This window comes from Mytilus trossulus, chromosome 13 (assembly GCF_036588685.1).
Source record: "Mytilus trossulus isolate FHL-02 chromosome 13, PNRI_Mtr1.1.1.hap1, whole genome shotgun sequence".
Lineage (NCBI taxonomy): Eukaryota > Metazoa > Mollusca > Bivalvia > Mytilida > Mytilidae > Mytilus > Mytilus trossulus.
Window position 1 is genome coordinate 23,165,674 of NC_086385.1, and position 288,358 is coordinate 23,454,031.

At 31.3% G+C, this 288,358-nt stretch overlaps 10 protein-coding genes and 3 long non-coding RNA genes across 13 annotated transcripts in view; 8 read left to right on the top strand and 5 right to left on the bottom strand.

Annotated features, from left to right (window-relative positions):
- The window catches only part of LOC134694871 (uncharacterized), a 2,745-nt gene extending 1,159 nt beyond the window's left edge, over window positions 1–1,586 (top strand). The window contains exons 2-3 of the long non-coding RNA XR_010102634.1: window positions 556–671; window positions 1,419–1,586. This is a non-coding gene — a long non-coding RNA (uncharacterized LOC134694871). The remainder of the gene's footprint in view (window positions 1–555; window positions 672–1,418) is intronic.
- A 19,025-nt stretch (window positions 1,587–20,611) lies between these two features.
- LOC134695088 (uncharacterized) lies at window positions 20,612–25,589 on the top strand. Its single transcript, XR_010102688.1, has 3 exons — window positions 20,612–20,740; window positions 23,733–23,812; window positions 25,074–25,589. It is a non-coding gene; the product is annotated as an uncharacterized LOC134695088 (long non-coding RNA).
- Window positions 25,590–55,157: 29,568 nt separating this feature from the next.
- LOC134694164 (uncharacterized) lies at window positions 55,158–55,974 on the bottom strand. The gene is made up of 2 exons (XM_063555162.1): window positions 55,834–55,974; window positions 55,158–55,630 (listed from the first exon to the last, which is right to left on the bottom strand). Exons 1-2 carry the CDS (start codon window positions 55,931–55,933, stop codon window positions 55,158–55,160), a joined length of 573 nt encoding a protein of 190 aa, XP_063411232.1. The 5' UTR covers window positions 55,934–55,974.
- A 1,188-nt stretch (window positions 55,975–57,162) lies between these two features.
- Window positions 57,163–70,405, top strand: LOC134694165 (uncharacterized). The gene is made up of 9 exons (XM_063555163.1): window positions 57,163–57,304; window positions 57,801–57,891; window positions 59,072–59,131; window positions 59,970–60,035; window positions 60,849–60,917; window positions 61,622–61,888; window positions 62,469–62,652; window positions 68,869–69,223; window positions 69,824–70,405. The coding sequence occupies exons 1-8, from the start codon at window positions 57,163–57,165 to the stop codon at window positions 68,872–68,874; spliced, it is 885 nt and encodes a 294-aa protein (XP_063411233.1). The 3' UTR covers window positions 68,875–69,223; window positions 69,824–70,405.
- A 2,557-nt stretch (window positions 70,406–72,962) lies between these two features.
- On the bottom strand, window positions 72,963–73,790 carry LOC134694166 (uncharacterized). Its single transcript, XM_063555164.1, has one exon. It carries the CDS (start codon window positions 73,788–73,790, stop codon window positions 72,963–72,965), a length of 828 nt encoding a protein of 275 aa, XP_063411234.1.
- Window positions 73,791–83,331: 9,541 nt separating this feature from the next.
- LOC134694167 (deleted in malignant brain tumors 1 protein-like) lies at window positions 83,332–95,011 on the bottom strand. Its single transcript, XM_063555165.1, has 11 exons — window positions 94,948–95,011; window positions 93,691–93,767; window positions 92,370–92,438; window positions 91,812–91,911; window positions 91,412–91,503; window positions 90,344–90,412; window positions 89,840–90,014; window positions 89,378–89,547; window positions 87,366–87,537; window positions 85,802–85,971; window positions 83,332–83,499 (listed from the first exon to the last, which is right to left on the bottom strand). The coding sequence occupies exons 1-11, from the start codon at window positions 94,976–94,978 to the stop codon at window positions 83,332–83,334; spliced, it is 1,293 nt and encodes a 430-aa protein (XP_063411235.1). The 5' UTR covers window positions 94,979–95,011.
- Window positions 95,012–99,123: 4,112 nt separating this feature from the next.
- LOC134694168 (uncharacterized) lies at window positions 99,124–106,181 on the top strand. Its single transcript, XM_063555166.1, has 5 exons — window positions 99,124–99,407; window positions 102,605–102,711; window positions 104,179–104,353; window positions 105,297–105,512; window positions 106,106–106,181. Exons 2-5 carry the CDS (start codon window positions 102,648–102,650, stop codon window positions 106,179–106,181), a joined length of 531 nt encoding a protein of 176 aa, XP_063411236.1. The 5' UTR covers window positions 99,124–99,407; window positions 102,605–102,647.
- A 2,994-nt stretch (window positions 106,182–109,175) lies between these two features.
- On the top strand, window positions 109,176–120,015 carry LOC134694993 (protein cueball-like). Its single transcript, XM_063556118.1, has 6 exons — window positions 109,176–109,459; window positions 112,658–112,764; window positions 114,233–114,407; window positions 115,351–115,566; window positions 118,463–118,578; window positions 119,680–120,015. Exons 2-6 carry the CDS (start codon window positions 112,701–112,703, stop codon window positions 119,949–119,951), a joined length of 843 nt encoding a protein of 280 aa, XP_063412188.1. The 5' UTR covers window positions 109,176–109,459; window positions 112,658–112,700; the 3' UTR covers window positions 119,952–120,015.
- A 601-nt stretch (window positions 120,016–120,616) lies between these two features.
- LOC134695107 (uncharacterized) lies at window positions 120,617–135,911 on the top strand. The gene is made up of 3 exons (XR_010102696.1): window positions 120,617–121,440; window positions 135,055–135,168; window positions 135,593–135,911. It is a non-coding gene; the product is annotated as an uncharacterized LOC134695107 (long non-coding RNA).
- Window positions 135,912–141,761: 5,850 nt separating this feature from the next.
- LOC134694591 (mesotocin receptor-like) lies at window positions 141,762–173,584 on the bottom strand. Its single transcript, XM_063555617.1, has 8 exons — window positions 173,348–173,584; window positions 157,381–157,439; window positions 151,402–151,494; window positions 149,629–149,770; window positions 148,258–148,595; window positions 147,308–147,440; window positions 146,025–146,117; window positions 141,762–142,250 (listed from the first exon to the last, which is right to left on the bottom strand). The coding sequence occupies exons 3-8, from the start codon at window positions 151,492–151,494 to the stop codon at window positions 142,030–142,032; spliced, it is 1,020 nt and encodes a 339-aa protein (XP_063411687.1). The 5' UTR covers window positions 157,381–157,439; window positions 173,348–173,584; the 3' UTR covers window positions 141,762–142,029.
- A 33,845-nt stretch (window positions 173,585–207,429) lies between these two features.
- On the top strand, window positions 207,430–213,546 carry LOC134694169 (uncharacterized). Its single transcript, XM_063555168.1, has 5 exons — window positions 207,430–207,928; window positions 208,889–208,960; window positions 209,641–209,727; window positions 212,595–213,491; window positions 213,542–213,546. The coding sequence occupies exons 1-5, from the start codon at window positions 207,517–207,519 to the stop codon at window positions 213,544–213,546; spliced, it is 1,473 nt and encodes a 490-aa protein (XP_063411238.1). The 5' UTR covers window positions 207,430–207,516.
- On the top strand, window positions 213,505–218,505 carry LOC134694722 (uncharacterized). Its single transcript, XM_063555763.1, has 3 exons — window positions 213,505–214,332; window positions 214,696–214,969; window positions 215,640–218,505. Exons 1-3 carry the CDS (start codon window positions 213,548–213,550, stop codon window positions 216,384–216,386), a joined length of 1,806 nt encoding a protein of 601 aa, XP_063411833.1. The 5' UTR covers window positions 213,505–213,547; the 3' UTR covers window positions 216,387–218,505.
- A 46,856-nt stretch (window positions 218,506–265,361) lies between these two features.
- LOC134694170 (uncharacterized) lies at window positions 265,362–266,292 on the bottom strand. The gene is made up of 3 exons (XM_063555169.1): window positions 266,287–266,292; window positions 265,708–265,841; window positions 265,362–265,674 (listed from the first exon to the last, which is right to left on the bottom strand). The coding sequence occupies exons 1-3, from the start codon at window positions 266,290–266,292 to the stop codon at window positions 265,362–265,364; spliced, it is 453 nt and encodes a 150-aa protein (XP_063411239.1).
- Between the last annotated feature and the right edge of the window lie 22,066 nt (window positions 266,293–288,358).

Here is a 288,358-nt window from a genome sequence, read left to right on the forward strand (position 1 = left end):
TTAATGTTTCTTCAGTGATGTTAGAGATCGAAACTGTCACAAATAAGGCCATATAATTTACTTCAATTTAGCAATCGAACGAATGTTTATTCTCTGTAGACTGCATGAACAAAAATAAGAAACATATACAATATTTACTTTTATTCAAACGGTTTGTTACTTTTTTACTTTAAAAAAGGATTTAAGCCTAACATTTTTTTTTATTGTTATTGTAATTGAGATTAAATAAACTCATCATAGAAACCAGGAATAAATTTAGTCTACAAAAGACTCATCGGTTACGCTCGAATCCAAAAAAGTTAAAAAGGCCAAATAAAGAAAGAAGTTGAAGAGCATCGAGGACCAAAAATCCTAAAAGTTTTGCCAAATACAGCTCAGATAATCTATGCCTGAGGTAGAAAAGCTTTAGTTTTTCAAAAAATACAAAAAATTGTAAACAGTAATATAACCTTAAAAGGTTTCAAAGAACCGATTAGAAGGTGTTTTCAATATGAAGCAATACACACGTTAATCTATCAATTTGTTTTGTAATTGAATTGTGTTTGTCACTGTTAGGTGGATGTATTATGGTCAGGATCTAAGAAATGGAAAGGTATACAGACTTACGTTTGACGGAACGGAAAGACGACTTATATATAACCAGTCTTCATATGTGTTCGGAATACAAGTAGGTATGTCATCAATATGAATTTAAAGTAATAAAAAAAACATAAATGTGTTAGTTTATTTTGAGCCAGTTGTATCTTTGAAACGAAGGAGAAATATGAAAAAAAAGGACCTAATGTTTTTAATATAATTGTTTGTTAATAGCGATCATGAAGCTATACCGGTCTTTTTAAAGAAACCATGCGTTGATCCTTATATATTTTTATGATAATCTTGACAAACTAAACATGTGTGCGACTTGCTATACATTGTTTTTTTTCCTAATCGACCTCAACAGTGTTTGTTTATTCCGCAAAGCATCTTTTTATTTTCAGCGTCACTGATAAGTCCTGTATAGCTAAACAAGCATCTGGTGTTCATTATTTTAAGGCTAGTACTTAAGACGAATCTATTTAAATGAAGCTTTGGTTTGCTATAAAACCAAGTTTTATCTGACATTTTGTTCATAAGGAAATGCCTATACCAAGTTAGGTATATGATAGGTGTTTTCCTTAAATGTGTTTTCCTTAAATGTGTTTTCCTTAAATGTGTTTTGGTTTACCAGTTGATAAGAGATTTTGTTTTTTTTCTTGAAATTTGGTAAGTTTCTTAATTTACATTGTGTTTTGTAATTCTACATACAGCCAACACATAGAATGTACGAGAACAAATGTATTAGCATCTTTCAAAAAGTATTATACAAACAAATCACCAAATCACAAATCAGCAAAGACCTCTTTGTAACTAAAAAGACTGTATCGTTTATATTTTAGACGTTTTCGGTAAGAGACTTTATTGGATAGACCATGTGAGTGGTGACTTAAAATCTGCTTGGTACAATGGGTCTGATGTGAAAACCGTAATTAGCCCTTATTCGGGTAGTTACTGGGGCCTTGCTACCAATAATGAGAGTTTGTTCTACTCAAACCAGTATTCACTTTTTAAGATGAGAAAGTGCTTATGGCAAAATACGACTGTTGTTTACAGTGATACAGAACTGATTTATGGTGTTTTGCTGTACAGACAGGAAGGTGAGAATATAAACATGAGAGAAAACATGTCAATACATAGTGTGAAGTTTTTATGAAATTTTGTATTCTATATTTATTAAAACAAATTAAAAGTACTACGTATTTTAACTACTAACGCTTTCAAGCTTTTATTGTTTTAAAACAAATGCTTTCCTTATTGTAGGTTATTAGTAATACAAGTTGCACTGTTGAGTGGTGCTGTTGGTTTACATTCATTGAGACAATGTTTTTTCCTAGCAAAAATTTCTTTTTAAAAGCAGAATTATAATTTTTTTAAAATACTCGACAAAACTTTTATTGTCAATATGTAATTATATCATTAACATTGTACTTTGGCAAAAATATTTCTCAAATCATTTATTATTATGTAAAACACTATCATCCATTATATGTTACGTCGAAATTATAGAATAAATTACGTCGAACAACAGATTTAACAAACACTGTATAATTTCTTTGTTTTTTACCATTTGTTTGTATATTCCAGGCAATTACCAAGAAGGAATCGAAGAAATGTCAATTACTTATATAACAAGAAGTTTAAAAAAAGAATAAGGAAGTTATCGTGAATAAAATAATAACAACAATATTGTTCATCTCTTCTTTTAATATCATGTAAAACAGTTTCTGACGATACAAAAAGTTACACTTAAATTGTTTGAAATCAAAAATATTTAATTAACAGAAATAGGTTATCAATGAGTTATTATATTCAAATTAAGAATATTACATGAATTTGGATAATATTATCATTTAACATTTTACTTAAATTGTCTTGAAAAAAGAAACTGTTATTTATGAACCAAATATGCTACATTAACTTATTTTCTGTTTCTATTTCAATATAAATTTGACCTCATCTCTACAGACTGCCACACTTCACATGAGATCACAAAGATGTGTGCACATTTAAAATCTTACAAAACCTTGTCGTTGAAAAAACAAATTAACTAGAACAGGTGCCTTTATTTAATTTATTTTTGAGATTTTCATTTTTATTTTAAAGATTTAAACATACCAGAACACTTTGAGTTAGCATAACATCACACGCCATGTGTTGACTATGTAGACTTATTGTTACTTGGATGGTCCACAGATACGGAATGAACACAGATACGGAATGAACACAGATACGGAATGAATACAGATACGGAATGGATACAGATAGATTTAACAGAGTATAAATAAAAAAGTAGGTATAATAAGTCAATCTGTAGTTTTACATGCATATTATCTGTTAAACACATGCCAGTGAAATGGGTACGCACAGTGCTGTACAACATCTTACTGCTAACGAGTACAAATGCACTGTTATTCGTGTCTCTGTTTTTGATCAATGTTCTTTGGTCAATGTTTTGTCGATATGATATCTATAATTTTCTTATTTTAAGTATTCACATGCGATCATTATCTTCCATTAATACAGTAAGATACTGCTATTCAAGGATATATTTGTAAATATCATTGGAATACCGTTACAACTGCAACCTTATATAATTCCTGAATGATGAATCGCATATAAATAATTAATTGGACAGTTATTGTTTGCGTTGTATCCTGTAAGTAGTTTTACTTTAGAGACTGATTTTTGTTCATTGATAATAATGAAATACCAATTATTGTTCAAAATTCATCGTTACCTTTTGAGGTCGAAAATCTGCTAACACGACTATTATAAAGCATCGTCGAGCAAATAATAGCAGTACATTTAAACCTAATAAATCAACAAAATATAATCTTCATACAAATGTAGAATTTATACAATGATAAGATGTGTGTTTTTTCTTTATCTTTGAAGATTTTCTTCTATTAAGAAAAATACATTTTTATTTTTATTATTTTGAGTTCGTTTACATTATTTGCTTTATAGGATTCTGATTGGTTTGTGCTGTATTGAAACCCCCAAAATGAAACCAGCTACAAAGGAATTTTACATATACTTGCTTATTACAACACACCACGAGAGTGCTGTCCTAATTATGTATTTACAATGTTTGTCATTTGATGTAAAGCGTTTCAATCATTCAATAAAAAGTTTAGCTTGTGATTAAGTTTTGTTTGGCATGAAAATGATCTATAATCAAATATTTTTTTTTGTCACACTAAAGTGTAATCACTATAAGTTAGCAAATAAATATATTTATATAGATCTGGGAAATTATTTTACATGACCTTACCAAGAATTAACCTTTATTTCTTTTCTTTTTTTATCATTGCATTGTTAAACAATAGTATATTGAGCACTACATGCATTGTTTGATTTAAACGTTGTGGTCAAGGGATATCTCTTTCTCGATTACCACAAAGGGAACAAAAGCACAAACACCATACAAAGAAAGTAGTTTTAAAGTATGTACGATTTAAACTTTCTTAGGCAAAGTTGAGATTAGATAAGTTTTTCAGTTTTAGTTTCTCTTTGTTCGTATAGTTCATCACATCTTAAGGTCTTATTTATCTTAGTTCTTTACATAACTGGGCTTGATGCAGTTAGATTCATAATAGCACGTACATGACTAATTTTTTTACATTATAAAAAACAATTTTATGTATTCTTTACACGATTCTTTAAAATATTATTTAAGACAATTGAGTACGTCTTATCATTTCAATAAAACAACCAAACTGAATGCGCACTTCAACAACTGATGTATCTGCAGTTGCTTGTTTTTTTTTGTGTCGGTCAATTATAGGTAGGAGAATAGTTATATTATTTTGTTTTAAATCCAATGTAAAAAAATAACCACGTGACTGCAATCTTCCTTTTGCTATACATAGACCAAACTTGTCAATACACATGTTTTTTGTAACAGTTGTTGAATTGTGTACTAAGGTACCCAGCAGGAAAGTGTATGTAATAAGATGTTTTGTTGCCTTGCAATCTATTCTGCTGCTAGTGGAGTTTTAATTCCCCGAGGATACCAACAGCCCAGTAGTCAGTGCTATTCTGTGCTGACATGAACTATCATTGATATGGTTATTATATTTATAAATTAACTGTTAACAACATTTTGAATTTTTGAAATACTAAGGCGTTTATACCTCAGAAATATATTACCTTAGCTGGATTTGGCAAAACTTTTAGGAATTTGGTCCTCAATGCTCTTCAACTTTGTGCTTTATTTGGCCTTTATATTTTTTTGGATTCTTTTGTAGACGAAACGCGCGTCTTGCGTATATTAAAAATCTAATCCTGGTATCTATATGATGAGTTTATTCAGCGACTTATGTAGATGAATTCTGCATACCAACACAATATAACATTACTGTGCATAACTAATACTAGGACACCTAATAACGTTTCCAAAGAAATTAAAGTGCATGACACTTCACAAAGTGTGTGTATCCCGTACCTGGACAGTGTATACATCATACATGGACATTGTAACAGGTATACATGAACAGTGCATTACATAAACAAGGACAGCACATACATCATACATGGACAGTACATAAACCATAGAATGATCAGTGCATAGAGAATATATAAAATTCGTATACCGCATATACGGATTTTGCATTCGACACGGACTGAGCAGACGGCATACATAGACTGAGCATACGTCATACATTTTTAGTGCATATAGTATACATGAAAAGTGCATACGGCTTACATGCGCAGTACATGCCTTATTAGTGTACTGTGCATGTGGATACATGGATAGTGCATAACGTTTCATGCACAGTTCATACCTCATTTATAGATACACGCTATGTTTATAATACAATGATATTTTTTCTAGCAATGAACAAGATGTATCAAGACATTGATCAGCACGAATGTGTTTAAAAAACTACTTAAAGATATTACTTCGAGAACTATATATTATGATTATTTTTCTTTATAACTGTTTTACTATCATGGTTGTTATGTGTCTCAGCTATAAACAACAAACTGTTCAAAAGTACGTGATGCATTTGTTTTGAATTGTTTACAAATAACTCCTTTCATTGTTTGCATGTCCAGAACTGAACAACTATGTTAATAAGAATTTTTAATATTGCACCCTGCAAACAAATTAGAAACAGTTTTTATAAAGCTATTTTTTTTGGTTACATGATTAAACCTTATTTGATTGTTCTTGTGATAATTTTCGATTGTAGACTTGTTGATCAAAAGAATTGTTATAGATTTCTCAAAATATCTTTTGATTTATTAACCGCACAAGATGTCAATTTCTATAATCACATTGTCTTAGGTAACGCTCAACATGATCAAGTTGAAAATATTTGGAAATCCTAATACTACACTCACGCAATTGAAGATACATGAAGTATATATACTAGTTCAGTGATAATGAACAAATTGTACACAAGAAACTAAAATTGAAAATAATATAAGACTAACAAAGGCCAGAGGCTCCAGACTTGGGACAGGCACAATAATGCGGCGGGGTTAAACATGTTTATAATTTCTAAAAATAGATGATTATAGGTCAACGTATGGCCTTATTTGTGTAGTAGTGCACCTGTGTATTTATACGATACGTTAAGTTCCTTATCTTCACTTTTCAGCATATTCAACATCTTTCATTCTAAATGAAAATGATATTCACGTCAAGTATTGACATACTTGTTGACTTCGCAGAAAAGGGATCAGTGTAAAGAGTAAAGCCCTTATAATGTGTCAATGAATGAATGATTGTATACGTTAAGCTCAAGTTCAGAGTATAAACCAGAAAGCAAACACGATATCTGAACAAGCACTCGATTATAGCAACCGACGGATTGTCATGTTTCTTATTTGGTACAGACATTAACATAAGACAATGTCTGTTTATAAGATGTGGTATTAACTTTCCACATTTCTACATTAATGGCAAATGCGATGATAAGTGGATGCAGCGGCAAAATTGTGTGCTTATATTCAACAAGGACTGGTAATATATCTGATATGAAAATGACATGTAATGATCTGTTATCATATGCTTCAAGAATGGAGAAAAATAACAGTAATATATTGATCCTTTTACGTCGTTCTCAAGTTGAAGAAGTTAAAAAGGTGTACGGTCGTCGGGCGTCAAATGTAAAACATCCGATTTTAAATCTTTCTACCATAGGCATCAATACAGGGGAAAAACAACAGTTTAATGTATTTTGATTTTGACGAAGAAAACTCCAAAAAAATCAACAAAACATAGTGAACACGATTTTAAATAGTCAACTTTCTTAATATGTTTAGAACTTTGAAAGATTCATTTCTTGTATCGTTTGTTTTTTGGTTTGCATTTAACATAACATATTTTTCTGTTTCCTAATAAATGTTTAGTATCCTACTTTGTTGTGCTTTTTTCAAAAACGAATCACTGTGGTGAATTTTTCACTTCTATGTTGTCATGACTTATCATTGATATGGTCATAATAATAATTTAACTGCTTACAAAACTTTGAAGTTTTGAAATGCTAAGGATTTTTTTCTTCAGGAAAAGATAACCCTAGCCGTATTTGGCAAAACATTTTGAAATTTCTGGTTCTCACTGATCTTCAAATTCGTTCTTTATTTGTCCTTTTTAACACTTTTTGAATCGAGCGTCATTAATGAGGCCTGTGAAAACGAAACACGCGTCTGGTGCAAACATAAAATTGTTTTGCAGTTTAAATATTTTTTGTTGCCACATAACTGTTCTGTATCCTACTTTGTTGTGTTTTTTATCTCACAAAATTGTACCACTGATGTGTATATTTCACATCTGTTTTGACATGAATTTTAATTGATATGGTCATAATTATAAAAATATAAAACAACACGTTTAATAATTTATTGCGTCCGAAGCGCTTTTCTGGATTTAAATTAACTGCTTCATGTGCTTATAAAACTTTGAATTTTTGAAATAGTAAGGCTTTTTTTTTTATCTCAGGAAAAGATTACCTTAGCAGTAATTGGCAAAACTTTTCGGATTTACTAGTCCTCAATGCTCTTCAAATTCATACTTTGTTTGGCCTTTTTAACACTTTTTGATTCGAGCGTCATTAATGTGTAGACAAAACGCGCGTCTGGTGCAAATATCAAATTTCAATTCTGGTATCTATAATGACTTATTTCGAGAATTTTCCAAGAAAATCTTGAATGCCATTCGATAACGTTATGAAAAGACATGTGATTATAGCTTGTGACATGTGTGATGAATTTTTAATACCAGCTTGCCTAACACTATTTCAGCAATTACAGAACTCATGTAAATTTCATGCTATTATCATACTCTAAAAATTATCAGTTATTTACTATGTCTATGACAATAATCAATTGACAACAAAACAAGTTAATGATTCATCAGATTTTATTTACACTCATGGGAATAGTCTGGACAACAATCACCAAAGAATTCACAGTCAGTATCACACCAACATTTTGGGGTTAAATCTCCACAATAACCACGACAAGATCCAAACACTGTGAAAAGAAACAGAATATGTGATAAAAGCAATGTGAAATTTTGAAATATATATATACAATAGTTATGTTTAATATAACGCGTATACATGTTTTATTCAGTTTTTTATTCATCGCAAATAGCATATTTACATTTACTTAAAATCGATACATCGCTATCCTCGTTTTTTTATCAATGACATGAAAACAGTAAATAAACTCATCATAGATACCAGGATTAAAGTTTTTAATTTACGCCAGATGCACGATTCGTCTACAAAAGACTCATCAGTGACAATCAAATAGTCTGCAAGAAATGAAAAAAAAATAAGTAAAAAAAATAATAAATAGAAATAAAAGTAAAATAACAAAAACAACACCTAAACAATAACACACACCTAAACAATAACACACACATAAACAAAATCTCAAGCAGATATTTTTGTCTCTTCAATTCATGAATTAGTTTTGGATCTTTTTACTATTTGAGGCTCAAGTTTCTCAAGACACATATTGATTGTCGAAATGTGTATCTGGAGCAGTGCAATTGGTACCATTAATGTAAATGCTGTTTTTGTTGTTGTTGTTGTTATTGTTGTTGTTATATGAACACAACAATGACAAAAAAAAACTTACGGACGCAGTCTTTTTCGCAGTCCTGTAGTTCCTGTCCTACAATATAAGAAAAACCCGAATACAGTAAAAAAAGAAAGAAAGGAAAACAACACGTTTAATAATTTCAGGCGTCCGACGCTTTTCTGGATTTACCTTCATCAGGAACGCTCAAAGCCAAACATTTGATAACCGAGTGATTTATTAATACCGAAACAGTTGAAGAGCTATATGACAAAAATACCTAAAAAAATAGCCAAATTCATCGAAGGTCATTTTTTCAAGTTCAACATGTTCAAAGTTAAAATTATCATCATTGATGACCTTGAAATAAAAATTTTGTTTTTACAGCTGATTAAGTTAGGATGAAATCACAATTGAACTATACAACATAAAAGTTTAAAGAGGATTACTGGTATAAATGGTTGAATGTCAACTTTATTTAATATATATTATATTTATTTATGAAAATTGGAATTAACTATTTGTGGATTCTTTAAAATTCTACAATATAACTTTTGGACTAGTTTAAATCTCGGTGTATTTCTGAAATTTATTCTTACATACTTTTGTTTTTTTAACCCTGTATACTAACATTGCCTATGTAAAATTTTAAAATCGTTTGTATGCACATTGAACGACAAATTTATGTGACGTATAAAATTTTCTGACGTTAGACACTAAAATTAATGAATGTGTTCGTAGATAGTAGATGTTTTTGTGTTCTGTTTAATTGTTCTATTTAAAATTGTTTTACGATGATGACTGATGTACCCATATTTTGACTATTTTATTTATTGTGTCTGTTTGTTTAACGCATCAATGTAAATATATCAAAATTTGATGAGATTGTCATTAAAGTGAGAGGGTTAGCGCTATAGAACCAGGTTTAATCCACCATTTTCTAAATTTGAAAATGCCTGTACCAAGTCAGGAATATGACAGTTCTTGTCCATTCGTTTTTGATACGTCATTACGGACTGTCCAAATTGATTTTCCTCTAAGTTCAGTATTTTTGTGATTTTACTTTTGAATACTCCAAAAAACTACGTATTTACCTGTATAATCCTTATTTTTACACCATGTCATACAAATCTGTCTTGTGTAACCTTTAATATAAAAGTGGAATGACTAAGGCTAGTGAATCAAGTAACTATGACTTAATTTATGTAACTATGCACAATTATAATGTCAAAAAGTAATGCATAGATCAAATATTTATCAAAGGTACTAGGCTGATAATTGAATACGCCAGACCTCTACATAAGACTCAACAGTGATGCTCAGATCAAAATAGTAAGAAAACAACAACGTGAGTACAAAGTTGAAGAGCAATGATGACCCAAAATTCCAAAAAGTTATGCAAAAATACGGCTAAGGTTATCCGTACTTGTCACTAATCAGATACATGAAAATCATTAAAGTTATTATTGACTTTGGTAGAAACTGATTGGATTAGTAAATACACATGTTACCTGAAGCCGTCTTGTGTATTATTTTTTTCCTTTCATGGTCTTTATAATTGACCTTGTTTTAAGTTGTGACATTCTGATTTTTTGGTCCCACACTTTAACGTAAAAATGTTAATCTAAAGGCATATTCTCTGCGTATAAAAAATATCAACTAATTTCTAAACATATTTACTTACGATTGCAATAACTATTGCATTCACCAAATGCACGTCCTGCAAAGGCAATATAAAACAATATAATGAGATTTTCAAGCTTGTAATATCTGATTGAATATATAAATATTTTTTTGTAAACATAAAATGCATATTTCATTAATGACAAAAATACTTATGTGATATACTTTTAAAACTTAATTCCTAAATATAATTGTTGTTCAATCACCAGAATCTTATTCCATAACGTACAGTTTAATCTGTAAATAGTTCAAATCTGTATATCAAATGACTCAAAATGTCATTTTTCTTTTATAGTTGGTCAATAGTAAGTCATTAGTCAAGGAAAAAAATAAACACCATGACAAAAAAAAACCCGAAAACATTCGAAAAGACACACAAAGGTTAATGAGTATATAAAGTCAACAGTATAAAGTCATCGGGACACTACTACATTGGAAACTAAAGCCCAGGCAACACAAACCCACTAAAATCATTATTTTTTTCTGATACTCCCAGAATAGGCAGATTTTTATCCACAAGTAGGCCCCACAATCATCCCTTTTTCGCGATTGGAATTTTTACCGGCTTTCTGAGGCTTAATTTGAATATTTGAAAAAAAACATCCTTCAATTGCTATTCAAGACAACATCAGTATACCGCTGTTCAAAATTCACAAACCGATTGAAAGAAAACAAATTCGGATTTCAATGTTTACAGATAAAAAAGAACACTAAATTGCAACAAAAAAAACACACCAAAAACATATATTAAAGGACTACTGGTAACAACTAATATTTTCCTGAATTGGTACAGGTCATGTACAGAAAAATATGTTGGTCGACTTTGGTTTTATGGCTAGTCAAACATCCTGCTTATATAGCAATAATGTTTCAAAATATCGCTAACATGACAATACTACGTGACAGGAATACAAACACAACTAGCACGGAAAAACGCAAAAATAATCAGGAAAATAATAGTACATTAGAACATGAAAACTACATAATAGCAAAGGACATCTTCGATTCATGACAACACAGACCCAACGAACAATGACGTTTTTTGTGACGTATATATAATCTTAAAATTTATACAATAATTTAATAATAGATCCAAATGTTTGGTCATTTGTATAATTGTATATTTCAAAGCATTACCATGATAAAGCATCAATTCATTTATATTTTTTTATGGAGTCTCAACGTTTCCATTGTTTTTCCAATTTCCGTAATTCAACTGACCTGATTGAGATTTGCAATATTCCACACACGCTGAAATAAATAGCATTAGTGTAAACATTGTTAATATTCCCTTATCTTCTAAGTAAAACGTAAAATCACAAAAATACTGAACTCCGAGGAAAATTCAGTCGGAAAGTCCCTTATTAAATGGCAAAATCAAATGACAATTCATTGACAACAACTGTCATATTCCTGACTTGGTACTGGCATTTTCAAATAATATATCATGCAGTACATACAGTTCTTTAATTTCAACGGTATGAACATCTAATAGCATTTATAATTTCATACATATATTTATACCTTATTTTGCATATTTATCTTGACTTTGTTTCGCGATGCTGAACAAAAAAAAAAAAACTTATTGTGGAAAAAACACCGGTTGTGTAATATTCAAACAAACAAGATACAACCATTAAGGAATAACTTCAATTTCAATAATTTATTTTATACATGTATCATTTTGTTCTACAAAATTGATTTAATATTAGGTTAATGAGATTGAAACGAACACTAAAGACGCATAGCTCTTTACAACTTTACATTGACCGATAGTGTGTTTTTCTGTCTATGCTATTGATTAATGCCTTGTTAGATCAGATTGTAAATAGAATTGAATCTAATCTTATCGAATATGTTGGAAAAAAAAGTTTGACTATTTTTGAGTTGCTTAATACAAATATAGTTAGGTAATCATACAATACATACGGATTTCTACAAATAGGTTTGTGTTTTAACATTTATCTATCTAATACAATCCTGCATTTTGTTTTTGCAATGAGGAATTTTAAGTCAACCATAAATGAATAATGAGGAATTATAACTTACATTTATCTATAACTGCTAAGAATTCCCCCAGAGCATAATGAGTATATGAGCAATTCAAAATGATGTACATTTACAAATACAAATAATCGTGAGTCGCTCACACCTTTTATTCATTGACGTGATATTTCGCAATGGTAATAATTAAAAAAAGAAATGTGTTAATCACTTACGTGCATAGCCAAAGACTGTATGGGATAATACGACAAGTAGTGACAAAGCAACAATGAGAGTCATGGTAGACGCTAGATATATCGGCAGCGATTACTTTGAAGCTGAGACAAAGTTTTTGTTGATTTTTCGTAATAAACTGTTTATTTTATACTTAATTTTTGAAGCAAGATGTTGTTTTATTATGAATTTCAAGCTGTGTTTTGTAAAAAAAAAAGGTCATATGATCGTACCTTGACAATGGTTGCAACACGCTGAATACAGTTTTTATTGCCCTATGATCTAGGTGGAAAAATAAACCAGATCAGTCAATGTTCTACTTTTAGATATTCGAGCATTACATCTGACATCAAATTTTAAAGAAAATAAAACGAATGACCTCAATCTATAAAAAATATTTGCTGACACGTATCATCTATTTGATAGAAAATTACTGGAATTATTATAACGAAATAAATATAAATATGATATTGAATTGAAGAGAAATAAGTGAATAATTAGTTCTTTTTTATATATATGTATGTGTTTTTGTTTAGTTTAACATGTTTATTTATTAATGCAAAATTACAATTAGGTATCACAATATTACATGAAGTTCAAACTGGGATTCTGAAACAAGTTTGAAAAAACTTTAAGATATACGTCTCTATTTTTGTCGTTTGGCTATCTGTAGATATTTTAACACCCTGAAGTATCCAATCATACATTGAGGCGTTAGATTTTAAAGTGCTTTCCATTGGGTCAATGCATTTTTTTGAATGAGCTCTAGTTGGATTAAAAATTTATTTTACGTACATTTACAGATAATCTAGACATAAAAATACCAAAATAAATACCAGAAAAATGAAAGGTGAACATAAATCTAAAAAGTGAATATTACTGAGTTTGTTTTCTCGTTTGAATTGTTTTACATTGTCTTATCGGGGCCCATTACAGCTGACTATGCGGTATGGGCTTTGCTCATTGTTGAAGGCCGTACGGTGACCTATAGTTGTTAATGTCTATGTCATTTTGGTCTTTTGTGGATAGTTGTCTCATTGGCAATCATACAACATCTTCTTTTTTATATTGTATTGTTCGTAATGAAAATACCATAGGCATATCATTCAAACACATAACAAAATTTTGAAAAAAGTGGAGGAAAGGATCAATGATCCAATCAAAACAATGTGTTATAACAGATAACATTGTCATCTAAAACAATTGTTCATTCTTTTTAATGTTGGAACATTAAATGTGATTGAACTTGCCAAAAACAGATACCAGGATTGAAATTTGTATCTTCGCCACACCGGCATGTCGTCTACAAAAGACTCGTCAGTAACGTACGAATAACAATAAGTTTGAAAGGCAAATTAAGAAAAAGATCGAAGTTGAAGAGCATATTAGGTAGAACAATATTTGCCAAATACAGCTAAGGAAATGTATTCCCGAGGAAGAAAAACCGTATTATCTAAAAAATTCAAAGTTTTGTAAACAGTTTATTTATTTATAACTATGATCATATCAATGATAATTCATGTCAACACATTAGTGTTGACTACTAGTGTTTATTCATATTCTTTACTACTAACAATGAAAAAAAAAATGAAAACACAGTCACATGGTATGTTCATCTTTAGACTCCCGTCTGCAATAAAATGCACTACTTTATTAACAAATTTGTGTTAAAATAGTGCATACATAAGATTGAAGAAGGGTGAAACAAACCAAATGAATTTTCAAACGCATAGGTCGACAACAAACGGAATTTGTCATTGCTAAGAAACCACTCCTACGTATATTCAATAAACATATATTTGGTAAGAATTAGAAACATGTATATTAACTAAAACGCTATATATCAATCGGTAAACTTTAATCGATTTTAAAAATCTTAACAGCTGTCGTCTTTGCTAGTGAGATCGTTTGTTCATCATGTGTAAAATGTACGAGCTTGATACCATGAAACAATCGAGGTGAGCCTTTTTATTTGAATTAAGTAGTAGAATTGTGAAAATCGACAATTTTAGCAATCTCAAGTTGTTGTTTTTAATATTGATAAAATAAATGTTTGACATATTGTCTTGACATGTTTAAAACCAATGTATATTATGCTTTTGTGCGTCCTCTTAGATTGTTTCTTTTTCTCTGAATTAAACAAGTGTGTGCAAAAATAAGATGACATTGTTGTTTTATTTTCTTCAATTGTAATATGTTTGATAAATTGAATTTTAATAAACCTTGAATCTGGACAAATGTCAAGTAGATAACATAAAGGGTATTTACAGCGACATTTTTAAATGTCCTTGTTATTCAGTGACACCTAAGCATTGTTTTGCGTCAATGGTGCACATAATATTGGAGAAATGTGAATTCTTTTCAAGAAGTTTGCCTCAAATCTTATATATTTGTTTAAAACATTTAAAAACCAAAATCCTTTGGATAAGATCATGATGCCATATTCAATATCTCTTAACGTAGCACTTGAGGGACATACTGTGCAGATCGAAATAATACAATTAAATAAAGTAAAATTAGAGCACCTTATTAATCAAAAACTAAACTAAAAGTAGACCAAGTCTAAAAGGATGAACCATTGGCTGGTAGTTATGTTATCACTAGGTAAATATTGCGATTAAAGGTGATCGTTTATCTGAAGATAATAACACAATGTTGACTGCTTTAACACTATTTTTAACATTTTTACCTATAATGTCTGTTTGTCCTTTACACATCGTTGTCAATATAATATAGTGAGAAGTTGAGCTACCTAAAAAAACAGGTCTCATCCACCATTTCCAACATAATCTTATGCTGGTACCCAGTCAGGAATATAGAAGTTGTTATTAATTGATTTGATGTGTGTGAGCTTTAGATTTTGCAATTTGATTAAGGACTCTTCGTTTTGAAATCTTCCTCGGAGTAAAGTATTTTTTCCGAGAATCATTTCTATAAATATTGGTTAATCTGTTGAACGTTAAAATATTTTTCCAAGTCTTATCAAGTCAAGTATACAACAAAAACATCTTCGTTTAAAATTTTGCGATTAAATAAAAAAAAAAAAAAGTGAAATTTTGTTAAAAGAATTAATTAACAAGAATATTAAGGCAAATCAACACATGATAAGGTCACACAAAATTATTTTCGAGTTCTACAGACTCTTTCACTTGAAATAGGTTAGCGAGAGAGCGATTTGTTTTTCAAAGTTTTATTGATGCCAAAAAAAAAATTGTTTACTTCTATCGCCACTATTTCTTAAACATTAAAGAAATATATGAAAAGTGAACAAAAAGAACATTTCAACAAATTCCACATAGTCATCGAACATCAATGAGATACATCAATCGACGAAATTAAATGGATACAGTTATTGAAATTAAGAGTTCCAGCTAAGTCCCCTAAAAAACTCATTATTTCACAACGACCCTTTCGTCGTTAATGACACTACTGGATTTATAATAAAATATTGTCGCAATACACAGGAGACCATGGATTAACCGCTGTAGATAAAATTATGTTTTGGCACTCTCTTCAGTTTCATTAACATTGATTAATGCTATGGATATTTATCTTGAGATTTAAAATGTCTTTTGGCATGAACTTTTTTTTATAATCACCGACAAATATGCTAAGATACTAAAATTTATTCAAAATGCTGTTACCATAAAATAGATCTGTACAGTGAATGATATGAATTGAAAGAAAATTATGTTATACATTTTTCCATCAGAGCTCTATAGAATGTGATCTGTATCATTATTTGAATGTTCCGATATTAAATAGTGAAATAGTATTTTCTCAATATAATATACGATGTACATATGGATATGTCAACGAAACTGGCCTTTTTTTCGTTCTTTATATTTGTTTTTCTAACTTAACAATTTCACATTTATATTTCAGATGATATGTATGAAAACATCTGATATTGAAGGAAGCCATTATAGAATTAGACTATAACTATGGCAAGCCGTTCTCGTCAAAACGATGTTTAAACCATTTTTCGAAAAATTTACACACTGAGAATTACAACAAAGCACACTGAGATTTAAAAACTTAAAAACGCACACTGAGAATTGAAAATTACACACTGAGAATTGAAAATTACACACTGAGAATTAAAAATTACACACTGAGATTTCATAAAGACGCACTGAGATTACAAAAATGAAAAACGCACACTGAGAATTAAAAATTACACACTGAGATTTTAAAAAGACACACTGAAATGAAATAAATTGAAAAACACACACTGAGAATTGTTAATTACACACTGAGATTTCAAAAATACACACTGAGATTAATATGCAAATTACTAATGAATATTCATGAGATGAATAATTCAACAGATTACTATCCTGATCTCAAGAACTCTTGTCATTATAATGAAATGCGATTCCTTCAACCAATATTCGTAATAAATTTCAAGACTTAACATCGCTCATATTCATAAGTTTATTGCCTATAATTCAGATCATTACTACCAGTGTATCGGGATGATTTTTTTTACTTAAAACCGTGGGTCCCTTTTCAAAAGTCTTCCAACTGTGTCCCTGGTTTCGCTAGTTAATCTTGTATATTTTTGTTACGTTTATATGCTATAATAGACACTTGGGTAAACATTTCACTGCATTATTTTGCAGATTGTTCCAATGTTTTCTTATAATTTTAATAAAGTTTTTCACCATTTGGTTATATTTTGTAATAAGATTAAGTGGGTATTTTTCTTGTTCTTGTATTTCTAAAGTTTTTTTATTAATAATTTGGAACCAAATCGAAGGACTAACGAGTTCTGTCCCCTTGTTGTTTTAAGCTTGTAATAGATTCAGATTAAGTATGCTAATTAGATATGTGCGCATAAAAAGTGCGCACAAATCTCAGTGTGTAATTTTAAATTCTCAGTGTGTAATTTTAAATTCTCAGTGTGTAATTTCAAATTCTCAGTGTGTGTTTTCAGTTAATTTATTCTCAGTGTGTCTTTTTGAAATCTCAGTGTGTAATTTTTAATTCTCAGTGTGTAATTTTCAATTCTCAGTGTGCGTTTTTCATTTTTGTAATCTCATTGCGTCTTTATGAAATCTCAGTGTGTAATTTTTAATTCTCAGTGTGTAATTTTCAATTCTCAGTGTGTAATTTTCAATTCTCAGTGTGCGTTTTTAAGTTTTTAAATCTCAGTGTGCTTTGTTGTAATTCTCAGTGTGTAAATTTTTCGAAAAATGGTTTTAAAATAGTTTTGACGAGAACGGCTTGCCATATATAACATGTATATGTTAATGTTAAAGCCTGATATCAGGTTGAGGACTTAATATGATTTGAACATCTTTGCCATGAAGTACTAAAAAACACTTATTAAATTGTATCAAACTGTATCTCTAGTTTATATTCGTTTTATAACTTATGCTACGTATGTCAAAAATGTTGTTTACTAAATCAATTTGGCAGTATGATCACTTTCTATCAATCTTTTAAAAATGATTAAACTGCAGGAAAATATGTTTATGTTTAATTGGGCAATGATTAAAAAAATACGTATACATTTGTACTAATAAAGGGCAGTCAAAAATTAAGGTAAAGGTCTTCCATAAGGCAACCGTACGATTTCCACAATGAGAAAAAAAACCATATGCCAATTTCTATTGTTTTTTTCATAACATAACATGTAAATGCTATCCCCTTAAAAATTACCGTTTTCACACTGAGTGTCAATACCATACAGCCATTTTTACGAATACTTCTACAATGAAGATAACAACCACGACTGACTAAAGAAATTCTATAAATGAAACGAATTGTTTGAAGTTTTAACATCATGCAAATTATAAATTCGCCCCACTTTAGACAATAACAATCAAAACCAAGGAGTGAAACACATGTTTTAAACAACCGTTACCCATTGGGAAATAGTGTTCATGTACATTACATGTATGAGGTCGAGTTTCCAATTGGTGGATTAAGGCTTACTATAAATCGGAACTTTGTGAAAAAGACAAATTCGCAGACAAATGTAATTGATTAAAAAAGTAAAACCACAAAAAAAAAACGCCGAGGAAAATTCAAAATAGAAAGTTCCTAATCAAATGGCAAAATCAAAAGAAAAAACACATTAAACGAATGGACAACATCTGTCATATTCCCGACTTGGTACAAGCATTTCAAAAGTAGAAAATGGTCAATTGAACCTGATTTTATAGCTAGCGAAACCTATCATTTGTACGACGGAGTGTTAATGTCTTCTGTTATTCTAGGTAGAAGGGAATACGATGTATTTGAAAATTGTTTTCTCTTTTTTCAATTGGAATTTTGAACACATTTTGATAAATTTAAAACCTAAGATTTTTACATTGTTAAGGTGGTACCTAACACTACAGGTAGATAACTCTGTAAAATCAGCTAAACGTTTTAATTACGTTGTGTTGTTATGGGAATATTAAGCTTCTCAATGATCAAAATAAGTGTTTGTCAAACTGCTATATAACAAGCGTAATTTTTCTGATAAAACGGTTGGTACAAAATTTTTGAAATTTTTATATTTTTGTAAAAGGGTCAAAGTAAATACTTTGTTAAAATTTTATGAAAATTTAACGAGTCAAGTTAATTTAAGTTAAAGTGTTGGGTACCACCTTAATATAAAGAAACGTCACGTCATCTTTTTAAATAAGATTAGTTACCCTTATACATTATGTACAGTACATCTAAACATCTTTGAAAGATGAACAAAGGAAATTATTGTTAATACCTGTGAAGTTTATTCAGTGAATATAAATAATTTTATACAACAGATTGAATACAATTTTTCTATATTTTAATTTTAACTTTGTATGTATGAAACACGTGAATGACCGACTTTTACATCTAGGAAAATAGCGGGTTTCTAGTACAAAAAAAAACCACATTCCTTTTTTTTCAAGTTGTTTTGACCTACAATGACAGGTTTGATTTAGTCTATTACTACAAGAAATTAGAGTGTGAAAGTGTAATTTATCGCGTACTCATTGACGCCTGTCTACGTTAACATGTTCTGTATCTTAATCCACACTTGCTTATCATTTGAATCTAAAATACTTAAAACATTTGAAACACATGTTTTAAACAACCGTTACCCATTGGGAAATAGTGTTCATGTACATTACATGTATGAGGTCGAGTTTCCAATTGGTGGATTAAGGCTTACTATAAATCGGAACTTTGTGAAAAAGACAAATTCGCAGACAAATGTAATTGATTAAAAAAGTAAAACCACAAAAAAAAAAAAGCCGAGGAAAATTCAAAATAGAAAGTTCCTAATCAAATGGCAAAATCAAAAGAAAAAACACATCTAACGAATGGACAACATCTATCATATTCCTGACTTGGTACAAGCATTTCAAAAGTAGAAAATGGTCAATTGAACCTGATTTTATAGCTAGCGAAACCTCTCATTTGTACGACGGAGTGTTAATGTCTTCTGTTATTCTAGGTCGAAGGGAATACGATATATTTGAAAATTGTTTTCTCTTTTTTTTCAATTGAAATTTTGAACACATTTTGATAAGTTTAAAACCTAAGATTTTTACATTGTTAAGGTGGTACCTAACACTACAGGTAGATAACTCTGTAAAATCAGCTAAACGTTTTAATTACGTTGTGTTGTTATGGGAATATTAAGCTTCTCAATGATCAAAATAAGTGTTTGTCAAACTGCTATATAACCAGCGTAATTTTTCTGATAAAACGGTTGGTTCAAATTTTTTGAAATTTTTATATTTTTGTAAAAGGGTCAAAGTTAATACTTTGTCAAAATTTAATGAAAATTAAACGAGCCAAATTATTTTTTTTTTTTTTTTTAAAACGATAAATCTTTTATTGCACATTTCTTTGCTGTTTAACAAATTACTCGACTCACAGCATTCAGCCGGGTATCCCTGTGAATTAGTTACTGTTTAACCAGGGAGATTATACAGTAAATTTATATTTATATGTATATATATATATATATATATATATTAATTATGATTAGTTATTATAAATACAATACATTGATATTAACAATTTGTCTAAGTTCTTAGGTCTGTGGAGGTCTTCATAATGTAACGTAAATACGGAAGTTGTACTATTCATTATCCGATGTTGGTTATAATTTAATCATTGACCCTTAACCTTGATCGGCATAATCTCGTGAAAATTGAGATGATCGAATGATTGAAGGATAACACGTGGAATGATTTCATGAACAAAGGATCTAAATTGAGTATTTCTAAAGGTGAGTTTTGTTATATTTCCATTAACTTATGATAAATTGATCAAGAAGGATTTTTTTCCTAAAATATTAGATATTTTCTAGTAATAAGACAGTAGACAGTACGGGGTCAAAAATCATGTCCTACAGGTAAACATTGACCATGCGTCACATTTAAACATCTTAAAATAATACATTTGTTTACATTTGAGTTTTTCTACATGATATATATAGTAATACAGAAGAATGATCATGCGCAATAATACATTATGGTTATTATATTTTTTTATAAACATCATTCAAAAATCTACTTGTTGTTTTATCAAGAAGTTTCATGTTTTCATAATGTTGTTTAAATTCTGTTTTAAATATTCTATAGACATCAACATTGTTTTGTTTATACTCTGAATCATATGTAGATTTATGAAAAGAGAATAATATTACAGTGTGAAAAAGATTAATGTCATAATAATTGTTATCATATATTTTGTAGCCTAGTATTAGATTTTTGAAGATGATTATGTGTGTTCCCATTTTTATTTTATCAAGGAGTATTTTGACCTTTTTCCAAAAGTTTTTAAAGTATTTGCATGAAATGAAAAAAATGTTCATAGTTTTCTAATTTGTTGCAAATATGGCACTGGTCATCATTTTTCAGATGCCAGGTGTACAATAGTTGTTTACAAGGAAGTATCTAATGAAGCAACTTCCATCTGAATATTTTTAGTTTGTTTACTTGTAAACTATTGAATATAAAGTTAAGCATTTTGTACAAATGGCTTGATGAATCTAATTTTAATTGTGTTTTCCATTTTAGAAAGCCAATTGGTGTTTTTTCCAGTATATAACATGAGCTAATACTTTTATAAATTTCTTTTGATGGAAGGTTTTCAATTCTGATCAATTTTGTATTATTTTGTGTTTTTAAGTATAGCCTTTTATCTGTTTTAACTTGAGTATTGCGCGAGTTATCTGATTTCATTATCATTTGCCATTTTTTTGGTATTGCAGCTCTTATTCTAGATAGTTCTGATATCCAGTTGGATTTGAGGGTCAATTTATCTAATACTGCCTTTTGTGATATATTTCCTGCTTCATCTATTATATCATTAATAAATAGTATTCCATTGGTTATTCAATGTGAGAATATTAAACATTTGTTTTGAAATTTTATAATTTTATGTTTATTGCCCCATATGTATTGTTGTCTTATATTAATAAAATTTGTGCTGTTGGTTTTTATTTCAGAGATATTTTTTTATCTTAAACCAACTTTTCACTATTTCTAAATAGAAAAGAGGGATTGTTTTACTGAGTTTTGGGATTGCTTTTATGCTACCTGGATTCATGTTAAATAAAGAAAAGTTTTCTCCAAATTTATTGAAAAAGAAAAGGGGGATGACTTTCCAGTTTGCAAATTGTGTTGATGTTAAACGTTTGACCCAGGATAAATGTATAGCTGATAAAAAATCATCAATGTTGATCATTTTAAGGCCTCCTTCCAAGTAATCTTTACATAGCGTTATTCTTTTAACTTTTTCTTTTTTATTACCCCAGATGAAGTTATAAATCAATTTTTTAAATTCATTTAAAAATTCTTTGGAAATGGTTGTTACTGAAGTCCAAAGTATACACCTAGGCTTTTAATATGTTCTTTATTCCAGTTAATGTTTTCATATTTATCTTTACAGCTTTTAAGTCTGCCTAGCCATATTCCTTCTGTTTTCGATCGGTTGAGTTTAAGACCTGAGAGCGTTCCAAATATTTCAATAATATTCAGAGCATAGCTAATTTCTTGCTTGCATTTTAAAAAAAGAGTTGTGTCATCGGCTAATTTCGAGATTTTCAGACTATGTGTTTTGGAATCTAATTTTATTTGAAATCCCTTAATACCAGTATCTTGTCTTATTTTGCATGCAAGAATTTCTACTGCTATTGTGAAAATTAGAGAGCTGCATGGACAGCCTTGACGTATCCCGCGAGATACATTGTAAGTTTCTGAAATCCACCCATTATTTAGCATGCAGCCTTTAATATTCTTATATAATGTTTTAACCCATTTAATAAAAGAGTTTGGTAGACCAAATTTTATAAGGGCTTCATACATAAAGTCCCATTCAAGCGAATCAAAAGCTTTTGAAAAATCAATAAATAGTAATGCACCATCTATGTTAAAAGTTTCAGCATAGTCTATAATGTCTTGGATTTGGCGTATATTAAAACCAATATATCTATTTTTGATATACCCATTTTGATCTCCATGAATTATTTTCAGCAGTATTGGTTTTAAGCGCTGGGCTATTGCATATGCAATGAGTTTAGTATCTACATTTAATAGCGTAATTGGTCTATAATTATCCAGTGACAAAGGGTCTTTTTTTTTGTAAATTAAAGAGATGATACCTATCTTTTGTATAGTTGTTAGTTCTCCGTCATCATAGCATTTATTAAAAACTTCAACTGTAAATTCTTTTAAATTACTCCAAAAAGCGCGATACATTCTAAGCTTAACCCATCTATTCCTGGAGATTTATTTAATTTCATGTTGAATATTTCTTTAGTGCATTCTTCTATAGTTAAGCCCCCCCCCCCCCAAGGAATCACTTTCTTTTTCTGATAGTTTGTGATCAATGTTGGTTTCATTTATATAATTTTTTATATCATTTAAGTTTGGAGAAGTGCTTTTATATAAATTTTCATAGTGTGATCTTTCTATATTTAGGATTTCTGCAGAATCTGTTACTATTTTCCCTTGATTATTTTTTAGGGCTGTAATGCTCTTTTTTGTTTGTCTTGATTTTTCAAGGCCAAGGAAATATTTAGTATTTTTCTCTCCTTCTTCTAGCCATTGTACTCTAGATCTTATTTGTGCACCTTTAACTTTATTTAAATAGAGGTGTTCAAGTTCATTTTCAATGTTTTTAATTTCTTTTTTTTATAATTTGGCTTGCATTTGTTTTCTCATTTAGTTTTCTTAATTTTATTTCTAAGTTTTTTATATCATTTTTATTTTCAGATGATCTTTGTTTGCAGTAAGTAAGAGTTGCAGTTCTTACCTCTGATTTAAACATATCCCAGAGTGTTTTTAAATTTTTGGTGAGTATTTGTACTTTATAATTTTTGATTAAATCATTTATGAGGTCAATATATTTTTGCTCTTTAAGTATACTATTGTTAATTTTAAAGAAACCCCTGCCTCTTTCTTCTGAATTTTGTCTAACTTGTAAAGAAATGGCTTGGTGATCAGTGTATGAGATCATTGCAGGTCTAATATCTGCTTTTATAACATGCGGTCTTATATCAGGACTAATCAAGAAGAAGTCAATTCTGCTCGCTATGTTTGTTTCATTTTTCCTTCTCCATGTGAATTGACTAGTATTTGGATTAAGTTCTCTCCATATATCTGTTAAATTATTTTTCTTTATTAGTTTTTAAAGCTATTTACTGGTTTGTAGTTTCTTGGGATGATATTAGTTTTTCTATCATTAATTGAGAGAGTTTCGTTCATATCACCTCCTAATATAAGGATACCCAAACGATTGTTTTCAATTATATTTTGAACCTTTTTGAAAAATTTGTTTCTATTTTTGTGTAGATTTGGAGCATAAACATTTATTAGAGTAAAAATATTGTCATTTATTTCTATGTTTATCAAAATTATTCTACCTTCATTATCTTTTATTTCGTTTATTGTTTTACATTTTAAATTGTTTTTGACAAAGATTGAAACACCTCTTGATTGTGTGTTACCATAACTATGAAACATTTTGCCATCAAACTCTTTATTTATTGTTTGTTCAATATTTTCTATAAAATGTGACTCTTGAATGTTACATTTTTGATTTTTTTGTCCATAATTGTATTCTTTCTCTTTTGTTTTTTTGGCCTAAACCTTGACAGTTTAGTGATATTATATGAAGATTTTCACCCATTGTTTAATTTAGAGTTTATATGTGTAGTTGACATCAAAACTACATTTACAAGGAGACATATTTGTTTCACATCATATTCACAAAGTACTTTCATTAAATGTTTGGTTTTAAAGTTACACAGTATACTATAAAAACATTTGTATATGTACATGATTATTTGTGATTTAAATATATACAGTACAGGTAGACAAAATATGTGCACATACTTCACAATGTTCATGGAAGAAAATGAGACATAACAACACAAATATATATAAGCATTCATACATGTATTTAAACACATATTTTCATTTAATTGTCCCCATACATTAGATTTTACTATTGCTTTTTTGCCATAATTTGAGACTATAAATATATAACAAAAAAAAAACCAGATATATTTTTTTTGTATCATGTATAATAATTTCATTGTTATTTATTTGTAGGTTTGTTATTTTAACAGTATAATGAGATTGTAGGACTATGTACATGATGTAGGCGTTTACCATGTTTACAGTATTTACGGAAACAGTTGGAGTGGTTATTGTTTGCAGAACATACAGAATCAGTACTAGCATTTTTTTAAAGAGGAACATGTTAAATGGTGATACATGTAATTGACTTGCGATGGATTGACAAAAGATTTTTATATTGTGGATTAAATTGGGCATTTGAAATATTCCTGATGTGTGGATTACAAGTGATATCCAAATTTTGTTTACATGATGTAAAATAGGACTATGAATATGTTCTACTATTATAAGGATTAAAATGGACGGATTATTTGTTATAAAGCAAGGATGTATCATTGAGAAGTTGTTGCGGATAGTTAGCGAGATAAACAGGAAAATTGAATTCAGATATATGTGGATTAATGAAATGATATCTATCAGGGATAGCTTCTTTATAAACTTTAAGTTTGTTGGATCTATTTTATTTTTATTTCTGACAGCTATTCTATTTTCTATAAACAGTTCAAAAATATATTTATTTAATATGTTTATTGTATTTTGATTCTGTATTATTAGCGTCTTAATAAATTTGATTGTCGATACAATTTTTCGTATGTATTTTTCATAAACAGGGAAGGCTGTTTTAGTGATTGTTTTATCACAACTTGACTTGTTCTCATCTCTTGTTTGTTGGATCCCATATTGAGAGCAGAAACATTTATTCATTGGTTTGAGGAATGGGGTTATTTGAAGATCGTTCTTTTCCATAATAAACAATATTATACACAGTTCATTACATATATATACATTTTCATTCACATGATTAATATTTATTTTATTACTAATTTCAAGGTATATATAATCTAGAATTATATCACACTTTGACTTATTTTTTTTTGTATTTTTTTTTTGCATAAAAAGAAAAATAGACAAACAAGTAAAAAATATAATACAATATTTACAATTATTCATGGTTGTGTTTTAATTTGTAATTGTTACGAGTTTTCGGATGTCCTTGGTTTTGTTGAGCCAATATCTCGGTCATGCAAAGTGTCGGTTGGTGTGGTTGCAGATCGTTTTGCTGTTTTTTGCTGCGGGGTTGTTCCAAGATATTTGTCCAGTGGACCGTGAGCTGTTTCCTGGGATTTGGTTACTTTTTTCTTTTTCTTTTTTTTTTTGGATTTTGTTCAGAAGACTGTTCTATGGGTGCCTCTGACTCCGACTTAGATATGTTTTGTGTTGGTACATCTACTTTGCTAGTATCTTTGGTAAGTTCGGTAATATTACTGGTTTCTTTATTCTGTGGAGTATCATCAGTATGTGAGAGATTTTCAGTCGATTGAGATGTAACAATCTCCTCATCTTTCTCCGATTCATTTTCACTTCCTTCATCTGACTCTTCTGTTGAATCCTCTGAGGCAATTTGACTGTTTTTATCAAATTCAGAAATGCAGTTCTTTGAGATGTGTCCGTTTTCACCACATGTCTTGCATTTCCAATCATTGCTACAGTTTGTTTTTTTGTGACCTTTTTGCAAGCATTTGGAGCATTCAATGTCTGTGTTGTTCTCATTTATTTGTCCTTTATAAAATATGAGGCCACGGTACCTGCCAATTTTTACGTTTCTTGGAATTGTGTGTGGAAAGGGTTCGCAATGAAAAATTCTGTCACCTGTTTGACAGTTTGTCATAAACCCATCGATCCTTAATCTTTCTCTGTGATAATTGAGTATGTTGAGGTGCCAGTTTTGCAGGTATCTTAACAATTGGCCATCATCGGCGGATAGTGGTATATTTTTCATCCTTATTCTCACAGTAGTTGGACTCTCTTTTTCTACATATCTTGGGTTTCTAGGGTATACCTCAATGCGTTGTTTCCTTACTGTAATTGAATTAACCACAAGTGTATTCCTGTCTTCCTCATTGTCTGGGTAGATGCGCCAGACGCCTCCAATTACCCTCTGAAGCCCGTTTAGATGGCTAGCTGGTATTGTGAGGTCAATACATCTAAACAGTTCTGTGTGTATTAGGTAGTTGTTTTTATCTGGTTTTGAGCTACCGAAAATGTCTGATTCAAGAATAAATACAGGCTTGATGTTGAAATATTCAGCGTCAGGTTCTGCATTATCTTTGGAAAAGTTGTTGTTGTTTTGTTTCAGTGCCGAGACATAGGAGCCGGCCATCTTGTCATTGTCCGGATTTTCACTGTTTTGATTACTCATATTGCAAAGTATAAAACTTCTGTATTTTGTTCTCTAAAGATTATCTGACAGTTTCTAGATGTTAATTAACGTTTTGATTATTATTTAAATGGTTGGAGTGACTTTCACACTTGTACATAACTATAAATTGTTGTGTTATTCCGGGAGCTCTGGAAAACCGTGGTCAGCCATTCAAACCGGAAGTCTATCTCCAAATTAATTTTAGTTAAAGTGTTGGGTACCACCTTAATATAAAGAAACTTCACGTCAACTTTTTAAATAAGATTAGTTACCCTTATACATTATGTACAGTACATCTCAACATCTTTGAAAGATGAACAAAGGAAATTATTGTTAATACCTGTGAAGTTTATTCAGTGAATATAAATAATTTTATACAACAGATTGAATACATTTTTTCTATATTTTAATTTTAACTTTGTATGTATGTAACACATGAATGACCGACTTTTACATCTAGGAAAATAGCGGATTTCTAGTACAAAAAAAAAAACTACATTCCTTTTTTTTCAAGTTGTTTTGACCTACAATGCCAGGTTTGATTTAGTCTATTACTACAAGAAATTAGAGTGTGAAAGTGTAATTTATCGCGTACTCATTGACGCCTATCTACGTTAACATGTTCTGTATCTTAATCCACACTTGCTTATCATTTGAATCTAAAATACTTAAAACATTTGAAACACATGTTTTAAACAACCGTTACCCATTGGGAAATAGTGTTCAATTACATTACATGTATGAGGTCGAGTTTCCAATTGGTGGATTAAGGCTTACTATAAATCGGAACTTTGTGAAAAAGACAAATTCGCAGACAAATGTAATTGATAATGTTACCAGTTGCCTTATTTATAAAAAAGAAATATACTAGTAACAAATATTCGAAATCAAAGAAAAGTCAAACTCATAAAAAAAATTCGAAAACTACTGTTATATTTCTGAATTGGTACAGGCATTTTTTTTATGTAGAAAATTATGGTGAATTAAAAATGGTTAATGGTTAAAATGTATAGCAGACGCATACACAAAGCTCGGAAGGATTTTGCCAAAATGATGGCATCAAGACTTTTCTGACGAAAAAAGGTGTAGAAAGGATCATTTTTATTTTAATTTTTTTCTAAAGTAAACTGGGACTGAACAATTTTGGTTTGATTTTAATAATTTATGAAAATACTTGCAATCAATAAATTCGTTGTATATAACAGTTTGTGTCTGAGGTTAAGTTTTTTATTTATAGTTCAGACTGGCTTTAAAAAAGAGGGAAATAACTGCAAGTATTCTTAAATAAATACTTTGTGTTTTGTGCTTTTGACATTTGACTTATTTATACAGAGTTCGTACTAATATTAATTAATCAAAACATTACTTGTATTTATATTTCATATCATGATTGTTTATTTGTGAATTAATACATTCAGTTAATCAAATACATCATGCACATAGATTTAAAAAAACATTTTCTTCATTTTGTCATTAATGCATTTACAATTTTATTAGATTACACATTAATGTAGGTGATTATATTATACAAGTACACATTCGTGATATCGCGGGTCCGTTGCTGAATTAAAGTATATAACTATGCCTACGCCTTATTTTAGTAATTGGAATTTTCATCTGATGTCATGTCGATTATAAGATACACAGTTTTCTCTGCTTTCAAATCTTTCTGTTTGAACCCGTCGACCTGGAACTTATCAATTATTGGTAGTGTTAATTATTTGGAAAACAAAAGGTCTTGGCTATCCAGGAATGGAGTATTTTTTAATCAACAGCATTGTCCTATATTAGTTATCTTAGAAAGTCTTGCTGATTGCTGAATAAAACTACAATAGAGAACAATTTGACAATGATTGAATTTAGTAGTGTCAGCCCTTTGATTATGACCCGTGTATATAACAAAATCCTAAATACACCGTTTGGTGGTGCGCCTGTCAAATGCGGAACGTACAGATAAGGTAATAGCTAACAGGTGAATATACTATTGGTATCGGTATCGGATTCGACCCGGAACTTGTTAATTATTGGCAATATTAATTATGTGGAAAACAAAAGGGTCTGGAGTGGTGTAATTTTTAATCTACACCATTGTCTTATATTAGTTCTATATAGAGTTGAATTCTTTGATTTGTCGTTTTTACCCGATGACGGCTGACAAATTGGACCTCGTAATTTTAGTATTATAGATATTTGTAGCTGTCCTTTCGTTGTACACTGATGGTTGGACAATGACAAAAGTAAAATGCACATATTGTATATTTAAGTATTCTTTATGAAATTACAAAACTTGTTAAATGCTACATATTATGCTTTATGTTTTGATGATCAAAAAGTCATTAGACATACAATTGTTTATTACAAATGTAAAACAATTCTTTTTTTTTTAGAAGAAATCAATCATATCGATACCTTATTTACACATATTCATTGTTTTACACGTATGAGATTTGCAAGCTTCATATATAAATAAAACTCCCTCATGAATGCGAGGTATAGGTAGTAGTGAATCCTCTCTCCGTGTTACTTCCGTCAGTTGTAAACAACACCCGAATGACATTGCTAGTTGACTGAATAATCGAAGCATTAATAATTGACACAGATAAGTTTAGTAAACGCCTATCTAAAACTCTTGATCCATCAAACACCTGCAAAATATAAGCAAGTTGTGAATATCACTCAAGAACTATAAACGATTCAGTGACAAAGTTAACCAATAAAATGTGAATTGTGTAAATAATTACACCTACTTTTTAATTGGCTTGTAAATAATGTATTTTGTGCATATTTTAACCTCTTTTCTTCTCTTCTGTCTGTGAATATGCATCCAATACCCCTCTATGCTGTGTTATTTGGCATTTTTGATATTCCCCTTTCATAATCGTTAGACAAAGTTCTTCCCACCTAAATTAATCGGCACCTTTCACAACTTACCCCGATAAGTTAGGCAACATGATAAGCCATTTTGGTTAATAGGGCAATACGAATATTGTTAACCAAAAATGTAAGCCAGTACGTCACCAATCTCGTGATTGTGTACTGAAGAATTCGCGTTGTGTATATTAAGAGAAAAAACACGTCTTTACTTATAAACGATTTGATAATGGAATGACAATGAAGTTTACACATATATACTACTATGTGTTATACAGACATCCCTAACGAGTATAACAACATGACTTTTGTATAATTCACGCGGCACTATATATGCTAGTATCGTGCCATGACTGGTATTTTTTACCCCTCAAGAAACATGTATATCTGTTCAAAAGTAAGTGGTATAGGGTAATGATTTATATTGTTTCTTTTGTTTATTTAAATTCAAACTGAGTCCAATTTTATGCCTAACAGAATAAATACATTTATTTACTTTTTTTTACATTGGCTAGAGGTATCGGGGGAAGGTTGAGATCTTACAAACATGTTTAACCCCGCCGCATTTTTGCGCCTGTCCCAAGTCAGGAGCCGCTGGCCTTTGTTAGTCTTGTATTATTTAAATTTTTGTTTTTTTGTGTACAATTTGGAAATTAGTATGGCGTTCATTATCACTGAACTAGTATAATTTTGTTTAGGGACCAGCAGAAGGACGCCTCGGGGTGCGGGAATTTCTCGCTACATTGAAGACCTATTGGTGACATTCTGCTGTTGGTTTTTTTAAGGTCGGGTTGTTGTCTCTTTGACACATTCCCCATGTTCCATTCTCAATTTTATTTATACGCATAACATGGTACATTTTGTATTTGTTTTTAATGTATAGTTTGTTGAAAACGATTCATAGGGTAGTGTATTGTGTAATGAAGTAGTATAAATTGTAATAGTGATTTTGAGTGTATGGTGTACTATGCATAGTGTAATCGTCTATGCTGCATTACCATTGACGACAAACTGTTATGCAACATATGCGCATTTCGACAATAAATGTCTCTACAGTGATTTTTATAAAATATTTTACCATACCTTATATAAAAGCCTGAAGACGTAATACAACAACAAACCAAAAAAAAAAAACAGATATGAAAAATAAATTCAATATCGGAAAAGAAATCAAAACTTTACATTCATTACTTTTGAAGCTGTAAAACAGTAAATTATAAAGAAAATGCATCCATATTTTCATGTCAGTACAGAAGTACTTGCTTCCTTGTGGATGATGCTCTCGGGAATGAACAGTCCACATGCAGAAGTATCAACCAAGATGAAGTAATAATGTTAACGGTACCAATTGTTTTTCAGCGATGCTCAAAGCTAAATTATTAAAACGTAGACCAAGTCTAAAAGGATGAACCATTGGCTGGTAGTTATGTTATCACTAGGTAAATATTGCAATTAAAGGTGATCATTTATCTGAAGATAATAACACAATGTTTACTGCTTTAACACTGTTTTTGACATTTTTATCTATGATGGCTGTTTGTTCTTTACACATCGTTGTCAATATATAGTTGGCGGTTTAGCTAGCTAAACAGCCAGGTCTCAGTCACAATTTTCAATATAATCTAATGGTGATACCCACTCAGGAATATGGCAGTTGTTATCCATCGATTTGATGTGTTTTAGCTTTAGATTTTGCGATTTGATTAAGGACTCTCCGTTTTTGAAAACTTCCTCGGAGTATAGTATCTTTTCCAAGAATCATTTTTATGAATATTGGTAAATCCGTTAAATGTTAAATGTTAAGATATTCTTCCAAGTCTCATTAAGTATGCAACAAAAACATCTACTTTTAAAATTTTGCGATTAAATAAAAAAAAAGAAGTGAAATTTCGTTTAACGAATTAATTGAAAAAAAAATTAAGGCGAATCACCACGTGATTAGGTCACACAAAATGAATTTCGAGTTCTTCAGACTATTTCCTTCGAAATAGGTTAGCAAGGGGCGATTTGTTTTTCAAAGTTTGATTTACGTCAGGAAAAAGAAATTGTTTAATTCTATCGACAATATCATTTCTTTAATATTAAAAAAAATTATGGAAGAAATCAAAAAGAACATTTCAGCAAAGTCCACATAGTCATCTAACATCAATGAGAGACATCAATCAACGAAATTAAATGGATAGTTTTATTGAAACTAAGAGTCACAGGTAAGTCCCCATTTCGTCGTTAATGGCACTACTGGATTTAGAATAAAAAGCTGTAACAATACGCAGGAGAGCATGGATTATTGTTATGGATATTTATTTTGTGATTTAAAATTTCTTTTGGCACGTATTTTTATGTTCACCGACGAATAAGCTAGTATACTCAAAGTTATTCAAAATGCTGTTACCATAAACTAGATCTGTACAATGAATGATATGAATTGAAAGAAAATTATGTTATACATTTTTCCATCAGAGTTCTACAGAATTTGATCTGTATTATTATTTGAATGTTCCGATATTAAATAGTGAAATAGTATTTTCTCAATATAATCTACAATGTACATATGGATATGTCAACGAAACTGGCCTTTTTTTCGTTCTTTATATTTCATTTTCTAACTAAACAATTTCACATTTATATTTCAGATAATATATATGACAGCATCTGATTTTGAAGGAAGCCATTATAGAATTAGACTATAACATGTATATGTTATTGTTAAAGCCTGATATCAGGTTGAGGACTTAATATGATTTGAACATCTTTGCCATGAATTACTAAAAAACACTTATTAAATTGTATCAAACTGTATCTCTAGTTTATATTCGTTTTATAACTTATGCTACGTATGTCAAACATATTGTTTACTAAATCAATTTGGCAGTATGATCAGTTTCTATCAATCTTTTAAAAATGATTAAACTGTAGGAAAATATGTTGATGTTTTATTGGGCAATGATTACAGAAACACGTATACTAATAAAGGGCAGTCAAAAATTAAGGTAAAGGTCTTCAATAAGGCAACCGTACGACTTCCACAATGAGAAAAAAAAACCATATGCCAATTTCTATTGTTTTTTCATAACATAACATGTTAATGCTATCCCCTTAAAAATTACCGTATTCACACTGAGTGTCAATACCATACAGCCATTTTTACGAATACTTCTACAATGAAGATAACAACCACGACTGACTAAAGAAAGAATTCTATAAATGAAACGAATTGTTTGAAGTTTTAACATCATGCACATTATAAATTCGCCCATTTTCCCACTTTAGACAATAACAATCAAAACCAAGGAGTAAACAAAGACTCAAAAAACCAAATAGAATTGATGCTTACAAATCTACATACGATTCTAATCAACAGTCTTTGTGCGATTTCTGTTTTAATTCCATCGTGTTTTTGTTTGTTGTGTTGATTTGACCTGATTAATGTGCTTTGATCGTCTGTAAATTACTGTCGCCTCAATGTAACATTGTCAAATCTAAAAAAGAAATATTGGTGTATGTACCGAACATATTGAATTAGATGTTCCTTGGTGGACAAGGTGTGTTATTTAAAAAGTAAAACCACAAAAAAAAAAAAAAAAAGACGCCGAGGAAAATTCAAAATAGAAAGTTCCTAATCAAATGGCAAAATCAAAAGAAAAAACACATCAAACGAATGGACAACATCTGTCATATTCCTGACTTGGTACAAGCATTTCAAAAGTAGAAAATGGTCAATTGAACCTGATTTTATAGCTAGCGAAACCTCTCATTTGTACGACGGAGTGTTAATGTCTTCTGTTATTCTAGGTCGAAGGGAATACGATATATTTGAAAATTGTTTTTTCTTTTTTCAATTGGAATTTTGAACACATTTTGATAAATTTAAAACCTAAGATTTTTACATTGTTAAGGTGGTACCTAACACTACAGGTAGATATCTCTGTAAAATCAGCTGAACGTTTTAATTACGTTGTGTTGTTATGGGAATATTAAGCTTCTCAATGATCAAAATAAGTGTTTGTCAAACTGCTATATAACCAGCGTAATTTTTCTGATAAAACGGTTGGTTCAAAATTTTTGAAATTTTTATATTTTTGTAAAAGGGTCAAAGTTAATACTTTGTTAAAATTTTATGAAAATTAAACGAGCCAAATTAATTTTAGTTAAAGTGTTGGGTACCACCTTAATATAAAGAAACGTCACGTCAACTTTTTAAATAAGATTAGTTACCCTTATACATTATGTACAGTACATCTCAACATCTTTGAAAGATGAACAAAGGAAATTATTGTTAATACCTGTGAAGTTTATTCAGTGAATATAAATAATTTTATACAACAGATTGAATACAATTTTTCTATATTTTAATTTTAACTTTGTATGTATGTAACACGTGAATGACCGACTTTTACATCTAGGAAAATAGCGGATTTCTAGTACAAAAAAAAAAAAACACATTCCTTTTTTTTCAAGTTGTTTTGACCTACAATGACAGGTTTGATTTAGTCTATTTCTACAAGAAATTAGAGTTTGAAAGTGTAATTTATCGCGTACTCATTGACGCCTATCTGCGTTAACATGTTCTGTATCTTAATCCACACTTGCTTATCATTTGAATCTAAAATACTTAAAACATTTGAAACACATGTTTTAAACAACCGTTACCCATTGGGAAATAGTGTTCATGTACATTACATGTATGAGGTCGAATTTCCAATTGGTGGATTAAGGCTTACTATAAATCGGAACTTTGTGAAAAAGACAAATTTGCAGACAAATGTAATTGATAATGTTACCAGTAATACCATGACCAGTTGCCTTATTTATAAAAAAAGAAATATACTAGTAACAAATATTCGAAATCAAAGAAAAGTCAAACTCATAAAAAAAATTGGAAAACTACTGTTATATTCCTGACTTGGTACAGGAATTTTGTTATGTAGAAAATTATGGGGAATTAAAAATAGTTTTTAGCTAATTAATTAATCAAAACATCACTTGTATTATATTTCATATCATGATTGTTTATTTGTGAATTAATACATTCAGTTAATCAAATACATCATGCATATAGATTTAAAAAAACATTTTCTTCATTTTTTCATTAATGCATTTACAATTTTATTAGATTACACATTAATGTAGGTGATTATATTATACAAAAACACATTCGTTATATTGCGGGTCCGTGGCTGAATTAAAGTATATAACTTTGTCTAAGCCTTATTTAAGTATTTAGAATTTTCATCTGATAAAGTCATGTCGATTATAAGATACACAGTTTTCTCTGCTTTCAAATCTTTCTGTTTGAACCCGTCGACCTGGAACTTATCAATTATTCGTAGTGTTATTATTTGGAAAACAAAAGGTCTTGGCTATCCAGGAATGGAGTATTTGTTAATCAACAGCATTGTCCTATATTAGTTATCTTAGAAAGTCTTGCTGATTGCTGAATAAAACTACAATAGGGAACAATTTGACAATGATTGAATTTAGTAGTGTCAGTCCTTTAATTATGACCCGTGTATATAACAAAATCCTAAATACACCGTTTGGTGGTGCGCCTGTCAAATGCGGAACGTACAGATAAGGTAATAGCTAACAGGTGAATATACTATTGGTATCGGTATCGGATTCGACCCGGAACTTGTTAATTATTGGCAATATTAATTATGTGGAAAACATAAGGGTCTGGAGTGGTGTAATTTTTAATCTACACCATTTAAGTATTCTTTTTGAAATTACAAAACTTGTTAAATGCTACATATTATGCTTGATGATCAAAAAGTCATTAGACATACAATTGTTTATTACAAATGTAAAATAATTCTTTTTTTTCAGAAGAAATCAATCATATCGATACCTTATTTACACATATTCATTGTTTTACACGTATGAGATTTGCAAGCTTCATATATAAATAAAACTCCCTCATGAATGCGAGGTATAGGTAGCAGTGAATCCTCTCTCCGTGTTACTTCCGTCAGTTGTAAACAACACCAGAATGACATTGCCAGTTGACTGAATAATCGAAGCATTAATAATTGACACAGAAAAGTTTAGTAAACGCCTATCTTGATCCATCAAATACCTGCACAATATAAGCAAGTTATGAATATCACTCAAGAACTATAAACGATTCAGTGACAAAGTTAACCAATAAAACGTAAATTGTGTAAATAATTACACCTACTTTTTAATTGGCTTGTAAATAATGTATTTTGTGCATATTTTAACATCTTTTCTTCTCTTCTGTCGGTGAATATGGATCCAATATCCCTCTATGCTGTGCTATTTGGCATTTTTGATATTCCCCTTTCATAATCGTTAGAAAAGTTCTTCCAGCCTAAATTAATCGGCACCTTTCACAACTTACCCCGATAAGTTAGGCAACATGATAAGCCATTTTGGTTAATAGGGCAATACGAATATTGTTAACCAAAAATGTAAGCCAGTACGTCACCAATCTCGTGATTGTGTACTGAAGAATTTGCGTTGTGTATATTAAGAGAAAAACATGTCTATACTATCTATGCTGCATTACCATTGACGACAAACTGTTATGCAACATATGCGCATTTCGACAATAAATGTCTCTACAGTGATTTTTATAAAATATTTTACCATACCTTAGAAGACGTAATACAACAACAAACCAACAAAAAAAAAAACCAGATATGAAAAATAAATTCAATATCGGAAAAGAAATCAAAACTTTACATTCATTACTTTTGAAGCTGTAAAACAGTAAATTATAAAGAAAATGCATCCATATTTTCATGTCAGTACAGAAGTACTTGCTTAATTGTGGATGATGCTCTCGGGTATGAACAGTCCACGTGCAGAAGTATCAACCAAGATGAAGTAATAATGTTAACAGTACCAATTGTTTTTCAGCGATGCTCAAAGCTAAATTATTAAAAAGTAGACCAAGTCTAAAAGGATGAACCATTGGCTGGTAGTTATGTTATCACTAGGTAAATATTGCAATTAAAGGTGATCATTTATCTGAAGATAATAACACAATGTTGACTGCTTTAACACTGTTTTTGACATTTTTACCTATGATGTATGTTTGTTCTTTACACATCGTTGTCAATATATAGTTGGCGGTTTAGCTAGCTAAACAACCAGGTCTAAGTCACAATTTTCAATATAAACTTATGGTGATACCCACTAAGGAATATGGCAGTTGTTATCCATTGATTTGATGTGTTTTAGCTTTAGATTTTGCGATTTGATTAAGGACTCTCCGTTTTTGAAAACTTCCTCGGAGTATAGTATCTTTTCCAAGAATCATTTTTATGAATATTGGTAAATCCGTTAAATGTTAAACGTTAAGATATTCTTCCAAGTCTCATTACGTATGCAACAAAAACATCTACTTTTAAAATTTTGCGATTAAATAAAAAAAAAAAGTGAAATTTCGTTTAACGAATTAATTGAATTTTTTTTTAAGGCGAATCAACACGTGATTAGGTCACACAAAATGAATTTCGAGTTCTTCAGACTATTTCCTTCGAAATAGGTTAGCAAGGGGGCGATTTGTTTTTCAAAGTTTGATTTACGTCAGGAAAAAGAAATTGTTTACTTCTATCGACAATATCATTTCTTTAATATTAAAAAAAATATATGGAAGAAATCAAAAAGAACATTTCAGCAAATTCCACATAGTCATCTAACATCAATGAGAGACATCAATCAACGAAATTAAATGGATAGTTTTATTGAAACTAAGAGTCACAGGTAAGTCCCCATTTCGTCGTTAATGACACTACTGGATTTAGAATAAAAAGCTGTAACAATACGCAGGAGAGCATGGATTATTGTTATGGGTATTTATTTTGTAATTTAAAATTTCTTTTGGCACGTATTTTTATGTTCACCGACGAATAAGCTAGTATACTCAAAGTTATTCAAAATGCTGTTACCATAAAATAGATCTGTACAGTGAATGATATGAATTGAAAGATAATTATGTTATACATTTTTCCATCAGAGTTCTACAGAATGTGATCTGTATCATTATTTGAATGTTCCGATATTAAATAGTGAAATAGTATTTTCTCAATATAATCTACGATGTACATATGCATATGTCAATGAAACTGGCCCTTTTTTCGTTCTTTATATTTCATTTTCTAACTAAACAATTTCACATTTATATTTCAGATAATATATATGACAGCATCTGATATTGAAGGAATTCATTATAGAATTTTACTATAACAATCATATCTTAATGTTAACGCCTGATAACTGAGGACTTAATTAATATGATTTGAACAGCTTTGCCATGAATTACTAAAAACACTTATTAAATTGTATCAAACTGTATCTCTAGTTTATATTCGTTTTATAAATTAACTTTTAAAAATTTACGTATGTCAAATATTTTGTTTACTAAATCTATTTGGCAGCATGATCACTTTCTATCAATCTTTTAAAAAATGATTAAACTGTAGGAAAATTATGAATATGTTTTCTTGAGCAATAATTAACAAAATACGTGTACTAAAAAAGGGCAGTCGAAGATTAATTTAAAGGTCTTTCATTAGGCAACCGTACGACCTCAACAATGAGAAAAAAACACATGCCAATGCCTATCATTATTTTATAACAGAACATGTTGATGCTATCCTCCAAACAATTACCATATCCACACTGAGTGAGTGTCAATAACACACATCCATTTTAACGAATACTTCCATAATGAAGATAAAAACCACGACTGACTAAAGAAATTCTATAAATGAAACGAATTGTTTGAAGTTTAAACATCATGCACATTATAAACTCCCCCGATTTTCCACTTTAGAGTTGATGCCTAAAAAGCACATACGATTTTGATCAATAGACTTTGTGTGATTCCTGTTTTAATTTCCTCGTGTTTTTGTTTGTTGTGTTGATTTGACTCGATTAATGTTATCATACACTAATAATTATCAGTTATTTACTATGTCTATGACAATAATCAATTGACAACAAAACAAGTTAATGATTCATCAGATTTTATTTACACTCATGTGAATAGTCTGGACAACAATCACCAAAGAATGCACAGTCAGTATCACACCAACATTTTGGGGTTTGACCTCCACAATAACCACGACAAGATCTAAATACTGTGAAAAGAAACAGAATATGGGATAAAAGCAATGTGAAATTTTGAAATATATATATATAATAGTTATGTTTAATATAACGCGTATACATGTTTTATTCAGTTTTTTATTCATCGCAAATAGCATATTTACATTTACTTAAAATCGATACATCGCTATCCTTGTTTATTTATCAATGACATGAAAACAGTAAATAAACTCATCATAGATACCAGGATTAAAGTTTTTTATTTACGCCAGACGCACGATTCGTCTACAAAAGACTCATCAGTGACACTCGAATCAAATAGTCTGCAAGAAATGAAAAAAAAAATATGTAAAAAAAATAATAAATAGAAAAAAAAAGTAAAAAAAACAACACCTAAACAGTAACACACACATAAACAAAATCTCAAGCAGATATTGTTGTCTCTTCAATTTATGAATTAGTTTTGGATCTTTTTACTATTTGAGGCTCAAGTTTCTGAAGACACATATTGATTGTCGAAATGTGTATCTGGAGCAGTGCAATTGGTACCATTAATGTAACTTCTGTTTTTGTTTTTGTTGTTGTTGTTATAGTTGTTGTTATATGAACACAACACTGACAAAAACTTACGGACGCAATCTTTTTCGCAGTCCTGTAGTTCCTGTTCTACAATATAAGAAAAACCCGAATATAGTAAAAAAAATGGAAAACAACACGTTTAATAATTTCAGGCGTCCGTCGCTTTTCTGGATTTACCTTCATCAGGAACGCTCAAAGCCAAACATTTGATATCCGAGTGATTTATTAGTACCGAAACAGTTGAAGAGCTATATGACAAAAATACCTAAAACAAATAGCTGAATTCATCGAAGTTCATCTTTTCATGTTCAAAGTTAAAATTAACTTCATTGATCACCTTGAAATAAAATTTTCGTTTTTTTTTAGCTGATTAAGTTAGGATAAAATCAAAATTGAATTATACAACATAAAAGTTTAAAGAGGCTAACTGGTATAAATGGTTGAATGTCATCTTTCTTTATTATATATTATATTTTCATTTATGAAAATTGAATACTAAAAAAAACTACGTATTTACCTGTATAATCCTTATTTTTACACCATGTCATACAAATCTGTCTTGTGTAACCTTTAATATAAAAGTGCAATGACTAAGGCTAGTGGATCAAGTTACTATGACTTAATTTATGTAAATATGCACAATTATAATGTCAAAAAGTAATGCATAGATCAAATATTTTTCAAAGGTACTAGGCTGATAATTGAATACGCCAGACGTCTACATAAGACTCAACAGTGACGCTCAGATCAAAATAGTAAGAAAACCACATGAGTACAAAGTTGAGGAGCAATGATGACCCAAAATTCCAAAAAGTTATGCAAAAATACGGCTAAGGTTATCTGTGCTTGGGATAAGATAATCCCAAATTGTCTCTGAAATAGACACAACCATACTTGTCACTAACCAGATACATGAAAATCATTGAAGTTATTATTGACTTTGGTAGAAACTGATTGGATTAGTAAATACACATGTTACCTGAAGCCGTCTTGTGTATTAATTTTTTTCATTTCATGGTCTTTATAATTGTCCTTGTTTTAAAGTTGTGACATTCTGATTTTTTGGTCAATAAATTTCTTTAACGTAAAAATGTTAATTTAAAGGCATATTCTCTGCGTATAAAAAATATCAACTAATTTCTAAACATATTTACTTACGATTGCAATAACTATTGCATTTACCAAATGCACGTCCTGCAAAGGCAATACAAAACAATATAATGAGATTTTTAAGCTTGTAATATCTGATTGAATATATAACTAATTTTTTGTAAACATAAAAATGCATATTTCAATAATGACAAAAATACTTATGTGATATACTTTTTAAACTTAATTGCTGAATATAATTGTTGTTCAATCAACAGAATCTTGTTCCATAACGTACGGGTTAATCTGTAAATAGTTTAAATCTGTATATCAAATGACTTAAAATGTCATTTTTTTCTATAGTTGGTCAATAGTAAGTCATTAGTAAAAGAAAAACATCCAACACCATGACAAAAAAAAACAACCGAAAACATTCGAAAAGACACACAAAAGGTTAATGAGTATATAAAGTCAACAGTAGAAAGTCATCGGGACTCTACTACATTGGGAACCAAAGCCCAGGCAACACACATTCACTAAAATGTGTGTTTTTTCTGATACTCCCAGAATAAGCAGATTTCTATCCACGAGTAGGCCCCACAATCATCCCTTTTTCGCGATTGGAATATTTATCGGCTTTCTGAGGCTGAATTTAAATATTTAAAAATAAAACACCCTTCAATTGCCATTCAAGACAACAGCAGTATACCGCTGTTCAAAATTCAAAAATCCATTGAAAGAAAACAAATTCGGATTTCAATGTTAACAGATAAAAAAGGAACACTAAATTGCAACAAAAAACACTCCAAAAACATATATAAACGGACTACTGGTAACAACTGATATTTTCCTGAATTGGTACAGGTCACGAACAGATTAAAATGTGGGTCGACTCTGGTTTTAGGGCTAGCCAAACATCCCGCTTATACAGCAATCATGTTTCAAAATATCGCTAACATGACAATACTACGTGACAGGAATACAAACACAACCAGCACGGAAAAACGCATAAATAATTAAGAAAATAGTAGTAAATTAGAACATGTAAACTACATCTTTGATTCATAACAACACAGACCCAACAAACAATGACGTTTTTTGTGACGTATATATAATCTTAAAATCCATACAATAATTTAATAATAGCTCCAAATGTTTGTTCATTTGTATAATTGTATATTCCAAAGCATTACTATGATAAAGCATCAAATCATTTATATTTTTTATGGAGTCTCAACGTTTCCATTGTTTTTCCAATTTCATAATTCAACTGACCTGATTGAGATTTGCAATATTCCACACACGCTGAAATACAGAGCATTAGCGTAAACATTGTTGATATTCCCTTATTTTCTAAGCAAAACGTAAAATCACAAAAATACTGAACTCCGAGGAAAATTCAGTCGGAAAGTCCCTTATTAAATGGCAAAATCAAATGACAATTCATGGACAACAACTGTCATATTCCTAACTTGGTACAGGCATTTTCAAATAATATATCATGCAGTACATACAGTTCTTTAATTTCAATGGTATGAACATCCAATAGCATTTATAATTTCATACATATATTTATACCTTATTTTGCATATTTATCTTGACTTTGTTTCGCAATGCTGATCAAAAAAATTTAACCTATTGTGGAAAAAAACACCGGATGTGTAATATTCAAATAAACAAGATACAACCATTAAGCAGTCAGGGGCATTACTTAAACAAGTAACAATTAGAATTACTTATATAAGTAATGTTGAAAACGAGGCTTATTTAAATATAACTTATATAAGTTATTTATCTGAATATTATTTTTATAGGTGTCCAAGAATACAGATTTTACTAGCTTTAAATAATCTTCACAGTTATCTGGTTATTTTTCCCTTGATAAATAAAAACTAATTCTTCAGAAACACTAATTAACTTTCCGACGCACTTATCTTTCATACCGACGCTTCTGGGTCAAAGATTGGTCTCTTGGGACTATTAAATTATCTGTTTCCTCTAAAATCTTGAAGGTAGACTGATATAAATAGATAGATACTTGTGAATTAAATAAGACCTGAAGTTATTTATAATTTGTAACCTAAATCAATTACATATGTGCCTTAGATAAGTGTAATTGCTTTTTTTTCAAAAATGTTTAAAATAACTTATTCAGGTAATATTTTTGTCATTAGTTTTCAAAGTAACTCTTTGTCTCTATACGCCTCTCAAATCTGATAAATTCTTTGTTTTATGATATAAAATGTTGTTTAAAATCATGGAAACTACATTAAGTCTAAGTTTCTATTGAAAATTAAAATAACTCTATTAAGTAATTTTATTATTTTTAAAATAAAAAATTACTTATATAAGTAATTCAAAATAATAACTTGTTTAAGTAACGCCCCTGTTAAGGAATAACTTCAATTTCAATAATTTATTTTATACATGTATAATTTTGTTCTACAAAATGGGTTTAATAGTTTAATGAGATTGAAATGAACACTATAGACGCATAGCTCTTAAAACTTTACATTGACCGATAGTGTGTTTTTTGTCTATGCTATTGATTAATGCCTTGTTTGATCAGATTGTAAATATAATTGAATCTTATCTTATCGAATATGTTGGAAAAAAAAGTTTGACTATTTTTGAGTTGCTTAATACAAATATAGTTAGGTAATCATACAATACATATGAATTTCTTCAAATAGGTTTGATTTTTTAACATTTATCTTTCTAATACAATCCAGCACTTTGTTTTTGCAATGACGAATTTTCAGTAGAAAAGGTCAACCATAAATGAATAATGAGGAATTATAACTTATCTATTACTGCTTAGATTTCCCCCAGAGCATAATGAGTATATGAGCAATTCAAAATGATGTACATTTACAAATACAAATAATCGTGAGTCGCTCACATCTTTTATTCATTGACTTGATATTTCGGAATGGTAATAATTAAAAAAGAAATTATGGAATAATACGACAAGTAGTGACAAAGCAACAATGAGAGTCATGGTAGACGCTAGATATATCGGCAGCGATTACTTTGAAGCTGAGACAAAGTTTTAACTAGATTTTTCGCAATAAACTGTGTATATTCTATAATTAATTTTTGAAGCAACATTTTGTTATATTAAGAATGTCAAGCTGTGTTTGAAAAAAAACACCCTGAGGTATCCATTTACACCTTGAGGCGATATATATTAAATTGTTTTCTAATGGGGAAAATTCATTTTTTAATGAGCTCTAATTGGATTGAAAACTTATGTTATGTACATTTACAGATAATCTAGAAATGAACTTCCCGGAACAAATCCCAGACAAATGAAAGGTGAACATAAATGTAAAAAGTGAATATCATTGACTTGTATTGTTTGCAACGAAAATTCCATAGGCATATCATTAAAGCACATAACAAAATTATGAAAAAAAAAAGAAAGGATTAATGATCCAATCAAAAATATTTTTTGTTACAAATAACACTGTCATCTAAAACAATTTTTCATTCTTTTTAATGTAAGAATATTGAACTTGATTGAACCCCAAAAAAGTTAAAAGGATTGAAATTTGTATCTTCCCCAGACCCGCATGTCGTCTACAAAAGACCAATCAGTAACGTACGAATAAAATAAGTTAAAAAGGCAAAGAAAAGAACGAAGTTGAAGAGCATAGGTACAAACATCTTTGCAAAATACAGCCAAGGAAATGTATTTCTGAGGTAGAAAAGCCGTATTTCAAAAATTGAAAGTTGAGTAAACAGTTTATTTATTAATATGATCATATCAACGATAATTCATGTCAACACATTAGTATTGACTTCTTTTGTTTATTTATATTCTTTACTACAATGACAAAAAATGAAAACAATATTGTAAGTTCATCTTTAGACTCCCGTCTGCAAAATAAAATGCACTACTTTATTAACAAATATGTGTAAATATAGTGCATACATAAGATTGAAAACCAAATGAATTTTCAAACGCATAGGTCGACAACAAACGGACTTCATAATTGCTAAGAGAACACTCCTACGTATATTCAATAATAAAATTGAGAATGGAAATAGGGAATGTGTCAAAGAGACAACAACCCGACCAAAATAAAAAAACACAACAGCAGAAGGTCACCAACAGGTCTTCAATGTAGCGAGAAATTCCCGCACCCGGAGGCGTCCTTCAGCTGGCCCCTAAACAAATATATACTAGTTCAGTGATAATGAACGCCATACTAATTTCCAAATTGTACACAAGAAACTAAAATTTAAATAATACAAGACTAACAAAGGCCAGAGGCTCCTGACTTGGGACAGGCGCAAAAATGCGGCGGGGTTAAACATGTTTGTGAGATCTCAACCCTCCCCCTATACCTCTAACCAGTGTAGAAAAGTAAAAGCATAACAATACGCACATTAAAATTCAGTTCAAGAGAAGTCCGAGTCTGATGTCAGAAGATGTAACCAAAGAAAATAAACAAAATGACAATAATACATAAATAACAACAGACTACTAGCAGTTAACTGACATGCCAGCTCCAGACTTCAATTAAACTGACTGAAAGATTATGATTTCATCATATGAACATCAGGCACAATCCTTCCCGTAAGGGGTTTAGTATCATACCATCATAACATATATGAGAAGAACATAACCCGTGCCATGCCAACAACTGTTTTTATAATAAATGTGTTTAGTTCCGACGCAAAGACCTTATCAGTGACTCAATATTAACGCCAAAATATGCAATCTTTAATGACTTGACAACAGTATCGTAATTATATCCCTTCTTAATAAGTCTATTCAAAGGTTTTGTAAGTTTATGAGGTGAATACTGACACCTTTGTGCTTTATAAAGAATATTTCCATAAAAAATTGGATGTGAAATACCTGAACGTATCAAAAGTCTGCATGTTGAGCTATATTTACGAATGATGTCTTTATACCGATGATAAAATTTAGTAAATGTTTTGACTAGTTTGTGATATCGAAAACCCTGGTGTAATAATTTTTCAGTAATACATAAATTTCTCTCGTTAAAATCTAAAACATTGTTACATACACGAGCGAATCGTACAAGTTGAGATATATAAACACCGCAAGATGGTGACAAGGGAACGTCACCATCTAAAAACGGATAATTAACGATAGGAAATGAAAAATCATCCCTTTTATCATAAATTTTAGTATTCAGCTTTCCGTTAGTGATATAGATATCAAGATCGAGGAAAGGGCAGTGGTCATTGTTAGTATTAGCTTTATTTAAAGTAAGTTCACCAGGATAAATTTCATTAATATACATACTGAAGTCGTCATTATTGATAGCCAAAATATCATCCAAATATCTAAAAGTATTATTAAATTGGTTTATCAGATGTTGTTTTGATGGGTCTTTGCTTATTTTTGTCATAAATTGTAACTCGTAACAATACAAAAAGAGGTCCGCGATAGTGGTGCACAGTTAGTCCCCATTGGAATTCCGATAATCTGACGATATACGGAATCCCCAAAGCGAACAAAAATGTTATCTAGTAAAAATTCCAGGGCATATATAGTATCAAAGCATGTCCAATTAACATAGTTTTTTTTGTTTATTGCTACTAAAAAATGACCTAAAAGAGTTTGAACATATATATTTACATTCTGATTTTTTGAATGCCCATTTAATATAAACATATTAAACATATATTTGGTAAGAATTATAAACATGTATATTGACGAAAATGCTATATTTCAATCGGTAAACTTTAATCGATTTTTGAAATTTTAACAGCTGTCGTCTTTGCTAGTGAAATCGTTCGTTCATCATATGTGAATATGAAGTAGAATTATGAAAATGGACAAAATTTAGGAATCTCATGTTTTTGTTTTTAATATTGATAAAATAAATGTTTGACATCTTGTCTTGACATGTTCATGATGTTTAAAACCAATGTATATTATGCTTTTGTGCGTCTTATTAGAATGTTTTTTTTCTCTGAATTAAACAAGTGTATGCAAAAAAAAGATAACATTGTTGTTTTATTTTTTTAAATTGTAATATGCTTGATAAATTGAATTTTATCAAACCTTGAATCTGGACAAATATCAAGTAGATATTATAACATAAAGGGTATTTACAGCGATATTTTTTAATGTCCTTCTTATTCAGTGACACGTAGGCATTGTTTTATGTCAATGGTGCACATAATATTGAAGAAATGTGAATTCTTTTCAAGAAGTTTGCCTCAAATCTTATATATTTGTTTAAAAACATTTAAAACCCAAACTCCTTTGGATAAGATTAGGATGATGTATTCAATATATATCAAGGAAGCACTTGATGGACATACTGTGCAGATCGAAATAATACAACTAAGTAAAGTAAAATTAGAGCACCTTATCTATGTTATCAATCACAAACTAAACTAAAAAGTAGACCAAGTCTAAAAGGATGAACGAATGACTGGTAGTTATGATATCACTAGGTAAATATTGCGATGAAAGTTGATTTTTTATCTAAAGATAATAACAAAATGTTGATTGTTTTAACACTATTTTTAACATTTTTACCTATAATGTCTGTTTGTCCTTTACACAGCGTTGTCAATATAATATAGTGAGAAGTTTAGATACCTAAAAAACAGGTTTCATCCACCATTTCCAACATAATCTTTAACTGGTACCAAATCAGGAATATAGAAGTTGTTATCCATTTATTTGATATGTGTGAGCTTTAGACTTTGTTAGATGAAGGACTCTCCGTTTTGAAATCTTTCTCGGATGTAAAGTAATTTTTTCGAGAATCATTTCTATATTGTCTTATTAAGTTTACAACAAAAACATCTTCTTTTAAAATTTTGTGATTAAATAAAAAAAATTGAAATTTTGTGAAAAAAATTAATCAACAAAAATATTAAGGCGAATCAACACATGAATAGGCCACACAAAATTATTTTCGAGTTCTACAGACTCTTACACTTGAAATATATTAGCGTGAGAGCGATTTGTTTTTCAAAGTTTTATTAGTGCAAAAAAAAAAAAGAAATTGTTTACCTCTTTCGACAATATTTCTTAACATTATATGAAGGGTAAACAAAAAGAACGTTTCATCAAATTCCACCTAGTCATCAAACATCAGTTAGTGACAGCAATCGACGATATTAAATGGACACAGTTAGTGAAATTAAGAGTTCAAGCTAAGTCTCCTAAAAAAAAACAATATTTCATAAGGATCCGTTCGTCGTTAATGATTCTACTGGATTTAGAATAAAATGTAAAAATACACATGAGAACATGGATTACCGCTGTAGATACAATTATGTTTTGGCACTCTCTTCAGTTTAATTAATGTTATGGATATATATATCTTGTGATTTAAAATGTCCTTTGGCATGTACATTTTTATATTTACCGACGAATATGCTAATATACTAAAATTTATGCAAAATGCTGTTACCATAAAATAGATCTGTACAGTGAATGATATGAAATTTAAAAAATTATGTTATACATTTTTCCATCAGAGCTCTACAGAATGTGATCTTTATTATTATTTTAATGTTCCGATATTAAATAGTGAAATAATATTTCTCAATATAATCTACGATGTACATATGGATATGTCAACGAAACTGGCCATTTTTTCGTTCTTTATAATTGCATTTTCCAACTTAACAATTTCACATTTATATTTCAGATGATATGTATGACAACATCTGATATTAAAGGAAGCCATTATAGAATTAGAATATAACAATCATATGTTTATGTTAACGCCTGATTTAGTACTTAATATGATTTGAACAGCTTTGCCATGAATTAATAATTTAATTTTGGATGTAACGCGTCTCCTGATTGGCTGACGTTATTTTGTTATGAGCCTGTAGACATAATTTAGTCATGTGACCGTAACGTCACTACGTTTTTTCATGGTTTTCTACGGTTTAAAACCGAATTTAGAATTAAATTATAAGAAAAAAGTAAAATCACAAAAATACTGAACTCAGAGGAAAATCAATTTGGAAAGTCCATAATCACATGGCAAAATCAAAAAACAAAACGCATCAAAAACGAATGGACAAGAACTGTCATATTCCTGACTTGGTACAGGCATTTTCAAATGTAGAAAATGGTGGATTAAACCTGGTTCTATAGCGCTAACCCTCTCACTTTAATAACAGTCTCATCAAATTCCGTTACATTTACATGATGCGTTAAATAAACAGTCACAATCAATAAAATAGTCAAAATATGGGAACATCAGTCATCATCGTATAACAATTTAACAGGACACAACAACATCTACTATCTACGAACACATGGATTGATTTGAGTGTCTGACGTCAGAAAAATTATATACGTCACATAAATGTGTCGTTCAATGTGCATACAATAGTTATCAAAAGTACCTGGATTATAAACAATTTTAAATTTTACATAGGCAATGAGCGCAGACAGGGTTAAAAAATCAAAAGTATGTAAGAATAAATTACAGAAATCGAACTAGTCCAAAAGTTATACATAGAATTTATGAGAATCCAAAACTTTTAAAAGGAACAATTTAACAAGACACAAAAACCTATCCACGAACACATGGATCTACTTGAGTGTCCGACGTCAGAAAAATTATATACGTCACATAAATTTGTCGTTCAATGTGCATACAAACAATTTTAAAATATACATAGGCAATGTACGCATACAGGGTTAAAAAATCAAAAGTATGTAAGAATAAATTACAGAAATAGACCGAGATTCAAACTAGTCCAAAAATTATACATAGAATATATGAGAATCCAAAACTTTTTAAAGGGAACAATTTAACAGGACACAATAACATCTACTGTCTAAGAACACATGGATTGATTTGAGTGTCTGACGTTAGAAAAATTATATACGTCACATAAATTTGTTGTTCAATGTGCATACAAACAATTTAAAAAAAAAATTGCATAGGCAATGTACGCATACAGAGTTAAAAAATCAAAAGTATGTAAGAATAAATTACAGAAATAGACCGAGATTCAAACTAGTTCAAAAGTTATACATAGAATTTATAAGAATCCAAAAATTGTCAATTCCACTACGCCATTGATTGATTTTGACGTTTGTGGTTCAACGTATACAAGTAATTCATAATAGAAATATATCATAATGACATATTATAGACAAATATCATACTGACGGGATCTTTTAAAGTACAGAGTCACGTTATAAGCACAAAAGAAATACAAAGAGTCACATATACAAAACAAATCACCAAAAAATGAAAGCCAATACAAACACATTGACGAGATGTATAAGTACCGAGCCACGTCAAACGGATATCACATAAAACCATTCAACAGTAAAAGTAATCTTAATAATAGAACAAAAACAAATAAAAGAACAATAAAACATGTTGTTAAGATGATACACAACATCAGTACGCAGAATCTATACATCAAGACCATCGTGTATTATTTGAGAAGTTGATACGGAATATTTATCAACAAGGTCTTGGTACCTTCCGATGAACTTTTTTAGAAAAAGGACGAGACGTTCTTTGACATACCCCTGGTTCATCAACTTTCTACTCAGACACTGATGACGTTTTACAAAGTCTGAGTAAGAAATGACTGTAATTTTTTTTCTGTCTTTTCGAAATAACATGAAAAATGTGGTGCACACTGTTAAATAACCCGCAGTATGATCACTTTCAATCATTCTTTTAAAAATTAATAAACTGTAGGCAAATTTTGTATACGTTTTCTTGGGCAATTAGTAGGATGCCCAAACAACAGATTTTATCGATTTGCCTTAACGGAATAACACACGGCTATATTTTATATCGTTGGAAAGAGGAGAACAAGCCTCATCGAAATAGCGTTGTTGTCGTTGTCTGTCGTGGTCACGCTTTAAATCAGGGTCGAAGGTCAAAGCAAAAATTCAAGAAAAATGCACAGTCACATTTAGATAGCTCGTTTCTCCTACATATGTGCGTTAGGAGCAAAATAAAAAGAACGAATTCATAGAAAAATATCTGTTGTATCTACATTTAGAACTTGTTTTATATTTTTAACGCTAAGAATTACTTTCGATTGACTTTTTTGTATATGGGGTGCAAATTTGAAATTTTCAAACAACTGTTAAATAACAGTGACCTTGACCTATTTCAATTTCTAAAGTTGATTTTTTTTTTGTATTCAATACGATACAAGTAAGATCTAAAGATGTTTTTTATATCTTAACTTTAATCATTTGTCGAAATAAAAAATGTGTTTATCACGTCTTTTGCTAGTAAGGTGTTCGTCAATTTCTAGGTAAAAATCAAATTTCTGTTATTTTGTGTGAAAGGGTATATATAAATGATTATTTTCGAAATTAACGTCGGACTTGGTTGAATATAAAGCTCTGTGTATGGCTTTGTTTTACAGAAGTAAAAAATAGCGCAAACAGAAAAAAAGGGGGGGATAAAGTTATGAAAACTAAACATGATTAAAAATATGTAAAACACCCCATCCTACATATACAGATGACTAAATGAGCAACAATTGGCTATATTGTTTACAAGTATTCCAAAAATATAATCAGGGAGAGGGTTATGTACAGCACCGATGTATTTTAACAAACAATTCCAAACAAAAAAAGCGCGAGAAACCACAGGAATATTAAAAACTTATAAAATGATGACAAGCAGACAACATCATGGCATAAACACGAAAAAGAATAACAAATACAAATAGAAAATTATGATCGAGGCTAGTATTACCTACTACATTCTATGGTCTCCTCTAGTTTAAGCCCACCAACCAAGTAAAAGGGTAGAGAACATATGGCAGGTTTTTATTTATCATTTTTTTTTTACATATCCTTCGGATCCCCACTAGATAGATTATTACTATATTTCCCAGCATTTCAAAATTGAGTATATATTTTACCGGTATTTATTGTTTTGAGAGTATTATGGACTGCTTAATTTTCATTCGATAGCTAACAGTGATTTATAAGGTACATACAAAAAAATGAAATCTTATACATCGTCATCTTCGTCGTAATTAATGTTTCTAATTCCAACCACACGAATATTTATATTTTGGCATGTGTAATTTGCCTGACATGGACATAAATATGTATACAGGATAGATTTTGTTCGGAGCAAATGGCACCCTTTGAAACACAGGTTTACCTTACAAGTACAAACTAAATCTTGCAGAAATTCGGATGACATATGACCTTCGAGATAGATAGGAACAAGTAAATCTTCTTTTCCAATTCGAACTTAAGAGGAGAATGTTAGGGTAGTTTTGCTTTATGGGAAGACATCAAATTTATGTCATGAGTGAAGCTCTTATTATATGTTGTTTAAAAGTAGATTCACAAGGAGGAAGTTTGACAAGGGAGAAATTTTAAATTGTAGCCAGTTTTACGCTCAATTTGTTTAGATCACGGTGATCTATTCGTAGTTTTGACTTGAGATCATTCAACCTGGCAACCTGGCAACCAGATCCTATGCTGCATCTATAAATTCATCGATGTCATAATAAGATAGGTTTGACAAACTCAACTAGGTTGTCCTTCGAGACTAAAAAGCAGTGCGCTAACTGATCATAAACACAGCCGATTACGTTGTATTGCATCATGTTACAGCATGTACGGTTGGTAGAACGTTACAGATGGCAAACTGAGACTTTTACATATTTCGTGGACAGGTATATAGCGGCGCAAATCTTGTATACAAATTACAGTGCCTGTTTGAAACCATAGCTCATGCGTATACTGCATGGAGTGGGTGTAGGGAACGCATAATATTAGAACATTTGTATCTTGTGTCTTTGTTATTATCCTACCCTTGATTCCTTTCACACCGAACTCTTGAACAGCATGTAAAATCATGCGAGTATCTACTTCATCGGGCGTACAAAATAATTCTTAAATCCTGATGTAGGGTCCTTGGAAGTGCTAGCTAGACTATGACTTCCTCATGTAGCATAGTAACTGTTCATCTACCATGATGCTGAACAATCGATTCGCAAAGAAATCTGATTAAGGCCTGTTGAATCTCACTGACGACTTCTATATATGACCTGAAACACTTTAACAGACGAACAAGAACTTGATTCAGCTTTAAAATAACTGCAGTTGTGTCTGCAAGTGTAAAATTTATAGCAAGAATGGTGCCGGGTACAACATTTTGAAATCATCAGTACGAAGATGGTCTAGGTCTGACGCATCATGCATGCATAAACTAAACTTCCGTGCTCCCATAGGCTCGATAAAGCGTTTGTTTGTGCCTATGCCTTGCATATCAATAAGCAATTCATTAAAAGAACCCTGACATATAACACACTTATCCCATTGTATTTCATTCCTACTTCGTCGCGTGCTGGATTGGCATAGTTTAACATGACTGTGAATGTGTGCCATATTCCGGGTCTGAAACGTGACCGAAGGATTTGATTTGTAAATTACAAATATAACAAAACAATCAATTCAAAAAAAGCAATTAAAGTTATAAAAAAAGAACAAAAAAATATTTCCAATTGCAAAACAACGATCTTCAAACTAACTGGACTATTCCAAATATACAAATCGACCACACAACAAGCTTAAAAGAGAAATGAAGTCAGTGAGAATTGTCCTAGTTAATGACCTGATAGTGTAAGCTACAAAACGATTAACGGCACGAGAAAAGGCATGTCTGAATAAAGGCAGAATTATCACTAAATTTGTGTTTTAAATTACTGTTTTCTTCTCAGCGATTAACATTACACGAAAGATATTTGGTACACATATGAACCATGTCTTATTGGTGTAATCAGAGTAAAAATCTTGTGAAAGTAACACGCAATAAATTTTCTTTCGTTCAAAATGTGGTAAATTTCAGCAAAAAAAAAAGAGTCTTACTAAAATCATGAAATACTTAAACTTAAATTATATAAATCTTTTGCAGCTTTTGTTATATGATAAATTTAATTTTTAAGCTAAATGATAAGTATCATTTGAACAAATAACACAGAAAACAATAACTTCATTTTTCGTGTTGAAGATGGTCTGTATGATCATGTTTCTGTCGGTACCCTAAGAAACCACAAAATTTTGAAAAACGTTACCACAGGAGCATACGACGACATTCATGATTGGAAAATATAATGATTTTCCAATAGTTTGCATATAAATATAGCCGTGTGTTATCCGTTAACTTATTCTCGTTAACTAGACGTCTTTTTCGATACTGGGCACCCTACTAAATGATTAACAAAATAATTATACTAAAAAAGGGCAGTCCAAAATTAAGGTAAAGGTCTTTCATTAGGCAACCGTACGACTTCAACAATGAGAAAAAAATGCAAATTTCTATCATTATTTCATAACATAACATGATAATGTTTCCCCCAAACAATTACCATATCCACACTGAATGTCAATACCATAGAGCATTTTTACGAATACTTCTATAAAGATAACAACCACGACTTACTAAAGAAATTCTATAAATGAAACAATTTTTTGAAGTTTTAACATCATGTAAATTATAAATTCACCAATTTTCCCACTTTAGACAATAACAATCAAAAACAAGGAGTAAACAAAGACTCTAAAAACCAAATAGAATTGATGCCTACAAATTCACATACGATTCTGATCAATAGACTTTGTGCGATTCCTGTGACTCGATAAATGTGATTTGATCGTGTGTAAATTACTGTCGCCTCAATATAACATTTTTAAATCTAAAAAAGAAATGCTGGTGTATGTACCGTACATATTGAAAGTGTTGCTTGGTGGACAAGGTGTTTTTATCGAAAAAAGTTAAAGAAAAAAAATTCCGAGGAAAATTAAAAACGGAAAGTTCCTAATCAAATGGCCAAATCTAATGATAAAACACATCAAACGAATGGACAACAACTGTCATATTCCTGAATTGGTACAAGCATTTAAATGAAGAAAATGGTGGATTGAACCTGGTTTTATAGCTAGATAAACCTCTCACTTGTATGACTGAGTGTACATGTATTATGTAGTTCTAGGTCGAATGAAATATGATATATTTGAAAATTGTATTTAACACTTGAAGATGTGTTAAACCCAGAGAACTTCCACCAGGAGGAATGACAAATCGTTGAATTATCACCAGTGATAATGAGGCTTCCAGATGCACTTGAGCCATTAAAAATCAAATACCTTGTAGCTTACACTACACAGATGTGTTAGCATCATATTTCACTTCATTGATAAAAACACAATATGTTGTACTTTTAGACAATTTATAATTACACAATTTATACACAGTTTACTGTTATTCCCACATATGCCCCATATATTGGATTCCAACAGGATTAGGATAAAGTTCTCTAACAAGTTCCAAAACACACTCCGGCATAATTTCCCGCTGGTGCATTACAACCCATTCCCCACCACCAAGTCTTTTCTTTTTATCCAAATACTGTGGAAGTAACCATCCATACATATTGTTCACACATTTCCAAAATCTTCTGTATATCCCTTTTCGTATCTGGGGGTTTGCATTTGAGGGTGGTTGGCCATTTCCTACCCATGGAGCCGTAATATATGAGGTAGCAACACATGGGGTGATGAAACAATAAGGACATTGTCCTTCTCGTAATGCAATGTCCTCATGACCTGAATCTGGATCTCCACTGTCACCATTGTCATCTCTGTCACCACTTTCATCCTGAATATTTCCTTGGCTTGAAGAAGTGCTTCCTTTCTCATCCTTTTTAGACCTTTTTCTCTTTATACATTTCTTTTCTAAAATAAAATTGCAGTCATAAATAATAGAATATATATAAATATTAAGATAAGCATTCTTCACATTTAAATTTGTCATATTATTATTATAATGTTATAAGTTAACATAATTAGATTTAAAAGATAAATTAATATTCACATTTACAGAATAATGCTTTATTGAAATATCTATAAAGTAAATGAATAAAAAAAAAAATACTTACCAACAATACATGATGTCATATTTTGCTCTTTCAAAAATATCATCAATTTATCCCTTTCCTCTTCATTTACTTTCAAAACCATTTCACATCTTTTTTCCATCTTTGCTTTTGTAATTTCTTCTTACATTTGACCTGATCTAAGTCATGTGATTATATGTTTGAATTTGATTGGTCTACTTAACTTTGCGCCTAATTTTTCAATTTAAAATCAAATCTGATTGGACCAGATTCTTTTCAAAGTCATGTGATTTATAAACTTTGAATTTGATTGGTTTGCTCATTTTTGCGCTTATATTCTTTCAATTTCAAATCAAACACAGTATTTTGATCCTGTATACAACAAGTTTCAAGATGGCTAGCAATATGAATATACTAAGTAATATTACAAATGTGGAGTATTTTAATAGAAAGAGACCTTCAAATGGAGAAGTGAAACCTAGAAAATCCATTGACTACAATTTTGACAATGACTCACAAAAGTTGGCATTTGATGAAAAATATGAAGGCCTAAAGAGGAAAATGGAAGTAAAATCTAATGTGGACATTTTGAACATTTTGATGGACTTTTACAATCAGAACTGTTCAACTCCAAAGCTTGAAGAAATACCAAATCCAAATGATAATAGTGAACAGGATGACCAAGACCTTTTTGTTTGCTCTAAACAGAAACTATTTGAACTTGTACGCCTAACACAGTGGTATGGTCCTCTTGAACCGGCCGAAATGACAAAAATTGGACATGTTGCAAGACTAGTTGTTAAACCAGTGAAAACAACATCTTTTCCGATTTTCTGGCATTCCTTATCCGCACTGAAGCAGGACTTTACAGTGAATTACAAGTTGATACATTCTTATCTCTGTGCTGGGATGTTTCCTGCTCAATACGAACGGTTTAGTAGCTTTGCTAACATTGGACTTTCACAGAAACGATTTCGGGAAAAAATGTTTCCAACATTCAAACAGGTGGTAATATCGCTTCGGGACAAGAGCATTAATGATGCGTTAAAAGAGGAAAAAGAGAAAAACTCTTATAGTGATAATAAACTTGATATAATGACAGATGCAAGACATGCATGTAGAAAGAACAGTTATCATACTGATGTAACAGCTCTGGGGAACTTGACTCACAAAGTAGTAGGTTATAGTCACGTTACAAAGAACCAGGAAAGGAGTTCCCAGAAACATGAAACCTTTGGTACAGAAAAGCTTTACGAAGATTTCGAAAGAAAGAGGATTAAAGTGAAGTTCATTCGCATGATAGAAATGCATCTGTCAGTAAATATCTGAGCCAAAACCAACCAGATGTAATTGATTCCTATGATACTTAGCATGGTGCAAAGGAGGTGCGGAGGAATATGGCAAAAATTACAGAGGGGACAAGGAAAAACATCGGAAAGACATGGCATCCTGAACTTAGAGACAAATCTGCCGGTGTTAAAACCCATGTTTACTGAGCAAAAGAATTGCAATGGTAATGCAATCTCCGGCGCAGAGATCACATATCCGTTCCGTTCAATACTACGTAACACTACACTCAATATGACCTCTGCCATACCTTTTTTTGCGTACTTTTTCTTCTCAATCTCTAAACAAAAATGAAATGCCTATGATGACTTTTTTTATCAAAATTTAGCAATCAATCTTCAATTTTAAAAGAATAACAAAAGTTTTAATGAAATTTAATTAAAAAATTTATATTTATCAAATAAAAGCTGATTGTCGCACTTCTGTTATAGATTGTATTTCCTGTCAAATTATGTAAACAAAGTAGTCTGCAAAGGGATTATTTTTATTTCTGTAGCGATGTTTTTTATACATATTTCACTTTTTTTATGGATTTCTTCTTCAATTTAGATAATTTGATATGTCTTGCAATGCTTGTTATACCACAAATTCGTGGAGATTTCATTCGTTGAAATCTGACCTTTTTTCTTTTTTCGACAAATTTACAAAGAATTTTGTATCAGTTTACATTCCAACTACCAAAAAACAAACATTGTGTAACTCCTGCTATTGTACGTTAAAGAAGTTGAAAGAGTGGAGTGAGAACATATACAGGTAACTCAAGTGCTTGAATTGTCTACATAATGAACATTTCCGTATACATGTACACTAGTTATATTATACATAAATGTCTTTCATGAATTTGTAATCCATGACCATGTCTTATTAAATAATAATGATCTGGACCTCTGAAGTTAAAAGAAGTCTAATGAATAGCCCACAAAATTATTTTTTAATTTTTATCTAAAAAGCAAAATAAAAGGTGTAAAAAATATATATATAGTGCATGCAGTGGACCATGTTTGACCAAGGAACTAGCCACTAAAGACTGTTATTTATCAGTAGCTATGCTATCTCTATTTAATATTGAACACAACATAGCTTGAGATAATTATTAATTATTCTTCAACTTGGTGTAACTGATATTCTTATAATCACATTCTTCGTAACATTGCAATTTTGCATGTTTGACAAACAGAACTTCTGATTTTCCTGACCAAAATTGAGTGGAGGTTTAAGTAAATTATATAGGTTAGCGATTTAGGCATTCCTAGCTATTTAAACAAGAACACAATTTTTTTTAAAGATTTAATTGTTTCTTCAATTCTCTATGAAAAGATTGTGTAACTTATTGATGTTAATTTCTCCTTCCAGTTAAAATTGAAAGATACAAAAAATATTTATCATATGAATTACATGTACTTTATCTGTTGATTTTCTTGTAGAACTGAGAGAATTAATACATTTAGTGATCATGCTGTGTTTCAGGAACAACATGTCAATCAATTGGTTACTGAAACAGGGTATGTGTAGATAGTTGATGAATACGCATGAAATGTGGGGAAGGGTTCATGTCAACAATTCAGCTACCACTACACAAAAAAAAGACTTGAAAATACTAAAATAAATATTATGAATATTAACAAACATTTATTGCACTTTTTGTACTTTTGACCTTTGTTTGATATTAGATAATTGGTCTCCATTGCCAATGATACACTAAGTGACATGATTGAAATCTTTTTGATTATTTAGCTGCTATTTAATATAAGACATAAATAAGACCTTTATTGATCTCAGTAGAATATTAAAGATAATATTATGTTGGGTAGCACTCAATGTAACAATATACAGTTGGACTATATAATTATTCAATTGTGAATATTGGTATATACTTATGTGCTTTCATCATGTTCATGTCATATACATTGCATAGTTCTAATTCTGATTTTAGAATTTCACCTGATCCACAGATAATTGATTGTTTAAGGAATGGTCACTTTGGTTCCATTGAGTAAGTAACTTACCTTTATTATATATGTATACTGTGTGATTCATTAAATGCTAATTATTCATTTTATAAACATAGTACAGGTATAAGAGATTTTTTATTTAAATATTTCAAAATTTTAAAAGTTAAAACATTATAGGATATTTATTTAATTAAACCTTTTTGAATAATGAATGCACCTTTGCATTTTTTGTCATGTTTATTTCTAAGGCATATATATAGTGAAAGCTGTATAATGTATATATAATTACATATGCTATGGTTAAGATGGCTCTACTTACAAAATTCTACTTCGGCCAAATGAAAAAGTATGTGTGGTTCCAGTTACATCTGAAAAAAAGTTAGGGTAGGTAGTTAGGGATTTTTTTTTAATTTTATGGTTGTTTTTTTACATTGAGTCTATGGCATGTATGTGAGCAACATTCTGACTTTAATAGTGCTTAAAGAAAAATGACAATAAAATCTTTAGGGTAGGCTATTTTCAAGCCAAAAAAGTAGGGACGGTAGGGTTTCTGGAACCACACATATATTTTTATTTGGCCTTATAACAGGCTATAGTTTAAACTTGGAATAATTTTTAATAATGGCATTTGCATAATACAATGTGCATTTGATTAATTTAGCTGTACAAATATATGTATCTAGTCAAGTGCTTGAAAATTTTGATAAATTCCATATTTATTTTGTACTATGATGTAAGAGAGTATTTTTCAATAGAATGTACTGTGCCGCTCACAACAATATCTATACAAAATACAATGTATTAGAAGGGTTATGGACTGCTCAAAACAAATAAACAGAGAATTTATTCAAAAAGTAATACAATTATATTTGTTAGAAGTCTAGAACCTGGTCTATCACATACAGTTGGTCCAGCAGGGGATGCTGGCAGTATAGACAAATCAGAGTAAGTAATTATCTGTAGGAACTTTAGAATAAGTGATGTCAACATATTTCATATTATATTAAAAGAAGATGTGGTATTATTGCCAATATGACATGTATGAGACAACTTTCCACAAGAGACAGATTGACACAAAAGAAATCACAGCTATACATGTAGGTCACTGTCAAGTCTTTAACAATGAGAAAAACTGTTATGGCATAGTCAGCTAAAAAAAGACAAAGTAATCACAAATGTAAACAATTCAATTGACAAAACTTATGGCCTAATCAAAGTGCAAAAAATAGATGAAAAACAATTATGGAGCACAGCAACAAACAGCCTCATTTAAATTACAGGATCTTGGCTTGGGACAGGAAAATTCAAACAGAATGTGGTTGGGTTGAAAATGTAACCAGGGACAGAGGTGTTACAGTACACAGTACATCATGAACATGACAAAAAAATATGGTCTACATGTCAATGAGATAGCTTCCGCCAATTAAAAAAATCATTTAGAAGCAATAGATCCATATCCTGTGACATACATAAATAACAAAGCTATTGAAACACCATTGTATATATGAATATGAACATGAATATAATATTATAGTTGATTGTTTAAAATGTAGTCTGAAAAGCAACCAACTTGCAAAAAAGTCCCAGGCACAAAGAATAATTGTAGGAAAAATGGAATTTTTATCATTTATGGGAATCTGAAGAAAAAAAATATCACCTATCATTTTGTACTTTTTTACATAATGTGAAATTACAATGAATTATGAGTATGCACATGTGGTTACATTCATATCAACAGTTTTATATAACTTTTTTCAGTATAAATGACACAGTTATTCCAGAGGAGGATTGCATACTATCATCAGGAGTAAAAAGATCTTTTACAGAGTATATATCATCTATATGTTTAGATCACACTACAGCTCAGGTTGATTTTGCTTTGTCCACTCTTCCACAGTGTGAATTGGCACTGGGTGGGCAAATTCCAGCTTGTCCAGTCTGCCCACCAATAGGAGTGGGCATGTAATTTCTATTGATTAATCAAAAGACAATTTTTGCAAGTACAATCAATTGAAAAAAGCAGATAAGCATTTGTAAATAAGGAATATTAAACAGTACTGTTATTAAAGAGTTGTCACCGTTAATTGTAGATTTGACGGTCACAAATGCAGTTTTATTGGCGACCGATATTTGCTGCCGTCAAATCAAAATTGATATTGGCAACTCTTCAACTACAGTACTGTTATTCTGGTTCTAATACATTTAAAAAATAAGATATGTAACAAGTTGAAAAAATGTATAAATTTGACATACACAAAAAGTCAGCGAAACTTCATGAATATTTATGACCTATAAATGTCATTGATAAACGTGACGTCAAAGACTGTACATAATTTAAACTAGATCATTCATGAGTTTGAATAAAGTTTATGCTTTCATAACTTTTAAATGCTTAGTATCTTGAAAATTTGATATGCAATAGTACTTCTATTTTTCAACATATATATCCTCAACTCTCATACAAAATCTTGAAGACTTAAGTCAATGTCTATGAAATATCTTTTACTACCATTAAATGTTTATTTTTACAGTGACCATTCATATATCAACCACAAAGGGCACAATACAAGTGATTCAAATGACCATGAATATTCCTGTAACTTGCACACAGAGGAGGATGAAGAAGATGATGAAGACGTCAATATTTTATGTCAGGATAGAATAAAACAAATATTAAAACTACTCAATTTAAAGAGTAATGCTGCATATGACTACCCAAGCATGTTAAGGACTTGTAGTCAGACAGATCTTAGCGAAAAAGACATCTTCATGAGCATTATTGAAGAAATGAAAACACGGTATTATTAACATCACTTCTAAAAATGATTTTTGATATGAAATATGGAGATTTTGCATGATTTTCAATGAAACTACTATATTGGTAGAGATAATTTGACTAAGATACAAACTACCTTCAACAATGAGCATAATCTTTACCTTTTAGCAAATGAAATAAAATTTTTTATTAAAATACCAACAGTCTAATACATACATGACATACAACATCAATGATTCAAAATCACATGTGGCAGAAAAACAAAACAAATTTCAATTGATTTATTCAGACAGATAGTTATAGAATTTTTAACATAAATATCTGCAAGAATAAATACTTCTTTGTAAGACATTATGCATTTAAACGTTATTTTCTTAAATAATGATTTCAAAAATTATTGTTCTTTTATCATGTTTGTCTCTGAATATTGAGGATGAAGATTGAATCATTATCTTTCTAGACCTGAAATCTATTTTGTGTACATACATTACCATTTAGAATACTACTTATTCAAATATTGAAATTCTTTGAACTTATATTTATTAATACATTTGTACTTAAATATTTAATATGAATTCACTTGTATATTTGAATACCAATAGATGTCCACAACTGCTTGAAATACTGTTATCAGTATGTGTGAAGGATACGACAAAAGTTAATTTAAGGCAAATTAACAGTGTTGCTGTTGCATATTCATCTCTAATGTTTGCTAGAAACAACAAAAACTCTGGTATACAAAGATGTATTACCCTGTTAGCTGTTAAAGGAGATGCAAATGATGAGGTACGAAAAAATCATGGTAATGTAATACAATATAGTTTGTATAAATGTCATATAACATACATTTTCTTCAGCAGGAGACCCAGTGATGATTATTTAATGATAGGGGCTGATGTTATTGATGGAGTTTGGTTATTAAAGGTGGCACTTTGAAAATACAGCTGTTTCTCAAACCACACTTCTTTTGGGGAGATCTAAAATATTCATAAAAAAATAATTGTGTTTACATACTGGTTCCCAGTTCTGATCTGTATGTTGCATCTAACAGAGACATATCTTGGGAATGTTACCAGTAAATATACATGTGCATATTGTTTATATTGAAATCTGTGGTAACCCTTCATTTGAGATACGGGGTAGCTAAGAAAATAAGTTTTACTTTAAAATCTGAGAAGTTCAAGGCATATAAACGTTGAAAATATGCCGCATACCGCTGTATTTCGACCTTTGAGATTAATTGAAGTGCATATGAACTTTAAATTCTTCGATAAGATTTTTTTCAAAACTTCATAGTAAAAGTGTTACAGTTTTAGCCGCAAAAGGAGTTCCAACGGAAAATGCATTCTCAATATTTACAAAAATGCAACCTAAATCTCAGTAAATTGAACAGCTTATGACTGGAATTGTACTCTATACCTAGATATTCTTAGATTTTATGATTTTTTACTGTTATGCCACTTGTTTTGCTCCCTCAATGCTAATTCATCTGTAACTATTACTGCTTATTGCCTAATCTTTCCCTTTTTGCTGTGTCTCAAAATATAAAATCTGTTTCTATATTCTATCACTAATGAAAGCAATGAATACAAATAGATTTTATGTTTTCCTTTAGGGCTGTTCCAAAAATAAATGTATGAGGGCACTTTTTATTTGACCCCACAATGCATGAATTTTTATTTGAAAATTTCCTTTAAATGGTAAAGTTATTAAACACTACCCATCAAATTGTATTTAAAGTGCCTTATGACCCCCATACAATTAATTCTGGAACAACCCTTATTGTATACTGTAAATTCAGACATTGAACTGACTTATCCCATGAAAAAACAAATATGTGTCTAATTAGATTAATTATTGGAATTTCTATACAAGTTGATAATTATAGATATATGTACAGGATATAAGAAAACTAGTTATTTTTCTTTGATATATGGTTACCAAGTTGCATAAATCATAATCATTTCTGAATTTACAGTATACTTTTGCTTCCCATTTAGGTTACAGCTTTACTTTCCTTTCACATTAACAAAATACATTATATGAAAGTCTGTATAAAATGGTAAATACACCTGCTGTATGTTGGTTCGAATCCAACTGCAGACAAAGCAATGTATCTTAGTATAGCTAGCTATTAACACTTAAACTGTGAAATCATTCTTATAAGCATTTTGGTACTTTGGTAATATGAAAAATGTTATTCAATATAACATTTTCAAAATTCTTTTCCTATGATTCCATTTTAAAAAAAATGAATTCAATGAAAAATTACCTTTTATTATAAATTTACAATATTTCTGATTATCTGATTTTCAACTATTACTAATAAGGACAAATACATTTATTATTGATAAGAATGACTTCACAGTGCTTACTGCTATTTTTGGTGAAGGTGCATTATTAACTAGTTACAAATACATTAGTAATAATTGATAATGACAGCACTATTTCATACATGTTTTATTTTTAATTCTATTTCATAGTTTATCAGAAGATTGAACAGGATGTCGTTAAGCCTTTCCTGTTCTGGAAAATTAAGAATTCTTGATAAGGCTGTACTTGCGTCACATAATATGCTGGTTGAAGCAATTCGTACAAACCCTTTAATGAAAATTACTGGGGATAACTTGGATATGTATATCAGAACAAACCACCAAAGGACAGACAATAGCAACCAGGATATACACTGGTTTGCCTCTAATGCATTTTTCACCAGACTTAATTACCAAAATCTTCCTGAAAACACACCAGAAGTTAGTCCAGTTTCTGTTGCTAATTTTGTTAGCATGGTTCACTTGTTCTTAAATTAAGAATTTCTTTTTGAATTTGTTGAAAGCTGGAAGTATTATTTCTCATGGATTGTTATCTGATTATTGCTTTACATAGGCAGTAACTGTTTTAGTTTCCTTATCCAGCAATTAATTTAAAAAAAGAAAAATTCTATCCAAATCAATAATTATTTTTTTATGTAATCATGACTTAAATTTAATCGGATACTGTGCTTTACAATATTATTCCTTTATTATAATCTATTGATTGATTAACAATTTACAAACAGTTAAGAAATGTAATTTTTTTATTCATACAAATTATCAGTCTGGAAATTAGGAAAATTAGTGTAATTGTAAGGTAGCATGCATTTATATATGTTTTACATTTTTTTACAACTTTAACTCATAATTATTATTTTACACAACATGTTATTGAAGCCATTTTTGATGAGTTCTGTTTTTCACACTGATGTTTTCTTACAGGTGACATGTTCCAATTAGTGTTTGAGTCTTGTGATCATTATGTTCTTTTTTCTATTTAATGGGTTATCATATTTAAAAATTTGATTATTAAATTGTACTATTAAAGTGCAATTGAAAATATATTTCAAGATTATAGTATATGGTGTAGGTGTAGTCCAGTTGATCTTGTCAATTTCAAGATGATTTTTTTACATTTTGGCTGTTCATGAATTATGGTACTAGATGATTGGAAAATTGAATTCATTTGAAATTTTTATATTTTTCTTTCCCAGACTACCTTCAAACATTGTGCAAGTATAAATATCAATAAACTATGACTTTTTTTATAGGTTAGACTGAAAGACATAGATGCAGAAATGTTTGTATTAACTGGAGGGGAAACAATGAAGCTGAATGATGTAAAGAAGGTTTTGATAGGTCGTCTTCTATGTGACAGGGATGACTTTCAGTGGCTTAAAAATAAACTACCACAACATATACCACATCGGTACAACTTTAAATCTTAATATATGGGAAAAAAAATTACAACTGTCCTCAATGGAATGGGTCTGAGTAGTACAAATGTGATTTCATTTTATGTTGTGAATTTATTTTGAACATATTTTTACATATTTTTCAGCAAATCAAATGACTTTTGTTGTCCAGATAAATTTGGGATATAAATAAAATAAAATAAAGGATATGGTTAACTGACTTTACAGTATAAACTTTGCTCATGGTTGAAGGCTGACAGTGACCTTCATCTGAATATCTGTGTCAATTCATCTTTGGTGGACAGTTATCTCATTGGCCATCATCATACCACTTCTTCTTCAATTTTATAAAAATAAGTTGCGACATATATAAAAACGAGAATCAAGTGATGAGAACTTATTTTGATCAGATTGCATCTTCTTTCATATAATGACACAAAACTGGTGTATAACAAAACACAAAATGCAGTAGAATAAGGTTTTAATTGCTATTCTTCATTTCAAAATTAGTGATGACTTCAACATGAAGCAAATACTATCACCTAACTACATCTATAATATCATATGGCTCCTAGCACTAGTTTGATTGGCTTTTATAAACATATTACATAAAAGAATTAAAGAAGTAACAGAAATATCATATCAATATAGTACCTTATATTATATCGTAATACATGTATTTCATTTGGCATTTTTTAATTTTAAGATACAGTGACAGCATGTCAAAGAAACAGCATGTCTATACATTGAAAATAATGTTCAAGAATGAATCTAAAAATGAAGACTGTCTGGATATAATGGGCGAATACGAAGATCAAATAATTGATTTGCACACAAAGGCATATGGTAATAAAGGCATTACAATGAAACCTGGCTAAACCAAATCCTACCTAAAACCGAAGACCTGTATAAACCAAAATTGTTCTGAAGCACGGTCATATCAAATTGTATGCTTTCTTAATTCCTGTGGAGGTTCCTTTTTAAATAGGTTTCATTGTAGTATACCTTGCACACTGTTTATTACAGTTTTTCATATCTGATTTGGATTTCAGTATCCTTTCTATTATCATTTGCACTTTCACTTTCTTTCTTATATAAAAAAAAATGTTGCATTTGTTCATGATAGCCATCAAAATTCAATTGAAATTTAAAATGTTTTAATATTTTTAATATTCCTATTACAGGAAATACAGACAATTTAGATAAATATGGAGTAGTTTTAGGAGGAGATATGTTGACCAGGGAAAGATTACAAAATGCTAAAAACATCACATATTTAGCTCCAACACCAAGGGGTAGATTTGAACATTTAGCCCCAGTCACTTGTGAACTTTGGCATGTGAAGCAAGATCTTCTATCTGTATGTTTTATTGTATTCATACCTAGTCCCTTAAGCAATTTTGATATCACCAAGCATTCTGAGTGCAAGGACCATAACTCTCAACAAATTTGTAACTTTATCTGTTACTTGTCATCATAAATCAAGATACCAAATTTCAAATCAATATCTTCAAGCTGTAAGAAAAATTGTGGAAAAACTTATTTGACCAAATGCAAAACTAAAGTCCATTTAAACTTTATGCTCATTTTGTTTCTTAAATTATGCACTGTACTGGCATCAATTTTCAAGTCTATTTTTTTTTATTTCACCTAAGCGCATACCTAATATTGTATTAAAAGGATTTTAAAAAACAGAATTGAAGTTATTTTAACATTGTCTTTATGTCAATTTTTTAGAAAGCATATAAAGCCTTATATAAAATTGATTCATTGGGAGAGTGTGGAACTTTGTTTCACATGAAGACAGCATTAAGGAGGAATGATGTGAATGGAAATGTAAAGTCCAACTACAAAGCCCATGAGGAACTATTTCTGCTGATTGTGAAAGCATTAATTCACGTAGCCTCAGATGAGATAAGGGATTGCAAAGAACAGAACAGAGACGTTGTCCTTAGTAATGTTTTTTCAAAAATTTATGGTTTGTATAAAATAATGATTTCCATATAATTATTTCATTGGTACGATAGCAAAACATGCAAAAGTTATTAGCATAAAGGGACAACCCGTGGTAAAATCTAGATATATTCAAGCCCCCATGAATTATTTCGATTCTAATAGGACAAATACGGCTACTTTTTTGGATCGAAGCGCCCTAGGTGGAGGCCATTATTTGCCGTTCCCATAAATTCACGCACTTTTAGATTGGCGTAAAAGAACGGAGCAAACAGAATAAGTGACATGCTCAAACTATTCACAAAACTTATAAAGATAGATTTCGATGAATTTTAATGATAACTTACTTAAATATGCCTTCTATGTATAAAAAAAATGGGCTTATACCACATTTTTGCATCGTTTGTTTACGTTTCCTTGTTGTGATGATTTTCGGTATCAAAAGCGTGTATTTTCCCGTAAAATGCTTAAATTATAACGTCATCATTCTATGACGTCGGGTACTTCATTCATTAAAAAAACATATGACGTGGGAGTACGATCGGAACAGCCAATGCAATATATTCATATTTTACCACGGGTATGTACTCAAAGCGTTTGAAGGACGTCATGTTAGAATACTTTACATTTATGTTCATGGAATGTAAAGATTTCAAATTCTACCTGGTAAGAATTCTACTGACTGTGACAGAACCATGAAATCAAGTATTACACATTCTCGGAAAATTGATTCCCAAGAAAAAAAGTTGAGTCTACACTATTTAGAATAACAAATTTAAAAATAAAAAACTGGAGGCTTTCCTATATAGATATAGGAAGATGTGGTGTGAGTGCCAATGAGACAACTCTCCATCCAAATAACAATTTAAAAAGTAAACCATTATAGGTTAAAGTACGGCCTTCAACACGGAGCCTTGGCTCACACCGAACAAAAAGCTAAAAAGGGCCCCAAAATTACTAGTGTAAAACCATTCAAACGGGAAAACCAACGGTCTAATCTATATAAACAAAATGAGAAACGAGAAACACGTATATATTACATAAACAAACAACAACTACTGTACATCAGATTCCTGACTTAGGACAGGTGCAAAATGTACACCTAATGACCAAGCTAAATAAATTGTAGGAATGACCTGGCAGATATACATAATATATGAAAACCTATTGGTTACCTTCTGCTGTTGTCTGTTCTATGGTAGGGTTGATGTCTCTTTTACACATTCCCAATTTTCATTCTCAATTTTATATGAAGAAGATGAATGGTTACAATTTATAAAACTGTTTGTGGATGCAAATGAATATAAACAGTTATTTTTTAGGTCTAGGATACAGCACAGATGATTACATTTACAACTACTTCACAAATTTAATAACCTGGGGTATTCAAATAATTAACATGAATGACACAGCAAAGGAAGGGGACATGGAGAGACTTATAATGAATATGAAGGAAAATGCAGCCTTTTTTTTACAGCCACTCAGTAATGAGCAAATATTTTTCTGAGTGCGTTAACACCATCTTACAAGTACAGCACCTATCATCCCCTCATATGAAAATGAGACAGCTAGAAGGGGCATTCATTAATACCAAAGGAGGTTCTGGTAAAAACAAAGAAGCAGACCTGGTGCAGGAGCATGCCATTAGAAATCAGAAGGACTTAATAAGAGGTTTAGGTAAGAAACATAGACTTAGCCTCCAATCACCCAAGTATTGTTACTGTAATTGTACTTCTGTATAAAAGTTTCCTGTTGGAATTATCTCCCTTATACCATTGACCTAACTTAAAAAAGGAGTTGCTTCATATTCTTAATTAATTTATTATTTTTAAACAGTTTCAAATTTAATATCTAAATATATGGGATCCATATTGTCTTAATGATTGAATTTGTATATAACTATTTGTAACAACACACAATCAGGATAAATTTGTAAGGTGGGGTGATGTGAACCTGATAATTTTTCGCTACATTGAAGACCTGTTGGTGACCTTCTGCTGTTGTTTTTTTATTTGGTTGGGTTGTTGTCATTCCCCATTTCCATTCTCAATTTTATCATATTATACAATTGCACACTATGAATCTAATATTGCTTACGGCCAATTAAATCTATTAAAAAGGGCTAATATATTACTTTCATTACTGTACTAAACAGTAAGATATTGGGAGTAATACATTCAGACAAAAGCTTGAACAGTTTCATAATATAAAGAAAACATCAGTCACATCTGTATTACTTATTGATCTTAAAGTTGAATATAATTTTTATTAATGTAGGAGCAAATAAAACTGAAAATGGTTCCAGGAGAGCTAGCAGCTCAGCAGACATCATCCATCGAATAGGAGACAATGTAGACCATCTTCTTGGTATACCTAAATTCACATCAAGCCATGCCAAGAAAACGTCATCTAAAGATCTGGAAATTGCTATAAACATTTTAAGTAAAGTTCAGCCATTTAAATATGTTAAGGGTAGGAAATTTGAAAGTTTTAAAACAATACAAAAAAATCCAAAACTAATTGTTCAAAGGAAAGATCTAATACATGCCATCCATAAAAAAATTCAGAGGTTATTTTTAAATTCATAATTTTTTCTATAGTGTGTTTATAGTTTCATAGAAAATCAGGTGCCTATATCTACTGAACTTTGTGTTTCTATTAAAAAAAAAATTAGAATAACTTATTTACTGAATGTCAATAGCATATAAGTCATAACCATTAATTTTTCAATGCATGTAAATTTCTCTCCACTAATATTGAAAATGAAATGAAGGTAAAAGCAATTTTCAGTTAATTTTACTTACACATTACAATAATTTAATGTTATTTTTGAAACTAGATATATGCCGAAACAGTGGTCTAAAATACCAATAAACATTATGTAAATGTTACTGATGATTATACTGGTGCTATTTTTACCTTAAAATCAATCATTACTATAAAATATTGGGGATTGAAGAAACAACTTCATTGTTGTTTTATAGATTTTAAAAGTGTTTTTGACAACTTGAATACATTTTTTTTATATCATAAACTTGCTAAATGTGGTATTAGTGTAAGTTTTTTTCCATTATTAAATCTTTCTATGATATTTCAATGACCTGTGGGAAATTTAAAGGTGAATTTTCTAATATATTTTCTGTAGAAAAAAGAGTATTACAAGGGGAATCATTATCAACCATACTATTTTTTTTTTTTTTATGATTTTGAATATTAGTTTATTTTATAGCTTATTTCTGTTTTACCAGTAGACACGAAATAGCTGTCATTGTTTATATTGATGTTTGTTATATTTTCTGAGAGTATTGATGGGTTGTAAAATATGTTGAGTATTCATAATGTATCAGATAGAAAAATAAAAAAAAATCAGTTAGAATTTTGTAAATATATTTATACTATTAAGAAATCCCCTGCTACAGCAATGGTTTATTCTGAGTTGGAAAGATTTCCTTTACTTATATGTTAATCAGTAAAAATATCCAAATATTGGATTTGTCTATTACGAGTCTGAATCAGGAAATATGTCATCATGGGTTACTAATGTTAAACCTATGTTGCTTAGCCAAGGTTTTGGGCATGTATGGTATGCACAGAATTTTGAATGCGAAGAAGCATTTTTTATTCAAACTAAGGTTTATTGACCAAAAGGGAAATATGCTTTTCGATTCATCATCAAAATGAACGATCTATAAATATGAAGTGGATAACTGTTTAACTGACATTTTTTTCACAAATAAGTTAAGTCCACAATGTATCAGATTTTTAACTAAATATAGTCATTTCCTAAGGGGAGGTAAATTAGTTCCCAATGTTTTGTATCAATTAGAATTGACATTCTAAAAAAGTTGAGTGTAAATTCTTCTTCAATAGATCAGGAATGGCTAATATCTGCATTGTTAATAAAATTATAGTGAGCTATGTTTATAATTTATTATTATTATTTAATGTGTCTCTCCATGTCCCTTTCTTGTGTAATTTTAATCTGTACGGTGTGAACCATATTCTTTCATTGAGGCCTTTTTTGTAAAAGAAATACCTAATTTTGATCCCTGCATGTAATATAGTTCAAAAATATATAAAATTGTTATTTCCTATAAATCTACCTACAGTTTATTATTTTAATGCTATTATGTGTTTATGCATTTGTTGTTCAAGATTCATTGATTGTAATAACAAATGAAATTTTAAAATTTATTCAAATGTTGGTCTGCTATATTTATCAGTCTATTATTATTCTATTATTTACACTTTGAGAAAAGCGCAAAAAGAATTGGAAGGCAAGAAGATGAAAAAAAAGATGAATTGATAGAAAAAGATTTTTTTTAGAAAAAAAATATGTAATATATATATTTAAATATTTTAACAGTGACTTACGTTGAATCGCATTTACACTAAAAAAAATATTGTGATTGCCTTCATTTAATGGTTTAAAGCAACTACATCTCATATAAAAAAAATTGGAATGGAAAAATACATCCTTGATAATTGTTATATGTTAATATATAATTCTTTCAGTGAAAGAAAAGATTTACATTGACTGTGATATTTTTATTCATTATTGATTATGAAATAAACTGTGATATAAACTGTGATATTGACTTGTAATGTATGTTTAATGAACAAAAAAAGAAATCCTCCCAGAATATTTTTAGTCATCAAATCTGGGTTTCTTTTTATTTGTAATTATATGAATTATATAAGTGAAAATTTTTGATTAAATCAAATGTATAGTCTTAAAAATTAATTTGAATGACTTCTTCTGAAAAGGGATCATATTAGAAGTTGAAATGAAGGTATAAGTATGTTATTACAAGTTGAAGCAAACTGTAATCTTTTTTTTAATCAGAAGTTTTGAGAAACATTAGTTTGTGCCAAGGATTATTAAATTGATTTTTGCTATGATTTATTGTTCATTACTATTTTTAAAATGATGCATGAAATTATTTCTTTGGGTGCAGATGAACTGTTATGAAAACCTTTTTTAGGGTAGCAAAAGGGTTTTAAGATTAAAATTACTTAAACTAGAACAATAAAGTAATATTAATGTATTGAAATGAAAACCAAAATGTTATCATTGGATTTTTATTTCACTCAAACTAGTATGTCTTGTATACATAAATAGATTATTTATAAGCTATTAAACCTGTGCACTGAATGGTTAAAGCATAACTATCTCCAAGAAATGAACTTTTATCATTATTTATTTGATATTTAAAAAAAAAAAAAATTTGAAATCAATTGTAGGTTTTGAATACATTGTCTCCTAATATTATGATTAAATGCTGTACTTATATGCTTTTTGTATTACTTGAAAATAGAATAAAATTTGTATATGAAAAACGATTTTTTATTTCTATTCCAAAGTTTTGAAATTAGGATTGGGATGGGGGTTGAAGTTTGAAGGGTTATTGCCTATTTACAATTCCATTCTCAACATCTCACATTCAATACAGGAACATATTGGTTTACAGTTGTTACAGCAGATATGACCCTTTACATCTGTTTTTTCAAAGCCATACTGCTGTAGTAGGTATTCTCGAATGCAACCCTTTTCCCTACAAAAACCAATAATATCAGGCTTGATATCAACTACATTAGCAGCAATATCCCTATTGCTGTAATAAAGAACAGCATTGGCTGCATTCCCTGAACGACCAGCACGCCCAATCTCTTGGACATAATCTGACAGTGATCTTGGTGGACGTGCATGGATGACTCTCATAATTGATTGAGAATTAAACCCCATACCCACAACTGAGGTGCAAAACACAAGTTTTATCCTTGGGTTTACACAAGCCAACTCTTTAATTATATAATTTTTTACACTGTCATCCTGACCACTGCAGAGAACACCGTATACAGATGTTTCAAGGGTAGGTTTCTTGAATATATGTTTGCAGTAGGCAGCTGCATTGCCTATATACTGTAATGGCATAAATAACAAAGTAACTGGAAAAGTTTCCCTATTTTCAAACAAACTGTCACAAAGTGGCCTATATATATTTTCATAGGACTCATAAATATCTAGGGATGCCTCTTTAAGTTTGATTTCCAGTAAAATGTTTTCCCTATCAGGACTTTCCTTAATAACTTTTGGATTTTTTATCCCTAAAGAACTAGTAACCGCCTTCTCTTCTTGTTTCGTGACAGTGGCACTAAGTCCCAATCTGGGTACTCCTGGAAAAAATCCTGGAAGCTCTTTCAGGTGTTCAAAAGCTTTCCTGAAGGATCTCCCCCTATTCATAAAAAAAGAAGTAATGATCATGCATTTTGATAATAACCATTTAATAAATAAAGTTAAATACACCACCACCAAATAAAAGGGATATAAGCAATATGAAATCATTTTTCCCAATAAAACTCTGATTTTATTAAATATGGTGTTAAAATTTGTGTTCTGTATTTGTTACAATTTTTGTTATCTACATGAAATAAATTTGAAAGAAAACCAATGAATCTAATAATCCAAGAATGAATAATATGATATTATTCATTCTTGGATTATTATTAATATCTATTATATTTCAAAAACAATACAGGTCACAGATAATTGGAAAAAATGCATTCACAGTGGAATGTTAATAGCTGAAATAATATACATTGTTTGTCCGCAGTTGGAATTGAACCAACATACAGCAAAGTGTATTACCCTATAGATACAGACTTCTTTATAATGTATGTTGTTAGTAAGGGTGAGATAAAATGTAAATAAAAAATTAAGATAAAAGCATTAATTACTAAATGTTAACAAAAAGCTTTAAAAAACCACATTAAAAGCTTATACTAGCTGCATTATAGAAGTTGACAGTGGATGAAAACAGGAAATTTAACCAGAAGCTAAAACATGTAAAATGCAGATATGCACTGAAAATAAATTAATAAAAAATAGGTCACCCAAGATCAATTTTACTTATTGTTAAGTTAAAAAAATGTCTTGCTACATGTTGCAGATAAATTCCATTAGGCCAACTGTAAGGAGTTTTGCTAGAAGTAATAAATATACAAAAAACATATACATTACTGGTAAGTCTTAACATTAGAAATGGAAATACATACCTTGCTTTCTCTTTTATACTTACATTATCTGTTTAAAACATTTCAAACAGTATCAGTAAAATCTGATTCATGTCAAAATGTGAACTTTAAATCAATGGTAATATAAAAAAACAAAAACAACAAAATATTATTGAGGTTATATAAGTAATATTGATTTTTAAAATTGAAAAAAAAAAATGCCAGATCTTGAGAACAAGTTACAAATTTGATAAGAAAGGTGATAAGCCAGACTTTACTTTCAAAGAAATGACCAATGCTTGATAAAATATATAAACTATGTTAATCATTGACCAATATACAGGGTAACACACAACCAGGACAAAAGCTTAAAGAATTACGTTTAAATTGTTTTATAAAGTGTAATAGATGTCCATTAATGTCACCTAAAAAGTATGGAATGTTACCAGTATTTATTTATATATTCAATACATTTTGCTATTGTCCAGCAGAAAAAAGTTGTCAAACTGAATCTGAAATTAAAATACAACTAGAGCTGAAACGTACCAATCTGCAACTTTATGACATTCGTCAATAAAAATTGCCTTCACTGAAGATTTGAAACTACAAGAAATATAAAGTAAGAAAAACATGGAATTTTACTATTGACTGTTTTGGCCACTTGAATGTATTTTAAATGCACACATAACGTTGTTCTAAATTCATATTAAGATCAAAATTCTCAGTTCCATTATCATTATTTGTTGGCAAAATTTAACACGAATTTTCTGTAAATGGTTTTCAGAAAAAAAATGTGAAAAACTAAACTCTAAGGGATTGCTTAATTTTAACCAGACTGCAAAACCAACATTCCATTTTTATAGCATTATTGCTTTAAAGAACAATTTAACATGGGAAAGAAGTGATGCATAAGTCAAAAATCTTTTTTTTTTAATTTCTTGATTATTTTTTCTATATATAATTAATACATGCATATAAATAGTTTAATACCTAGAGGAATCCAAGATATCATTTCCTTCTGAAGTACAGAAGAAGGCTTCTGGATGAGCAAATATTAAGTTACAATTGGATATATCTGAAGTATCTATATCACACTTAAGATCTTGGATATTTTCCTCATTCCCTGCAGTCAACAGTCTTCCCTGTGGAATAAAGGAGCACAGTTAAACTATGTAAAACTACCTACCAAGAATTATTAGATACTGAAACAGAAGAAATTAAATACATGTGTAGCCATCAATCAAGAATCATGATTTATGAATCTAGATTTTATCAAATTCATGCCCCATTCAATGAATCAGAAACTACTTCTTGACGAAACCAAATACTTTTGAACATATGATACATGTACATGTAACTACAAGATTTAGAACAACCTTATATATATATATGCATGTATATGTATAACCTGCAGTTGACAACTTGAAATATTAAGTACAGTATTTGAGTAAAAAAAAAAATTAACAGGTGAGCCATGCATAAGCATGTAACTGGTACCAGATTAACATGAATATCTCAAAGTCTTCAAATATCAGTTAACTTTAATTTGGTATGTTAGTAAAACTGTTTCGTCCCGGCCAAGGGTACTCATCAGGTGCCTTAAGGCTACCACTACAGTCATCTGTTACATATACATTTTTTTTAACTAATTATAAGAACAAATGGTATTAGTTAGTGATCATCTCTTTGCACTCATATTCTGAAATATTTCACTTAAGAGATCTTTTAGACCTTAAAAAAAATATTTGAGGTGTTCATAAGGGTCTGTGGAGTTCAAAAAGTGGGGTGTTATAGACGTTTCTTTTCTGTTATCTGTAGATATTTGGACTCTTAGTCTTCTAATTTGTTGAATTAATAATTGGAATATTATAAATAAGTACCAATTTAAACGATAAAAGTCAAAATAATAAACTTTTTTGGTGTTCGGTGGTGTGCGGTGGTGAAAAGACCTACCGGTTTATTTTGGCACCTTCTGCAGGAAAGAAAAAACTGGAAAGCAAAATCTAGTAAAGTTTTTAAAATTTCTGAAACGTTTACTTTAAAATAACTTTTATATATCTGCCATGCCTTAAAACTTTCCTAGATGTACCAGTTTCTCTACTCAAATAGTAAATTTTTAGGGGTAAACACGGCCATATTTTTAAATTCCTTATGATGAACCTGAAGAATAAGAGTAGATTTTTACCCTGGTATTTAATATACAACATTTCAGTGCTTCTGAGTTCTTCAACTGTTTTACTTGCTCTTCTTGGATGACACTGAGAGGTGAAAAAACAATCACAGTGCCGTCCAAGATTAGCGGAGCCAGTTGGTATATGAGGCTCTTTCCATAACCAGTTGGCAAAATCGCTACTGTTTCAAGTGTTCCTTTTCTGATTTCGTCCAACACTTCAATTTGTTTAGGTTTCAGTAGTATGTTAGGATGACCAAGTCCAAGACGTCTAAGCGGGATTTCGTAATCCGCCATTTTTTACAAATAGCCCTTTCACCGCCTTAGATACTTCCGCTTGTCCGCCATGAGGAAATTTCCTCATGGAGTCAGCCAATCGTATGGCAGAGGTCATATTAAGTGTAGTATTGCGGAGCACGTAAGGAACGGATATGATCTCTGCGCCGGAGATTGATGGTAATGCTGCTCAACTAGTGCTCTTGCTTGACTCCATTGTGGACCATTACAAACAAGACCATAGAAACTGTCATCAAACATCTAGATACAAAAAAAATGACTATGTGCCGTCGCGAGATATTATTCGGGATCCAACAGCCGAGTTGTTGCTAAGGAACAGTATAAAAAACCTTTATATTTATAAGCATCCAGAAAAGTATACTCATTGTCGTGACACTCATTATATTGAGAGTTATCATAATACAATTCTCATACATGTGGATAAAAGGTTACATTATCATAATTTAATGTATGAAATTAAGTTGGGACTATCAATACTTGATTGGAATGAACATGTTGATAGACCTGCTTCATCAGTACAACACCGTGTGCAACATGACCATCCACGTCGACAATCTGGATATCGGGTTTTGACACCAAAACAATATACTTTTACAGATGAATTATGGAATAACTTTGTAAATCTGTTAAATCATGACCGCAATGACCAAATTGAGCCCGATGATGTTGAAAATGTTCAAATAGACCAAAATGATACAATTGGTAGTGAATATGAAGATTCAGATGATGATGAGTAAACTGTGATATATCTATATGTATAATTTATTAGTATAATTAAATTGTTGTTTGTGCATTATTATTATCTTCTTTTGTTTATTGAAAAACATAATACTGATCGCAAAATTTTGAATTGCAAAAACTTATGAAACACAATAAGATGATTTCTTTCACACAATACTGTAAACTCTGAAAATGTAGATAAAATTACAAATTTGGATGCATAACTTTATGAACTACCTAAGATGTGATGATGCTCAAGGCCAAAATAATTATTTAATCAACAATTACCTAAACAATATGGAAGACCAAATAAAAAACTATCTATTAAAGTACAAAGTGATGCAGGAGAGATTCTTTTTTTTGTTGCTAAATTTGAATAAAATCAACATGAAAGAAACTTTCAAACATTTGCTGTGAAAACATTAAAAATCTTAAATTTACCGAATAATGCATAAACATTAAACTTTAAACTATCAATTATTTGTCCAAAGAATGGAATTATGATTCTATATAGGTATACAGAGAGTTTATTCCATGTCATCACTTCAAAAGATAATTATGTGTAAAACACTTTATATAATTATCTTTATTGAAACTTTACACACCATTGTTTTGGTTACATTCCACTTCAACATTTGTGGCTGTACCTAAATGACTGCCATTAATAACCTTTAACAAGACAGATACTGCTTTACCCCACTTTCGCTATCAGCTGGAGATGGCAAGTAACTTGTGATAAAACTTGGACACTGACAGCTATGTTATTGGGGTTTAAACCACTTTTTCTATTGGAATTTTAAACACATTCTTAATAAATTTAAAACCTAAGATTTTTACATTGTTAATATAAAGAAACTTCACGTCAACGTTTTAAGTAAGATAAGTTTTCCTTATACATTATTTACAGAACATCTTAACATCCTTTAAAGATAAACAAAGGAAACTATTGTTAAAACCTGTGAAGTTGATTCAGGGAATATAGATAATTTTATACAACAGATTGTTTATAGTTTTTTTTTATATTCTAATTTAAACTTTGTATTTATGTAACACGTTAATAACCGACTTTTACCCTTCGAAAAAAGCGGGTTTCTACAATGTAGTACAAAACAACAACACCTTCAATTTTCGTTTTGTCGCCCACATTTGGTTGACCTACAATGACAGATTTTATTCAGTCTAATTCGAATGGGAAATCAGAATGTGAAAGTGTTTGAAATAGCGTACTCATTGACGCCTTTCTGCGTAAACATTTCTGTATCATAATCCACACGTGCTTATCATTTGAATCTGAAATACTTAAAACATTTGAAACACTTGCTTTGAACAACCGTATCCCATTGGGAAATAGTGTTCATGTACATTACATGTATGAGGTCGAGTTTCCAATTGGTGGATTAAGGCTTACTATAAATCGGAACTTTGTGCGGAAAAACAAATTCGCAGATAAATGTAATTGATAATTTTACCGGTAATACCATAACCAGTTGCCTTATTTATAAAAAAGAAATATGCTAGTAACAAATATTGGAAATCCAAGAAAAGTCAAACTCAGCAAACAAATGGAAAACTACTGTTATATTTCTGACTTATGGTGGAGATTTATTTCCCCGAGGGTATCACAAGCCAAGTAGTCAGCAATTTTTGTGCTGACATGAATTGTCATTAATATGGTTATATTTATCAATTTAATTTACTGTTTACAAATTTTTGAATTTTTTGAAATACTAAGGCTTTTCTACCTCAGGCATAGATAACCTTAGCTGTATTTGGCAAAACTTTTAGGAATTTTGGTCCTCAATGCTCTTCAACTTAAAGTTCGTACTTTATTTGGCATTTTGAACTTTTTGGGATTCGAGCGTCACTGATGAGTCTTTTGTAGACGAAACGCGCGTCTGGCGTATATACTAAATTAAGTCCTGGTATCTATGATGAGTTTAATTAGTAAAGGCATTTTTTTATGTAAAAAATGGTGAATTAAATCTGGTATTTAGCTAATTTTACCACTGTAAATAAGAAGCTATAACAGACGCATACACGAAGATCAGAAGGATTTTGTGGCATTAATAGATATAGGAAGATGTGGTGTGAGTGCCAACGAGACAACTCTCCATCCAAATAACAATTTTAAAAAAGTAAACCATTATAGGTCAATGTACGGCCTTCAACACGGAGCCTTGGCTCACACCGAACAACAAACTATAAAGGGCCCCCAAATTACTAGTGTAAAACCATTCAAACGGGAAAATTTTCTAAAGGGAACTGTGACTGAACAATTTTGTTTGATTTTAACAATTATTGAAAATCCTTCCAATCAATAAATTCGTTGTATATTACGTATATCCTTAATACGTGCTAACAGTTTGTGTCTTGGGTTAAGTTTTTTTTAGTTGAGACTGGCTTTGAAAAAGAGGGAAGTAACTGCAAGTATTCTTAAATAAATATTCGTGTTTTGTGCTTTTGACATTTTACTTATTTATACAGAGTTCGTACTTATATTAATTAATCAATACATCACTTGTATTTAAATTTCATATCATGATTGTTTTGTTTATTTGTTAATTGATACATTAGGTTAATAAAATACATCATGCACATAGCTTTAAATTTTTTTTTTTTTTTCATTTTTTCAGTAATGAATTTTCAATTTTATTAGATTACACATTACTGTAGGTGTTTCTATTATATATTTGTGACTGTCCTTTCGTTGTACACTGATTTGTTTTTGATTCATTTAAATAATATATATATTGCAGTGGTTGTCATGGATAAATCTGCCTATATTAAAGAGGCTGAACGACAACTTGGCGATGCAAGGTTCTACCAAAAACTAGACTCTGATCCTACAACATCTTTTAGCAGAGAAATTACTGTTAGTTTGGTAGAAATGCATGACGATGGTTTCATCGATGACAAAACTCTTGAATATTTGAAACCAGAAAATCCAAAACCGGGCAGATTTTATCTTTTACCTAAAATTCATAAGGCCAATAACCCAGGAAGACCTATAGTTTCAGCGAACGGTCATCCGACGGAAAAAAATATCGGAATTTGTTGACTTCCATCTTCGTCAACATGTTGAAGACTTACCATCTCACATCAAAGATACAACCGATTATCTAAGAAAAATGCAGGCCTTAAATCCACTCCCCTCCGACACGACTCTTGTTTCCATGGATGTCACCTCCCTCTACACTAATATTCCACATGCAGATGGCATCGATGCATGTAAAGAAGTTTGGAATTCCAGACCAGTGAAATAGCCTGGTCAAAATGTTCACGCTGGTACTTAAAAAAAAAACAACTTCACTTTTGATGGAGATCATTATTTGCAAGTAAATGGAACTGCCATGGGCACCAAAATGGCTCCGTCATATGCCAACATATTTATGGGCAAATTAGAGAAACAACTCCTTGAAACTTCCATCGAAAAACCGCTTTCCTGGTTTAGATTTATAGATGATGTGGATATGGAATGGAATAAAAGCAACGAGGATTTAGATACTGTTATCACTCATGCCAACAACATACATCCTAGTATCAAATTTACTCATGAGAAGTCTAAATCCAAAATCGCCTTCCTCGATACTTCAAGTTCGCTCACAGAAGGCATCATATCTACAGATTTTTATTCTAAACCTACTGACACTGATCAATATTTGTCCCCTAAAAGTTGCCATCCTGCTCATCTTACCAAGAGCATCCCATACAGTCAGGCACTTAGAGTCAAGCGAATATGTTCCAACACAGAAACAACTAAAAGACAACTACGTCAACTTGAAACTCGCTTGAAGAAAAGGGGCTACAAACACAGAAATATCAAAAAAAGCTTTCAGAAAGCGGAGTCAATTCCGAGGAGTGAACGTTTGGAATATAAAGTTAAAAAGAAAAATAAAAGGACTCCATGTGTTCTTACTTACCACCCATCTCTCAAAAACAGCTTTGGTGTCATTCATGAGCATTGGAAATCAGTTGAAAAGAATTCCAAACTATCCAATATTTTTCCCGAGCCTCCAATGATAGCTTTTAGGCAACCTAGTAGTCTGCGGAACCTGCTGGTGCGGGCTGAAGTGTCTGATAATAGAAGTACTTCTGGAGAATGTCGTTCGTGTGAGGAAAAATGCTGCAAATGCTGCCTACAGATGCAGCATTCATCAACATTTCACAGTAAGGCAACCGAAAACAACTATAAGATATTTTGCAATGTTACCTGCAAAAGTATGAATGTTATTTACATACTAGAATGTTCGGTTTGTGGCCTCCAATATGTTGGTGAGTCAGAGCAGCCTTTCCACAAACGCCTCAATGGCCATGGGAGTGATATCTCTAAGAAGCCACTTCTCCCAGTTTCTCAGCACTTCAGACAGTCGGGTCACGAACCTGATGACTTTAACCGCATGAAAATTCTAGTGATTGAACAGAACATTCACTGGAGTGATGCCCAGTGACAGGTTCGGGAAAGCTTTTGGATAAAGGAACTTAATGTACATCATCCAAACGGCATCAATAAGAAATACTAACGGTTTTGTTTTTCACTCATTTTTATTGTTAATATACACAGTCACGTATATTGAATTATAGTGTTTTGTTTTTATTATTATATTCAGGATTTTGGATTAAAATCAATCGACCAAAAACTTACCTGTATTATTACCGATCTATTTTTACACCTTATACATTATGTATCAGTATTGTTAAAACTTGTGACACTTGAAGAAGGCCATTTGTTGAGCCGAAATATTTGTCAACACGATGTAATAACAACATTTTCGTATTATAACATCTTATATCAGTACCGATGTGCAAATCTTTAGACTAATATATATATATTGGGTTGATGTTTAGACGAGTTGTATATATATTATTACACAGCCATGTATCACCATCATGGCGATCCGATGGATACATCTGTTGTAGAGTTGTCACTGACTCCGACGTACTTATAAATATAATTATTTTCTGTGACTGTATATTACATTAATTTGTAGGATCCTTTACTATAGATAATTTAGCTGATCTGTAACAATAACATCTTCATGCCTTATATATCATGTACTGTAGTACGCCGCTAGATTAAAACTGACGAGGAAAGGTAACACACGGCCAGCGGAAGCTCTTTTTTTTAGTCTAAATATTTGCACATCGGTACTGATATAAGATGTTATAATACGAAAATGTTGTTATCAAATCGTGTTGACAAATATTTCGGCTCAACAAATGGCCTTCTTCAAGTGTCACAAGTTTTAACAATACTGATAAAAATATATGAAATCGAATAAATTGTTCAGTCTATAGTATTCATGTCTTTTCGATTTTTATCAGTGATGGTTGGACAATGACCAAAGCAAATTGCACATATTGTATAAGTTCAAGTATTCTTTATAGAATTACAAAACTGGTTAAATGCTACATATTATGTTTCATGTATTGATGATGAAAAAGTCATTAGACGTACAATTGATTATTGCAAAGGTAAAACAATTCTAATTTTGAGAAGAAATCCATCGAATCGATACCTTATTTACACATATTCATTGTTTTACACGTACGAGATTTGCAAGCTTCATATATAAATTAAACTCCCTCATGAATGCGAGGTATAGGTAGCAGTGAACCCTCTCTCCGTGTGACTTCCGTCAGTTGTAAACAACACCAGAATGACATTGCCAGTAGACTGAATAATCATCGTATTATTAATTGACCCAGAAAAGTTTAGTAAGCGCCTATCTGAAACTCTTGATCCATCAAATGCCTGTAAAATATAAGCAAATTAAGAATATCACTCAACAACTGTAAACGATTCAGTGACAAAGTTAACCGATAAAACGTAAATTGTGTAAAAACTTACACCTTTCTTTTTAATTGGCTGGTAGAGAATGTATTTGTTTTACATATTTCAAATTATTTTCTTCTTTAATGCCGGTGAATATGCATCAAATACCCCTCTATGCTGTGATATTTGGCATTTTTCATATTTCCCTTTCATAATCGTTATCCTAAGTTCTTCCCGCCTAAATTAATCGGCACCTTTCTCAGCCTACCCCGATAAGTTAGGCAACATGATTAACCAGATTGGTTGATAGAGGTAATACGAATATTGTTAACCAAAAATGTAAGCCAACATGTCACCAATCTCGTGATCGTATACTGAATAATTCGCGTTGTGGATATAATAAGAGAAAAAAAAAACACGTCTATACTAATAAACGATTTAATAATGGAATGACAATGAAGTTTACACATATATACTACGATGTGTTATACAGACATTCCTAACTTGTACAACAACATGTATAATTCACGCAGCACTATATATGCTAGTCTCGTCGTATCCTCAAAGTTATGCATGCATGTTAATGTATTACAGCTTACTAGTAAGAAGTAAACAAAAAGATGTCCCTTCACTTGTACAGAGGGTTTCAATCACAATCTATGTGATTTAATTAAACTGATATATCATCACGCTTATGTTATGGATGTATATCTGTGAAAAATACCAGTCTTGGAATCAAATGTCACCTTCCTACTGGCTCAGGAAATTTCAGAGTGCAATGACTAGTATTTTTTTTTAAAAAAAAAATCTACCTATCCAGAAACATGTTTATCTGTTCAAAAATAAGGTGTATAGGGTAATGATTTATATTGTTTCTTTTAATTATTCAAAATACAAACTGACTCAAATTACATGCGTAACAGAATAAATAAATACATTCATTTATCCACATAACATGGTATATGTTGTAATTGTTTTTAGTGTATTTTGTGGAAAACGATACATGGGATAGTGTATGGTGTAATAAAGTAGGACAAATTGTGTATAGTGGTTTGTAGTGTATGGTGTGCGATGTATATTGTAATAGTCTATGCAGTACTATCATTGACGACAAAAACTGTTATGCAACATATACGCATTTAGACATATATGTCTCGACAGTGATTTTTTTAAAATATTTTACCATACCTTATACAAAAGCCAGAAGACTTCATACAACAACAAACAAACAAAAAACATAATATATGAAAAATAATTTCAATCTCGGACAAAAAATCTTAACTTAACATTCATTACTTTTAAAACTGTAAACAGTAAATTATTAAGAAAATGCACCCCTATTTTCATGTCAGTACAGAAGTACTTGCTTCATTGTGGATGATGCTCTCGGGAATAAAAAGTCCACATGCAGAAGTATCATCCCAGTTGAAGTAATAATGCTAACGGTACCAATTGTATTTCAGCGATGCTCAAATTTAAATTATTTGAAAGTAAACAACCTTATAAAATACTTGAGAGGTGATAAAATAAACCAAACGTAAAAAACAAATATGTTAAAGGAATCAATATAAATAATGAGAGAGACATTCCTTAACTTACAAAGATTGTGAATCAATGTTCCAGAAGCGCCTGCATACGGACTTTAATATCTCCCTATTGATACGATATTCCCAGGTTTGTATTATAATCATGATTTCATTTATAGAGAGTTGCTGCCAACAAGGAAGCTTTTGAACCAAGAGTTTGAAATGTTGTAGGTGAAAACATCCCTTCTTACATTTTATAAACGCCATCACCAGTTGGTGGACCGTTACATAATATTCGTTTTACAAATGATAATGGTTATTTTCCTTACGTACTAATATGAGCAACACTACCAGTGCAACAAATGGAGCAGGATCTGTTATCCTTCTGGAACAACCGAGATCACCCCCAGTTTTAGTTGGGTTTGTGTTGCTTAGTCTTTATTTTTTATGTTGTGGTTTGTGTGCTGTTTGCCAGTTTGTCATTTTCTTCTTTAGCATGGCGTTATCAGTTTATTTTCGATTGATGAGTTTGACAGTATCTCTGATATCTTTTGCCCTTCTATTACATGTAATGCCACCTACGCATAGTAAGTCAAATCTGGTTGAATACATATTCCGTAGAATTGTATAGTTCTAGGAAATTAATCGTACATTTCATTGCAGCTAATGATGTGTGTGTCATAAACATATATCTCAGGTGTTTTAAAGCACCACATATTTTATTTGATGTTTCCTAATATACGATAATCTCTCACCTGGAGGTAATCATAGTTGCCTTCTGTAATAATACTAGTAAATGCTAAGTTAATTCTCTGTCCTGATTGCACCCGAATCAAATATGTGCAATATAAGTAATCCGTATATGGATGAGGATAATTTGGAGAACTGAATGAACCTGTTGAACTTGTCAAAAATCTTGAACCACCTAAAACATAGAAAATGAAATCCGTTGCATAATGTTAATGTACGAAAAATTCAATACGGTTCATTGAACAATGATAGTTCAACACTTTTGTACATTCATAATGTAATGCCAGTTATTTTGTGAGAGAAGTCCCGTGTCATATATGGCATCCTTAGTCAAGTCTTGCTCTCTTCCAACATTATTTAAAAAAATGTACGTCTACATTCCTACCGAAAATGGATGCGTATCGCTCCTTAAATACTTAATCTTAATGAACTTAGTTTTGAATTGTCCTGACCTCGCCATTGAAAAGTATAGATGAACCAAAAACAAACCCCAACAGCATATAAGTCTAACAAAGGTCAAAATCCTGACTTGGACAGTTGAAAAAAAATCCCGGTGGGGTTAAAATATATTTTATAAGATTTCAAACCTCCCTCTCTGTCTCTCTCTTCAGAAGAATAAACACACACATACATATCAACACGCATAGAAAAACTCAGTTTATTTAAGTCGGTATTCAATGGCAGAATAGATATCAGAAGAAATAAAGCAAAACTGACAATGAAAACTGAGTGAAAGGTGATGTCATCATCATATGGAAGTTAAGCAATTCCTCTTGTAAGTGATTTAGTAATATATCATCACAAAATATATGAGGAACTCATAACCCGTATCATGCAAACAACTGGTTTTATAATACATGTGTCTTTATTTTCTAATTGCAATTATGAAAAATGCTGTATAGCATATAATTGTTACAGATATTTAACCATATTATATTGCAGGATTTCTCTATTTCATGTGTCTGGTTGTAGTACAATACATATGTAATTACTACCTTATTCAAGTTGGATAACAGTTGAATTTAGAAACTCCAAAGGAAGATGTGTATTTTAATGAAACATTTTTCCCAATGCTTAACAATGTACAATTTTCGCTTACAATTTTTTTCTTTACAAACCATAGTTTTCAAAGGTAACAGGTTTACAATTTAATACGCTAGTTGCATGTTTCGTATACATAAGACGCGTCAGTAACACTCTGCAGATCAAGTAAGGAAGAATGTCTAAGATTAACGTTGAAAATTCCAAGATTCAAGAATTAGAATAAAAAAGGATAGCCCTTATTAGCTTTCGTACTAAGGTAATATATCTTGGATAAGAAAATCCGTATTATTCCGAAAAATCATACTTTTAATTTGCAAACAAGGAAATTATGAAAATGACCATAGATTTGATATTTATATAACACCGATGTGGTGACTGCAAACGAAAAAAACACCAGCAACGTAATAAAGATTCAAGGATACATATAAATGAGCGCGGCATCGTTAGTATCGATAAACTATAGACTAGCGCTATTTTAGCATTTCGGATACACGTATAATTACTGGTATATATGTCTTTACTTACTGTGGTTGAATGCTTTGTATGATACGCGAAATCCATAATAAACTACACTAACGTCAGATGTAAAATGTAAAAGCATTTCATTGTTTGTTGATGTTATGTTTTCTGTGTTATTTCTATATGTTCCGGAAAGTTCTGCCAATGTATTGTTTGAAGTTGTTAGGCCATCATACACCTAAATAATAGTAATATAAATTGTTACAGTACATTGTGATAGTAGTTATTATAATAAAAATAACGATAAAGATGATGACAATGATTATGATGAACATACAAGAGTCTTATTATAATTATAAGACTACTACATGTAAATCCAATATTGGAAAATGAGAACAGGATTGTTTTAAAAACAGCTTAAGGTCTTTCCAATGTATGATAATTTTTCTAACACATTTTGTAGCCATTGTATAGAAACAACCAGCAATCTTTGTCTTGACTTGCTAAATTCATTGATACAGTCACTGCAAATCAAATAATCAATACACGAAAATCCAAAGGTAGTGAAAATAAAAAAAGAGAAGACGTTGTATGATTGCCAATGAGACAACTCTCCACAAGAGACCAAATGACACAGAAATAATAACTGTAGGTCACCGTACGTCCTTTAACAATGAGCACCGGCCATACCGCATAGCTTTTAAAGGCCCGAATTGACAAATCTAAAACATTCAAACGAAAAAACTAACAGCGTAATTGATGTAAAAAAAATAAACCAAAAACAAATATGTAACACATCAACAAATGACAACAACTGAATTTCAGACTCCTGACTTGAGACAGGTGCATACATACATAATGTGGCGGGGTTAAACATGATAGCTGGACCCTAAACCCTCCCCCTTATTTTGGACAGTAGTGTAACACAACAACATAACGAACTATCAGAATCTGTTGAAAAAGGAGCTTATCTAATGTAGCTCAATAAATCTAAATTAAGGTTTTACATGTTAATATACTAAATTTGGTATATCAACCGTCTTTATTTGAGCGCCACTTATAAATTATTTAAGAATTGAATGCTCTTTTTTGTAAATTTATTGGGCTGTAAAAGCGTTGACCGAAGTACATTTTGTATGAAGCACGGAATTACATTTTTACCTAAAGGATCATGAAAACACGCCTTTTATGAAGTTTTTATTTCATTTACCTGTGCACTTTATTGTGGGACCTCGTGTCATCATGAATGAGAAGTTTTATTGAGTGATACAACTGCGTAAGGAATAACACATGATGTGCCGTTAGCCAATCAAAATAACGTATTGTAATGAAACATACTTCTTATGTAATTATATGAATAAAAATACGAACTAATTTACAAACTTGATTTAAAAAACAAAATTAAGCACAAACACTATATGAACTTATATCATACTTGCCAATGCTGATGAAGTTTTAATTACCCGGGGGTATCACCAGCCAAGTAGTCAGCATTTCTGTGCTGACATATAACTTATCATTGAAATGGTCATATTTATAAATCAACTGTTTACAAAACTTTAGAATTTTTGAAATACTAGGGTGTTTCTACCTCAAAAACAGATTACCTTAGCTGTATTTGGTAAAACTTTTAGGAATTCTGGTCCTCAAAGCTCTTAAACTTCGTACTTTATTTTGCCTTTTTTACCATTTTAAGATTCGAGCGTCACTGATAAGTCCTTTGTAGACGAAACACGCGTCTGACTTTAATACAAAATTTATTCCTGTTATCTATGATGAGTGTATTTAGATGTTTTTATATAGGTAATGTATTGGTATCTAAACAACCAACTTCACCACAAACCTAGGCCTCGACAGTTATCTGTAGTTTTTTCTGAGGGCAGTAATAATAGCAACATGTCAAATAGTATATTTTATTGACCTCAAAATCATATAATAAAGATCATACCGTAGGGAACACCATAGTTTGGAAAATTGTTTAGCATCGCGTCAAAAATTTGTTTAATATTGTACTAAAAATTGCATTCCAATAAAATTCTTTGTGTAAAACATTAACAGCAAAAAAAATTATCATTTACCTTTAGATAATCAAGTGATCCTTCAGTTTTAAATGTATTAACTGTCAAATGTATTTTATATCCCACTGGAACATCAATGTAATATTTGCAGCTCGATAAATTTGGATAAGGATCTGGAAACCATGGAGAACTCAAACTTCCAGACATCGAAGAAAAATTTCCACCGCATCCTGTAATATACAAAGCGTACAAACAGTATTACATCCCTTTTTTCCCCACATAATACTTACCACATTTTTTCTCAATTGATATTGATAACTATAAGGGTTGACTTGGGTAAAGATTAGTGAAACCCTTGTCGAAGTTTGGCAAACAGTATTTCATCAATTTTAATATAACGATATTCAATCTAATACGACTTTAAACTATTTTAACATCGGAGGGCAATATTTTAAAGCAGTTAGTTGAATAGTTATTTTTATATTTATATGTTAACGGTTAAAAGTTTAGTTAAGACGTTACCATGCACAAGTGTTGTAGCAGGTGTTGTACTTGTTGTACTCGTGGTTGTTGTACAATAATCGTTGCATAAATCACTCTGACAACATTTTGAACATAATGTTGATCGCTTTTGTATGATTGCAGCTCTCTTTTTTCGTCCAAAAGCTGGTACATATCCGGATAAAGCTTGACAAACCTAACAACATGGGACATTGTATTACTACGTTATTTCAGAAACAACACAAATATATATATGAGTTCACTGATTTCCTATTATAGTTAATTTATTTGTATGCGTTGCCTTTCTATTCCTACCATTTAAAGATATCACATTTTACCAAAATGCACAAAAGAAGTGTATGTTCACAGTTTTTAAAGTTCTCTACTGCACAATTCATAACTTTAAATCTCGTTTGCTTTGTGTAAATGTTAATTTTTGAAAATAGCTGAAGAGAAACAGTTTGTTGCCCGTTTTTTTATTAAAAGAATAAAGTAAATCTTTGCTACACAGATTAATTTACTCACATGCATATTTTCACACGACGTTTTGAAAAAACGTTGATTAAAGCGCATCATTTCCTGAATATAACACATCTGAAATATAACAAACAAGAATATGTCAATAGTACACGGATGCCCCACTCGTACTATCATTTTCTATGTTCATTGGATTGTGAAATTGGGGTCAAAACTTTAATTTGGAATTATATTTAGAAAGATCATATCATAGGAAACATGTTTACTAAGTTTCAAGTTGATGTAACTTTAACTTCATCAAAAACTACCTTGACCAAAAACTTTAACCTGAACTTCGCACTATCATTTTCTATGTTCAGAGGACCATGAAATTGGGGTCGAAACTATAGTTTGGCATTAGAATTAGAAAGATCATATCATTGGGAACATGTGTACTAAGTTTCAAGTTGATTGGACTTCAACTTCTTCAAAAACTACCTTGACCAAAAACTTTAACCTGATGCAAACGGACGCACAAAGGGACGAACGAACTTACGAACGGAGGCAGAGACCAGAAAACATAATGCCCCTCTACTGTCGTAGGTGGGGCATAAACGAACGAACGGGAGGCACAGACCAGGAAACATAATGCTCCTTTGCTATCGTAGGCGGGGCATACACATCTTTTTACACACTCAACAGATTACAATTAGAGTTATATGAAACGGTAATTTCAATTCAGCACTACTTTAAAGAACATCCCATAAGAAACTGAAATGAAAAAACAAATCTAAACCATGATATGGTTAAGAGGCATACATGGCATTGTTAACTAATGCAAAAATACACTGAACATATAATGTCGTTGGTGACCTTCTGCTTTTTTTTTATTTGGTCGGGTTGTTGTCTCTTTGACACATTCCCCATTCCCATTCTCAATTTTATAAATACCGGAATTTACATTTTTTATTTGTCCGGAATGCGCATTTTGTTACAAAATAATCGTGAGGGACACTTTACACAAATGTTAATAAAAGCTTAATAAAATGCAAATTTGATAAGCATTCAGGATCCAGTGACTACTCGGCAGTGATAAAATATTAGAAAAATACTAATAGACGGTACTATTTGTTTTACCTCATCAGCTTCACACACTCTTGTCTGATGACATTGCATAGGATCTGCGATACCATCACAGTTAAAACACAAAGGCCCAGTTTGAAGATGATCTGAAATAAGCTGATAGTTAGAAGATATATCTATGAATTTAGCTGGTTCAATTTACAAAAATACAAATTAGAATAATGAATCAATAACAGATGGGCTGTTTATTTGTAGTGCATGTTTTATTGTTTTAGTGTGGATGGATGGGATACCGATATGTCTGGTTTTCCATGTAAAATTACAATGATTTAATTAAGAATGGCGATCAAGTGTTGGAACATTTTGAAGTGAATCGTGTTCTTATTGACAGTAAATTTTTAGATAGCATAATGTTTTGTGGTTAATATAATAGATGTTATGGACAAATACTTACTTGTTATTCCACAGCCATCCTTGTTACATCCATCTGTAGTACAGCATTCTATACACTGCTCTATGTCTGTATGTGCTAGTGACCTTGTTCTTGGGCATCTCTAAAACATTGAATATATATGGATATTCAGTGAGTAACTTGCAAACATGTTTTATATCATTTCAGCCATCTTAAGGGCTTTTGTCCATGGTATATTTTCGATGTTTTCATTTTATTTTTCAATTTTCTATGTCAATGAGTTGCTTTCTTTTATTATTTTAAGGACATGACTAGGAAAAGTGCATTAATGTTAGACATATTGAAGGAGACAACTAGATATATTGCAATTAAGGTTAAAAAGGCTTTGATACTAATAATTATCTCAATTCATGTACATGTATAAAGGACACCAAAATTGATATGAGTTAATGTAAATCTCGCCTTATAATAACTTTGGTTTAGCGTGTGCATGTGGTTTGAATAAGGTATTCCGTATGTCTGTTTTATAATATATATATATTTTATTAAATTTAAACTTTAAAACAAATGTTTTCTCAAATATACATGATATAGTCTTACCGTTCTAGACAAGCATCCTAGTTTGTACAAAATATTTCCGGAACTTTCAAACTTTTCAATGCTACAAATCTGAAGAATACAAGACATCATTTGTAATTTTGATTGTAAAAGACTTTTGATTAGAACAAAAACGGCTTTGTTCGACCCGTATACGATTTTGAAAAAACACCTATGGAATAGGTAAGAATCAACAGTATTTAAAAACGTCCAAATTTCTTTAAACCAGCTTTATTAGTATATTAGTTGTATTTTTTTGTTTATAAAGTCCGCGTTCATGTAATGCTAACATACACGAACGCAACAGCTCAAATATGTCATCTAAAAAACAAACCGTTTGCCAGATTGTTGTTTTATATACTGATTATTTAGTAACTGACGATGAAAAACTTATTTTATCATGTCACGTTTGTCAGAGGTCCAGCTGAAAGTCGAGATCTGAGTCTAACATCAGAAATGTAGTACGTCCTTAAGATATGTTAATATTTGATAACTTAGTTCACTTGGTTACCTGAGATTTCAGACATCTGGAAGATTTCTCTATGTGCCTGTGAAAAGGTTGTATGTATTTTGATCGATAGAAAAATTGACGAGCAATAGTGTTTGTACAATGTTTATCATTTATCAAAATAAATGTATGCTGAAGTAAAACAACTAGACAAATTTGTTTAATTAGTATTTTTCGTTTTAAAACATCGCATTTAGAAAATGAAAAAAAAAAAAGTCGGGTGTTAGTGGTAAACGATTACAGTAAAAAAGCCCAAAAGAAATAAATCGCTTGAATAACGACTTTTACAACTTCGATTTAATGATGCAACTTTTGGGATTTGAGCGTCACTGAAGAGTCTTTTGTAGACGAAACGCGCGTCTGGCGTATATAATAAAGTTAGTTCTGCTATCTATGATAAGTTAATTTTCATGTGACGATGTTATTTATCAATCAATTTGATAGCTTGTAGAGTTTTGTAAGGCATTGACAATCAAAACTGAGGAGTTAACAAAGAATCATAAAACCAAAAGACATTTACATCAACAGTTACAATTCAAATTATAAATAAGGAACAACATGAACTCCACTAAAAACCGAGAGGGAAATAAGGTGCTCTTGAAGAGTAAGTTTTTCCGGCATCGTATATGGCACCCGTCGTGGTATGTCTTTGATCAGTTTGGAAATATTGGAAGGTTATTATGACAGGGGAAGAATATCAGATATGATTTCTGACAAACTTTTGTCATTATGACCAATCAGCTTATGATGGCGACCGTAAAATATCTTAAGAAATGACCTTAATTCAATTGATTCATAAATATGTAATCTACTTACTGATCCTGACATGCATTCAATTGTGTGGTCGCAAAACAAAGGATTCATAACTGAATCACAGTTCAAGCAAGTTAAACCTGCAATAGACAAATCAAATTGATACATCAAGTGGTATAGAATTAACACAATTATATATATAAAGAAAGTGTCCGGTATATGCATATTTTCTGATGTATTGATTGATTTGCATATTGTCATGACTACTCATATGATGCATGTGATGAGAAGCATCAAGCACAATGTGGGCAGTGGGTTAAACAAATCAATTATTACGTATCATTTGTATTCGTTAAGCATTTGATAAATTATAAGAAACATCTAGTGCCCTTTTTGTTAAAGAAACACAAGCTGACGAGTCTTCACAGTCGAGTTTAAAGTTAAGTATGTGAAAAAGTGGTATAAAGAGTTGTAAAATCAAACCTTGTTTTTGCAAAGGAGTTAAGATTGTGTTTTGAGAGTAAGGAGATGATTAGCGGTATTTACTGTATCATCTTCCATATTTGTATCTTTTTACCACAATACGATTTTGCATGGACGTAGTTTTGTATATTATTGATCGCCGCGATATAGCCTTTTTGTGCTAATGTGGCATAAAGCAACCAACAATCAATCAATCAATATATTATTGATACGGCATATCTTAATCTTTATAAAGCTTAATTCATTTCGTGTTTTCCCCAGCCTGAATACTTTGGAAATAAGGGTATGCCATAATCACTTATTATTTAATTGTACAGCTAATTAAATTACATTGTTAATTGTTGTCTAAAGTCTATTCATATTTATTTTTATATATTTATTATATATTTAACTATAGACAACAGAAGCCACACGTATACTAAATTATCGAAACAATATATAATGAATATATATTCAAACAGATTTTCACACATACAAATAATGCAAAACGTGACTTGGTTCGTGCTAATGATTTTGCGTTGTCTATGTCAAGGCAATCCGTGAATGAAATCGATAATTTGATAAACATAATGGTGAGTTTTTTTACCGAAATTAAAAATCTGCAATATTTGTATGTTAAACGGATACACATTTCACATTCTGAGTGTCTTGATTGTTCTTATATTTTAATACTACTTGCTTATTAACGAAAAAAAAATTGCTCGAATAAAAAAACGTGAAAAGAGCAAGTGTTTTGTAATTGAAAGATATTTTTAAGTGACTGTGTATTAAAGCATTGTTTGCGTTACATGTATATTTAAAAGTTGAAATTATTGATATGTTAAGTTTTATAATTACCTTCAACTAACGTTCTCTCGCAAGCCAACATCAACAATATCACTGTAAAAAATGAAGTAATTGTGCTAACTTCAATCACTTATGATTTAATTCATCATAGATAACAGGGTTAAATTTTATATTTACGCCAAACGAGCGTTCCGTCTAAAAATGACTCGAATCAGAAAAAGTGAAAAAAAGCCAAATCAAGTACGAAGTTGAAGAGCATTGATCACCAAAATCTATAAATAAAAGTTTTGCCAAATACAGCTAAGATATCATTTTTTTTTAATGAAAATCCATACTTTTTTTTTTGAAACGCACACATTTTGGTTTGATTTGATATATGTTATCTAAATCATGTATAAATACAAAAAAAAAAAATTTGATTTATATTGCTGTGTCTAAAAGTGTACTCGTATCAAATTGTTACTGTTTGAAAATAATATATACTAATTGTATATTTTTCATATTGTACTGAATGATATAATTGCTGTTACTTGAAATTTTGTAAATTGTACTTATATGGAATGGATTATCTTTAGTTGTTATAACTTGTACTCAATCCTATTGTATATTTAGACTATAACATATGTTTAAACTAAACCAAGTGTTAAGTTTATTTGATGAAGAACGGAGACTAAAATTATATAATTATTAATAACATTGTTTCAATTATACACTTCTCGCTTGCAATTGGTTTGGCTCTGATCCTTAAGAATTAACACATGTATTTGTGTTTTCATAATGTTTTATTTAACAGTTGGTTATACGTATTCAAAATCAATGTTGTGTACACAAAAACTAGAAATCATGCTGTAGGATAAAAAAATGTCAATGGGATATGAAAAAATGTCTTGAATGTCAAATTTTAATCAATCACAAAATATTGAAGCTTCTTAATATATCTTGCTAAATACATCGTCCATCCTTGCAAAATGCCATGATATTTTATTTAATTATTCTTTATAGCCGTTTACCAAATAAATTATCTATTAAAACATGTATCTTTCAATGAAACACTTGTTGGTTTCATTAGTAAATCTGTTAGATCAAACTAACACAGAATTTCCTGACTTTTTGACTGGCACTTGCGTAATCCAAATTATTAAAAAAAATATACAAAAAATATAAAAATAAAACAAACATACGAAATTTAATTACAAACACAAACATTTTCATACTCTATCCATAACGCAAAAATCGGAGTTACTAGAAACAGCAAATTATGTATGAATACGTATATTTATTTATTTAAAAAAAAAAAGAGATACCTACAAAATGTAAAAATCATACCTGTGAAGTACATAATCATTTTCTAAAGATTATGGACAATAACAGTTGAGCTTACTTAAATACCTGCAACAAGGAAGAATCTGGTTTAAGATGAATCAAATACTATGCAACACATGCATTTGAGGTTTGATAAGAACAAGAACAAACCCTTATAGTATAATCGGATGTTTATTATTGATACCAGTAAGATAATCTTACACAGGTTGTGATCGTACTTCCTTGATGGTTGATTAACAACAACGAAATGTACATCCTCAGGTAAATGACTTCTGAATTAATGAGGAGAATTTCATCAATAAGAAGGTCGTAAATAAAATGGAAACATTTCAATATTGCTGTTCAAAATAAAGGATTCAAACTATATTATATAAATGTTTATCATGATTAAAACACGTTTTATTACACTCTTACAGATTTAAGATGGTAAAATAATTGTTTTCAGTTCTATAAACATATTGCAAATATTAACATCCTATATCTTTTCTTGTAACGTTTTTTGGGATAGTATTGAGGACGATCACGTGAACGTTGTTTTCAACTACGCGAACTGCGATATGATGTCACTGCCATTTGTCATTCGGTAGCAGCTCGAACTAAAATTTTACACATTTTAAGTTTTGTTATTATTCCCTTTGAAACTGAAAAACGGCTTAATTAAAATATTTTTTTCATTGATCACCAAGTAAACTTTGAAAACTTTTTCAATGAAAAATATTAAAGTGTACGTGCTAGTTTGCTAATCATTCATACTAAACACGTCAAATATCCTTCTCCTTGTCGACCTCTTATCATTGTTATATTAGTCGGAGTTCTTTCAGACACTTTTCACTGTGAGATGATAAAACTTAAGGCTCTAAAGAGCCTGTGTCGCTCACCTTGGTCTTTGTGAATATTAAACAAAGGAAGCAGATGGATTCATGACAAAATTGTGTTTTGGTGATGGTGATGAGTTTGTAGATCTTACTTTACTGAACATTATTGCTGCTTACAATTATCTTTATCTATAATGAACTTGGCTCAGTAGTTTCAGTGGAAAATGTTACTTATTTGTAAATCTTACTTTCCTGAACATTATTGCTGTTTACAGTTTATCTCTTTCTATAATAAAATTCAAGATAATAACCAATAACAGCAAAATTTCCTTAAAATAACCAATGCAGGGACAGCAACCCAACAACGGGTTGTCCGATTCATTTACCCCGTCAGATTTGCTCTAACTTCTTTGGTTGTTGAGTTGTAAGCCAAAAACTGCTTTTTACCCCTATGTTCTATTTTAAGCCATAGCGGCCATCTTGGTTGGATGGTCGGGTCACCGGACACAATTTTTAACTAGATAACCCAAAGATGATTGTGGCCAAGTTTGGATTAATTCGGTCCATTAGTTTCAGAGGAGAAGATCTTTGTAAAAGATTACTAAGATTTACGGAAAATGGTTTAAAATTGACTATAAAGGGCAATAACTCCTAAAGGGATAAATTGACCATTTCGGTCATGTTAATTTATTTGTAAATCTGACTTTGCTGAACATTATTGCTGTATACAGTTTATCACTATCTATAATAATATTCAAGATAATAACCAAAAACAGCAAAATTTCCTTAAAATAACCAATTCAGGTGCAGCAACCCAACAACAGGTTGTCTGATTCATCTGGAAATTTCAGGGTAGATAGATCTTGACCTGATATTCAATTTTACCCCTGTCAGATTTGCTCTTAATGCTGTGGGTTTTACTTATAAGCCAAACACTGCATTTTACCCCTATGTTCTATTTTTAGCCGTGGCGGCCATCTTTGTTGGATGGTCGGGTCACCGGACACATTTTCAATCTAGATAACCCAAAAATGATTGTGGACAAGTTTGGATTAATTTGGCCCAGTAGTTTGAGAGGAGAAGATTTTTGTAAAAGATTACTAAGATTTACGGAAAATGGTTAAAAATTGAATATAAAGGGCAATAACTCCTTAAGGGGTCAATTAACCATTTCGGTCATGTTGAGTTATTTGTAAATCTGACTTTGCTGAACAATATTGCTGTTTACAGTTTATCTTTATCTATAATAATATTCAAGATAATAACCAAAAACAGTAATATTTCCTTAAAATTACCAATTCAGGGACAGCAACCCAACAACGGGTAATCAGATTCATCTGAAAATTTCAGGGCAGATAGATCTTGACCTGATAAACAATTTTATCCCGTCAGATTTGCCCTTAATGCCTTGGTTTTTGGGAAATAAGCCAAAACTGCATTCTATTTTTAGCCATGGCGGCCATCTTGGTTGGTTTGCCGAGTCACCGGACACATTTTTAAACTAGATACTCCAATGATGATTGTGGTTAAGTTTAGTTTAATATGGTGCCGTAGTTTCAAAGGAGAAGATTTTTGTAAAAGTTAACGACGACGGACGACGGACGACGGACGACGACTGACGACGGACGCAAATTGATGGGAAAAGCGCACTTGGCCCTTCGGGCCAGGTGAGCTAAAAAGGCTGATAATTTAATTTCACCTTCAGATACGTTGAAGAATTCAAACGTTTTTCAATCTATTCATAAAGTAAGAAACTCATTCATTAAGTAGATGTTGGGTCGGTGAAAATGTTCGCATTCGGTTCTAAATTTAATAGCGTATTTTGTCATTTGTAGGTTCAATAACACAAACTGGAAAAAAACAAACTCATATAAAAAAACAAGTCGAAAGTAATAGACTTTCATGCTCAATTAAAACTCAATTAAGAAGTTGATATCGAAATTGTTGTCAGCTGGTGGTTTTATTTATTCATTAGATATAGCATGTTTTGATTGTCATGTATATCCTGTTTAATGACAAAATGAAAGACATTGTTGTTAAAACTATGGTTATGGAAATCATAACAGTACATTGTGTTAGATAATGCATACGTTAAAATATATACATACATGTAAGATGAGACGCAGCTCTTTAAATATCAAACAGGACATTTGCTTGTGAAAACTTGAAGTCAAACATAATTTTTAGCATTAGTTAACGATAGGTGGCCATTGAGTAATATCCGACCATACATCATTTATGAAGATATATATTTTTGTTAAACACAGTAACCATAGTGATTTATACATGTAAATAAAACACTTTTGAATCAACAATGATATAGGCAAACGAATACGTTCACTTGGTGGGATATTTCTACGTACAACTAGCGAGGTTTGTAGATTAAAATTTCTGTATTTCTCGAAAACAACAGGCAAAATAGTTTCGCTGCAAATTGTGTTTGGTTTACATGATTGATGTTATATTTTAAATCGCATTTATCAAAATTTCATCTGAATTTAATTACGTTTTCTAAATTTGAATATCAATGGAGGTATTTATGCTGAAAAAATCGACATACATTGAAGTGCAAAGGTGCACTTGTTTGCGTAAGTTTGGTAGTGTCAGAACAGACATTTCTGATGGGAGCCCTTCTATTTTAATTGAATACATTTTTCATAATTACAAAAAGAAAATATAACAATTTTATAGACACTCCTAGTCAATAAGCTTAATTTATTACAAACATCACCATTATAGTTTTTACCCGTATCGTTGTTGCTTTTGTAAAAATACTAGTTTGTATTATTTCCGAAAGACTGAGAAATAATTAATCTTCATTTTGAGATAGGAAATTTACAGTTACACAGTTTTAAACAAAACTAGGTTCATTAAGTCTGCATCTGAATAGACACGACGGTTTATATCAGTGAAAAACTTCCGAAATAGTTTATTAATTTCGAACACAATTCAAACATTACTTACATACGTTTTGAAAAAAAAATAACACTTGGTATTTATACGTGTAAACAAAATGTGAAACGAAAAAAACTTGTTTACCCGTTTAAGAGAAAATATATTAAAATGTTACAAATTTATGTAAATTAGCAAAAATTAAATATTCAATGAGTGTGGAATCCTTAGAATCCATACACAAAATGCATGACGTATCATTTGTGACAGCTAAAATAATCCAAAAATGTTTTAAGTATGCACTAATAATCAAAGGTACCAGGCTTTTAATTTAAGACGCCATACGCACGTGTCGTTTACGTAAGACTCACCAACAACGCTCAGATCAAGATAGTAAGAAAGCCAAACAAGTTTAAAGTTTAAGAGCGTTGATGACGCAAACTTCCCAAAAAATTGTGCCATATCGGCTACAGTAACATATTCTTGAAAAAGAACATCAATATTTTGAATAGTTAATACTTTTGCAAACAGTAAATTTATTAAAATGACCATAAAATTGATATTTATGGCAACACCGAAGTTCTACAGTTCCCATAAGAATATTTGCATGTCCCGTTGAAAAAAGAGTTTTTTAATACTTATCTATGGTGTATCAACATAAATTTTGTTAATTAAACAAAACTACCTTCATCATATCAAATAATAGACTTATCATAACTTTGTTAAAAGATCTACGAATTGGATACTTTTTTCCAGCTATATATTATGGGGTGTTCTGATAATATTTTCCCTAAACAGCAACGATAACCCGCAATTCTTTTGATTAATCAAAGCTTTTCGTGTATGACTTTTTAAAGTTATATACACAATGAACCATGATAATGCAGGTATATATATGTTAGAAAACGTTAGGTGAATACCCTAATACACAAAGTTATGCATTCAGTAATTGTCTTCTCCTTTAAAGTTTGAAAGAATTAATATGTATTTATACAGATTAACAAATCTAAATTGATTTTAAATGTCTAGCAATATGATTTATAAAAATATAATGTCATATCCTGTTGAAATTGAACTCAATTTTATACTGAACTATTGTTTATTACAAAAACTTGCTCACGTCTTTAAATGTATGTTTGAAAGCGTGAAACCAATAACAAACGGATTCATAACTTAAATGCTTTTGTTTACAATATAGTTTTACAAATAAAAATATTTTCTCTTCTATTCAGGTTATTTCAAAATAAACTGTCTAACCGACTTAAAAAATACAACCAGTACGTATTTTTGAATGGACAGAAATCGTGTACGATTTAAATAACGCTTAACAAAGTCTAGCCTAGATTTTTAAGTTTCGTTCGACGATAGAAGATTAAGCACTGCCATGAAATTAGTTTAATATAAAAAAGAAGATGTGGTATGATTGTGAATGTGACAACTATCCACAAGAGACCGTATGTCACAGAATTTAACAAATACAGTTCATATTAGATTAATTGTTGTCAATTTGCAAACATTATCTTGAAAAAAATTAAACAAATCTGTCGAAATTTAAAGGGCAATATTGGTTTTTTACTTGGACAATCATATCCTGTGTGCCTACATAATAAAATATGTGTTCAATGAGTAGTTCATTAAATGAGACTGAGTTATCCTTGATTTGATATTATATAACATCACAAAACCATGAATTAACATACCAGTTGTGTAATTCGCCAATACATGTTTCTTCAGGGAGTCAAAAATTTAAAAAAAAATCAAAGTTTACCTATCATGATGACCTATAAAAAGTATAGCCATTTTTATGAAAGACATCAGAGCTTTGAATGGGTATACTTCTCTCTCAACTTATAAAATAATATCGAACTTTTGATAAGGAAAATTTGAATATCATAAAATCTATGTGTTCATGCCAATACAATAATAACAAACCACAAGTAGAGGTCTTAACGAAGTGTTAGATATAACATTTACGTAACCAATTTATTGACTTAGATGCGCAGAATTTTAAGAAGCCAGAATATTTGAAAATCAAACAATTTATTAAACAATGAAAATCCTACAAGTAAAGCAAATGTTGGGCAAGTCTCCAGAGGGGGATATAATCCTTGAATTAAAATTAAAAACTTAATATCCGTATTTTTAATTCAAGTACAATAGTATTGTGTACCCTCGGGTATATGTAGCAGTTGTCGCGACTCGGTGGTAGTTATAACATGAGGATAAATATAACTATGAATGGTTTTTGATTTGTATGTTCTGTTCATTATATTTCTTCGCAACTATTGATACGTAGTAAATATATATTACCAGACTTCAGGTTAAGACAAAATAATTACATTGTTTTAATCGTTGTCTTTCATACATGTTTAATATCTGATTTCTTTTTGTCCACAATGGTATTCAAAAAGTTATATGATTTTTTTAAGGCTTCAATCTTTTTCAGTTTGTCGACACAAATCAATTTATATAGAGCAAGAAACGAAAATCCTGAATTTTGTTTAGAGAAATTTAATTTGATTTGAAAACTCGCTCCTTTTTTCGAGACTGATATCCGTCTGATATACATGCATGTATTCTTAACATATTCGAGAGTATATTACATGATTCTCTTTTCAATGCATTCTTAAAAATGGCTTCATACAATTAAAATTCCAAAATTGTGTTTCATATTGTAGGACTGACGTGCTCTGGATTTTGCCTTGGACCCTTTGGTAAAATATGAAGCTGTCACAGATAATGTTGGACATGATGTCGGTGCTTTTCATAGTAACTGGTTTTTATTGTAAGTAATACTCAATAATGTATATGCTATTTTCCCATGATCTCTTTACTCTTATTTCTCATCCTTATCATTATCATCGGCATCGTCCTTAATATTGTTATTCTATTAAGATGCTCTGAACTTAAAATCATGATAACCATGTCTGAAACATTTGCAAATATACAGTTGAATTTTGATTCTATGAATGTATGAACAGTCTGTAAGGTCGAGAATTTAGTTTTGATAAATATTACACAATTTATTTAGGGGCCAGCTGAGGACAACCACCGGGTGCGGGATTTTCTCGCTGCGTTGAAGACCCATTGGTGGACTTCGGTTGTTGTCTGCTCTTTATAAAGGTTGTTGTATCTATGACATAATCCTTAATTCCATTCTCAATTTTGTTGACTAAGTGTTACCCTGACTTTTATTTGACAGACACAAACATTTGAACGTAAAAATTTCAATGAAATCGAAGCCATACTTGACATTTATCTGAATTTTTTCATTTTTTTTAATTCAACGCTGACAATTTAAAAAATACAACTACTAAATGATGTTTATCAACGAATATTGAATAAATACGTCCTTCTGATACCGTCAAGTTACAACACTTATCCATGCACCACGACGATGCTTTGTAAAAAGATAATCAGTGTTGTACGTATTAGTTTATATAATAAGCGTTTGATGAGCCTTCCAATCTCTTTTTTTTTGGCACCTCTTCCTGAAGCTGTATGTGCATATTCTGGTTTATTTGTCTTGCTTCTTTGACATGAATAACAAGATACAGAAAGTCATGGCACTGTCCAGGGTTATATGTACACAGTCGTCGTAACACCTTATCTATATGAATGTGAACTGATAGACAATTGTAAATAGCGTTGTCAGTTATTAAATCATCATTTAATTCCCTCTAAGGCTTTCTACCTCAGGCATAGATTACCATAGCTGTATTTGTCAAAGCTTTTAGGAATTTTGGTCCTCAATGCTCTTCAACTTCGTACTTTATTTAGCCTTTTTAACTTTTTTGGATTCGAGCGTCACTGATTAGTCTTTTGTAGACGAAACGCGCGTCTGGAGTATATATAAAATTTAGTCCTGGTATCTATGAGGAGTTTATTAATGAGGTCATTCTTCTGTGTTTATCATGTTTATTGTGGAAGTGTATTTACAGGCAAAAATTGGATTTTTAAAAATAAATCTATTTCCACTGTACATTTTTCAAATCCTTTATGAAAAAAAATATATATCGAGTACCGTCCGGAACATTGCTGATTCAAACTGGCGCAATTATAGATTTTGTTTGTAATTCCCAAAAATTTCCCGGTTGTGTCCGTTGAAATTGGTATACTTTCAATATTTACATTGCTAGATAGCTTCTGTCAAGTCCTCTTTCTAAAAGATAAAGGTCTATTTTCTTGTATTTACTACATAATTTGGTATTTGCTTTGAAAATATCAGCATGAAGTGAAATGTTCATTGCAGGTTTTGAAGAAAAGCTGTTATTTTCGACTTCTTCGGGGAAAATAAAAGAATTGAACATAATAAAAGGGGAAGTGAAAGTACTTGGTAATGCAGAAAGTGAAGTATTTGTACTTGCATACGATAATGAAGACAAATATGTGTATGTTCCAAGACAGACCCAGGAGCAAATAATAAGGTATTGTCATTAAATCTATCAATTTGTAATTAATCAAATATAAGCAAGTTATTGTCAATAGATCGTATAACGAGGTGATTAATTGTTATTTTTGTTTGGAAACACATCCAGGCAGTCACGACGGCATGTTCCTTTCATCCACGTTATGAAGTAAGTTCAAATTAGGAGACCGGAAATGCAGATACTATTTTTATGAAAGAAAAGTTAAGAAAATCATGCCTTATAGTATATATAATTATTTGATTGGCTAATACAGAAATCATTTGTCATAGTTTAATTTTGATGTTTTTTCCTAAAATTGGCAGAAGCGATGAATAACCGTAAAAAAAGAAGCATCCATCGAACCGATGAATTACCCTTGTCGTACTCAATGACTCCCTTAAAAAATATGACGTCACCTAACGCCAGTAAAACAAAAACAAATATGACAACGGCCAGGTGAGAAGTCCATCAAGTGATGAAGAAGCTGACTATAATGAATGGCCTTTGCTCATTGTTGAGGGACGTACGGTGACCTATAGTTGTTAATTTCTGTGTCATTTTGGTCATTGGCAATCATACCACATCTTCTTTTTTTATACATACAAGACTTGGAAATTCATCTATAATGTCGACGATATCTCTTGTAAACGGCTCTTTTCAGGGCCATATATATTTCATAGAAAGAATCTACCTTTGTTGTCCTTTTACATTCGCGAAAAGTCAATAGACAGAAAATAATTTTCTCAGGTAAGTGTTTTTGATAGTAATATGTTTGTTCGGTATAATAAAACAATTATGCCCCCGTGAAAAAAATCCTTACTCGAAATATCAATATTAAATATTCACTTCCTCAGCGGGCCATTCTTGTATTTTATATAAGTCACTTTCTTCTCACAATGGAAAATGTGATTTATATGTGTTGGTGTTTGCTTCTAAAGCAAAGTATTTTTACTTGATTCAGATTCCCTTATCCAAGCAATCAGACCACTGAGTTTGAAATTGTTGTCTCGGAAATTATTCCAGGCGGGATCGCATTTGACTCCGAACATAGATATCTATACTGGACTGAACCTATGGAAGGAAAGATAATGAGAAGTAATACAAATGGATCAAATATAACCAGAATTTTCAATGACACAGTCGAACCTGCTGCACTTACCATTGACAAAGAGAATAGGTTGGTAACTTTTCTAATTTTTTGATACAATAAAATGATCATATTGTAATACATAACTGCATAGCACGTTTTAGTAAACTAAAGTATTTCCTTACCAAAGGCTTTCCGCGCGTATTGATATAACTTAAGATCGTTGACCAGATTTTCAGAAAATTTAGTTATTCGTTAATTTGTCTTATACGTAAACATGCTTTGAGACCTGTTGGTGACCTTCTGCTGTTGTTTTTTTATTTGGTCGGGTTGTTGTCTCGTTGACAAATTACCTATTTCCATTCTCAATTTTATTTAACATCATGTTATGATAACCGAGTACCAACTGTTATTTTGTATTCTAAAAACAACAGTTTGAGTGTTTCTCTAGTTTTTTTTAATAATACGTCAGGAACTACAGGCGTAAAAACGAAAATCTGCAAATAATCAAACTGTATATATATGATCCGTATTGTCATGAAAATGCGATTACCCTCAACAGCGCTTAAGACCGAGAGGTCACGGTGTTTTGTCAAAGAGGATCAAATATCATCCCCAACCTAAGACAGATCGGGAACATTTTTGTCAGGTAGTGATATATACCTTATTAAATCCTATTGCAGGAATTGTAGAAAAAGAAACCAATTTGAAGTACTCTCAACGACTTGTGTGTTCGTATCGGCTGACAGTGTCTGCTAACAGTCAATAAAGAACCATCTGAATTCAAGTTAATTGTTAAATTTTACAACACTTACCGTTACATTAATGATATTTTCCAAAATTCTACAAAAGACTACCAAAATTTACCAAAAGGTACTGATATTAAATTAAATCAAATATATGTATAAACTATAATAACTAACTGTCCTTTCCTAGATTTCGATTTTGTTCCTTTACCAATGAGACACAACATAAAACTTTAAGACAAAAGACCGTTTATCGGCTTCCTACTGTTAATTTTATTTCTATTGTGGACAGTGTCTATATTATCTAAATATATTCATCTGTCCGTAGTGAATTTGTTTTAATTGCAATGAACGCAGACTATCTATTACTGGTAATAATTAAGTCAATGATTTTGCCATCATACTTTTACTTTAAACCTTTAGTATAAACGTGAGAAGATGTTGTAATATACGATAACTCATCTGCATGTTCTACTAAAGAATTGTCCATTAAATTGACTAAAATTTTGTCCGCAGTTTAAGAGGGTCTTCATATATACTGTGAAACTATTTACTCGCGCAGTGGTATTAACCATATGTGGATTCTTAAAAACTCTTAAGAACTTTTTTAAAAATTTTAATCTCTGTCTTTTTCTGAAGTTAGTTCTATCAAAACTTTAGATTTTTCAACCTTGTATACAACCATTACCCATGTGAAATTTAAAAACCGTCTAAAAGAAATAATCCACAAAATGCTTTCCATCATAAACATGGTAGCATACGCTATAACTTTATCACTTTGGAATACCATAAGGCATATTTCGTTAATAAGGAACAAAAGGGTAAAACACATTACACAGAGGAACAAGTGATCAGTACATTTGTATGCCGGAGTTTCTTATTGGCAACATATTTGTTGAATTATATTAGTCGGAGTTCTTTCAGACACTTTTCACTGTGAGATGATAAAACTTAAGGCTCTAAAGAGCCTGTGTCGCTCACCTTGGTCTTTGTGAATATTAAACAAAGGAAGCAGATGGATTCATGACAAAATTGTGTTTTGGTGATGGTGATGAGTTTGTAGATCTTACTTTACTGAACATTATTGCTGCTTACAATTATCTTTATCTATAATGAACTTGGCTCAGTAGTTTCAGTGGAAAATGTTACTTATTTGTAAATCTTACTTTCCTGAACATTATTGCTGTTTACAGTTTATCTCTTTCTATAATAAAATTCAAGATAATAACCAATAACAGCAAAATTTCCTTAAAATAACCAATGCAGGGACAGCAACCCAACAACGGGTTGTCCGATTCATTTACCCCGTCAGATTTGCTCTAACTTCTTTGGTTGTTGAGTTGTAAGCCAAAAACTGCTTTTTACCCCTATGTTCTATTTTAAGCCATAGCGGCCATCTTGGTTGGATGGTCGGGTCACCGGACACAATTTTTAACTAGATAACCCAAAGATGATTGTGGCCAAGTTTGGATTAATTCGGTCCATTAGTTTCAGAGGAGAAGATCTTTGTAAAAGATTACTAAGATTTACGGAAAATGGTTTAAAATTGACTATAAAGGGCAATAACTCCTAAAGGGATAAATTGACCATTTCGGTCATGTTAATTTATTTGTAAATCTGACTTTGCTGAACATTATTGCTGTATACAGTTTATCACTATCTATAATAATATTCAAGATAATAACCAAAAACAGCAAAATTTCCTTAAAATAACCAATTCAGGTGCAGCAACCCAACAACAGGTTGTCTGATTCATCTGGAAATTTCAGGGTAGATAGATCTTGACCTGATATTCAATTTTACCCCTGTCAGATTTGCTCTTAATGCTGTGGGTTTTACTTATAAGCCAAACACTGCATTTTACCCCTATGTTCTATTTTTAGCCGTGGCGGCCATCTTTGTTGGATGGTCGGGTCACCGGACACATTTTCAATCTAGATAACCCAAAAATGATTGTGGACAAGTTTGGATTAATTTGGCCCAGTAGTTTGAGAGGAGAAGATTTTTGTAAAAGATTACTAAGATTTACGGAAAATGGTTAAAAATTGAATATAAAGGGCAATAACTCCTTAAGGGGTCAATTAACCATTTCGGTCATGTTGAGTTATTTGTAAATCTGACTTTGCTGAACAATATTGCTGTTTACAGTTTATCTTTATCTATAATAATATTCAAGATAATAACCAAAAACAGTAATATTTCCTTAAAATTACCAATTCAGGGACAGCAACCCAACAACGGGTAATCAGATTCATCTGAAAATTTCAGGGCAGATAGATCTTGACCTGATAAACAATTTTATCCCGTCAGATTTGCCCTTAATGCCTTGGTTTTTGGGAAATAAGCCAAAACTGCATTCTATTTTTAGCCATGGCGGCCATCTTGGTTGGTTTGCCGAGTCACCGGACACATTTTTAAACTAGATACTCCAATGATGATTGTGGTTAAGTTTAGTTTAATATGGTGCCGTAGTTTCAAAGGAGAAGATTTTTGTAAAAGTTAACGACGACGGACGACGGACGACGGACGACGACTGACGACGGACGCAAATTGATGGGAAAAGCGCACTTGGCCCTTCGGGCCAGGTGAGCTAAAAAGGCTGATAATTTAATTTCACCTTCAGATACGTTGAAGAATTCAAACGTTTTTCAATCTATTCATAAAGTAAGAAACTCATTCATTAAGTAGATGTTGGGTCGGTGAAAATGTTCGCATTCGGTTCTAAATTTAATAGCGTATTTTGTCATTTGTAGGTTCAATAACACAAACTGGAAAAAAACAAACTCATATAAAAAAACAAGTCGAAAGTAATAGACTTTCATGCTCAATTAAAACTCAATTAAGAAGTTGATATCGAAATTGTTGTCAGCTGGTGGTTTTATTTATTCATTAGATATAGCATGTTTTGATTGTCATGTATATCCTGTTTAATGACAAAATGAAAGACATTGTTGTTAAAACTATGGTTATGGAAATCATAACAGTACATTGTGTTAGATAATGCATACGTTAAAATATATACATACATGTAAGATGAGACGCAGCTCTTTAAATATCAAACAGGACATTTGCTTGTGAAAACTTGAAGTCAAACATAATTTTTAGCATTAGTTAACGATAGGTGGCCATTGAGTAATATCCGACCATACATCATTTATGAAGATATATATTTTTGTTAAACACAGTAACCATAGTGATTTATACATGTAAATAAAACACTTTTGAATCAACAATGATATAGGCAAACGAATACGTTCACTTGGTGGGATATTTCTACGTACAACTAGCGAGGTTTGTAGATTAAAATTTCTGTATTTCTCGAAAACAACAGGCAAAATAGTTTCGCTGCAAATTGTGTTTGGTTTACATGATTGATGTTATATTTTAAATCGCATTTATCAAAATTTCATCTGAATTTAATTACGTTTTCTAAATTTGAATATCAATGGAGGTATTTATGCTGAAAAAATCGACATACATTGAAGTGCAAAGGTGCACTTGTTTGCGTAAGTTTGGTAGTGTCAGAACAGACATTTCTGATGGGAGCCCTTCTATTTTAATTGAATACATTTTTCATAATTACAAAAAGAAAATATAACAATTTTATAGACACTCCTAGTCAATAAGCTTAATTTATTACAAACATCACCATTATAGTTTTTACCCGTATCGTTGTTGCTTTTGTAAAAATACTAGTTTGTATTATTTCCGAAAGACTGAGAAATAATTAATCTTCATTTTGAGATAGGAAATTTACAGTTACACAGTTTTAAACAAAACTAGGTTCATTAAGTCTGCATCTGAATAGACACGACGGTTTATATCAGTGAAAAACTTCCGAAATAGTTTATTAATTTCGAACACAATTCAAACATTACTTACATACGTTTTGAAAAAAAAAATAACACTTGGTATTTATACGTGTAAACAAAATGTGAAACGAAAAAAACTTGTTTACCCGTTTAAGAGAAAACATATTAAAATGTTACAAATTTATGTAAATTAGCAAAAATTAAATATTCAATGAGTGTGGAATCCTTAGAATCCATACACAAAATGCATGACGTATCATTTGTGACAGCTAAAATAATCCAAAAATGTTTTAAGTATGCACTAATAATCAAAGGTACCAGGCTTTTAATTTAAGACGCCATACGCACGTGTCGTTTACGTAAGACTCACCAACAACGCTCAGATCAAGATAGTAAGAAAGCCAAACAAGTTTAAAGTTTAAGAGCGTTGATGACGCAAACTTCCCAAAAAATTGTGCCATATCGGCTACAGTAACATATTCTTGAAAAAGAACATCAATATTTTGAATAGTTAATACTTTTGCAAACAGTAAATTTATTAAAATGACCATAAAATTGATATTTATGGCAACACCGAAGTTCTACAGTTCCCATAAGAATATTTGCATGTCCCGTTGAAAAAAGAGTTTTTTAATACTTATCTATGGTGTATCAACATAAATTTTGTTAATTAAACAAAACTACCTTCATCATATCAAATAATAGACTTATCATAACTTTGTTAAAAGATCTACGAATTGGATACTTTTTTCCAGCTATATATTATGGGGTGTTCTGATAATATTTTCCCTAAACAGCAACGATAACCCGCAATTCTTTTGATTAATCAAAGCTTTTCGTGTATGACTTTTTAAAGTTATATACACAATGAACCATGATAATGCAGGTATATATATGTTAGAAAACGTTAGGTGAATACCCTAATACACAAAGTTATGCATTCAGTAATTGTCTTCTCCTTTAAAGTTTGAAAGAATTAATATGTATTTATACAGATTAACAAATCTAAATTGATTTTAAATGTCTAACAATATGATTTATAAAAATATAATGTCATATCCTGTTGAAATTGAACTCAATTTTATACTGAACTATTGTTTATTACAAAAACTTGCTTACGTCTTTAAATGTATGTTTGAAAGCGTGAAACCAATAACAAACGGATTCATAACTTAAATGCTTTTGTTTACAATATAGTTTTACAAATAAAAATATTTTCTCTTCTATTCAGGTTATTTCAAAATAAACTGTCTAACCGACTTAAAAAATACAACCAGTACGTATTTTTGAATGGACAGAAATCGTGTACGATTTAAATAACGCTTAACAAAGTCTAGCCTAGATTTTTAAGTTTCGTTCGACGATAGAAGATTAAGCACTGCCATGAAATTAGTTTAATATAAAAAAGAAGATGTGGTATGATTGTGAATGTGACAACTATCCACAAGAGACCGTATGTCACAGAATTTAACAAATACAGTTCATATTAGATTAATTGTTGTCAATTTGCAAACATTATCTTGAAAAAAATTAAACAAATCTGTCGAAATTTAAAGGGCAATATTGGTTTTTTACTTGGACAATCATATCCTGTGTGCCTACATAATAAAATATGTGTTCAATGAGTAGTTCATTAAATGAGACTGAGTTATCCTTGATTTGATATTATATAACATCACAAAACCATGAATTAACATACCAGTTGTGTAATTCGCCAATACATGTTTCTTCAGGGAGTCAAAAATTTAAAAAAAAATCAAAGTTTACCTATCATGATGACCTATAAAAAGTATAGCCATTTTTATGAAAGACATCAGAGCTTTGAATGGGTATACTTCTCTCTCAACTTATAAAATAATATCGAACTTTTGATAAGGAAAATTTGAATATCATAAAATTTATGTGTTCATGCCAATACAATAATAACAAACCACAAGTAGAGGTCTTAACGAAGTGTTAGATATAACATTTACGTAACCAATTTATTGACTTAGATGCGCAGAATTTTAAGAAGCCAGAATATTTGAAAATCAAACAATTTATTAAACAATGAAAATCCTACAAGTAAAGCAAATGTTGGGCAAGTCTCCAGAGGGGGATATAATCCTTGAATTAAAATTAAAAACTTAATATCCGTATTTTTAATTCAAGTACAATAGTATTGTATACCCTCGGGTATATGTAGCAGTTGTCGCGACTCGGTGGTAGTTATAACATGAGGATAAATATAACTATGAATGGTTTTTGATTTGTATGTTCTGTTCATTATATTTCTTCGCAACTATTGATACGTAGTAAATATATATTACCAGACTTCAGGTTAAGACAAAATAATTACATTGTTTTAATCGTTGTCTTTCATACATGTTTAATATCTGATTTCTTTTTGTCCACAATGGTATTCAAAAAGTTATATGATTTTTTTAAGGCTTCAATCTTTTTCAGTTTGTCGACACAAATCAATTTATATAGAGCAAGAAACGAAAATCCTGAATTTTGTTTAGAGAAATTTAATTTGATTTGAAAACTCGCTCCTTTTTTCGAGACTGATATCCGTCTGATATACATGCATGTATTCTTAACATATTCGAGAGTATATTACATGATTCTCTTTTCAATGCATTCTTAAAAATGGCTTCATACAATTAAAATTCCAAAATTGTGTTTCATATTGTAGGACTGACGTGCTCTGGATTTTGCCTTGGACCCTTTGGTAAAATATGAAGCTGTCACAGATAATGTTGGACATGATGTCGGTGCTTTTCATAGTAACTGGTTTTTATTGTAAGTAATACTCAATAATGTATATGCTATTTTCCCATGATCTCTTTACTCTTATTTCTCATCCTTATCATTATCATCGGCATCGTCCTTAATATTGTTATTCTATTAAGATGCTCTGAACTTAAAATCATGATAACCATGTCTGAAACATTTGCAAATATACAGTTGAATTTTGATTCTATGAATGTATGAACAGTCTGTAAGGTCGAGAATTTAGTTTTGATAAATATTACACAATTTATTTAGGGGCCAGCTGAGGACAACCACCGGGTGCGGGATTTTCTCGCTGCGTTGAAGACCCATTGGTGGACTTCGGTTGTTGTCTGCTCTTTATAAAGGTTGTTGTATCTATGACATAATCCTTAATTCCATTCTCAATTTTGTTGACTAAGTGTTACCCTGACTTTTATTTGACAGACACAAACATTTGAACGTAAAAATTTCAATGAAATCGAAGCCATACTTGACATTTATCTGAATTTTTTCATTTTTTTTAATTCAACGCTGACAATTTAAAAAAATACAACTACTAAATGATGTTTATCAACGAATATTGAATAAATACGTCCTTCTGATACCGTCAAGTTACAACACTTATCCATGCACCACGACGATGCTTTGTAAAAAGATAATCAGTGTTGTACGTATTAGTTTATATAATAAGCGTTTGATGAGCCTTCCAATCTCTTTTTTTTTGGAACCTCTTCCTGAAGCTGTATGTGCATATTCTGGTTTATTTGTCTTGCTTCTTTGACATGAATAACAAGATACAGAAAGTCATGGCACTGTCCAGGGTTATATGTACACAGTCGTCGTAACACCTTATCTATATGAATGTGAACTGATAGACAATTGTAAATAGCGTTGTCAGTTATTAAATCATCATTTAATTCCCTCTAAGGCTTTCTACCTCAGGCATAGATTACCATAGCTGTATTTGTCAAAGCTTTTAGGAATTTTGGTCCTCAATGCTCTTCAACTTCGTACTTTATTTAGCCTTTTTAACTTTTTTGGATTCGAGCGTCACTGATTAGTCTTTTGTAGACGAAACGCGCGTCTGGAGTATATATAAAATTTAGTCCTGGTATCTATGAGGAGTTTATTAATGAGGTCATTCTTCTGTGTTTATCATGTTTATTGTGGAAGTGTATTTACAGGCAAAAATTGGATTTTTAAAAATAAATCTATTTCCACTGTACATTTTTCAAATCCTTTATGAAAAAAAATATATATCGAGTACCGTCCGGAACATTGCTGATTCAAACTGGCGCAATTATAGATTTTGTTTGTAATTCCCAAAAATTTCCCGGTTGTGTCCGTTGAAATTGGTATACTTTCAATATTTACATTGCTAGATAGCTTCTGTCAAGTCCTCTTTCTAAAAGATAAAGGTCTATTTTCTTGTATTTACTACATAATTTGGTATTTGCTTTGAAAATATCAGCATGAAGTGAAATGTTCATTGCAGGTTTTGAAGAAAAGCTGTTATTTTCGACTTCTTCGGGGAAAATAAAAGAATTGAACATAATAAAAGGGGAAGTGAAAGTACTTGGTAATGCAGAAAGTGAAGTATTTGTACTTGCATACGATAATGAAGACAAATATGTGTATGTTCCAAGACAGACCCAGGAGCAAATAATAAGGTATTGTCATTAAATCTATCAATTTGTAATTAATCAAATATAAGCAAGTTATTGTCAATAGATCGTATAACGAGGTGATTAATTGTTATTTTTGTTTGGAAACACATCCAGGCAGTCACGACGGCATGTTCCTTTCATCCACGTTATGAAGTAAGTTCAAATTAGGAGACCGGAAATGCAGATACTATTTTTATGAAAGAAAAGTTAAGAAAATCATGCCTTATAGTATATATAATTATTTGATTGGCTAATACAGAAATCATTTGTCATAGTTTAATTTTGATGTTTTTTCCTAAAATTGGCAGAAGCGATGAATAACCGTAAAAAAAGAAGCATCCATCGAACCGATGAATTACCCTTGTCGTACTCAATGACTCCCTTAAAAAATATGACGTCACCTAACGCCAGTAAAACAAAAACAAATATGACAACGGCCAGGTGAGAAGTCCATCAAGTGATGAAGAAGCTGACTATAATGAATGGCCTTTGCTCATTGTTGAGGGACGTACGGTGACCTATAGTTGTTAATTTCTGTGTCATTTTGGTCATTGGCAATCATACCACATCTTCTTTTTTTATACATACAAGACTTGGAAATTCATCTATAATGTCGACGATATCTCTTGTAAACGGCTCTTTTCAGGGCCATATATATTTCATAGAAAGAATCTACCTTTGTTGTCCTTTTACATTCGCGAAAAGTCAATAGACAGAAAATAATTTTCTCAGGTAAGTGTTTTTGATAGTAATATGTTTGTTCGGTATAATAAAACAATTATGCCCCCGTGAAAAAAATCCTTACTCGAAATATCAATATTAAATATTCACTTCCTCAGCGGGCCATTCTTGTATTTTATATAAGTCACTTTCTTCTCACAATGGAAAATGTGATTTATATGTGTTGGTGTTTGCTTCTAAAGCAAAGTATTTTTACTTGATTCAGATTCCCTTATCCAAGCAATCAGACCACTGAGTTTGAAATTGTTGTCTCGGAAATTATTCCAGGCGGGATCGCATTTGACTCCGAACATAGATATCTATACTGGACTGAACCTATGGAAAGAAAGATAATGAGAAGTAATACAAATGGATCAAATATAACCAGAATTTTCAATGACACAGTCGAACCTGCTGCACTTACCATTGACAAAGAGAATAGGTTGGTAACTTTTCTAATTTTTTGATACAATAAAATGATCATATTGTAATACATAACTGCATAGCACGTTTTAGTAAACTAAAGTATTTCCTTACCAAAGGCTATCCGCGCGTATTGATATAACTTAAGATCGTTGACCAGATTTTCAGAAAATTTAGTTATTCGTTAATTTGTCTTATACGTAAACATGCTTTGAGACCTGTTGGTGACCTTCTGCTGTTGTTTTTTTATTTGGTCGGGTTGTTGTCTCTTTGACAAATTACCTATTTCCATTCTCAATTTTATTTAACATCATGTTATGATAACCGAGTACCAACTGTTATTTTGTATTCTAAAAACAACAGTTTGAGTGTTTCTCTAGTTTTTTTTAATAATACGTCAGGAACTACAGGCGTAAAAACGAAAATCTGCAAATAATCAAACTGTATATATATGATCCGTATTGTCATGAAAATGCGATTACCCTCAACAGCGCTTAAGACCGAGAGGTCACGGTGTTTTGTCAAAGAGGATCAAATATCATCCCCAACCTAAGACAGATCGGGAACATTTTTGTCAGGTAGTGATATATACCTTATTAAATCCTATTGCAGGAATTGTAGAAAAAGAAACCAATTTGAAGTACTCTCAACGACTTGTGTGTTCGTATCGGCTGACAGTGTCTGCTAACAGTCAATAAAGAACCATCTGAATTCAAGTTAATTGTTAAATTTTACAACACTTACCGTTACATTAATGATATTTTCCAAAATTCTACAAAAGACTACCAAAATTTACCAAAAGGTACTGATATTAAATTAAATCAAATATATGTATAAACTATAATAACTAACTGTCCTTTCCTAGATTTCGATTTTGTTCCTTTACCAATGAGACACAACATAAAACTTTAAGACAAAAGACCGTTTATCGGCTTCCTACTGTTAATTTTATTTCTATTGTGGACAGTGTCTATATTATCTAAATATATTCATCTGTCTGTAGTGAATTTGTTTTAATTGCAATGAACGCAGACTATCTATTACTGGTAATAATTAAGTCAATGATTTTGCCATCATACTTTTACTTTAAACCTTTAGTATAAACGTGAGAAGATGTTGTAATATACGATAACTCATCTGCATGTTCTACTAAAGAATTGTCCATTAAATTGACTAAAATTTTGTCCGCAGTTTAAGAGGGTCTTCATATATACTGTGAAACTATTTACTCGCGCAGTGGTATTAACCATATGTGGATTCTTAAAAACTCTTAAGAACTTTTTTAAAAATTTTAATCTCTGTCTTTTTCTGAAGTTAGTTCTATCAAAACTTTAGATTTTTCAACCTTGTATACAACCATTACCCATGTGAAATTTAAAAACCGTCTAAAAGAAATAATCCACAAAATGCTTTCCATCATAAACATGGTAGCATACGCTATAACTTTATCACTTTGGAATACCATAAGGCATATTTCGTTAATAAGGAACAAAAGGGTAAAACACATTACACAGAGGAACAAGTGATCAGTACATTTGTATGCCGGAGTTTCTTATTGGCAACATATTTGTTGAATTTTGAGGTAGACTTTTTCAACAAATTGTCGGCATTCCTATGAGAACGAACTGTGCGCCTCTCCTTGCCGACTTCTTCTTTTTTTCATATGAATCGGAGTTCCTTCAGACACTTGTCAAAATCAAGAAGAAATAAGAAGCCAGGTTATTTAATTTCACTTTCAGATATACTAATGATGTTCTTTCCATTAACAATCCGAACTTTTCTGATTGGGTTCCATTAATATATATACCCACCAGAACTAGAAATTAAAGAGATAACAGACACGGCTTCATCCGCCTCATTTTTAGACTTATACCTCGAATTTGACATACACAGTCATCTCAGTACCAGAATCTATGACAAACGAGACGATTTTAATTCTGAAAATTATCAATTTCCCCCACCTTAGTAGTAATATACCAACGTCACCTGCATTTAAAATATACATTACCCAACTTATTCGGTACTCAAGAGCTTGCAGCTCCTATTCAGACTTGTAAAACGTCACCAGTGTCTGAGCAGAAAGTTGATGAATCAGGTGTACGTAAAAAAACGTCCCGTCATTTTTCTACAAAAGTTCATTAGAAGGTACTAAGAACTTGTTGATAAATATTTCGTATCAACTTCACAAATAATACAAGATGGTCTTGAAGTATATATTTTGCGTACTGACGTTGGTTATCATCTTAAAAACGTGTTATAGTTTTCTTTTATTTGTCTTTATTAATATTACTTTGACTGTTAAGTCAGTTCTTTAAGATAGTCATTTGATGTGACTCTGTGCTTATGTAAAACATCATACTTTGAACGACAAAACTATTTCAGTTATTGATATTACTTTTACTTATGGATCTTGTCATACTTTGAATGACAAAACTATTTTTGACATTTTTACTCTTTATGTATCACTCATCGTTGACAATGTAATGGAATTTGATGCGACTGTCATATAAGTGAGAGGTTTAGCTAACTATTAAACCAGGCTCAATCCACCATTTTCTACATTAGAAAATGCTTGTACCAAGTCAGGAATATGACAGTTGTTATCCATTCGTTTGATGTGTTGGGACTTTTGATTTTGCCTTTTGATTTTGGACCTCCTTTTTGAATTTTCCTCGGAGTTCAGTATTTTTGTGTTTTTACTTTTCATCACTAGAGACCAACTCACATAGGAGTGAAAAACTATAAGTTATCGTACGACCTTCAATGATTGACAAAACCCAAACCGCATAATCAGCTGTCAACGACCTGGAAATGAGTAGATACCTGTTAGTAAGTTTTGAACAAATAATCCTAAATGAAGCATCCTGGCTGAAATTAACATTCGAATTTATTTCTATTTCTAAATACAATTTCAGATGGATGTATTTTGGTCAAGGCATTCCCAACGGAACAATACACAAATTGTCACTGGACGATGAGGGACACCATATCATAAATGACCTGGCATCGTGGGTGTTCGGTATATATGCAGGTATGACATCTGCATTTAATGAAAAAGGAAAGATTGTAGGGGTCGTGCAGTATCATTGAAATGTTCGAAATAAAGTAACATTTACATGATAATTGCAATTTGAAAAAAAAATTGATACATTAAGTGATTAAATGACTAAGTAAGCTAAAATATTGAACGCATTATATGTTTATCTTTTTTTTTATTTTCAAACTCTCAGCTTCATACATTTTAGGTCATGTTTTCGAATGAAACAAACCTGTGAACACCAATTTGATGCAAGTGTCCAATTTATTGAATTAAATTGTTGACACGGATTGATGATTGTAAATCCAAGAAGTGCTATGGTATCCTGAATTACTAGTATATCGCGTAACTTTAATTGTTTTTAGTCCGGCTTGCATTGACGCCTTAGCTTTGGATTGCTTGCCCCGGAAGTTGTATAATTCATGGATGTTTCAGTGAACATTTTAAGAAAATACGCTTTCATCTTTCTCAGGCTGAGTTAATGATTATGCTCATTTTTCTTTGTTATTTCCTTTAAGCGTTTAAAAATTCCTTTTGTTAATATCAAGTTTCAATCAGACTAAAAGGGGTCATTAAAAAAATGCGTCCTAGAAGCACATACCTTTTTTTTTTAGTTCAAAGACTTTACATATTTTATTAGTGTTCTAGGTAAGATGTGATGTTACATCTTAGTTCACGTGTTTGACAGTATGGACATGATGTGAGTTCATAGCAACCTGCTATATTGGCTTTACAACTATTATGACATGAGCGTCACTGATGAGTCTTACGTAGACGAAACGCGCGTCTTGCGTACTCAATTATAATCTTGGTACTTTTTATATTATCTATTCAAAGTAATTAAACTCTGTTGTTTTGCCATATTTGTGCAGCTGGTATCCATCTGGGTAATGCGTAATGTTTCAAACCCATCATCAAATCATTATCGCATTAATATCAAGAATAGTTATGGATGGTTTACCTAACAAGATCATTCAAACTGACAATAAAACAAATACATTTAATTCAGTGTTATGTATGTAAGTCGATTGATAAAACATAAATAACTTTTTTTATGTCAAGTACCTGTAACATAGATTTTTCTGTTGATTTAAGATGATACCCGACTTTACTGGATGGACAATTTCATGGGAGATTTGAAATCGGCTTTGTTTGATGGTACTGATATTCAAACGATAGTTAGCACTAATACATTCAAGCTTAACGGGGAAGTCGATGTCAAGGATGACTTCATTTTCTACACAAGCAGTACACAAATTTTAAAAATAAACAAAAATGGTGGAGAAGTTCCTATTGCTTTGCACACAGATACAGAAAGGGTTCATGGACTTTTGTTGTTTAAGCAAGAAGGTAAACGATATAAATAATTTTAATATAAAAATGAATTTTGTCATACAATTACATAAAATCAAAATATGATTATGGTACCAATAGGGCATGTCTGTGAAAATTCATGCTAACATTTAACGTTTAACTTAGAATTAATGGTGACCTTTTTCAATCAGCTTCTCATTTAAAGCTTTTAAAAAATACTTTTTCTATGATGACTATGTTTTTTTTATTTTTTTTACTATAAATGCTATTATTTGTATATCAACATTGCACATGTTACATATTCTAATATTTATTATTGTTTTGCTTTATAATAATTATAGACGCACTGGCAAAATATTAAAACAAACACAATATTTAATGGTTGCTATTTGTTTAATGATTTTATATTGTATTTTTGTGTTTCACTTGTGAATTATATGAATTTAACCTGGAATGGTATTCTGATCTCTCAAATATACTGGTAATTGCATATACTCTTTTCTTTAAATGTGTATTAATTGGTAATCCGATGCTAAATATAGCATGCTAATTAATCCTGTTAATGTACATTTAACTGTTGCTTTCATGCATTTCTTGTGTCTCACATATTGTGTAACTAGCTATATAGGTGATGTTAATGTGGCGATAGATTTTTGTACGTTTCATATTGTATGTTTTTATGAAGTGATTTTTTTTCAAAATTGTGTTTTAAGTCAAATTAATGAAACCTAGAAAAACATGAAACTGTTCGAATCTTTAAAAATATAAATGTATTTTAACAACTTATAAGGACATGTCTCTATTTAATTTTAATAACAAGTTGAAAATTTTTCGTAAATATATTTGTTTTTTATCTGTTATATTTTGTTTTATAATTATTTTTATCATACTTACAGGGACTTCCAATGAATTAGACATTATCAAAGTGGTAACCATTTGATATCTACACGAAACTAACGAGAAAAAAACATGCGTGACAAACGTTATGAAGACGATTAAATTATATTACGTTATTATCTTAATGTATGAATTTTAGTGTATGTTCATTCAGTAAAGAATATTATGAAACATATGAAAGAAATCCTTGCAGATTACCAAAATAGAATATAAAGAACATTAATTGAAACGGTACATTTAAAAGCAAAGGACATTGTATTTGAAACTTAATAACCTTATGCAAACGCAAGGACCAAAAAGAAGTCAATGAATATATGTTTCAATAGATTTTCATTTTAAGATATATATTATTTTTAAAAGGATAAATGACTTTTTCTCTATTTCTATTGATTTGCATTTCTTAAGGATACTTTCTAGGGAAATCATTTCAGGAAAGTAAGGTGACTTTGATTTAGTTTTCTTGTGCAATTATTTGTATTTGTTTGCCTTTGTTTTGTTTGTTTTGTTTTTGCAGATGATATTAACTACGTGGCGAATGAAAGGGACGACATAAGAACAGCAACAATCGAGAACGGAGTAGCTTGTGCAGTATCTTGTCACAATGGACTAAAAACACGAACACCATACGATAAAAGTAGTTTCGAGGTATGTACATTTTTGTACTATTTCTTACTACGGTTCAAACTCTCTCAAGCAAAGTTGAACTAAGATTTGTTTTATATTATATTTTCCTGTTGTTCGTATATGTCTTCACAAATAAAGGTCATGCATTTCTTTCGTCTTTAGATAATTGGCCTTAATATTAATTGTCTATATGCCTTTATGTGTTTCTTTGTTTATAAAATATAAGACGTGCGTCTATTTATTCACCCTTTCATGATGTTATTGTGCCATGGAAAATGCTTATTTACATGTTTATTTTATTAGCCAATGTTCGTTTTTGAATTGTTTAAAAAAACAACCTCTTATTGTTTTCATATCCAGAATTGAACCCCTCTGTTAATTCAAATCTTTAATACAATTGGTCTAGTTAACGCTCAACATGCTCTTGTTGAAAATATTTTCAAATCATAATACAACACTCACCTAATTAAAGATATATGAAATTTAACAGTAAGATAACATCCATATGCTTTGTAAAGGACACAACGTTTTATCCACTGAGATTAGATAGAATGGAACATGTATACAGGAAATATCTTTATAGTAATTGCTTTGGTGCAAGGGTGAACTGTACTATCTAACTCATTGCTTAAACACATATAGCTTATTCCTTCATGTCTGTATGTATTTATTGCACACTCCGAGTTCCGAGCAGCTAGATTTGTTAATACCATATGACAGGAGGAGTACACTGAAAGTGTCCAAAATTGTACAAACGTCGATATATTTTATTTACATTCGAATTCGTAGCAATACTCATTTTAAACATAGTTTGGCATTAAAAAATGAATAAAACAAACATAGTTTTAGATTAAACCAATCAAAAAGCCAAATTACTTATCAAATGTGAATTGATATAGGGAAGAATTTTTACCCTTTATAAAGTTAGTCTCAGATAAATGTGTTTATACTTTGATAATCTATTGGAAATTTGGCAGGAGATAATTTACCCCGGCTTTTTCATAAATTTAACATTGGCACCCGTTTTCTTTCAACAGCTATTAAAAAATATCAAAGATTTTTATAGATTTATGAAATATCTTTCTTTTCTTTTTTCGTTGTCTCGATATCGATTGACTCGAAATTTCGAACGAGTCGTAGTTGTCTAGTTGTCCCGAACTCTGAACGATATAAATAAATGTCTTTTGACACCTAATGAGTCGAAATTGAATAGATCAAAATTTCGGTTGAGTCGAACTTTATATACGGTCCCGATGTTAACAAAATTCATTATTTGTTTCGAACTCATACACATATGTCAAAACTGACAATCTGACAATGCCTGTGTAATTGAATTGCCGGACACTGTATTGATTGATATCATGCTATTCCACGCGTGTTTACCTTAGATGATCTGTCATCACCATGATAAAACACAAGTGATACATTCTGTTTGTGATCACCTTAAAACTACACAAAAAAATCTTTTTTTATTTTCTCTTTAAAAAAAAAATTTCAGATGAAGAAAATATGGAAATAAATCTATATTTTCTAAAATCGAAAACAATTATTTGATAATTCAAAGATCAATTCGAAATTACTCTCTGAAAAAAAGCCACAGGGAAAATTTTAACTTTTAAAGAAATAATTCAATAAGTGAAAACAATCACAATGTTATTGTAACAACGAAAGACCATAACATACACAAAAAATAATCTGAGACCAAAATTGACCCTTCCAAGATTCATCAACATTTACTGTAGCTTTTCAAAAGAGGGACGAAAGATACCAAAGGGACAGTCAAACTCGTAAATCTAAAACAAACTGACAACGCGATGGCTAAAAAAAAAAAGACAAACAGAAAACAATAGTACACATGACACAACATAGTAAACTAAAGAATAAACAACACGAACCCCACCAAAAACTAGGGATGATCTCAGTTGCTCTGGAAGGGTAAGCAGATCCTGCTCCACATGCGGCACCCGTTGTGTTGCTTATGTGATTACAAATCCGGTAAATAGTCTAATTCGGTAGGTCAAATTCATGAAAGGGAAGGGGATTGTAGTTACGACGTAAGGAATATATCCGATATCATTTGTGAATCGGTTATTCCATAAAGGTCAACCAACTCGTGATGACGTCCGTAAAAGCTAGGCAAAAGTTGTGTTCCTACATTGTACATGTAGGTCTGTCAAACTTCCAGTTTTAGTTCGTGTCAATCGACCGGTGTCTCGAAATATATCTCTGGTCCATCTGACGTCGAGATATAGAGAGCCGACCTATTGTAAAATCTTTTTTTTTGGCATAGGCACATATAAAATTAACTTTTGATCAATTTTTGATAAGTCTCATACACTAATTTAGTATGCTAGCTATTACTTTGAATAGATAATATCTTATAAATTGAGACATTAAAATGAGCAACGTCACGATTCAGAAACCAAAGTTGATATATAGAAATTGCCACATTTTCTAAATATACATTGTATATCATATGGCTTTTAAACTCTGTGAATTGTCTCATGATACACTAAGCTTAGATCGTGCCAAGTTTTATTGGAATTGGTCAAGTTTTTGATCCCTAAATGGCCCAAGACCACAATTGATGATCCCGTTTTTCGTTGTCCATGAATATAGTTCCCTTTGAATAAAGTGTATTTTATTCTTTGTTGTTTTTCTTTCCCTTTCTCATACATTTCTTCGTTTGTCTGGGGTGAAAATGAAAGAAGAGAACCAAAATAAACTTTTGGATGCTTTATTTCAACTGATTTCGATAAGGAAAGGGTAACAAGGCCAGGTGTAAAAAGGTAGTATTTACACTTTTCGGAACATCTCTTGAATTGCATATAGGAGTATAGATGTGTATTGGCCAAATTTGTATGTAGTTAACATTTTCTGATAATTGCATATATTTTTGGACTTGTACTGTACATTAAACACACGCACACACATACGTACAATAAGACAAAAATAATTAGCAATTTTTTTAATGCGACGAAATGTTACAAAGAACTGATAAAGGAATTTATTGTGGCCTCGGGCCAAATCAGCGGATTTTTTTATTTCTGGAAAACATTAATTTAAAAACCAGATGAAGGAACATCCTTAAACATATGAACAATGACAAATATATATCAAGAAACAATCAGCTCGTACAAAATATTACGCCTACTGCGTTATATGTTAACCGCCATTTACACAATGATTAAGATCTACCTGTGAATTTTAATCAGCAAGTAATTTGTTTTTTACTTTAATTTCATGAGTACCAAAGATAAACAAATGTGCAGCCGTACCTTGTCGGCATTTGTTAACGTTTCCTAGTTACACATGTATTGGTTTCTTATCTCACTTGTGACGTTAATTCTGTTGAAACTAGAAAGTAAATAAAAGTCCGAGAAAAACGATAAACGATAAAAAAAAAAGACCAATTGTATGTTTAGATTAGGATTTGACAGAAAAGTTATAACCGCTTAACATGTAACTATAATTAGCAAAAAGAAAAGACAAAACGCAATGTAGGTGCGTTTCATTTTGCGGTGTATCATAAAAGCAGATTCTCTAAACATTATATTTGTAAACATTGATTTTACATTATACTTACAACAATGTACATAGAATGATATGTCATTGCAGTAGAATGTTTTGACTGTTTTGAGTGTATCCTAGTGCTTATGATTTTAAATAAAAAAAAATAGAATATCTTACTGATTGCGTAGAATATTTTTGGTGAAATTCATTGTCACAAGACCTACAAAATTCTGAAAATATTCGTTTGGGTCAATAACAGCTTAAACTTTAACAGTAGTGAATAATTGGGTTCATATCCTTATAAAAATGAATGGACCTTGAGATGAGGAACCCAGATGACTTTTAAAAAATAAAAGGTCCGCCATACAATTATAGATGCTGTGAATTTAAAAATGGACAAACATTTACAATATGACCTGTTTTATAGAGATGATGTAATGAGAGAAATATGTAGATTTCACTTGAAATACATTAATGCAAAGAACATTTTTTTTATTTAATTTTATGATCAGAATATTTGGATCATTTCATGAGAAGAGTGACAATTTTTACCATTTTTCGAGGTCCCACAATTTGTAAAACCAAAATCTCACTTGCGTTCCGTAAATTTAACGAGACATTCATGTATGTGTAAGCTACGCTATGAGCTATCATATATATTCAAGTAAACGATAACGATTGATCAAGACAGAGGAATATTAACATAACCGCCTATTGAAAAAAGAATCTTGACCCATTTAACCAAATAGCAATCACACCACTTGTTCTCATGTCAATACAATAAAGCTATACTTAAAGCTTTACAATAATCATCCATATGTATAAATGGATACGATAAATCTTCATTTAATCGAAAAGCATTTTCATTCGAATTGTATATCGGTTAAAACTAGAAACATCTAGCCTTCAATGTATTTAATTATTATCACAATATATACATTTGTATACAAGTAGTGATAATAAGTGTTATATCCTAGTAATACAACAATAAAATAGATATGAAATAGCCTCTAAAAATCGTTTTGTCATTTGCATCGCATTCTTTCAAATTTCAACGAATTTAATTATTTGTGCAAGCAACACTCAACATGTTAGTATAAAATCATTGTTCTCCTACGCACATGATTCATTTACGTGGTGTATGGAATTTCGGCATGAAGTTTACAATTTTAACATTCCTTATTATTATCATGGTTTCAAAAGGTAGGACTTTTTTTTTTAATTTTTGTTTACTACTTTTCTCGATGAATTCTTGATGCTACGTAAATAACATTTATATGTTTAAACAGAGTAAAATCAGAAAGATATATAAAAAAGAAGATGTGGTATGATTGCCAAAGAGACAACTGTCAACAAGAGACCAAAATGCCACAGACAGTAACAAGTAAATATGCCTATATTGATATAAAAAGATGTGATATAAGTGCCAATCAGACAACTCTTTATCCAAGTTCCCATTTTAAAAATAGATTATTATAGGTAAAACGTATGGCCTTCAACACGGAGCCTTGGCTCACTTCGAATATGAAGCTGTAAAGGGCCCAAAATAAATGATTAGTGAAAACCAACGGTTATTTTATATAAATACACGGCAATGTTTTTTTTTACTTTTATTTTTACTTACACATTCAATGATGTACTTAGATGATCTTAAGTAACATTAAATAAATCAAGAATTTAAAATTGATACTGTATTAGCTGAGGATCAAAATACGCTAAAAAATCGATACCTGAATAGAGCTCCTTTTTGAGATATTTGATATATATCATGTATAAGATATGGCGAAAAAAATCTGATTTTTACCTTATATTTGGGCCTCAAATGAAAAGAACAAAATCCAGAATATGCTCCAATTTAATTAAAATGACCTTTTATGAGCTATTTTGTCTTCTATTAAAAAGATAAACATTTTTTTTACAAATGTCGTACCTAAGAACACAAAGGAGTCCGAACATCAGACACAAATTTCAAAACATTACCTAAGTACATCCTTATCTATCCTGGTTCCGAGACTACGTTCCAGGTATTAGCTATTAGCCATACTCTCTCACGACATACTTAATATTGCGATAGGGAACCAGTCTAATCCTTATCTCTCCCTCTTTACGATTCTCTGCAGCTGTAAAGTCGATATGTTTACAACGATAATACCTATATGGGTAACATAAATAGAAATATGATTATCGATACAATAAAATATGTTAAAAAAAATCATTCACACAAATCCTCTTCGCCTAATTTCCTCGACATTATCAGTTTTTATTTACTTATACACTTTTAAAGATTCTTTTTGGTATTTGAATATATTCAATGCAGCTGTTGAGTTTTAAATAACTATTCCGCCAGACATTTGATGTGATTACCACAAAAAGATGTATAACTATAGCTACAAACTAAAACAAATGTTTTAAGAGAATCATTGATAAAAATCCTACTCTTCCTTTTAAAAGAAAACATGTTGCATTCTTTAAGGTTGTAAAATCGGTTAACTTAATATGAAGGAGACCACAACTACTCAAAGTAATTTAAGTTCTCGCATTAAACATTTCTTCAACAGATTTGATAATAGTTCCTGTTTTATGGACAAAGTAAAACAAACAACTAATAACTGGAAGGTAATAACGTTCAATAGGTTTCAAAAACAAACAACAACAATTGATTTAAGGAAGCTGGCTTGTCATGTTTTAGATTTTTTTTTCTGGTTTTATCTCTTTGAATGCCTTGAAAATTATACCCGGTGACCCCTATATTTCTTTTTGTATTTTTTTTAACTGCTAGTACTGTGTTGTTATTTATGTAATATGAGGAAGGCGCTACCTTAAATGCCAGCTTTATAATGTCCTATACATTGATTAGTTGTTGTTGTTTAACATTCAGTGGCAAATATTTCATGCATGTTCAGAACGAATGACCAAGGCTACATTTACGTATTGTTTATGTCTAAAATAAAATAAAAAAAGTTCAGATGGAAAATGCTAATTTCCTCAAAAAAATATTCTGTTTCCCAAATTAATGAATAAAAAAGCATAGGACAAAAAATATTTTGAATCCAGATCTTTACCAAAAATGATTTTATCTTTCAGATATGCAAAATAAATTTAACTTTTATATATCTAAAAACATAAAAACTTCCCAAACCGCACATGTCAGTCTGTACACAGTATTATTTTAGGTGATAATAAGGCTGTATTTGCCAATTTGTTATGATAAACCTTATAAATACTAGTGTTAAATTTTGACTAAATAATTTTAAATGATAGCGCTGAAGGGCTTCGGTTAAAAAAAATCTGACTCGAATAAAAAAAACCATTTGTATTTCTGATCATCTTCAGTTTGTGAGTTCTACATCAATATCATGTACTATTAAATTCAGAGTCTGTTTTATGTCATTTCTTGCATATATTTTTTTTGTTATATGTACATAATGTAGCTTACTTTTCAAGTTCTTATATGACAGCAAAATAAAATTGAGAATGAAAATGGGAAATAAAAGCATGTAAAAAATTTGCTTTCGAGTAATGCTTAATCATGTCATAGTTGTTTTCAAGAAGACACATTTGGTTTCAGACAATAACTTGAGTTAAGTAAATTGATGTCCATGTATTTTACTAGGAGGTTCAATACACAAAAGGAAGATAAGAATTGATTTAAGGGTTATAGTACAACATTATTGGGGGTATTTTTTTTTTTTAATTTTGGGTTTTTCTTCCAAAAATTACTTTATTTACATTGCCATCTAGTAAATATATAGATGCAGCAAATACAGATTTGGCAGGAGATGCACTCAAAATAGGGTGTTTTAAATATTTATCTGTAGTCTGTGCATTTTTCCTATGATGTACATGAACTTCTTGACAATGTTGATGTGAGTATCATGATAAAGAAAATATATTTGGTAACCGTAAGTATATATTCACAATTGACATGCACCAGAGCGAGAAAAGGATCTTCTTTCCCTTTAATTTCAAAAATTGCACATGATTATTTTCTCACAGATACACATGAGTTATTTGGTTAATAAAACATTTGTCAATGTTTGAAACTTTCAGTAATAAAAATTTAGTTTAGCTTGTTTGAATGTTTCACTGATTGTGTGAAAATTTTAACAGCAATGTACAAAACACTTGAAAAAATTGCATTATCTGCAGAATTATTGATAACTTTCCTCACAATAAATTCACAAGGACATAGAACTAACATATTGTCCATGCTATTCTGATCTAAGTTTTATACATACATATACTGGCATAGCTGTTTCAAGTTGTCTTCCTTTTTTTTGATTTCTTGAGAAGTATTTGTTTAACCTGTTCAGTCACTATAAAGTGTTACAATTCTTATTTAGACGCAACACATTGATAGTGACCAGAAAGGTACTGCTTTCACATGAGAGAAGCTAGAAAATATTAAATGTACATTTTCAATATTTTTGTAGGACTTACTATCATATGAAATTAAGGAGATATGTAGTTAGAGACTTCTTCTGAATAGAAATATGTGGGTCTACCTGCTACCTGTTTTCAAATTAGTCCATATTGAAGTTGAAAGGATCCAAAATTAAAATATGTTTGATTTCAACTGACATAAAAAAAATTGTGTTATATTTATATTCTCAATATACATCTGCGGTCGTATCAGGCTGTGCATGGCAAAGCATTTTATTGCCTTTAGGTGTGTACTTTTCGTTTGTTTTGGTCATGAAAATAAATTTGTAGTTCTGTTGTGAAGTTGCTAACATGAGAACACCCAGATTAAACCTTTATTGTGAGTTTTTTTCACCAGCTTTTTTTATGAACCAGACAAAAGTTTATTCTGTGCTTATTTTTTTAGACTATACTTGTTTACAATTTAGTTACACGGTCACCAATATAATTTTGAGTTCATCCAGAGTCATAGAAAAATGGGTTTCAACTGACCTCCAAACAATCCATGATTCTGTAATGAGGTCAGTACCCAAATACCATACATCATTACATGTTATTTCAAATCCTTAAAAATGAAATTAAACAGATGTTTTGTTTTATTATTTCAAATATTTCAATAAATTTGACATTATTCCATGCTTAAACTTTTATGTTTTGAAGAAAAGGATGCTGGAAACAAATTTAACTTACTCATTTTAAAAAGATGATAATTAGATAACTTCACATGGTGAAAGAAAATTTGAAGGATTTCCACAGCTTTTTTTTGTTGAATAGGTGCAATTTTAGTTACTGAGACAGAGTGCAGTTTTGGTACTGTAATGTTATATAACCATAAGTGTGTATTGCAAAATAGGTTCAAATGTGAACCTGATAGTGATATAGTGATACAGTTCTTGGTAGAGTGAAAATGTTTTTTGATCAGGTTTAAACTGATGCATAAAATATACAGGTGACTGTTGCAGCTTGAATTTTTAAGGATTTAGCCCAAAAACATGATAATCTCCCAAGTAATGTATGCCCTGTACATGTATATACCTATCAAAGTCATGGTATTATCATGGGTTATCATATTATATAATTAACTCCCATCTTCCCATAAATCCAATTTTGGACAATATGGGAGCATACAATATATAGTTTGTACTTAAATGTTCTACTCAAACTCAAGTCTCCATTTATGATTGATCTTAGAGAGAGAAAACAAAACAGTTTGCCAAAGGGAGTCATGAAAATAAATTTGTAGCTGTGAAGTTGCTAACATGAGAGTACCCAAATTGCACAACTTTTTTTAAAAACCAGACGAATTGTGAATTAGGGGGGGGGGGGGGTAATCATCAGTTTTGAATTAGTCTGTGGGTTTCATGACTTACCGTGATCACATTCAACAGTATAACCAACGTCATTATCACTCTTCTTTGATATGGGGAATTAAGTGGCAGGTGAACATAAGTAGTCACGGTCAACCACAACCAGTGCACCGGAGTTTATCCCGCATGCCGCAAGGCCATATTAAAATAAAATCCGAAATGTATTGCTTACAGAGTTTTTTACTGTGTTCCCATGACTGGACGGAACTTTTACACTAAATATGTTATCGTTTACTATAATTTTGTGACCTTTAAATGCAGTACCTGTGATTATTTAGGTAATTTGTTTTGACCTCACTGATAATGGAATGTTGTAGCAGACGAAACATGGCGTCAGATGTTGTTGTCCTAACTTCGTTAATTTCCGTGGTACGATAAAATTTAAATAAACTACACAAGTTACCAAAATTTCTGAATTCTTGTTTTTGCAAACAAATAAAAATTCATGACGTATTTATCATCGAAATTATTCCGATCTGTCCCATTTTTTCAAGATCGCGTTGAAACGTTAAATTTGGCCGCCATTAAACAAAAATAATCGTTTGAGATTTTACGAGAGTGACGAAACTTTTCAGATGGGACATGTAGAGAGAGTTATCGTTCTTTATTCCAAAACGATGCTTCTACCATAAGTGCCAGCTAAAGCTGGCATATAATTTTGTTTATTTTCTTTGGTTACGTCTTCTGGTGTCGGACTCGTACTTCTCTTGGGCTGAATTTGATGTGTGCGTATTGTTATGCAATTGCTTTTCTACATTTAATAGAGGTATTGGGGGAGGGTTGAGAACTCATAAACGTGTTTAACCCCGCCGCATTTTGTGCCTGTTCCAAGTCAGGAGCCTCTGGCCTTTGGTAGTCTTGTATTATTTTGATTTTAGTTTCTTGTGTGCAATTTGGAAATTAGTTTGGCGTTCATAACACTGAACTAGTAAATATTTGTTTATGGGCCAGCTGAAGGCCGCCTCCGGGTGCGGGAATTTTTTGCTACATTGAAGACCTGTTTGTGACCGTCTGCTGGTGTTTTTCTTTGGTCGGGTTGTTGTCTCTAAGACACATTCCCTATTTCCATTTTCCATTTTATTTCTTTATAGAGTTTGTCCTTAGTGCCGTGTGGAGACAGTAGAGTGCCCCCCCCCCCCCCCGTGCTTCATGTTTATGCTCTTATAATATACTAGATTATGGAGTGTGTTTCCGAGCGAGAACTTCTCTAGTTCATTACTTCAGGAATATTTATCAAATTGTCGTATTTTAATACATTGTAGTATTCAGCCCCATTCTACTATATAGTCAGCTGTCAGTCGCTACCCTAATATACCCTGTCTTTTGTTAGGAAATTAATGCTAAAAGCTTTTGACATTTATAGCCGAATGATTTAACATTTTTACATAACTTAATTTATTGTATGCTGGTTCATATTCTGGACGCCAGATTTTGCTCCTTTTTAATATAATTCACATACCCAAAACAAACATGAAGCTTAGAAATAGAAAAGCATTAAATACTAAACTCCTTCAAAGGGTATCTTCACTCCTCAATCGTATCCTCAACCGATTATCTAAAAATACTACCATCGCTAACATTTTTAACAATAAAAATCGTGGTTACCCGTCTATCGATAAGTGTTATGCCAAAAAATGACTGACATGTCCACGACTTTCCTCTAACCATACGGTCAGGTCGACGTTTAATGGTCGCACATTTTCTTTAAATTTTGAAATTGATATACTTGAAAAACAAACAGTATTGTTTATTCATTCATATGAAACAAACAGGGATGCGGTATTCAGAACGTAGGTGAAACTGAACGATATGTATGTAAACGCACTCAAGAACATTTTAAAGACCCAATAAATTCAAAAATATCATTTATCAACACCTTAAGAAGCACAATCATCCTATTAAATATTTAGCAGTTCAACTTTAAGAAGTAGTAAATAAGTGAACATGGAGAATATCATTCAAAGTTTGTACGATCACGGAAAATAATTGAATTTAATTGGATTAGAAAGTTACAGACATTCTACCGTCTCGGTCTTAATGATTATATCATGGGAATTGGTAATATATCAAGAACCGATTCCGTTAACATTTTTGATATATTTTCTTAACCTATTCGTAATATTTCGGACTTAATTTCTATTTCAAAAAACAACGACAGACATTATCTGTTAACAAAGCTCTGTTTATTACCGGTTACTGAGTTAAATTTTGGAGGATTGCAATATAAAAAAGGAGATGTGGTATTATTGCCAATGAGACAACTTAATAGAAAAGACCAAAATGACACGAACTTTAACAACTATAGTTCACCGTACGACCTTCAACAATGAGCAAAGCCCATACCGCTAGTCAGCCATAAAAGGCCCCGATAAGACAATGTAAAACAATTCAAACGAGAAAACTAACGGCCTTATTTGTTTATGTAAAAAAATGAACGAAAATCAAATATGTAACACATAAACAAACGACAACCACTGAATTACAGGCTCCTGACTTGGGACAGGCAGATACACAAATAATGTGGCGGGGTTAAAAATGGTAGCGGGATCCCAACCCTCTCCATAACCTGGGATAGTGGTATACCAGTACAACATAAGAACGAACTATAAAAATCAGTTGAAAAAGACAATTTCATATAGCAGTCATAAGTATGAAATAATTCAAATTATTATAGCATATTGTTATTCTTAACCATTTCTCAAAATTGATCGCCCTGAAGATCATCAAAATAATTTATTAAATACAGTATGTCAATAAAGGTTTTGATTTTGTAAATATTGCCGGTATATTTAACGACCATTCTTTTAAAGAACAAATTCCTGGATATTTTGATAATACCCTATTATTCCCTATTATTTGTTATATTTACAAGAAATCTACCCGGAAATTTGTGTTTAGTTATAACGAATTGTGTAAAGATGTTAATATTAGAGAAAAATACACCCATTTCGTATAATTATAGTAATTCCAAATACATTTATGAATCCATTTTCCATGTTATAACAGGAGATCTTAACATCGTTTAAGATCGAGAGTTAAAATTATTCGTCAGTAGAGGACCTTTATATCGTCCCCCGTCAATTAATAATGTAATGAGTGTCGTAATATTATCCACGACTCACTCTCTTTGACACATTTCCCATTTCCATTTTTAATTTTATTTTCCATTAATTTACCATAGTCATGTGTAAAATGAAATTGAAAAAACGGTAACAATGTTAAAACTTATCTGAAAGATTCCAAATTACCAGTGTGTTGTTTTTATATCTAAAGCATTGATTTGAGATAAAAACTTTTTTTTTCTTTTTCAAAAAACACTTTTTTCTTACCAAAATTATGGAAAAAATAATATGTCAACCCACAAGTAATAATTCGAACATAACTTGATAAGAATATTGAATATCTTAAAACAAATTTGAAAATTCATTAAGTACTTAAAAAATCGAACTTTCGTCAAAATTAGTTTCTGCCCTATGATCGTTTACACGTAATTTTTATACTTTCCGACATGTTTTAATGTTCATTATCATTTGTGCATACATTGCAAATGATAGCTCTTTAAAATAGTATAACTCATTTTGTTTTACATTTAGTATTTTATTCCAAAATCTTGTATCGTTTCTTTTGTTAAAGGGGCAATAGCTGTCAAATTCATGGTAACCGATTTGACTCAAATTCTCATATTTGATTTATAACAATGTAAAACATTTATCCAAACTGCCAAAAGTCTAAAATAAACAGTATACAGAGCATGGTATAGATAATATGTAGGTTCGTTTCGTGTGTATGTTAGTCCAGACGCCATCTAATTAACTATTGATTTGACCTCAGATGACCATATAAGCGATGTAAACATAAATAAAGATATGAATAGATTAAACCAACACGTGCAATAGGATTTTCATAGGTCTGTTTGATTTTATCTTATGTGTCTCATTGTTTTTTTACTGTATACGAATGATTTTATATAGATCGAATCAGTAATCAAATGATTTACCGAAGTTTCACTTTCATTGTTGACATTCGTTTTCTTTAAATAACCTGTACACGTATAAAGCATGCGTTGTCAATCTCTAGCAAGGGGTTAAATTGAAGTTCACATGAATACGGACTTATTGAGGTTGGCTAATTCAATTGCAAGCGAAACAGTAATTATCAAGGTTTCATCGCTTAATTTGACAGAATTAAACCATTTTGGCTGCTAAAAGCGAATTATTTTTTCACTATAATTTCACTTTTATTATTGATTGAACAAAAGTAATCTTACTTAAGATTTTTATATATCTCTTAGCAAATGCCCCTTTAAAGAGTTCATTTTGATTTTATTTTTTAGAAGGACATGGCACAAGATGTTCTGCAATGAATGGAAAGTGTAAAAGATCATGTTTATCAACAGAAATAGCTCTGACTGGACATGGGTGCTGTCATCATAAAAAATGTTGTAAAGGTTAGTATTATTAAATGTAAATGAATTATTTTTTTTGTAAAAAAAAACCGGAAATGTTCATTTATTCAAAACAAACTTTTGTTGGATTATTAGTTGCTTGAATATGTTTAGCTTGAATGACTGTTTTTTTGATATTATAAGTTTAACATGGTTTAAAATATATAAAAATAAACAGTTTTCGGATTGTGTGAGTATTAAGCGTTTTTTTCTGAACTCCAAAGGGTTGTTCAACCTATATTTTAAAATACAAGAATATTACAAAATATAAATATCAACTTAGCAGATAAAAAACTCAACGGAACGAGAAAAAAATCAACTATGTTTATTTCGGATTATTTCGAAAACATGTCGAGCATGTCTTGTAAAATGTCACCTACCTTTTATATGTATAAAAAAAGTTACTGAATATTTTTCTTTTTCACAGAACCTATAGCTACATGTAGGCCATCATGCCGCGATATTTGTGGGACGAATGGATGTGGATGTATACATTGTGATTGTGAGTGTCATGGCAATTGTCTTGCGACCAATATTACTACTTGTTGTGAAGACTTCGTGACAGAGTGTACCTGATTTTTAAAGCATTTGCAATATGTATTGTTTATCATGTTTATTTGAGTAACTGTTACCAAATTAAAAAAAGAAATAAAAATAGACATGAAAAAATGTAGGAATATATCTCCTTTTCTAAAGCTCTATTTTTATATCAATGTTTTGGTTCTGTTTCGTTTATATGTATTTCATTGGAGTTTTAAATAATCTTTTAGATTAGAGATTGTACATTTTACATTGTTTAGTTGATATTTAGAGTAATGATAGAAAGATATTTGAATAATATATAGACTTTTATTTTTTTCAAAGATCTTCTCGACGTGTATATTTTATCTGAATATATCAGAAGTTATGAGAAAGGAATAGATGACAGTGGGTTAATTAGAGCAAAAAAATCAGACAACATCACCATGCTTAAACAATTGACAAAAGGACAACGAACAAAACAAATAAGCACACGAAAATATTGTGTAACCCAAACGCCAACTCCAACCTTGCATTGAATTCTGTTTGATTTCGTTTCAAGATGAAATTGAGAATGGAAATGGGGAATGTGTCAAAGACACAACAACCCTACCACAGAACAGACAACAACAGAAAGCCACCAATAGGTCTTCAATGCAGCAAAAAATTCCAGCACCCGGAGCGTCATTCAGCTGGCCTCTAAACAAATGTTAATACTAGTTAAGTGATAATAGACGTCAAACTAAACTCCAAATTAAACACAAGAAACTCAAAGTAAAAAAAAGAAGGACAAGACTAACAACGGTCACACGCTCCTGACTTTGGACAAGTTCAAAAATGCGATTGGGTTAATTATTGTCAAAGGTACCAGGATTATAATTTAGTATGTTAAAAATGTTAATGAGTTCTCAACGCTCCCCCTTTACCTCTATCCAATGTTGAAAATTAAACGCAAAACAGTACGCACATCAAATAAACAAAATGACAATTATACATAAATAACTGTGTGCGGTAACAGGGGGACAAGGCAACCTCACCATCTAGAAATAGATAATTAACGATAGGAAATGAAAACTCATCTCTTTTATCATACCTTTTTTGTATTAAGCTGTCTGTTAAAGATATAGATATCAAAATCGAGGAAAGAGCAGTGGTCATTGTGAGTAATTGCTTTTTTAAAATAAGTTCAACAGGATACATTTCTTTAGTATACATGTTCCGGACCATATGGGTATTTGAACCATACGCGTATGGTCATGACCATATGCGTATGTTCATATGGTCCGACCGTACGCGTATGGTCAGACCATATGAGTATATACTCGTTTGGTTATAAACGGGCTGGACCATATGAGTATTTGGACCATATAGGTATATTTTTCAATAATATGCATGAAAAAACTTTATGAAATAGCAATGATTGCTACATGCAATTGTATTGTTTACAATTCAAATAACATTAAATATTGATGACAAAGTTAGTTTTCGTCGCTAAATTGTTCTCTTGCATGGATGCGTAGGGTGACATTTACGTCCACACGGTACCATAGTTTTCTTTGGTCCTGGGTCATTCCGATGTGTCTACGGTGAAAAAGCTTTAGATCTCCAATATCGTAACATGACTGAAGTACATTATATCATTAGACAACTTTAAAAAATAAACTAGTGTCCTTGCCTTTGAAGTCATTCGTATTTTTTTTTAAAACAAAACACGTATAAGTATAAACAATTATGAATATTGCACTGCTAATGCTTATCATATTAAGTTTCATAAGTAAGCAATGTATTAGACTTTTCCGTCAGGTTATAGTAAAACAGTTGACTTCTTGTGTAACGTTTTATTAAAATATTTTTGGAAGTTATTTTCCCAGGTCGACATTTTGCCGTGCATTCACTCGTAATAACATATCGGTAATGAAAGAAAATGTGGTTAATATAGTTTTACTAGTGATGAAATTTAGTGTGTGACACTGCTTATTTTATTTTGCTAATCTTGTTATTCCTGATTTTTAATAATAAAAATGACCTTTGGTAGTGTCTTCTTAATGACGTGACAACTAGACGGGTTATATAAAGAGGTAAGCATGAATGTACCTGTTAATTACCCCGACCATACGCGTACGGTCCGACCATACGCGTATGGTCGGACCATATGAGTACATACCCATATGGTCATGACCATACGCGTATGGTCCAAATACTCATATGGTCCGGAACATACACACTGAAGTCATCATTATTGAGAGCCAATATATGATCCAAATGTCTAAATGTATTTATTAATTTTTGGTATCTGATGTTGTTTCGAATGGTCTTTGCTGATTTTAGTCATACATTACAACTCATAGCAATACAGGAACAGGTCCTTAATAAGTGGTGCACAGTTAGTTCTCATTGGAGTTACGATGACCTGACAATTTACGGTATCTACAAAGTGAACAAAAATGTTATTTAGTAAAATTCAAGGGCATTAAGTATGTCCAATTGAAAAAGTTCTTTTGTTTATTGCTACTAAAAAATTACCTGAAAGAGTTTGAATATATGTTATTACATTCTGACTTGTTAAATGCCCATTTAATTAGGTGTGTTAATTTTTCTTAATAAGAATGTGAGACAATGTGGTATACTGGGTAGAAAAATCTAAACTTTGAACAGATTCAAAATCATAATCAAAATATAAGCATGTAATTTATCAAGTACTTCCAACGAGTTTTTGACACTCTAAACGTAACTCATTCAACTATTTTCAAATGTCTTATTTGAACAATTTATTATCAGGTTTTTTATTGTTCCAACTGTACTGGTAAGAGGAATAGACGATTTAGTAGTGGAACAATGGCTTGAAGACGAAATAAGTCTATATCTATAGTTGTAAGGTGTTTTATGTAGCTTAAGAAGCCAGTACATAGACGGGACTTTCAATGTATTTGGTTCTACTTGTAAAGAGGTAGCTAAAACTTTTATGTTTGTTACAGATGTCGTTTTCTGAAAATGGAGTCAGTTGGAATGTTGGTGAATTGGTGATTACTTTTTTCATAACCTCAATGTAACATTTACGTCTAACAATAATGATATCATTGTCAGGTTTATCGGCTGGGACAAAAACAAATTCCTTGGCTAGTTCTTTAAGTTTATGCTTGATGCGAGAAATAAGTTTGTTATGGCTGTTTTTAAGAGTAAAATGTTCTTAAAAATGTTGAATACGTATATCAAATATGTGCATTACTGAATTAAAAAAAAAATCAAAGATTTTTTGTCAGCTTTTCCCCGTTTTATCAATTTCAAACAGTACGTACGGAGTGAGCCGTGGATGATATTAAGACACTCATTCCAATTAATGATTGAAGGGGGCGATATGTAGGTTTATTACTGATACTATCATTAAGACTGAGAGGGTAGACTGTCTGTAAATGTTTAATCCAATTTAATTCAATTAGTTTTCGTGATCTTACAAACTTTGAATGCGATTTACCAGGCTGCTTATTTATCACTTCTAAAGGTTGAACTGTTAAATATTTGATAGGATGATTGTGCTCTTTATGGTGTTGATAAATGATACTTTTGAATTTATAGGGTCTTTATATATCGATATAAATGTTCTCGCGTGCGTTTAGATAAATATCGTTTAGTTTCAGCTACGTTCTGAATACCGCATCCCTGTTTGTTCCAGATGATTAAATAAATAATACTGTTTGTTTTTCAAGTATATCAGTTTCAAAATTTAGAGAAAATGTGCGACCATTAAAAGTGGACCTTACCGTATTGTTGGTTGAAAGATGGGGACATGTAACTCTTTTTTTTTCGCATAACACTTATCGATAGGAGGGTAGCCACGATTTTTATTGTCAAAATTGTTAGCGATGGTAGTATTTTTAGATAAGCGGTTGAAGATAAGATTGAGACGTGTAGATACCCATTGAACGAGTTTAATATCTAATATTTTTCCATTTTTACACATATATAAGGATACGAAAAAAAACCCAGGCACGTCTCTAACCTCTATCATCACTAAGTTGCATCTTTATGTTAAAGTTGATTTTACGTTATTATTTTAACTCATGGTTCTGGTTGTATCAAACTCAGTTGATAATGCGCTATTTTCTTGTTGGCAACTTAGGAAAGACGACATCTTGAATTTTTGTATGTATTAACACATTTGCTATTGTAAATTTTGAAATATTGTCTTTAATCTTTGCTAATGTGATTGGTCTATATGCAAGTGTGCTTGTTTATTACATATTTGTTTGTTTAATAGTGATATTATAAGCAGTGTGGATTGTCGTACCCCTTTTTTGACATTTGTATGTACAAGATCTGTTTGTTTTGTGTACACATCTTTGTCAATATAATTGCATTTGATGCGACTGTACTACAAGTGGGAGGTTTAGCTAGCTTTAAAACCAGGTTTAATCCATCATTTTGTACATAAGGATATATATGTACCAAGCCAGGAATATGACATTTGTTTATTCTTTTGATGTTTGAGATTTTTATTTTTGCCATTAGATCTTGCCTTTTTAAATTCGTAGCAGAGAACATTATTTTTTGTATCCTACTTTTTCTGTGTAGATAAGGACCCTTCTTCCAGATGTTTTCTTTATAGGAAAAGCAAGCCGTTCAATATTGTATGATTTCCGTACACAGTTGTTTTTTCAATGTTATCAAAAAAAAAAAAAAAAAACTCCATTTAGACCTCTATGCAATATAGGAAATACAAAACGGTAGATGGATGGCAAATTGGTATCACTTGTTTGATATCGAATTTTATATAATATATATATATGTTTAAAACTAGATATGTCAAAACGACACGAATGGCCTAATCTCAAAAAAGTTGAAAAATCTGCAATTTCAATAACGCATGTGGACACAACCACGATGGTAGTCTAAAAATCTGAAAGCATCTATACAAAAGTCCGAACAACTGTGATTTTTAACAATTTTCGAAGTTGTAAACCCTTAATTTTAGCAAAAATCAGGGGAGCAGAACTTAACTTAAACTTGATCTGTGACTCGTCGTGGTTAACTCACATCCAAAAATCATCCCAATATATAAAGGTGTTTAGTAAAATGAGTCCATATAACTGTGACTTTCAACAAAGTCTCAAAGTCCGTATGTTTGGCAAAAAGTAACCGAGCGCAACGAAACTTAAACTTGGTCTGTAACTCCTCATGGTTAGCTCACATACAAAAAATCAGCCCAATATCTGAAGGCGTTTAGAAAAAAACTCCGTTTAATGGTTAGTTTCGGAATGACGGAATGACGAAATGATGGAGTGATGGACAAGGATAAAACTATATGGCACCAACAACTTCGTTGCGGGTCCCTAAACAAACGTCAGTAGTTAACTGATGATGTAGTCTTTTTAATCGAATTGACCTGAAAACACAACACAAGGCACCAACAAAAAATCGAAATGAAGTAAGACCGGGAACTTTGTAAGGTTAGTCGCCTCCCGCTGTGTATTCTTCACTTGCCATGCACACTTCTATTCAGTCAAGATATCGCCATGGGTAATGTGACACAATCGGTATTAATCAAAACGGTATTGAAGACAGACCAAATAAGATTAACATCTTTCCATAAGACTGTTTTAAAAAACCTTGTTATTTTGAAACAATTTCGTTACATATAATGTTTCATTTGTATGGAAGTATTCCAGTTGAATTTTATGTTCTCATTTGAAATCATCTTAATTTATTCAAATACTACACACTACAAGGTTTATTTAACAATTATATTGCTGCAATCAACTTGTTCTGATTTCACTTTACGCATAATAAATGTTCAAGCAAAGATTTTTTTATAATAAACGAAACAAAAAGTCTTACTTGATGTAACATACAGCAATCAAAGGCTGTAATTGAGCTTCTTAAACATGTTAAAGACAAGCGTTCATCAACTGTTGTTTTTGTCTATTTTTGTGTTTGTCGATTATACAATCTTTGCAATAAACTAAGAGTCTTCGATTGTTTCATTGAATACTTTGTTCACATTTTAACTTATATCATTCTGTGATATATGTCCATTAAAGATCAGCGAACATATTTATTTTTAACATTTCTTTTTTTTAAATTCCGGTAAACAGAAGTGGAATCCATACCCGAATTCAGGAAAAAATATCACCGTACTTTATTCACAATTTATGTATATCCGTGGTGAATTAATAAATAACAGGTTTTTTCTCGGATTGACAGTCCAGAAAGTTGAGCAATACTTTGATACTTTCTCTCTCTCATCTTCGTGTAATACGACTAAGGATAACAATTCGTTATGAATTGGTTCCAAAACAAAAATAATTATTTTTTATGTTGATGTTCATCATGTTCATTCCCCCAGAGATGTTAAGATATATTCATCAGTTCCAACTGATCTGCACGTCTAAACGTACTTTTCCGTCTTGAGATAAACGTCCTGTTATTAAAAGTTAGAAATATGATCGGATTCACCATACTGTTGAGTGGTGCGAGTGCTATAAGAATATCAAACCATCCGCCGTAACCTAGATCACCATACAGATTCAAAAGCCCGGCTAGGATAAAAGGCATCCAACAAACGATAAAAGCTGAAATGTAAGAGAAAACATAATGATTAGCTAATTTAATGTAATATTTAGGTACAATCATACTTAGTGACAAAGTGTAAAAAAATATATCGACAGGGAACAAACTACAATGTATGCTTAATAGCAAATTATATTGATCGTTTAAAACGGAACCTTAGAATACATTCTTACACACATTTTCGTTTTTTTAACAGTAGGTACAAAAAATAAATGCAGGTATTAAAGTATCAAAAATATCACAATGTTATTAACAGGAAAGGACACCAAGATCCTCAAAGTGTACCATTTTTGAGAGTATGTGAAATTGCAATTTCTTCTCCTTTATCGCTGTTTGTATAAGACATATGAAGACTACAATGTATGTTTGCACTTGACTTTATCAAAAGAAGAACTTTTTGAAGTTAGTACTGATTTGAAATGCCTAAGACTGAAATATTGAAAGCATAATAGAATGATGCCTTCTAAAAGTTTGGAATAATGCGTCTCTGTTTGTATCTGTTCAAAAAATAATAAATAATAAATACTGCCTAACGTCCAATATCAAATTATCATTTTAATGCGAATCGTTTAGAACGAAACTTTTAATTGGATGATGGATGGCTAGCTTTCTAACTCTAACAGTCCTTAACAAAGGACAGTCACCATAATTGTGGTTTCCGATTTTTGTTGTTTTAAATTGCTGAAAAAAGTTAAAGAAAAAGGTCACATGTTATGCCTCAAAATGCTTTTTGGTGTCAATATTTGTAACATTCAGAAGCGTCCGAAAAAAAAGATACGCCTTGTATTTATCGTTGACATCCAGGGTATACCTATTCCGTCAAATTGTTTAGATGACAAAGATGAAGTAACAGGTTATTAGAGGTATTTTATATATGGCATTTAAATTCAAAAATTTTTACCAAAATCGAATGTATCTTAATTTGTTGCATTTTCATAATTATAACAGTATTTTGTTTTAAAATTGTTTTCAATTCAAAATAAAATCTAAAGATTAAAAGACATTACAGTTATCTCCTCATGGTTGATATATTATGACTTACATGTTTTAGATCCTTACCAAACTCAAATTACGATGTTTTTTTCAAAGAAAATAAACAAAGTATCAGATAAGGGTACCGTGAGTGTATTTATCCCACTTGAAAGACTAATGCCTATTTACCAATCTTTAATTTAATGATAAAACGACGTAGAAATTATTTAAAAACATTTCAATACATAAGGGGATGACAGGAGTTTTCTGGTTACAGATTAACCTTTTGGTAGCTTAGTTGTTCAGTGCAAATTATGTATACAGACTTATTAATCTATTCTTTTTCCTGACATTTTTTGTTATTGTAAATTTGAAAAAAAATAATGAAAAATCTTTATAAAAATCCAAAAAGACATTTAATCCAAAACATTTTTGTTAAAGATACCAGCGGTTTATTAAATAAATCCAAAATAAATTAAAACCGGCGATTCATTGAGGTCAATGACATTAGATATTCATATCCGATGTTCAATCATTTGCACAGTGCGATGGAAATGTAGTGTTAAAATATCATTTTCTAATTCAATTTACAGCCAAGTTTGAATGTTTGTCAATAAAGTGTGATAAATAAAAGAAAATACAATCTGAAAACCAATCCTGCGAGTTTGTATGTCATTTTATAGAATGCATTTAATTATATTCAATTTTATAAGGAACTTTCAATTTCCTCTTCTCTTGACACTCTATGAGGATGGATGACCATTTTATTTTAAAAGAAAAATATTGTTGACGAAAAATAAAAAGAGAAACGCTGTTATCGTTAATGGCAATCTTCTAGCATTGTAAAATACGACAAAAGGACTATACGACAATACAATCGATGAAATAATGATATTACATTTCGGTACGGGAAGGTTAATAAACAAGTATTTGAAAGACCCTTTTCATGCTTAAATCACGGAAAATTGGATTGCATGGATAATAAGTTTTATGTAATGAATAACTCCTTTTGAATTTGATATGCAAACTAAAGTTATATCAAACTGATTTGCCAATCAAATGGCATTGATGAAATTCTAAATAATGTCTGAACGACGTGAGAAATATCATAATTGTTTTTCCTAAGGTTTCGTTTTTTTATTTGATGTTGTCAAGTAATGGTAACGTTTACTCTCTCTAATATACAATATAATTCCGTAATGCTGCTATATTTGTTTTCGTTAGACCCATCTTTTTAATATTAATTTTCAGAAGTCAGAAAAAAAATAACCATTCATAATATTTTGCGTTTAACCATATCTACGTTGGTATACAGGTTATGAATATTTTCTTATGAGGACTGCTTTAATACATAGTATTTGTGCATAGAGACATTTGATATAGAGGTTGAAATACGCTATCCGTAATATTAGCAATGCTGTTTTACCTAAGGCATAGATCACCTTAGCTGAATTTGGTAAAACTTTTAGGGATTTTGGTCCTCAATGCTCTTCATCTTCGTACTTTATTTGACCTTTTTAAATTGTCTTGGATTCGAGCGTCACTGATGAGTCTTTTGTAGACGAAACGCGTGTCTGACATATATACTAAATGTAGTCTTGGTATCTATAATGAGCTTATGTATAGTGTTTGACGATTTTTGTCGACGTCAATTTGTCAGATTATGTTTTTTTGTTACAAAATATATATATTTTTATTTAGGAAAACTGAATTCTATATATCGAGATATAATAAACCATACAATTCTCGAACTGTATATAAACTAAAAATTATTCCTTAATTGATGTGACTGCTATATCACAAATCGTCTTATGCAATAAATTAGACACTACAATTGAAGGAACCAAATATGAGCGCCAACCACAAACCTGTCTTTAAACCTAAATATCAAGTTAAATACGTTATAGATAGAACAACTTATAACCATTTTATGATCAGACTTTGCTTTGTGCAATTGTTTTTTTTTACAAATGAATAAACGAACTGAATAAATTAACAATACAAATTATATTTCAATCACATTTCATTTTATTTGACAAAATTATGAATTGTTTTTGAATAAGTTGTTATCAAAGGTACCAGAAATGTTTTTTAGTATTCAAGGACGCTCGTTTCGTCAATATAAGACTCACCAGTGACGCTCATATCAAAAAAAGTTATAAATCGAAACAAGTAAACATGGTTTGTGTGGATCACAATACAGCGTTCTTAACAAACGTAACTATAAAAGATGCTATGAAATCAACTTCAATCAATTAAGAAAATTTAATTTAACATCTACAATCAACATCAGACTTCACAAAAATAATAATAATAAAAAAAATATGAAGTACAAAAACTGATAATATTTTTGACATTAGACAGTGACATGAAAATATTTCGTTCAACCCCCTTTCAAAACATCTTTAATTTCCTAATGTTATGCTATTCTTAGGTCGAAATTTAAGAAAAATATATAGCGTTTGTTAAAATCATTTAATGCATACTACTTTTGATTAAGCTTATAATCAGTAGTATACACATGTTCAACGTTTGAACGTGTCCCAAGTCAAGTAATTGTTAGTCTTGTTTGTAATTTTTAATTAAGTACATTTAGATGATTTCTAGTTCAATTTCGTCCACTTCTTTTGAACTTGTATACATTTATTAGAAGGCGACGGCTGATACCAGCCTTAAGTGCGGGACGTTCTCGCCAAGTTAAAAACCTATGAGTGGTTTTGAGTTCTTTTCTACTCTTTAGTCGAATTATTGTGTCTTTCACGTTTCCATTATCATTTTTATTATCAATGCAATCTGCTACTTACTGATGCTGACTACAAATGTCATGATCGTACTTCTCCTATTAGCTTTGGAAAAAACACGGCATCGACAGTTGTTTGTAGCTTGCCTTATTAAACCTATAAAACACATTGACAATTATTATAGCTGTCATAAAAACAGATTATCAAGCTAAACATAGTAATGTTATATGAACTTTAATGCGGACGACGCCATGCTTTATTTCAAATATTCAAAAAAAGTCTATTTAGGTTGAGATCAGAATCAGAGTTATAAAAACAAACATCAACAATATGGGTCTTTAAATCAGAGTATCAAGCTAGACATAGTAATGACATATGTACTTGAATGCGAACGACGACATGCTTAAATGAAATATTCAAAAAATTGTATTTAGGCTTGAATCTTCAGATCGTGAATCAGAGAATACTTTGATCTGATATTGTGTCTATATAGTTTTATCAATTCGAAAATAAGAAATGGAATGAATCCTCGATTTCCCTTTAGTTTTGAAGACAAATTAACGGTATACTTTACTCATTATATGCTTATTTTTGTTACTACATCTTCTGACATCTGACTCGGACTTCTCTTGAACTGAATTTCAAATGTGCGTATTGTTATGCGTTTACTTTTCTTCGCTATCTAGAGGTAGAGGGGGAGGGTTGAGATCTCATAAACATGTTTAACCCCGCGTTATGTTTGCACCTGTCCCAAGTCAGGAGCCTTGTTAGTCTAGTATTATTTTAATTTTAGATTCTTGTGTACAATTTGGAAACTAGTATGGCGTTTATTAATACTGAACTAGTATATATTTGTTTAGGGGCCAACTGAAGGACGCCTCCGGGTGCGGGAATATCTCGCTTCATTGAAGACCTGTTGGTGACCTTCTGCTGTTGCTTTTTCTATGGTCGGGTTGTTGTCTCATTGACACATTAACCATTTTCATTCACAATTTTATTCCAAAATTTGATTATTATAATATGTTTAAATATTTTTCGTAACCAACATCATATTGTTACCGGTGTCAACTGGATTGAAATTAATTCTGATAAACATGAAAAAAATGGGTGTTAACTGTAGGTGATGTCTGCTTAGTTTTTATGTTGTGTTTTATATGATGCTATTTATCTTTTGGTCGTTCTCATTTTCTTTTGATGTCAATGTCGGTTTGTTTTCGCGTCATTAATATAAATATATATTTGCTGTCTCCAGACTGTCATTTAAAAAAGTTCATAAAACGTGATGATTTAATTTTTATCACAAATCACGATTACTGTATACAAAGTATAGGAACAATAGCTCTTACCTATTTCTGACAATCTTTGACCATGTTTAATTTGAAGTTTCTGACAAATGAAGAACATTATCGTACTATAACATAATATAAGAACTAGTGATGGAATAAACAACAGGAAGGCAGCGTTGAGCAAGAGCGCTATCTGAAAAAAAATAAATTTGTAGAATTTGTCTTATTTGGCACCATTTCAAATAATCAAAAATACTTCAAAAGACCAGCACTATATCAGTTAAAAGTTCAAGCAGCTTAAAATTGGTTTCGAAAGGTTCAATAGCATATGGAACGCATAGTCATTTTTAAGTTGACTATTCGTTGTAGGTTGGTCATGAAATTAAAAGGAGACATACCTGTATTTCCCTGAATTGTCTTTTTTGGACGGACTTACGGAAAATATAATAGGCTAATCCCTTCGAGAACATACACTTCATCCAAATTGATGCTCAATGAAACTTTTATTTTGTATAATAAAATCAAATATTGATGTTTTTTTTGTTTTTTTTAGCAATAAGATTGCGGTCGTTCTTCGACTAATAGGTGTATATCACATCGGCTTTTCTTATTTGTTTATCGATATAGCTCTTTGATCTCTGTAAAGTAAATACGTTGTCCAAATATGGAGTATGCCTATGTTTTAATTCATCGGTATAACAGTCTGTACTGCGGAAACAGTTTAATTGTATAAATAAAATAATCTATATGATTTTATTTTGTTACATGATGTATATATATAATACTTTAACATAAGATAACTACAACACTACTATTTAAAATGTATAGGACGTTTGTTTAATTAGTTATCAAAGGTACTAGGATGATAATTTACTACGCCAGACGCCCGTTTGGTCTACATAAGACTCACCAGTGACGATCAAATCAAAATAGTTTTAAAGACAAACAAGAAAAAAGTTTAAGAGGTGAGAAAAAATAAATAAAAAAATAAAACTAATCTTCAAACGTACCTCTCGAATGCCTCTGAGATCAGGTGTACATATATTGCATTCACAAATAGTAAATATTTTGGTCCAAACAAGAATTGGGATGTTTACTAAAAACGACAATCCCCATGGTATTGTAATCATCCATGTTTTGTATCTTCGTCGCTGTCGGAGAATTGCAAGTGGATGTAACACACATAACAATCGGTCCACAGCTATTGTCACTATAAGGTACGTTGAGGCGAACAACGAAACATTACTGAGATAAAACTTCAACTTACACATGGTAAGTCCTAACATCCAGTTTGAAAAGAAATGATTGATAATCAGAGGAAATATATGAAAAACTGCTACGGCGATATCTACAAAGAAAAGTGTGTTTTAAAATTAGGTCGGTTATTTACTGTAAAACGTAAAATCGTAAAAATACTGAACGCTGAGAAAAAATACAAAACGTAAAGTTCCTTATACATTTTTTTATAAAATTGCAAAATCAAAATCTCAAACCCTAAACGTATGGATAACAACTGTAAAACTCCTGATTTGGTACAGGCATTTCTTATGTAGAAAATGGTGGATTATACATAGTTTTAAAGCTAGCCAAACTTCTCACTTGTATGAAATAATAAATTTCGGGGTTGGTCTTGACTCTGTTTTGAGGACAGTACCTTGACCTGTAATGGTTTACTTTTATATTGTGACTTGGATGGAGAATGTCTCATTGGCACTCATACCACATCTTCTCATATCTATATAGAAAAATACAAGCAGTGATTACCTGTAGGACAAGATAAATATGAACATTATCATTATTTATTTTGTTTCCTGTAAACAGTTGTTTATCGAAAAGAAATATTGGTTTTAATGTTTGTGACCAGAAAGAGATCATTTCCCAAAAGCATCAAGTATTGCAAAAAATACATGTAGCAATATCGCTAACTAGACTATATTCTCTCTGAAAATTCATAATATGGTGACTATGTTGAATGCATCGAACCAATGAACTAGAGATGAAGGAAACAACAGATTTGACAATAAGGAACGGTTAAAAAATAGTTTTACGACAAAAGAGATAACCAAGAGTTACAAATGGTGAAGTTGAAATCATCCCTTCGAAAATTTTACAGACGCCATCACGAGTAGGTTGACTGTTACTGAATATTCTTTTTCTCAGATAATATCGGATATGTTCCTCACGTCGTATCTACAGTTAAGTTTTAGTTTTGGTTCGTGTTTCCTATGCTTTAGTGTTCTATCTATCTTATGTTCTATTGATTTTCGTTTTGTTTTAGCCATCGCGGTGTCATTTTGTTTGTGATTTTAGAATTTGATGATTTTGAAGGTCCATCTTGTATCTTTTTTTTTTAAATATATATAACAAATATAAAAAAATACCTGATAGAACAAGATGGAAAACAAATAACACAAGATTTGACTTCTTTCCTTTCTTTTGTAGTAAAATACACAATGACACATTCAATACCACTGTCACAACGAACTCGGTACAACGAATCCATTTAGCTATTTCCCATTCAATCTGTATAAGAAAAATGATTTCTAAAACAATAATGTAAATGAGTTAAAAAAGTTCAATGTATTTCTTTACTCTTTTATCCACTGTTAATTTACAAACATCGTTAGTGTGAATAGTTGTTATAGCATACAGTGAATTATAGCAAATTATACAACATATCCAAAACAATTTTACCATATTTACAATGATAAATCACAATCTCCACGCTCATACTTATATACTCAAAGTTGATATAGACTATCAAAACTGCATGTGCATAGCCTAGAGAAACAATTCAGAAACCGATATGGACACTACATGTCTGTTTTCTCATAGTTTAAATGTTTTATCAAACACTTCAAATAAAAGATAAACATAGAAAATGACAACATAACAGGTTATTGCTCAATAGTAAGCTCTACTATGTGTCTTGTAGGCTGACGTTTTTGTTTATAAAAGAAAAGCAAAGGATATGAATTATTCATGTATGGCACTCCATCAGAACATGCACGAAAAAGAAAACACAAATGAAAGGATCATTTAAAGTAACAGTGAGGGCTTCAGATCGGACCAAAAATACTTTCAACTCATCGGTAATGTAACGCGGACCCTTACACCTGATTGTGCGAACTTCTTTGCCAAATACAAGATAAAGTCTTTGGAAGAGTTTATTTAACAATGTAGAGCCAAACAGAAACAAAATACTGGGAAATGGTATTTAAAAATTTCGTCCCACTCATAAGTGAAAAAATCAAACGATGTTGACTTTTATTTTGGTAACTTATGTTTTAAGTGCATAGTGAAGATGACTGGTAATCTTTGATGAGGCCCCTCATGGGGGGGGGGGGGGGGGGGGGGGTCCTAGTAATCACATAATCACCATTTTTTTGCCAATATAATCACATAATCATTAAATATTTGCTTATCTTTATTAATCAAATAATCATAAACTAAAAATACAGTCCTAGGTAATCAAATAATCATGAAATATTTGGCTTAATAATCAAATAATCATTAAAAAAACGGCCAAGTAATCACATAATCAAAAACCCCATGAGGGCCCTCTTTGATCTATGATCGTTTTTCACTTTTTGTCATGGTGTTGTCATCTTGTCTTTGACTTATGAGTTTTGTATATTTCATCAATCTTTCACAGTGTTGCAAAGTCTTCAACTTCAAATACTGTGGATTCAATTATACTCATTGGATAACAATTTTCGTGGATTTCGTGAGTATTGCAGAACCACGAATTCAAATGCTCAACGAATTTTAAGTTTTCTAAAGGAATGAGTGCAGACTTTGAAAAAACCACGAAATTAAATATCAACGAATATGTAAGTTTTCTTCGAATCACGAAAAATGGTACCCATGAAAATAAATGAGTTCACAGTACACTAGACATACGCTAATTATCAATATGTTTTAACTAAACTTTATCGATCTATCGATGCAGAAAGTATTTGATGTGAATAAGAAAGAAAACAAAGTATCAATACAAACTTTATGTTCCAGTTGTACTTTTATTCCCCCTCGAATTTTTGCGGTAAATATCGAAAGTGATTGACCAAAACAGGATTCACGACAATAAGATTTGATTACCGTCTTTTAATATGAGGGTATGGTATGCAGAAGGCAAAGGTCACAAATAAACTTACAGGGAAATTTATCATTACACCACGGGTTCCACAAAATGAGTTATTATCAGATATATTCATTGATGACATTGCAGCTGTTTTCAACTGTAGCATCTACAAGTAAATAATTTAAAATCATATAAATGCCTTAACAAATGAACAATTGAAGTTTAAATAAACATGCTTTATCTTCACAGAGCAAGCAGATACGACAAGTAACGGATATCTTATCTTAACTTTATCGCTCACTCTATCAAAAAGCAATTTAATGTGAAATATCAAGATTACCGATTGACAGTAACTAGTTCTTTCGAATGTATTAACAATTTCGTTTGCAAATAATCTATATCCAATTTGGCAACAGTTCAATCACATACAAGAATACAAACATATTTGCCTTAAACATGTTAAAATCATGTTTTCATTACCAGAACTATTCAACAATAAGAAAAACACACGCATCTTGGTATCTACTTTTATCTCACGTGTAATTCTTAATAATATATACGCATTGTCTCATTTAGTTTATGTTATGTTTTAATCTGCTAAATTGTATCTTAAGTGAAAGTTCAGGCATCATCACAAATAGAAATGGGCGAAAAAATATAGCTAATGTATCTCAAATAGATAGCTAGAGCAACGATTGGTGTCATTATTAACTGTTGTCAAAATGATGTATTTACATAGGCACACGATTAACAAACTATGTTGTTATATTACGCAATGGTTCATTTACAAGTTGTGTACCTATTAATGTCAACGTTTTTACATAGCTTCCTGTTTACTTTTATATTTGTATACTTGTTAAACATGCATTGTATTTCCCGGTGAATTACACAAGCTGTCATCGTGTTTTTATTAATGACCGATCAATTTCATAAAGGCAGTGGTATCCTGATGTTCAATAGTCATAAATCGATTAAGAAAAATTAAACCAAAATCGAGATAAGCGCACCAACTATAAAAGGAAAACAAAGGAACAATCTAAACACCAAACTGCATTTAAAACAAACGCGAACATGCATAGAAATATATAATATGATATCAACTGCTATATTCCGTACTTGGTACGGGACATTTTACTTATACACAAAATTGGTCAACCCTAACCTTTGCCCCAATTACTGTTTGTTATCAATAAAAAACATTAACGAAAAAACTACATAAATGTCCATTAAAGTTACTTTTATACTTGACTTCTTAAAAAAGTTGAAACCGATTGTAAAACGCATGTCAACCAGAGAGAGTCAAAATACTTTTCAGTTGGTCTGTTTGTAGTTAGTGTTTTTGATAGTTATGTCATGTTATTGCGTTGAGTTATCATACCACTGTCTCAGTTAAGAAGACATTTTTCTGGTCCCCAAAACCCGATCAACTCCGTCACGGTTAATAGGAGTTCTTTCTTAATCACCAACGTATTTTCAAGTAGTTGGTGTTGAACGCTGTCGGTATACATTGTTCCTCTTGTATTGCTTCAGTTTAATCAAGCAATTCGTGTTTGAAAAACAGATGTTGATCAGTTTTCTCGGATTCTATTATTTTTGTTGTGTCGCACAGTTATATGCAGGTGTCATAATATCTTCTGCTAAATTTTTTTTATCAGTTCTACGAATATTATGTGTCAAACATTTTTTAAAATGGTTTTACACTAGTTATTTTGAGGTTCTTAATAGCTTTTTGTTCGGTGTGAGCCAAGGCTCCATGTTGAAGTCCGTACATTTACCTATAATGGTTTACTTTAATAAATAAAGGAAACAGTAGTATACCGCTGTTCAAAACTCATAAATCCATGGAGAAAAACCAAAATCGGGGTAACACACTAAAACCGAGGGAAACGCATTAAAAAATAAATTGTAATTTAGATTGAGAGTTGTCTCATTGGCACTCACACACCATCTTCCTATATCTATTGAATAACGAAAAGTTAACGAATAGGCGGATGCTAATTTTAACATTTAAAAATATTTACAACAACAAATGTAAGACACACTACATATAGTGTTGTTTAAATATTGAGTACAATGGAGACATGGTCATGGTCACTGCATCTTTGTTTTACCTTTTCCTTATGATAAAAAGGTATAACATAGTTTAAGATTAACATGGTTAAGTTATATTACATCATCATAATTTATAGATCAAGGTGTCCTATACGTCATATGTAACACTTATTAGGACAGGAGAATGATACATTATGTAACTAACTAATTAATAATTCTTTTCTTTATTTTCTCATATTCTCAATGTTTATCTCATTAGGTCTTTCCACTTTTCTGTGGAAAGACCTATTGTTTTTCTTCTGAATATTTTTTATTTTTTTTTTTTTTCTTCCGCCTAATTTTGTTCTTGCGATAAACATTTGTTTCGCAATATGTCGCTTAGATATTTGGTATATGATATCGAACAGTTTATGCGCTTTTGAAATTTACCCTGCGTAAACGAATACTTTTCTTTGTAGGAGTTATCTCCCCAAACACTGTTTTCCTTGTTAGCGCATCTCCTTCGCAACCGTAAAAGATTACGACAAATTTATTTTACAAAATTGCTCGTTATATCCTTGGCATGATTTGTCCTATTTTGACCGAAGCGATATGACCGCTCCATATGAGAGTTATTTCCCCTTATGCATCTGATATAAGTGATATGAATTTCTATCTTAAAAATCATAAGTGATAGAGACCTAGGATCTTTTGATTTGACGTCCTTGGTCCCAAAAAATGAAAATTAGGTCAAGGTCAAAGGTCAAGGTCATATTCTTATATTTGAATTTGGCTTATTTTCACTTATATCCAAAGACTGTATAAGATATCAACAAATTATTTTTACTCAATTGTTAGTTGCGACATGTCGTAAGATGTACATTTTGATTCCAAAACGTTGAATGTAAAAGGGAGTTTTCTCCCCTCTTGTATTTAAAAATACGCGTTTGGTGATATAACTCATTAACTAAATATAATTAAGACCTATGGTCTTTTGATTTGAGGTCCTTGGTTTATGACCTTGAAATTGATCTCAAGGTCATAGCTTAATTTGACGTTCTACATTTTGACCTTTGCTTTTATTCTATATGTTTACATGATAGAGATATACAACTTTTAGAAAAAGGTATCAAACCATTTAACCTTGAAAAAAACAACCGGAAGTGACCTTTTGTAAACCGGAAGTAGCTATTTTTTTGTACTTTATTAATATAAAAGTATATAGAACCAGATATTTTTGGAATTAGTGTCAAGTAAATATTCAAATATAATCGGAAGTAACATTTTTCAAACCGGAAGTAACAAATTAGCTCCCTTATTTAAAAAAAAATGTATGGAAACAATATATTTTTGGAATCAGCTTACTAGGAGCTATCATTTGACGATTGAAATGACATTTTAAACTTAGTTTCACAACTTTTCATATCAAAATACATTGTTTTGATGGAAAGACCTTCAATTGTTCTCTGAACAATTGGTTTTTAATTATAATAGGATTTGTATTTTTGATACAAAATTAAAAAGAGCTCAACTTGAACTGACTGTTGTGTATGACTTAAATAGAAACTAGTGAGTATCTAAAAATCAGTCAAAATTATCAAGATCAATTTTGACTGATATTTTTTTTTATTTTCTCCACTTAAAAACCTCTATACAATTTCTACCATTAGTTAAGCACGTTTAGTAAAAACAAAAAATATACTAATAATTAAGTGTTTAGGATATATTTCCTCTTGAACATAAACACGCAAAGGAAACAATTATCAATTTGTTACGGCATAGTTGATCTATCATGTAACATCAACAAATTAGAGATGGTGAATGTTATGTTATAATGAAGAAATATTCTTCAGACCATGTGAAGATTAAAAAGTACACAATAGCTGTTATTTATTTGCCCTTGATCATTTGTCCATTAATTGACCAATAATATTCCTATGCCATATACTTACTTTCTACAAGGTTAGCATTTGCGACTAAAAAAATGTGTTAGTCTAGCATACATCTACATACATGTAGATATTTGCAATCAATTTGTTACCAATTCACACGGTTAATCTTTAATATGATACTTTAATATGATACTTGGTAATTTGATGTCTCAGTATTCGCCTCTAAAGAATCCAAAGGCCTATAGGTAATTTCATTGTTCTTACACCAATATGAAAATAACTTACGTCATTGGTTGAATATCCATTGTTTATCACGTTGTTAACCAATCAAAACGTTTTGGTGTACGCTTTCAGAAATATTACCAAGAATGCATTAGATCATAAACTCTCAAGAGCCTGTGTCGTTCATCTGATTCTATTTGGGATTTTGAAATATTATTAAAAAATATAAAAAAATTGTAACTGATAAGTATGATGATGTTATAGGCCAAATGTAGTTTAAAGTAAAATCACAAAAATACTGAACTCGAAAATCAATTCGGAAAGTCCATAATCACATGGCAAAATCAAATAACAAAACGCATCAAAAACAAAATAGGCCAAATGTAGTTTGATATTGTTATGTTTGGATTTATTTTATTTATTAGTTCTCTTAAAGAAGACATTTGTATGTATTTCCTATAGGGTACCATGTTAAAATAAGCATCCGTCTGGCGACCATCTTGGATAATAGATCGGGTACAAAGTAACTACACTTGGTAAGCACATCATAAGGAACATTCATGCTTTGTTTGGTTTCATTTTATTCCGTGGTTCTCTAAAAAAAGACATTTGTATGTATTTCCTATAGGGTACCATGTTATAAAAAAAGCCCCAATCTGACGACCATCTAGGATAATGGATCGGGTACAAAGTAACTACACTTGGTCAGCACCTCATAAGGAAAATTCATGCTATGTTTGGTTTCGTTTTATTCCGAGGTTCTCTAAAAAAAGACATTTGTATGTATTTCCTATAGGGTCCTATTTAAACTAAGTCCCCCCTGGAGGCCATCTTAGAAGATGATGGATCGACTACAAAGTAACATCACTTGGTCAGCATCTCATAAGGAACGTTCTTGCTATGTTTAGTTTCAATCCATTCAGTGGTTCTCTAAAAGAAGACATTTGTCTGTATTTCACATAGGATCCTATGTTAAACTTAGTCCCCCGCTGGCCGCCATATTGGATGATGGATCGGCTACAAAATAACAACACTGGGTAAGCACATCATAAGGAACATTTATGCTATGTGAGGTTTCATTCCATTCTGTGGTTCTCTAAAAGAGGACATTTGTGTGTATTTTCACATAAGGTCCTTTGTAAAACTGTGTCCCCCGCTGGCGGCCATCTTGCAGAATGGATCGGCTACACAGTAACAACACTTGGTCAGCACTTCATAAGAAACATTCATGCCATGTTTGATTTCATTCCATTAAGTGGTTCTCTAAAAAAGACATATGTATGTATTTCCCATAGGATCCTATGTAAAACTAAGTCCCCAGCTTGGCGCCATCGTGAATGATAGATCGACTACAATGTAAAAACGTTTGGTCAGCACCTCATAAAGAACATTCATGCTATGTTTGGTTTCGTCCCATTCAGTGGTTCTCTAGAAGAAGTTCAAATTGTAAAAAGTTCACGAAGACGACGACGAACGACGACGAACGACGACGAACGACGGACAACGATGGACGACGGACAAGTGATGAGAAAAGCTCAGTTGGCCATATAGGCCAGGTGAGCTAAAAATTGTGTATACGTCATCAGATCAGACATGTCAGATGACGAAAAAAGGACGCATCTCTAATCATTTCAACTGTTACTGATCAATATACTGATATATACATCGATTGTCAGTTACATCACATCAATGTGGAAATTTTATATAGAATTTACACGCATCATAGCAATAATAGGAAATCATATTATCGTAATATGTTGGCAAATTATGGCAAAACGACAATGCAACCGGAAAGTCGTACATAATACGAATTTATGCGAAGTGGAAGCAATTTCACTTTCCAATTTTTAAACATTCAAATAAATCAATCAACATGATTAAAGATAATAGATTATGATTTTACTTACCTAAATGCATTTGCTTCTAGATAAACAATAACTTGTTAAACCTGTGTAACTTCCTTCTGCTGAAATAAACATTTACATAGGTATCGTTTTAATCACCTAACGAAACATGTCGTTTTTCACGATTGTTATAATTTATTATAAACAACAACCGATAAGCAACATGTTGTCTTATATAATTAATCATAATATAAATATGTGTTTGTACAATACATATATACAAAAGGTAACACTAGGATACAAATAAAATAAACAAATGTTTTTGTTTAAATTGTTTTACATTGTCATATCGGGGCCTTTTATAGCTGACTTTGCGGTATGGACTTTGCTCATTGCTGAAGGCCCTACGGAGACCTATAGTTGTTAATGTCTGTGTCAATTAAGTCTCTTGTGGACAGTTGTCTCATAAGCAATCATACCACATCTTCTGTTTTATAATTAAAACAGAATTAAATCAGTGTGAAAAATCTCTTTTAACAACTGGCTTTGTAAACAATTTCAAAGCTGAGTTATATCTAAAAGATTCAGAATGTATTAATCCATCCTCCGAATTGCCTTTGTTAAATGTAACGTTGTCACTTTCAAGCGAATAACGACATAATTAAAACATTGCCTGCTTTGTTTGACTGTGCATTTATTTTCTCCATCTTTTATATAACAAAACAAGCTGTTTTAATCAAAAATTCTAATCAATACCCAAGTGAAGTTAATCTTTCTTCAAAATATTTGTATAGCCAATGTACAGAATAACCACATAGACGAAGAGAAAAAACCACCAATATTAAAATGTTGTACGGCAGCTGAATGTGTGTCTCGTCTACAAGAGACTCATAGATGACGAAATGAACAAGAAATAATACAGTACAAATTTGGAGAGCATAGACTACGTAAAAAAAACTCGCGTCAGACATCAACTTAAAATCTACTTTTATACAATGTGTATACCAATGTATACTAATCAAATTGTAGACTTAAATTCCTATTAAACTAAAAAATCCCTTAAAGTTTGCAAATTGGCTATAATTAGTTATCAGAGGTACCAGGATTATAATTGTTCTACGTCAGACGATCGTTTCGTTTACATAAGACTCATCAGTGTCTCTAAAAAGAGTTATAAAGCAAAACAAGTACAAAGTTGAAGAGCTTTTAGGTTTAAAAAATTTAGAAAAAAATATATTAAAAAGTAATTATTACATATCAATAAAAAAAAGTATGTCCATCCTGCATTTATCGAGAGATTTCGCCAGAGTGATTTACATAGAATTAAAATGCATCTTTTGACAAGTGAAGTGATTGATCACAGAATTAATCAATAAATGTATCATCTCTCCAGACGAAACATTTACTACTCTCTAATACTGACATAGTCCTTGTCTCAAGAGTAATTACTCATGAGTGCGTGTTAAGACAGTTTTCTTGTACATTCAACTGGAAAATAGTTACCAACCGCGTCAAGATGTGGAATTCACTTGACACCAGACTCGGACTTCTCTTGAATTGAATTTTAAATGTACGTATTGTTATGCATTTACTTTTCTACATTTGCTAGAGTTATAGGGTGAGGATTGAGATTTCATAATCATGTTTAACCCTGCCGCATTTATGCGACTGTCCCAAGTCAGGAGCCTCTGACCTTTGTTAGTCTTGTTTTTTTTTTAATTTTAGTTTCTTGTGTACAATTTTGAAATTAGTATGGCGTTCATTATCACTGAACTAATATATATTTGTTTAGGGGCAAGCTGAAGGACGCCTCCAGTGAGGGAATTTCTCGCTACATTGAAGACCTGTTGGTGACCTTCTGTTGTTGTTTATCTATGGTCGGGTTGTTGTCTCTTCGACACATTTCCCATTTCCATTCTCAATTTAACGTAAAATCGTGGGATGCTTTTGATGAAAACATATGTTACAATTCAATTAAAGAGGCATGTCAATAACTTATTTGACTCAAGGAAACAAACCAAAAATTATAAGTAATACAAGATATACACTTGTTTATTATATAAACTTTAATTGTTTTAGTTTGACCGTAGATCAGTACAAATGCATACCTGACAAGAGAAATTAACACACGTCCTTCTATACACATTTTCAAAAAAATGGTTTATTGGTTGTGTGAACAGAAATTTCCCGGATTTTCGTGTCTTAAACTTTAATAGTTTCTCGATTGTTTGTAACTTGTGAATGTGTATCGAATAGGTAATAAGTGCAAATAGAAAGAGATCTGTTGGACATTGTGTAACTGATCCTTCATGGGCTTGAAATTTATGCAGACGCGAAACTTGATGAAATCACAAAAACTCATTCACAAAAAAAACACATCTAATTCAAAGATTTAGATGAACCGCATCATATCTTATTAACAGTTTATGGTTCCTTAGCTTGCTTCCTTATTCATGTGAAGTGTGTTTAGTACAACTATAGTCAAACCTATTGTAAGACACCAGTTATATGAGAACAAAGAAGTGACCTCCTAAGACATGTGGTTTTTAATACAAGTTCAATTTATATGAAATGTATTACAGAGGAATATAAAATGGTGGTCTTTAACACAGGTTTTGGCTTAATACAGGTTTGACTGTGTATAGAGACAAAACAGTATTTCAATTCTAGTTAAACTAATGGTTAGAGTCTATAAAACAGTATGTCAACAGATCAAAATAGGTAAACGAATAGTGTTAAAGTTACAAAAAACAACCTTATAGTGTTAGATATAATTCTACTGCAGTTGGAATTATATATTTTGACATCAGCTTGAAACTATTGTGCGTGCTATGTCTAATTGGAAATTCCTTTAAAAAGAGCATTTGAACTTCTGTTAAATTCAAATCAATCCGGATTTCAATGACATATATACCGGCAACAGTAAAATATATGAAGAATATTAGATCCTTTTAGATTAAGTTAACATCAAATGACAGTTTTGACATTGACATAAAACTAACGACATTAATAGTATACCATTTATAGAAGGGTGATGCTAATAAGATTGACGGGAAAATTGTATTCTAACGTACCACTTAGAGATATGAGATATTGCTCCGTATCCTTGCTAAATTTGATATCAACAAGCAAATATCATAAATATAAAAATAAGGAGATTTGGTATGATTGCCCATGACACAAAAACCCACCTAACTTCAAATGAAGTTAATGTAACAGTTATACGCAACCGTACAGCCAATAAGAAAGCCACATATCGTAGAGTCAACTAAAAGAGTCTTCGATTTTTTTTTATAAGAATTCAATTAAGGAAACCATCTGTTGAAAGCAAGTGTTCTTCAAAATAATCGACCTTCAAAGTTAACCTGTATAATTAGTTGTATTATTATGTTGTAAGCCACATGACTTGCTTCTCATCCTTAATAAACTTTAATAACCCTTTATTGGTCCGTTGGGGATTACTAGAGAATAGTATAGCGACTTATCAGCACAACACTTTCCCAACCAGCGTAAGTATTCAAATAACCAATTAAACATGATGTCCTAATTTTCAGTAGATGTAAGCCCCCATGATACTCTTTGAAATTTAATCAAACCCACCCATTCGCAAGCGTCACCATGTGTCAGCGTGTAACCAATCACAACTTTATCATTTGCCTAAGTTTCAAAGATAGAGTAATTAGCAGTCGAAGCACTTAACTTTATTCGATACATTTTACACTTTTTCGATTTCATGCGTCACTTCAAGTAAAGGCGTGTTGCTATTATGCAGGTAAATTGAAGGGCAACATGTATTTTTAATGGATCATTCTTTTGCAATTTAAAAACCTACCAATCATTTAATTTTCAAAATTAATGTGTATATGAGTATACAGAGAACAGACACATACTTTATTACAAACAAAAAGGAAACAGTTATTAAATCAACTAAATAAAAACAAATCGACTTGAGTTTGTCTAGAACAGTTGTTGAAATGGGAAACATTACTGCACTCTTTACTCTGGCTTCTGAAACATCATAAATGACACTTATATCAATACACAGTGTTGATAACACTGTTTACATACAAAAGAAATGAACTAATTAATAAACAAGTTATTCAATTTCTTGATTATTCTGAAAAGAAAATATGCGAAAACTAACGATCAACAATAGTAAAATCACAAAATACTGGATTCCGATGAATATTCAAAAAGGAAAGTCCCTAATCAAATGGCAAAATCAAAAGCTTAAACATATCAAACGATTGGATAACAACAATCATAATGACAAGAGAAACAACGCAAATTTAGAATGCAATATATCCGTTAGATGCGTAAAGGACAGTTAGCCCAAAAAAGATGAAACAAATTTCATGTCAACGATTTTGAATAAAACAAATACATTATATGACTTTACTAAAAAAATGAACGTTATGATCCATAATAATATCTTAAAGTGTATGAGATGAAAAGTCTCTTTTTCATGTTACATTGACATCATTTTGCTACGTTTTATTATATAGCGGGTTATTTTGGTGGGTGTAAAATTTCGCGATTTCCATTGAATAAGGTATACGAAATATTTTGGCGGTTATTATTTTGGCGAATTCAAAACTTATATCAACACCTTTGCATGTACAGTTTTTAATTTGGCGGAATTTATTTAGGCGATTTTGTTTCATCCGCGAAAAAGAGCGAAAATTTACACCCCGTGAAAATAACCTGCTTTACGGTATATGAAATCTTCGTCAGTGAAAAGGGAGGGGAGAGGCGTACATACACATTCAGTGTGCACGGATTTTTTTCCTCAGTCGATTTCAATTGTAAACGTAAAACATATGTATACACGTCAGTTCAGTGTATTTATTTCGTTTTCATGGTAAGCTGAATTGGAGTAAGCTGAAATCTTCTTTTACAACAAACCCAAACAAGACGAATATTTTGACACCTGCTGAACCATCATATACTGCTGACAGAAGGAATATAGTTTTAATGAAAATATTAACTTAATCTATAGCCTTAGAAAGTAAACACATTAAAAGTTTTGCAAACTGTTAATTTATAAGTATGACCATATCAATGATAATTCATGTTTTTAACTCAGCAAAGAAGTGCTGAGTACTAGGTTGGTGAATTCTCGATGGAGACCCGCAGTGACTGACATTGGCCCAGTGTTTGATAAGGGACTTTCCGTCTTCAATTACAGGTTGGTTTTGTTTGGTATTTTGATATCTTACTTTTATCATGAATATTGAATTGATCACATTAATGAAACTCTTTATAAATATATGAGAGAGAAGGAGTTAATAATCAAGCTGTTTGCTGTTACCCGTGCCAAAAAAAGTGGTTTAATCAAACGGTTAGTTACTTGAGCATTTTCACAAGGTAACACACTCTAGCTAATTATTAGAAATGAACGACAATGGTTATTATGGATTGACTGAGGAATGTTGGAACACGCGAACAAAAACTGAATAACCAAAAACTGTAGACACCGAATGCATTCTTATCAAACAGCGATTATGAGATTCCTTTTAAGTCATTGAGGTCATATGATATACTAGAAATTTAGAAATTCTGACGTGCATTTATGATTATGATTTCGTCATTTAAGACGAAAATGCTATTTGAAATTTTGCGATAACATTTTTTATTTTGTATAACTCATAAAAAAAAATTATTCAAAATGCCAGTTTAAATTATTGCTTTAATTTGTTAATCTGTCGCAATTTTGTAATAATAAAAAAATATCGCAATATTTTTTTAATTAACAGTATATCTCTTGAACAGTTGAGTTAATGGTTAATTGCATTTTGTCAAACATTATACATGTTATATCCTATGAGAATTTTACAACATTTAAAGATATTGGAAAACAGTTGTGTTTTTGTTAGAAGAAACCAAGTTGAATCACAGATCGCTATGCGGTTATATGAATGATCAGATTTCAGATTTTGCAAATAATACTGCATCATATCTACAACCTTATAATTTTATTACTGACAGATTACTTGTTTAAGACAAATCGTGTGCATGTGCTAAAACAATATTTTTATACATTGAAATGAAAAATGATCTGCAACAAGTTTCATGTTTGTGGAAGTAACCATCTGTGACAAATGATGTAATGAAATTCATTTAAAAATTTAATTTTAGAAGATTACATAGAAAATAAACAAAAGATACCAGAGTGAGATTTACACTCATAGATCGAAATAAACTGACAACGTCATAGCATCAAAAGACAAAAAAAGACAAAAAAGCAAATAACAGTAAACAAGACACAACATAGGACATTACATATTTAAGACATAGCCTTACAATTGACTCAATGTCCTCCAGGGGAATTTGTTGAGATAATTCTAATGTATTTGATACCTGTTGACCCCAACAACTTTAGTTATGTAAAATTTACCAACATAACTGTCCAGTACATTTTCATTGATACTTTATTCTATGGCCGCTAATAAGAACATGTCTTGTATTTAAAATTTAGCGTTTCCAGTGTGTGTCATGTGTTAACCTTCTATGAATTTGTAAGGGGTCAGAAATATGTAACCTTATCTACCGTATCTGCCAAGTTTTATATAAAACAACACAGCGAAATACAAAAATCTCAATAGATCACGCCATGATACTCCTATGAAAACAGTTGAACCAATTGGTATCCAATGGTTATCACCATGTCACGTTATCAAACGAGTAGGAAACATTTGATATTAATTATATAAGCACCAAACTATATGAAGTAATATTTAAATAAAATAAATTTAAAAGAGTACTGGAAATGATTTTTTGGCAACTTGTTCAATCAAAAGACAATGTATGTGTATACTTGTTACTTGTTATGATTTTATGATTACTTGTTATGATTATAAATGTCATAATTTAAAAGGTAACAGTAATTGTATCTATCAAATGTTAAAGACAAAACACATTATTTACGATCTTGAACTGGGAAAAAATAATGCATTTTTCAATCTGGCTTACAAAATTATATACATTGTGAAATTGTGGCACGATTGATGGATTTCATATTAAAGACCCAGTGTTCATAACATATACAACAGGCAACAGAAATGCATGGAAAAAATGAAGAAATACAAAATTCTTACAAAATGTGAAATGAAAATGTTCGAAATCTACGAATTAACAAGGAAATTTACGATTTATTGTGTGTTTTATTGTACATATACAGTTAACATTTATAGGTCTCATCCGGGTGCTCCTAAACAGGAGGGAATTACGAAAGAAGAAAAAGACAAGGAAGGGACAACATTCAAGTTTACTAGACATTACATTTATTGTTTTTTTGTAAGGAATGTACAGTTTGATAGATACCACCCACACATGTATTCCCTTATGTTCTCTTAAAAGTATAAGAACTAAGATTTTATCTATGGTAGATTCAAAACTTATTTGCGATATAGTCTATCAAAAGTTAATCTATATTAAGGCTGTACAATTCAATGAATAAAATGAATGCTGACCCACTATATTGTGCTAGAGACGATACAAATCAGAATAGTTATTTTTCATTTGATAATTTGAATCCAAAAGCTAAGAAAAATAAAATCTGAGAAAACACCTGCCAGATTGTTTCTAGAATTTCCTTTAAAGACCAAGATAGTACAGATTCAGATAATGCTACATGAAAAACGTAATCGCTCAATATAAAAATTGTACAATTACTTGATATCTTATAATGGAACTACTCGTACACTATTTGACACCAATTATAATGACATCAACTGTATATACCGTTGTTTCTTTAGTTTAGATTCAAAGTTCAATGCTAAGGACATTCAGGTGAGAGGTTAAGCTAGCAATCAAACCAGAGAATATCAACTATGTTCTACAAAGAAAATGAATGTAACAGTTCAGGAATATCACATTTGTTTTCCATTCGTTTGACATAGTTGAGCCTTTGATTTAACCATTGAATAATGACATTTTCGAATTGAATTTTATATGGCGTTCAGTATTTTGTTATGTGACTTAATACATTTTTGGTGATTTCATGTTATATGTTCCATCAAAGAGTATTATTTATAAAGTCGATGTAACTTGCAGTGTTGAATAATTTAACGTAGAACGTAACTTACAACTAACGTCAATCAAAGAAAATTGTTCGTGTTGTTATTTAAATATAATTCAGAGAATTTTTCTTCTGTTATGATAATATAATTACAGAATGGAAGCCAATATATTTAAAGGTTGACACATCTCGAACCATATAAAACAATTAATATACTTAACAATAATAGACTGTCATAAGAAATACTGGTTCAGTAAACAATGCTCACAAACGTATAGGCTCATAAAGCAACAAAAACGGTACCAATTTCCCAGCACATGATGATTACTAGTATTACGATTATCAATGCTTTTTTTGTCAGCAGAGATAAAAAAAATATGTAATAATATGCTTAAAACACGAAGAGCTTGTCAGACAACGATAACAATATTGAAGCCAGTGTCCGGCAAGGATTAGAAAGATACAATTTAGATTCATTCATTTCAAATGATTACCTTAATTTTGTAACGAATATCTAATAGCACACAAATTCAGTATTTGCATTAAAAGTTGAGATGAAGAGCTAACAAAATAACTAAACTGTTTATAATGTGTTATTTTCCGTGCTATTCCTTTCAGAATAAGATCTATAACATATTTGAGCTTTTAATATGCAACTGGCATATGTTATAGTTTCATTTTTCAATCAACTGACGTAAAAAGGGGATGGCTTGTATAAACATGTTTATTTTCTACTTAGATTTAATTTTCATTTGAATACAATTTCACTTTAATAAAGAGTTGTGCTGTATTCCAACCAAAAGTATAAATACGATATGGCGTTATTAATTGGCTACATACAAGGGATTGCTGTACAGTAATTGAAAGCATTAACACAACTGGTGTCATTGACTTTATGAGGCCTGAATGTTAAAATAAGCATTCGCAGCTAATAGAAAAATACGTTACATAATTATTAAAGTGCTATCGCTTTGATCAGCGACATATTGAGAAATAAAATAACAACTAATTTCTCAAGAAATACAGAAATACGGAGTTTGTGCTAAGTTATGTAATGGAAAAGATTAATATTTAATATCTGTGTTAATAACACATCATTTTTAGTGAAATAAAACGTCACATTAATTTAATCGTACATTGTAGTAACCAGAATATCAATCCAAAAATGAAAATTAGAAACTTTGTTTAATTGTCAATCATACAAGAACTGGGAAATAAACCACAGAACAAGGATGGATGTAACAAATGCAGGTCATCGTTCGTCATTTGAACACAACAAAGCGTTTGCCATAAACTCAAAAGCTATGAAAGACTTTGTAAACGAAAGTTTTAATTATGACTATTTGCAAATTATTCAACATGCCATTATTACATGAAAAGTGGTAAAGATAGTGGTTGGAAATGGTTATTCAAGTAAATTGCCTCTAACGCAATACATTTGTTTTAAAGATTTATTCCGTTTTACAGATGACCTACATTTATCCTAGGGTTCCAGTAATAATACAAGCTAACATTAAAAATCGAAGTAATTAAACATTATTTATAAAATACATATATATCAAACGGAAGATTGCACTTTGGTTTTAGACGCCTGTACACGAGTTTACCCATAATTATGGCCAGAAGAAATAACGACGCACTTATACACGGATGTGAACATCCTCTCATTAACAAGAAACATCATCACCATGGCTTAAAAAGCTACAAAAATATATATTGAACACAAAACGCCGCTATGTCAGTTTATATCCTGCTAATATTGATTAAGGCAAAGTTGATTTAGTAAGTTAATTGGAATAGCATATACATATACGTTCATATGCTTATCTATAAAAAAAACCCAGAAACAGACAAATAAACAAACAAACAAGCAAACAAAAATAAACCGATATGAACATTGAGTGTAATCACTTTTTTAAATATCTGGAATGATGTGATTTGTGCATTTGAACAGCTTGTATGGGTAGCCTTATTTAGAAACAATTAAAATGAAATTTCAATCAAATATGCACCTGGAACCTAAATTGACAAACAAAACATATTTGTACTTTAGATTTAACAACAAATAACAGAATGTTTTTCAATTCATTAAGTACTATATTCCTCAACTTCAAATAGAATTACGTAAGATGCATTTTGCATTTAGAAAATGACAGTATCCGCCTTTTTATTGCAACAAATTTTAGATTTTTCCAATCGTATAACACAGCTGTAGTTTGTATATCGCCAAACCCTAGGGCAGTCACGACATTCTCCTTCGTGTTTACTGCCGCGATTAAGTACGAAGAGATAAATTAACTGAAACAGATCTTCAGACATTCCAAAACACTAACAAAATAAAGAACCTCGATATTTGTTTGTGTGTTGTATAGAGATACACCGTATATCGTATTCCTGCATTGATCAGATTTAAGCTTATTTATCTGCTGGTTCTTTATAACACCCTTGTGTGTTAAAGTCTCAGTAAAATACAATGATAAGCTTTACTTGGAACGTAAGTATACCCCCGTAGCCAATAAATTTAATATTTACTTTACATAAATCTCAATCGTTGTTTCTGTAAGCGAGAATTTTAGTATCAGTTATAAAGTTCCACAAAGAAAATGTCAATGTTTCTTCCGAAACAAGGAATGAAACATATCATATCGCATTATTTATAAAGGCTTATCAGTTACATTTGGATTTAATCTGTCAAGCTCGGAACTATAATGCAACGTTAATTTTTTATATTAAACACCGGCCTGAATACGGATAAGAATATTCTTTTACGATATTGTCATTTTATATGAGAAGTGAGATGTACCGGTATTACAATACTTAAAGTGATAAGATCGTAGGTATGTGCCCACTATATGTAAAACGATTTGTTTGATGTCCCATATGTATTTTATCATAACAATGAATTAACAATATACATACTTAAAGTATATTACTAAAGAACTTATTGATTCCATAACTTGCAATCTTCAAAACGATTTTACATATTCAGAATGACAGGTGGCCGGATTGGCAACACTGGCAGATCTTCTTAAAGTATGCACATTAAGATTAGCAAAAAGCATACGCGTGGAATGAACTCCAAACAGAGGGAATAAAAAAAAGTTACCAGCTAGCAAATGAAATATTTGACGGAATCTTATAACAAAAAAAAAGTTCGAGACGTTAGAATCAAAGACAAATCGGTAATTTTATAGTCCAAATAAAGATGACGTCTTGCAAGGTTTTCTTTTTTAATTTATTTTCCTGCTTTGACGCCTTTTGTGACGTCATAACCTTCAAGCCATGTTATCAGTTGGATTTTAAGAGATAATTTTGCTCTTTACTTTGAGACAACATTTTTTAGTCATCAGATTGTCATTGATTGCTGGAAATGTTTGCAAATGTACAAATGCGTACCTTTTATACGTTTGCTAAGGAAATATTTTATCCTATAATTTCCAAAGAAAGTTTTAATAGATATAGGAAGATGTGGTGTGAGTGCCAATAAGACAACTCTCCATCCAAATAACAATTTAAAAAATAAACCATTATAGGTTTAAGTACGGCCTTCAACACGGAGCCTGGGCTCACACCGAACAACAAGCTATAAAGGGCTCCAAAATTACTAGTCCATATGAAGCAGACGACAATCTACTGTTTTTTTTCAACGTTTAGCTGTTTCATTTAAGGAGAGAATAACATAGATTTTTTCACCAACGTCGCTAAAATTGGACACAGATTTCAGGGTCGTTAGTTTTATTTGGTCATCTCATTCAGTTGCATTAAATGTTAGATATGCATTTCATGGCCATTATTGACTATCAAACCCCTCTCAAACGACTTTCAAATAAAATCAAACACATGTATGTACTTCCTTGACTTACCAGGTTTATGTAATCAACAAGTGTAACACAAAACATACCCATATAAATATAAATAATGACTAACATTCTCCAATTCATGTAAAAAGAGGAAACTACATAAACAATGATAAAAAATACATCATTGAAAAGGAATTGTAAACATTTTTCAATAAAAATTTGAGATTATAGCATTATCAAAAACTCTAAATGTTTAATTCATTTGATTTATATGGATCTACAATAAAGGAGTATTCGAAAAATTTTGGTTTATGTGATGAATCCTGTTTAATTTATTTAAGAAGAAAAAACGATAATCGAGAGGATATGTATTACAGAGACATGCTTTTTTTCATTTATCAACATAACACAAAAAAAATAATGATGAAAATTATATTGTCGGCGAAACACCACTAATTTGGTTTGGGTTATTGTCTGATACTGACAGTTTTCCAGTAGCATTTAAACGATTATAATAATCAAAGCTTACTTAGTTGGTATCACGTACTGAATCCGCAGAGTTATTTTCATATTTATCGTAATAGGTCACTAGCATACTGTGTTACTTATATAATTGGAGCTTAATAAAAGTTAAGAAGACTTTGGACGACAAGGGATAGTCAATTCACTTGGATAGATCCAGCATTATTTTCGTGATGATACTATCGAAAAGGACAGGCAAGCACAGTGAGTATCACACCAGTGTGAATATTTACATGTATACAAATTATCGTATTGCACAAACCTTCATCTAAATATATGTCTTTTACAGCATCAATACAGTTGAAACGGACTTCTGTTATTTCGATATTGTTAGTGTCATTAAAGACTGTGCATGCGAATCATACATGGTAATGATAATTATTTTTAAACTCATAAGATAGCAAGTATATTTATAGACGGTTTAGAGTGCGCGTCGGAAGCATGACATTTTAAACGTGTTGTTTTCAACTTTTTCGATTAATAAAACATGAGAAACATTTGTTTTGACAATATGAGTTTCTTCCACATATTTTATAATGTAAAAGACAATGTTTGGTATCATATCACGATTCGTGTCGTATTCCAAAAGTCATATTGACATCAATGATCTTGTTGTAGGAAGTAGATTTTTGCTGGCCTCTTGTAATGCAATATAATACAGAGATAAGATTTGTAGTATCGGATTTGTTGTTATTAATGCCATCTTGATATATATAATTAATGTAAAGGGGATCGACTACATAAACTCTTATCTTTTATATACGATAAAACTGAAACAGGGTCTTATCAGAAACATTCTATGACATACAGTATATAATATATAATGCATGAGCTTAAGATTGACTGCTTTGTAAATCTGATTTATATCTTTTATTTGGAGAAAAAAAAATACAATATTTATATTTTGAAAGGTACTTTGACTATATACAATTATTGTGGGTGACAATTTGGCAGGTATATACTCCTTTGATATCTTCAACCAAACATGGTACGAAGTAAGAAGAAATTATAAGGATCTAAGACTGTTATATTTTATAAAACAGTTTTATTTTTGTGTTATCATAAACTAGTTCGTTAGTTTTGATCATATTCAAATCGATGTCGCCTTTAATTGGTGACTCTGAAGTGTGGGTGTTTGACCATTGTCGAAGACCGATAGTTGATTATAATTGTTATAATTAACTTCAACTTCATTTTAACTGTGTTGGGTAGTTTTTTCGTTGTCAATCATGCTACGTATCCTTATTTATATGGTGTCAGTTGTCTAATGCCGTTGGTATATAGTAGGCGATGTTAGAACATAGATAACAATATGTTGAGTTGAAATCCCGTTTAGAAAACAAAAAATAATGTGACCTCTAGAAGGTGAAAATAAATGTGCGTACACATCTATCTTGCAATACTACAAAAACGTCTTATAAGTAAACCACTCGGCTATTGTCTGCTCTGTTGGGTTGTTGTCGCTTTGACACATTCGATATTTCCATTCTCAATTTTACTGGTAGCAAAAATATTGTTTTGTTATTCGGAACATGATAAAAAAAAAAATGATAAGTATACAAAAAAATATATTGCTATTAACATATAGCATCATATAGACTTTAACACTAAATGGAGTCTTTTTAATTGTTGCTGATTTTTTTAAAAACAAATCCTGAACAACGCCTGAAGATTTCTAGAGAATATAGATAATTAAATTTCATTTTATTATGCACCAGATTGTAAGTCTTTTTTTATGCAATCACTATGTTAGCCTGTGCTCAAACCACTGGATAGTTTGAAGTGTCTATCATGGTGAATTGATGATTTCATAGCTGACTACAACATGAGAATATGCTGGGATATGTAAAATATATGCAGGGATAACACTGATCGTACAGCATTGCCACAAAACCGAAAAAAGGACCTGTCGGCTTTTGAGGTGGTTCATAAATGTGTCTCGTTTTCCGTTTTAATATAAATAGACTGTGTAATTTCTCGTTTAATTAATTTCACACAAGTCATTTTGGGGGCCTTTATAAATGGCTGATCGGTGTGAGCAAAGGCTCCGACCTGAAGACCGTCCTGCGACCTGTAATGTTTTACTTTACAAATCATGACTTGAATGGAGAGTTGTCTCATTGTCACTCATATCACATCTTTTTTTTTTGAAAAATTGTCAGTGTTGCTGCTTAATCATGAATTAAAATCATTCTTTTCGAACAAACACTAGTAATGAATTTGCAAATTTGTTCTGAAATTCGGTTTCAATCCAAACAGAAAACATTGGACGAATCAGTAGATGTATAACCAAAAAAGCGTTCCTTTGACAGCTAGAACTTATCGATCCAAATATAATATTCCTTTTTTCATACCCAAAAGAGCACTGAAATCGGAAAATGCTATGATTCCAGCATCTCCATATGTAGGAACTATGTGGAAAATTTATGTGACAAAGCAGCCGTCGTTCTAATTTTTGAACTGAACTACGAACTACAATGTATATATAAAATGACTGCACGTTTTGAAGACAAAGACAAGACCATATATTCAGACCTACTTTATCATGTACATTTTACTCTTTTTTCTAACTAATTATCGTTGATGAATTTTTTAACTGAGTATTTTTGATTTTTTTCTCCTTTTTATTCGTACAAATGAAGTCTTTTATTTTCCTTATCAATTGTTAATAAAAAAAGTTCTAATCGATAAATGTTTAATCGGATTTTTGTTTGTATGCAATATATTTAAAATCCGTTAAAACTACTTTATCGGTTATATAGTTATAAGCATGATATTTGAATGACAATTCGCCGTTTCAGAATTTAAAGAATCATGAATAATATCATTGTTCGTACCCCAAAATGATAATAACGCCACTTCATTGGTAAAATGTCCTTTGTTTGTGACATTTGTTAATCAATCAGGTCGTTTTGATGTACACTTTTAAAAAAAATTACCCAGGATGCGTTATATTCTGAAACGGCGAATAATGTTAATTGTAGAAACATATGTCAATTTGATTGATATAAGAGTATGCATTTATCTGTCAAATGAGCACATATTGGTGAAATTGAAAATCAATTCAAATGAAAAATCAACAACCTTCTAAAAACTTACTCTTATATGTTTGTGTTATCATATTTTCCCTTCGTACATATATTGTCTTGTGTTTTTTTTTAATGTTGTACATTTTACGCATCTGTTAACATCGGTAAATGAAACTTGCAAATCAATCATTTATATATCACAACTTTTTTTGTAACAATTACATATTTTATGAATAAATCGGTATACTATGCTTCTGAAGTATGTCGTGAAAAGGGTTACCGAGTTAAGTTTGAATTTTTGCACAATTGTTAACATGCACTGTGGAAAGTGGGAATTAATTGTTGAAAAGGGAAATTATTTGTTAGAAAAAGGAATTCAAAATATATAACTTCTTGAAATACTTCGGCAAAAACTGTGAAATATAAGAGCACATTTTGAAGAAATAAACTTCTATATTCATGTTGGGTAATTCATGCACCGTCACTTAAGAGTATACTGCGTAAATTTTGTTTGACATTTGGAAAGAAAAAAAGAGAAAAAAATGACTGCATCTTCGTAGGATATCCGATTAAAATATTATAATGACAAATTATCATATAACAATTCATTGATCAAGAAGCAGCACGTTTGCTCCAAATATTTAAACAATAATACTTACCAATTTCCAAAGTATCCAACTATATATGAATGACACAAACTTCTTAGACTATGTCTAGAACATTACGTTTGAAATTGATTTTCGTGGTCATATCTCATTATTACCCACACATTGTTTGTCTATATAAAATCCGTATTGAACACTTTGACAAATTTAAATATGATAATGCAGTCAACATAAAACGTAACACTCCGTTTACATTACATATGTTAACACGACTAAAAAAATCTCAGTATTTTGCAGTCCTTTATTGATATTTTCGAAAGTAAGTGTCGTTATAACATCCATGTAATTAAGTATATACTTCAATAACTGTAATTAATTGAATGTATGTATTCCCTGTCCTCTCTTGTATTTATTTCAGATAATATTGGCCAGTTTAAGTAAGTGTCGTTATGACATTCATGTTATCAAGTATATACTGCAATTACTGGAGTTTATTGACAGTATTTGTTCCTTGTCTTCTCTCGAATAATTTCTGATAATGGCCAGTTTAAGATGGATCTATTTTCCCTCAAACTGAAATAAAATGACATCACTACAATAGCACGTAATTAAACTTTGATGTACACTTCAATTTGCGATCTATACAAAAATGAACGTATTAAGTTATATTTTGAATCGTTAATTGCACGGACAATAGAGAGATTTTTATATAGGGTAATGCATATGAAACACAGTTTTAATTAAATCTCAATACTGTTAAATAAAATACGGAAAAGTAATAAAAAAATTATTTACAGGCTACAAACTTGTGAAAACGTTTTTTAATCAGCATTTAAAAAACGAAAATTTACAAGCTACTTACGATATTCCAACACTGTAATGCATAATTCAAATAGTGATTATATTTTCAGCAATATTAAAGCTTAATGACTCTTAGACTATCATTCATTTGGGATGTTTAATTCATAAGAGCATATGTCTTCATTCAAAATAAATGATGATATATGTGATACTTTATCTCCTGCTGAATCACAAATGTCATGCAACTCATGGGAGATATGCCCTTTACATTTCTCAACAAAATCTCATTTCCAAATCTTCATTTTAATGAATTGAGGAGATTTTTTTGTATATGCAAATTGTCCTTCCAAGATCTTTTAAAGCTTTTGAACTATTTAGTGTTGGAATACTAGTAAATCATTTATTTACGACCTGTTACGTGTTTTACATAATGACACACATCAAATCATCACTTTGTATAGATCCGCTGAACAACACATCATAAACAACAAAATCTTATTAAGTCTGGTGTGACATGTAATTATCAAACACATTATAACAATATGAAGTGTGTTTGCGTCATAAGAACATGAATATCTGTTGTTAGTTTTAGAGTATAAAAGATAACTAGTTCCTGAGAAAGATAAATTGAGCAGTTTAAATCTTCTATTTTGGTTTGCGAATACATAGTGTTATCAACATGTGATTACTGCATTGTTTTGTTTTTGAAATTTTTAGTTTTGAATATGTCTTTGATATATTTTTTTGTTCAAATGAGTAAATGTGTTTGATATAAGGGTATGGAACGCCATCACTGCCTTATAAGAAGAAACTACTATGACATGATGCAAATGTTGCTTACATGATGTGAATTCTCCTTTATATGATGTGAATTCTTCGTTACATAATGTGAATTCGTCTTTACATGATGTGAACTCTTCTTTACATGATGTGAACTCTTCATTACATGATGTGAACTCTTTATTACATGATGTGAATTCTTCATTACATGATGCGAATTCTTCGTTACATGATGTGAATTCTTCTTTACATGATGCGAACTCTTCATTACATGATGTGAATTCTTCATTACATGATGTGAACTCTTTATTACATGATGTGAAAACTTCATTACATTACATGATGTGAAAACTTCATTACATTACATGATGTGAAAACTTCATTACATTATGTGAAAACTTCATAACATAATGTGAAAACTTCATTACATGATGTGAAAACGTCTTTACGTGATGTGGTTGTTTCATTACATGATGCGAAACTTTCCTTATGTGATGTTAAAATAAAAACCCTTATACATGATGCGAATACTTTAGTGTATGATGTGAATATTGCAGTACGTGATGCTAGAACTGCATTACCAGATGTGAACGTCACCTTATAATTATACGTCATGTAAATTGTTTAATGAGACCCTTTAAGGTGGTACCCAACACTTTCACTAAAATTAATTTGGATCGTTTAAACTTCATAAAATTTTGTCAAAATATTTACTTTGACCCTTTAACAAAAATATAAAAATTTTAAAAATTTTGAATCAACCGTTTTCTGAAGAAAAAAAATACACTGGTTATATAGTAGTTTGACAAACTCCATTTTTGATCATTGAGAAGCTTAATATTCGCTTTACAACACAACGTAATTAAAACGTTATGCTGATTTTACAGAGTTATCTCCCTGTAGTGTTAGGTACCACCTTAAGGGTTCAAAACTTGATAGAAGTGTGCTTTGTGTTTTTTTAATATTAGGTTTGGCCGTTTTCGGTATTCTTGTGATCCATAACTCCTTAACCTAAATCTGTGCCCTATATTCACTATAAACGTTTTGTTGTACAGTCCATAGGCTTGTTAAGGATATATAGGATTTAAAGCCATTCAAGGGTTCAAAACTTTATAGAAACGTTCTTGGTGGTGTATTTTTATGGTAGTGTTAATGTAACGTGTAGTTGCCAGTATTGTGTCCCTATTCGACCATCTGATGTCAGATTATGGCTGAACAACAGACAATTAATCAAAAGAAACTATGTTTAGTCACAAATGTACAATAATTGCGGACAAACGAGAGTAAAAACACTTTCTTAAATGAAGTCCAAAAATAGAGTAATTTCAAATGAAAAATGAAAAATAAAGTGTTCCAAGAGTTAGTCTTCAGTAAGGTAAATTGGCTTCGCGTTGTGTTTTATGTAGTAAAATTGCACCAAGAAGAGGTGACCAACTCTTGCGAACTACACCGAAGTGGTGACTATATATAGCTTTAAACTCAAGTGGACTGATACAGTCCGGCGAGTATTTGGAGCACTGTACAAGGCCGACTCCGACTGAAAAACAATTAAAATCCTTATATTGTCATTAAACCGGATAACTTTTACATTAAAGGTACTGAATACAAATTCTAATGCAACAACGTTTGTAACGTTCATTTTGATTGGATAACGTCACTTTCTTACATGGCATCAATTGACAATTGATGCTATGGGACGTACGCGCAAGCGCAGACGGCATATGACAGATTTTAAATACATGTTTTAACGTTGTTTTCTGTCAGTTTCATTAGAATGGTGATAACAATATTGTATTTTAAGCTCCGACGGCATCAATTTGGGATTTGATGGTCGCAAATACCCGTTTACTGTCTCCGCTAACGCGTCGCCAGTAAACTTAATTTGCTACCATCAAATCCCCAATTGATGCCGTCGGAGCTTAAAATACAATACAGTTATCTCCTAATTGAATAAACTAATATTCATAAAACATTACAGAAACATCAAAAGTTAAATATTAAAACAGTTAAATTAACAATCCTTACTTTTATCTCACTATGGAGTTTAAATAAATGTCTTAAAATAAACATTTAATCAACAGATAATTAATCTATCCAAAAGTAAGGGGAATTAACTAGGCACATTTATTACACTATTATAAGGTTTATATTTTAGGAAACATCAGTATTATATACTAAACGTTTATGAGTCACTTACCAACGAAGTTGAAGGGGACTTTCGGTTTGCAATTTGTCTGTCGGTCAGAATGTCCGTCCGGAAAATTAGCTTTCTGCATATTTTAGTTTTAAACATATTTATTTATAGTGGATTCGGTAACACGTTTTGCAACTTATATAAATCCCTTTCCACTTTGCTAATGCGAGTGCTGCCTTGTAGCGGCATTAGCCTACTCGTTTTCGAAATCTACAAGGATGTCTTTTACGTGCAAGAGATATGACAGTGCTGTTGGCCATGCTTGATGAAATTGATTTGATATTTAGTATATAATATAACCATGAAAAGTTACAGATCAAGTCCTTATTTTGTTACGGTTTGAGGATTTTTAGCAGAGTTATGGCCCTTGGACTTAGAAAATTCACTCAGATAATTGGTTTCCACATTTTGACTTAAAATTTGACATTAAGATTATTTGTAAAACCATGACAAGTTACAGATCAAGTGCGATTTGTGTTTGCAAAGTTATGGTCCTCGAACTTAGAAAAATAATGCAAGAATTTTCCACTATTTTTTTGTCATTAAGGTGATACCAAACACTTTCACTAAAATTAATTTGGCTCGTTTAATTTTTATAAAATTTCGTCAAAGTATTAACTTTGACTCTTTAACAAAAATATAAAAATTTCAAAAATTTTGAACCAACCGTTTTGTCAGAAAAATTACACTGGTTATAAAGCAGTTTGACAAACACCAATTTTGATCACTAAAAAACTTAAAATTCCATTTACAACACAACGTAATTAAAACGTTTAGATGACTTTACGGATTTAGATTTGAAATTTTGTTTAAGAAATAATTCATGGAAGCCATAGATTTGTTGGAAATTAACACATGGCCTGGGCCGTGATATTCGAATTTTATCCTGAGCGTTAGCGAGGGATAAAATTAACGAATATCACGGCCCAGGCCATGTGTAAATTTACAACAAATCTATGGCTTCCATGAATTATTTCGATTCTAATAGGACAAATAAGTTCATTCAAATACTGAAGCGAGAATGGGTATGCCGTGTGTGTAGCTGTTCTTGTTTACTCCTGGTTAGAAAGAGCTCAAATAATCACATAAATCTTTAGCTTGCATTGATTATTTCGTAAATTACCGATAGAAAAAGATATGTTTAATGCTCACACCCAAAATTTGCATCTTTTAATTTACATGTTTTCTCGTATGCTACCATCAAAACCAAAATTGTTTTATACTGTAACTTAATTAGTATATTGATAGCTCTTAAAATCGTAACATAAATATCAAGATAATTTTCATCCCTTAATGAACCTCTGATTTTATAAAGAAAGCGTTCCATGATGAAATTGACATTGCACAAAAGAAAGCTGTGTTACTATATTTAGGAAATAAACACAACTAGTTGTAGTATATTATTTCTTTTTATTATGCACCCGAATAAGAATAAAAATTATTTTGTCTTTTGTTTTATTTCAATTTTTGATACAATAAAATCTGCAATGTTTTTGCAAATAAGTTCAAATACATGTGGATTTACATGGGAGGTATATTGTAACATCCATTATTTTGAATATTTCTGAGTCTGCGCTAAGTATAGATATATCGGGAATTTTCACACGGTGTTGTTCACAAAGCAAAAGAAGCACGTCATATTATAATTAAGAAATAATTCATGGGGGCTTGAATATATCGTTATTTTACCACGGGTTGGCCCTTTATGACAAATATTTTACCCTGAGCGATAGCGAGGGGTAAAATATCGGCATAAAGGGACAACCCGTGGTAAAATCTAGATATATTCAAGCCCCCATGAATTATTTCGATTCTAATAGGACAAATACGGCAATTGTTTTGAATCGAAGCGCTCTAGGTGGAGGCCATTATTTGCCGTTCTCATAAATTAACGCACTTTTAGATTGGCGTAAAAGAACGGAGCAAACAGAAAAAGTGACATGCTGAAACTATTCACAAAACTTATTTAGATAGATTTGGGTGAATTTTAATGATAATTATCTTATATGTCTTCTATGTATAAAAAAATGGGCTTATACCACATTTTAGCATCGTTTGTTGACGTTTCCTTGTTGTGATGATTTTCGGTATCAGAAGCGTGTATTTTCCCGTAATATGCTTAAATTATAACGTCATTATTCTATGACGTCGGGTACTTCGTTCATAAAAAAAAACATATGACGTGGGAGTACGATCGGAACAGCCAATGCAATATATTCATATTTTACCACGGGTGTGTACTCAATGCGTTTGAAGGACGTCATGTTAGAATTATAGTTTTACCATTACCAGTTACAGATCAAGTTTCAATTTAGTTTTGATTTGATGATTTGAAAATTCATATGATCCTTAGACTTAGAAAAATCACACAATGTTCTGCACATGTTTTAGTCATGCTTGTCTAACTACCGTTATATTGATTTGATATTTGATATCTACTTTTAACATTACAATTTGCACATCAATTCTAAATTTTCTGTTTGAGAATAATGAATATTAACTGGTAGGGAACTATGTATTGTCATGCAATACTTTCAGAATGATGGATACTACCAATACTGGTCTCTGTCCACACTTTTTATGTTTGTGTATCATTTCTTAGCCATTTTTTATGGATATTTTTTGAAGTTTAAATAAATTAATAGATCAATTAATTTGAAAGTGAGATATGTAACAAAGTAACGTAGGTGAGACAATTGTACATGTACCGTAGAGCTTCTGGATATACATGATATAGGAGAAGTATTTTCGAATATTTTTTGGAAGGGGTTTGCCAACTATTGCCTCTAAAAAAAATGAATTATGTTCCTATATTTATATAAATATATATATATAAAAAAATGACTTATACTTAAAAAGAAAATTTTAAATATGACACCGGCACGGCCATGCTTATATATATATATGCTCTAAATGTATAGCATCACTCATAATTTACAGATATTTTATATTCAGCTCACTTTGAATGCATTTAAAGATGTACTTAGTTGAAATTTAAAAAAAATCCAGAAATTAAAATTGATACTATAAGTCGAAATCAGCTAAGGAACAAAACAAGCTAAAAAAAATATTGATAGGTCATGGAGCTCCTTTTTGAGATGTTTTAGTTTTAAAAAATGGCGAGAAAAGGCTGACTTGGACTTTTACCTTGCATTTGCATTGGTATTAATGGATCTCCAAATTAGCTATTGCAGATTTTTATGAAAATAAAAATTAGTTTTATGGGGCAAAATATTTTACCCTATAGCTTTGGAAAAAATCCAAGGAGTCTGAATAATAATAATAATAATAATAACGTCCGAGAGGTCCCGTGTTCTTATAAAGATGTTTTGACATAATGAAGAGTTCACATAACGTCATATGTGTTTCTTACCTCGTAATACCCATTTGACATTACGATGTATATATTTTGGCATAATGTAATAGAAATACAACATAAAGACTTTTTAAAATAACGTAAAGAAATTTTCGCATCATGTAACAAAACTTTCAGATTAGGTAATGAAACATCTACATCACGTAATGAAGTTTTCACATCACGTAAAGAGGGAAACCACACCATGTAATGAAGTTTTCACATCATGTAATGAAGTTTTCACATCATGTAATGAAGTTTTCACATCATGTACAGAAGTTTTTACATCATGTAAAGAAAAATTCACATCATGTAAAGAAGAATTCACATCATGTAAAGAAGAATTCACATCATGTAATGAAGAATTCACATCATTTAAAGAAGAATTCACAACATGTAATGAAGAATTCACATCATGTAAAGAAGAATTCACATCATGTAAGCAACATTTGCATTATGTCATAGTATTTTCTTATTATAAGGCAGTGATGGCGTTCCATATAAGGGTTTGTTGTTTACATTCGTTTTGTGGTTTTGATCTTGAAAATAATTGGTATTGAGGTGTGTGTTTATCTTGTGTGTGTGTTTATCTTGTGTGTGTGTTTATCTTGTGTGTGTCTATCTTGTGTGTGTGTTATTCTTATGTGTGTATTTATCTCGTGTGTGTTCTTTAGTTATTTCTTTTTTTACAATAATTTTTGATATGTATTTTGCACGAAGGGATTTGGTAATTAAAAAATCAATTATATCATTTAGCAGTTTATTTTCCACGTATCGTCACCATGATGAACGTGCCTTCAACAATTTAAAATATGTTTGGCTTTTTTTTTATTTTAAGTAATATTACACGAATACATGAAGGTACCAGTCTTGTATTACAACTCCAATTTCCGGTGCATGTCAAAACATGGAGGGAAACAAAATAGTGCATTTTTTTCTGATTTTTTTTCTGAACTCAATTGTTTCTGTTTGATTATAGGTTTATGCTGAATTGAAACATATATATAGACTTTAAAAAAAATCTTGCATCTTTTGGGGATATCAATCCAGGAAAGTGGAAGGATATCATGTTTACTGGAAGTGGTGCGGCCTAGTAAAAATAGCAAACAGAAAGTAGAAAAAAAATGTTTTGACTTCAGGATTGCGTAACTTTTTATTCTTCGTGGCAAGACCCCCTTTTTTTTCGATTAAATCACAATTTCACATTAGTACATATATGATATGAACATGAAATTTTTTTTCTATGTCGCATTTTTTATTTTTTTATTTTCAAAGATCAGCTGTTTAGCATGTAAGCCTATGGAGCAGTCAATTACAAGACTGCAACCTGCATAGGGTAATTTTTTCATATGTTCACTGCAAGGAAGTAGCTCATGTGGACTTATGTGTGCCCAGAATGATAAAACATCATGATTTAAGAACTTTATAAGAGAAAAAAATTATGGGGTATCAAGTTACACTGAAAAAACTGAAATTATGTAATAATTATGCATTTTCATACTAGACACCATTCTAAAGTATTAATAGATATAAAGCACAACAGTTTGAGGCAAGTTGAGATTCTGATGGTATTACATACATGATTTTCAATTAAAAAGAACATAGAAAGATTTTTTTCTCAATGAAATCTTCTTCTTATGATGCAATTTTTAGTTGCACAGTTTTATTGAAAATAAGAGCAAAGTTGAAGAGACAGCTACATACAAAAGTACAATTTTTTTCTTAAGGGTTATTATTTTCATGGCTCAATTGTTGACATTTAGGTAGAATATGTATAAAATGAACTTTTGGTGAAAAGATTTTCACAAAATGTTCATTTTTCATGAGTCTATACTTCTTTTCCTGTCTGCGGCACTGCATGGTTAATTGAAATTTCCATATTTGGGTTAAAAATTTGTTTAAAAAGTAGAATTTTTCTAAAACTATCCATCATGACATGGATTTTTGTGATTAGGTGTGACAAGTAATCAATATTCTTACCAAAAACACCAACTTGAGTATTCATTTTGTTTTTTCTGGAATTTTATTTCAAATTTTATATGCATTGGTGGGTCAAGTGCGGTCTAAAAACCATGATATAGTAGGCATGTATAAAGACCAGTATAGTCAAACAAGAGAAAGGTATGGTCTTTCTTGTGTCCAGATAGTTGTATTGTAGCAAATTCTTCAATATGAAAAAGTTTTGGGTAGTTTTTCAATTTTGACTTAAACAAGAGGCCCACTTGGGTAGATTTCATTGAAAAAAGGGGGAGGGGTAAACTATTGAATGTGGTTCATTTAAACAGGAGGAAAAAAATATAAATAATAGATCAGAATACTCTTCTAGCTCCACAGTATCCAAATAATAGAAAAAACATTCATGAAGATAGACTAGAATGAGATTTACAGATCATTTAGTAGACATGACTTATTTCCAAATTTTGCATGTTTTCAGAAAGGGGTACTGCTTTAATAGTGGGGTTATTTTTATTAATACAGCCAAACAGTTCTAATAATGGCATTTCTTATGTTCAAATATGGCTACTTAATGAAACTAAGTAAATGAATTATTTTTTTAAGACTTTTCATAAATGTTATAGGTACCAGTCTTGTATTACAACTCCAATTTCCGGTGCATGTCAAAACATGGAGGGAAACAAAATAGTGCATTTTTTTCTGATTTTTTTTCTGAACTCAATTGTTTCTGTTTGATTATAGGTTTATGCTGAATTGAAACATATATATAGACTTTAAAAAAAATCTTGCATCTTTTGGGGATATCAATCCAGGAAAGTGGAAGGATATCATGTTTACTGGAAGTGGTGCGGCCTAGTAAAAATAGCAAACAGAAAGTAGAAAAAAAATGTTTTGACTTCAGGATTGCGTAACTTTTTATTCTTCGTGGCAAGACCCCCTTTTTTTTCGATTAAATCACAATTTCACATTAGTACATATATGATATGAACATGAAATTTTTTTTCTATGTCGCATTTTTTATTTTTTTATTTTCAAAGATCAGCTGTTTAGCATGTAAGCCTATGGAGCAGTCAATTACAAGACTGCAACCTGAACAGTCAAAACATAAATTGTAGCAATTATAAAAGCATACATGTCCCAAGTCAGGAGTATCGGCCTTTATTAGTCTTGTATAATTTTAATTTCAGTTTCTTGTGTGTAATTTGGAAATAAGTATGGCGTTCATTATCACTGAACTAGTATACTTTTGTTTAGGGGCCAGCTGAAGGACGCCTCCGGGTGCAGGAATTTCTCGCTACATTGAAGACCTGTTGGTGACCTTCTGCTGGTTTTTTTTTTCTATGGTCGAGTTGATGTATCTTTGACACATTACCCATTTCCATTCTGAATTTTATGACATAAGATAATGGTATTTATTCAAACCGACAATGGATAATTCTAAAATAACCTAATTCAATTTACAATGAGTGGTAAATACTGTTAACTAATTGCTATATATTTTTCTTTAAAAAAATTATCTAAAAAAATCCTTATTTAAGAAGATATTTTATTTATTTACTAATAACTACTCTATTTGTATATTTTTGTTGAAATAAGATAACAAAGAAGCTACAGTCTATGCGCACATTTATTTTCCCACTTAAGTATAGGCAGGCAGAGAGATATGCCTAGCATTAAGCAACTACTATTAAAAAGAAGCGGTATGATTGCAAATGAATACAGAAACTAACAAGTTATGTTCATTGTATGGGCTTCAGCAATGAGAAAAGCCAATTTATAGAATAGTTTGCAATAAAAGGCCCCCAAATGAGAAATGGAATACAGTTCAAACGAGAAAATTAACGGCTTAATGCATTTGTTTGATCGAAATATTGACATTATACAACAGCTTTTGTTTGGACCATAGATATAGGAAGACGTGGTGTGAGTGCCAATGATGTACATATATGATCTTTCAATTTTTGTTACATATCATTGACTCTCATAAGTCTCATTAGTTATTTTAAAAGCAACATAATACTTAGTTAGAAGGACACACGAAAGAAAGATATTCAGTGTTTTAACGACATGTAAAGGGGTTCGAAATTTAATAAAAATGGTGAAACAAGCAAGACAGTAAGACAGAATTGTAATAACCAGTAAAATATCAGTGTATTAATACGTTTAATGTGATTGCCGATGGGCAAATGTAAGAAAAAGAGGAAGGAGACGAACTTATAGATATAGGATGATGTGGTATGAGTGAAAATGAGACAACTATCTATCAAGTCACAATTTGCAAAAGTTAACCTTTATAGATTAAAGTACGATCGTCAACATGGAGCCTGGGCTCACATCGAACCGCGAACTAGAGGGCCTCTTTAATGACTAGTATTAAACCTTTCAAACGGAAATACCAACAGTCTAATATATATTTAAAAATAACGAGGCATGAGAAACACGTATGAACCACATCAAGCTGTAAGCAATTGCCGCCGGTTTAAACTTTCTTATAGACAATACGCAAGTCTGGGGTATATATTAAATGCTTATTCTAGTATCTATGATGAGTTTATCTGTTTGCATAAAATTTCCTTTCACAATTACTGGAATTTCCATTTGCACATTTCCAGCTTTAACGTAGTATTTTCCAGAATCCATAATGGTTGTTTTCTTAATTGTTAACATATGCTGGTTTTGTTTGTGTTTATCAACATATTCTCACACTTATGTACTTGTTCGTTCTCTTTGTACCATTAGACTACAAATGTTATCAGTATATACTGAACACATCAGTTCAAGTTTGTTACCTTCGAAACAATTTTGTGGATCAATCTTTGAGGTAAACATAGCTGTGGAAAACCAAACAATTATTTTAAATGTAACAATGTTTTATTTTTTATAATATGATAAATAATAAACTTGTCACCTGAGCAACACCAGTGGTATTTTTTATGTACGTCAACATTCACCCTTTTTTTTTAGAAAAATAGTGTAAAATCACAGCATAGAAAAACATTCTAGAAAAGTCCGCAAAATGAAATATGTTGACAGTTTGAGAAGCAGCATATACTTTTGACTGTGTTAAATGTTCAATTGATTTATAGCAAGACGGTCTATGTCGTTTATATCACAGCTTTTAACATGCATTTCGTCAAGACTGTAAATAAGAAGATAGTTTGTAAATTCAACGTTGATATTACTCTAACCAACTTACAAAATCTCACCTAAGCAATTTGAAATAATAAATTATTATTCGAAAACATTTTTAAACTAACGGAAAATGTGAGAAAAAGTAGAATAATCTAATTTGGACAATGTCAATGATTGATTTAAGTCAACAAGTATTCCAGTTTTTGTCATTGGAGAAAAAAAACAATAATAAAGCCTTCCCTTTTGATCACACCATTGTATAAATGTTGATTTGCGAAGAACAAAAACTTATATCAAAGGTCACTGTTCGTAAATACGTTACCTTATATGAACGAATCTCGTCTCGAGAGAGTATCATACAGATGTGCAGAGAATAAGATTATACATTACGTAGGATCGAAAGACAGTCTGAACTTTCTGTACTGATGGAGACAAAACCCAATAACATTGGTAACTACTTACAAGATTATATCATCCATTTCAGCTGTCACTTTTCTAAAAAGACAATCTCCTATCATGGCTGTAAACTGATGTTAATTATATTGAACATGTCATTCTGGTGTTGATAGCGTTGCCTTCAGAAAAAAAGCATAACATTTATAACTTCAATTGCAATAAGATTCATATATTTTATAGAAATTGTTATCTTGAAATGTATCATAATAAAACTTAAAGTCGATTTTTGACTTTATTGGAAAGATAAAATACAGTAATTATGTAAATGCACTCTTTTATTTCTCAAAATGCAAACCTATAATGACCATGCAAGACAATAATTAAACAAAATATTTTCCTTGTGACACTCACAATTTCACTTGCTAAAAAATGTTTTCAATTTAAGAAACAATCGCTCTTAAGTCAATCACCGATTTTATATAGTTAGCAATGTTATCCTATTAAAAAAATGAAAATTGTGAATTTCTGCGTGATGACGTCTGTCATTAGAAGGTAAAAGTACATTTCGCTGAAGGGGATCTTGCAGTGTAATAGCAATAGCTAAATCTGAATGCCGTAAAGTTTCCCTGTTCTTCCTTAACTCAGTTTTAATGACTGTTTACCTCATATAACTGATTTTTTATGCGTTAATTGTAAATGAAAAATAGAGTATACAGAGTTCATCTTTCATTATAACAAACAACAGATTGCAGAGTTTAAGGTGTAATACCCTTGCTAAACTTATTATATATATATCTATATTCATATACTTTAGTCAATTTATGTCAATGAAGTGCTGAAGTTTATATCAAAATTAATACTATCTATAATACTAAAAAGACGAGGTCCAATTTGTCAGCCGTCATCACGTAAAATCGACGAATCAAAGAATTCAACTTTATATACAACTAATATAGTACAAAGGTGTAGATTAAAAATTACATCACTCCAGGTCCTTTTGTTTTCCACGTAATTAATATTGCCAAAAATTAAGAAGTTCCGGGTCGAATCCGATACCGATACCAATAGTATATTCACCTGTTACCTATTACCTTATCTGTACGTTCCGTATCTGACAGGCGCACCACCAAACGGTGTATTCAGGATTAATATGCTATATACACGGGTCATAATCACAGGGTCAAATTGTTACCTATTGTAGTATTTTTGCCAGTAAGACTTTCTAAGAGGTTAACAATACGAATACTAAAAATCTGGACTAGAAATAAGGCGTATAGGTACAGTTTTCAATTTGTCAGCGGATATGACGTTTAACAGCGAATCAAAGAATTCAACTTAATTTATAACTAATATAGGACTAATCTGTTGATTAAAAAATACCCCATTCCAGGACCTTTTGTCACGTTTCCAAATAATCAATATTACCAATAATTGATAAGTTCCAGTTCGACGGGTTCAAACTGAAAGATTTGAAAGAACTGTGTATCTTAAAATCGGCATGACTTTATCAAATGACAATACTAATACTAAAATAAGGCTTGCGCATAGTTATATACTTTAATTCAGTCACGGACCCGCGATATCACGGGTGTGCTCTTGTACAATTTTAAAATTATATAAAGTAACATCACAAAAATACTGAACTCTGAGGACATTACAAACGTAAAATCCCTAGATTCAAGAGACAAAATCAAAAGATACAACATATCAAGAGAAGGGACAACATCCGTCATATTCCTACCTTGTTTCAGGCATTTTTAAATGTAGATTGAACCTGAATTTTTAGCGCTGAACATCTCACTTGTATGACAGTCTTATCAAGTTCCATTACAAAACAGGCATATTGAAAAAAAAAGTCAAAATATGGGTACAGCAGATATCGCTGTGTTACAATTTTGAAAGAAACAATAAAAAGCCACAAAAGCATCTATCAAATCAAAAACACATTCATTGCTTCGCGTTAGAACATTTATACGCTTAAGGAAGAAAGATTGTCATTCAATGTTTATTCAAAACAATTTTACAATTTAACAAGGGCAATGTTGGCATACAGGGTTAAAAAATCAAAAGTATGTTAGAATTAATTTAAAAAAAAGACCGAGATTTAAAATTGTTCAGAGGTTCTTTATTAGAATCCACAAATGGTTAATACCAATACGCAATTAAAATAATTTTGTCGTTTGTCGTATTTTCTAATTTATAATAGAACTATAACATTATGACATATAATAGAACAATAACATTATGACGGTATCTTTTAAACTATAGAGTCACAAAAGAAGCACAAAAAGTCGCAAATACAAAACAAACCAGCAAGAAATGAAATATATTACAAACAAATTGACGGGATGTATAACTTTTGTATGACTTTTTGTGTAGCAAATGAAATCAAACAGTGAATACACCTGTTTTATCGTCATTTTGTAAGGATTGAAGATATCGGTTCTTTTTGCAACCTTAACTTGTTTTTTCAAATATTGCTCGAAATAAATCATGATAATGAATAAAATTTTCTCGATACGAACTGAGAAATTCACGTTTTACTCAGAAACAAGCTTGAAGATGCACAGGTATGTTTTGGTTTTTAAATTTTAACGTTGTACAATTGATACTTATTGACGTCAAGGGTTTAGTTTTTAGTTTTTAATTCTAAAGTTTTCATTTTTTGTAATAAAAAAATAGTTTTTTCGACAAAATTGTTTGTTATCTTACTGTTTGCTACGACTTATCGCCGCTTCAAACCATTTGAGTTCTTATATAAGAGATGTCTCACCTAAGATATTTAAGATAAGCGCTTTCGCAGGATAAATCTGATCAATTCTGACTAAAGACTCTGTATGAGAGTTAATTTTCTATCTGTTTATGAGATAATGGATGTACAAGTGTATTTTGAATCGTGATTGACAACGTTAAATTCTATGTCAAGGTCAAAGATATTTTTAAGATTATAGATTTTAATCTTAATGATAACTTCACTTACTGAAATATACAAATGTCCTAGATTTGTGTATAAATTTGGTTTGAAAACAAATTACTGTGATATGTGAAAAAAAACATATCTTTTGGGAGTCAGCATACATTTTACTTGCATATCAAACTTTCAAACCGGTTGTAGCAAACAATTTCCATTAAGTCAAACAAAAGTGCATACATGATGAAATTTTTATTTTCTTCTAGTAATAGTGAAAGAACGTACCCTTCTAACGCACCTTAGATCGCCCTATGCTTTCTTAGCTTTCCTTTGTTTTCCAAGATGAATTTTGTGTAATTGTACTGGTGTTTGTCTGTTTTTCTTTAAAGGACATGTCGTTCTGTTTTCTAATTATTACTTTTTTTGGCTATCTTTCTCTTCAACTTTCGTGTTAATATCTTTCTCTTCACTTTCTCTTCAACTTTCGTGTTAATATCTTTCTCTTCAACTTTTGTATTAATTTTATCTATTTTTCATTGATCATTCTGATCGTTATGATTTTACATTTTAGCTTAATTTTCAAACTTGAACCTTTGTTGTTCGATCAACCCCACCCTCCCCCCTCCCCCCTTTGAATTTGAAAGACGCTCTATACGTCTGAGATTAACAGGTTTTCAATAGTACTTTGGTTTGCTTAATATTTAAATGATATTGATAATTAAGCATCAATACCGTGGCCTGAAATAGTTTCTTCAATGAAATTGAATAATATGTAAAATTGGTGTCAATTACTGATCAGTATTGGATTGTACTATTCTTTTGTCAATGCACTTTGACTGAAGGCAAATTAGGTTACTGCCTACACAAGATAAAAATAGAAATCATATCTTAACGAGAAGCCATGATTGTTATATTTGTTTTTATTTTGTGTTCGAACTATATACGCTCTTATTCCTAACCATGAATCAAAAGGTAGATGTTTGTTATATTTTTCATTCAATTTGACCGATCCCTTTAAATCTTTGTCAACCTTTAATAACTCGACATACGATATTATTCCTATTCACCGTAGAAGTACAGTATTTGTAATTCGCTACTCCATTTGCTACAAGGTCAGCGTCTTAAGATGGAATCTTACGATTTTACTACTTATTATTTTTGTGAATTCGAGAAAGAAATCATGAAGATGTTACTGAAAAGCACATGCTTTGTATTCATAATTCAGAAATGGTTTTTAAAAATTTGCATTTTCTGGAATGGATAAATTGCCAAATCTTTTTTCATACTGCCTCATTTTCAACACTCAACAGGTAAGCAGACATGGTTGTGTGTCTAGTATTAACAAACATAATCCATGCAAGAGAGGTATGTTTTTTTACATGCATAAGGCCGTTAGTTTTCTCGCTTGAATTGTTTTACATTATCTTATCGGGGCCTTTTATAGCTGATTATATGGGGTATGGGCTTTGCTCATTGTTGAAGGCCGTACTGTGACCTATAATTGTTAATGTTTGTGTCATTTTGGTCATTTGTGGATAGTTGTCTCATTGACAATCATACCACATCTTCTTTTTTATATTATACATATTTCATGTTATAAATTTCCCTGTAAGTTGCGTTTAACGTCAACTCCTGAATGGTTATTTGTTATTTTTTAGCCAACAAATGTGTATTAATCCCCATAAATATCCAAAAAAATAAGAAGTAATTTTTAGGTAAATAAGCAATGCTTTTCACCAATAGAATTTCTTTTGCTTTTATTATATATTTTTGTTTTTTAATAGTATTTATTTTTGATGACAAAACAGTATTGGATCAAGTATTTAAAAAAAGAGGACTGACCTTACGGTTATATGAATTATTATGTTGTGCTAATGGGGTTTCAATATCGTCTGATATGAATATTACTTACAGCATTCCTTGAGGAAATCCATTTCCCGAAAATAACTCTGCTCTAATGAAAAACATACGATTCATCTGTCAACCTAGCGGATATCATCTTGACAAGACGAACACATATTACTTACTTACTATGTTTTCTTCCTTCTTTATAATTAACAGATATGACAAATAGCTTGTGTAAATCATAACTGTACGTAAGTAAACTTAGCATAGATACCAGGATTGATTTTTTTGTATTTTCGTCTGACGACTTTTCCGTCTACAAAAGACTCATCAATGACGCTCGAATCCAAAATAAATAAAAGGTCAACAAAATTACGAAATTGAAGAGCATTGAGTAATGCGTTTGCTTATATGACATTGACTGCTTACGTAACCTTGGAAATAGTATACACTGGCGAATGAGAACACCGTTTTGTGATTTTAATAAGACTTGCGCCCAGTGTACTGTGTGCCGATTTTGTACATTTCTACAATGTTTACGCAATGCACAAATAGAAATATGCAAACCTTTTACAAATAGAGAGACATCTTTTAAAACACTGTTCAAAATAACAAGAAAGCCTTGGTTTCCTCTCATAATTCCTGAAATGCATTACCTTTAATTAAAAGTGTTATTTACCTCATCATATCTATCATTTGTTTCAAGTAATCATCGTTATATGTAACTAAATCAAATGTTTGCATTTATTATCACTAATCTAAATGAAACAAAGCACACATGCCTTTAAAAAGAGAGGCGAAAGTTAACAGATGTACATTCAAACTAATAGATAGAAGATACACTGACAACGTCACGTGTAAGAAGAGCAAGGAAGCTCAACAAACAAACACATAATCTCAACACAACATATACAGCAAAGTTACAAGGCCCTTTTTTTAGAATGCCAGACGCCAGTTTTGTCTATATCATATTCATTATATATAAGTACGTCTGAGTCAGTGACAACTCTACAACAGATTTATCCATCGGATCCCTATCAATGATGATGATACATGGCTATGTACATTATGTATATACAACTCGTCTAAACATCAACCCAACAATGTTAGATCTGTAAATTTGCTTTCGCAAATTTTTTGTTCTTCCCTCGCCGTGATTCGAACCTATGCTACTGTGATATCGTGACACCAAATCGCCTGCGCTGCAGCTATCCCATTAGACCACACGACCACCTGGGCTCTACAATAATAAAGCTTTTGGTAGCTCTGTGTTACCTTTTCTCGTCAGTTTCAATCTCGCGTCGTACTACAGTACATGATATAATAACATCTCCATGCCAAATAACTGCAAGGTATGGGTAGCAAGATAACCAGGTTCAACCCACCATTTTTTCTCTAAATATCCTTTACCAAATCAGAAAAGGGCATTTGTTATCAAATAATTCGGATGTGTGTTGCATTGGCGTTTGTTTTTGTTGCACTTCAGTGTTTCTGTTGTTCCTTTGTTTTCCTTTTATAGTTGATGTCTTTCCCAGGGTTTTAGCTTGTAATCCGGATTTGTTGTCTCAAAATCAATTGATGCTTTTTAACAGCGGGATACTACAAATGCTATCCATTTGGTACTGTACATGTCATTCTACAAAATTAATGAATACGCAACATGTTACCATAATTGTTATCACTGCACTAGTTAATCGTCATCGTCCAATAAATGATAGGGTTAACATACTTATATAATAATAAGTTTGGTGAAGAATAGAACATAAAACATGGACGTTTATAGATGTTTACGTTATTTTGATGTACCAACGATTCCTCTGATAATTAAGTTTCTTTGTAAAAGAAAAGTACTTAGACGTAATTTTAATGAAAAACAAAAAAAGACACAAAAAGCACTGATCATTCAATACATTTCAGAAATGTCACGTAGTTCATGTTCTTGACAAGATATTTCCCGTGTCAAGTTTCTTCTTTATCAACTTTCTATACTTATTCGTATACTACAATTTAATTAAGAGAACTTACAATGCTAAATCTACCAACTTAACCCAGACACATAGACGTATCGGATGTAGCTTTTGTAATATGTTAGTTTAAAAAATAAATAATTGGTACATAAACTATACTGCTTTGCTTAGCTCAGGCATACTTGTCACAGTTAACATAACTAAAGTCGTATCTATTTACGTAAATTATTCCACTGTTTTATATCGGTGCTTGTAAGTAAGATATGTTCAGTTTCTCCGACCTTTCATTTGTTTTATTCAGTTAAAAGATGCTTCTTTGTAGTTTGGGTTTCATAAACTGAGATCATCTGTGTTCTATCACTTACTACGTAATTTGGTTTGAAACATTTTATTAAGTATTAGATTGACTAAACCAGCGTGTTTGGGTGATTGTCGGTCAATGAATAATAAACTCCATGTTTAGTATTGTGCTTTCAAAATGTAATAGCACGTACGACCTCATTCCAGAATAGTAATCATTATTGTGATAAATAGTACTATGGAGACTACCTGCATCATGAACATGATGAAAATAAATTAGCTCATTGAGGTTTATAAGTGTTGTTGTAATTGATGTTTGCATTGCATGGTCCTTTGATAATTCTGTTTCCTGTTATCAACTAATTACTTCACAGTTCTTGATTAAATAATACAGCAATGACCTAATAATATAAAACCTAAGTAATTGTAGACCTTGGTGTATTCCTATAAAGAACAATGAAGAATATGTTTATTCAAATAAAGGGAAAAACAAACATGAAGCTGTTTCAAAATCGAAGCTTGCTTGGAGAATGTAATTGGTAATAATGAAAATAAAATAATGTAGGATTATTGCAAAGGAGATACAAGAGAACAAAAGAAATAGAAACAAATGTTGGCCACCGTACGGTCTTCCGTATGTTTAGTAGTAAATATAATCTACAACGGTTCAGCTCTTATGTGACATGTTATAATCTGATAATAGAGTGTAAAAGGAAAATGTAAGATGCTTATTGGTGTCGAAATTTGAGTTCTTTAAATTATTGTTCTTGACTCTAATAATTGGTTTACGTATCAACGTCCACTTATAAGACATTGTAAACTTACTGTATTACTTTAGTATTGATAAAAAAATGACAAACTCTAAATATATAATCTGTAAGAGATAAAACGAAGTTTAGTAAATGCTATTTTATAGATCTACAATACGTAAGTGGATATAATATTATATCGGAGCAATCCAATAGTGTTACTCATGTTACTGTATAATTTTCAGAGAAGACGTACATTGACAGATTGACTCCTCACCGGCAACGTTTTCTGAAGTGCCAATCATGTCAAGCAATCACCTTCATTAAGCATTGCTTGATTGGATACATGGACAATCAACTCAATTATGAAATCATTGATATCGCAATGTATGTAATTGAATATGTTTGGATCAAACGGCCGGGGTTAAATTTGTTAAAATAATGATGAAATTAGATAATTTTCTGTGGGAATAGTTATACAAAAATATGATAATAATGATAATATTCCTGATAATCATTATTATCATAAACTTTACCAATACATAAACAGAGGAAGAAGAAGGCACTTTAATGCAATGCTAAGGGAGAGTTGTGTGCATTCATATTTTTGCAAACAATTTAACGCCTTTCATATCAATATCGATCCAAAGAAAACTTAGAGGAACACGTTGATACATAAGAAAAAACCCAACTAAATAATAGTTGCTGTCTTCCAAGGTTGATGTACATAGCACCATTGTCCTATGGTCAGAATGTAAAACACTACGACTCACAAATGCAATTACTTCAAGTGATTACTTACAAACATAACATTGGAATCATAAAGCTTCAATATATTAAAATGTCATTATGGTGTCGATTGTTGGATCCTAATAAGATAAATGTTTTTTCCCCACATAGATTTTGCATGAATATCAGTATTCCTGATAACGATGCAATGCGATCAAGTAATATAGAGCTCAGAGGTATTCTTATTATTAGAACATTAAAACTTAGCGATAACTACTGTAAATTCTGAAATTATTGCGTGCATTTGGTATTGCGATTTTGTCATTTTACACTTGAATGCAATTTTAATTTTACAGTAATATTTTTGCAAAACTATATATAAAGAATTATGTCAGAAAAAGGTAACTTTAAATTGCACTTAAAAAATTAAAACGTCTACAAATTCAGAAATACAACTGGGACATTTTGACTGTAATACTACTTACGCAAAGAGAAACGAAAATGTGATTTAGTTAAATTTAAAACCACGTGTACATGTTTATTATCCAATTAAAAGGTAAAACAAAATAAACCCAAAGAGATAGAAAACATAAAAAAACCACTGAAAGTATACTAGCAATATGTATTTTGCTTTAAAATAAGTGATATCAAAATCAATATCAATACTAATAAAAACAATATTCAATGATCGTATTACAGTGTTGAATTGGTAACCTTTTCAAAAAACGCACAAGGAATAGCTATTAACATTGTACATACATGGATTTTAAATAGGTGTTTTTGTCTGTTTGTTTAAATTTCCTAACCATATGAAACTTTTGACAAAGAGGCTAAAAGAAAAAAAAAGAAACAAACAAAATATCGATCATAAGAATTATAACAGGGACATAAAAGTTGTTTCAAAATTAGATAAATAGAACACTAAAAAATAGTTGCTTTACACCATTCGCCTTAGTTCATAGTAAAACGAAAATAACGACCACAATTACACATTGCTTGAAGGGGTAACTTATATAAAGTAACAATAAAATCAACGCTAAAAGTTAATTTTGTTTGTCAAATGTAGAATCACAACAAGATGATTCTCAGTTAATAGCACATGTTATATTTTAAACTGGAATATTTTGTTTTGATCTAATTATAAGCAAGTCGATCTTGTATCTTACTTTAGAATCTGTAGCTGACAGGTATATTTCATTATTCACGGACATTTTCCGCTAACAAAATAGATAGTGCAATTCTATATGTATTGTTGTTAGAAAGAAAGGGAAACCATAGCCATTACATTGTACTTTTTAATATAAATATGTTCCTTTTTAGTCAGTGTCTGCGATAGAAATAAAAATGAAATTTAAGAAAAGAATTACGTTGTATTATCTAGAAACAATCGACAGCTTTTAGTTATCTAAATATTAAATACGAATATTTGTATTTCTATTAATTCATAATTGTAAATAGATTTTTTTTTTTTTTTTTTATAATAAGTGCATACTTAGAGATTAACAGTTAAAATTAACATGGCATACAGCAGTAAACTGTTTCGAGGAAAGTTCTAATCGACTTTTGCGTTCAGTCGTTTAATGTGACTAAGTTCTTTGGTGTTAACAAAATAACGTCAAGCCAATATTGTATATCATTAAAATATTTATAGAGAATCTTCTTTAATAAAGTTAATGATCATTTGTGAACGAAAGTGCATCTGGTGTACACATTAGAATCCTGTGTTTAATGATGAGTTTAGTATCTACCATGTTACAAAACTGTTTATTCTATTTCCTTTTACGAGGACAAACACACACACGAAACGTGATAATAAATATTCACCTGTGATATACATTTAGTGGGAGATATTATGGACATAATTGTGCAAATCGTGATACAAGCATGAAATTTGGTATACAGGTTAACTAAATGATACTTATAAAAAATCCGCTGCTGGCCAGAAAAAAATAATCATTTTTTCAAGATGGCCACCACACATTTCGAAAATGGCGTCATAACAAATAAGCTAATATTTGTTAATCCTTTGAAAGGTGTGTTATATGTAAAATCCATTGTTAGATTTGATAAAAAGAAAATGATAGTTCATAAATAACGACTAGACAATACATTAATGAAACTTAAGGTGACTTCCGGTTTCAAAATGTCGGCTAACGAGTCAAAAATTTCGATTTTTTTTACTTTCATGCAATTTTACACGGGATTTGAATCCTTGAAAGATGTCTTATGTATATTTCAATGTAAGATATGATAAAACGTTAAAAACAGCTCCTTAGTACGACAAAATAACACATAACCGAAGAAAAATAGTGGTTTCCGGTTCCATATTAGATGCAAATACTTAAAAAATATTTTGATAATTTTCATCAACTTAACAAGTAATAACACAAGCATGAAATACAAGCATAAAATTTGGTATACAGGTGGACTAAACGATAATTAAAAGAAATCAGGTGCTTGCCATCAAAAATTTCCATTTTTTAAAGATGGCCACCGATCATTTTGCAAATGGCGTCATATCCAGTTGTAAATCTTTGAAAGTTGTGTTCTAGGTATAATCCAATGTAAAGTTTTATTAAGCGTAAATTACAGTTCCTAAAGTACGGAAAAACAACACATCAATGACAAAAAAGAGTGATTTCTGGTTTCAAAATGGCGGCAACATTTTTGAAAATGTATTTTTTTTATAATTTTCATCAACTTAACAAGTGATATCACATTCTTTGTTAAGATTAAGAGCCTTGTTTTGTTAGAAAGACAGGTTCGTTATCTTAAAATTATCGGACAGTAGCCAATAACAAAACTCGTACAAGAAAGGACAGAACGGTAGCATTTACAGTCACCAACACAACTGTATTTTTCGCCTCCTCATTTCAAAAGTTCCCGAAAGGAGGATGCAACTTTAACGGTAGCCGAAGAAGTCCTCGATTTTTTTCTTTCATCCAATCCCAGTGTTTATGTATTGGTACATAAATCAGGCTGTGCCCAAACTTATCCTCCTCGATACGCTGCTCTTTGGATGTGCTCCGAAAAAAAACCTCTAGGCGAAACTACATCACAATGCCGCTGCTTCCTGGGTAAAAATTTACATCGTGCCTCGTTAACAGCAAATAGTGATGTTGTTCTGTCATACATGATGCAAACAAATGCTTCTTTTATGTCCTTGTATGTGTCTTTATACTTCAGCAAAGAAATAAGTACGTCCCTTACATGTTGAAATACTTCCTATGTCATCAAAACTGACCTATTCCTTTAGTGTCACATGCACTGAATGTATGAATGAAAGGAAGAGTAGCTACACGAGGACCAAACGCTTTTGATATATCACGTACAGGAAGCTATCAAAAGTCCTCAATCCTGCCAAAACCTATTCACAATTTGTTCCACCATATTTTTGGAGTGCTGCAATTCTTAATACTACTACATCTGTGTCGGTGCTACCGTAAATTACCGTCCTACAACAATTTTCATAATCAGGCCGAACATAGACAAACATTCGTATATCTGCTTCTCCATGGTTACAAGGGGTAGCTGGAAAGTATCCGCATTAGTCTCTACAGAAGCATTTCTGTCGGCAAGACACTTGAAAAATTTCGTTTCGTTGTCATCTTCATAGAGAAAACTACTCCAGAACCCAACTTTTGTCTTATCACATCTAGCCTTTCAATGATTCATTTAATAAACTAACACAATATCCACTCTTGAATACTTATCGATGCAAGATTTTATTTAAGGCCGTATAACCATATATAACACAATTGCAATTGTAAGTTTATCCATTTGCACCGATTTAATACCACTGTTTAAAATGACATCCGAAGACAAAAACGGAGGAGCAGTTTGTCTTTATGGATTAAGAAATATTCCAAATCAATTTGTCCACTGCGACAACAAATAAAAGTCTAGAAAAGAGATCTAAGAGCTCTAGCTTTGATTTTTTTTACAAAAACGTTAACAGTTTTATTTTACCGACATAGTAGGAGTTGTTCTTTTTAATCTGGTTATAAGAAACCGGTTCGCCTTCATTTTGTATTTGCTTCAAACGATCGTCAACTTATTTGCCTTTGATCTTTTTAAAGAAACCCTTCTGTGTTCATTAAGTCGTCCATCTATTATAGAATGCCTCAAACCACTAAAGCTTGCAAATTTATCTGATAGTCTACTGACTTCTGGTCTAGCTACCATAAATACGTCTTAATGAGGTCTTCGTTTAAACCTATGACAACACATCGCCTTTTACAATTGCATTATTCTGTTTATGTCTGATCAATTGTGTTATAAGAAAAATATTTTCTGGTCTTACGTACAGTAAAATTATCTTTTTTAAAATCAATTGCCACCTGTGGGTGACTTAAGAGAAGGGAAGCAATATCTCGGAGAAGGTCGGTCGCGATCGAGAATATCTTACACGATCAAGACCTAAATTAATACAGTATCATGCTTTATATGGACTGTTTGTACAAAATCTGACTCATGAAATAAGCATACTACCAAATTCACAAGAAGTTCTTATTTTATAATTGAACGCCAGGAATTGAACTGTGGTAGAGATGACTATATTTTCTTACGCCAGTCCATCAAATGAATGAACGTCACAGAGTAATGACATGATTATAATTTCTGTGTTTAGCTTTCTTAAGCCAATATATACCTTTCAAGCTAAAACACATAGAGTTTATATCTGATGCGCGTGTCTAGTCCTAGGTACATTTGAACATACATACAAGAATATTCCGTTCTAGGTGTTGCAATAATGGTTTTAGTGAGGACACATGACACATGTGTCCATCTACCTTCACGTTATATATCATCCAGAATTTTATAAGAAGTCATTTCAATGTGAAATCCACCTCACATGACGATAAACTTATCTTCTCTGTACAAATCAGGCAATTCCCACTGAATATCCATTACCAAAAGTGGCTGATCTGCCGTTACTATTGATGTTTTTCTCGTTTTAACCACATTTTCCGTCTTATCCATCAAATACCTGATCATTGCAACTGAATTGGCTTGTTTTTAAACAGTGGCATCATAGATTTTACACTTACTTGCTTTTTAGAGTAATGAGATGAACTACGTCTATAAATAGTTTGCGCATGCGCAAAATTGTTAAATCATGTGTGTCATAACCTTGAAAAATGTTATCAAACCAAATCATAATATCATTGAAAATCCCAAATCACTTATTTTATAGTAAATAGTTAAAATATTTTTTAATGAATTTTGTTACATTTTCGCGCATGCGCAAACCCTGTATGAGTCAAATACTCATGTCTAGTGAATTATTCACATGTAAAGAAGGTAGCTACCAAACCTGACAGCTGTTTTTCACTGAAAGAAGGTAAACGAAAAGTTTTCCAGAAAAAAACAGTATTTTCAAACTGAAAAAAACAGCCATTTTAGAAAATGGCGGTGGCCATCTTGAAAAAATGATTTGTTTTAATGGCCAGCAGTTGTTTCTTTAAAAGTATATAATAATGATGCTTTTTGGTAATTGTCATGCTTGTATCATCATTTGCACAATTCCCTCGATTTTGCCTGCTAATATCTTCCACTAATTAGGATGTCATTTAAAGTAAGCTCTTATATGTCTTATAATTTGTTTTTCTTCTTCCAGAAAATTGGATAATCCAAGGTAAACTGATTTGCATTTGCTGGTCATCGATTTGATTAAGAGTACCTCAAAATGTCCATGTTTACCTTGCTACAGATTTAACATAAATGTTTTCTTTATAGATTATAGTTTTTTTTTGTAAGTTTATAATCTCCAAATGAAATGCAGTACTGCCAATTGTAGGCTACCGACGGTGTCTGGGTTTTTAATATAATTAATTACTGAATCACTATTTTAAAATTATCAGGAATCACTTGAAATCTATACTATTAAACGAGAAGACCTAATTTTGGGTGTCGCTTCTCTTCTTTCCACAATTAATTGATCAACACGCCTCTGTGTCCTATAGGTACAGTGCATAGTGACATTTGTCATCCATTCATATGATTATTCAGATTGAGTTATTTTGTGAGAAAAACGAGAAAAAAGGCATCTGGATATTGTCCCGTCATTGGACGAAATTTTAAGTCAGATTAGACTTCCGGTTTGCGTTTTTCTGTATACTTTTAACATACATATACAAAGAATAAAGTGTATTTTCAGAATTCTATCTGCTATCATTTTCAAGTTTACTATCCACGGCAGTCACAGAGTTTATTAAATAGAGAGGGTCTGTATATTATATCAATGACCACTATGGATCGATTAGTAAACTTAGAATTGAAAGTAAATACACTATATTTATATAGTAATGAATGTTCATAATATACAGATAAGCGCAAAAAATATTCATGTAAACTTTTTATACCTTGTCTGAAATCTTCAGTCATTAAATCTTTTACAAAATTCATTGATTACAAAAAAAAAGAAGATGTGGTATAATTGCCACGTTGAGACAACTCTACACAAGAGACTAATATGACACAGATATTAACAACTATAGGTTACAGTACGACCTTCAACAACGAGAAAAGCCTATACCGCATACTCAGCTTTAAAAGGCCCCGAACTGACAATGTAAAACAATTCAAACCAGAAAACTAGCGGCCTTATTTATGTACAAAAAAATGAACAAAAACAATTATGTAACACATAAACAAACAACAACCACTGAATTACAGGCTCCTTACTTGAATGTTCATAACATACTAAATGTATGTTCATATTGAAATTGATAGAAAACCAAAAAAATAGAATATTGGAAATAAAGGAGAAAGGATAAAAAAAAGCATTTTCCTGAAATTCTCCAGTCATTCAATATTTTACAAAGTTCTTCCAACAACACTTTACATACTTTAAACTACGCTCTGAATGCCCGCGATTTCGCGGGTGTGTTCTAGTATATCATAAAAGTAATAAAGACATTCGTAATATGTAAATGAGATTAGAATATTATGTTGTGGATAATGCATACTGTATATTTTTTCTTGTCGTAGAACAAACCGTGGGGTATCAGGATTGATCAAATGAAAGGCAGGTATTTTTTTTTTGGGGGGTGGGTGGTAATCCTGAGTCCCCGACACTGTTGATTTTTGTTTAAGCCTGCGAAGTCGCATTTTCTTTAGAAAACTAATCATTTGGATTTCATACGCAATTAGTGTCATATTTTGAACAAGGTTTAGCATTAAAGTCTACATATGTTTTTATTATAAATTGCTATTGCTATTGACTCTCAAATATAGATCAATCTTGAGACACAATGGCGAGATATATCAATGTCAGTGCCATTACGAGAAAATCACGTAACGCTTCAATACAACAAAATGGATATATAGTGGAAAGGATTATCATCTGTAACATGCAAAATAATAAATTTTAGAATATTTCTTTACATATAGCTTCAAATAACAGAACAAACTGTAAAATATGAAAGTGAATCATTCCATTAATATTTTCGTTTGTCGATACTGACGAAATTTCGGATTGATCTTACTGACTATGATTAATTCTAGACTTTTGATCAGTTGCGATAATCTTTGAAATTAAGAATTCAGTCAGTGAAGGAGTATGAAATTAAATGTTAATTCAAAAGAACACAAATGGTTGAATATGCATTACTTTTAACAGATGGTGAAGATACTCGCATACAAATGAATATAATGATAGCACGACACTCATTCTCATTATTTATCAGTTTGTCAACAAAACACTTTTTATCATCACTGTTTTATATTAAAGTATATTTTTACTCTCGATGTTTATTAATGCATCTTACACATGAATGTTTTTTTATACCATTATTCGTACTGATATGGAATGTCTCAAACTTTAATTTGAGTCGTTTGGCATACAATGTACTATACTGTAATTGATTATCTTAATCCACCAATGGGTCAGTTTCTTTGATGATAATTTGTCAGTATGTGTGTAATGTTACGTAGAAGCAATGAACATTAACACGGAACTAGTTGTCGAGAATATACAAGTAAGTTTAAAAAAGCCTATATCCTGTCCTTTTAGCTAGGTCAGCATCCTTTGATAAACGTAAACATTGCATCGGTAAATAGCGATATTGATTTTTAAAGTCAAATAGGAAATATTGCATAAATTTAGGCGACAATTATTTAATATTAAGACGAAACTGTTTACTTTGTACTCTATTTTGGCCTATTAAACATTTTTTGTTTCGAGTGTCACTGATGAGTCTTTTTTAGACTAATCGCGCTTCTAGCATAAATATGAATGATTTGTCATAATATCTATGATGAGTTTATATGTTAACACAGAAGCGAATGACAACTCAAACCAGTAAAAGACATGAAGATGTTTCTAATAGGATTGCTATCGAGCTATATTATCTAGCAAATGAAGATTTATTATTGTTAAGCTGTAATTTTTGCAATGATTAAACAGCAGGTTGGAATTATTTTAAATCATGTGTCAATTATTCTGTAGTTAATAAAGGCAATATTTTAGTATATCGCTATTAAAAAGTCATAAATCGATTTAGAAAATCAAACCTTGGTTACAATTCAAACCGACTGAAACACGTGAACTACATGAAGAAAGCAAATGAACATACATAGAAACGAACTATTTGAAAGCAACGGCCATACTTTTGACTTGGTACAGAACATTTTGTTTGGAAAACATGGTGGGTTGATATAATAATGTTGTTAGTTTCATGAGCAGCACTAAAACAGGAGGGAACGGAATAAATAAATAAAGAGTATTATCAATTGCAGGATACAAAGAAAGCCACGTTTCGATTTATACAATTCAAGGGAGAAAATCAAATGTGTTTGAATGCAAACATGTCGAAAAGTATAACCTGAAATGTGCTGAATAGAATAAAAAAATAAATGTTATTTTGTCATTTTAGAGGTATATTTAACATTGACAATAACTCCGGTGTATGGTTAGCTATAAAACCAGGTTCAACCCACCATTTTTGTTAATATCCCTTACCTAGTCAGGAATATGGCATTTGTTATCAAATAGTTTGTTTCTATGTGTGTTGCATTGGCGTTTATTTTTGTTGCACTTTAGTGTTTCTATTATTCCTTTGTTTTCCTTTTATAGTTTACATGTTTCCTTCGGTTGTTAGTTTGCAACCCAAATGTGTTGTCTCTCAGTAATGACTTTTTAACAGCGGTATACTACACATGCTATCCAATTGCTACTGTCCATTCCAAATAAGAAGCAATTAGTTACCATAATTGTTAGCATTTCACTTACTTTTTGTCATCATCCAATGGATAATTAGGTTAACAGACTTATATATAAATGAGTTTGGTAAATAATGGAAAGTTATGTATTGACGCTTTTAGATGTTTACGTTATTTTGATGTATCAACTATTCCTCTGATAATTAAGTTTATTTGTAAAAGACAATTGCGTAGACGTAATTTTAATGAAAAACAAGAAAAGACACAATAAGCACTGATCATTCAATACATTTCAGACATGTCACGTAGTTCATGTTCTTGACAAGATATTTCCCGTGTCAAGTTTTTTCATTGTCAACTTTCTATACTTAAACGTATACTACAATTTAATTAAGATTACTTATAATGCTAAATGTACCAACTAAACCCCAGACACATATTGACGTATCGGATGTAGCTTTTATTATATGTGGTAATGTGTTAGTAAACAATCGGTGTATTTCTTTCGTTTTTTGTCTTTTCCAAGACGTGTATTGCATTGCCTTTAGCATAATGTTTAGTGTTTTTCTTCCACTTATCTTTAATAATGAAATTTCTCTTAAATGTTTATACATATATTGAGGCATACTTTTCAACGTTACGTCATATTTCTATCACATAAATTATTCAGCTATTTTCATATCGGGGCATGTTAGTAAGATAAGTTCAATTTCCCCGACTTTATATTTGTTTTATTCAGTTCACATATGCTTATTTGTACTGTTATCATAATTATGTATTCCAATCATATCAAACATCTCTTGTTCCGGAAAAAGGTTTACATTTACACAATTTGAGCTTTAGACATTGCATAAATACAATAGTATGTAATAAGTTCGTTCGTTATTTTATGAATGTATGCATTCAACGGTTGCGATTTATTGCTTTTTATTAACCAAATTATTTTGTAGTTATTGCGGTTAACTGCTATTCACTTTTAAGCATCAACATACTGGATTTGTCTTTAATGCATATAAATTTTCATGAATTTATTGCGAGGAAATAGCTTAAAATTCGTGCAGTGGATTTAACTGGATATTTTCATAAAGACAGAACCTGATTTAAATATTTATAAAGTCTTTTTAGATGTTTTCAAAATAAATATTACCTTTTTAAAGTTCATATGTTTTTTTTGTCATCCGTGCTCTTCAACTTATGACTTTATTTGGTTTTCAAACATTTTATTAAGTATTCTGTAGGTTAAACCAGCTTCAAGTGAATGTCAATTTTATATTTTTCTTTGGTTTTGAACCATTTTATTAAGTATTCTGTAGGCTAAACCAGCGTTCAAAGTGTATGTCAATCAATGTAAATAAAAAATATGTAAGGTGTGGTTTGTTTATAATGAAATAATATGTTTAACCTCTTTTCGAAACAGCGGTTACTAATGTAATGAAAATTACTATCATGGGGACTACCCTCATCATGAAAATAAACTAGTTTATTGCGGATTATAAGTGTTATCGTAATTGTTGTTTGCATTAAATGGTCCTTTGACAATTTGGTTTCTTGTTATCAGATAATTGCTTCGACACACTTTTTGATTCAATAAAACCTCAATTCTTAACATTGTTAGATACCTAAAACAATAGATAAAGTAGTTGATTATACAAATGAAAAAATGTTGTTGCAAAATCTAAGCTGGTTAATTATGAAAATAAGAAGATGTGGATTCATTGCGCCATCTCACAAGAGAGCAAAAGAAATAGAATTGAACATACATAGATCACTGTACGGTCTTCAGTATGATATGTAGTCATTATTATATACAACAGTACTACTCTTACATGACATGTAATGATTGAAAGTGAAAATAAAGATAAGACGATCGTTGGTGGATTATTGGTGTCAAAACTTGTCTTCTAGAAATTGTCGATCGTGACGATAATATAATTTCACAGAATTGATAAAATGAGTCATTCCTGCTCTTCCTCCTCCTGTTGCTCCACCTCCTCCTCCTCCTCCTCCTCATTGTTTATATTAAGATGACATACGTGTAGGTATCAACTTCCACTAACAATACAATATGAACTTGCTGTATTACCTTAGTATTCGAGAATAATATGGCACCCGTCGTGTTGCTCATGTAATAACAAATCCGGTTAATAATCTGATTCGGTAAGTCATAATCTGCCCCTTCACCTAGGTCAACATCCTTTGATAAAAGTAAAAACTGCATCCATCAAGAGAGATATTGATTAATAAATGTCAAAAAGGAAAGATTGCATAAGTTTAGGCAACAGTTATTTACCATAATTTTAATTGCTTAAATCGATTAAGAAGACATGTCAAGGTGACACAAAAGCGAATGACAAATCAAACCGTTAGAAGCCATGAAGATGTTCTTATAGAACTGATACTGAGCTATATTATCTTAAAAATGAAGACACATTATTGTCTTTTACAATGGTTAAACAGCAGGTTGACATTATATTAAATAACGTGTAACTCATTCTGCACTTAATGGAAACAGTAGTATATCGCTATAAAAAAGTCATACATCGATAGAGAAAAACAAATCTTGGTTCAATTTTAACCGAGGGAAACACATGAACTACAAGGAGAAAACAACGTAACATACATAGAAACGAATTAATTTGAGAGCAACGGTCCTATTCCTGACTTGGAACAGGACATTATTCAGAAGACAATGGTGGGTTGATGTTATGATGTTGGTAGTTTCATGACCAGCACTATTAAAGGAGGGGACTGAATAAATAAAGTATAATACAGTTAAAGGGTAGGAATAAAATATGTTTGGATGTAAACATTTCGACAAGCAAAATATGACGTTTGCTTAATAGAATGAAAACAAAGTTGTATTTTGTCATTTTAGCCATCAAATCAGGTTCAAACCACCATGTGTTTCTTTAAGAGCTTGTCCATGAGAAAACCATGCAATATGCCAAAAATCGTCCGGAAGCTAGTTTCGAAATATAATGTTATGTGACATGTAGCTCGAAGGCTACCATGTAGGGACTCTGTGAAAACCATCAAAAGTGCAAATATTTGATTCTATTTTTAGAAATAAGCAATTCTATTTTTAGAACACATTCAAGCATTGGCACAAGCATTTTCTTATGAAAAAATGGCCATCTTTGTAATAGTTTTTTTTTCATTTTTATAGCAAATGTAGTAATTTTCTTTGACAGAATGCAAGTTAAACATGTTTTCAACTGCATAAAAATGGTTTTTACCGTCAAATGTTATGAATTGGCATCATGCCAACTTTTGGAAAATGATTGGTACAGAGAGGTTGATGCTGCTTACTGTTTTTAGAAGTTAACAATTTGCAAGATAACACTTGAATTTTGTTTTTGTTGTGCTTTTTATGTTTCATAAGGTTGGTATCTTCAGAATCTCTAAGCTTTTGCTTTGCAAATAAGTTTTAATGACATTATGAGCATGTCAAAAAAATCAAAAAAATTAATGAAAAAAAGAAGAATTCCAGGCAGAATATACTATTTACTTGTCAACGAACTCCTTAATTTTATCTTAAAGTTACTGGTAGATAGAAAATAATTGAAGGGAAAAATTTTAAACACAATATTATTTTTTTAAAGTCAAAATTGAGAAATTCAAGGGTTTTAGATAGATTTAATTATCAAAATATTTTTCCTATCTTCATCCAATATTCATATACTATAGTTTTTATTAGGAAATTACAGTTTTAATTTCAAATATTTATTTGGTAGATATATTTGATTTAATTATAATCTCAAACTTATTCTTTAATTTCTGTCTGTACAAAAAATAAGAATAAACCTTCATGATGCCCCAGTAAAAGATTGATTTACCTCCCCTGATTGTACTCTTTAATGTTTACATTGGAGACAAAATAGAACCACATCTTCTGCTGTATTATTTCATGGACAATCTGTAAATATGTAATTAATGCATAACTATGCAGTGTGAGAAAAAGAATGAAATGAAATGTACATTTGCTTATAAATCTGAATGTGGTCAATCATTACATTATGCTTCAAATGTCCCGTGTATCCATATAACCAAATGTGACAAACCCACAAGTACCCATTTACGTAGTCTTGGGTGTAACTCCACGGACTATGAACTACCAGAAGGGCTTTTAATATTGTACAGAAGTGGGATATTTTCAATAGACTGTTCTTCATGTGACATTTACATATGCCCGAAACACAGGGATGATTTTGGAATATATTGGAGGCGTCAAACGAGAAAGTGCCAGTCACCTACACATCCAGACCAGAGTGTTGCAAAACCAAGCAGGGGCATACCAGCATCAGTATGCAAAGAGCTGTGGATGACAAAGAGAATATCTCTGCCAGTTGGTTCAGGTACAAATTTCTAGTATGATTTAAAAGTGATAAAATTTCTTTAGATAAAACTTTGTATGGAAAAGGGGGCGGGGGAGTGGGTTATACATGTAAATGCACTTCATATGAAATACTCGATGAAATAAAATTCTTACAAAACATCAATGTCATGTGTATAAAAATATTTGGGAGATACTCTTAGACAATTAGTTTGTGGTGGTGGTGGGTTTTTTTGTTGGGGGGGGGGGGGTTTTAATTACTATGCATATGTCATGTATGTCAACACAGATTGGTACAAATGTACATGTACATGATAACACTAACACAGATCAACAGAAACTATCACCTCACTGCAGGTGTTATATAGACCGAGCACTGGTCAGAGCAGAATCATTTGAAAACTGACTCACACCAACTGTGATAAACTACATTTGTAAGCCATCAAATAATATTGATAACAAAATCTGCCATATGAATAAAATTTTCCTGTCAAAATTTAGTCAACAATCACAAAGAAGTTTACCAAAAGTTACACACATTTAGCATGATTTGACTTCCACAGGGCACTTTAAGATATATTGAATTTACAAATATGACTATATTATGAGTCGAACTAGAAAAATGTAAATACACATTTTAATTATCAAATTTTTTTCATTTGTACATGATCTACATGTGCAAGCTTGAGGTCCCTATATAAAATAATAATTTTAGTCACTGTACATGATGTTATGGTATGAATTGTTTTAACTGAAAAATGACTTGAGACAAAGTTTGTATTTTGTCTTTCAAGCCTACAATTATTATTAGAGTTTAAACTACATGTACATGTACTAAGTGGAGGACATTTGTTTTAGAATTACTACATTTTTTGTTAAAATTCTTTGTCTGCAATACCTACTTATCTTTGGGTTACTATGTGTAATATTTATAATATACATATATACATGCATCATTGTAAATTATTTCTCTTTCTTTTAGGAATATGTTACTCATGCATCAGAAAGTATCCTGTATCTCAAGACAGCAAGCAGGCTTTGATAACTGATATTGGTATGTACAAACTTGTAGATGAAGTAAAAATAAATGTGCCTAGTAAGTGTACTCCTTACTTCTTGAAGTGGGCAAGGTACATATTCAAGAATATATATAGAGATGGGGTTTAAATTTAGTATGGAAATGTGGAATATGTCAATGAGACAATAACCCAACCAAAGAGCAACCAACAGCCAAAGGTCACCAATGGGTCTTCCACGCAGCGAGAAAATCCTGAACTTGGAGGTGGTCCTCAAAAGTTGTGTACTAGTTACTGAAAATTGACATTATACTAAACACCAAAACATATTTATAAATGAACTGTCTGTTTTAAAATAGGCTTGTCCTTTTTTCCGACTATGCAGTTCCTGATTGAATTTCTGAAATTTTATTATAATGTCATTGTGCACCTCTTGTTTAGACTTTTTTTTGTCCAAATTATGTTTGTTGAGAAGTATTTTTGTGGTATTTTTTTGTGTGGATTTCTAGTTATAATGCCTGTTAACATTTATATAAAAACAAAGGATATGTGGTACATGTATCCATCATTGACACAAAATTAGTTCATGCACAGCAAAAAAACACACAAAAAGCAAAGAAATAGCGCTTTTTCCGCTGCTGTTCATCCCAAAGACGACAACAACAAAAATAAGTTTTCAATTTATATTTTTGTTTTCATTATTTTCATAATGTTTTAGGAAAATTTAACGACAGTTCAGAAAGACTATTCACAACAGAAACAGGAATTTCGAATGCAGAAGAATCTGATAATTTAGCTTTCACCAGTAAGTGTTTACAGTACTATTCCTTTTCATAAATAAGTAAATATTCTGTCAATTCAGAAATTATTGCACTGTTTTTGTTTTTACAAGAAATCAAACTCTATTTTGCTAAAATATCAATTTATAACATATTATAAAAGAAATACAATATTTTTTAGTTATTGACCTGGGACAATGAGCAATGGGGGTGGGGGTGTAACATTGAAACTTTTCTGCCCTGAAGAAATTAGTGGATGTATAGACTGTTCAATTAACTCCAGTTATTATATAGACTTGTAAAAGTGTTAAATTATTCAGACGTGAACAGTTAAAATACTATTGAGAGACTTTAAATATGATGTTATTTCTTTTTATGTCACAATTTACGAATTTTTCATATTGTATTTCAAATTTAAGTTAAATATCATTTTCTGCGGCCCCAGAATGTTAAGAATTGCGCTAATATTAACGTACCTTTTTGCGGTACGGCCGCTATCTTTGTGACCTCGCGTAATTGTTATACTTTATGTTGTATGGAATAGAAATGTATAATGGCAGACGTAGTTCTATCTTTAACGCTTTAGTTAACTTACGATCAAATACACAACGCAACGCAATAATCTACATAGGGCAAGAATCCTTCAACAAAAAAATCTATGATTTCCTTCTCTCAGATCAGAATATACATGTGCTTTCTTCAGTTCAGTTATAAAAAAAAAACATCCTCTATCTCTATATCCCATCAATAAGTTTATCAAAACGATCAGATCATTAATGTTTATGGCATATAACAAGTGTTTGCATCATTAATTTTTTTTTTACCCACCTATATCAATTATGTTTTTCAGTCTATGCGTCTGTTGTCCGTATTCTGTCTGTTCCCTATTATATGATCTTTCTAATTTATATAGATACAGGAAGATGTGGTGTGAGTGCCAATGAGACAACTCTCCATCCAAATAACAATTTATAAAAGTAAACCATTATAGGTCAATGTACAGCCTTCAACACAGAGCCTTGGCTCATACCAAACAAAAAGCTATAAAGGTTCCCAAATTTACTAGTGTAAAAATATTCACACACTAAATCCAACACGGCAACAGTCAAATCTATATAAAAAGATGAGAAACGAGAAACACGTATAAATTACATAAACAAACAACAACTACTGTAGACAGATTTCTGAGGTGCAAACATTTGCAGCGGGATTAAACGTTTGAATTATACCAAACCTTCACCCTTTCTGAAACAATAGCATAACATCAGAACATAGCAAACCAAACAATAAAATATCAATTGGAAGGCTTAACTCATCAAAAATGTAAAGTAACACTCTTTGAACAAATAAATTTGATTGCGATTCCTGAATGCAAATGCACAGTTAACAAAATTTCAAATTGATAATTGTATCACTTTTGCTGTCGTCAGAGAAGTCTACAGACACTTAATTTATGGACAATAACCTTAGATTTAGTGAATGGATCTCTATAAAATCTAAACACGGAGTTTGAAACTGAAAAAGTAAGGCTGGGATTGATTTTGGGGGTTACATATAGTTCTAACCGTTTAGAAATTAAAGGGCTAAAAAGGTGTCCAAATAATCATTTTTAGCTCACCCAGCCCAAAGGGCCAAGTGAACTATTCTCATCACTTGGCGTCCCTCGTCCATCGTCTGTCCTCGTCCTGCGTCTGTCGTTGTTTACTTTTACAAAAATCTTCTCCTCCGAAACTACTAGTCCAATTTTAATAAAACTTGTCCACAACCATCATTTGGGTATCTAGTTTAAAAAATGTGTCTGGTGACCCCCCCCCCCCCCCCCCCCAACTAAACAAGATGGCGGCCATGGCTAAAAATAGAACATAGGGGTAAAATGGAGATTTTGGCTTATAACTCTGAAACCAAAGCATTTAGAGCAAATCTGACAGGGGTTAAATTGTTTATAATGTGAAGATCTATCTGCTCTGAAATTTTCAGATGAATCGGACAACCGGTTGATGGGTTGCTGCCCCTGAATTGGTAATTTTAAAGAAATTTTGTCGTTTTTAGTTATTATCTTGAATGCTATTATAGATAGAGATGAACTGTAAACAGCAATAATGTTCAGCAATGTAAGATCTACATATAAGTCAACATGACCAAAATGGTCAGTTGATCCCTTAAGGAGTTATTGACCTTTATAGTCATTTTTTACCAAATTTTCATAAATTTTTGTTATCTTTTACAAAAATCTTCTCCTCTGAAACTACTGGGCCAAATTTAAACAAACTTGGCCACAACCATCCTTGGGGTATCTAGTTTAAAAAATGTGTGCAGTGACCCAGCTTACCAGTCAAGATGGCAGCCATGGCTAAAAATAGAACATAGGGGTAAAATGTAGATTTTGGCTTATAACTCTGAAACCAAAGCATTTAGAGCAAATCTGACAAGGGGTTAAATTGTTTATCAGGTCAAAATCTATCTGCCCAGAAATTGTCAAATGAATTGGGCAGCCGGTTGTTGGGTTGCTGCCCCCCATTTGGTTGAAAAACAATACTTTTATAATGCATAGTATAAATTGCTTATTTCTTGACCAATTTCAATGGGGTTTTATTCTTGAATGCTTTGACATGCTAAATCGAACCATGTATTTTGAATTTTGATTTTTGGCTCTTTATTGAATTGGTTCACATAATGGTCCAAAATTTTACTGAGTTTTATTTTAATAAAAATTGAAAATATGGGGTTCTTTGATAATATATATATGCTTAAACTATACATGCATTTAAATTTTTGATAATGGGCCCTAGTTTCAAGTTGGACCAAATTGGGGTCCAAAGTTTAACTTTGTTAGATATCAAAGTGTACCGTCCAAAGTTCTAAAAAAAACATTATAATTTGATTTTTTTTTCAGATTCAGAATGTGACTTTCTACTATCATCACAATCCACTCAGACATTTTCCCAGACCACGACATCTGATTGGGAAGAAGAAAACATGGCTCCAAGAGAGATTTTCAATGCTGCAATGAAAATGCTTTCCAGAAATTTTCCTGCCCTAAATTCACAGCTACAGTTGCCATGGACTAGCCTCTCAAAAAGTTCATCCTCATATTATACCAAAATAATTACAGAAGCTATCCAGTTGATTGCACAGTATGTTGCACCAGGTCAAGAAAATAATCTTTTGACAGATGTGTGCAAGAAGTGGATATCATTAAAAGAAGACAAACCTGACACAATGACTGAGGCACTGATTGCATCCTATCAACAGCAGAACAACAGATTAAGTCAGATGCAAATTTTATCCCTATTTGCAAATAAGCATACAAAGGAAAGATTAATGGAACTGGTACCAGGACTTAGTGTTTTTAAAATTGATGCTGCCCGAAGACATGCAACACTAACATTTCCAGGACAATTAATAAATCCACCAAAGGTCTACCGTTCCAGATTGAGCATGCCAAGAGTAATGCATTTCATTGAATTTATTTCTTGCCCCACTTACCATCAGGCTGTTGGTTATGGATCCAAGACCTTAAAATTGTCATCTGGATTAGAGATAACTATACCTAAGGTTGTAAGAAATGTAATTGCATCTAGACTTGTGAGTGCATACAGCCAATACTGCAATGATGAGGGTTATGAGTGCCTAGGCAGATCCACACTGTTTAACATTGTTAAGGCTTGTGCAGCATCACAAAAGAAAAACATGCATGGACTTGACAATATCACTTCTGAAGGTATGCGTGCAATTGATATTCTACTTAAAATTGTGTCCAAATTGGAAATGTTTGGTTTATCTTCTGAAGGTGTAGTCAAGCTTAAATCATTACTTGATCATGTGAATCAACACCTGAAGTTTGAGATGAAGGGGCATGTGGAAAACAAATCAAAATGTGCAGAACACTGTTCTACATACAGCCTTAGTGATCCAACATCAAAATGTTTCAGCGACAAATGTGAGCATGACCATGATCAATCCTGTGATGACTGCTCAACAACAGGGGTACTGGATACAGTTATGTTGGATGCAGTATCATCTGTCAGAAACGCGATTCCTGCTGACATCCAAGAGGAGATAACCCATGACTTGCAGATATCCACTTTAAACTTATCAACTTGGAAAGCTCATTGTATTAGAACAGTACACCAAGAACAAGCACGTAGAGATGTACTATTACAATTAAAATCTCATCAATGTTTAATTGTAATGGACTGGGCAATGAAGTTCCTACCTATCAAACACAGAGAAACACAAGCTGATTTCTATGGGAAAAAAGGCATTGGTTGGCACATTTCTTCTGTAATAACAACTTCACAGATTTTAGGTGAATCACCTGCAACTCATACAGACAAATTTGATGTTCAAACCTTTGTCCATATTCTGCAGTTAGGAACTCAGGGTTGGTTCTCAGTTGCCCATATACTAACAGACTTGTTAAACCAACTGTCAGTCAGGACTCCAGTGAAAGAGGTCTTCTTGAAGAGTGACAATGCAGGATGTTATCACTGCGCACCACTGCTTTCTTTTATTCAGCATCTGAACTCATGTTCATCCATCAAGGTTCTCCAATACAACTTCAGTGAGGCACAAAGTGGGAAAGACATCTGTGATGCCAAGACTGCTCATTGCAAAATGCATATGATCAGGTAACTTTTTTTAAACAAATATGTTCATACCCTTTAGACAGTTATGATTTCAAGTCATATATAAATAATTTTTTAGGAGAAAATATAAGAAATAAATAAATATTGGACAATGACAATAAACATGAAGCAGCACTAAACCACACAATGAAAGAAGAGCCTTCAACAATGAGTAAAATCAATTTAAGCAACGAACAGCTTGATTCATGTACAAATAAAAAATGAACGAAAATCATATAGGATATATAGCAATAAACTGTATCACAGGATTCTGACTTGGGACAGACCCAGTATATTGCGAGGTTAAACCAGTTTGCTAGTTGTTGGTTAATGTCTTTACTTATGTACTTTCATTTTATTTTACAGGTACTCTGGAGAAGGACATGATATAGTTACACCACAAGACATGAGAGCAGCACTTCATGCAAATGGTGGGGTTAAAGGTGTATTGGCATCAGTGGTATCTGTGGACAATCAACACGAGAGAAAAATGTTGTCCAAAATTCCCAACATCAGTCAAATGAATAACATCACATTTCACGAAAATGGAGTGACATGCAGACGGGCCTATAAGATTGGTACTGGAAGCTTTTTGCCACCCAATCAGTTTAAAGATAGTGCAACATTGACTGGATTTACGGTAAAAAAACATAGCAATAGGAAGACGTAATAATTGTATGGAATATTGCATATGTAAAATTTACACTTCACTAATGTTTTAGATATCTGTTGTCTGCTTACAGGTTCATTTTCAAAGTAAACATTTAAATTTAAAAGATTAAAAAGGCTACAAAAGTGAATCTGGTTTAGTATACATTAAAAAATTGAAAATAAATATATTATTAGTTAAGTGTAAATATTCTATACTTTTATATATATCCTGTTGTCTAATTTGTATTTATATCTTCCTTAATATAAATGGCATAAATGACTTTCAAGAACAGCTATATGATGCAGTCTGGATTTTTACATTGTTGAAGGCAGCTGGTTGCCTATAATTGCTTACAACCACTTCATTTCATCAATTATGGTCTATTTGGCAATCATACCAACTCTTTTAATTTTTATACATTTCAACTTGCTTGACTTAGTTTCTAGGTCCAACTTTTTCAATAACCTGGATGGTAAATTAATGACATTTTGTACAAACAATTCTGTTATTGATACAAAATCAAGGTCATATGCACCTTAATTTACATTTGGTTTCTTTTTGGTCAATTTTTTATTGGCATTTTAAATTAAGTTAGTAGAATGCTAGCTTAATACATTGTATGTGTAATGTTTGTAATATGGATATTACTTCTTTGTAGGTTGAAGAGCCATTCCCAATCTTGCTTAACAACAAAGGTTCCTTGAAAATCCTCTCTGTAAGACCTGAAGAGCAAACTATTGAAGAAGTACCAAGGAATGATGGCCATGAAACTGATCAGTCAATTTCTGAACCAAATAACCAGTTGTATCCATGTCCTGATATGTCTTGCTCAAAAGTGTATACAAAATTATGTTATCTGGAAAACCATCTTTGTCTTGGTAATCATGTGTACAATAATAAAAAAGAAAATCAGTTTGACTCTATTAAAAAAGCTTGGGCTTCACAGTGTGTTGCAGTGGAGAGAGAACACAAAGTGCTTGTACGAGCTACAGCACCTTCAACTGTTTCGGTTTCTAACAATGAAGGCTGGGCATTGAAAACTTCTAAATCTGTCAAACGTTTCTCAACAAAAGTCAAAGACTACATATCTTCAATACATCAGTATTTTAACACAACAGGCAAACGACCAAATTTTGAGGATATAGCTGAAGAATTAAAAACTAAAAGGGATGATGATGGGAACAAAGTATTTAAGCAGGAAGAATGGCTTTCACCATCACAAATAAGAAGTCTGTTTTCAAACTTTGTGAGAAAGAATGCACAGTCTATTGAAATTCATACTGGTACTCAGAAAGAAACCAAGAATGATGAAGATCTTCAACAAGCCCTAGCTGAAATAGATGCATTGGAGTATCATGCTGACATGGTCAATGTTGCTTTGGCATCTGAAAATGATTTTTCATAAACTATATATTGCTGTATTATTATGCAGATATTGTTGTTCCCAATTATCCATTTTAAGTTGGTACCCAACACTTTAACTGAAATCAATTTGGCTCGTTCAATTTTGATAAAATTTTGACAAAGTACATGTATTTACTTTGATTCTTAAAGTTTGACAAAGATATAAAAAATTCAAAAAATTTGAACCAACTGTTTAATCAGAAAAAATACATATATAGCAGTTTGACAAACACTTATTTTAATCATTGAGAAGCTTAATATTACCTATACAACACAATGTAAGTAAAACGTTTAACTGATTTTACAAAGTTATCTCACTGTAGTGTTAGGTACCACTTTAATTGTATAGAATAACTGGAAAGTAGAAGATGTAATTAGCATAATTGATAATGGGACACCTCTCCTGGTATGTTAATTCTCAAATTGATATTGTCACACTTAAAGCTTGAAATACTTGAGTTTTTGCTAATTATTTGGGTTTTGCCCATTTTCTTTTCCTCTACTGATGAAATATTAATCAAATGATACTTTAATAAGACAAATTAAATTGATTGAACACCTATGGGTATGTTAAAATTTTTATGTGAAATAAAAAGAAAGTAACTAGGGACAAAAACAGCATAAAAGTAATGATGAAATTTATAGAATCATTTTTTAAGTGTTCAGAACAGTTTAATAGACTTTAGTAAGTACATACAAATGTTCCGTTTGGTTAATAAAAAATCAATCCTCAAACTAAAGCATGCAAGTAAGTAGTAAGTGTTAGTGGTATAACATTGTTCTATATAAAACTGTTGTAAATATTACCATGGGAGATAATTAGAATTATAGAGGACCAGATTTATCTCATTGTTTTCACTAATCTTTATTTGATTACATGCAAGTTGTTATTTTATTGTATGTCAAACACTATATTATTTATATGTTCAGATGTTGAAATTATTGCTACATTAAGGGACATACACAGACTTATAATAATGTTTTGGGGTCAGTTATGTTTTTCATGTTAAACAAATTCATGCTTTCTGTAGAAGAGGGGCGAGTGATATCAGATAGTCATGTAGTCGTTAATTAATGTTATTTTATTTTTATAGAATACAGCTTTTTGTGCTTTAAAAAAAAACAAGTTGGCTATAAATTTAAGCAAGGAAAAACTAACTATTCATGAATTCTTTTCAAAATATTTTTAAACAAAGGGGGTTACCTTATTTTAGAAAATTGTGTATTTTTTTGTTTTTAACCTCCTTATAATAAATTATCTCCCTTTTTGATAGGACTGTTTTAAAATGTGTAAATACATTACTACAATAGGTTCAGAATTTTATCATATCAACCTTTTCATGTTCTATTTATTTAATTCAGCAATATTTGATAAAGTACTTTCACAGAAAATAATTTGTTTTAAAAGGCAAAAAATGGTGTTAAGCCACCCCCTCCCCTATCATTTTAAAGCAACCAAACTTCATTTTCTAAATACTGTGTGTTTATTATTTCTATGTAGTCTGCTTTTTATTAATTTTTATGAAGACCAAATTTTAATATCTGGTAGAATTATTATTTTGCAAGAAGTGTGTCATTTTTTTTTCCTTTGCTCAAATTTGTTGTCAACCAATAACACCATGATTTTTAATTGTCCATACCCACCGATATATTTTAAAAGAAATATTTAATTTAATGTAGTTTCTTGTATAATCTGAGTAAAACCCCACCTCCAGTGTTCATTTTTAATAAGTCACTGTTTACTTTATTGAATCTTGAATTTTATCAATTTTTCAAGTTTGAAAAAAAGGGGGGATAGTGGATTGGATTTTTTTTTTATTAATATTCAAATGCAAAGCAAAACCTGTTATATGGTAGCAATTAAGACTTGAATAATTGTAAAAAAAGCAAAAAGAAATAAATAAAAGTGTTATCTTAGTATATACAACCCTATGAACTTTGGCATTTTTTAGAAAATAGGAAATTTGAAAAAATTGCTAAATTTACAGAGTTATCTGCCCTTGGGTAACTTCATTTTTTTTTATGGCAGATATGGCTATGAAAAGGTCTTTGTGTTATGTTTTATAATTGATGCCACTTTTGTTGATAATATGTTTATAAATACATTAAATATTGTTTCAAAAAATGCTTATTTTGTGTATTTTCTGTTGGTTTTCATCCAAAAATTTCCAAATTACAGGTGGCGGCCCCTACCGCCAAGATATATACATCAAATCAAAATATTATATTTATTTACAGTAGTTATGGTAAGGTAAACCTACAAACAAGATTTCATAAAGATTGGCAAATATTGATACCGGACTATTTTGCATGGTTTTCTCATGGACAGGCTCTTAAATGTCCTTGACTGAGTCAGGAATATGTCAGTTATTGTCAAAAAAATTGTTTCTGTGTCTGTTGTATTGACGTGTGCTTTTGTTACACTTCAGTGTTTCTGTTGTTCCTTTGTTTTCCTCTTATAGTTGATGTGTCTCCCGCGGTTTTTAGTTTGTAACTCAAATTTGTTGTCTCTCAATCAATTTATGACTTCTTAACAGCGGTATACTACACACAATATCCATTTGGTACTGTCCATTCTATCTTACAACTAAATAAGAAGCAATAAGTTACCATAATTGTTAACATTGCACTTGTTTTTCGTCATCATCCAATGAATGATTAGGTTAACATACTGATGTTTAATGAGTTTGGTAAAGAATAGAAAATAATACATGGACGTTTTTAGATGTTTACGTTATTTTGATGTATCAACTATTCCTCTTATAATAAAGTTTATTTGTAAAAGACAATTGCGTAGACGTAATTTTAATGAAAAACAAGAAAGGACACAATACGCACTGATCGTTCAATACATTTGAAAATGTCACGAAGTTCATGTTCTTGACAAGATATTTCCCGTATCAAGTTACTTTTTTATCAACTTTCTATACTTATTCGTATACTACAATTTAATTAAGAGAACTTACAATGCGAAATCTACTAACTTAACCTAGACACATTGACGTATCGGATGTAGCTTTATTATATGTGGTAATGTGTTAGTAAACAGTCGGTGTATTACCGACTTTTTTTTTATCGTTTTTTGTCTTTTCCCAGAATGTGTATTGCATTACCTTAAATATTTTTCTTCCACTTATCTTTAAGAATGAATTTTTTTTTAAGTGTTGATACATAAATTGGGGCAAACTTTTCAAAGTAACGTCATATTTTTCGTAAATTATTGAACTATTTTGATATCGGTGCTTGTTAGTAAGATATGTTCAATTTCCCCGACCTTTTATTTGCTTTATTCAGTTCACAGATGCCTATTTGTACTGTTATCATAAATATTTATTCCAATCATATCAAACATCTCGTGTTCCAAAACAAGATTTAGATTTACACAATTTGAGCTTTAGACATTAAATAAATACAAAAGCGTGTAATAAATTAATTCGTTATTTTATGAATGTATGCATTCAACGGTTGCGATTAATTGCTTCTTATTAACCAAATTATTTTGTAGTTATTGCGGTAAACTGCTATTCATTTGTAAACATCAACATACTGGATTTGTTTTTAAAGCAACTGAATCATACTGAATTTATTGCGAGGAAATAGCTTAAAATTCCTGCAGTGGACTAAACTGGATATTTTAATAAATACAGAACCTGATTTGGTTATTTATCAGGTCTTCGTAGATGTTTTCAAAATAAATATTACCTTTTTAAATTTCATATGTTTGTTTTTGGTCATCCGTGCTCTACAACTTATAACTTTGTTTTTTTAAACATTTTTTTAAGTATTCTGTAGGTTAAACCAGCGTTTTAAGTGAATGTCAATTTTATAAATTTCTTTGGTTTTCTAACATTTTATTAAGTATTCTGTAGACTAAACCAGCGTTTAAAGTGTATGCCAATCAATGTAGATAAAACAATATGTAAAGTGTCGTATGTTTATAATGAAATAGCATGTACGACCTCTGTTCGAAACAGTGATTACTAATGTAATGTAAACTACTATCATGACTATGGGGACTATCCTCATCATGAAAATGAACCAGCTCATTGCGGTTGATAAGTGTTATCGTAATTGGTGGTTGCATTAAATGGTCCTTTGACAATTTGGTTTCTTGTTATCAGATAGTTGCTTCGACACAATTTTTGATTAAATAAAATCTCAATTATTAACATTGTTTAATACCTATAACAATAGATTAAGTAGTTGTTTTTACAAATGAAAAATAGAAATATGATGTTGCAAAATCTAAGCTTGCTTGGAGAAGGTACTTGGTAATTATGAAAATAAGAAGATGTGGAATGATTGCCATCTCACCAGGGTGCAAAAGAAAAAGAATCTAATAAATATAGATCACTGTACGGTCTTCCGTATGATAAGTAGTCTTTATAATATACAATAATAGAACTCTTACATGACATGTAATGATTGACAGTGAAAAAAAAGATAAGACGATTACTGGTGTCAAAATTTATCTTTTAGAAATTGTCGATCGTGACTATATATAATATCAATTCGCAGCATTGATAAAATGAGTAATTCCTTCTGATCCTGCTCCTTCTCCTCCTCATCCTTCTCCTCCTCCTCCTCCTCCTCCTCCTCCTCCTCCTCATCATCATCATCATCATCATCACCATTGTGTATATATAGATGACAAACGTGTATATTTAGATGACATACGTGTATATTTAGATGACATACGTGTAGGTATCAACTTCCAATAACAAGACATTATGCACTTACTGTATTAATTTTGTATTGAAAATAATATGGCACCCGTCGTGTTGCTCAAGTTATAAAACATCCGGTAAATAGTCTAACTCGGTAGGTTATAATATGTCCTTTCACCGAGGTCAACATCCTTTGATAAACGCAACAAAAAATAAATAATAATATTGATTTATGAATGTCAAATAGAAAAGATTGCATAAGTTTAGGCAACAGTTATTTACTATAATTTTAATCGATTAAATCGATTAAGAGGACACGTCAAGGTGACAAATGTTTATATCACAGAAGCGAATGACAGACCAAACCATTAGAAGCCATGAAGATGTTTCATATAATATTGATACCGAGCTATATTATCTTGAAAATTAAGTCTTATTATTGTTTAGCAGTATTTTATGCAATGGTTTAACAGCAGGTTGATATTATATTTAATAACGTGTATATTATATTGCACTTAATGGAAACACTAGTATATCGCTGTAAAAAGTCATCAATCGATTGAGAAAAACAAATCTTTGTTATAGTTTAAACCGAGGGAAACACATTAAATACAAAAAGAAAACAACGGAACATACATGAAAACGAACTATTTTGAGAGCAACGGTCGTATTCCTGACTTGGAACAGGACATTTTTTAGAAAACAATGGTGGGTTTATGTTATGATGTTGGTAGTTTTATGACCAGCACTATTAAAGGAGAGGACTGAATCAATCAGTATAATACAGTTAAAGGGTAGGAATAAAATATGTCTGGATGTAGTAGTCTGTTGTTATTTATGCATTATTGTCAATTTTGTTTATTTTCTTTGCCTACATCTTCTGACATCAGACTCGGACTTCTCTTGAACTGAATTTTAATGTGCGTATTGTTATGCGTTTACTTTTCTACATTGGCTAGATGTATAGGGGAGGGTTGAAATCTCACAAACATGTTTAACCCCGCCGCATTTTTGCGCCTGTCCCAAGTCATGAGTCTCTGGCCTTTGCTCGTCTTGTATTATTTTAATTTTACTTTCTTGTGTACAATTTGGAAATTAGTATGGCGTTCATTATCACTGAACTAGTATATATTTGTTTAGGGGCAAGATGAAGGACGCCTCCGGGTGCGGGAATTTCTTGCTACATTAAAGACCTGTTGGTGACCTTCTGCTGTAGTTTTTTTCTACGGTCGGGTTGTTGTCTCTTTGACACATTCCCTATTTCCATTCTCAATTTTATTATATATTAATGAGTTTGGTAAAGAGTCGAACATACACATTGACGCTTATAGATGTTTACGTTATTTTGATGTATCAACGATTCCACTAATAAGTACGTTTCTTTGTAAAAGACAATTGCTTAGACGTAATTTAAATGAAAAACAAGAAAAGACACAATAAGCACTGATCGTTCAATACATTCAAATAATGTCACGTAGTTCCTGTTCTTTGGAAGATATTTCCCGTATCAAGTATGTGCATTATCAACTTTCTATAGTTATTCGTATACTACAATCTAATTAAGAGATTTTACAATACTAAATCTACCAACTCAATCCAGACACTTTGACGTATCGGATGTAGCATTTGTTATATATTATATGCTTTTTTTTGTTTTAAATTGATACTATACTGTTTATCGTTGTCTGTTTTCTCAGTATGTTGTATTTATATTAATGTTTTTCATCTGCCTTACTTTAATAAAATAGTATCTTATAAATTCTGAAATATCAATTGAGGCATCCTGTCACAGTAAAGTCAAATTTCTATTATAACATGTTCTTGGATTAATTTGCACTTCTCATAAGTGCAAATTGAAACCACACTTTTTTTTATTCGTAGAATCATCAAATTTGGCAATAATGTACCACTTGGGATAAATAACACAAGACAAAACTAAGTGTCCGTACAAACAACGGTATATTGCTGGGTCTTCCAAGTGCTCCACGAAAACCCTTTCTAAATTATTAACATCCATTTTATCAGCAATCAAAGAAAGGCTTCTAAGTTATTGTGAAACTGCCTATTCTAGAGGTGGCGTGAATCAGATGTGGATACTTAAAAATTCCAAAGATCTTTTAGAGTACATACAATCTAACTCTCTTTTATCTTGTAACAGTATTAAAACATTTGACTTTTCTACTCTTTACACAAGTATTCCACATTCCAAACTAAAAGACAAATTAAAAGAGTTGGTATTACTTTGCTTCATAAAAAAGAATGGCCAACGTAGATACAAGTATCTTGTCTTGGGAGGGATAAATCCTACTTTGTATAGAATCATTCTGATTCAAACAAAAAATTCTCTGACACCGATAATATCAAGATGCTTGATTTCTTGATTGACAACATATTTGTTACGTTCGGAGGACGTGTTTTTCAACAGACTGTCGGCATCCCAATGGGAACAAACTGTGCCCCTCTATTTGCCGACTTGTTTCTTTATTATTATGAGGCTGACTTCATGCAGGAACTTCTTAGGAAGAAAGATAAGAAGTTAGCAATATCCTTAAACTCTACTTTCCGCTATATAGATGACGTTCTTTCACTAAACAATTAAAAATTTGGTGACTATGTGGATCGCATCTATCCCATCGAATTGGAGATAAAGGATACTACTGATACAGTTAAGTCGACTTCATATCTTGACATGCATCAAGATATTGACAATAAGGGTCGGTTGAAGACGAAACTTTTTGACAAGAGAGATAATTTCAGCTTTCCAATTGTGAACTTTCCATTTTTAAGTAGCAACAATCCAGCAGCACCTGCATACGGGGTAAACATATCCCAATTGATACGATTTTCCCGTGCTTGCATTTCCTATCATGATTTTCTTGATAGAGGGTAACTGCTCACAAGGAAGCTATTAAACCAGAGGTCCAAATGGTGAAGTTGAAATCATCCCTTCGTAAATTTTACGGACGCCATCACGAGTTGGTTGACGTTATGGAATAACCGTTTCACAAATGATATCGGATATGTTCCTTACGTCGTAACTACAATCCCCTTCCCTTTTATGAATTTGACCTACCGAATTAGACTATTTACAGGATAAGTAATCACATAAGCAACACGACGGGTGCCGCATGTGGAGCAGTATCTGCTTACCATTCCGGAGCACCTGAGATCACCCCTAGTTTTTGGTCGGGTTCGTGTTGTTTATTCTTTAGTTTTCTATGTTGTGTCATGTGTACTATTGTTTTCCGTTTGTCTTTTTCATTTTTAGTCGTGGCGTTGTCAGTTTGTTTTAGATTTACGAGTTTGGTATCTTTCGTCCCTCTTATATTTATATCCGACGGGATATATAATCCCTTAGGAGAATAAAAATATCCTAGAGGATAAAGTTTCTCCCTTAGGATTAAAAAAATCCCTTAGGAAAAATAAAAGCATTTCCTATAGGATATTTTTTATCCTATAGGATATTAGTCTAATAAAATAATCCCATGGCATCCTATGGGATTTCATTTCAGAAAAAAATATCCTATGGGATAAAAAAAAAGAATCCTAAAGGTAATAAATAAATCGAAAGGGAGATTAAAAATCCTAAGGGAAATTGAAAATCCTAAGGGAAATTGAAAATCCTATGGGAGATCATAGCAACTCATAAGAGAGGAAAAAATCCTATGGGAGAAATAAATATCTTATTGGAGATTGAAATATGCTATGGGAGGATGAAATATCCTATGGGAGAAAAATCTATTTGGGAATAAAACCAAAGAACAGAGAATAGTTTTATATGTTTTTGTAGTAAGTAGTATTATTCCACTATTTTTATATCGATGTTTGTCCAATTTCCCCAACCTTGCATTTGCTTTAGAGTTTATATATACTTCTTTGTACTTTTGATTCATAAACTTTGACGTAATTTAAATGAAAAACCAAATAAAGACACAATACGAACTAAAGATTCAAAACACAGAGACACGAATTGTTTATTCAAATCATATCAAACATCTCGTGTTTCGAAATTATTTCTTCTTTTTACACACACCGTAATTCGAGCTTTACACGTTGAATGAATTCACTGGTATGTGAGATGTTAGTTTGCTATTTGATGCATATATGTATTTAATGTGTGCAACGTATTGCTTCTCATTTTCAACTGCATTTGTCTTTAAATGCTAAATTTCTCTGAATTTATTGCAAGGAAATAGCTAAAAAGTACTAAAATAATGCAGAGAATAAATACTTTTTGACCTTCAATTTTTTTTTCAAAATCAAATTGACCCTTTTTAAGACTTACATTACTTTAAATTATGGGTCATCCGTGGCCTTCATCTTTTATTTTATTATTATGTAGGCTAAACCAGCGTTTTAAGTGATTGTCGGTCAATGTTGATTAAACTTTATGTTTAGTATTGTACCTTTAAAATGTAATAGAATGTACGACCTCATTGCAGAAGAGTGATTATTATTGTGATAAATATTACTTTGGGGACTACATGGATCATGAACATGATGAAAATAAACGAGGTTTATAAGTGTTGTTGTAATTGATGTTTGAATTACGTAGTCCTTTGACAATGTGGTTTCTTGCTATCAAATAATTACTTTGACACAGATCTTGATTAGATAATACTGCAATGACCCCAAAATCTTAAAAATAAGTTATTTTAATCTTTGGAAATTATTTAAGAAGATAGGTGTCGTATTTGTCTATCTAAACGATTTTTTTTAATGTTGTTGCAAAAGCGAAGCTTGCTTTGATAAGGTACTTGGCAATCTTGATAATAAGAATATAATTTATGATTGCCAATGAGACACCAGAGAAGAAAAGAAATAGAAGTTTACAAATAAAGAACACTGTTTGGTCTTCATGTTCCTTGTCAGTCATTATAATCTACAACAGTACCACTCTTCTTTGGCATGTAATTATAGATAGTGAAAACAAATGTAGAACACTTATTGGTGTCGAAATTCGCGTTCTATAAATTTTCGTTCTTGACTATGATATTAGTTTAAAGCATCGACATAATGATTAAAAAAGTTACTGAACAAGTCTTGTAATGGGGTTTAGCAAATTTGGTTATTAAATATGATTAAGTAACATTTTTGACTCAGTCAAGCCAAGCACTCTTATCCAATCATCACCGTTCACGAATTAAAAATATTTTTCTCATTATTTTCGTTCAAAAAGCATGTGACCACATCGATCGTAGATATTATGTATTTTGAGAAGACATTATGGTTTTTTGATATGAAGGTATTAACGTCCACTTACAAGATATTATGAACTTACTGTATTACTTTAATATTGATATAAAAAAGTGATAAATTAGTGCCTCACAACTCCCTGCCTTATTAATAAATTATCTTTAAGAGATACAAACGAGGTTAGGTAGCTTCTATTTTGTAAATCGCCAATAAGTTACTTGATATGATCGAAACAATTGAATGGTGTTACTGTATACTTTTCAATGAAGATGTATATTGACAGATAGACTTCTCACAAGAAATGTTTTCTTAAATGTCAATCATACCAACCAATCATCTTTATTTAACATCACTTGATTGGTTTCACGGAATATCAACTCAATTAGGAAATCATCGACATCCTAATGGATTAAATTGAATATGTTGGAATCAAACGGTCGGGTTCAGTAGAAATATGTCAAATGAATGATGTCATTTAATAAATGACATTGGGAATAGTTATACCAAAATGTAATAGTAATGATAATATTTATAATAAGAATTATAATTAAATCAATAGTACCAGGATTATAAGTCAGTACGCCAGACGCGCGTTGAGTCTACATAAGACTCACCAGTGACGCTCATATTAATATATACCAATACATAAAAAGAGGAAGAAGAAGACAATATAAAGCGATGCTAGGGATAGTTTGCATTCATAGTTTTGCAAACAATTTTACGCCTGTCATATCAATACCAATCCGAAGAAAACTGACAGGAACAGGTACATACGTTAAATAAAAATATAAGAAAACAAACCAACTAAATAATAATAGTTGCTGACTTCAAATGCCATGATAAATGAGAGTTGGGTACTGGCAAATTATTATAAATCTGTTACTTGCTATGTGATCCAGTGTCATGTCTTAGGATATGGTATCGAGTAATTGTTGATATTTGTTGATATAACATTAGCTATTAGTTATTGCTTTGGTCATCATGCAGGCCACAAGTCAGGAGCCTCTGGCCTTTGTTAGTCTAGTATTATTCTTAATTCTAGTTTCTTATGTACAATTTGGAGATAAGTATGGCGTTTATTATTACCTAACTAGTATACATATATTTGTTTAAGTGCCAGCTGGAGGACACCTCCGTGTGCGTGAATGTATCGCTGCCGGTAACCTTCTGCTGTTGTTCGTTCTTTGGTCGGGTTGTTGTCTCTTTGACTCATTCCCCTTTTCCTTTTTCAATTTCATCTAGCTCATATGGCATCTTTCAAATGAGTGTCTATCATAAATGTTTGATATACAGTTTTGTTATACTGATTGTTGAAAGCCAGTGTTTTTAAATTGAAGAAATTTTAAAGAAACTTTTATGTTCAAATAAAATTAAGATATCGAGGAGAAAAGAATAATAACAAGAACACAAATGTACCTTGCAAAATTAGATAAAATGAATCACCAAATAATAGTTCCTGATTTTAAGCTTGATGTTCTTCAAACCATTCGCCTTGGTTCATAATAATTTACGACCACAAATGCAAATTGCTTTAAGGGGTAGCTTATAAAAGATAAGAATGGAATCATCGTTAAAAATTAAGTCAAATGTAGTATCTCAACAAGATAGCTCGCAGATAATATCATATGTTAAATCTCCTACTGGAAGATTTAGTATCGATCTAAATATTCAGTACAAATAGGCAAAACGTAATTTTGCTTCAAAATCTGTAGCTGACAGGCATTTTGATTATTAACGGACACTTCCGCTAAAAAAAAGGTAGTGCTGTTCTATGTATACGTATCGTTGTCAGAAAGGAGGTAAACCATAGCTATTACACTGCACTTTTGAAAAATAAAGACTTTTCCTATTTGTTGTGTTTGAGAAAATAAAAGATATATAAGAAAGGAATAACGTTCTTTTATCTAAACACAATCGACTAGTGCTGTTCTATGTATACGTATCGTTGTCAAAAAGTAGATAAATTATAGCTATTACATTGCACTTTTGAAAAATATAGACTTTTCCTATTTGTTGTGTTTGAGAAAAATAAAAGATATATAAGAAAGGAATAACGTTGTTTTATCTAAGCACAGTCGACAGATTTTTATTTTTTAAAATATTTAAGGCGAACGTTATTATTTGTTTTATTTCAATCCGCTATAATAGATTACTTTTTTTTATTTTCTGCTTTTAAGAAAGCAATTATCGACTTTTTTGTTCAGTCGGTTGATGTAATTACGTTAGTTGGTGTTAAGCCAAGATTTTATAGCATGACAATCATTCTAAAGAATATTTAAACAAACTACTTGAAATGAAAGTTAATGATAAGTCATTTGTAGACGAAAAATGCGTCCGGTTTACACATTATAACCCTTGCTTTTATGATGAATTTGTTACATCACTTTTAATTTAATTGGTTTTATTGCGGACAAAACCATCCACGACCCATTATAATATATTATTCACCTGAGACGTACATAAAGATGCTACTTTATTGTAAGCATTTAAATGTCTTATTGTTTGGGTTTTCTCCTTCCAGAAAGTTGAAAAATACAAAGTAACATTTCACAATAAATGAAAGAAAGGATACAACATTTGATACTCTTATCTTTGTTCGTTCGTAAGTATGTTGTCACTTTATGTTTTACAAACACCTTCGGTATACTAATATAAAGTTTTCAGTTGCAAGTAAAGTGTAGACCAGTCATAACTAGCGGAAACATATGTTTTAAAGACAGCCATGTTTTCAGTTACAATTTCAAACCTACAGATACTTTTTTGATGAATAAGAAAGTCCAATTTCAAAATGTTCCGTATACCTGTCCTCGTTAAATATCGTCTATTTGAAATTGTCCTTTATGAATATCAAGCTTTACTTAGAAACAATATAACAGTTATGGTTTCATTTGATTATTATCTTAGGTGATAAAGAGTTCCTTAAAATGTTCATATCTCTCTTGCCACAAAATAATATACCCATATCAATCATAGATTAAAAAAAAAAGACTTTGCGATATTATCTGCACTTAACACTTATGCATTTTGTTTCACTAATAATTAGATGCAACAACAAATGTTATGTAGTTGAACATGCAGATATTTATTAAGCATGTATCTACTGTAGTCCGATACGATTATTTACATTATTCTATAAAAAGAACTTTTATACTATATATATATGTTTCTATCTCCTTTAGGGGAACATCCAACAAATTTAAATCAAAATAAAGATCTACTCCAAGACAACTTGAAAAAGATAAGCACAATAAAAAAAAAGACATAATCAAATGTAAGTTATCTACTTGACAAGTTAAAAAAACTTCCCATTTGTATTATATGTGTTCATAGTTCGTAGTATTGACAACATTGGATGAGCAACAGGTTAATTTGACAACAATTTAGACTGATTAGCATTACATAGTTAAAAGTAGACGTGATATTACATTATTGGTCAATTAAACTGTATATCCAATGCAAGGAAATAGAAGCATAAAGTAGCTATTATCTTTTTATAGACTACATTTGTGTGTTTTATGATTACTTGCCAAAATGAAATACATATCCGTGCCTGTTGATAAAGATACAGAAATGTAGCTGTTATAAAAAATTCAGGAAATATAATATGACTGTAATCGAAAGTGAAGATAACAAAAAAAAGAAAGAAAAAAAGACATATTTTTATATAATATGTTATAATGCTAACATTCTCGAGATACATCTTTATTTAACCAGTGTTGTTCATTCAATGGTACATCTAAGTACTTTTTTTTTAATAATAATATATACCACATTGTCATCTCACGTCAAAATATTCATTTTATCTTAAATATTCAAATATATATGTATAATCATTAATTGGTAAAAAACTGTTACCGCAAGGAAACATTGGAAATATTAAAAACAACTTTAAGTCAATCATGTTCTGTATTTATTTCTGTATCTTTACTGTTCCAGAAACAAAAAAATTGTTATAGAAGTATAAGACTTTCAGTATTGTCATATACGGTATCATTATACATTTTTGTATATTGCTAAATTACATTTCATCTCTAAATGTGGTATTGCACATGGTAAGATGACGACTGATTTTGATACAATTAGCTTCAATTGTAACTGAATCACTATTTCAAAGTTATCAGGAATCACTAGAAATATATCTGTAAAAGTACTGAAAACCTGTTTATACTTTTGTAATTGTATTAAAATGAAAAAAGCATGACACCGATACATCAAGCAATACAAGTGTTTAAGAAAGAAGAAGAAAACAAAAATCCAATGTTTCATATTACCAATGTGAACAGTTAAACGTCAAAGATCAATGCCATTTAGCATTTCCAGGAAAAATGACCCGTTACAAGAAAAGACCCAAATACTCATAGAATTCCAAATTTCGACAATGATACTTTAAACATTGATTATATGAATAAAAGTTTATATTTTGTTATTAAGTACGAGGGTTGTCCGTAAAGGTTGAGGACAATATCAATAAAATAGTATTTACCCGTCCGAAATAAATAAAACAAGTATGTAACAAATTTCATGATTTACTGATTTAAGTGTATAAAAATTTACCAAAACAAATATTTCCGACGTTCTGACGTTCGGCGATGACATAATTTTATCATTTTTCAATGTAGTCTCCGTTCAAAGCAACTCATTTTTTACATCTTTTTACCGAGTCATCCAATATTTCCTCAAACTGTTCTGTATTCTTTTGTAAGATTAATATGTTTATTACTTCCTGTCTTTGTTTAAGTAAATCGTCAAACCTTTGTCCACGGGGAAAAGATTTGATATGCGGGAATACCGCAAAATCCATTGACGCTAAGTCAGGGTTATACGGAGGATGTTTTAGACATTCGAATCCAAGTAAATCTTTTTCTAGACTAGTTTTTAAAGAAGTGTGGGCCGATGCATTGTCTTGCTATTTTTCTCAGACTGTTTTTAGAACTTGTTTGTTTCTGTTGGCGTTTTTCCGATGTCTACATAAAACAAGATAACTGCCTGCTGCTCCACCTTTTCCGTCAACGTCCGTTTTTTCAGTGATGCCAATTTTGGTTTCAATGCTTCAAATTGAGATTTCGCCACCATTTCGAAATTTTGACCATTCATATTTATCAGGTGTAACGTCCAGACTATTGCCGACGTCACAATGCAAGTGTCATGTTTTTTTGGCGGATTTTGAAACCAAAAATAAATAAAATATGAAAACACCAGCCTGCATGTTATGTGATATTTTTAGCTCCGTTGATGTAGTACTCGTATGTAGTGCAGTGTGGATATTAACATTTTTTTTGGTTCTGTAAAGTACCCTTTCTCTGCATCAAGATTACACTAACTTTGTATTTTGAATATAGACAGAATGACATAATACCGAAGACGCAGAAAAAAGGAGGAAATCAGAATTTGCAAAAGAGTATTAAGTATCTGTTCAACTACGGCATTAGTGTGTTTATAATAACCTGCCACTAGCCAGACACATTTCTGTAAGTCTATGTACAATGTGTTGTCCAGGGAAACTAAAAATGCTATTATGAAAGTACTGGTAATAGTGTTTAACAGTAATCAGAACTGCAATTTTCAATTCAAAAGATAAGATATTGACAGAAAATATTAAAGGAGTAGGTTTGATAAGGCCGTAAATTGGTCCCTTTTTTTTTGCCTAAATTTCATTTTGGGATTTATTGACCAATACCACAATGAATAATAGCTAATATAGTGACAAGAAAGAAAACAAGTCTTTTTATTGCAAAAGTACGTTCCTGCGTATTATAGATAACGTCACAAATAGTACTCATTTTGATTTTCTACGAAAATACAAGGAAAATGGGTAATTTCCAAATAGATATTTGGACGGGAAACTTAAAGCGCATACGTGGACAAAAAAGATCTTTGACAAGAATGTTTATTAAGACATTTAACATGTTTAGCTTGAATATTAAGGTTGTCGACGGCTGCGCTCTATGTGTCCTGATCTTAAATTTTGCTGAAATCCTGCCGATTTTGTCGAATTTCACCAAAATGCCTTACTTTGACATAACTCGGATGTTAAAATCAACGCTTTAGAATAAAACTATGACAGATATTGTTCTATAAAACTTTCTCACATGTATTAAGGTCAAATTGAAACATTTTTTATCTTGTAACATTGAACTTTATAATTGGGGCCAAATATGACCCTTACCGAACTTACTCCTTTTAGTGTTTTTATTTATTTAGTGACCCATTGCTTTTTCAAAATGTTAAACATGGTGCTTCAATTTTACGACTGATTCTTGTGTTAACATACAACCCCATGTACATCATCGTAATTATGTTAACAATGTTTTTTAGTTAAATATAACAAGCATCACTATTTATTTTGCAAAAGAGTATCAATTATCTTTTCAACTACGTCATAAGTGTGATTATGATAACCTGCCATTAGCCACACACATTTCTGTAAGTCTATGTACAATGTGTTGTCCAGGGAAACTAAAAATGCTATTATGAAAGTACTGGTAATAGTGTTTAACAATAATCAGAACTGCAATTTTCAATTAAAAAAATAAGAGATTGACAGAAAATATTAAATTTCAGTGTTTTTATTTATTTAGTGACCGATTGCTGTTTTAAAATGTTAAACATTGTGCATCAATTTTACGACTGAGTTTTGTGTTAACATACATCCCCATGTACATCATCGTAATTATGTTAACAATGTTTTTTAGTTAAATATAACAAACATAACTATTTAACCAAACATTTGCTGTAGGAAAAATATAGAAGAATGAATATCGCATTAAATATATATATTCTGAAGATTTGTTTTACAAAATAATTGTTGAATCTGTTTCATCTCGAAGTCACTGATCGCTGTACATTATAGACTGGTTCTTAAAAATCTTTAAACACTATCTAACAATGTACTTTCCTCATTATAAAGAAGTTATGTCGTTTTACTATATGTTTATTATGGTGCTTTGTTATGAATGACACTGATCGGGGAACATCTCGTGAATGTGTCTCAACATTGCCTTTAATTCGATGCTCTATAAAACAGTTTTTGTTTCATTAAAAAAAGTAAACAAATAAACAAAATAGCAATAAATAATGAAATATTTGTAGACATCAATGCTAAACCTTTGTACTGTATTATTTTCTACAAGTACAGATTTGATTTTGTCGTACTCGATTAATGACTTTCGAACAGCGTTATACTACGGTTGCTTTAAATTAGCTATACAAAATGCATTGCTGCACACTGTTCATATAAGGCGCACGGCGTATGGTAACCTTAATGAAGGCATTTTATTCGATATAAGAAATTGAACAGTAACTGCTTCAATATTCAATCGGTTCTTCGTTCCCTATTGCTTTGTTTGTCATTTTGTAGGGTGGTGTTCATTTAGCATAATCTTACAGTGATGATATATCACAATCGTGAAGTAAGGAATTTTGTACCACACATTACTTGAAATATTCATTGAATTATTCCATAGATAGAAATATTTTGATTTCGAAAGGACAAGGTATGATAAGGGCTATTTTTGGCCCCCTCTCCAAATAAGTTTAAATTGATATCAATGATGGTCTTAGTGTAGACACTTGAAAAAATAATGATTTTATTGTGTTCCGGTGAAAGGAAGGTTGCCTAGCAACGGTTTTTATGAAGAATGAAAATTATCACATATTAATTGCTTTATCAGTAAAAAATTTTAATATTTGCAAATGATATTGTTTGTCCAAGAAGTACTTGAAGTCACAAATGAAAATAACCTTTGATTTTGTTTATTATATGCTTTAAAACAACCTTGGCAACAGAAATGTTGCCTAGCAACGGTTAAAAAATTGGTGCTTGCCCCTCTTAAGTATGAATTAAGCTGTTGTTTGAAGAATTTTTTTTCCATTTGGTGTTTTATCCAATAATTTTTCATATACATTTTTTTTTATTCTTTACAAATTCCATATTGAGCATAGCAACACATGTGTTGCTTAGCAACAGCAAACTATGTTTGAATTAAAGCCAACTACAAACCAATAAGTCATTTTATTGAACAAATTAAATTGAATGCAATGCACATTGTCTTTTTCTAAACATGTTTAGTTAGAAATGAAAACTTAGTTCAATTGTAGGTCACTACACGCTGATCAACAACTAAATTACATAACAAGTGCATATCAACAATGCAATAATAGGTTCTTTATATTTTTTGAAGTATGAGCTAAGTTATTTTTTAAGAATATACTTCTTATACGGTGTAACACTATAATATACACATCTAGATTATCATTATTTTTTGGACGAATTCTATATTGAGTACAGAATCCCACATCTTACTAAGCAACATCAAACATTTTGTTTAATTTGTAGACCAGTACAAAATCTTTGTTTCAATGTGAAAGTCTTTTCATGAAAACAAGAATATATATGATTTAATAATTTGAGATGAGTTTAAACAGTTTTTAAAGATACTTAACAGTCAATGGAGTAAAAGAGACGTGACTTGTACCACATACAGACATTGTGCGGAATAAAATGTCTAATCCAGGCAATTACGAATTAATATGATGTACACATGTAGGGGTTGGAATAAATGTGTCCTCTGCATGGGTACAAACCTATGGTGGATTAGAAACGACTTATCAAGGCAAAAAGGGGGTGTATAACTCATTTTTGGAGTTATTAACGAGGCATTTAACCATGAAAGTTAAAGGTCAATTAATTGGACCTTGAGATCAACGGTAAATGTCATAATGATATTGAAATTGAGAATAGAAATGGAGAATGTATCAAAGAGACATCAACCCGACCAAAGAAAAAACAACAGCAGAAGGTCACCAACAGGTCTTTAATGTAACGAGAAATTCCCGCACCCGGAGGTGTCCTAGCTTCAGCTGGCCCCTAAACAAATATGTACTAGTTCAGTGATGATGAACGCCATACTAATTTCCAAATTGTACACAAGAAACTAAAATTAAAAAAATACAAGACTAACAAAGACCAGAGGCTCCTGATTTGGGACAGACGCTAAAATGCGGCGGGGTTTAACATGTTTACGAGATCTCAACCCTCCCCCTATACATCGAGCCAATGTTGAAAAGTAAACGCATAACAATACGTACATTTAAAATTCAATTAAAGAGAAGTTTGAGTCTGATGTCAGAAGATGTAACCAAAGAAAATTCATTTCATTTGAAGCCAGGGAAAATTGACGAAGACAAGTGAAAACTGAGTACAGAATAAACTGTTTCTTTCACGATGAAATGGACAATGGTTTGAATGGTTTTACAGTAGTAATTTTGAGGCCCTTTATAGCTTGTTGTTTGGTGTGAGCCAATGCCCCGTGTTAAAGGCCGTACATTGATCTATAATGGTTTACTTGTATAAATTGTTATTTGGATGGAGAGTTGTATCATTGGCACTCACATCACATCTTCCTATAACTATGGAACATTTTTGTTATCTGTAATTATGATGTGAATACTGGCAATGACGGAAAATGGTTTCACTTTCCTGTCAGTGTCAAATGATTTGTGAAATATCATGTAAAATGCATGTATGTGATTAATTTGCATTTTGTACTTTTTCGTTTTGTTTTTGTGTTTTTGTAATTTGTTTACCAAAATGAACTACAGTTTTAATTGGACATGAAAGTTACTAATAAGAGTATACTAGTATAAGTTCGGGTTAGGGTGAAGGTTGTCGCCTGTTTAAACGTTTACACATGCTGCGTTTGTTTGCAACTAGTAAGGAACCTGTTCAGTGGTTGTTGTGGTTCATACGTGTTCCTCGTTTCTAGTTTTTTTAATATAAAGATTAAACCGTTGATTTTCCTGTTTGAATTGCTACATTAGCCACTTGTGTGTCCTTGATAGCTTGCAGGTTGGTGTAAGCCAAAGCTCTGTGTTAAAGGTCGTACTTTGACCTATAATTGTTTACTTTTTACATGTTGTGTTAAAGGTCGTACTTTGACCTATAATTGTTTACTTTTTACATGTTGTGTCCTGAAAGGAGAGTAGTATCATTGGCACTCATACCACATCTTCTTATTTCTATAAATGTTGCAAAAGTTATTTCTTTTCGGTGGATGTGTATGTTTAAGCGCGGATTCATATAAGATGGATTCTTACAGTATGCACCCTTTTATTCATTCATTGTACAATTTTATAAATATAATAAATGAATTAAAACGCCTGATATCGTGGGTTCTGACACCGACCTGGTCAAACTTAAGACCTAAAAATTGGTATTTGCTGATTTCCGTCAATCAATTGGCATTAAGGGGTAAGAACAAAAACTAGTTGGATCGGAGTGTCAAGTTAGGGTAATATGTCTTCCAATGGACTGTAACCTTTTAAGCAATAGCACACTTAAAATTAATGAAATAAACAACCCATTCAGCAACATGATGTCCAAAAGTGAGCACTTTGTGTAAACATGAATTATTATTGAAATAGTAACTTTTATGAATTAACTGTTAACAAAACTTTATATTGTTTGCAAAAACTACGGATAATATATTCAGGAATAAATCACCTTTATTCACAAAAAAAAAATCGGAATTTGGAGCCTTTTATGGTCCTTTGACATTTTTTTATTCGACCGTCACTGATGAGTCTTTTGTACCGAAACACACGTCTTACATGCAAGATATCTTTGATTATGATGCGTTTTTATTCCTTTCATATTCAATACTTGTTTTATTTTCTTCGACGTGTAAATATCTGATTAAAAAATAAAAGAAGCTTTTATTCTTTTGAATATGTTTAAATTCATAATACATGAAGTGCTGTTATTTTAGAAGATATATGATTGCTTGAATGTTGTTTTCTGACCGTCCAGTGACAAATACTTTATGCATGCAAATGTCAACGGAAAGATATGAAGAGAATGATTTGCAAACAATAAATACGAAGTAGCACCAAGTTGTCGTCAAGACAGAACAACGGGAAGGCGGGTGACAATTACAAATAATAAGTCCAATAAATTCAACGCCATGACCAAAATAAATAACTCAAGATACATAATTTAGATCATAAAAGTGTTGGATAGTTTTGTCTAATTTTAATTATTGTAACACTTACACAATTAACTAATAAAAATGGTCACATGGTGTCTTTTTATGTGAGGGGGGATAGGGGGTACCCTTCTCCCTTCTCCTTCCCCTTATCTCCTTTCTCCTACCAGGCTTCTTCTCCTTTCTCCTACCCCTCTTATCCTTATTTTATTTTTTTTAATTTACCGGAAAAAAAGAGAGATATTTTATTTTTTCATATTTTATATTTTTCTCAAACTTTTCTCCTTTCTCCCAGCCTTCCTCTCCTTTCTCGTTTCTCCTACCCCTTTCTCCCTGTCTCCCTTACCCCTGTCCTCCCCCTCTTATGTGATATGAACTACAGTGTATGTTATTATTCACAGTTCTGTAGTTTATTTTCGCCATTTGTATTTTTATTAAATGATTGTCTAAAATGTTAACTTGGCATGCCATACTTGGTAGAAATGCGGACGTGAAAGAAAGCACTTTTCACAAAAGTCTCAACGGAGAATAAAACATTCCAGGCGACGATTTCGTCAATTATGAAACAAAATACGTATATTTGCACTTTTTGAGTATGAACCAGTTATTATATTCATTCACAATTACGTTCCCAGCATTTCTCTGAAGTTTATCACAGTTCCGTTTATTTTTGGGTCAAATTTCGACGGTCTGCTAAAATGTCACTTTAAATTCAAGAATAATGAGTAAAGGAATATCCTGTTTTCCTGTCTCAAATATATGTTTATTTTTCGTCCTAAAGAAACTAGCTATTATTATAGCGTAGCAGGAATACTTTTCCGTCGTCAGATCTAGTAAATACCGGAAATCATCTCCGGTCCGCAGTTCGGTTGAAAATTTCGATGATTCAATGAAAACAACGACAATTTTTTGTAACTTTTTTTAATTTTTAACTATGAGCGTACTTACGACCCACTAAAATATTTGAACTACATCAACATTAATGTTCAAGGAATGTTTGGTATAAATATGATCGTGGGTCGTAGGTACGCTCATAGTTTAAAATGCAGAAAAAGTTTTGGAAACTGCCATTTTTCTGCCCTTTTCGCGAATCTTGCGGTCTTTACAGCAACAGAGCATGAATAATATCAACTGAAGTTGAAAAATCTATTGATGTTAACAAAAATATAGGTTTTAAACTTTAAGAATAATGTATTATAATTAATGGCAAGTCACTTTTAATTTGAACGAAATTAGGGGCCGTTCTCTAATGCTTATCGTACCTTGTCCTTTAGAGCTTACAGTTTTAACTGTCAATTATTTCAGTATTGTTGTATATGTTAGGTGTTATTTCAAAAGTACTTTCATCTACATGTATAACTGACGGCATTAGACATACAGTAATGTCGTTAATTGCTAATGCATTAGTTTCAGTAAAACAATTACAGCATTCATGCTATACGAACATATAATAATATGTATAACGTAGAAGCTAAGAATATAATAACAAGATTGATTTTCGCAAAAATTCCAATGATTTTGAGATTTCTGTCCTATGTATCTTCATTGGGTCTACCACATTAAGCAAAACATGTTTTACAGTGTAACCTGCCTATCCGACTCCTGAATACTAGTAGTTCAACATCCTGCTTTAACCGACACATTTTCATGGTCCTACATATGCCTGTTCGTTCAGGACAATACCCTGAGTATCCAGACATCCTGCTCTATCCGACATTTTTTCTGACCCCCCAATGTGTCGAATTAAAAAAGTCACACTGTATGTCGAAATAGTGAATTACGTTTTTAAAATCTACTACAAGAAAGATTAAATAAGTTAAGGCAACATCAATTTGCCTTGTTTTTTGAAAACTTTTCAATCGATTAAGAGGACAGATCAAGATGACAACTCTTCTAAAACAGGAGCAAATGTCATTCAAAATTTGTATTTGACATAAGTATGTTTCTAATTTACCTCAAATGACATGCAAAATAGAGATTTATTGCAGTTTGGGAATATGTCCGCTAACACTACAGAATGGCATTAATTTATCTAAACAAAGAAGCTATCAATCTGTACTTTACTTACATGTCTGATTATACTGTTGTCATAATCAAGCAATCAATGTAGGCTTTTGAATAAATGCAATGCAGAATTCAAGACATAAACGAACTTTTATTTATTTAGTTGATCCAAAGTTATTTTGAAGTCAACATGTTAACTAGCAACACCTGCTGTCTGCTTGGAGAGTTAAGACATAAACGCATGTTTAACAAATTCTTTCTAATTAGTAATGTACATTTCATTTAAGAAATAATGCCAACAGCAATGTGCCACTATCTATATTTGTTATTGAATTAATTCAAATTCATCGTCAAATATGTAATGAGGTCAAAAGACTTGTTTTCAAATTAATGATTATGGTTAAATTTCAGAACATTATACATGGACGTTTAAAGATTTTATTTTGATGTATTCCCAATTTCTCTGGTAATACAGTTTATCTGTACCAGACAATTAATAGGACTTTATTTAAATAAAAAAAGGAGAAAAAAAAAAGAAAAAATAATCTTAAATATTTTGAAATTATACAAACAATTCAAATTAGAAATGTCACGTGTAAGTTTATGTATATGTTTAGGTTTTTTCGTGTAAAGTATTTTAAGTATAATCTGTCTACAATTAAGCGAATTCTTAAGAAATATAGCAAGCAATAGTTTATTGTAGTTTTAACATGGGTAGGCATCATATTAGTGAATATTTTTGAATGAGTGATAGTGACTACACACACATTACAGGACAGCTTCCATCAGTTATAACGATTCAGATTCGGACAATTAAGGTTATTTCTGTGTCCGATGTGTATAAGAGTAGAGCGTTTATATGGGCTCTTCCATTTAATCGTCCTTTGTGTTTTGAAACAAGCAAAGACTTGCAATCTGAGTTTTCAGTGGGAGGTGTTTTGGACAGCCAACATGAATGGATGTCGTATCTAGGTCAAATATGTCTTTTTCGAATTGCAACACATCGCAGTCATAATAAATAAATGTGTAACAACATGTGCATCATCTAAGAGTTTGGAAGTGTATTAAGTTAATGAAATATATTGAATGCATGCAAATTGAATAAAATTCGGTATTTTGCAGTAGTCAATATACACATGTGCAAACACATTTTAATCGAATTTATTAAACTTGAATCCAATAAAGCTTTATATAATAGGTGGTGATTAACCATATATAGGGTTTCCATTTTGATTTACTTTAATGTTTTTCTTCCACTAAACTCGCGGAACAACAAAAAGTAAGGAACTTTGACAAACATAAAACATCAGCATTCTTAAGAAGAGTTTGAAATTAAGGAACTTTCTGTTTTCTTTTATCTATTCTTAAATCGTTGTAAAGTTTTGAACTTATTAAAAAGCAAGTATTATTTCCGAACTGATCTAAATAGACCGAAAATTACTATCAAACATATTTAATTTTTAATATTTTAGATAATTGATTTATAGTTTCATGGGGATTACTTTTTTGTCATAAAAGACAGATCAGAGAAAACAAAACTTACTTGCTGACTTGCACATTGAATGTACTTAAAACCATTTGACCATTGAACATACTGGAATACAAATGAGGAACAGCAATTACAATAGCTTAAAGTGATTACTGACAAAAGATAGCTGCCAAACCATAGACCTTTAACACGTAAAAGTGTCTTTGTGCATTGAATATTGGTCTATAATTACAGTGCTCGCGGTAAAGAACATATAAGATCACATAGATTTAGTATGGATATAGATACTCAGCGTTAAAAAAGGACGTCGTTCTAATAAATCGAAGCTCTAAGGCATTATTAACAGATAACAACCTCAGCAAAAAGAAATAATACTATCACTGTATACTAAGTATTATCGAAAATCGTACTTGTGAAAAATAAGACGACATATTAATTGTTATAATTTTATCGGTTAATTCAAGTACTGTCTGACCGAAATAATATCTAGGTAAAGGAAAAATGATTCAATAAATATATGAACATCATGTTATATAGGTAGCCAAATGAAAAAGCAACAGTTGTTAACAAGTTGAGGAATAGTACACCAAAGAAAAAGAAACTATTCAGGATACTAAATTTCTAATTCAAGATCGTAAAAGGAAACCCACAACCAAACAATACATTTTAAATATGATTAAGACATATATTTAACAAACTGATGAACGTTTCTAACAAAGGTTTTTATTGTCATAAATAGGTCTACGTTACATAGAATATTGACGATTTTATTACTACATGGTTTGAATTGGTAATAAATAGTATACACAACCTTATCTTTCATTGAGTTGGTAGATGCAATGAATTTCAATTACCGAAACATCAAGTTCCTATATAGAAAGAACGTTGAAAGATACCGAAAGAAAGTTGACGTCTTGGATAATAAATGTTAAGAAATAGAAAAACAATGTTACACAAAACGTAAACACCACAAAGAAAACTGAAGACTGTGCAACATAAATCCCACCGAAAAGTAAAGTCGTTATAAGGTGCCCTGGAATAAGCAACAGACCCTGCACACATTTTGATACCATCGTATTGCCCATATTAGTACACCCCTGGTAATAAATATAGTTAAGCAGATAATAAATAAGCATGTACTAGCTACCACATGTCCGTCATCATTTACATAAAAAAGATTGCCAGACAAACATGTATGCTCACTTAAGCATCGATAACATTTATTTATCGATATTTTTGTATAAACACACCATCAAATTGAGACGATTTTTGTTTCAAATAAATAAAGATAGTTTGTTTTACACTAAAACATGTTCATATAAAATCTTTCAACACCTTTTTTTGCCTTTTACATGTTTTACTACCTAAATAATTGGAAAGCATACATATCAAATGAGTACGACTTGTCTTTCAGTATTACTCAGTTTTCCTTTACCACAAATCAGTTCGACTATGGAGCTGATCAAAACCCAGTTTCATGATACAAAATGTAACTTGTGATTTTTGTTTTCTTTTGGTAAATTTGTAAACGTGAATGTAACTGTCTGATACGTCAATGAACAGGGAGGTAGTACAAGTAGTGAAGATCAAAATTATCTATTATCCCTAGGTGAATCTAAAATATATGTTGGATAATAGTTATAAAAGGTACCAGATTTATAATTTAATACGCCAGACGCGCGTTTCTTATGCCTGTGCCATGTCAGGTACATTACATTCGATTGATCAATAATTTGGAGTGTTTTCTTGTGTGAGTTAAAATGGAATTACCTCTTTTTATTTGCCTTGATGTTCTGTGTTTAATATATTCCCGAAATAGGAGATTGAAAAATATTTCAAAAGGTTAAAAACATCCTATTTAGAGATGACCAGGATATTGACGAACGAACCTATCTCGACGAACGAACATGCAAGGAGCGGTAGTTGTATGTTTATAAAAACGTACCTAAAACCGAAAGGTGTTGTTATGTAATGATTTATATGTTTGAATTGTATTCGGATGCAATCAATATAATAGAGAGAAATGCATTATGCATACCAACTTTAAATGGTTTTCATGATTTATCGATAAAAGACGTATACAAGTGTTACGTATGTTATGATATCATATACATGTATGTTTTTACAATTGCAGCGCATGATGAAATAAACATCACGCTCAGGAGTATCCGAGTGCACCGACAACTTATACTATACTCGTACAGGTATGAATGCATAATTTAGATTCTCTCAAACAATATGTAAATTTGATGCTGGGGATCTTTTCTTTATCAGTGTTTTTAATTGGGTATTAAAGTTTTATATGTAATCTCATCGATCAGTTTATATATAAAAAATATGTTGGGTTTTTTTTTGCCCGTTCAAAAATGTTTTTTTTTTAATGAGGAGGGGGCTGGGGGCAGTACGTTAAATGTTTTCTTGCACTTTTTGTGATCTCTGTCCTTTTTTTTATTCATCCTATTCGGTCCTGCTTTATATAAGTTTATCCTGACTTTTTTATTACATAAATTGTCATCCGCCTTTACACAACATTCATGTCCTGCCTTTTCAAATTTCATCCTAGCCCCCCCCCCTTTCCCCCTAAAATTGATATGGTAGTCTGTTATCATACCTGTCAACCTCTGACGGAGCAATCTTTTTAGTTTTAAACTGGTCATCAGATTTCATACAAGGCTTACTTGGTCCATCAAAAATGCAAATGACGACATTGGAACCTCACAACAAATTTATAAGATAAATGCAGATACTAATAGCGTTTGTGAGGAATACCCCCCCCCCCCCACCACCAAACCCAAGCTTATGAAAAAAAACATACATTATAGCCAATGCTTCGTGTTGAAGGCCGTTCTTTCACCCATAATAAAAGGAGGGTAGTATACCTTATATATTATTGACTTCATTGTTTAGCTAACAAGCAAGCTAACCACAGATTATACCTTTACATACACACTCAATGCAATTGGCTGTAATTCTGTTTAATTATCACAAAATAACAATACGAAAAACAATCAAAATGTTCCCTTGAAATTGCAAGCCTTTTTGTGATCATCTGACATATTCTCTTTTCACCATTAGGCAAAAACCTTGATCGCTGTTACAAAATAAAATCAGCAAAAATTCTAAATAAAATTCAGAATGGAAATGGGGAATATGTCAATAAGACAACAACCCGACCAAAGAGAAGAAAACAGGCGAAGGCTACCAAAGGTCTTCAACTCCGCGAGAAATCCCGCATTCGGAGGTGGGCCTCAGCTGGCCCCTCAATAAAATTTTGCACTAGTTCATACTAGACTCCAACACATATAAACGAACTAAAATTAAAAAATACATTCACGACTAACAAAGGCCAGAGACATGGGATAGGCGCAACTGACATGCGGCAAGGTCAAACATGTTTTGTGAGATCTCAATCCTACCTTATACCTCTAGCCAATGCAGCTTTGGTCCTCGCGGAAGGAAATTTCGTTTAAAAATTTAAGTTATGATCCTGGACACCAATAGTAGAACTAACGGAAATACAATAAACGATTCAAACCCAGAAAATGCTGTTCAGGCATGGAGTACAAATGTATGTTATTCGTAAATTGTAAACTTGGTTATCACTTTGGAGTTTCGGCGAGAAAATAATGTAGTTCGCTTCTTCCCAATAATAAGCCTTCCAAGTCTATAGGTCATTTTTTTGACGTTTGAAATGTGGAAGGATTTCGTTTAGTAATATACCCATTGATTTAGTGTAGAAAAATAGGTACAAAATAACTTAATTTCCGGTAATTACATGTTTACTATAATTAAAATAAGAGCCATGTCCTAAATTGTTGATTTTCACATGACGCCATATAGCAATCGGACAAATGTCACAAAAAAAAATGTATTTGTCTCAAGAATGTCTAAACAAACATTTCAAAATGATGTTTGTTTGAATTATATTGTCTGATTTTTTGATTTTTTTATGCCATAATGTGATACTCAGCCAGTTGAAATGTACTTATTAATTGATAAGGTCCATATGTGTGCGTGGGTAGGATGATCAGGGCTATATCCCTTAGTACCCAAAGATTGGTAAATTGGATAATAGTATTCGTATACATTTGCAATTATAATGAATAAGCTAATTGAATGAGCGGAAAAAATAATAACCATAAAGAGATGCAACTGCACTTTGATTAGCAAAAATATCAATACACTAGCAATAAACTTCAATATCTATTTTTGTAGCATCCCCTTTTACGACATGCAAAATATTTAAAAAAAAAACACAAAATTTAGGAACTTATTTCTTTGATTTGATCAGGGTTCCTTGTAATCAGCCTTATCTGACTTGTCTGGGGGCATAAGCTAACGAAGATAGATAAATTTCGGAAAAGAAAAGAAGATTTATAATTAAAAATGAATTATATCAATGTGGTAAAATTTGATATATTTGCTTTCACCATTTTATACCCCCCAAAAACACTTTTGGGACCTCAAATTTTAAAACCGAGTCTTGAATATCGAGTGCACCTTCTTCTTTTGCAGCAAACATTAAGCTACTTATGATTGGAGTAAACTTATATCAGGTAATATTTCTTTAAACTACATGATCAACCATGCAATTTCTTTCACTTGGACGATTTTATGTTGGATTAATTCATTAATATGTATAAACTACCGCTCCCGCTTCGTACGATTCGTCAAGTTACACTTTCGTACGTTCGTTCGTCTTTATCCTGGTCATCTCTAATAGGAATGATACATCGTTTGATCGTTTACATGTTCGACGAAACTTCCTTTCAAATGATAGTCTTTTTGTCTCAAACGAACGGTGTTAAGGCGACCCCGAGTTTTTATTGAATCTAAACATGTATTTCCATTCACATGATTAAACTGAAAATATACTTTTCAACATTAGAAACAATAAACCTATATAATGACGACTTCAGTATGTATATTAATGAAATTTATCCTGGTGAACTTACTTTAAATAAAGCTAATACTAACAATGACCACTGCCCTTTCCTCGATCTTGATATCTATATCACTAACGGAAAGCTGAATACTAAAATTTATGATAAAAGGGATGATTTTGCATTTCCTATCGTTAATTATCCGTTTTTCGATGGTGACGTTCCCTTGTCACCATCTTACGGTGTTTATATATCTCAACTTGTACGATTCGCTCGTGTATGTTACAATGTTTTAGATTTTAACGAGAGAAATTTATGTATTACTGAAAAATTATTACACCAGGGTTTTCGATATCACAAACTAGTCAAAACATTTACTAAATTTTATCATCGGTATAAAGACATCATTCGTAAATATAGCTCAACATGCAGACTTCTTATACGTTCAGGTATTTCACATCCAATTTGTTATGGAAATATTCTTTATAAAGCACAAAGGTGCCAGTATTCACCTCATAAACTTACAAAACCTTTGAATAGACTTATTAAGAAGGAATATAATTACGATACTGTTGTCAAGTCATTAAATATTGCATATTTTGGCGTTAATATTGAGTCACTGATAAGGTCTTTGCGTCGGAACTAAACACATTTTTTCTAAAAACAGTTGTCGGCATGACACGGGTTGTGTTCTTCACATATATGTTATGATGGTATGATACTAAACCCCTAACGGGAAGGATTGTGCCTGATGTTCATATGATGAAATCATAATCTTTCAGTCAGTTTAATTGAAGTCTGGAGCTGGCATGTCAGTTAACTGCTAGTAGTCTGTTGTTATTTATGTATTATTGTCATTTTGTTTATTTTCTTTGGTTACATCTTCTGACATCAGACTCGGACTTCTCTTGAACTGAATTTTAATGTGCTTATTGTTATGCGTTTACTTTTCTACATTGGTTAGAGTTATAGGGGGAGGGTTGAGATCTCACAAACATGTTTAACCCCGCCGCATTTTTGCACCTGTCCCAAGTCAGGAGCCTCTGGCCTTTGTTAGTCTTGTATTATTTTAATTTTAGTTTCTTGTGTACAATTTGGAAATTAGTTTGGCGTTCATTATCACTGAACTAGTATATATTTGTTAAGGGGCCAGCTGAAGGACGTCTCCGGGTACGGCTACATTGAAGACCTGTTGGTGACCTTCTGCTGTTGTGTTTTTTTATTTGGTCGGGTTGTTGTCTCTTTGACACATTCCCCATTTCCATTCTCAATTTTACTTCATACTTTCTCGCAATATTGTTTTGAAATGCATACAGATGTAACTAAACATGCATCCAATATATTCCAGTACGACTATCAATATCGTTTTACAAATGTTTTCTTTTATATAGTTTGCACTATCTGTACTTATAAAGAGCCGGATTCAAAAGTAGATTTTTACCTAACTAAACCTCCCACTTCATTTGCACTTGATAATGTATTTTTATATAGTTCTTTATATTAAAAAAAAACAATTGGGGGAGCAATCTAAATGGAAATAACAGGTTAATGTGTCAGCATGTTTAAACACATACGCCGATAAGCAGACATAACGATACATTATTGGTCAATAAACTGTTAATGCATTGCAAGAATCAGAACCATAAAGTAGTCACCACTTTCCATTCACATCATTGACGTGTCTTCTGATAACTTACGATCTACAAGATAGATTTGTGTTGTTTATATACAAATATTCACTTTCCTTAATGATTGAAAACAAAAATAATCTTATTTTAAATTTGTTTAATATATCGCGTAGCTAGTGTCCCTTTAAATTTGGATTATAAACTAAATATATCTTGGTGATTAATAATTATGTAGCTACTACTTTAAATATCAATCCGATGAAAACTATCATGAACACGTGCATACGTTGAAATAAAACAATTTTAGTTGCTCACTTGTCGACAAGGTCGATGTACTTAGCAGCAGTACCTGTATCATGTCTATGACAGAATGACAACAACTGCAAATCACAAAATTTTATGCAATTACTTAAACTTATAACTTATAACAAGGATACCAATGGAACCGTTAAGCTTCAATATATAAGTGTCAATTTGCTGTCAACTGTTGGATTATCTTGAGATAAATGCTTTTTGTTTACATACGTTGTGAATAAATATCAGTGTTCAGGAAGCAGAAGCAATTCGTTCAAGTAATTAAGAGCTGACATTTTTTTGTTAGAAGATACAACTTAAGCTTTAAGTTATACTTTTGCAATACTATATAAAAGTAATACTGTTGGAATTTAGGAGCATATAGCCATTACATTGTAATTTCAAAGAACCACAATGTGTATACTTTCAAGTACAATTAACTACATATTGACCGGAATATTGTTTATGTAAAAAGAAACGAAAACGTGATTCAATTAATGTTTAACCGCGTATCCTATAGAACGATAAATACTCAAACTATCAATTACCAATGTTCAAATGTGTTTTATACAAACTAAAGGTAGATCAAAATGAATTCGGATGTCTAGAAAACAGGAAAAACACTAAACAATTCAAATTACGCATATATCCAACGGGTTATCTGTAGCGGGAACATTCTTATATTTTACAAATTTCAACCAAACACGTTTTGGAAAGGGTACTAGTTGACAAAATTATGTTCACCGATTTTACTTAAATTCTAAAATTCGATTAAAAGCATACTAGAATGCATACACAACAACCAATACGTCTGGAATAACTACTTACAAAGCTTTTATTCGGTGATATTTATCAGAAGTTCGTAGGTAGTTTAGTCGATTCGCCATCTAATTACATGTAACAATGCACATACCAAAACCCAATACAAACATCAACCAAACATATAGATAAATAACTAGCTTGTTTGTTTGATGTTTTTGTTATAAGCAAAACAAACTTTTAAGTTGATTATCTTTTTTATCTGTTTAATCATGAATTTTTGTCAACGAAATGGTACATATTGGTCTTACTTTCAATGTTGACATTATTTTTGTATAACGGCTGAACACGAATAAAACCTGTGTTACCAATCTTAAGCTGATGAATTAAATATACGGTCACATGAATACGGGTGTATAGAGGTCACAATATTCTGTTGCAAATGAGCAATTGATCACCGATTTTTATTAGCTTTTTCCTTTTACAAAATTGAACGCAATACCAACGTTAACGTTGCTGTTATAATCGGATAATTGTTTAGTTATTTCACTTTCAATATCGGTCGAACCCAACGTAATTATTTTCTAATTGCATTTAACCATGTCTAACATGGGTTAGTTGCTGTTACATTGTGTGAATCAAGTGAAAAGTGTGAGTGTATAAGATTACAAGGAGACAAACATTGGCAGGTTGACTCCTCACGGGAAATTCTTTCTAAAGTGGCAATCGAATTACACAATCGTCTTGATTTATCAAATTCAATTGGTTTCATGGATAATCAACTCAATTAGAAGACAATCAATATTACAATTATTCAATTGGTTTCAAACTGGTTTGGTCATGAGAAATATGAATAATAAAATGTATATCTGTTTACCAACGGATAAATTGAAAAAGAAGAAACAGAGGAAATGAAAAGGTTATAGAATAACTTAGAGTTGAGTACTTGCAACAAATTATAAATCTGTCACTTGCTATATGATCCATGTTCTTGTCTAAATATTGTATCCAGAAATTGTTGTGATTTGTTGATATTGTATGAGCTATTAATTATTGCTTAGGTAATTATGCAGGCCATTGACATTTCTATCTCAGATTCGTGCATTTTGTCAAGTTGGTGCTTAGTATCATTGCTTAAAATACGGTGTAGGTTTACGTGTTGTTGAAAAACAATAACGTTGATGTTGTTGCAATCCACCTTCTTACAAGATCCAAAGTAAATGATTGTACAATAAAAAAAGATTTTTTATTGAATATGTCATCTTAATACGTGTAGGCATCTGACGGTTTTAATTTCCTCGTAAGGAAGTTGAAAACTTAATTTCCGAAACAACCAAAAACATATTTAAATATCGATAAAAATACAAATAACAGGAACACAAATGTACTTTGCCAATTAAGATAAAATGAGACATCAAATTATGATTCCTCATTTCAAGCTTGATGAAGTTCAAATCATTTGCCTCGGGTCATTATAAATTGCAAATTACGATCACAAATTCAAATTGCTTGAAAGGGTAACTGATAGACAATCACAATGGTATCAACGTTAAAAGTGACTTTGTTCTGTCAAATGTGGAATCACAACAAGATGGCTCGCAGTTAATAGCATATGTTATATCTCATACAAGATGATTTTGTATAAATCTAATTATGCAGGATACATAAGCAAGTCGCTCTCGTATTTTTTTTCAAATCTGTAGTTTACAGTCATTTTGATTATTCATGGACACTTCCGCTGAAAAAAAGCTAGTGCAGTTCTATATATACGTATCGTTGCGAGAACGTAGGTAAACCATAGTCATACATTGCACCTTTGAAAAATAAGTATTTTTCAATTTGTCTATATTTAAGATAAAAGAACAGATATTTAAGAAAGAAATCATGTTGTGGTATTTAGAAACAACCGACAGCTTTTCATTATTTGAATAATAAAGCATATCAGTATTTCTTTTTATTTCATTCCGTTTAAATATATTTCTAAATGTTCGTTCAATACGTGCATCCTAAGAGATAAACATTTAAAATTACATGATATAAAACAGTAAGAAATCTATAATCGCCTTTCCGGTTAGTCGGTTGATGTAATTAAGTTCTATAGTGTTACTACAAATAGCGTAAAGCCAAGATTTTACAATGGAAATCTTTCTAAGGAATCTTAAAAAAATAATAACTTTAGATCAAAGTTAATGATAAGTCATTTGTGAACGAAAAGCGCGTCTGGTGTACACATTATATTCATGTTTGTTATGATTAGTTTATTATCTACTATGTTACATCCCTTATCATTTCATTTGTTTTTATTAGAACAAACATACACACGAAACGTGATAATATATATTCGTTGGATGTAATTTAATGTAAGCTCACTTACAGTTTTTTGCTGTAAGTAAATCTTCTCCAAATACAGTACTACCATGGTATGATGTCGACTGTGCTTTTAAATACAATTAGTTACTATTGTTACTGAATCACTATTTATATCTCAAGCGATAAAAGTGTTCTTGATAAAAGAAAAATCAAACATTTTATAACAGGCCTGATGTCAAAAAATTAAAACTGTGAACGGTCAAAGATTAAAACTGCTGATCAACGTTCTAGGGTAAAATGTTAATATGCAACAATAACAAAGAAAACAGCAAAACACTGTCACAGTTCTTTACTTCACTATATTTAAATGGTGCTTCTTTTACACTTCATTATGGGAATACAATTTTTTTATATGATTACAAACTCTACAAAAGGCATATAAATATTAAACGTATGATATAGTGAGACTACTATGACCAACACAAAGGACAAAAAACTGTGCAACACTACAAAGAAACTAAAATGTTGATAAAAATATCACCCCTTACAAGACCGCAGTTGGCAGCTCTACAATTTTAATGCTAAGCTTTACGTTTCAAAAATAATAACATTAGCAAGATTTAGCCTAGATATCGAATAAGGTGTTTACTATAAATTGCTAATGCCTTTATCGACAATTTGTTTACAATCTGTTTTAATGTAAGATACGCTGTTTTCCTGAGACATAAAATTGAGAGCAATATTGGGACAAGCATCAACATTGACGAGATTACAATCTGTAAAAGAGGGACGAAAGATACCAAAGGGACAGTCAAACTCATATATCGAAAATAAACTGATAATGCCATGACTAAAAATTTAAAAGACAAACAGACAAACAATAGTACACATGACACAACATAGAAAACGAAAGAATTAACAACACGAACCCCACAAAAAACTAGGGCGATTTCATGGGCTCCGCAAGGGTAAGCAGATCCTGCTCCACATGTGGCACCTGTCGTGTTCCTTATGTGATAACAAATCCAAAAAATAGTCTAGTTCCATAGGTCACATTTATGAAAGGGAAGGGGATTGTAGTTACGACGTAAGGAACATATCCGATATCATATGTGAAACGGTTATTCCACAATGGTCAACAACTCGTGATGGCGTCCGTAAAATTTACGGAGGGATGATTTCAACTTCACCATTTGGAACTCTTGGTTTTGTAGCTTCCTTGGAAGCAGCAACCCTCTATCAAGAAAATCATGATAGGAAATGCAAACACTCGAATATCGTATCAATTGGGAGATATATTCCCCGTATGCAGGTGCTGCTTAATAGCAAAGTTCACAATTGGAAAGCTAAAATCATCTCTTTTGCCGTAAAGTTTTTTTTTTAAAACGACCCTCATTGTCAATTTCTAGATGAAAGTCAAGATATGAAGCCGATTTAACTTTATCTGTAGTATCCTTTATCGCTAGTTCGATGGGATAGATGCGTTACACATAGTCACCTAAGAGGAACGAAAAATACCAGACGGAGAGTAAAAATTCATCGATAGAAAATGAAAAGACAAACAGACACGTATTTGTACAGACGACACAACATAGAAAACTGAAGCCTAAGCTACACGAACCCGATCAAAAACTCTCTGGTGTTCCGGAAGGGTAATCAGTTCCTGCTGCACATGTAACACGCATTACAATAAATTTCATAAGGTGACTACACATTCCAGAACAAGCTATACAATATACTACGTATACAGGTAAATGTTAATCACTCCGTCAATAATACTTCTTTTCTTTATACAAACACAGACTAAAATAACCTTAATAACCTTACATTACCAAGATAACTATATGTATGCTCATCTTGCTTCTGAACTAGAAAGTAAAATACCAAACTTAAAGAAAATTTCAAAATGGAAAGTCCTTTATCAAATGGAAAACTCACAGAATGTCTTTTGTAGAATAAACAGTGGATTTAATCTAGCTAGCATAACCTCTTTCTTGTATGACAGTTGCAAATAATTGTATTGCATATGCTACGCTTGCTCAATTTTTCATTCTGATCTAATCGAAATATTGTCGACGGTAAATTATTCGAGGAACTCAAGCTCCCGCCCACTTATTTAGCTTCATACTTGATATTGATTGCTAGACAAACCCGTTGATGTAGTGCTCTTATGTAGTGCAGTGGGGTTATTACCCTTATTTTTTTTTCTATAAAGTAGTCTTTCTGTGCATCAAGATTACACTAACTTTGTTATTCGAAGTGCCAGTACAGACAGAATGACATAACAAAGAAGACGCAGGAAAAAGGATGAAATCAGAATTTGAAAAAAAGTAGCAATAATCTTTTCAATTACGTCTTAGTGTGTTGGTGATAACCTGGCACTAGCCAGGCACATTTCTATTAGACAAACACACAGGCTATTATTAAAGTACTGGTTATACATGTTAGCATGGTGCTTCAATTTTACGACTTGTGTTCACATTTATCACCCTACATATCAGTGTAATTATGTTTACAATGTTGGTTTTTTATGTCAAATATAGCAGGCATCAATATTTAGCCTTACATTCACCCATGGGGAAAATATAGTGGAATAAATATCCCAAGAAATATGTTCTGAAGATTTTTGTTTAAAGAATATTAGTATTATTTGTTCAATGCACACTGTATATTATAAAGCTTGTTCTTAAAAATTCTTAGACACTATCTAAAAACGTACTTATCTTCATTATACAGATGTTTAGCCATTCTACTACATGTCTATTCGGTGATTTGCTCTGACTGACATTGCCCGTGGTAAATCTCGTCATTGTGTTTCAACTTTGCATTAAATTCGATGCCTTATAAAAATAGTGTTTATTTCATTTAAAAACATTGACAAAAAATTATTTAATAATTAAAATATTTGTAGATATCAATGCTAAACATTTTTTACTTTCATTATGTTCTACAAGTACAGATTTGATTTTCTCAATTGGTTGATGGATTTCGAACAGTGGTGTAATACTATTGCCTTTATGTAGTTATAACAGATGCATTGCTGCCCACTGTTCCTATATGGCGTATGGTGTATGGTTAAGCTTTATGCATGCATTTATTCGATCTAAGAAATTGAACACTCACTGCTTCAACTGTTAAATCGGTTTTCCGTTCCATATTGATGTGTTTTTTAATTTTTTTTTATGGTGGTATTCATTAAGCATAATCTTACAATGTTTATAGATCACAATCGTTTGATTAGATCATCCAGTTGTGACATTGTGGATTTAAATGAACAAAATTCAGGCTTTACTGGTGCATTTAGATTAGGGAGTTAGGGATTTTGTACAACAAACTATATGAAATATTTCCTGACGTATTCCATAGATATAAATATTTGGTTTATAACATTTTGTTGATTTACTACCAGTTCAAACAGTCAATTATTTCTTTATTGTTGTATATGCTAGGTGTTATTTGCTATTTTTTCCTGATCAAAAGTAATTTCAACTACATGTATAACTGACGGCGTTAGACATAAGGTATTGTCGTTAATTGGTAATGCATCTGTATTATGTTATACAAACATACAATAGTACATATTAAATAGAAGCTAAGAACTTAATAACGAGATTGATTGTCGCGAATTGTTTTGAAATTTCGGTCTTCTGGGTCAACGAGATTAAACGCAAACATGCTTTGCAGAGAAGCCAGCCTTACCCGACACCTGAGTATTCTAACATCCTGCTTTACCCGAAATATTTGCATGATTTAGCATATGCCTATCCTTTCAGAAAACAAACTGGAGTATCCCGACACCATGCTTTATCGGACTATGTGTCTAGTCGATTTAGACAAGTTACGCTTTATGTCGAAATAGTAAATAGAGATTACGTTTTTTTTTTAAATCTGCAACAAGAAAGATTAAATAAGTTAAGGCAACATCAATTTGACATCTTTTTAAATCTTATAAATCGAGTTAGAAGACAACTATTCTAAAACAGGAGAAAATGTCGTTCAAAAGCTGTTTTGGAGATTAGAATGTTTCTGATTTATATCGAGTGGCATAACCGAAATAATACAGATTGATTGTCGTTTTGCAATGTTGCTGCTATCACAGCATAATAGTATTTATTTATCTAAACAAAGTATGATCAGTCAATCAGTTCTGCATTTTCAAGTCTGAGGATATTTGTGTAGTAACCATAGCAACTAATGTAGACTTAGGAACGAACAAGTGAAGAAAAAACGCACATTTTTGTATTTAATGTTTCAGCTAAAGGACATGATTAAAAGTTATTTTGGGGTTATATTTTAGCTAGCAACATCTGCGGTTTGATTTGGGAGTTAAAATAGAAATAAATTTTAACAAATACTTCCCAATTGGTACCGTATATTCTGTTTTAGAAATCATTAAAACAACAAGGTGTTACCATTTGTTTAGGTTTGTACCAGTTTAACGTTATCGTCCAATATGTCCTGAAATTAAAAGACTTGTTTTGGTAAAAAATCAAAACACTATATACATGTACGTTTAGAGATGTTAACTCTATTTTGATGTGTACACAATTCCTCTGAATATAAGTTTACCTGTACCTGACAATTAATAAGACTTAATTTGAAATAAAAAAAAGAAGAAGAAAAGAAGAAATACAGATAATTTGAAATTGTGCAATTTTTTGTTTAGATATATTCGTGAAAAGTATCTTAATCATAAACTGCCTATATGTTAATGTATATTTCGATTTAATTGCGAGAACTTACAATGCTTACTTTATATTCATTCAAACTTATAAGTCACATTGATAAATCGGATGAAGCTTTTTTTTTTAAACAAATGGTGATTCACTACCGTTAGTGTTTCGATTTTTAGGTTCTCTTTATACTAAGTTTGTATTTGTCTTCCTCTCAACTCGAAGAACGACAAAAGTGACGCACCCTGAACCCTGTAACGTTCTGAACAAACACTATTTCTAAAATAATCAGAATAGATTGAATATTACCATTTATATATCGAAATACAAGAAATAAACCGCAAATACGTATTGCTTCAAGAGATAACTGATAAAAGACAACTACAGTAAAACCATAGACCCTTAACATGTAAATGTGTGCTATTGAATGTTAGTTCATAATTATAGTGCTCGCGGTAAATAACAGATATAAGAGCACATAGATATTGCATGGATTTCGATATTCAGGGTTAAAAAGAAAGTCGGTCTAATAAGTTAGAGCTTAAAGGCATTATTATATTCAACAGATAACAACCTCAGCCAAAAACAAATGCTATTTCGGTTTTTTAAGTATTATCAGAAATTGCACTTTTGAAAAATAAGACGTTGTGTTAATTGTCATATTTCAGTCAGTTAATTCAAGAACAGTCTGACCGTAATAATATTTAGGTAAAAAAAAAATTAAAACGTGATTCAATTAAAATCTGACAATTATGGTATATTAGTAGACGAATTAGAAGCAATAGTTGAATAGAAATTTTCAAAATTTTAAGCAATGAACAAGAAACTATTCAGGATAAAATTTAAAATAAAGAAATAGGATGAACTTAAGGCAAGTACACAGAAGCGAGAAAATGGCTTGACAAATAAAATACAGTTGTTTTCCACTTGTTCGTTTTCTTTAGCGTTTAATTGTGTTAGCTTCAGTAGACTTGCCGTGTTAGAATTGGCGCGAAGTCGTGTGTTATATTTATACATTTTTGTCAATTTCGGGTCAAAAATTAATCCATTGAATTATAGACAATTGTTAAGGTCAGGTCACTCGTAGTTATTACACCAGAATATACTTCTGAATTAATCAAATATTTGAAGCTCGTTACACGTGCGAAACTCAAGATTATGGATGATGCTGTATCCTCTACCCCTTTAACAAATATGTTAATAGTCCAAGCCTAAACATATAGTTGTTTGTATGCACCAATCATTATTTGGAATATTGCCTAAAATATGCCCGAAAGAGGAGATGGAAAACAACTAATTCATCATACTGTATTTCAAGTATTAGCTAGAAGAACCATGGAGAATCTATCTATGTATACTAGATTCATAATGGAAATACACATAATTATAACGAATGATGCATTGTCGGGTCCTTAAATATGTAACAGGTTCGACTTATTTATTTTAAACATCAAGTCAAATAATAGGTTACTTCTGAAAGGTATGTTTCTTGTCCAACCCCTTGTTTTTTAGGGACATTATTGATCGTTATGCATTTTGAAATCTATGTTTAGGAATTGTGTGTCCATTTTCGGTATCAATCTCCATCTTTGGTTTCATTAACTTATAATTGTTTCTTAATACATATCAAGCTTTATTCATAAAAAAAACTCCTGATTAGGGAATCATTTTCAAATTTGGTTATACTAGCTGATTTAGTTTCCCCAGTATTTTTCATGTTTATCTTATTACAAAATTGATATAATCATATTCACTGTAGACTAAAAAAAAGTTTGCAATGAACTTAATCCAAATGTTTTAATAAACATAGCTAAACCTAAAACTCATTATTTATTATTTTTGTATATCGAAAAGAAATGGGTGAGCAACCTACACAGACATAACAAGTTAATGTGACAATGATTTTAATTGAGTGACATTACACAATAAACACATACGCCGATAAAGCAGACATAACAATACATTATTGGCCAATAAAATGTTATTTCCATACAAGAATCAGAAACATCAAGTAGTTATAATCTTTTCATTTACGTTATTTTCCTGTTTTATTATAACTTGCCTTTTACAAGATAGATTTTTGCTGTTAATATACAATTTCGTACATAAAAAATAAAGGAGTTGTTATAAAAATACAGAAGTATATTGTTTGCTTATAACCAGAACTGCTGAAAGGAAATACAATTATGATAGATATTAGGATTGCAATTTTATATTGGCACTATACGCGCGTTTTGTCCACAAAAGACGCATTAGTGACGCTTGAATAACAAAGGTCAACCAAAAAAAGTACGAAGTTGAAGCGTATTGAAGACCAAAATTCCTAAATGTTTCGCAAAATACAGCCAGAAAAAATGCTTTTATTAAGATATACCCATCAACCACCGGAGATCAGCAATGGAGAGTTGTATGCATCGTGTAATGTTTGTTAAATCCCATGAAGTCAAATGCAATTTAACAATTTTAAAAGTTTATAAAACTAATCATTTAAATTTACCATGTTTAATAAACAAACGTATGATATAACTATCAGAAAATTTTATAACATGAATTTTGTGGAAGTCCTGTTATTAACTTGTACGTGAAAAAATGACCATGGGCGGCAAATACTATGGGATTATTGTTAGGTCTGAACAATTTGTCAAATGACAGATATGGCAACACAATTAATTAACAGGAACAGATCTGTTTAGTGCAGTATTGCACATACATGTAAGATGCCTTTTATTGCCAATCTGTACTTCTTTAAAACAATAAGGTACACAAAAAAGCCACCAGTTGTATATCGCAGTGCACCTGTTGACTATTTTTTTTTAATGAAAGATTAGTTGTGATCATTAGATATCACTTTAGAGATATTTGCGATATGTTGAGACATTGACGAGACCTAAAAAATGCAGAGCTACATGTAGCTAGAAAGAGTACAAGACGCTAAAAAAAGAATACAAAGAGAGAGAAGGGTTATTATCTGTATCATGTAAATTGATTAATTTTTAGATTGCGTTATGAACAGTTTTAATGAGCGATTTTAAAACCTTTTCTGGCACATGCATGTGGTTCATAGATATAGGAAGATGTGATGTGTGAGAGTGCCAATGGAACAAATCTCCATCCAAATAACAATTTATAAAAGTAACCATTATAAGTCAATGTATATATGTTTCTTATTTACTAAACCCCTAACGAGAAGGATTGTGCCTGATGTTCATATGATGAAATCATAATCTTTCAGTAAGTTTAATTGAAGTCTGGAGCTGGCATGTCAGTTAACTGTAATCTGTTGTTATTTATGTATTATTGTCATTTTGTTTATTTTCTTTGGTTACATATTCTGACATCAGACTCGGACTTCTCTTGAACTGAATTTTAATGTGCGTATAGTTATTGTTGTGTTTCTGTTATGGGCGTTTATACTCATGGCTACAAACCTTTAACTATCTGTTATAGTCACTGAATAGTCACTGAATCAGTCACCTGACTTCGTAGCACGTCTTGTTGGGGTTATCTCTAGCATCGAAGTGGGGTTTCCAGTCTTGCGCATTGGGAAGTTATTGTTCCTCCTAATCGGAGCACCTTGGTATTGGACTTTACCACACTCCACTCCATTTTCTTTTGGAAAGTTTCATAATCTTGATTCGAATCTTGATCCTTAATTTGTTGCAACAGAGTTGAAATATATATATCCAAATTATAAAATGACTGTCTTAGTAGTGAATGCTTTTGAAAATCCTTCAGTGGTTTAGATACTATTTTGTCAAATACTCCAACTGTAACTCAACATATATACACTTTATACATCAACTACACGGCAACTATAGTCCAAGTCAATGACTCAATATGAAATTCCGTAGTTGTTGACTTCTGTTCCAGATAAAATCCTTGACTAATGAAAACCAGGAAGACTCCCGGTGAATTTCATTAGAACAAGAAAATTAAGTATAAAAATATACACAAAAACACTCTTATAACAGAGTAAATATAAACATTTTCTTCATGTAACGAAATAAACATATATACAACAAATATAGTCAGTTCCTCCTCTCTACTCCCTCTTTCCATATATTCTTTGTGTGTTTGCAAATGTAGTTTCGAAAACTTGCTCCACTGGGATGTTCAATAGTTTTGAGATTTCCTCCGCTACAAAGTTGACTATATATGGATTTGGGATTTGATTTTCTTTATATTTAATATACGGAGCATCAGATTCCAAAACTAGACGGCTAATTCCATTTTCTTTTATAATTTCACGAATATTTGGATAACGATTGCCAAAGATAAAGGGGGTGATACCAAAAACTAAATTGATGAAATGTCCTGAAGCTGTTAAGTAGATTTCTTGAGATGAGGTGAAGTAATGCCAGTGGATCTTCTGTTCTTTTGGGCAACAGTTTACAAGAGAGGTCAGTAAAGTGAGATGAAGGGCATCATTTCCACGGCAATGTATGACAACTGGTAGACTATTTTTTACAGCGAGTTGTAGCTGCTTCTCAAGGTACTCAATCTGTTTAGATAGATTAATGTTTCTGTCTGAAGTGTCAAGTCCACACTCTCCAATAGCTACAGTCCTGGAGGACTTGACAAGGTACTCTAGATCTGCCAGATGTCTCTATAGATTTGACGATGATGAAGAATTGACAGTGCGTGGGTGGATACCGAAACTGAAATGGACGGATGGTGTTTTACGCAATTCTGTTCTTTGTGATGAATTTGGCCAGGATGAGGAAAAACAGAAATTAGCCACCATAAACATCATGCATGTTTTGTAATACTCCCGAGTTCCAAAATCGGACAGCTCATGGAAACCAGAACAACCGGTACGAACCAAGAGCGTGTCCAAATGGAAATGGGAGTCAGCAATAGAAATTGGTCCGGAAAGTTTGATTGCCAAAGGTCCTAATGGAATTCCTGCTGCAGATTTATATTCTTCAAAAGTGTTAAGCCAATGTTGCTGGTCGGACTGTAATTTAGAGTGGACAATAACCAAAACTTTCCAGTGAATTAGAGAATGAAGGCTGTATACTGCTTTAGATTTTAATTTCTTTCCTTGTAGAGCCGGATAATTATTCAGTTGGTTAAAAAGTCTGACTAGAGACAGTTCCTGTTCTGTAAAATTTCTATTTGTTCTCACCTATGCCATAATTTCACTTACATATCTCATTAATCCTTCAGAGTAATCCACATTATTCATCACTGCCAATTCTCTAAATAACCCGTTCATAAGTTGAACCCAACTTTCTCCGTACTCATCTTCATCCCACTGAAAACGTTCCTCAGCTGTATGGTGTTCCCTGCCATGGTACTCTAGTCTTCTTTCCTGCTTACTGCAGCTCCAGCATGCTGTCTGCGGACTACAATACCACGGAAGGTGTTTATCCAATGCATGTCTGGCTGGGTGTCTGGCCTTTAGTGGGCACAGTATACACTGCGGAGCCTTTGGATCTTCCAATTCATCCAGCACTTCCATCTCATTCCCCATGATCACCACTGTCCTATTCCCTTCCAACTCAATCTCATCCCGTACATCATATTCCAGCTCGCGTTCAATGGACACCATCCTACTTATAGAGCTGCAAATAAACAATTACCACATAAAATAATATTTTTTAAACAGTTACAACCAACGCAACATATTTACACACAACATATTCAATTAACAGTCAAACATCGTATCATAATCATCCAAATATCTAGGACGATTCCTCGTACGACCGACATACTCGCTTTCCTCTGAATCCTCTACTGTATAGAGAAAGGTTTCATCTAAATCACTTTCACTAAATGAGTCGTTTAAATCTGATACAACCCTATAATGATGTTCACACTCCTTTTCACCAGCACTGCCGGTTAAACAAAAGGGGCAAGAACTAATAGTTTCAGCATCAACAACAGGGCCATGAATACGTCCTGGGGTATTCATAACCTGGTTATTCACATCAGCATTTTGGACAGGAATTCCATTAGTGGTCTGACCATAATTTCCAGAACTACCGGAGCATATCATGGTCAGATCATTGTCTAGAATTTTGTCTGGGAATAACACCGAGAGATCTTGGCCAATATCAGGATCTTGTATCATAATATCTAAATCCTCATTCTCCTTATGAACACCTAGTGAAAGCCTATTCTTAGCATATTTAAGCCATTTTGGTAAAACTCTATCCTCACAGGGATTCAATTTATCATGGTGCACAACGATAATTTTCTTGCGCTTTTGGATTCTGTACAAAACAGGGGATATGACTTTAATGACTTAATATGGCCCTTGCCAAGGTGATCTTAGCTTTTTACTCTCCCCTACTTTAGTGGCAGAATCTATTCTATGAACAGCATCCCCGACATCATAGGTTCTCTGAAAGAGCTTTGTGTCGTAATCTCTTTTCTGTCTGAATTGTGCAGACTGAATATTCTCCCTGACAATTGAGTGTACCTCTTCCATAACTTGCTTGCGATCTTTAATATATTCCGATGGTTGCTTACTGTTCCCACTAGTGTGTGAGGTGCCCATTAGCAAATCCACAGGATGCTGAACTTCTCTTCCAAACATAAGCATGTTAGGGGAATACCCTGTATTTCTGTTCTCAGTTGATCTAATGGCTCCTGCTAACAACTGTAAATTTTGGTCCCAGTCTCTTTGCTTCCCTTTTAAAAAACAACGAATACATTGAATGATGGTTCTGTTGTATCTTTCAACCTGACCGTTGCAGCAAGGACGATATGAGGTAGTTCTTGTTTTTGGAATTTCCAGAAGGCTACAGAGTTCACGAAAAAGATTTCCATCTAGATTTTTACCCTGATCTGAGTGTATCATGGACGGACATCCAAATCTTGATATACAATTATCAGTTAATGTTGTAGCCACAGTTTGAGCATTCTGGTTAATTAGGTAAAGCATAAAATTCAACCCATTTTGTGAACTGGTCTATTACCACAAGTGTACATTTGTTACCTTTTGCACTTTCTCTAAGCGGACCTAAAATGTCTATATGGATTCGTTCCATCGGGGAACCAGCATGGAATTGTCCAAGAGCTCCTTTTGCTTTTCTACTCGGCTTCTTATTGATGTTACATACTTCGCAAGTTCTAAGATGAATCAATGCATCATGCCTCATTCCATGCCACATGAATCTTGACTTAAGCTTGTTGTAAGTTTTCTGTTGTCCAAAGTGTCCAGCTAATTTTGTATCGTGACAATTTACCAAGACCTCTTGTTTCATTGATTAAGGAACCATGACCAGTACTTTTGGCGGTACAATATCTAACCACTCATAGACTAGAACTCCATCGTTAAATTTTAGCTGTGAATTACAGCTCCACCAATGTTTTGCAGCTGGACTGCATAGCTGTAATTCAAACTCACTGGGAACTTGATCATTCTTTAACCACTGTATAATCTGGCATAAGTCTGAATCTTTCTCCTGTTCTGTAATAATGTCCCTGGTTGATCTGCCTTCCATCCAGTTGCAATGGTCTGTTTTGGCATTGTTGACATCAGTTTCTGCTACTATCCTCACAGCAAGTGGAATGACGTCATCAATATCAGCTTCAAATTGTCCCCAAGTTCTCTGTGCTCTACAACAATAATCACAGCCCCCGCAAGGCAACCCTTCCAACTTTGCACCAGCAAAATAATTATCACAAGCTTCAAGATTATCAGGAATTCTCGAGAGACCGTCTGCATTAGCATGTTTCTTACCAGGCCGGTGCTGTATTATCATATCATACTGTGAGAGTTCATCCAGCCATCTAGCTAACTGTCCTTCTATCGCCTTGAACTTTAAGAGCCATGTTAGACTGCTATGGTCGGTTCTAACTATAAATTGACGACCTAGTAAATAGTTTCTAAACTGACGTGTAAATGTAATTATGGCCAGTAACTCTTTCCGTGTGGTGCAATAGCGTATCTGAGCAGGGGTCAGAATCTTGCTTGCGTAACAAACGACACATTCCTTTCCATTATGTATCTGTATGAGTTCAGCACCAACCGATGTATCAGAAGCATCAGTATCTAGTATAAACTGTGTATCTGGATCGGGATATGCCAATATTGCAGAAGTTACAAGAGCCTGCTGTATCTTTTCAAACGCTTCCTGGTGTCTCTCTCCCCAGTGGAAAGTTATTTTCTTTTGAGTGAGCTCATGTAGTGGACCAGACAGTTTGCTATAGTTTTATGATATGATCTCTATGGTAGTTAGCAAAACCCAAAAAAGACTCAACATCTTTCTTCTTTTTTGGTATAGGCCAATTCAGAATGGTATTTCTACTCTCTGGATTAACAGATATACCGTCTCTGTTAACAAGTTTTCCTAAAAATAGTACTTCCGTCTGAAAGAATGAACATTTGCTTGGTTTAAGCTTCGAGTTATTATCTTTAAAACGTTGCAAAACTTTATAGAGGTTTTCAAGATGGTTACTAAAATCTTTACCCAGCACGATGACGTCATCTAGATATGCGAGACATTCTTTCCAAGTTAAACCAGTCAAAATCAGCTGTATCATCCTCTGGAAAAATGCCGGACTATTACAGAGACCAAAACTTAATCTGATATACTCAAAAAGACCATACTTGGTGAGGAAGGCTGTTTTATGTCTATCAGACTCATGAATTTTGGCTTGATAATAACCTGACGCCATGTCCAGGCAGGACATAAACTGTGTCCCTTTAAGGGTGTCCAAACAAGAGTCAATACGAGGAACAGAAAATGCGTCTTTTCTGGTTAAAGCATTTAATTTCCTATAATCAATGCAGTACCGCAGGGCTCCACATTTCTTACGAATAAGGACTGGGGCAGCTGCCTACTCAGAAGAAGATGGCTGGATAATCTTTTTATTCAATAAATCCTGCAAGTGGGCTTCCTCTTCTTTTTCGAACCCTAGAGGAGTACGCCGCAAACGTTCTTTCACAGGTACTGAATTCCCCGTATCAATGCGATGTCTTATTTTGGTAAAGTGCCCAATATCAAGTTCATTTTTGGCAAAAATATCTTGAAATTGCACTAACAGATAAGCCAATTTTCTGGATTGATCGAGCGATAGATTTTTCTTTGATTTAATAAACATATCCTGCAAATGTTCTGGAATACAGCTTATTATATCTTTTCCTTAATCAAGTTGTTCCAGTTTTCTAACACTAAGTGTTGGACCATATTCAGCTTCTTCAATGACTTCTGCTACCTCCATCGCTGTTCCAATATTACAATTCTTTTTTAAAGTTATATATTTATCAGTGACATTTCTGAAAGATACTGGTACTTGGAGTTCAGCTGTACTCAATATATTTGGCATAAGCAACCCCTTCAAGTTTGTTGTAGGTTGAACAATAATCTCGTTTTCACAATCTCCACTCAATTTAGCATGCAAATGAACTTCTGATTGTGGTGGAACTATAACACCTTTCCCTAACTTCACCCTACAGATTTTTATCTTGTCGCTTTTTGCATTGAGCACTGCAGCTGTCAGTTTTTCGCCATCAACTGTTATGGTCAAATCAACTAAATTTATAACAGCTTTTATGTGTCGTAAAACATCTAGTCCTTAAATGACTGGATCTGTTATATCAGCAACTATGACCCTCCATCTTGTTTCAGTTTTGCCTACCTTGATAGCTACTCTATCTGCATATCTTGCAGTGATACTATTGTCTTTTCCTGCTCCTTTCAATATAACTGGCTCTTTAACTTCAATTGCAGGATTCAAGGACTTAGCAAAATCAAAATTGATAACCGTTACCTGTGCTGCAGTGTCAACAATTGCCTCAGCCTGTTTACCATTTATAGTTATTTTCAGTACTAAATTAATGGGTTTATATTTGGTATCATCTCCATACATAGAAACTTCTTTCACCTTAAATTGACTAGTGACTATTGGAACTTCCTCATTCTTGAAATGGCTCATCTCACAAGTACCAGAACAACCGGCAATAGTTGTGGAACGAGTCACATTCAAGTTTGAGTTAAATGATCCTGGCTTATTGATGTTTGAAACAAGATCATGAGTACCAGCATTGCCGGTTACACTCACAATTTGTTTAATTTCAGTTGTTGGTGGGCGACCTGTATGTGGATAATGGACTAAAGACCGGTCTAAGCCTTCAGTCATTGAGAGTTTAAATGTTGATCTCTTTCAGTTGGCTTTGGCGATGGTGACCTTGGAATTCTAGCCACAGCTGTGGTATTAGGGCAATTCCTTGCATAGTGCCCTTTTTCATGACAACGGAAACACTCGTCATTAGACCTATCTGGGCTTCTTCCTGGTGATATGGACCTCCGATTTGGACTACCAATCGATTGTCTGGAAACAGCCATCAGAATTTTTGAAACATCATCTTTAATGTTACCAATGTCCTGTTCAGTTCTTTTAAGACGTGACTCAACTGAAGACTGCCAATCAGAAGATGGAGTCTGTCTCCTGTCATATGATGTTGAATTTCACCTGTCATACCTATTTAATGCTCGAACAGCAAGTTCTGAAGACTCTGTTTCGGAATCATTATCAGAGTCAAAGTGAACTCTTTTGACAACCTCTGGTCTCTTTCCGAGCACAATTCTTTGATTGTGTATGGAACTCTTTACACACTGTAGAGCATTATCTAAATAATAAATGTAGTTGGATTCTTCTCCATAGCGAAGAGAGTAGCTTTCTTATCGCTACAGCCCTTTAAAAATGCATCTACACTTATCGTTTCGACCACATTTTCAGGTGTAGTTGGTCCATATCCGTCACTAGCCATCTCCTGGACTCTTTCTGCGAACTCCTCTACTGTTTCATCAATATTTTGTCTTACTTCCTGTAATTGCCTTCTAATGGTATAGGGTAGGTTCTTATTTCCGAAACGTTAATTCAGCTTTTCTGAAAGTAGTACGAAATCATTTTGGACTGACAGCGGACGAGTACTATAGAACTTCAGTGCTTTCTCCCGCAAACATTCTATAAGTCTGTCTAATCTTTGTTTACTATCCCACTTGTACCGATTTGAAAAATGAATAAATTGCATGTAATAGGGTTTCCATTCAGTCTTACCATCATAGCACGGGAGCCTTTGTGGTCCACTTATGTGGGCGTGGGTTCGAATCCCACATCTGACACCAATGTTGTGTTTCTGTTATGGGCGTTTATACTCATGGCTACAAACCTTTAACTATCTGTTATAGTCACTGAATAGTCACTGAATCAGTCACCTGACTTCGTAGCACGTCTTGTTGGGGTTATCTCTAGCATCGAAGTGGGGTTTCTGGTCTTGCGCATTGGGAAGTTATTGTTCCTCCTAATCGGAGCACCTTGGTATTGGACTTTACCACATTATGCGTTTACTTTTCTACATTGGTTAGAGGTATAGGGGGAGGATTGAAATATCACAAACATGTTTAACCCCGCCGCATTTTTGCGCCTGTCCCAAGTGAGGAGCCTCTGGCCTTTGTTAGTCTTGTATTATTTTATTTATTGTTTCTTGTGTACAATTAGGAAATTAGTATGGCGTTCATTATTACTGAACTAGTATATATTTAATTAGGAGCCAACTGAAGGACGCCTCCGGGTGCGGGAATTTCTCGATACATTGAAGACCTGTTGGTGACCTTCTGCTGTTGTTTTTTTATTTGGTCGGGTTGTTGTCTCTTGGACACATTCCCCATTTTCATTCTCAATTTTATTCTGATTTCTCGTTTTCATATAAATTAGGCTGTTGGTTTTTCCGTTAGAATGGTTTTACACTTCACATTTTACGGGCCTTTGATAGCTTGCTGCTTGGTGTAAGTAAATGCTCCGTGTTATGGACCGTACTTTGATCGATAGGATTTACTTTACTGAATTGTGACATGGATGCATATGGAGAGTTGTCCCATTGGCACTTATACCTATTCTTTTAATATATATAAAATCAGAATACGCTCTCATGTGAACTATTACAGGAATATGTCGTTCATTTATCTTGCATCATTGAGTAATTTTAAATTAACAAAAAGAAAGAAAGATTCTTATCAATATAATATCCACTTTTCACTATTCAAAGCATCCATCATTTGCGAAATAAAGCTCCGTTACACTTGCACTCGTTATGAAATGCAAAAAAGGTTAAAAGAAAAAAATTAATCTACAAGTTTATTTAGCATACTTATCTTAGTACAATATCTAACCTATTTTTTTTCAAATACGACTCCCATTTTTGAAGATGACATTATACTGATCAATTGGAGAACAAATGTGTTCCCAGATGACGCCGATAAAGCAGACATAATATTGCATTTATTTATTGGTCAATAAACTGTAAATGTAATGAAAGAATCAGAAACACTAAGTAGCTATTATCTTTCCATTTACGTCATTGGAGTTTTCAAGATAACCTGTCATTAGCAAGACAAATTTCTTTAGATATTTATACAGGGAAAACAAAGGGCAGTTATAAAAATATAAGTAATACTGCTCAAATTTAACTAGAGCTTTATTTTTCCGTTGAAAAGAGATACTTGACTGACAGTGATTTAATGCAGTGTCATTATCAAATGAACCATGTCTTTATATTAAATATTATTTTTTATCTTTAGAGACAACTTTCATCGAAACCATGAACTGATCAAAATAAGCATGTATGCGTTTTGACATATATGTGCTTTAGTTGGCACATACCATCATGACATTTATTTATGAACCTGACATTTATATATAAATGTGTAATAATGATTCGTTTAACTAAAGGCACATATTGTTTCATTTGATAAGTGGATCAAGTAAAGTAACATTAACCGAACATCAAAATATCACATGAAGTAAAAAAAACGTCCAACTTCAACCGATAATTATACCGCTTGCATTCGATTGATACGTTCAATTGTTTCTGTGGTTTCGTTGTTTGTCTCTTATAATTGTTGTTTTTCCCTTTGTTTTAAATCCAGCTTTCATATCATCTGCTAGTATGCATTCATTGGTCATGACGAGTTTCAAAAAAGACAAATCAATAGACGTCCAACATTGTCATGATTGTGGGCGTCTATACTGTGTTCAGGGAACAACGGCGAATGTATACAATTAATGTTTAAAAAATCATCCTGAATCCTTAAAGTATTGATTTTCCCCGCTTGTTAATATCTTTTTAAAGATGTACGGATTCAATGATTATTTTTCAGGAAATATTTTTTAACATTTAAGAGCAGAGAATTCACAACGGATGGTCTAGTCAAAACTGTCTGCCTTTCAATATCAAAAAAAGGAGATATGTTAAAATCGCCATTCCTACAATACTTAACAAAAGACCACATGACACATAAAATTAGCGTACGGCCTTCAGCAATGAGCAAGTATCTTATATATTATATTATTTAACTTCAGAGGAATATTTGCCAATTGATCACGAATCGTGTATATATTTTCAAGTTAGTAATGAATCGCGTAAGAAAGTGTTCTGATGAATAGATACGTCATAAAAAAGTAAAATCACAAAAACTACTGAACTCTGAGGAAAATCCAATCGGAAAGTCCATAATCATAAGGCAAAATCAAATGACAAAACACATAAAAACGAATGGACAACGACTGTCATATTCCACACTTGGTACAGACATTTTCAAATGTAGAAAGCTTAAACCTAGTTTTAAAGTGCTAAACCTCTCACTTTGATGTCAGTCACATCAAATTCCGTTATATTTACAATGATGCCTGAAATAATAATAAATAAAATAGTCAAACTATGGGTACAGCAGTCATCATCGTGTAACAATTTTAAAAGGGAAAATTTAACAGAACACAAAAACATCTTTCTACAAACACATATATTGATTCGAGTGTCTGACGTCAGAAAATGATATGCGTCACATACATTTGTCGTTCAATGTATATAAAAACAAATTTAAATTTCACAAATATATTATCATATACAATTAGCAGATACAAATAGTTAAAAACCCCATGCTCTGACCGACCTGTCCCGTTATATGAAACACCTTGTTATTGCTCAACTGTATTTGACGTAAAATACACTGAGATAAGCCACGACCGTGATGCTTTTTATGTATATGGTAATAAATTTTCAACTGTCCAGCTATTTTGAAAGAGATAAATTTGTTGTGCAATTCACAAGAAGTTTGTATTGCAAGACCATATCTGGTACTTTTAGCAGATACAGGCAAATTATGCCGTGACTTAATTTCAACAACGACTTATACTTAACCATCGTTAACAGCTAATACGACGTCAAAGTATTTCAAACACCATTTGGGAATTATGCCGTTGATACGAAATGGATATTGTCAATTCCGAACTTGTAATATTTATTCACAGGCATTTGAATGAAGTACGATAACAACTTAATTTGGCTGTTGCAATTATTGTATAATATTGACTTAAAGTTATTGGTAAACAAATATTATATAATTACCGAAACATCTACATTTACTTAAGAAGATTGGTATAGCTTTTCGTACATTTGTCGTTTATAGCTAGTGAAAGGGTGTTTATAAACAGATAGCATTGTACGTTCATCATATTAGTAAGTTGTACCAACAATGCAAATTTCTAAATTCAAAGCATTTTTACCAAGATTGTATACGGACCATGTGAATGCATTAAATATGTTTATTTAACTTGCTACATTCTATATTTTATTTGCACATTATGTTTTGCAAAAGTTGTTAAAAATACCATTGAATTGTCTTGTCTGTTCCAAGTATCTGAATCAACCACAATGTTGTTTAGATTATTATCGGGGTCTATTCGAATTTAATTCACAAACTAAATTCCCTATACTTCTGTTGATATGACTATATATGTTCATAAATGATTATACACCTTTATTTCTATTCTCAAAAATGATCCACTGCGATCACATTCATTTTAAAGTGTATTTGAAATACGTTTAGTAAAATATGTATAATCGTAGGTGTCCTGGTTCTAAATATATTTCAGATTGCCCTTCAGCCTAATTTGATCCCCCACGTCATTTTTTAAAATACATTTGATGACAAAACCTAGTTGATTTTCTACAGAAAGTTGACCCAACACAAATTCGTTAACTTCATTTTGTAACAAGTCTGTAAAGAAAACTTAGAATCATTGTTGGTCAATCAAATTTATATTCAAGGCGGGAGACGGATACTTAACCCACCTTTTATCAGTCTATTCACGTCATTGGTGTTGTGAAATAGCATCCTAATGCTAACATTGTAAGATATTCTTACAGTTAATTGGGAGAATGGTAGATGTACTTGATCGTGTTATGCAATTATAAAGCTTCAGTAGGACATTGCGCTTAAATATACTTTATTGAAATATGACAGTGTCATATTTGCGAAACACAGAAGAATTAAATCAAAACATGAAGTGCCGATCTACTTTTAAACAATAAAATCCGTGTGAAAGTCCATCAACAAGGTATATTTACTACCATGCATGTATGCACGATTATTCATGTTATGTGTTCACATGGGAAATTAATTTGCCGTTGAAATTTAATTCGATTCCATGTGCTTATAATGGAAAAGGTATGGTTAAGACAATCCATTTGCAAGTATAAAATCATAAACCATGAATAGCATCAAAAGACGACTAACCGTGCAACATAGGCAAGACTGTCCAAATGTTACCATGCCTGAGGGTATCACCAGCCCAATAGTCAACATTTCGGTGTTGACATGAATATCAATAATGTGTTGTTTTTTTTTTATAAATTTCCTTTTTACAAAAGTTTAAATTTTTCGAAAAACTTAGAATTTTCTTATTCCAGGCATAGGTTTCCTTAGCCGTATTCGGCTCAACTTTTTAGAATTTTGGATCCTCAATGGTCTTGTACTTGTTTGGCTTTATAAATATTTTGATATGAGCGTCACTGATGAGTCTTATGTACATGTAGAGGAAGCGCGCGTTTGGCGTACTAAATTAAAATCATGGTACCTTTAATAACTATTTACTTACACAGATATGATTCATATATACTCATTATAAAAGAAAGTTCTGCCGTTAATATGTCATGATATTCAAATGGATAAGCCATCACAGGTTATCAAAAAAAGTGACGATTACATCTAAATAGCGCAATAACATTTAAGTTGTTACGTTAGAAGGACGTGATCCTCAACAAATGATTGACATTCCCATGGCACCTAACTGCGCTGACTTGTTTTTTTCATATCAGTCTGTATTAATAAATTAAAAATTTGCCTCGAACAACACATAAAAGACATTAAATATGGACATCTGCATCCGGTTGTATTTCTCTACGTGCAATTGAAACCATTGTCTATACTATCATTTCTTATTGTTAAATGATTCAATATAATCTGGTTTGAACCTCACTTTTTTGAATTGTCAAAGGGATATTGCTGTGAAAACACACAATGCATTGTTGATTATGTTTATTTGAAATATAACTTCCTACAGTTTTGTTAAACAAAGTTTTTTTTTTTTTTTTATTAACATTGGTAATAAAAAAAGACGACAAGTCGGTTCAATAGTCATAACCTTTTTTGCGTCAATGCTCACCTCTATGTTTGCACCTAGCAGAACTCAACATATTTCATTTGACCATTCGAAAATTCAAGACTATGTGTTGAATATCGTATAACGATCGTATAATGGGTTATTTTTTGCGGGTGTCATTTTTTGTCGATTTTTATTGAATAAGGTACATGTATAAGAAATACTTTGGCGGATGCAAAACATTTATCAATACCTCTGCATACGCACTTTTAAATTAGCGAAATTTGTGTTGCTGGTTTGTTCTTTCAGCAAATATATACTGAGCGAAAATTTAAACCCCGCAAAAATTACCCGCTGTACAGTATCACCTGTTGTTATACTATTCATTGCATATAACCATAAAACCTATTGGCATATCCTTACACCAAATCCAGCAAATATGTACTAATTGCTACCGTGGTCTAGAAGAACATGATGCATTTATAAGTTATAATTGGCATCCTTATCAGATAGTTCAAATTGAGTTGTCTTCCGTTTGGCAGTTAACATTTCCATTTACCAAAAATATGAAAACATTCAATTTAATTATACACATAGATATAGGAAGAACCACCAGACATACCAGCTCAATTTGATAACACCGAAGCGAAAATGGAAATAGACATATCAGAAGAAAAAATTGAACTGGGTGAAATTAAGAAAGCACTATGCAAGCTCAATATTGGTAAATCAGTTGGAGTAGACAATATCAGTGCAGAACTCCTTAAGGCAGATGTAGACACAACAGCATCAATACTACATACAATATTTAGTAGAACATGGGAGGAAGAAGTTATACCTGAAGACTGGGAAGAAGGACTACTGGTTAAGCTTGCAAAAAAGGGTGATATGAAGAATTGCAACAACTGGAGAGGAATATCTGTATTATCTGTACCTGCAAAAGTGTTCCTTCGAGTTATTGCCAAGCGAATAATAGTTGCTTTAGATGACATACTGCGGAAAGAACAAACAGGTTTTAGAGCCAATAAAGGGTGCAGTGACCACATATTCACACTCAGAAACATCATAGATGCTGTATATAAATAAATAAATTTAATAAAATAGATGACCCGCGCTTGCATTTTAAAGTGTCTAATACGTCTCAGGGTAGACGCGTCTTGATGAGTCGATTCAAACAACATATTCAAATTGTTATGCAAACGCTGAACGGTGTTATGATTTATACCCTTAGTTATTATAAGAACATGCCTTTTGTTTGTTTCAAATAATTGTTTTCGCATTAATTTTACATTCCTGGTGCTTGTAATTATTCATTGTAGTTTTCAACAGTTATAGAAAGCGTACAAAATGTATAATAAGTACACCGAAACAGCTTTGTAATGGAAGATTTCATTGGTACGTTATCATATGATTATATGATGAAAACCAATAAAAATAGTCTGAAGTGCTTTGTAAGTTGATATATAACTTTTGCATTTTTATGTGACAAACTTTATTTCCTGTTAACATTTGGTTGCTTCACAATGGCAGAACCTTAGTTGATTTGCTTTGTCTACAAAATGCTTGTACAATTTCTTATTTATATTCATGTGCATGTGTTAATATGTCTAGACCCAAAAGGAAGTAACGTTTGTTCAAAATTCGTCAATCGCGAAATGTACGTAGTTATACATATTATATCTCCTATTTCGTTTAACTTATTTTAATAACTTGTAATTTTATTTGCTCAATGTTACTTATATTTCATGTTTTTTTATGATATTAATGTCATGCAAATTACAATTTAAACCATTTCATGATCTTTATTAAGTAAACATGTAAAGAATAGTCTGTATATCATGTACATCAGTAAAGTTTGTTGTTTTGTAGTGTTATCTTTACTTTTGCAAGCATTCATTTTAATTTTTCAGCAATTCAAAGAAGGTAAAAGACTTTAGTTCGGAATGCTGTCCGGACTTCTACAAAAAGAATGACACGTGTCAACGTGAGTTACTATGTTGTTTTTAATATAGAAAAGAGAGCGTCATTATGTATAGTTTATATCTGTTTAATTCAAACTACTTTTGAAAGTTGGGTCAACAACGAAAGTTCAGCTTTATGTCCAGCACATTAGAAACCACTAAATATGTAAAACTCTTCAAATCCGTATTACTTTTTCAAGTTTATTAACATCATTTTATGTTGTACTTTGTTGTGCAATGGTTGAGAAGGCACATATGGTTAGTCAATTCATTTAAGTTATGAGTTTGCATACTAGATTTACTATAAAAGAAATATATTTTTGTTATATCCTTTTGGTATTATATGTGTTTCAAGATCTTTATATATAAGCCGCATTTTTGGTTAATTTTAATTTCTACAACGGTTTCTGAAAATCAAACAATTGATTAATAATCTAAATTCGAAATAGTTGACTTGTCGAAATGAAAGTTTATGATATGTTGATGTGTTTTGTTAGAATATACTACTTTTCTTTGTCTTAAAATACATCAGAATATGATTTACTCGATCAGTGCATTTTTCTTGATTTTGTTTGATAAGTCAATTCCCATATTTGTTACGTAGATAATTAATAAAATCGGGTCACCTGAAAGTTTTTTTTGTACTGTATTAATGCCAGGCGATAGCAATGCACCAATGAGTAAACTTTGGTTTATTTATAGTCCTTACCTCATTTGTATCACAAGCCAGGAATAATAAGTCACACAGAGACAAGACAGGGCAAATGTTTAATATTCTATTAACCAATCAAATCATAGGCATTTGAATTTATGAATAATTAACTTATTTTCTAAAGTCTAAAATACGAAGTGCAACTGAGTAAAACAATGTGTCATGTGCATTTTAATTTCCGAAAATGCAATGGAAAGCAAAGCACTTCAAATAACATGAACAATTCATTTTCTAAAATTATGATTAAGCCAATTGGTACAAAACGTATATAAATAAAGGCTTTAACAAGAAGAGCTCTCTTTCAAAGCTGCACGCTATGGTATAATAGTGAGTTCATGCATTTATTTTTACTGAAAACAAACTAAATACGCAATATCGATAATGCCGATAAGAAAACAAAATCTGTAATATTATTTTTGCAACTAAACAAAAATGGAAAAAGGGGAAGAGACACTTAACGCGGGATACTTATAATGCCTATTATTATCGAACAATTCTAGTTTTAGTGCAGGCAAAGTTAGCCGAAATGGTATTACGTCTTTTTTACCTGATCGCTGTGTAAACAACACAGACATACTTCATATGCTAAATTTAGTTTATTTTGATGTCAGACTGGATGTGCATTTAGTACGAATGCGTTTATTCTTTATTACAGTTTGTCCTGCTGGAACATACGGCATTGAATGCGAGAACGAATGCAATCCTAATTATCACGGCATTCAATGTAAAAAGATGTGTAACTGTTTATATGGTTATATTTGCAATTCTGTACAAGGTTGCATTCGTAATAGTACTGAAAACTGTACCGATCGTAAGTACATCTCTGATCTTTGAAATGTTGACTTCATATAAAAGCAAGCTAAACAATACAAAAGGTATCAAAATCTTAAACACTTGCTTATTATTAATCGTATGCTTATAATTCACTCATCTTAAAGATGCAATTGATGAATTATAAAATACGTGTCTTTTTTTTTAATTTAATTTGTTAGCTATATGAAAAGCAAATTATATCTTAAGGTCATCATACCGAATGTGGAATACACATATTTTGATGTTTTGATACTATTGATGTGTTTCAAATAAAAAAAAAAAAGAAATGATTGTGCTATTTCTTTGCAAGACTATTATTTTTTATAAAATTGATCAATGTGTGGAGTAATTCAAATTCGAACGTAGGTCAAAGTTGAGTTATCTTCCTTTCTCCTTGATAAAATAACTTGATAAAATGTAAAGAAGACAAATATTCATCCAGAAGGTATTGTAATCTAACATGTATACTATGTATGTGTTAGTGCAAATTTTCATAATTTGTTTTGGACGAAACTCTCAAGTACAAACCTGATCTCAATGTATACCGTTTATTGCTATACTTTCTCTGTATTTCTAGTACTTTGAGATGACGATTAAAATTTTTGTCTATTGTAGCGGAATGCATGTCTGAGCCTAAGACAAATATGCTGGATGATGAAACCGATACGATAACAGTAACATCATTTACCACTCGACCAGGTAAATCTTAACGTAATTATGTCTATACACGAGACAAGTTATAAGTGTAATGTCTACACAAAAAATCTTTGTGGACATCCATAAATAAGCGTGTAAATTTTGCTAATTAAATTTCACTTTTATCACAGTGGCATAAAATCATAAATTCACAACAAATTGTAAAAGAGTAGTATTCATTGATATCAGCTAGAGTCCAAGTTGCAAAAGTTGTATGACTTTAAAATCGTTTTTATTTTATAATAAAATCATTAAATGTGGATTTTCTTCTTTCAGATGGTGATTCAATACTTTCACATGTACATATATATCTGATTATTGTATCATGTACTACGCTATTGATATTGATAGCACTAGCTTTTGTAAGAAAAGGACACAGCGCATGCAAAACAAATGGTAAAAAGCATCATCATTCTATCAAAGAGAAGAGACCAGGCCCGAATGATATTGAAATGCGCAGATTACCGAGAGCACCTTCGTCAGGCGTATATCAGCTTGTCGAAATTTGAGATGATTGATTTGTAGATATTTTTTTTTATTTGACATCGTTTCTGCACAACATAGTATACAGACATAGCCAAGGGAAGGATCATTTGTAGAAAAAATAAATAATTTTCAAACTGTCATTTACTAACAAGCATGATATTTGAGTTATGTTTTCCAACTATTTGTTTAATAGTTGTTTTATTGAATACATTGTATTTGTTTTAATGATTATCAAACTAATGAAAAGAGTGTTTTTAACACTCGTGTTCGTTAATATGTGTTATATGTTCCAGTATATGCATAGATGACCACTTTCATTAGTTACGAGTTTTGCCCTCATGTCCTTCATCCCGTTGATACATCAAAAACTATATATCATAAATATCTGTAAATATTCTCTTGAACAATTGATTGTTTTGTAATCTATTTCCTTTTTTTTTCTCGTGGTTTGTCAAACTGAATATACACGTATGTAACAAACTATCTCAATTTCTGTAAATCAATTATACGTTTAAAATAGTCGCAGTGTTTAGTATAGAAAAAACACATTGCAAATATACTCCACAGTTATTGTTATCTGTTTTGTGCATTAATCAAACAAACAATGCATTACGTGGCATGCATGGTTGATATACTTTCCATATGCGGAATCATATGTGCTTGACAAAAACTGATACTTTTAAAGCATGATGGTTTTTTTTTTAAACAAATTGTGATGGATATTAGTTTGAAGTGTATTAACTAGCTTCCTTAAATAATTGATTTACCAACATTTTCTTGTTGTGTAGTTTTTTGTCCCTAGTCCTGACTTTACTGATGCAGCACTGTAGATAAATTAAATGAAAAATCGTATGGAATTAAAATACATTTGTATGATTGTATGTGGATATTTACACAGATAAAAACTGTATATACATAAACTGCATTGCATTTATCATTTAGTGTACTCAAACTGTAAAAAATAACCACCAAGCATAATAACTTACTAAGATTAACTAATTTCTTTTTTATGTTATAGTCGCAAATGCAATTAAAATGCTCCATATTGTTCTTAAAGTGTAATGTTATCTTTTAGCCAATTGTGTGTATTCAAAAAGGGACAATTATACATAAAATATATATGACTGAAGTATAATTTAACTCATTTTTCCTAATTTAAAAAATTATATCATGGGTCACAAGTATCTAATTTGCATCAACGTTGCTTGACATAATTTAACAAACTTTTTAGTTTGGTAAAAAGTTTTAAAACTATTGGGAAACTAAGGTTTCAACGCCCTCAGGCAAAGTTGGCTTATGAATACAAAAGACACGTTGTTAGACACAGACAAAATCTTTACAAAAAAAAAAAAAATCCTGGTAAAGAATAAAATTAAATAATCAAAATACCGAACGGTAAAAAAACTTCAAAACGAAAAGTCCTTATCAAATAGAAAAAATAATAGCAGAAAAAAACCATCAAAGAATGGAAAACTACTACCAGATTTCTGACTTGTATATGCATTTCTTATGTAGGTTCGTGGGGTGCATATTGCTTATTCTTTAGTTTTCTATGTTGTGTTATGTGTTCTATTTTTTGTCTGTTTGTCTTTTTTATTTTTAGCCATGGCGTTGTCAGTTTATTTTCGATTTATGAGTTTGACTGTCCATCTGGTATCTTTCGTCCCTCTTTTGTGTAGAAAATGGTGGTGTAAACCTAGTTCTTTAGCTAGGTGAAACTCTTTTTCGTATGACAGTCGCATATAATTCCATCATATTGACACTATTGAGTGCATAAAACAAACAGACATAACAGGTTAGAATGGAGTACAGCTGTCAACATCGTATGTTATCACTATCAAAACAAACACATTTGTCAATAAAATGAAACAAAATAGACAAAGCACATATGTAAACATGCAACACATATATATATATAAAAAAAAGTGACAGTAGCACAACTACGCAACGCTCAAGTACCGCACCATGACGAAAGAATAGAAAATTACCCAAAAATTACCTAAACAGTAAATATTTTTAATTATCTAAGACAAATAAAAGAATACTACAGCACCTTATTAAGCATGAAAAGATGATACAACAGGTCAGTAACCGGATTAATCACTTCAAGACTATAGCATGTGTGTATTTTTGTGAATTTGTGAAGTTAATACGGACTAGTTATTAACAATGACTTGGTATCGCCCGATGATTTTCTTTCAGTAACAAAGACGGGACGTCATTTTACATAACCCAGGTTCAACTAACTTCTTCTCAATCATGGTTACAGTTATGAGTTACAACTAAATTTAGCAACTAGTGTGAACAGTTGTTTCTTTTTATGCCCCACCTACAATTTAGAGGGGCATTAGGATTTCTGGTCTGTACGTCTGTTCTTCCGTTCGTTTGCTTACCCGTCCGTCCGTTCGTTCGTTTGTCCGTCCGTCTGTCTCGCTTCAGCATGTTCAAGTTAAATTTTTGATGAAGTTTAAGACCAGTTAACTTGAAAATTAATACACATGTTCTCCTTGGTATGATATTTCTAAATGTAATGCCAAATTATAGTGTATGTCCCTATTTCACGGTCCATTGAACATAGAAAAGATAGTGCAAGTGGAGTATCCGTGTCATTATATAAATTCTTGTTATACATTCATGTTTTAAAATGAATTTGCATCTATAGCATAAAGTCAATCAATGAAAAACCAACTAAAAATTTCAACAATATAATGTAGAATACATGAATGTATAGTTTCCTGCAAACCAGGACTTACATCCTAATTACACATGTAACAAAAATAGTTCACATTGTATTTGTAACATGAATATTTATGTGTTATTTGATATTTGTGTGAATTAACACACACTTTTTCAATGTAGTGCAGTAACTTAATAATGATTTAGTTAGCTCTCTTCCAAGTACCGTAGTTGACCACTTCCTGTAAGAAAAAGGGTGTAGGGTGGTAACGCTGAATTAAAATGTTTTTTACAAAACTTACTGAAATAAAAGTTCTATGATACTTATAAAATGCGCGAACATGATATAAGAACGTAGAGGCGACATTGCTGAATCGATGGACACTATACATGCTATATTAGGCTTGTTGTTATCATATTAAAATATATATTCTGCAAAAAGTATGTCATGTGTTCAGTTGTTTTAGATATATCTCCGTGAATCAATTGTACAAAATATTTGTCTCTGGACCTTATGCAATTAACAACCAATCGATTGTTTTCCTGATGTTTGTAAAAGAAGAACACATGTACATTTGCTAAAAAATGTAACTAAATATATCATTCTTATCACAATTTTTATCTACTACAAAACTACACGTCCTTCTTTTTTTGATAGCAGGCAACATGCAATACCGTTTACATATATCTCCTAGAGACTAAATTTTTATCTAATATACCTTAGTAAAACATCATATACTCAAAGCAAACAATAAAGGCAACTCAATTTACTCGTCAACTACTTAGTGTACCAAATCAATAATATGGCAGTTGGTAACTGTAAGTTCGTTTCTATCTGGGTTGCATTGCCGTTTTGCTTTTTGGTTGCACTTCTGTGTTGCTTTTTTTTTTTCTCTTATAGTTGATGTGTTTCTCTAAGTTTTAGTTTATGACCCGGATTTGTTTTCTTTCAATCGATTTATGACGCTTGAATAACGGTATACAACTGCTGCCTTTATCCATCACTCTTAAACAAATAAAAAAAAAAACCAAAAAAAAACAACAGAAACACATTTCACATTGATGTGTTTGGAATATTGCGAAAATTATTGTGCATTCTGATTTTCTAATAATACATTTCACATGTCTGTCGACGACGATAACATATACAATTACAATGATCATGAATTTAAAATTAAATTGAAAAGTGATACTATGTGTACAATCTGGTTACTGATACGGATATTTCCGTACATGTGTGTCTTTTTTGATTACTTCAGTATATGGTGGTTGAAATGATATGTTTCATTTTGCTATTTCTCCTTAGAAATGCTGTTTCTCCTTATCGATATATGCTATATGTATGGCAAACAATGTTTCATGTTGGCTTTTTTTTACAATCCTGTTGATATCTTTTCTTTTCCTTTAATTATTCAAGATTTTTAGTTGTTTTGAGTTGGTCGCTATCTATGCCTTTATTCTGTTTTGTTTTATTTCCTTATCGAACCAACAGTTACTGTTAGTTTTTTAGAGATTTGTTTTCTATCTAAATAAAGTAATGGTAAATTATTTGTTCAGTAGAACTTGTTAACAAAGTTAACATTGAGGTTTTATGACATGTTAAGAATAAAAATAAATTTTTTGTTCACATAATGTTACTAAAAGATTGTAACCGTTTGAAACAGGACATGACATATGATGTTCGGGAAATCGATATTCAAATTCCCTAAATCAATCTAGTTTGTATAACTAGCCATTACAGAAACTGCTTTGTTTCTTTTTATTAACGAAATGAAAAAAAAAATATTAAGATTATCAGATCCTTCTTAATTTTAAGTCAATTGCAAACAAAACATGCAATTAATACAAGTATGTATGATAAATTACTAGGATTATTAACCTTTTAAATGAACACAAACATACATGTTCTTTTTTCACTCATGGACTTACATTCGATAACGATATACGAGTTTGACTTAAACATCTGTTTATTGTTGGAATTGTAAATTTATTAACACTATCATTAAAAATAATTATATATTTTGCTGCGATGTTGCTGCTTACTTTATTTCGTTTCAAAGAAGCGGACAATTGTTTGTATCAGATGTTAATGTTACAGTTTTATAAATAAATGTAACACGTGTTGTATGGTATACCTCTACAACATAGAAGAATCATGATACGACACGTCACAAGCAAATTAAAGTTAAAACAACAAGCTATAAAAATCATTTGTCCGAAGCGTTTTTTTTTCTAAAATTACTTCATCGGGATCGTTAAAACCCGTTGAAGATGTGCATTTGTAGATAGTATTTGATACAATGTATATAGTGTGTGCAGTTTTATACAACATTCAATATAAAATTTCAATACAAATTCTCTGTTTGGGTTAACCATGTTAACATTTCGATTAACATTTTACTTGCCTTAAACAAACGAAAAAAAGGTATTACTGCAAAGGATATGTTTGAACTAAACTATGGAAAAAAGATCGATCCTTAAGGTGACTTTTAAAAGTACAAGTGTTTAGTCCTAAGTTTGTGAACCTTAACAATGTCTCGAAAAATCAAACGCTATCAAAGCAATTGTAAATGAATTAGCAATGTTGAAATGAAAATTGTTATGTTAAGAAGTGTAAACGATGCTCAACTAAAATGTCAGTCATTGTAAAAAGTATGTCCAAATGTATCTGAATATTGTTATCAGTGCATACAAAAATCTCTTGTGTTTCGAGATAAAACCATATACGACCTTCCAGGCATCGTACAAATCACACCCACACATGTGTTAATGTTAAATTGTTTTATTAGTATTTAACATGTTTTAAATATATCCACTTTGAATCTGGAACTCGGGATACATTAAGCAAAAACTAATTTAAGTGTTAAATAAAAATCGGAAACAAACACGTGGAGCCTTCAAGTATCGTTATTTAAATAACGGTTAATATTTTTTCCTAATCATGTATCTATATGAATTTATCAGGTTTATTTATTTCTTTGACTGTGTTTTTTTTTCTTTTGTTTATCATGATTAATATTCCTCCCTTCTGTTGGTTTTCTATTTGGAGTTATCTTGCTTCGCAAAACTATATTGGTTTCGGATTGTTTTTGAATTATTATAGCAGATTAAGTTAACGTATTATTGTTCCGGGGTCCACAACCAATCAAACATCAATGACTGAAGTGAAAGGACAAAAGTGATATTTCGATGTATCATATTGTAACAATTTTTGAAAGTGATAATTTCGAAAGAAGGCATTTTACACGTTTGAGAATTCAATTCTTCTGATCCTTATACAAATGTACATTGGTGTGCGTGTGTTGTCTAGAATTGGTAAATGCAAACAAATATGAAACACTTGACTTATGCCAACAAGTACGTATTTAACCAAGTATTATGACTGTCTTACAAATGGTTATGCAATTTTCCAAATTATTTCAATCTTTGTATTTCATTTATACTTTAAATATATATGTTACAATCTAAGCCATGCATGTACTGTTCCACAGAATTGTGGGATGTCCAGTTTACTTTTTGTTGTAAAATGTTGTCCTCATATGCATTCATATAAGTGACAAATTTAAGTATTTTTGTTTGCAAATATGTACATGTTACATGTAAAAATACGACCGAAGTAAATCCCTTATGCTCGATTATAATTATCATTCTTTGTGCATTTATTCTATGATATGTGAAAATGATATTTGTTTTTATTGATGACAAATGTGATACACATTTTGATTGTTCATGCTCAATAGATTACGTGTAGCAATAGAAACTAATATGACCGTATTAGGTATATTTACACTATCATCATAGTTATTAAATGCATGATTTAGGTCAATTTGTTTTGAATATAGTACTAACAGGAAGTACACACAACTTAAAAACAATAAATTGTATTTGATTTCTAAAAAATGGTATCCAGATCGAATTATTCAAATGCATTACACATTCCTCTCTTATAAATTTTAAAGCAGTTATGAAAAAGAAGTGTTCCTCTTAAACAACGTCTAAGGCAACTTACTAAAATCGTTACGATTGAGAGAAAAAAACAACTAAAACATTGATTACGCTTAACCAAATAGGATTTACCCTTTTACGTCTTCTCATTTAATCTTTTAAAGTAACCGAATCTCACTGTTATTTTTCTCTGTTATTTAACTTTTAAAAATTCCGGTCATTCATTTTGTTCAGAGAAGAGCGATATCAGTTGTTTCAAAACAAATCAAAAATTCAAAGCGGAACTTAAGGACAATGAACTAGATAAACATAATGAAATCGATATATATATATACTTATATATTTCCGGCATTAAACTGATTTATTTAACTGGCATTTATAGAAACTCCTTTTTACATATTTAATTTACTATTCTATATTTAATTGACTTGTTATTTCAAAAAAACGATCAAAAAGAGCCAACAATATCTAAATTACCAGATCCTTCTATTTATATAATTCCTTGGCAAACACGACATGAATAGTATTAAAAATGTACACGTTCATATGACTGACAGATCTATACACATCTAAAGAAGAAAGAAAGAAAAAAACAAACAAAAACAGTAAATCAACGAAAATACCAATGAATACAACGAGAAAAAAGGTGTATAAGTAAAATGATTAAAAATCTGCACCTCAATTAGTATAGGTTTCCCTAAATACGAAATTCATATGTTTTTGTGTCGTTCGTTTTTTGAGAAAAACGTATGGAGGGAGACAACTATGAAACAAACTTCTAACATGTTTATGTCACCTTACATGCTTTTTCTAACACACGATACGTATTCAAATACTTTTCTTTCTGTGTGATGTTAAGCAGGTGGCTTCGATTGATTCTTAATACTATGTATAACTTGAACTAACTATTTATTGTTCTTTTTGTATGTCATTATCAATAAGCTTTAACATGTCTACCGAAATAAATTCACGAATTATGCACTAGCTAACGTCTACAATTTACCGAGGCCTGCTTTCTGTTTTTGTCTAGATATCCGATAAGAATATTACTGTGGACGCAAATGGTGATCTATTCTTGACATAAACTTCCAATACAAATATGGACCATATTATTAGTACAGACAATGTTTGGTCGACACCTATGGTTTTAAATACAACAGGTATTTTTTTAAAACAGATATCGACCTTTTATGTATTCTTCTTGTTGTTGTTTATATATATAGTTTTCTTATGGAATGATGAAGCGTTTTGATGAATATAAGGTTTTACTAAGCAGACATCGTATTTATTTTATAACAGTTGATTGTCGTTTATATCGTTGTACACCATTTGAATTAGGAAAACCGATTAAACAATACGTGAATAATGCTGATCGTTATCAAAATAATTGTCATTCACAAATCTGTTCTGAATTCCATATAGTACAAGGGGTATTCCATAGTTATGCCAACAAAATAACGTAAGAACTACATGAGTTTAAAAATAAAATCATTAAATGTTGTGTCTTGCCATATGCATAATATGTGTTTGCCGAAAAAACATTGTGATAATTGTGAATTTGTGAAATGACAATTTGAAAATTTAGAAAAAAGGTCGATATTTTAAAAACAATATTATGGGAGAAACAAATCTAGCAATAGCGATTTTCATCAATCATCGATAGTGTTTAACTGTCTCAAAACTCTATTAATAATGTATTATAAATCTTCAAAGGAAATATGCGTGTGAACTTATTTTCAGTACTCTTTAAAATAATTTTTCTTGTCATAAAAACTTTAAAAATTGCATTTAAATATATTCGTTTGAGTCGCATTTTATTTCACAGCAAATAATACAAAGTCCTTTTTTAAAAACTGATATGTTATATTTTCAGAAGTGAACTCGACATTTCCGGTCATACAGGTTTATATGATCAGCGTATCAGCTGCTCTGCTGTTCGTTTTGCTGGCCGCATCTTTTGTAAATTGTCTACGTATCAAAAGACAAAGATTTAGGCGAAAATCTCAAAAGTGTAACAACAAAAGTAACCGAAAATCGGTTTCTGACCGACCAGCAAGTAACGCTATGGAACTGAAAAGAGTTTCGTGTATGTCTTCTTCAAGTACAAGTCGGATATCTCCACAACGAACACAGCATCAGCCTATTGAAGTGTAGAGCAAATGAAACTTGACTGTTTGATTTTGGATTTTTTTGGATATTGCGGACCATCGTACAGTTGTATTATTACAGATTTGGTTCTGCTTGTCTGTATGCTTGCATGTTGTGTCAACTGTGATATTGTTGCTGGTACTGAATGTTTGTTTATTCTGATAGTACAACTGAACTATTTTGATGGTTATGACTTATCTCTAAAGCTAATCATTCATTTATGTTATATTAATGTTTTATAAAGCAAGTCGGTTTTTTGGATTTGATATAGATAATAACATATGCAATATTAACATAAAATTATGTAGTATATGTTCATTTCATTCTTTGAATAAAGAAATACAATTCATGAATGACAATAGTGGTCGAACAAGTAGTGATAAACAACAGTCGAATCAAATACGAATATATACAAAAAGTTGGGAGTTTTTATTCCCTGAGTGTATCACCAGCCCAGTAGTCAGCCATTATGTCCTGACATGAATTATCATTGCTATTGTCATATTATACATTAACTGTTTACAAAACTCTTGATTTTTTTAAATACTTAGACTGTTCGTCTACATGAATACAGTCTTTTAGCTTAATTTGGCAAACGTTGAGGACATTTGGTCTATAATGCTCTTCAACTGAGTACTTTATTTGGGCTTTTAAACTTTTTGGATTCGAGCGTGACTGATGAGTATTTTGTAGACAAAACGCCCGTCTGGCGTAAATACAAAATTTAATCCTGGTATCCATGACATGTAACTGAGAAGGGAAAACCATTTAACAATCTATCATTTATGCCAGCTTTATATGTTCCGTTTTTATATCATTTATACTTAACATCATTATAATTTTGTCATGTGAATGTTATATTGTTGTAAGTCACATTTTTTTTTTACAGTATTGAGGAATCAAACATGAAAATCAAAAACGCGCAAGCATACATTTCTTTCACATAGATATAGAAAGTTCTGTAAGAATTAAATGTAAATGCTTGAAAACAATAACTTTTAGTCCAATTATCTTTTTAACAAAAAAGAACCTTATATAAGTAAAGCATCTCCTTTTCTGGAGAAAGAACACGTTACGGCAACAAATGTTGTCTTAAAATTCACGAAAATAATTCCCTATTTTATATCAGAGATAACTACTGACAGTTGGGTCATACTGCAATGTGTATCCTACTGAGAACAAAAATAATCTTATTTTCTACTGTTTTTTTTACCTATTATCTGATTATATCTGTTAGTTTTATTCACACATCGATATTAATGTAATGGAACTTATGCGAATGACATACAAGTGAGAGGTCAATCTAGCTATACAGCCATAATTAATCCACCATTTTCTACATGAGAAAACGACTGCATCTTGAAGGAATGTGACAGCTGATATCCATTCGTCTGATGTATTTTACCTTTTGCCTTAGACATTTGCGTAGAGTCTACAATTTTCCACCGAGTTCGATATTTTTGTTATTTTACTCTCAACTCAAAACTTGTGCTTAAACAATTTAAACATATTACTACATTTGTAACTTGAAATACTTGAAGAAAGGAGAAAATTAACAACGATGAAACTATTGTTTTCTTAACGTCCGGTTTCCAACTATAGATAAATAATGCAATTAATGGAAGTGATGAGGAAGAACAATCTTGTTTTTAAAAAAAGTTGTAAAATGTAATAGTTTTGTACTATATTTGTTTAGGGCATAGAACATTGTAACTATTAATCATCATTTACCTATCTCAATTCTATCAAAAATAAATGATAATAATATTGACGATGCATTGAAACTTAATCTTTGGACATTCTTAGCTACATGTTAACCGGGAGTGTGATGGGCAGTGAGTCAAAACCCACCACGTTCACAATAGATACTTGCAAACAAGTTTTTGCAATTTATCCACCCACAACACTATATCAAAGAGTAAGAACAAAGACAGGTTGACTCGAAGGTCAAATAACGTGTAGGGTTACATGATGTCATACTAATTAATTCCTTGTGAACAAGCACGTTAAAAATCATGATCAAAATTTAGTTCATGTACTCATATACATCTTATATTATTTTGTTGTTGACTTAGCTATGCATTAAATTAGATGGTTACGTTAAACGTGTAACGTTTATCATCCATCATCATCACTATCTTAACTGAATGACTTAAAACTACAGTATGACCGCATTGCAATAACAAAACAGAGGCGAAAGATTCAATACAGTATTCAAACTAATCAATCGAAAACAAAGTGTTGATACCATAGGCAAAAATAACGTGAATTCATACTACAGTTGAAAAAAAACTGCACTCCTGACTTGGGACAGGTACAATGTTACGTATACTTGTATCACCTAAAAGAATATCTCCTTGAATCTTTGTTATACATGATGCCATAATATTTGTTTCTGTTGGAAATAATATATTATGAAGGAACTTTATTTCGTGACAACACTAATAACATAAACAGGGGCGGTTTAAACATGATTTCAGGCGCTGAACACTCTCCACTAAAAAGTTTTAAAAGAAAAAAAAACCAAACAACACAGACTTGACGAGGCAGGGAACTTATGCATCCCTGAAGACTAGAAGGACACAAAGTACAGACTTTTGAGTTTTCACAATCACCGTTAGCTAGTTCAAAGCCAATAACAACCTACTCATATATCTTAGATAACAGTAAATGTGTGAAGACAGTTTTCCATTTAACCAATTAATAACCTATGAAGCTAATATAATGTTATGTTTTATCAACAAGATAATAACATATAAATTTTTCATTTCCTAAACCAATATCTTCCTGATATAGTACAAGAGGAAATAAATTTGATTGATAATTCCGGAAATTTAGTAAAGTGATAACAAGTATTTTGTTGTTCAAATTCGATCTAATAGATTACATTAATTGAAGCTTTAAAGACTATATTCAGTATATATGTAAGTACACCAATACCCGTGAGTTTCTTTACCTCAACTATATCTTAAAAAGCAAATACTAATTTTGCGTCTATTACTAAGTAGTATCCAAACAGATTAATCAAATGGTCCGTTTAAACGATAGAATAAGACATGCATTGCTGTTGCTAACCCGTCTCGTTTCGTACAATGAATACAAATGTACAAGCATGGAATCGTGAAATGGATCAGGACAAACATTCCAAATTCTATGGTTTGGGTTGCTTATTAAAATTAAAGCTGCATAAAACATGCACAAAAAATAAATATAGTATGTTCGAAATCGTACGGTATCAAACACGCACGTTTAA

Coding starts and splice junctions, on each gene's coding strand:
- LOC134694164 (XM_063555162.1), bottom strand. CDS start 55,933: ATGGAAAAAAGATGTGAAATGGTTTTGAAAGTAAATGAAGAGGAAAGG. Junction 55,631..55,833: donor TATGACATCATGTATTGTTG/GTAAGTATTTTT, acceptor ATTTTATTTTAG/AAAAGAAATGTATAAAGAGA.
- LOC134694166 (XM_063555164.1), bottom strand. CDS start 73,790: ATGAATAGGGGGAGATCCTTCAGGAAAGCTTTTGAACACCTGAAAGAG.
- LOC134694169 (XM_063555168.1), top strand. CDS start 207,517: ATGCAGTGTGAGAAAAAGAATGAAATGAAATGTACATTTGCTTATAAA. Junction 208,961..209,640: donor GGCTTTGATAACTGATATTG/GTATGTACAAAC, acceptor ATAATGTTTTAG/GAAAATTTAACGACAGTTCA. Junction 209,728..212,594: donor TGATAATTTAGCTTTCACCA/GTAAGTGTTTAC, acceptor TTTTTTTTTCAG/ATTCAGAATGTGACTTTCTA.
- LOC134694165 (XM_063555163.1), top strand. CDS start 57,163: ATGGTGCAAAGGAGGTGCGGAGGAATATGGCAAAAATTACAGAGGGGA. Junction 57,892..59,071: donor TGGAGTGAGAACATATACAG/GTAACTCAAGTG, acceptor TTCTGATTTTAG/AATTTCACCTGATCCACAGA. Junction 59,132..59,969: donor GGTCACTTTGGTTCCATTGA/GTAAGTAACTTA, acceptor ATTTGTTAGAAG/TCTAGAACCTGGTCTATCAC.
- LOC134694722 (XM_063555763.1), top strand. CDS start 213,548: ATGAAGGGGCATGTGGAAAACAAATCAAAATGTGCAGAACACTGTTCT. Junction 214,333..214,695: donor TGCAAAATGCATATGATCAG/GTAACTTTTTTT, acceptor TTTATTTTACAG/GTACTCTGGAGAAGGACATG. Junction 214,970..215,639: donor CAACATTGACTGGATTTACG/GTAAAAAAACAT, acceptor ACTTCTTTGTAG/GTTGAAGAGCCATTCCCAAT.
- LOC134694170 (XM_063555169.1), bottom strand. Junction 265,675..265,707: donor GCTGTTCGAGCATTAAATAG/GTATGACAGGTG, acceptor ATCATATGACAG/GAGACAGACTCCATCTTCTG.
- LOC134694993 (XM_063556118.1), top strand. CDS start 112,701: ATGAAGCTGTCACAGATAATGTTGGACATGATGTCGGTGCTTTTCATA. Junction 115,567..118,462: donor ACCATTGACAAAGAGAATAG/GTTGGTAACTTT, acceptor ATACAATTTCAG/ATGGATGTATTTTGGTCAAG. Junction 118,579..119,679: donor GGTGTTCGGTATATATGCAG/GTATGACATCTG, acceptor TGTTGATTTAAG/ATGATACCCGACTTTACTGG.
- LOC134694591 (XM_063555617.1), bottom strand. CDS start 151,494: ATGCTACAGTTGAAAACAGCTGCAATGTCATCAATGAATATATCTGAT. Junction 147,441..148,257: donor ATCTCAGAGGCATTCGAGAG/GTACGTTTGAAG, acceptor ATTTTTTTTCAG/ATAGCGCTCTTGCTCAACGC. Junction 146,118..147,307: donor TCAAAGATTGTCAGAAATAG/GTAAGAGCTATT, acceptor TGTGTTTTATAG/GTTTAATAAGGCAAGCTACA.
- LOC134694167 (XM_063555165.1), bottom strand. CDS start 94,978: ATGTTGGCTTGCGAGAGAACGTTAGTTGAAG. Junction 91,912..92,369: donor TAGGATGCTTGTCTAGAACG/GTAAGACTATAT, acceptor TCAATGTTTTAG/AGATGCCCAAGAACAAGGTC. Junction 87,538..89,377: donor GATCACTTGATTATCTAAAG/GTAAATGATAAT, acceptor ACTATTATTTAG/GTGTATGATGGCCTAACAAC.
- LOC134694168 (XM_063555166.1), top strand. CDS start 102,648: ATGAAGCTGTCACAGATAATGTTGGACATGATGTCGGTGCTTTTCATA. Junction 102,712..104,178: donor CATAGTAACTGGTTTTTATT/GTAAGTAATACT, acceptor TGTTCATTGCAG/GTTTTGAAGAAAAGCTGTTA. Junction 105,513..106,105: donor ACCATTGACAAAGAGAATAG/GTTGGTAACTTT, acceptor ATCCTATTGCAG/GAATTGTAGAAAAAGAAACC.